Source organism: Melanotaenia boesemani, chromosome 10 (genome assembly GCF_017639745.1).
Source record: "Melanotaenia boesemani isolate fMelBoe1 chromosome 10, fMelBoe1.pri, whole genome shotgun sequence".
NCBI classification, from domain to species: domain Eukaryota; kingdom Metazoa; phylum Chordata; class Actinopteri; order Atheriniformes; family Melanotaeniidae; genus Melanotaenia; species Melanotaenia boesemani.
The window spans coordinates 26,378,280-26,659,375 of record NC_055691.1 but is presented as its reverse complement, the minus strand read 5'-3'; the positions used below and the strand labels follow the sequence as shown (position 1 = coordinate 26,659,375).

General features: G+C 38.1%; 22 protein-coding genes, 1 non-coding gene and 1 pseudogene across 54 annotated transcripts; 10 read left to right on the top strand and 14 right to left on the bottom strand.

Annotated features, from left to right (window-relative positions):
• The first annotated feature begins 1,195 nt into the window (after positions 1–1,195).
• ctsh (cathepsin H) lies at positions 1,196–4,733 on the top strand. Its single transcript, XM_041998161.1, has 12 exons — positions 1,196–1,352; positions 1,500–1,531; positions 1,733–1,838; positions 1,922–1,992; positions 2,085–2,189; positions 2,825–2,911; positions 3,019–3,074; positions 3,149–3,230; positions 3,327–3,395; positions 3,773–3,879; positions 4,191–4,316; positions 4,406–4,733. Exons 1-12 carry the CDS (start codon positions 1,286–1,288, stop codon positions 4,473–4,475), a joined length of 978 nt encoding a protein of 325 aa, XP_041854095.1. The 5' UTR covers positions 1,196–1,285; the 3' UTR covers positions 4,476–4,733.
• Positions 4,734–5,389: 656 nt separating this feature from the next.
• blm (BLM RecQ like helicase) lies at positions 5,390–14,039 on the top strand. 2 transcript variants are annotated; one of them, XM_041997236.1, is made up of 22 exons: positions 5,390–5,753; positions 6,273–6,333; positions 6,424–7,048; positions 7,148–7,283; positions 7,458–7,561; positions 7,652–7,766; positions 7,857–8,476; positions 8,686–8,862; positions 8,944–9,062; positions 9,772–9,885; positions 9,989–10,087; positions 10,183–10,331; positions 10,429–10,535; positions 10,804–10,964; positions 11,098–11,293; positions 11,455–11,645; positions 11,731–11,875; positions 12,016–12,215; positions 12,803–12,998; positions 13,091–13,213; positions 13,322–13,514; positions 13,626–14,039. In XM_041997236.1, the coding sequence occupies exons 1-22, from the start codon at positions 5,659–5,661 to the stop codon at positions 13,789–13,791; spliced, it is 4,092 nt and encodes a 1,363-aa protein (XP_041853170.1). In that variant the 5' UTR covers positions 5,390–5,658; the 3' UTR covers positions 13,792–14,039. The 2 variants fall into 2 exon arrangements, with proteins under 2 accessions (XP_041853170.1, XP_041853169.1); XM_041997235.1 differs by having other exon boundaries at positions 6,273–7,048.
• Positions 14,040–17,943: 3,904 nt separating this feature from the next.
• LOC121647635 (FERM domain-containing protein 5) lies at positions 17,944–67,058 on the bottom strand. 5 transcript variants are annotated; one of them, XM_041997241.1, is made up of 16 exons: positions 66,852–67,058; positions 66,608–66,736; positions 33,516–33,620; positions 31,733–31,775; positions 31,137–31,215; positions 29,368–29,465; positions 28,645–28,768; positions 27,747–27,834; positions 27,508–27,596; positions 26,811–26,874; positions 26,597–26,688; positions 25,613–25,687; positions 23,496–23,564; positions 23,203–23,309; positions 18,460–18,812; positions 17,944–18,280 (listed from the first exon to the last, which is right to left on the bottom strand). In XM_041997241.1, exons 1-16 carry the CDS (start codon positions 66,852–66,854, stop codon positions 18,233–18,235), a joined length of 1,566 nt encoding a protein of 521 aa, XP_041853175.1. In that variant the 5' UTR covers positions 66,855–67,058; the 3' UTR covers positions 17,944–18,232. The 5 variants fall into 5 exon arrangements, with proteins under 5 accessions (XP_041853175.1, XP_041853171.1, XP_041853172.1 ...); XM_041997237.1 differs by having other exon boundaries at positions 17,944–18,812; positions 66,852–67,057; XM_041997238.1 differs by having other exon boundaries at positions 17,944–18,812; positions 26,597–26,679; positions 66,852–67,057.
• Positions 67,059–68,029: 971 nt separating this feature from the next.
• trnah-gug lies at positions 68,030–68,101 on the bottom strand. The gene has a single exon. It is a non-coding gene; the product is annotated as a tRNA-His (tRNA).
• A 1,089-nt stretch (positions 68,102–69,190) lies between these two features.
• Positions 69,191–76,943, bottom strand: malt3 (MALT paracaspase 3). Its single transcript, XM_041997320.1, has 14 exons — positions 76,598–76,943; positions 76,393–76,517; positions 76,104–76,242; positions 75,783–75,958; positions 75,497–75,593; positions 74,966–75,001; positions 74,647–74,850; positions 73,723–73,900; positions 73,522–73,596; positions 73,243–73,370; positions 71,815–71,964; positions 71,016–71,170; positions 70,321–70,437; positions 69,191–70,229 (listed from the first exon to the last, which is right to left on the bottom strand). The coding sequence occupies exons 1-14, from the start codon at positions 76,743–76,745 to the stop codon at positions 69,912–69,914; spliced, it is 2,046 nt and encodes a 681-aa protein (XP_041853254.1). The 5' UTR covers positions 76,746–76,943; the 3' UTR covers positions 69,191–69,911.
• Positions 76,944–76,953: 10 nt separating this feature from the next.
• On the top strand, positions 76,954–90,257 carry alpk3a (alpha-kinase 3a). Its single transcript, XM_041997316.1, has 14 exons — positions 76,954–78,872; positions 79,227–79,250; positions 79,624–79,745; positions 80,208–80,325; positions 80,412–81,771; positions 84,238–86,680; positions 86,952–87,099; positions 87,558–87,685; positions 87,764–87,799; positions 87,896–88,170; positions 88,245–88,333; positions 88,424–88,641; positions 88,753–88,801; positions 88,890–90,257. The coding sequence occupies exons 1-14, from the start codon at positions 78,733–78,735 to the stop codon at positions 89,224–89,226; spliced, it is 5,487 nt and encodes a 1,828-aa protein (XP_041853250.1). The 5' UTR covers positions 76,954–78,732; the 3' UTR covers positions 89,227–90,257.
• Positions 90,258–91,340: 1,083 nt separating this feature from the next.
• slc28a1 (solute carrier family 28 member 1) lies at positions 91,341–97,288 on the bottom strand. Its single transcript, XM_041997321.1, has 18 exons — positions 97,230–97,288; positions 96,937–97,010; positions 96,765–96,841; positions 96,362–96,453; positions 96,054–96,243; positions 95,829–95,970; positions 95,478–95,591; positions 95,007–95,081; positions 94,827–94,907; positions 94,642–94,722; positions 94,384–94,509; positions 92,896–93,026; positions 92,641–92,809; positions 92,284–92,481; positions 92,125–92,206; positions 91,935–92,033; positions 91,754–91,859; positions 91,341–91,617 (listed from the first exon to the last, which is right to left on the bottom strand). The coding sequence occupies exons 1-18, from the start codon at positions 97,231–97,233 to the stop codon at positions 91,497–91,499; spliced, it is 1,962 nt and encodes a 653-aa protein (XP_041853255.1). The 5' UTR covers positions 97,234–97,288; the 3' UTR covers positions 91,341–91,496.
• Positions 97,289–99,410: 2,122 nt separating this feature from the next.
• On the top strand, positions 99,411–107,377 carry znf592 (zinc finger protein 592). 3 transcript variants are annotated; one of them, XM_041997319.1, is made up of 9 exons: positions 99,411–99,480; positions 100,564–102,794; positions 103,166–103,344; positions 103,431–103,604; positions 103,690–103,849; positions 104,093–104,353; positions 104,689–104,801; positions 104,892–105,033; positions 105,149–107,377. In XM_041997319.1, the coding sequence occupies exons 2-9, from the start codon at positions 100,584–100,586 to the stop codon at positions 105,575–105,577; spliced, it is 3,669 nt and encodes a 1,222-aa protein (XP_041853253.1). In that variant the 5' UTR covers positions 99,411–99,480; positions 100,564–100,583; the 3' UTR covers positions 105,578–107,377. The 3 variants fall into 3 exon arrangements, with proteins under 3 accessions (XP_041853253.1, XP_041853251.1, XP_041853252.1); XM_041997317.1 differs by lacking the exon at positions 99,411–99,480 and adding an exon at positions 99,756–100,027; XM_041997318.1 differs by lacking the exon at positions 99,411–99,480 and adding an exon at positions 99,756–100,101.
• Positions 107,378–108,428: 1,051 nt separating this feature from the next.
• kti12 (KTI12 chromatin associated homolog) lies at positions 108,429–111,791 on the top strand. The gene is made up of 9 exons (XM_041997322.1): positions 108,429–108,663; positions 109,331–109,382; positions 109,459–109,511; positions 109,591–109,646; positions 109,733–109,812; positions 109,939–110,098; positions 110,196–110,258; positions 110,920–110,988; positions 111,585–111,791. Exons 1-9 carry the CDS (start codon positions 108,513–108,515, stop codon positions 111,726–111,728), a joined length of 828 nt encoding a protein of 275 aa, XP_041853256.1. The 5' UTR covers positions 108,429–108,512; the 3' UTR covers positions 111,729–111,791.
• A 1,872-nt stretch (positions 111,792–113,663) lies between these two features.
• On the bottom strand, positions 113,664–115,708 carry ch25hl1.1 (cholesterol 25-hydroxylase like 1, tandem duplicate 1). The gene is made up of 2 exons (XM_041997391.1): positions 115,629–115,708; positions 113,664–114,661 (listed from the first exon to the last, which is right to left on the bottom strand). Exon 2 carries the CDS (start codon positions 114,522–114,524, stop codon positions 113,691–113,693), a length of 834 nt encoding a protein of 277 aa, XP_041853325.1. The 5' UTR covers positions 114,525–114,661; positions 115,629–115,708; the 3' UTR covers positions 113,664–113,690.
• Positions 115,709–116,279: 571 nt separating this feature from the next.
• On the bottom strand, positions 116,280–120,504 carry si:dkey-24l11.2 (uncharacterized protein LOC100034462 homolog). Its single transcript, XM_041997390.1, has 12 exons — positions 120,340–120,504; positions 119,085–119,696; positions 118,787–118,846; positions 118,627–118,679; positions 118,393–118,537; positions 117,926–118,281; positions 117,624–117,852; positions 117,409–117,526; positions 117,061–117,172; positions 116,846–116,957; positions 116,591–116,703; positions 116,280–116,463 (listed from the first exon to the last, which is right to left on the bottom strand). The coding sequence occupies exons 2-12, from the start codon at positions 119,685–119,687 to the stop codon at positions 116,394–116,396; spliced, it is 1,971 nt and encodes a 656-aa protein (XP_041853324.1). The 5' UTR covers positions 119,688–119,696; positions 120,340–120,504; the 3' UTR covers positions 116,280–116,393.
• Positions 120,505–123,754: 3,250 nt separating this feature from the next.
• Positions 123,755–124,632, bottom strand: LOC121648124 (annotated as a pseudogene).
• A 514-nt stretch (positions 124,633–125,146) lies between these two features.
• Positions 125,147–129,211, bottom strand: si:dkey-31c13.1 (uncharacterized protein LOC100002197 homolog). Of its 2 annotated transcripts, none has more exons than XM_041995982.1 (5): positions 128,885–129,211; positions 127,385–127,569; positions 127,152–127,262; positions 125,911–126,052; positions 125,147–125,804 (listed from the first exon to the last, which is right to left on the bottom strand). In XM_041995982.1, exons 1-5 carry the CDS (start codon positions 128,994–128,996, stop codon positions 125,458–125,460), a joined length of 897 nt encoding a protein of 298 aa, XP_041851916.1. In that variant the 5' UTR covers positions 128,997–129,211; the 3' UTR covers positions 125,147–125,457. The 2 variants fall into 2 exon arrangements, with proteins under 2 accessions (XP_041851916.1, XP_041851917.1); XM_041995983.1 differs by having other exon boundaries at positions 127,385–127,444.
• Positions 129,212–129,952: 741 nt separating this feature from the next.
• ch25hl1.2 (cholesterol 25-hydroxylase like 1, tandem duplicate 2) lies at positions 129,953–130,807 on the top strand. The gene has a single exon (XM_041998072.1). It carries the CDS (start codon positions 129,953–129,955, stop codon positions 130,805–130,807), a length of 855 nt encoding a protein of 284 aa, XP_041854006.1.
• A 2,892-nt stretch (positions 130,808–133,699) lies between these two features.
• On the top strand, positions 133,700–138,436 carry tspan3a (tetraspanin 3a). Its single transcript, XM_041996334.1, has 7 exons — positions 133,700–133,875; positions 135,800–135,991; positions 136,151–136,225; positions 136,408–136,509; positions 136,630–136,782; positions 136,887–136,970; positions 137,650–138,436. The coding sequence occupies exons 1-7, from the start codon at positions 133,813–133,815 to the stop codon at positions 137,740–137,742; spliced, it is 762 nt and encodes a 253-aa protein (XP_041852268.1). The 5' UTR covers positions 133,700–133,812; the 3' UTR covers positions 137,743–138,436.
• On the bottom strand, positions 138,350–144,589 carry pstpip1a (proline-serine-threonine phosphatase interacting protein 1a). 2 transcript variants are annotated; one of them, XM_041996330.1, is made up of 15 exons: positions 144,365–144,589; positions 143,930–144,030; positions 143,758–143,832; positions 143,611–143,645; positions 143,399–143,505; positions 143,248–143,310; positions 142,655–142,759; positions 141,800–141,845; positions 141,510–141,589; positions 140,988–141,086; positions 140,804–140,900; positions 140,569–140,656; positions 140,392–140,468; positions 139,659–139,759; positions 138,350–139,560 (listed from the first exon to the last, which is right to left on the bottom strand). In XM_041996330.1, exons 1-15 carry the CDS (start codon positions 144,392–144,394, stop codon positions 139,429–139,431), a joined length of 1,236 nt encoding a protein of 411 aa, XP_041852264.1. In that variant the 5' UTR covers positions 144,395–144,589; the 3' UTR covers positions 138,350–139,428. The 2 variants fall into 2 exon arrangements, with proteins under 2 accessions (XP_041852264.1, XP_041852265.1); XM_041996331.1 differs by having other exon boundaries at positions 139,659–139,753.
• A 96-nt stretch (positions 144,590–144,685) lies between these two features.
• On the bottom strand, positions 144,686–148,199 carry rcn2 (reticulocalbin 2). 2 transcript variants are annotated; one of them, XM_041996333.1, is made up of 8 exons: positions 148,052–148,082; positions 147,641–147,781; positions 147,451–147,553; positions 147,166–147,362; positions 146,960–147,073; positions 146,747–146,840; positions 146,482–146,621; positions 144,686–145,288 (listed from the first exon to the last, which is right to left on the bottom strand). In XM_041996333.1, the coding sequence occupies exons 2-8, from the start codon at positions 147,779–147,781 to the stop codon at positions 145,145–145,147; spliced, it is 933 nt and encodes a 310-aa protein (XP_041852267.1). In that variant the 5' UTR covers positions 148,052–148,082; the 3' UTR covers positions 144,686–145,144. The 2 variants fall into 2 exon arrangements, with proteins under 2 accessions (XP_041852267.1, XP_041852266.1); XM_041996332.1 differs by lacking the exon at positions 148,052–148,082 and adding an exon at positions 148,156–148,199 and having other exon boundaries at positions 144,687–145,288.
• Positions 148,200–148,789: 590 nt separating this feature from the next.
• Positions 148,790–205,674, top strand: scaper (S-phase cyclin A-associated protein in the ER). 5 transcript variants are annotated; one of them, XM_041996325.1, is made up of 32 exons: positions 148,790–149,136; positions 153,070–153,187; positions 155,067–155,143; positions 155,563–155,760; positions 157,961–158,061; positions 158,488–158,604; positions 159,599–159,726; positions 159,820–159,899; positions 159,975–160,106; positions 160,621–160,971; positions 162,086–162,253; positions 162,389–162,455; positions 162,543–162,660; positions 162,830–162,941; positions 163,345–163,485; positions 163,624–163,779; positions 163,862–164,004; positions 164,208–164,289; positions 164,384–164,536; positions 166,108–166,215; positions 170,555–170,691; positions 173,588–173,653; positions 173,761–173,887; positions 180,747–180,862; positions 187,992–188,115; positions 190,513–190,742; positions 193,576–193,731; positions 196,664–196,898; positions 198,290–198,439; positions 203,792–203,983; positions 204,694–204,742; positions 204,961–205,674. In XM_041996325.1, the coding sequence occupies exons 1-32, from the start codon at positions 148,969–148,971 to the stop codon at positions 205,059–205,061; spliced, it is 4,401 nt and encodes a 1,466-aa protein (XP_041852259.1). In that variant the 5' UTR covers positions 148,790–148,968; the 3' UTR covers positions 205,062–205,674. The 5 variants fall into 5 exon arrangements, with proteins under 5 accessions (XP_041852259.1, XP_041852258.1, XP_041852261.1 ...); XM_041996324.1 differs by having other exon boundaries at positions 159,820–160,106; XM_041996326.1 differs by lacking the exon at positions 148,790–149,136 and adding an exon at positions 150,435–150,695 and having other exon boundaries at positions 159,820–160,106.
• A 1,619-nt stretch (positions 205,675–207,293) lies between these two features.
• Positions 207,294–211,312, bottom strand: isl2a (ISL LIM homeobox 2a). 2 transcript variants are annotated; one of them, XM_041997389.1, is made up of 6 exons: positions 210,977–211,312; positions 210,357–210,546; positions 209,829–210,088; positions 209,288–209,574; positions 208,364–208,531; positions 207,294–207,921 (listed from the first exon to the last, which is right to left on the bottom strand). In XM_041997389.1, the coding sequence occupies exons 1-6, from the start codon at positions 211,032–211,034 to the stop codon at positions 207,805–207,807; spliced, it is 1,080 nt and encodes a 359-aa protein (XP_041853323.1). In that variant the 5' UTR covers positions 211,035–211,312; the 3' UTR covers positions 207,294–207,804. The 2 variants fall into 2 exon arrangements, with proteins under 2 accessions (XP_041853323.1, XP_041853321.1); XM_041997387.1 differs by having other exon boundaries at positions 210,357–211,013.
• Positions 211,313–213,037: 1,725 nt separating this feature from the next.
• On the top strand, positions 213,038–221,762 carry etfa (electron transfer flavoprotein subunit alpha). The gene is made up of 12 exons (XM_041997246.1): positions 213,038–213,180; positions 215,278–215,427; positions 215,603–215,684; positions 216,508–216,590; positions 216,784–216,883; positions 217,089–217,199; positions 217,328–217,429; positions 217,589–217,657; positions 217,733–217,815; positions 219,721–219,786; positions 220,027–220,107; positions 221,366–221,762. Exons 1-12 carry the CDS (start codon positions 213,142–213,144, stop codon positions 221,399–221,401), a joined length of 1,002 nt encoding a protein of 333 aa, XP_041853180.1. The 5' UTR covers positions 213,038–213,141; the 3' UTR covers positions 221,402–221,762.
• A 694-nt stretch (positions 221,763–222,456) lies between these two features.
• tmem266 (transmembrane protein 266) lies at positions 222,457–255,904 on the bottom strand. The gene is made up of 11 exons (XM_041997245.1): positions 255,426–255,904; positions 253,984–254,092; positions 243,112–243,300; positions 231,452–231,606; positions 229,257–229,330; positions 226,376–226,432; positions 226,108–226,246; positions 225,278–225,393; positions 224,593–224,785; positions 223,409–223,471; positions 222,457–223,318 (listed from the first exon to the last, which is right to left on the bottom strand). The coding sequence occupies exons 2-11, from the start codon at positions 253,995–253,997 to the stop codon at positions 222,681–222,683; spliced, it is 1,638 nt and encodes a 545-aa protein (XP_041853179.1). The 5' UTR covers positions 253,998–254,092; positions 255,426–255,904; the 3' UTR covers positions 222,457–222,680.
• A 4,852-nt stretch (positions 255,905–260,756) lies between these two features.
• Positions 260,757–262,148, top strand: LOC121647754 (pro-neuregulin-4, membrane-bound isoform-like). Of its 2 annotated transcripts, XM_041997424.1 has the most exons (5): positions 260,757–260,798; positions 260,971–261,006; positions 261,108–261,201; positions 261,333–261,485; positions 261,620–262,148. In XM_041997424.1, the coding sequence occupies exons 2-5, from the start codon at positions 260,997–260,999 to the stop codon at positions 261,702–261,704; spliced, it is 342 nt and encodes a 113-aa protein (XP_041853358.1). In that variant the 5' UTR covers positions 260,757–260,798; positions 260,971–260,996; the 3' UTR covers positions 261,705–262,148. The 2 variants fall into 2 exon arrangements, with proteins under 2 accessions (XP_041853358.1, XP_041853357.1); XM_041997423.1 differs by lacking the exon at positions 260,757–260,798 and having other exon boundaries at positions 260,809–261,006.
• Positions 262,149–264,235: 2,087 nt separating this feature from the next.
• lactb (lactamase, beta) lies at positions 264,236–268,377 on the bottom strand. 2 transcript variants are annotated; one of them, XM_041998036.1, is made up of 6 exons: positions 267,335–268,377; positions 267,169–267,235; positions 265,693–265,883; positions 265,281–265,596; positions 265,004–265,169; positions 264,236–264,892 (listed from the first exon to the last, which is right to left on the bottom strand). In XM_041998036.1, exons 1-6 carry the CDS (start codon positions 267,698–267,700, stop codon positions 264,361–264,363), a joined length of 1,638 nt encoding a protein of 545 aa, XP_041853970.1. In that variant the 5' UTR covers positions 267,701–268,377; the 3' UTR covers positions 264,236–264,360. The 2 variants fall into 2 exon arrangements, with proteins under 2 accessions (XP_041853970.1, XP_041853971.1); XM_041998037.1 differs by having other exon boundaries at positions 267,347–268,376.
• A 2,041-nt stretch (positions 268,378–270,418) lies between these two features.
• On the bottom strand, positions 270,419–280,884 carry tpm1 (tropomyosin 1 (alpha)). Of its 15 annotated transcripts, none has more exons than XM_041998189.1 (10): positions 280,553–280,879; positions 280,048–280,173; positions 279,739–279,864; positions 276,503–276,636; positions 276,159–276,276; positions 275,683–275,753; positions 274,849–274,924; positions 274,567–274,629; positions 274,404–274,473; positions 270,419–271,079 (listed from the first exon to the last, which is right to left on the bottom strand). In XM_041998189.1, the coding sequence occupies exons 1-10, from the start codon at positions 280,664–280,666 to the stop codon at positions 270,997–270,999; spliced, it is 981 nt and encodes a 326-aa protein (XP_041854123.1). In that variant the 5' UTR covers positions 280,667–280,879; the 3' UTR covers positions 270,419–270,996. The 15 variants fall into 15 exon arrangements, with proteins under 15 accessions (XP_041854123.1, XP_041854118.1, XP_041854117.1 ...); XM_041998182.1 differs by lacking the exons at positions 270,419–271,079; positions 280,048–280,173 and adding exons at positions 272,607–272,811; positions 273,757–273,835 and having other exon boundaries at positions 280,553–280,877; XM_041998184.1 differs by lacking the exons at positions 274,849–274,924; positions 279,739–279,864 and adding an exon at positions 275,384–275,459 and having other exon boundaries at positions 280,553–280,883.
• Positions 280,885–281,096: the final 212 nt, after the last annotated feature.

The window sequence follows — 281,096 nt, the reverse complement described above, 5'->3', positions numbered from 1 at the left end:
CTGAACCCAACCCATGGGGCGGCATGGTTCAGTGGGTAGAGTGGTCGTCCTGCAGCCCAATTGCTCCTGATGGGTCATGGTTAAGCGTCTTGCATGGTAGCTTCCGCCATCAGTGTGTGATTGTGTGTGTGAATGGGTGAATGTGACGTACATGTAAAAGTGCTTTGGATAAAAGCGCTATATAAGTAAAGGCCATTTACCATTTACCATGCAAAACAACTGTATATAAAACTGTAAAACTGCTCAATTTGTACATAAAAAGAATGGCTCACAAATGAGCAGCTCACAGCTGCTCCATTTAAAAGAGTCGTTCAAAAGAATCAATTTGTTCATGAACGTCACATGTCTAGTCCTCAGTATAACCCTTACCCCTGGGGTTCAGTTACTCTTTGCCACATCTTTGTGTCATTTTCCCCTGGTTAGTTAGTCCATTTGTCTGTTTTGGAGTTCAGTCCCTGTTAGCTGAAAATTAAACATTTGATACAGTCTGCCTTTCAGTTCTGGCTTTGGGTCATGCTTCTGCCACACCCTGTGACATTATTTCAGATGTACAGCTGTCATGTTGGCAGCTTATAGACCTAATAAAAATGGTTTTAGGCAAAAGACCATCCCCTCACCTCTTTGGGTGGCTTGTACAAATCTATTACTACAGACACTGATTAGGTCAGAGCATTATTTATGAGCTCGGGAGTCTAAAGATGTTGCTTTGTCATTTTTCTTCTCATTGTTATCAAAACGGTATTTACAGCTTCGTAAAGACTTTAGGGTTTGTCTATTAGTTGACTATTAATGCATTTTTTAAGCCACCCCAGTGAAAAACTCCCTAAATTCCCAAAACCACCACTGGAAAAGCCGGGTCAAGCCAGGAATCTTTGCTGTTAGGCGACACTGCTAACCACCACGATACTCGCCCATCTTCGCCTTTTGTTAGGAAATCTATTCAGTTTTATTTGCACGATTCCCGAAAGTAATTCAATTAACCAAAAGGGGAAAAAAAATGTAATTATTTGCCTACATGAAAGAATTTCAGTGAAAACGTTTGATACTTTTCCATGTTTTAAATCTTTCTTTTTTTTAACTCTAACTTTATTTTAACTTTGGTCTGTATTTGTGCCTGACTTCCACAACGACATGACGGTGCAAAGTTACGTACATGTTTCGGCGGTAGTGGTACTTTGAAAAGGCAGCAGTTCGCCTCGTGACCGTGTCTGTTTTCACTTCACCTTCAACGTCACACTAGTACTGCTCCGAGCTCACCACCAGCTGCAACCCTCACAAGTGAACCATGACGAGTCTTTGGCTTGTTTTTGCTTTGGCGTCTGTAACTTCAGCTTTTTACTTGACCATACAAGGTAAGTTACTAATCTTTGCACAACAATACATTTGATGCTTTATTGTTTGCGTTAGCGCAACGTTTCACTTTCACATTCTGCTCCGGCTTCGCCTTTCTCTTTTATGTTTCATGCTCTGAATCTGTGTTTTAATATGATAATTTGCAGATGAGTTTCACTTCAAGTCCTGGATGGCACAGGTGTGTTTCCCTATATCTGCCTCATACTATATATCACTAATGTCATTGTACTGTATGTACAACAAGTTGTCTGAAGTGAAACAAAAAATCACTGCAAGATTATTACTTAACGTTATTGTGACGTTAATGATATAAACTATTAATTACAGAAGTAGCCATAAACTTTAAAGAAAAGTTAATAAATGCCTTCTGTATGTTCAGCACAACAAAGTGTACAGCACGGAGGAGTATCACCAGAGATTCAGGACATTCACAGAGAACAAGAAGACAGTCGACAAGCACAATGCAGGAAATCATTCTTTTACAAGTAGGAACTCTCTGTATTTCCTTTGTTCTCATATTACTCTTACTGTATTAAAATATTTTGAGCTGTGTTTCATCTCCATGCAGTGGCACTGAACCAGTTTTCAGACATGACATTTAATGAGTTTCGAAAGTCTTTCCTCTGGTCTGAGCCACAGGTAATGCCATCTGTACAAGCTACTGCTTACCAGTCATTTTTCCACTCTTCTTTTTTTATGACATGAAATTATATACCCTCTAACTTTTGTAGAACTGCTCTGCTACCAAGGGAAACTACCTCAGTAGCAACGGACCATATCCAGACTCCATTGACTGGAGAAAGAAAGGAAATTATGTGACACCTGTAAAGAATCAGGTGAGGTTTTGTACAAACATCCAAGTTATATTCTTTTATGGATCTCAAAGGTCATGGCTCATGGTTTCAGAAGCAAAACAAAAATGTGGTTGCACAAGCAACAACATAAAATATGCATGAAAATAACCCACTTGATTGGAAATGGTGTAAAGAAAGAGCACTTAAGCAAACCAATGAAACATTACATTAATGGAAAAATAAGATGTTAATGCTGAATTTAAGGTAGGTCTTTGATTCTCAGCACAAAGAAAAAAACACTAGAATGTATATTTATCCCCTCTTTTTTTTTTACCTATAACCACAACCACTTATAATCCTTTCCATAAGGAACTGAGACAATTACAAGGTCAGAAGCAGGTGAAACTGTTTGGTTCATTCATCAATTGTGTTGCAATAATTGTTTCTCTGGTGTCATAGTAGCAGTCATAGCTAAACCTATCTTTTTCCAAACTTAACATTCCAACATGTCTGCTATGACAAAGAACCATTATAGAAAAGTTTGGGGCATATCATCATAAGCGGTTCCTTGAATTTGCCAAAAGGTTGTTTAAATATTAAGTTTCCTGTTTTGTGTTACAAAACATTCTTAAAACATTCCACTCTCATACAGTTTTTATTTCTCTTTTACACCAAAGGGAGGCTGCGGTAGTTGCTGGACTTTTTCCACGACTGGCTGCTTGGAGTCTGTTACTGCTATTGCCACTGGGAAGCTTATACCTCTGGTGACATACTTTCACTTCTCTAACAAAACTGTAGTTCTTGCATATAAAAATGGAAAACATAAGGCAAATATGTACAGTAATATTTAACCAATTCCTGTTTTTCTCAGTCAGAACAACAGCTGGTAGACTGTGCTCAGGATTTCAACAACCATGGATGCAATGGGTGAGATTCAAATCTGTTTTTATAATTGGCCTGCAACTGCTGGTCAGACTTTTTTAACCTTAATTTGTCTTCAGCGGTCTTCCTAGTCAGGCTTTTGAGTACATCATGTACAACAAGGGCCTGATGACAGAGCAGGACTACCCATATACAGCTGTGGTAAGCTAAATGGCAGCATTTAATGAACATTCAACCAAGTTAACAATAAAAAGGACATACTTTGTAGTTTTTATTTTTGCTTTTTATTTACATTAGGAAGGTAACTGTGTCTATAAGCCAACACTAGCTGCTGCATTTGTAAAGGAAGTGGTGAATGTAACAGCGGTGAGTGACTTCATTTAGATTTTGTTCATTTTATTTTTAAAAAAGGGATATTGCATATTAATAAACATAACATGTAAAGATGTAAGATTAAAGTAAAGCTAATTTCCATCTGTAGTCCCTTGGCAGGCCAACACAATAAAGTATAATAATAGAAGATTAAAGTGTACAATAAAAACAAAAATAAGAGAAATATATATGTGTTAGGAAAGGAATATTGTTGGCAAGTGCACAGTCCATTTTCATTAAATAATATGGTGCATCAATAAATTGCACAATGTTCACATACTAATGCATTGCACATTGAGTTTGTTTTGATGAATGTCTTCATTTAAAAGTCTTTACTGAATGAGAAGGAAATAAATTCTGTTATCATACAGTATGATGAGATGGGCATGGTTGATGCTGTCGCCAAACACAATCCTGTCAGCTTTGCCTTTGAGGTGACCTCAGACTTCATGCACTACCACCAGGGTGTCTATACCAGGTGAGAGACATCCCTCTGAAGAAAAAATGGTTTCTTTTAGTGTTTTGCTTTTTTGTTATAGTTAAAATTAAGCCAAAAGTTAATATACGAATCCAAATGTTTTAAAGTACTTCATTTTTAAAGAAAAATATCTATTAAGTGTTAAAAGTGTATCTGTTGTATATTCATTTGTACTGTAGTGTAGCCCTGTGTGAAAGAAGTTATTTTTGATCGGTGATGACTTGTTTTTTCAGAGGCTTAGTTCCTCATTCTTTATCAAAAAAGTCATGTGTATAAACAGAAATGTAAGTGACTGCTGTTCCTGGTTTCAGCACTGAATGCCACGACACCACAGACAAGGTGAACCATGCCGTGCTAGCTGTCGGCTATGGACAAGAGAATGGTACACCTTGCTGGATCGTTAAGAACTCATGGGGATCCAGCTGGGGCATTGATGGGTAATTTTTTTCATTCAGTTATGTAAAGAGATGAGTCAACAAATGCATACAACCCAAAGAAAGCTGATAACAATGCTGTCTTCTTCCAGATATTTCCTCATTCAACGTGGAAAGAACATGTGTGGACTAGCTGCCTGCTCATCTTTTCCAGTGGTGTGATTTTGTTACATGATGTCCATCAGTGGAAAAAACGAAGCATTTAACTTTTTATCATACAGGATGCTGTGTTACTTGTTGCATCCATTGCCTGTCTTTTGATTGCAGCAGATTTTTTTTCTGGATTTTAAACCTCTATTAAAACTCTTTGCTATGATAGATCAAGTCATATCCAGATTTGTACTTTTCACAATCAAAATTATTACTTCAATGACAAACTGTTGTGATTAAATTTTGCAAATAAACCATTTTAAATCTTAATGTGTGACTCTGCAATTACAGTATATCACATATGCCTGCAACATTTCTTAATAGGGTAACAGGAGATGACAACAGATGAGTTTATTAAAATTTACCAGAACTATGAAGTTGGTACATTCTTCAAATAATTTCAGGTGCCTTTACCTTTTAAATGTTGTACCATGCATCAGTTACACAATTACACATAAAAAGTTTTCACAATGTTAAATCAATTTACAATATAATTGTTATAACTATGATGTGCTACTTTTCATCAATTTACAGAAGAGAAATTTTTAACACTAAATAAAGGTAGGTTTGTTATGTTGGTATTTGCAGCAGAGGAGATTTTAAATATATTTCTTTATCACTTATTAAAATTAGAATACAGGAGAAGGTAAATATAAATTTCCCTTAATATAAATTAAATTATGAATGATATATGAACAGTGTGTGTCTAAACACTACTGTAATTAAGATTTCTAGTTTGAAATTATGAGCCAATAAATAAATTAATAAATCAATGGGAACAAAACTTTTCCTTAAACTCCTCAAATGTAATTTAAGTTAATTTAAATTCCTTCTCAAAAGGCACATTGTGTCTAAACTGCTCATAGAATCTCGCGTGTATATACCCTGGGACTACATTACCCAGAATCCCCATTCCCGCTCAGTGCTGGCCAATAAGGAGCCTGTTTGTTGTATGAGCGCAAAATCCAGTGTTTGTGTCCAACGGAGATTTACTAATTGCTTTCGTCTCCTAATAAGACTGAATAACTTTAATGAACTCCACCAAGTGGCGACCTACCCTTGACAAGCAAAGCGCGAGCCTCCTCGTCTTGTCCCACCAACAATGCTGAAAAAACCGGCCACCACTTCCTAAACAGAGCTGATGTAGCTAGCCAGCTAACACTTGCTAGCTCAGCTCAGTTTATCAACATCAACAATGTCAAATGTTCCGCAAAATAACCTAAAGGAACAGCTAGCGAAGCACTGCAATGCTGCTCAGAGCAAGCTGTCTCTGGCTAAACCAAAATCAGGGTAAGTAAATAAAATTATACAGGAAAGAAAAAGCAGCCAACAGTTGTGACCAGTGCACTGCGATTTAAATTAGTGGCATAAGTGGAAGTTTAGCAAAGTATAATTTACAAATGAGATATATTTGTATCACTGAACCACATATCCATAAATTTATGATTTTCTAATTAACGATGAAGACATTAGAATACGTAGGTTAAAACTTGTTCAGGTAGCTAATGCCTTGGGTGTTTCTGGCCGCTTTCAATGCACAGTAAAATTCCCCATTCATTAAAGAAAATTTGCTACATGTTTAACATATAAAAACCTAAAGATCTTACCTGAAATCCTGTGATTCCACCTGTTTCATATGCACATAAGGATGCGCGTGTCAGAATAAACTGAGCTCCGGAGACTAATCAGCTTTGACTATTTTGCATAATGTTAATTCTTATTTTGCAGTCATATACAAATTAGACCCCTTGCTCTTACCTGGCATATAAAATTTTCACAAATTCACATGTGTGCTGTATGTATTTTCAGGGCTTTTTCATTCAAAAAGAAGTCCTCTTCAGGTACAGCAAAAGTGGAATACCCGAACAAGGTAATAAGCTCAAATGTTTTGGCAAACAGGAATGTGAATGTCCCTAAGAACAGTGTGGTGACTGAGTCTCGTTTGACATTTTCAAACAAGCTTGAAAGACAAAAATCAACCAAAATCAACAGCTTCTTCTCTGTAAGTTCAAAATGCCAGTCAGACTCCAACAGCCCAGCAAGTACCTCCTCATCTACATGTCAGACACCCACTATAGCATCTCGTATTAAGGTGGCGCAGGCTCCAACTTTATCTGACAAAAAGATTTGTCATGACAATGGAATAAATTCCATAAGTCTGGATGCATCTGGATTCCCAGTGGACGACTGGGATGACTTTGATGACTTTGAAGCACCTACCAAATCAAAGAATGACTCATTTAGTTCAGAAATATCTGGAAAGATCACCAAGTCATTGACATCTCCAAGTGAGAAATTCCCAGAATTCACAGGGAAAAAAAGCCACGATTTTTGTGATGTGACTCCAGAGTTAAGCAACAAGAACGGTGTCCCGTCTTGTTTGGAGGCGGATGAGCAAGAGCACAGTATCAGCAAAACTGCAGTTTCACCAAGACCAAGTTTGATTCAGGAACCAGCCGAGGCCGAACTGGAGGATTATCCTATTAACAAACGCAGACGATGTCCCCCTCCACATGTAATGTCTGTCCTAAGTGATAGTGAAGAAGAAATCAGTGCTGTACCTGAACCTTTTCAAGATAAAACAGGTAACTAGTTTGTTACTGTATTTGATCTGAATGCTGCAAATCGGATACACATTTAAAAAGTATTCAAAAATACACAAGCTGCTGTTATTTGCCTTTCAGACGGCAACAAAAAAATGATTGACCCAAAGGTGATACAGCTTAATGACACTTCAGAGTCTGAAGATGACTTTGATTTCATTCCTCCCTCACCTGCCCCTGATGAAATCTCTTATCCAGCCCCTGCTGTGGAGAAAAGGTCAGCGTCTAAAGCTTATGATGCATTCTTTTGTCTGTGCATGGATTGTTTACAACACTGAAAGAAGAAAAATATTACAACTGCAGTATGTCATTTTTATTACCGATCTGTATTAACAACATGGCAATGAGAATAATTCAGGAGAATATAAAATGTTTTTTTCTTTATAAACAGAACTGAATCAGGTGATGCTCAAGCTAGAGACCGCCCTGGTCAGTCAACATGCTCTTCCACAGCTTTGCCAGGACCTACAGATGACCACTCCAGAGACAAAACAAGTGAGTTTCGTCTTTTTTACCTTTCTCCCTTTAACTCTTCTTATTCCCAAGAATTTTATTAATCACTTTTTGCTTCTGCGCTTTTCCCAGATGAACAGCTCTTTAGTATCATGGAGTCTATTTGTGCTCTGGTTGATTCCATCCCTGAGCATGAGCTAATCTCTCTATCCTGTGGGAGTGAACTTTTACTGAAGAGGGCTCAGAGGTTTGTTCATTTGAGTCAAGCATCCTTACAGTTTTCTTTCCTTTAATATCATTTCAGTATTACTGCAAGTACCTTTTTTTTATTCTACAGGAAGAGGATTCTTGCTACTGGTGGAGACTCTTGGATTAGGATGCAACAGCCAGACAGCACAGTTATTTCTGAGGCCAGTTTAATAGAAACATCTATGAAATCTGTGGACTACAAGAAGTGTCTACAACCAGGGAAATCTTCAGTCATCTCTTTGGACTATGACTCTGATTACTCAGATTCCACTAATTTAAAGCCCTTGGGCAGTAAGGAGGCAAGGGTAATCAGTGGGGGAAAAGACAATATTTGTGACTCCCCATCAGCCCACAGCCAAATGAAACCACCTTTTAATCTCTCTGAAAACACTAGTGAAGACCTTGAGTTCTTCTCTTCGCCTAAGAAGGCGGAGGTTGTTTTGGAAAATGAGTCAAAAACTCCACTTTGTACAACTACAGAAGCTGTTGAGGTAGATGACTTTTACACGGACGACTTTGATATTGATGATTTTAATGACTCAGATATCCCCGATTACTTCGATGAACCACCAGCTTCATCGGTTTTAAATCAAAACTTAAACACTGTGACTGCACCAGTAAAAGAAGGGGGACCAAGTAAGTCCACATGGGAGAAGAAACAGATGACACCTGTTTCTGCACCTAAACCTTCAAAGATTTGTTCCCCAGGTGAGTCTACATACATTCAATATGGTTAAATGTCTATTTATCAAGCACTGGAGAAAAATCAATAACCCTCACTGGTCCAAACTTCTGAAACCAGTACGTCCTGTGAATTTGACCACTAGATGGCATCAAATTTAATTAAAATGAAGTATTTTGATTCCGGTTCAGGTCCCATATTTTTACTGTTGTAAGTTTCATGTTTTACCTTGCAGAGCCCACCTTCAAAAACCCAGCTCACGATCGCTTTAGAGGGTTTAACTTCCCACACTCGCAAGAGATGATGAAGATCTTTCATAAGCGTTTTGGACTTCATCAGTTCAGGTTTAATCAACTGGAGGCAATTAATGCTACCCTTCTGGGAGAAGACTCATTTGTTTTGATGCCCACAGGTTGGTAAAAGTTCCTGTTATCCCTTTAAGGAATGTTGCAGACATATATGAGCTACTTTTAGTATTTTTTTTATTTTTTAGGTGGGGGTAAAAGCTTGTGCTATCAGCTGCCTGCCTGCATCTCACCTGGCGTTACTGTGGTTATATCTCCACTTAAATCACTTATTGTTGACCAAATCCAGAAACTCACCACCCTAGATGTAAGTATGTTAATGGTCACTGGTCTGGGTTGTGTCATAATGCTACATATGTAGGTGTGTCAGTTTGAGGCTGCAGTCATAAACTGAGAAATAGTCTAGTCAGTTGGCAAGAAACAAGATCATTTTAATAGTGAAGTAAGTAAAATATTGAAACAATCCTCATGTAGTGAGTTTATTTTATCATTTTTGACAATGTGATGTTTTTTATTTTCGTGGCTTACGTTGTAATAAATTAAATATATTAGAGATTTGAATGATTGATCAAACAGAAAGAAGTGTTTTGAGCAATGGGAAACTGCTATGGAAATGTTTTTTTTATATTCAGTGATATATAGTTCAATGTAGAAATATTTTACTCATTTATTTATACCACATTTATGGTTTGGTCACCTATGAGAATCAGACAAATGCTTCTCATACGTGACCAGTTCTGCTTTAGACAAAGGTTTAAAACGGCCACCTTATTGCCAGCAGAGAAATAAAAGAATAAATGGGGAAATTAATGAAATTACTGATAAATGAAGAAATGTAGAAATAGATCAACAATGTCGAAATAGAGAAATGTTTAAAGTCATATACAGTTTGTGAATATTTTTTTGTTAGTGATTGTGGCGTTTTGGTGTTCCACAGCTTCATAAACCAAAACATTAAGTGAAAATAATAATGCAAGATTAAATCACAGATTTGTATGATTTGTTCCACTTTTCAGATTCCATCAACAAGTCTGTCTGGTGATAAAAGTGATAGTGAAGCGGGAAGGATTTATATGCAGCTTTCTAGGAAAGATCCCATAATTAAACTGCTGTATGTCACACCTGAGAAGGTGCGTTTGTGTGATTTGTACATGTGTGCTCATATATATTAAATTAGTCTGTAACTATCATATTTGGAAAGCTTTGACGAGTGCATTTTGTTCTTCCTTCAAGGTGAGTGCAAGCAACAGGTTAATCTCTGCCCTGCAGAACCTGTATGAACGTGACCTTCTGGCCCGCTTTGTTATAGATGAGGCACATTGTGTCAGTCAGGTGAGTTTCTCTGCTTTGATTTCTACACATCAGCTGCATGAATTCATTTTTTGCAACCGTCATTGTAAATCATCCCATCCTCTCAAATCTTTCAGTGGGGTCATGATTTCCGTCCAGACTACAAGAGGTTGCATGAACTGCGTCAGAAGTTCCCCAACGTGCCAATGATAGCTCTGACAGCCACAGCTACCCCCCGTGTGCAGAAAGACATCCTCAACCAGCTCAACATGATGCGGCCACAAGTGTATGCCATCACCTTCAGACTGGGATTTTTTTTTTTAATCCTGTCTTCATATAACCAAAAGTAACTCGACATTATTTTCTGTCTGATGTATCTTTAGTTTTACTATGAGCTTCAACAGAATTAACCTCAAGTACTCCGTGCTGCCCAAGAAACCCAAAAAGGTTGATGAAGACTGCATCAGCTGGATCAAGAAGCACTACCCACGTAAATAATTCATTACATCTTCTGATTGTAGTGCACACTATTTTCTGAACAAGGTTGTTACATCATTGTTGAAAAAAATCAACTGTAAACCTTGACTGTCTGTCTGGATGTAGTTAAAGTCAGAAACTGTTACAGTCTAAGGAGGAACTATTTAGAGTCACTGCTTTTGTCAGAAGTTTATACAAACAACCTTATAATTAAAATGCTTATAATTATCTAACAGTCACATTTACTCAGTGATTTATTGTCACCTTTGTCTGTGTGGCAGGTGACTCTGGCATTGTGTACTGCCTGTCTCGTAATGACTGTGACGCCATGGCAGAGAGTCTGCAGAGAGCGGGGATACTTGCTCTGGCATATCATGCTGGGCTACGTGACGGTGACAGAGAATATGTGCAAAGCAAGTGGATCAATCAGGATGGCTGCCAGGTCAGGTCACATCTCATGAGCTTTAGGAGCAAACGTGGTAAATCAGATGCTTAAAATGGTAGCATGTTGCAAAGCAGTCAAAAATGCAAGCTGAGGCACTGCTCATTCTTCCTTTTTTACTTTTGTCTACCAGGTCATTTGTGCCACCATAGCCTTTGGCATGGGTATTGACAAGCCTGATGTGCGCTACGTAATCCACGCTAGTTTACCTAAATCAATGGAGGGTTACTATCAGGAGTCGGGGAGAGCTGGCAGGGATGGAGAAATCTCTCACTGCATTCTCTTCTACTCCTACGCTGATGTTCACCGCATCAAGAGGATCATCGGCAGTATGTGTCAAAAATATAAACCCAGTTACATGCTAAATGTTTGTACTTAAGTTTAATCCAGCCAGCCCATAAACGGCTCTAAACACATTTACTGTCCAAACGTCTTGGTCTTTTCCTGTTAATCAAGTTAGTTCATGTTTTTGGCTCTTGTGTTGTTACAGTGGACAGGGAAGGTGACAAACACACCAAAGCAACTCATTACAACAACCTTCACAGCATGGTGCACTTCTGTGAGAATGTGATGGAGTGCAGAAGAATTCAGTTGCTCGCGTACTTTGGAGAGCTGAAGTTCAACAGAAGCTTTTGTAAAGACCATCCAGACGTCAGCTGTGACAATTGCTCCAAACCAAACGTAGGAATCTTTTCCTCTCCACAACTTGTATGTAATATTTACCTGGCCTGCAATATTATTTGAGTATTCTGTGTTTTTTACACAGCAATATAAGATGAGGAACGTGACTGAAGATGTGAAGAAGATTGTGAGGTTTGTCCAAGAGAACTGTGAAAAAGTTGGAGCAAGGTTTGGCAAGACACCACAGCAGAGCAGACTGACACTGAACATGCTCGTGGACATCTTTATAGGTGCGTGCACGTGTTGTCATCTTTCCCACAATGAAACTAGTGTTATAAATGAAGGTACATATTCCCACTGCACAGATGTTTTTCTACTTTATTTGGTGAGAACTGAAAATGCTCATACTGGAAAATTTATACATGTTCAGGGGCTAAATCTGCCAAGATACAGACAGGAATGTTTGGGATGGGAACTGCTTATTCCCGGCATAATGCAGACCGTCTCTTCAAAAAACTGGTTCTGGATAACATCCTGGTTGAAGATCTCTACATCACCAACAACGGCCAAGCTGTAGCTTACATCTCTGCTGGTACAAAGGCTATGAACGTGCTGTCTGGGCATATCCAGGTAACGGGTCCCACATCATGTTTACACAGTGGGTTTAAATTAAGAAAAGATTTAGACAGTCACAGGAAAGGGTTAATATTCAGAGGAGGGTGTAACATTCATAAGATATAAATTTGATATTTGTCTGAGATTTAAAAGTGAACCCTTGAGTACATAGTGAGATCCAGCAACACATTAAAACCAAAGTAATATCTTTCGTCCCCAAACTAAGGTGGCTAATTAAGTGTAAAAAGCACAACTCTGTTATAGAGTCAGCAGTTTGTCCTTTCTGTGCTGCTGTAGTAAAATAGTGGTTGTGAAAGGAGTTGTATCTTATTGAGTCATACATTTTTTTGTTCTAAAATTATGAAAATAGTCATGAATATTATAAAGCATTTTTTTTAATCCATTAGCTCATGCTTCATTGTCACGTGTTGTGCCTACAGTGCATCTTCTAATCAAATTTTATTGCGGTCAGATTTGGCTTTTTAGGAAATACTCTTTACACTTTGTGATTTTTAGCTCAAAACTACTATATTATCAAACATGGAGTAAACACAGTTTGGAAAAGCTGATGATGCAGCCTTTTTTTTTTTTGTCTCTTCCAGGTAGAGTTTTATGAAACCGAGAGTGCTTCCACTATCAGGAAGCACAAAGCTAGTGTTTCCAAGAATGTGTCTAAGAGAGAAGAGATGGTTCAGCAGTGTCTGAAGGAGCTGGTAGATCTGTGCAAACAACTGGGCAAAGCGTTTGGCCTTCACTATTACAACATTTTCTCCACTGCCACCTTGAAGAAGATATCTGGTATTTCTGAAACTATGCTTAAAATAGTTAGATTGTAATAACTGGCTGTTGTATTAAAATATTTTAATAATATAATAATTTTTTGCATACAGAGAAGCTATCTTCTGACCCTGAAGTCCTCCTTCAAATTGATGGCGTGACAGAAGACAAACTGGAGAAGTATGGGGCTGAAGTCATTCAGGTGTTACAGAAATACTCTGAATGGATGCTACCTGGTAAGAAAAGCAGCTTAGAACCATGTTGTAGCCGACATCAGAAGCTGCTTCTCTTTGTTTTTTATTATTTTATAGTTATAGAATTAAAGATTTATTGTGTGTGTGTAGCAGAGGAACAGACTGCGAGTGCTGGAGACGGGTGGATAGACACAACAAGAGGCAGCACGCACAATGACGAGGATGACTCAGAGTCCTCCACCTATTTTTGTAATCAAGCTTCTCAGGGACAGAAGAGAAAAAAGGCTCAATTTTTTAACTATTCCAAGAAAAGAAGAGGCAACTCAAGCTCCAGTTCTAAAGGGTATGTAGAGTCTCACATCATTGTCTAGTTGGAGAAAATCAACAAATGTTGCCTTATAACTCTTTCTGATTCTTCCCTCCCCCTTGCCATTCTGTGATGTTGTGAATGCAGTCGTGGCTACAGCAGTAATAAGTCATGGTCGTCGTCCAGCTCCAGAGGTGCTGCAGGGGGAGGGTCCAGAACTTCAGCAGGCAGGCAACCTGGCTTCCTGGCTGCCCCGGTGCCTCAAAGCAACCACAGACCCTTCTTAAAGCCCACCTTTTCACACATGAGCTGAAGGCCGGTTTGGTAGAAAGCTACTCCTTCAGTACATTTCCCTTCTAGTAATTGTGAATTTTTGTGTTAACCTTTTAGGCCATAGCTGTTCACTGAAACTACTTAAAAGTGTACATTAAAGTTGTGTACCGCTATTTCACTGTATCTGCGCATATCTTAAGTGTAAAATGTTTAATTTATGTGCTCTGAGTAGAGTTAATGAATGACCTTTTTATTCTATATTAAAGACATTTTGATTTACATTTATAATTAATTCTCCTGCTGGTCTACTTTTGCGACATAAGACAGTCATGCTGAGACAAAACCACAAGGTGGAGCCACATCACTTTATTTCATGTTTATTTCAAGTTTGATTTTTTTTTATATTTGTTTTAGTTTTTTTTTAAATGGCACCAGTTACAAGGGACTATTGGAGGGAAACAGTATTTCATACTGACTTGTACAGAAGGTGGGCTACAGTACAAACATGGGTTCGGAATGGGTCAGACTAAACATGAACTGGATTTGGCACATGGATTTATATAGATAAATATGTATGTATATATAAATATATATACTTGTATATTTAACATAATTAAACAGCAATGTCCATTCCAGGGATTAAATGAGGCAGACTAACACCATTAAACATATGTGAATGCACCATTGTGTGGGGGTCCGTCTGCTGGGAGGAAAGTGGAGACAAAACGTAGATTAAATCAATAGGTTTTCTGTTATGTCAAATTTCAGCTAATCCCCTGGTGCACAGTGCAACAAACATCAACCACTTTAAGGTGAGGGACGAAATAAGGTAGCCAAATGAGAATGAAATGCTTTATTTTGATTGTGATTTGGTTGTGTAACTCCTTAAATTGCATTAACTGAAACCAGAGAAATTTTGCTCCCAATTGTGTTACTGAGGGTATTTAACGATCTGATTATTAAAACATAAAAATACAGGGAGTGTCAAAATATCAAGAACGTCAGTAAAACTGAAGTAAAGCAGAAAAACACCAAAATAAAAAAAAAGAAGTTAACATCTTTTGATGCAGTTTAGGTATTGAGTTCATCCCAGTTTCTGTACTTAAAATGTCTCAAAATAATTTTAATCTTCCAGTGCACCACATATTCAAAAGGCTGCGCCAGTCATGTACAAATGGGGTGATTTAGTGTTTTATAAACCATTAATAAATTTGATTATCGGTGGTGACACATCTGGCCATACCTACAGCTGTCTCCTGTTAAGAAAGAAAAAAAAAAAGTGGAAATAAAATATGTAAACATGACACAGCAAGATGTAAAGGTTTGTCACAGGAAACCTCCCAAAGACAAGGTAGGCAAGAGATTCTGGAAAACGATTCCAGACACCGTTGTCCCTCTTTGCCAAGAGAATTAGAAAAGTCTGTAGCTGAAAGAGATGTCTCCATTTCTTCATCGTTGACACTTTGGTAACTGTAGGTTAGGGTCCAGGCACATGGAGCAATCTGTTATTTTAATGACAAACCACCAAAGGAAACAGCAGAACAAACACCCACACAAGAGGTCTCTAAGGTTAATTGATTTTCTTCTTTATAAAATGTTATTACTGAATGCAGTGATAACTGTGGTCACATTATTGTAAGACTCATCACAGCAGCAATTTGGCAACAACTTTTTTTAGAAACATGAACAATTTTGACTTATCAAACAGTATATCTTCATAGACACGTTTGTAAATCACATCTTTTTGCTCTTATAGCTGGTTATTGCTCCTTGAATAACGCTTTCTTAAAAATAAAAGAAAATGTTGCATGTTCAGAGAGAGACCACTGAAGCTACATAATGCTGAAAGATGTCAAACAGACTTAAAACATGTCCAGCAACTCATCCTGGCTGGGTTGATGAGTCATACTGACCCCAGTGAAGACATAATAAATATCAAACATGAAAAATACCCATTCAACCACCCTGCTCCACCCCTTGTTGGGGAAAAATGTGCTCCATTTTCACATCTGCTGCTCATTGGATGTAAATAATCATGCCCCGATATGGATGACAGGTTTCTTGCCAGTGTAGCTTTAATGATTTGATATTTTTTTCTAACACAGTGCTGCCTCCATGACAGATAACAGTGGTTTGAAAAATGAGCTACAGGAGTGGATCCAGCCACAACACCACAGTGCATGCTACTCTGTGGTCAGGACTAAAACTTAGCCCGGGACTGATCAGCTCGGATTACACAAGAGCGGGCAGAAAAGTAGCACCATCAGGCTTTCAGTGGAGCAGCTGCAGGGGATGTGTTGGTACAAAGAAAAATAAAAAAAAAAACAGAACCCTGTGCAGCCATTAGATGAATGAGTCACAAAGTGCCTCCTTTCCCGAGCTGTCCAGTCTTCGGTGCCTCATGCTGCTCTCTTTACGTTTTTTTAAATTCCCTCTTAACTTTAATCTGCTTCATCTAAACATCCACTGCTATCACCTGAAATCTTGTCATTCCTACACACAATCACACTAAAATGTACACCTGCACTTTGTGCAGAAGGTAGAAACACAATATAAAAAAAACTGACTTTACCCAGAATCCAGCAGTTATTGCTTCCTGGAGCTGTGAGGCAGAAGACTGTAGAGCCTGACTGAAATATGGAGGGACAGAAATCTTTTTTGTGTTGTCTTTTACTTTGCCAACAGTCCAAAACTATGTATATATATATATATACATATATGTATATATATATATATTACATAATGTAGCTATACTACATCGCTGAACCTGGCAGCGGTCAATATTTCATGCAGTACGCAATATGAATTTATCAAAATAGCTGCCAATCCATTTGTTATCACTTAGCTGATCATTTCAGCCCTCATTTTGTCTTAGTATTGTTGATGAATTTCAGAGGGATGTTAGACCATGAGTCAGGTGATTTTTATTTGACAGGTTATTTGTGAGGTCATCAGCTCGCAGTCACCTCTCTGTTCTCTTCACCTAAAATAAGATGTGATCAAGTTAAGATAAAGATGTAATAGTTTTGCTGTAAATATATATCCACATTTATTTTGAAATAAGTAAATTTAGGAGACGATCATTAACAACTATGCATCAACAGAATACTGACTGATTGTTGGCAGAGTGATGGGAGGTGGGAGTGAATCTGGATAAAAGCCGTTTTTCGACCTACTTCCACATTTCCGTAAGTGCCTCTGACCTCACTTAAACACAGCGCTAAAAAAGGTATAATTTAATCTTCGATAACAAAATAACATCTCAGTTCTGTTAAAATATACATGGAAAACCTGTCAATATATATTAGGAAACAAACTAATTTGTACAAAAAAGTACATCATTACTTTTATTCTAGCAGTAATAATATTGTATGATACATAAACCTAAGAGCAAGGTTGATAGGAAACCAAAATAGATCAAACTCTTTATAGAAAGAAATTGAAATTGATCAAATTTCAATTTGATGAAATAAAAATGCAAATCAACTTATTTGGAGAAATAACCAAACAAATGAAGAAATGAGCACATTCAAAGCAATTAGTTATTTAAACCATATCAGCACATCTATCTAGGCTAATTTCTATTGGTGCCAGTGAATCTTTGCTCATTATGAGCATTTCTCTAACTGCATCAGACACTACTGGGACACATAACACTACTGGTTTATTTCACTTTATCCTTATAAAATGTTAGAAAAACTACTTGATCTTCATCAGCTGACCTTGTATATGACTGTATACTGAATTCAAATAATCTTAAACCAAAATGTTTTAAACAGTCTCCAATAATGTTAAAAAAAAGGCATTTGGTAATCACCCTGTCTGCTTCCTGTTTTGTGAACCTTCTCTACTTTTCCCTTCAAGCAGTTCATTGTTTTTTCTAATACGGTTAATCTGCTGTTTGTCTGATTGGGATGTATCAAAAGATTTTAAATCCACTCAGACTCTCTCACAGCAGTTGGCTTTCTGACTCTTACATAACTCACTTCCTTCTTTTAAATACGAATCAACTTCCTTGATTACCATTCATCCACTCGTCTCCTTCTCTAATGCAAATACATGTCTGAAAGCAATAAATAATAAACGAAGGCAATATCTGTTGCAATAAAATCTTCCATGAAACGAACTGCGTTTCAGTTCTTCCATGTACAGTGTGAATTTGAAAACATAAAAATACCTGAAATGACTGGAAAAAAAGGCTTTTTTTTTTTTTTTTTTTTTTTTTTTTTAAGAAAAGCAAAAAGAACGTAAGCGAACCGAGGAGGTGGTTGTTGGAAGGTGGGGTAAATCAAAGGGGAGGAGGGGAAACAGAGATCCTGACCCGGTGTTACCAGGAGTGGTCCAAGCTGTATGTCTGCAGGAGTAGGATGAGAGAAGCAGGGTTCATGGTTGGGACGATGCTGTCCACCACCACTCCGGAGTCCTAACTGTCTTCTCAGGCCCCCAAACGAGCTTACGAACACTACGACCGCACTCATTTGTCAATGAGCAACCCGCCCACCCAGCGGAGTTTGCAGGCAAACCATCGCCTGAGGGGACAAAAGTATTCATAATGGAACTGCTCAAATTCGGGGGTCTGGCGGATATCACTTAAAAATGCAATGTCAAGGTCTGACTCGGTGAGGATGATGAGAAGGAGGAGCAAGACAAAGAGGAGTCCAATGGTCACAAGGAGCAAACGGAGGACACTTAAGACAAACTTATTCACCTGTTCCACCTCGCTGAGGGCTGAGTCCCCCTCTGCACCCTCCTGTGTAGCTCTACTGTCCACACAAATATCACCCCCTTCCCCATGCATAGGCGTGCCTGCCTCCGACTCCTTCTCCTCCTCAATGCTGCAGGGTGCTCCGTTGATTTGGCGAGAGACAGCTAGCTCCATGCCATGCTCAGCCACAGGAGTGGGAAGGACGCTGTCAGATGGACTGTAAGCCTCGTCTGAGATAACCGCCATCCCCTCGCTGGAGTCTGTGGCCTGGCTCCGGGAGCGTGGTATGAAGGACTCCCCATGGGACACTGAACGCACAGGTGTAGAGTGGGCACTGTCACGTAAGGACTCCAAACCTAGTGGAGGAGTTCAGATAGGAGGAAAAAGACAACAATATTACACAGACTGTACAGCTCAATCAAAGAATACTAGTAAGATCTGAGCCGGTATGAAAAATACAGAGTTCCTTACTTAGTCTTTATTCAAGAAAGGATTCCTAACTTAAGAGTCATTTAACCCACTGGTACCAGTCGTCCCATGAGCAGGACATGAAAAATAAACATGTATTTTACTAAGTCTCCTTTGAAGCTTTGAAGCCATACTGTTCTCCAGTGGCAGATGATACTACAACAAAAATGGTCCAGTTATATCAGCAATTGTCCAGTACAAGTAGTACAGTAAAATAGTTGGTCCACAGGTCTTTATCCATAAAAAACAGTTTTAGATAAAAACAGAGGCATTTTAAAGGGTTAAAAAGCTAAAAGAAAAAAAATCAGTAAAGGAGGTAGAAGAAGCTTTGATCTCAACAAGGAGGCGTGACCAACTCCATTTTTATCTTATAATGAGCAGGACAGTGAAATAATTAGGCCTCGTTACACAATGTTCTCTATTAGAGATGGGCGTAATTATGAAACGTTATGTGATATAAACTGAAATCAGAGATGTCATAAATCAGAATGAAGGCTCAGCTCATTAGGGTTAAATGGTGGTATGTTCGTCAGCATGCATAATAGTGTCCACTTGCCATTCTCTTTTACGCCTGTATTTTGGTACATACTTTAATGTTTGATACTTTAATTAATCCTTATTTTAACTTAAATATATAAAACAGAGATATGAGTCAATAAACTCGCTTAAGTAAAATGACTCTAATTACCTTTTTCATGTATGTACTCGTCTTTTTTCCATAACTGGCAAATTAATAGCAGCGAGTAACTGAAACCATTAACAGAGGCTTTGGATCCTAGAGTACTACATATACATACTGCTTCAAATTTTAATATTGCAGGTGCATGATAAATAAAACATCTAGTTTATCGTGAAAGTGTTGAGTTACATCAGCATTAAAGAGCTGAAAGCAGTTGCATTCATTGCATGTATAATAGTTATGAACATAAATAATGAGCTGTACTTTAAAGGCAGTCTTCAGAGCGTTCCCATGTAGACAGGTATTCATGTCCTTATGGTTATTTTATATGCTGATAATTTTAATACAATTATCCTCAGTATTTAATATGAATGGTGGAGAATCTCTCTGCTGTCACCAGGTTATGTGACTGCTGGACAAGGGAATGTAAAAATAATATGAAACCAATTATAGGGGAAAGTCACCGCTACCACACTTTGCATTTTCCATTTGCTGAATACATTAGTGTTTTGGTTGCATTCATTTGTGGCATTATTACAGTGGGTGTGAGATGTGAGTGCATCTTTAACGGCATCTGTAAATAAACATGCTTGCTTAACTAGCCTTCATTTAGCATTCAGAGAAAATTTCTTGTCAGACATTTCCTCCTCTTCTTAATTATAAATGTTATAATTTATATAATAATCCTTATTCTCTGCTATTAGGCTGTTCTGCACAGACAATGTTTTCTTCAAACTTTGCAGCCCCTCACATGGACAGCACAGCGTTCACAGACACTGTAAATTACTGCTGGTACGAGAGGTTCCCACAGCTGTATGTCCAGCAAAGGTCTGTTACAAAGTGCAGACGCACAGTCTCCACTTTGATAGCTGCAACCTGATCATGCTTTCCCCAGAGGCAAATAGTCACCACTCAAAACACACATGAGCTGATATGAAAACTATCATAACAAACAAAAGGACACCTCCACTGAAACTAGAAGCAACATGCAAACTCAGTCTGATCAAGTGTACTTGTTGGGTCAAAAAAAATCTGACATTGCTCAGCAGTGAAATGACCAATATGCTTTATTTTCTTCATTTTAATCTACGAGTACTTTCTGAATGCCCATCTCAAATCAAACCACAGATCATCATTTCATCCTACTCCGAGTATGGCTATGTTAAAGTTTTGTAAAAGGGGCTCTCATTATTTTAAACTTCAAGCTATCTCTTTTAAAATAAACTAATTAATCCTTTCCCGTAATTTATTCTAAAACTTTTATTAAGTTCATTCATTCATTTTTTCTCATTCAATCACTTCTTATACCAGGTTAGTGGTCAACCATACAGTAGATAATATGGTTGTTGTTTTATCATTTTATATTTGCATAAGATTTTATGAGATGTTGGTGCATACACCCAAAATGCTCACATACAGAAGTGAATGCAGGTTTTTAAACATTTATTAAAAGAAGTGGTAAATTCAAGATAAAAATGACTGCTTATAACCAAAATAGCCAAATGAATCAAAGGTCCATCGTGAGACTTATTTTTAACATTTGCCAGCATTAAAGAGGATAGTGTAAGTAAAAGTATATAGAAAGCAAGGTAAGAGTTACAGGAATAACAAAGTGGTCAGGGGGTATCTGCCTTACTATTAGGGTATGTGTACATTCCCACATCAGATGTTCTTTTCTGACTGAACTGCTTTTCATTTATCTAACAAATTTGCCTGAATGGCTGAATTTCAAAAGAGTCCCTGTCTGCTCAAACCTACCAGCAACCATTCAGCAAAGTTTTAAAGACATGCCAGAGATACAGCTGAAAATCAATTTTGCAACAGAAGCAATAGTACAGTGCACGAGAGACGCTCTACAGTGTACATGTCATTGAAGATGAGCAATGGTCGAGTACATTGCTGACGATATCACATTCTCCAGAGAGTAAAACCAGCAACATTACACCTTCACTATAAAGAGAAAGGATTAAAATTTAGCTTTTGATGAGGAAGCAAATCATAAAAAATGACTTTTTACTTTTTTTGCTGGTAAAGTGAGGGAGATTATGTCCAGCACCTAAGCTTCTGCTGACATGACGTTATATCAAGTGCAAAGAAGAAGGTATTAAGGCCGGGTGGGTGTCAACAGCCGTCTCAAATCCGAACTGCCTCTGTTTTTGCTGTGTTTTGCTTTCAAAAACAGTAAAGGAAGCAAATAAATGTATTTGTTTGATAACATTTTTCTATAATCAGAGCTAAAAAAATTTAAAAACACAATTTTAACAAAATGAACTAGAAATAGTATATCTGGAGCAAAATGTAACGTGCAAAAAGAGTCTTCCAATTTAAATCAGCCAATTTAAACAAATCATGAGGGAAAATCAGAAAACACCTGTTCAATAATCAGGGAGCATAGACACCCACAAGCATGGTACTGTTCTTTCTCTGAAAAGTATGCTGATTAATAAGCAAGAGAAATGTTTAAAAATTGAGTGAGGAGAAACCCAGTGTTTTCTCCTCACTGGCTCTGTGTTTACCTGGAGTGCTGCTGGGTTGAACACAGGGAAGTGGAGTGCTAAGAGGAGGGCAGATGCTGGATGGCTCCTGAAGCCCTGTCAGGGCAGGATAGAGGGGCAGAACGCCCAGGGCCTTGCCCAGCATACGTGGCCCCAGGCTCAGCACGCGAACTTTCACATCCCGGTAGCAGTGATTGATCATACGCAGGTGGACGTTCACCCGGGTGGTGATGCGAATGAGACACTTCACCATGGCTGCAACATGTACGTGCCTATCCTGTCCTTATGGTCCCTTTTCAGAGTCCAGGCCACAAGTTTATGGCTTACTTGCCACTTGCAGAGGTGAAACAGGGGGGTTTCTGCAAGCAGTGCTATGACCACCAGCACTGGCCTCCTAGTTTGGCCCCACCCAGGCCAGTGACATACATGGAGCAGAAGACCCTGGTTATTTTCAGCTTGGGTATTAATACCACTTTAAGACACCCAGTCAGCACACTCTGGGGGTGGGAAAGTCTTGGCTCTCTTGAACACACAGCAAAGAACTCTAAATATACACAATCCACCTGCCACTGACCTCCATTTTTCTCTCTGCACAAAGAGTGCAAACTTGTAGAGCAGTGCTACTGGATGTTACTGTTCTACCTGAGGCCAAGCAGGGCTGCACGCCTGCTGTGACCACCTCACTGACAGAAACACTGACACCACCTGTTCTAGGCCAGAAGCCTGCAGATAAGCTGAATAAGTGACTAGCTGCCAGTATCTCAATACAACATAAACACATGCACATCTCTGAAATGCCTTATTGAAGTGAGGCAAACTGACTGACAAACACACCTGCCATAAGCCCCCCTAACATGAACTCGGAAAAATGGTTCTAGTTTCAGCTTGTGTATTTGAGAATGTGCACAAGTTTGTTCTCTCAAAAAGTGAAGGAATTATCAAAAATAGGATTTATAGCCATTTAAAATTTTGTCAACCAGACCAATTTTGCTGTTAAACTTAATACACGGGCACATCTGAGTGTCATTTATAGCAATAAACTGCAAGTAATGCATTTCCAAACTTCGTACTTCCTGTGTGAAGGAGCTTAACCTCATTTCTTACCCTCCATGATAGATATGTGTACAGCTCTCCGACGAGTGCGTGGTACACTGCTCAGCCGAGGTCCGTGGGTGATGGATGGACAGCTTCTGCTGGGAACAAGACCAGCCCTGTAAAGACAAAAACAACCGCAAATATCACTGTACTGGGCTGTGAGCAAAGGTCAAGTCAAACAGTAGCCAGCAGGCACTGCTAATATAAAGATATCAGCAGTAGTTTGGTGCCTAAGAAAATGAAGAAAAATCAAACAAAATTCAGATGAAACATTCTGGCCTGTCCTGAGTTTACAACTCTACCTGTGTATTTCTGGAGGTTCACGTTTGATTTTGGCACTCTGCTCCATCACCTCTTTAGCCACTCGCCCACTGTTGTAAAGCACAGAGATGATGCTCAGGATGAGTTCCACATACACACACAACCACACACCACGGTCTCACCCAGTGCTATGAAAACCATCACTGCAGTGGATGAGGCCAGTACACAAGCATCGTGACTGAATTAACCCGGTGAATTCAGCTCTGTGTAACTGAATTACCACCAGTCAGACAAATACAAACTCAGACTCGCAGACAAATAGGTCAAAACAATGTTCATGGTTTGCCCTTCAAAAATAAACTCAGCCAGTAACTGACTTGGCAGATGAGATGACCCTCAACTTAAAGACACTTTAAGTGTATTCTTTTCATATCCTCTTGTTGAATTACTGCAGTACATTTTAATCTAATGAAGCTTTTATATGTTAGGCATAAAATATCTTTTATTAACCCTCTTCACACCAAAGTCAATGGATCTTTATAATAAACTGCATCATACCTTGTGGGGGAAAAACCTATTCTGTGAAATTTGATTATATTCTATCGTTGCTGAACATTGACAATAAAATTTCACCTACAGAAACTCATTGATGAATATTTCAAAAAGTGTGCAATGAAAACTGCAACTTTTTTAACAACCCCTTTTTCCAAAAAAAGTTGTGAGATTGTGTTTAATGTAAATAAGATACGGATATGTATGTTTGTAAATAACCTAAACCATTTAATTAAAGGGCCTGTGGCATGTTTTTCCATGTTTTCTTGCTTATCTTAAGTGTTAAAATGACACATTGTATAGGGTTACTTTTGTTTTAGTACTGTTATGCAGGAGGAGCTTGTTTTATACTATAGATACTAGTTTTTCAGCAATCTGGCCACTATTATGTCATAGATTCTGAATTTCCTTGTATGGTCGAAGTCTCTACGCAGTGTGCCTCAGTATGGTATGCATGTTGACCACCGCAAACATTTCGAAAGAGAAAGTTTTCATGAACAAGTAAGCCACCACCAGAGCAACACAGTCACAAAAAATATTTGGATTTGTTTGCTATACATCACTGACAAATGTTTATGAATGTGTCCTAGTACAGCACTGGCTTTGCAGGGAGACTAATGCCAAGAATATACTTGCTTCTGAAACCATTAAACATGCCAACAGTAAAGGTGGTTGGTACTGATTAATTTTGAGATTATGGCAGGAAAAAAAAAACAGCTGCTGCTGTCGTTTATGGTTTGTAAGCCCCCTAAACCGAGCGCCATCTAAATTTTTCATAATTTGTACCACTTTGAATCCTCAGATCGTAAACCTGGTGAAACTCATCTCCACACTGTCTCTAGTGGTTACTCACATATTTCAAAATTAAAATGTGTAGCATTCATTTCTGCGAGTCTATATATGCCAGGCAGCCATGATAATCATGCATCCGCATGAAGCAGTATAATGTTAGTGTAAAGGTGAAAGTCAAGGCTGTTCCACAAGAAAAGGACATGAACCTCAAGCTGTTTCAGACATTTGTGTTATGTTGGCATTTATCATAAACATATTTTGCAAAGATCATGGGTTCATTAAATGAAAAGGAAATTAGTCAAAATACACTGGACTGGACTGTTCACTGGACAACTGGATGTAAGCATCATTACCTTTCCAAATATTTCCAGTGGGATATTTTCTGTCTCGTGGCATTTTACCACACTTCCCACATCTGCGCCTATTGACATGGGTGTCTAAAGTAATATATATATATATGGTGAGAAACTGAAAGGTATCTAAGACTAAGATGTAAAATACTGGAAATGGTAATGCCATGTCCACTTTAATTGAAAATAGTGCAAAGATTGGAGCTATGATTTGTCAAACTACAGTTTACAGAAGATACAAAGTGACAATGCCTCATATCATCAGTCCCCTTTATTTTCCCCTCTTTCTCCTCTGTCCTATGAAGTGTCAGTCCTATCCTCCAGGCAGAAGTAGGCTGACATTCCAGCACAGAAGGCCAGGAGGCCACGTCTTCTGGGAACACTTCTCTCCACTTCCAGCTGGGGTTTTTTGCAGTGTCCTCCCCTCCCTGTCATCAGTCATACTGCCTCGCCGTGTACTCTACCTGTAGCGGAAACGGCTGCCCTTGAAGAACAAGTTGCTGCTGGACACCGTGCGAACCTGGCTTGACTTCTCAAGCCTGTTGGAAGGGGAAAACCAGAAAATGATGAAGTCAAACGCAGTGGAATAAAGGTCACAGGAAAGAAAATTTATTGTTTAAGCTTCTTGCAGAATATTGCCCTTATATGACAACACGGTGTAACTGTATTTCACATCTTTACCAATGCAATTAGCCATCTGTGCACATTTCTGAGCACATTTTTTTATTTTCTGGATCACAGAACAAATCAGAAACTTGGATCAAATACCCTGTGGTTAAATAATTAATGTAATCTCCTTGGACTATAGGCACTGCATCCTCAACACGACTCCATACAGTATTCAATATGTTTATACTGTCATCGTCAGTGAGATATTAAAGTTTAATGTTTAATTTTGCAGGCAAAGAATATGTGGGCTTCCCAGAAACACAACTTCCCTATCATGCATATTCTTGCATTTTAGTCTATAAACTTTCTATTCCAGTAAAAACTTAATAAGTAGGAGGCTAATTAAATAAAATAAGTTTAATCACTTATCATAATTAATTTTTTTCCCTTTTATCATTTAACACTCTCACATATTCTTCATTGCCTGAGTCTTCATTGCTGCATCACATTCAGTCACTGAGTTCATGGTCTGTGTTTTTAATCATCTTCCCTGAGCAGAACAGAGCAGAGGAGACCTAAGCTATTATTCATAGCTGAGGCAGGGGAGCCATATCTCAGAAGGAGCGCAGAAGTGCTTGCAGTCTCGTGCCATGTGCAGTCATTCACTAAAGGTCAGCAGCGGCTCACACCTCTTTTCCTGCTGATAAACAACCTGAAGGGAAGGGCTTTTTAAGGGCACCAAGGCACCATGACGACACTGCTCTGTGATGGGGATGTGGTTAAACAGCATGATGTCACGGTAAGAAAAGAATCTGGTGAAAGAAGATTTGGAGACTCACTTGTAAAAAGCTTGATTTTCCACTCCACACTTCCAAAGATGTTTGCATGCCTCCGGAGTGGGTGCAAAGTATGTCAAGATGATCTTTTTGTCCTGCACGTTGGAAATGAGAGGGCGTGCAGGACAATATAATAAACTGAGACAGAAAGCTGCACTCTGTAAACAGGGTCATCAGAGCAAGTCTTTACCCTACATCCACCAATTCAGGCTCTCACCTCCTTCTGATTTGCATATATGTGAAAAGTCTTGCCTTCGAACTTGAGTTTGGTCACCTCATTCCTGTGCAGGAGAAAACGCAGCTATGGTTACAGCGAAGCAGAAACAGAAAGCCACAGCCTCTTTAAATATTCATGAAAACCACTTTGAGATCACATAAACAGTCACAGTGCTTCATGTTTAGCTGACAAAACATATTAGTGATAATATTCCCTGCAGATGGGGAATGCACAATGAGGGGAACCTTTGTGCAGCTGATGGAAAACAAACAAAGCCATTATAAATACAGTAAACACATTGCATAACATGTGTGGTGTTATACTGGCGACAGTGAACGTCTGGATTAAAAACAAACATGTTGAATAGAAATGCATCATGTCATACCAAATTTCATTTAATGAATGTAGCATTTCCTTGATTTTAAATGAGACGATATGCAATACAGGTAATTATATTACTTGTATTAGCCACATTACCAGTGTAATTAGCCATCTGTGCATATACGAGTCCCCAAATCTTGATACAGGTGGAGGCAGATGGACTGTGGCTGTTCAACCAGCAGCATTGCACATGCTGTTTCATGTAGACTGCTATTCATATAGCACAGGTATGGCAAATTACATCAAACTGAGGTGTGTTTGCATAATTGAGTATTGTGCTTGACCCACATGAGAAAAAGGTCACCTACTGGCTTACCATTTGAGGAAATGAACTCTCTTGTTTCCTTGAAGCACCACGAAACCAAATGGCGTGAAGGCAAGAAAAGCAGGGTTCCCAGACACATCCTGAAATGCACATTTCAAGATAAACAACCCTATTTGGATACAAATAACTCATAAATATGTTTCAAAATGTACTGTGTTTCCTGTGGGAGACATGTTGAAATGTTTACTGTCTAAAAATAGTACAGCAGTAATTGAAAAACACCATCTTACCTTGCATGGATGAGGATCAACACCATATGTCTCTAGCATCTGGGCTTTCTGCAGAAAATTTCGCTCTGATGTCTCAGGTGTCTGTCCACTGAGGAAGAGCAAATGCCTGTGTCAGTCCACTATGAGCATTAAAAACCAAAGATATAATGTCTTATAAAGGCAGATCAATTGAATTACATTCAATGAATATAGGAAGGCTGGAGGAAACAGCGATAATACTCAGTTAAATGAAGCAAATAAAATGTGGGTTGATTTATTTATTTATTTATTTATTTTAACCCCCTCTGGTAATTATATTAGTATTAACTGTCCCTACTTGGTGGTGAGAAAAGAAGAAACCACTAGTGGGCAGCAGAGTGTAATGCTGTTTGTCATTCTGCTCCCATAGCATCCAAATTACACCTGGTTGATGTTTTTCCATCTCTATTGTGCCTTAGTCATTTAACAGAAATATATGTAACAGAATATATTGTTTTTCTCTTGACTCCTATACATTCAGACCAACAGTAACTACATCTTTACTAACACAAGAAATCTATTGGCTTTCATATAGAAGAAATGATCAAATATTTCAGTATAAATGAGCACTGATCAGTGCATAAATTAAATGCATTTTCTAGTGTAACTCCTCAGTAAAAGTGGCATGATTCTCTGTGTGTCTACACAATGCTGCTCTTTTGAAGTTATATCCATCATAATAACTGTGCAACCCCAACTGACTGACTGGAGAGTGGAGAAAAGAGGGTCTGTCTTTGTTCTCTGCTGAAATATTTGACCATAGACTAAATGTGCCTTATTACTACAGTCAACAGTGAAACTATAAGGAGTAATCTGGTCTGCAAGTGTGTGAAAGAAACAGGGACTGAGAGTACAGGTGCAGCTCTGTCTCTTCTCTTACATCATCTCTGTCTTGTGTATGTCTGCAATCCGGCGTTCCAGCTTCTCTGATTGTTTTGGGAAGAACTGGAATTTAGAGCTGTAACCTTCAGGATGTTTTCCAGGGTCGTAATCACCGATCTCAGCTACAGGAGAAAACAAAAAAAGGTAAATGTAAAAAAAAATAAATAAAAAAATTCACAGATTGGAGGGGGACAGAATTATCCGTGGTCCTTCATGCCACATTGCACTCCCTCAGATGACCCTGATGCTGATTTGTCTCTGCAAGGAGAAGCTGACTGGGCAGCCCATCTTTAATTTATCATCTCTTCCTTCAAAGTACTCGCCCCCCCTAAAACACTGTGCTCTCTGGGAAGCTTGCTGTGCTAGCTTAAGTCATGAGTCTGTTTGTTTTTCTGGTTGTGTGTGGGGTGAGAGGATGGTAAGACACAACATAAACAACATAACACGTCTTGTTTATTTAACAGTGTACAAGCCATAAAGTTAATTATACAGAACAGAATAATCTTTAATGATGTGTGAGTGCTAAAAATCACACAAACTGAATGTAAAAATCTACTTAAATGTCTCAAAAGTTAAGAGAAAATAAACACAACTGTAAATTGGTCTGCTGAGGTGGCGGTTTTCATCAGCATGGTGAACTACAAGCATAACAACAGAGAAGTTAAAGACAGTGAGCGGCAGAGAGTGGGACAAGTCATTTCCACCTGTCACTTTCAATTACCTTGAAGGATGTAGGCAGCCAGCATGGCCGCATCTGAGGTTTTACACAGGAGACGACCATGGTAGAGGTCTCTTTTGATTTGTAGGAAGACAAGATATCTACAGAGGACAGAAATCATGTCAGACACTAACAGGAATTCGGAAAGTATCTTTTAAAGACTTCTTAAAGGAGCAAATTTCTTGATGAATCCGCCTACGGAATAAAATGACAGCTTAAGACAGAGCAAGAGCAGCAATATGACAATCCTCAAAAGCTGCATGTTGTGTTCACCTTCCCAATGGGTGGTTTAAATATTTCCTTTTGAATTAGTTGAAATGCGGCTTTTGTTTTGGGCAGAGGAGGATTGGAGGGCCCCGAGGGAAAAACTGCTCCTGATGCTTTTCTTAAAGCCTCCAGCCTAATTTCAGACTCACTTGGTCACTTCTAAACCATGAAATCCTAACAAGACATTTTCAACCAAAAATTGTGAGAATTGTAATTACTATTTTCATTACATGCTTTATTATCATTATCATTTTTAGATAACTCTTAATTAATTGAAATTAGAGAACATATGTTTTCAGGAAATAAGCCATTCGGTCAGGCAGGCCTGCCTCCTACAACTTCTACAAAAGCTAGGGATGTTTCCTTTATGGAGAAATTCATTAAAATGCAGCGTTTGCATGTTGTCACACAGCAGGAGGTTCAACAGATCCATTTCTAACTGTGAGAAATAAAATATGTAGTCATTTTGGACTAGTAACTGCCAATGTTATCATGATATGGCACATATACTATACAAGCTTAGATATTTAATGCTCATAGTATAGTATAGTAGTTCCTAATTATAAAAACTCTTTTATTTACAATGATAAGTAAAACTACTGTAAACTACTGTATATCACAGTAAATTGAGAATACATATATATATATATATATATATGTGTGTGAGCAGAAACTGGATGGATCCTGTGTGCGACTGGTTTTTACCCCCACCCTCTGTGCTCTGACCTCTCTACTGTCATAATCATGTATCACTCTGTCCTCCTTCCTCCCACTCCCTCTTTCCCTTCACACTTTCAATCAGCGCCCTTGCCCCCATCTCCTATATCCACTCCATTCATTATGTACTCTCTACATGCGGTGCACATTGCATCTCATTACACCTCAGAGACGGAGTGGACTCCTCTGCCTACAGTCAGTAATGAAAGCATGAGTACTCTGAACACACATCCAGCAGCTGGCTGCACTCAACATCATCAGGAGGAATTGTCTGCTTGTGACTTTTACCAATTTCTGCAACAGAGTTTGTGCAAGTATTGCATTATTGGGGCAGGATCTCATTTTAAAGGAGATATAATGGGGATAGGTGTGTGTGTGTGTGTGTGTTGGGGTGGGGGGGGGCAATTTACACACAAAACCCGAGCGTTATGTTTCTTTTAGTGTTCAAGCCATTTTCTTAGGGAGCTACCCGGAAAAGCTTTTATATTCCTGTTTGCCTCTTTAAACAGTGTTCTGTGTAAGCATTTTAATTATGAAATGACCATAAATAATGTTTCATAAAGAGATGCTTTATTCTCTCTCCAAAAGTTTTGCATTATGATTTGTGTTGAAGTGGAAGGTGATGGAGTACAGCTACTTGATCTGACAAAAGATGGCAGTCTTTCTATGAAAATAATTTTCTTTTTCTTGTTTTAAAAGTGAATCACAAAAGTTGTAGCTGTGGAGAGAAAACAAAAGCCCAGAGCCTCTGTTTGCTCATCTGAGGTGAATGCTAACATAGGCATTACCGAGTGATTTCCTCCTTGAGAGCTGCAGGATCAGGAGGGTAGAACTTGACTCTCAGACACATGGTGAACGGAGGTTGAGCTACAAGAAACAGAAACAAAAGCAGACAGGAATACTGTCATTTTCATGCTTACACATCAAACAATATGCATGGATGTCTTGATCAGCTCTCTGTCTGTTATTTAAGTATAGTGGGTTTATTCAAATAAAGAAGCTACAATTCAAATTCCACTAATTCCTCATTCTTCCCGAAACTACCAATTGCATTCTGTTTTGTTTTAAAGTTTTTTAGTCTTTTTACAGAATTTTTCTAGTATTTTATAGAAGGCAAATTAAATATAGAGACTTTTCAGCCATAAGTATTGCTTTATTTATTTATTAAGTGTAAAATATACAAGTACCTCATAATGGTACTTGGGCAGAGTTATTGATTCTTCAGTGATTGTCTAATGAAATTTTCTTTCCCATAAATCAGCTTTACTGGGCATTGTAGGGACTGAAATATATATCATGGCACTAATCAAAATCACCGGGTGCCTCATGTTGAGGATAAAATATATAATCACACATTTTTACAACATTCAATAAAGGCACTTACATTTCATTTGCTTTGCAATCGATTTTGTAACCTCCAACCAGTGCTGCATTAGAAAGAAAAGCAAATGCAAAACTTCAGTTTTACAAACTTTCACAGTTGTAAATTCACACATATCGTCGAGCTGATATTTTCACTCTCAGCTGCCATGATGTTGAGCTGTTACTACTGACAGTTTTCAGGGGAAACTGGTTGATATTGGTTGTTATGGCAGCACACGGCAGTCTGATGCGTTAAAGCTATGCAGAGCATAAATGCTCTGCAGGGCCTCTTTAATGCAGTCATCAAAAACATCATGCACATAAAGTTAAACAACTAGGATCCACCTGGCAGGGATGTCTCCAGACACTGTTAGAGCAGTTTTTTTTGGCTGAGCTGCAACCCCATGGAGACAGTCACAATTTGTTTGTGTCTACAACCAGAAGGATATTCTTCAGTCTCTCAGAAGGAACCATATTCATTGTACGGCTTTCTCACAGGTTTTGTTTTTGCCAACCCAACCCACCCACAACAACAACCACCAAAATAGTCCTGAGTGACAGCATAAGAAATGCTGCATCAGCAGGAGTTGGCTCTCATCTGCACAACTACAACATGATCTGTGAACGTGTTAATACTTCATGAATCAAGCAGAACAAATACATGGCTCACAGTAGAAGAGCTGGAGGAACACAACTTTTCACTCTGGACCACAATCTCACTCTCAGTCTTTGACTAAATCACATACTTTCAGTTTTTAAAGGACAGCCTGTGATTGCTTCACAGATGCAAATTGACTCAGATGTGTGTGAATGTATTTAGTGATGAATGAATCATTCATAGTTCATGTTAACAGTTTCTACTTTTTTTGGCTGTATTGAAGATGAAAATTTCAACTGAAAGACTGGATCCACTGAAATAAAAGCACCAACTGCGTGAAGTTTAGCATCTACCAGGCTTTTTTTTTTTAGAGCCAATTGCAAAAATGTAGCTACTACTAAGCCAGAAGGTGCATATCATCCATTCTTCTCCTAGGTGACCTTTAGCGATCATATACTAAACATGCAGGACATCTCTACAGAGGATTTCAGTGCTACTTGTTTACATGAGGTAGAACTCATCAAGCTGTTAACCAAGAAACCAGGCAAGAAACATATTGTGGATGGAAAAACATGAGGTGAAGGTCATCCATCTCAATCTATGTCCAAACGATGCTTTTCTAAACCTTAACAAGTACTTTTGTAGAATAAAAGTAACTAAAATATAATATTGGGGGGTAGGGGGAAGAAACAAAGGACACAAACCTGCAGTCTCCAGGTGTAAAATCCAACTTTTGACTTCCAGTATCCATGATACAACCAGTGACAACTTGTTTAATGTAAAAACAAAAGTTCAGAAAGCTGCCTCATTCACAAAATAAAGACTCTTTGTTCTGGCTGGTCAACTCCACAGCTTCTGAGTGTTGCTTTCACCCTTCAACATCAGTTCTGCTAGTTCTCTTATTTGAATTTAGTCATGATACAGTGACTAGAAAGAGTTTCATTGGACACAAAATTAGCGAACATCCCTGTGCACAGAATGAGTCATGAATTTTATTACTGCCAGACTTGATACTGGTGTAAAAACACTTTTATGTAAAAAAAAAAGCCAAGGTTAAAATGCAAAATGCTGTTTGAGTTTCTTTTCTTCAGCATGAGCCTGTTAAAAACCCCATAACAAAAATATGTTATTAAAAAGGGAGTAAATAAAATAAACATGAGCATACACACAAAGCTCCCGTGCCGTGTTAACACACATAAATGCTTACCCGTTGCTTGTCTGGATCCACATATCTGATGCCAAAATAGTCTTTCTCTAGTAAGTTCAGGTGGTGGCAGATGACGTCAAACAGATACTGTCCCTTTGCATCCCGCTGCAGCAAAAAGGAAGAAAATTCAAATTCAGCAAACACGTCAACAGCAGAAAAATAAATAAATAAATTACCATTATATCATTTACATGTGGCTCAAGTTTCAACAAAGAAAAAGGTGGTAAGAAATAAATCAGAAATAAATGCCTTTTTCACAGAATGTACTCCAGTTTTTGTTTTTTGTTTTTTCTAAACCCACCAAAGATATCTCAGATTTATCTAATATTAATACACAGCCAGAGTCATTTGAAGTGTCTGGAATAAACCCTGCCACACAGCTACAAGAGGAGCTTAGAGAGGGTGGATTAAAACTGTCTAGCAGGGGCTGAGCTCTGATTCTCACAGAAAAAGACTGAAACACTCATGCATATAGTGATGTGTCCAGTTCAGTAGATGTCTGATACTTTTCCCTTTTTGTTTTTCTATTTTAAGTCCCTTATACATTTAATAGAAGGGTAATATGTTCATATGCACATCAGGAGTGGCTATAACAGCTGTGCACATCAGCTAAACACTGAAGAGGTGCCACTGTGCAAAATGATGACAATAGAGAAAAAGTTTCAGTGTTAAAACTAATGAAATATGTGAGAAGACAAAAATAGGAACACTCATGCCACTAACAACGTTAAATTAATTAAACAGGTAAAATTGTGCTGTCTTCAACATTTCAGAATCTGTGTGTTTGGCATTAAAGCAGCACGAGTCTTATTAATATGATAAAGCTGTGAGCCAGGTGATTAATCAGTAGAAGAGGACAGCTAACTTTATTCCTCTAGGGCCACTCCAGTGTTGTCACTGCTTAATGGCTCCTGCTATGCTAGGAAATATCAGGCCACATGCCACATCCCATTTACGTCTCACTGGGGTGATTTAATGGCTCAACCAGTTAAATTGACAACCACCTATATGGATTTACATACTTAATGAGCATTTGACTGAAACATCTTTGTAGTTATTCTCTGCACTGGTGCTTAATGGTCTTTTACAGGGAAGCTGAGCTCATCAACATTCATCAAATATATGAGTAGTGTGTTAAATTACTACGTGAACTATGTAATCTCTCTGCTTTATAAAGTTTTTAATGTTTTTCAGCTTGCTGTTTTTGGATCTTTGTCAACTGCAGAAGCCACAGTTTCTAGTAAAATCTCTGAAAGGACAACATGCAACGAGCCAACATGTCCCATCAATTTGTAGTCAAAACAAGCAGGATGGTAAATTATGTTGTTTTGCAGCTTTCACAGAGCCAGTCAGGCATCCTGCACAGACACACATGCTAGATGATTACCTTGTGTTTATTTTTCTTTGCATTGGTATTACATTGATTTTCCCTGTCAAACAACAAACATCCATTGATTTATGATAATTATTTATCTTAATTTGAAGAAGGAAGAAGTTTCCATTAAGGGCCAAACCATTTACTTACACTGATCTGCAGAGCATCAAATAATCACTTATACACATATAAATAAAGGGAATCGTGACATTTGACCCAAGATAAAGGACAAAATGTGAGACTTACTCTGACAAAGGAATTATCTCTTTTGTATTGCAGAAATACATCTTCACATTAAGGTATTCAAATTTAACAAAACACCCAGATAGTTTGCTGTGATGGCAAATAGTGTTCCTGACAGCACTCTCCTCCACGTCATTACTTAGCCTGCAGATAACAGGCACTTCATTAGGACAAAGGCCTGTCAATGCTGGGCTTGTCGTCTAACCATCCTGACTTCATGTGGCCAAATGATGACTGGAGCTCTGCGACTGGAGGTAGCTGATCTTTCTGTAGCAAGGCCAAGGGGCTTCAAGGGTGCACAACACTGTCACTTCAAGATTATTTCTTCACTGTAACATTATAAACCAAGCTGACAGGCCTGCTAACTAACAGAGCTTTGAAAAATGGAGGAGCAAAGGAGACAAACATGCACAGACTCTTTTAAGATTTCTTCACTGTTTTACATACAAACCGGATATTTAGACACACACAACAAAAAAAAAAAAAATCATGAAAATTACAGTAATCCTGACTTCCTAATCTTTAAAAGAAAACCGGAAGCAAGGTTGGGAATACAATATATATAATTTTACTAAAGCTTCTGTAGGAATAAAAGTTTCTTTGGCAGCATGTACCTTTTAATCAATTTACCAATTCTGCCGACTCGAAAAATATTTATATCTATGATAATTAGGTTTTCTACACTAAAATACAATTCATGCACAAAGACAGCAAAACAAAAAAAAAAGAAAAAGGTTCATTCTTTTGGTTTTATCATTGAATTTAAAACAGATGTAAGAACACACAGATAGCAATAAAGCTAAGTGCATTACAAGCAGTTTTGCTGCAGAGGAGTCAGAAAGGACATCTGTTCTTTTGTTGCACAGAAAGAGCGAGTTTGTTAGTATTCAGCAGCACGCGCATCAACCTAACCCCCCATCCTCCTCCTTCTCCTCCTCCCTTTCTTACTCCCTGATGCTCCCCCAACACAGTTGCATTATTCCCTGCTATTCTCTCTAATTACAAGGTTGAAGTAATTGCAGTAGAGAAAGGATGTCCTGAAATTTCTAATTAATTCTAATGAACCACTTCCTTGCCTGAATTGGTTTCTAATAATAACACTACACTAGCCTCAGCAGACATTGGTTTTGACCTACAACAGAAATTGTTTTAACACCATTTAGTGACCTGTGTTTACGTCTCCCAGTCCTACTGTGTTGTATATGTTGAACCCTACATTGTCCAACAGCTACTAACAATTGAAGGCTTGATGTATCAAGAAAAAAAACATAAAATGTTTTTATTTTTATGTTGAGAAAGTGAGGTTTTGTCTCAGTTAGTGGGATTCCTGGTCTCAGACTTTAACAAGAAGTGTACGAGATGTTATTTTTTCTGCGTTTAATTTTAAGATGTCCCCTAAACACATCACATATCAGTTTTAGTCACAGTGTCTAATGAACACAAAAAACATGAAGTTCATCAGATGAGCAGATTTTATGATGCCAAAATAACCCTAATAAAACTGCAGAGTTTTCCACAAGTGTTTTTGTTCATTTCAGAAAGGGCAGAGTGGCTTGTGGCTTTTAATTGACAATAACTTGACAGGAAAGGGGGCAGAGAGAGCAGGGAATGATAGCAAAGAGCCCCAGGCCAGGATTTAAACCTGGGCCTGCAGCGACAAGCAGCTGTAGCCTCTGGCCATGGGGTGACTGCCCAACCAGTTGAGCTAAATGCTGCCCCAAAGCTTTTTTTTTTTTTTTCATGAGGATTATTGAATTGTTGATTGTATAGATTTGTCCATATGAACATTTTGGCCTCTCAAACAAATGAAACCAGTTAAAGCAAATGTATTTATCAATTACTTTATGTCTTGTGATGTGTTTAAAATAAAGAAACTACCTGAAAATAATGAAAAATGTTTTTCTTCACATATGAATGAATTTAGTGTCATGCTGAGCTTCATCTGATGATATTTCTGAAATATTCTAGGGATCTAAAAACATCTTTCTGATGTGGCTCTGAGTGAGAAAGCACAGTGGTTTTCTGACGTTCTGAATGTACAATGGGCACTTTCCATTCAAATTAATCATTAAAGTGGTCTCCATGTCAACGCAGGAGCACAGACCATTAATAAAAGATTGTATCACTTTATAGTGAGAGGAACAGAAACACGATGCCATCGACTGTGTGTGTGTGTGTGTGTGTGGGTGTGTGTGTGCATGTACAGGGTAAAGCTTAGGGTACATTAAGCCCTGAGGTGATTTCTTGTTTTCATAAGCCCATTCCTTTCTTCTGTCCCAGGAGGCTGAGTGATTGCCCTGGTTGATATGTTGGTCAGATTCAGTTTCTGGATAAAGCTGCAGAGGTTTAAGTCTTGAACCCTGCTGCTTCTGTTGAGGCAAGGAGCCCACAAAGGGGAATACACAACAACCTCCAGTCAACATGAAGCTCTCTATAAAATAAAATTAAGTATGTTTCTATCAAGTCACAAATACCGATTCAAATTTATTTTCTCCATTATAGAGAAGAACAATAGAGTCTGTTATTTTGTACTCGTGTATATCACATTTAAGCAATGAAAGCAAAATTAAAAAAGTGAAAAATAAATCCTTTATAGAAAAGCTTGAACAAAATAACTCATCTCTTAGCTGTGGAACAAATTTATCAGCAAATAGTTGGACTATTGCTGTCATTATAACAGCTCATCAGCAGCTCCTAAAGAGGGTTATTAGCTTATAATATTCAGCCCTGGGCAACCCAGGCAGACATCAATCATGTAATGGATAGTGACAAAATATCTCAAGAGTAATTAATGGGTTTTACTCTGATTATCTTAAGTCATCAAATCCTGTAGCTAAAGGAACAGGACAACATTGACACCACCATCAGACTGTCAAGAGAGATGCCTCGAGGAGCAGTAAACCATAAAGCAAGAGATCTGACCTTTAAAGACATACAAGAGTAAACAGACATATAGTTTCCAAAATGAATGGAAGTCTGGAAAAGCAATGGGAAGCAGTTTGTCTTACAGTCTCACAAGTATAAGGAAATGGGGCCATAAAAATACAATGTGGAAAAAAAAAAGATTTGTCCCAGAAATGAGTGGAATGACGAGAATAAGTAAAACAAAAGAGCTCAGGACACAAGGATGTGAATTATTGCTTTTAAAGCAGGGCATCAGTTTGATTTATACTATTAGGCATGAGTCTGTATCTTGACAGTGCACTCTAATTTTGTTGTATATTCTTGTATAATGACAATAAAGTATTGTAACATATCGTATCATAATGTATAATATCGTATCGTTTCATATTGTATCGTACCATATTATATTGTATCGTATCATATCATATCTATTGTATTATATCGTATAGCATCGTATTGTATTGTATCGTATCATATTGTATTGTATGAACTAGTGAAATAAGTTGGCACATGAGATAAAAAGATTATATTCAGGGTAACAAAAGATGTAAATAATCAGAAAAAAAATCATAATTGATGTAACTGATAATTGATCCAGTATGACTGGATACTTCAGCAGTGGCATGCCAGCAGTTTTTAATACACAGATGAAGCTACCAGACCAGACAGCTTAAATGCCAAAGCCCTATATCCCCTACTTTAAACATGATGACAGAAACCATCAACTGTGAAGCTGCTAATGTGCATGTAAACATGATAACATGCAATGCAAACAGGTTTAATTTGAATTTGTATATTTTATTTACGACACATACCAGGAATTTCTTGGATATGTACAGTTCATAAACAGTTGAAAAATACATAAAAACCTGAAAAAGGTAGAAATTATATCTAACATTTCACTGCAAAATGGTTTTGATCAGTCCTGGGACATCCATCTTTATGTCGTAATGTTTATATTGTTGTTATATTGTTGTCTGCATGTAAATTCCTGTTCCATCCTGTGTAGCTTGCAGGGCTTTTTATGGCATTCGGCAAAATTCTGTGATGTTCCAAGTTAGCCTATTACAACCTGATGCAACATTTACAGCACATGTTTTCACCTTTCAAGCTTGATGCAACACACAAGCAGAGAAAAAAACACTGTAAGGAGCACAGGTATAGTGCAAGCTTGAGGCTTGTTTCAGTGATCCATCTGAACCAAACATCTAAAGGTAAATTAATGAATATTAGAAAATGAAATATGCGTGTCTACTATGTACATCACTTTTGGTGTGCTAATATTTAGCTACCTCTAAACAGACAGTGCAAGCAGTTGAGAATGTGATTTAACATCATCTTGGGTCAAATCAATATCAAATTGTCAAAATGAACAGTCCTAAAATTTTAGAATTTAAGTGACCTGAATGTTTCTTTCAAAAATATAGTTCCCGGAAACCAACCCGTCAAAGCAGATGGCAACCCATCCTGAGTGTGGCTCTGCTGGAGGGTTTTTACTGTTAAGGTAGTTTTCTCTTCTTAACTGACTTAAAGTGGCTCTACAAACAGAACTGTTGGATACATATTCATGTAAAGTGCGATGACAGTTGCCTTATGAACTGGGTCATGTAACTAATTTTAAATGGCTAAATCTGGTTTTCAGCATATACTTTAAGACTTGATCCAGTAAAATCCATAATGATTGAAATTACCAGAGAGGAGTGGCAGCTTTTTGTAGAACAAAGTCTTCACTCTACATTACAAAGCATTTGTATCAGTATTCCTGATTACTATGAAACAACCATTAAAAACTATTTGTAAGTGCATGCTGTATGGTTTTCAGTCAGATCTACCATGACCAGAAAAGTGACTGCAGACGCACATTAAATGGTGTGTTTTTTTGTGACATATGTGCCTAAATCATTCTTACTGAAGGCGTGAGGAAATGAACATGTTTCTCAATGAGGATTTCTGAGTCACTCAGCCCACCTGTGATGGATTTTATTGCCAACTTGGCGGTAAAAGCTTTTCTGTCACATTTCACAGCCCATCCAGACCACTGTATAGTGCAAGTTTTAAATAATCAGCAACAAAATATGGATCATATTGGAATGTATTTTTTTTTTTTTTTTGAAAACTATTTAATTATTTTTTTTATTATCTACATCCAAATTATTTGTGATCTTGGAGTTTACTAAAAAGTGTGACAAATACCCCTAAAACAAAAAGAGCAGTACAATCGGTTTCATGCTTGGGATTACAATATAAAAATGCTTATGTTTTTGGCATTTTGCACAGTTCTGGTACTGATATGCAAGTTCACTCTTCCCTTTTGTAGTGAAAGGAAGTCGAGCATAACTTAGTGTAGCTAATTTAAATAATATCAGCGCATCAGACCTGAAATGTATTCTTATGCAGGTTTAGCCTCTAAATGAAATAAGAGCTGGGCAGTCTTAAAGCATGGAGCATTATCATCACAACATCTAGGTTTAGACTAGAGGCATGTCGCATTATAGCAGACACACTCATTTGAGTTGAAGATTTGTTCACACATACACTAATGTCTGCTGTTTATCAGTATAACAGCCAGAGGCACTGTTCCATGGGTTTTGTAGAGACTGAAACTGTTTAGTGCCTACAAGCTAATATTAATGTTTTAAAGCATTAGACTAAAGTTTTCACCGTAAAAGTGTACTCTTTATGGCAGTACAAGATGGTCTACTACACATAACCCCTCTCTGTCTATAACATCTACAGTTTGTATCATTTCTGGGCTTTTACTAAACAGTGAAGCAGTTGGTTCATTGAGCTCCATCATTATTCTGTGGCCAAAACTAACCCCAATCCAATTCAGCAGCAAGAGCCTCCCAGACAGTCTTTACCACTTCTTTCAAGTAAACTGTCTCTAAAAATATGCATGGACACTCACCAGGGTTAATTGTTCCACTAACATGAATTTAATTTTTGTCATTACTATCAGTGATACAGTGTTGATGATGTGAATTTTCTTTTTTAGAGGGTACACACCCTGTTTCCTCTCATTTCTTCTGACCTCTGACCACCTTTATGTATCAGACTCTTTTCATTTTAGACAAGCCTGTCTGTTTTAATCTAGTCTGCCACACTCAAAGGTTTCTTGAAAATCTGTCCTATTGTTGCTACTGTATGAATCTACAAACACCATGAAAACAGATAGTTAAAGCATTGTCTTTTTTTATAAATTGCTACTGACATATATTAAATGAGAAGCAGGACTGCACAAAATAGAGGGCAGGAAAACAAAGGGCCTCTGTGAAAGAAGAAAATTCACAAAGACGAGATATCTTTTTACCGTCAAACTTCAATTTCCCCTCTGAATTCTTGCCCTTTTTCTATTGTCAGTGGGAAGAGATATTTCCCAGCCGCCTCTCCTATTTTTGCAAAGTGGGCTGATTGAATCTGAAGTCACAAGAGGAATAATCAGTCCAGAGTGGCCCCATTGCCTTCAAATGTGTAGATTTAGTCAGATTTTGCAGCTACATAGATCTTATAAATCTTATGCCCAAATAATTTATTTATAAAGTAAATAAAATAAGGAGGAAGAAAGAACGAAATAGGAGACATGAAGAATATATTTGCATTTTAGAGTCAGTTAGTCCACAGGGAGAAACATACCTCAGGGCACCAATAATAGATTGTAGCTCTCCAAATTCACACCTCCATTGTCACATTCCTTTAATCTAATCCAAGGCAACCTTGTCTCAAAGAGTAAACTTGTCTAGGATCTTCAAACCACTGCTAACCAGAGAGATGGTGAGTGAGGAGTCACCCCTTCTGGGATGTTTAATAAATAGCTGGAAAAGAGGTTGTAGTTGAAATAAGGCCATGCTATGTTGTGTTCATTGCAGGTGTGAGAGTACAAATAGGGCGACATTCTGATAGGGAAAATTTCAGGACAGCTCCTCTCTAATGAGGTGATTATTCCTGTAAAAATCAGCTTTGATCACTGCTTTTTAGTTGTCTGTATCTACCGTGTATCGACAAACAAAGACACCAGTCTGGGTGAGTGCATATAAGGAACTCTTTCCCTTCCTATCACTAAGAGCTTTTAACCACTTCTGGTTATTTATCAATAAGGCAATGCATCTTTTTTTTTTAATGGTTAATGCAAAAGTCTCTAATGTAAAAGCTTCTTCAGACAGGTTCTCCAACAAAGCACAAGGATAGTCCATTATTTTATAAAGTATTGCAAGTAAATGACACCATATCAGAGGGAGGTGTGGCTTATGACACACTTTGTTTTGGTCTACATGCAGCAGACAACACCAAACCTTGCGGTGAAATAATTTAGCTTTTTGCCACTTTAATGCCCTTTAATATGAAGTTATCTTACCCAAACAAAGAGAACAGACAGATGCTACCGAATCTTTTATGCCTTCTCCCATTAGGCTTTTAAACAATGTGGATAGTATTTGATGATTTTCAGATTCTGTTCACTGTTAATATTTCTTTATTAGTTATGTGGTAATTATCTATTTATTACTTCATATCTATAAAGGCTACAGTCTTTCTTAATGTTCTTTATATTACTGATGACCTACAATCTGTTCCTGTGACCTGATCTCATGGACTGACTTGTCCCGGATCTCTGAATGCTGTTGTGGTTAAGTTATTGTTTTTACCCTTAGACTGCCAAACTAAATTGCCCATCAGGGATTAATAAAGTTGTTTGAATTGAATTGAACTGAATTGCAATATTTTAAGTTGCAAGACACAACTTTGGAAAAAATATATTGGTATGTTACACTGGAGGAGAAATTTTGAGCTTCAAAATAACCTAAGTCAAAAGCAAAAGTGGATCCCAAATAACAGCTCATAAATAAGTATGGATATACCCAACCGACCCAGGTTGGATCTTTCTCAGACTAACTAAATTACAGATGCTACTTTTCTTAGAAGGATCACCCTTTAGCTGTTTTAAGTGCCTTATGTTGAGAAGAGCATTCCCTCATGGTACCATTTCACCCTTTTCATTGTCTCTAGAGCCCCAGGAAAGATCACTTTCTTGTAGTGAATCCAGCCATAAAAACGGAAAGAGCTGTTTGGCCCTGGAGACTCACTGCTTGTGCACAGGGGTGTGAAGGCCCATCATTGTCCCAGTGTGTTAAAGCTCTAATGGTAACTCAAGAGAGATGCAATCTCTTTTTACAGTTCTAAAAACACATTTTTTGTACAATTCTGCAACATTATGGGTAGATTAAATGTTTGCAATCTTCACTCCATATGTTTGGAGTGATGATTGGCTCAATTTACTGGAAGAGAAAAGCACAGAAAAAAGATTAATCAATATTTAGGACCTTAAATGAGGAGTTAAGCTTCAAACATTTAATTATTGGTGTTTTTGTAAATGTTCCATAAAAGTTTTTGTGGTGGATTTGGAGTATTGGGGAAAGGTTCAAGAGTCAACATAGGATTGACTGTTACTGGCTGGAGAGAGCTCACAGTACAGTTAGGATGCAAGATGCCAAATTAGCCCCTGATGGTCATGCCTCACTAGGAAATCTGCCAAAGTTCAGTAGTGCCTCTTTAACAACCATAAATCTATGAAAAAGCATAATTTAGAAAAATAGTGGTTTAAATCATTTTGCTCAGAAACCAGCATTGATTGCACTCTAACAACTTCTTATTTTTATTGTCTCAGAGATTTAATCTTAAGTAGAATTGTTTCTTTCAGACTCTCATTCTTTCCCTTGATTATTTAGCATGACAGCCATGAAGGGTTTATCCACTGCATGAAGGAAAAGGCTGCTGCTGTCTGCAACCCACTGCTCTGTACTTACCAACCAAACAGAGAGGCAGGACAAGCTCAAAATACTGTTGAGTTGTTGGTTGGGGATTTAGAGTGACAGCTTATTTCAGAGATTTACTGTGGTGTCACTTATGAAGCTTCAGGGAGTATTCTCCTCTGAAATCCTCTGAAATGTTGCTGAAAAAAATTTCCTCCCCTTTGATTAGTGTTTTAATGAGATTCACTGAACAGCATGTGAGAAAATACTCAGTAACTACAGTATGTGGTAAGAAGCACTGGGAGTGCATGTAAGGCTTCGGTGCTAAGCTTCCATCATTACAGTACTTCAAAAGAGATCATGTCAAACTTCAAGTATGAAGACATCCTGTGGATCTGTACAACTGTATGAAGAAAGCCATTCAAGGACTCCAGCTACATCATTTGAAATAAAAATGCCACATTTCCACATATTTTCTGAAATTATTAGGCACCAGGTGCCCATGACAATGTCATCTAGTTGCTTAGTTTGACTGAAAACACAGTTAAAACTAATGATATAAAGAAATAAAACTTAAGTTAACCTTAAATGATTAGGCATTTCTGTTTTACTAATTACTTTAATTGTTTTGTGGATTCTTTGATGATTTAAAATTCAGTTTATCTTGCAGCTTTTTTTTTCAACCAACTACAACAATAAAACAGTGAAGCAACACTTCCTTTTCGTCACTTGATTACACATTTCCTTTTAGAATAAATGTCAGGTTTTTAAAGTATACTTTGTGAAGTGAGCAGAAGACTTATCCCAAATAATTAAAGTAAGTGGTACAACACTAAAAAAGTTTTTAATACACATTCACTTAAGCAATTTGCTTTGAACAAGGCAGCCTTGGTGCTCTGCATGTAGCAGATGCAGGGTGGGTTTTTTTCTGTCATGTTTCACCAAGCCTTTCAGAACAGGCACAAGAGCTAGACAGCTATGACAGATAGTATTAATGTGCAAATGTAGAGAGAGCTTGACAGACATTTAGTGGCACTGCTTCAACTTGTTCTATTTCAAACTACATAGAGAGGTTGATGAGTCCCAGCCTCTCCAGCTGACCTTGTCTCAGGTTAACCACAAGGAAAATTAAGAAGAGTAACGTAATTGGTCGGCAGGCTTAATTAAAAGCTGGTATTTTGAGAGCAATCTGATATTCAGCTAATATAAATTAAGCCTCTTAGGATGAATCTCCATAAGGGGAGCAAAAATAGCTTTTCAAAAGGCAGCCGTGAGAACTCTTTTGGCTGCCTTTCAGTTCCAGTTCCATGCAGCTTAACTTGTTCCCCTCAGGAGAGACAAAGTGATGATTATCTAAGGCCCAAAAAGACTAAAGGTTAAAAATCCTCCAATGCTAATATGGTGTATGTTGTCCAGCAATATTGGTGTGTATTCATAAAGCTGTCACATAAATAATGTGTCATTTAGCTTGTGGTAAACACAGTTATTTAAAAAAATATATATTTTTAAATATGACTTGTACTAATACTGAACAAAAATGACTGTTTCTCTCCATGTTCTTCATGTTTAGTGAAAATGCTGCTGATCAGTTGAAAGTTAAACATTTAACTGAGCAGAGCCTGCGCTTTTAAAGCTCCTTATTCTCATTGCTTTTAATGGAAATAATCACACTGTTCATGGGCTTAGCATAATTTTGGCACATATTAGCAAAAGCATTAGGTGTTAAAAATATTTCAAGTTTTATCAAAACAGTGCGCTGCTTCAAAGACATTTTTATGGTCTCATAGCAACAGTGGTAACCATGAGCAGTGCTTCTTACAAGCCTCTTACTCATGGCTATGCTCCCTTTGAATGAAGGTAGGCAACTTCTTGCAGGACATGCACAATGTAAAGATAGCCCTCAGTCCTCTAAGTAACAGAGTCAAATTCATTCTCAGCAGCCTCCCACACAGCTTACGTAATGTATTGATTTGAGTCCACAGACTTGAAATGGAAAAACGAGTAAGAAGCAACTCTGAATAACATCAGAAAATAAAATAATTCAATCTAATAGAAAAAGATTTCTTTCACACAGAACTGATGATTTTAAAATTCAGTACACAATGACAGCAAGCAAGAATATCAGGGAAAAAAACAAACAAAAAACAATGATTACAACCAAACATAAATCACCATTGAAATAAAGCACTGTTCATCATGATGAAGCAGGTGCAGTCATACAAAAGCAAGTCAAAATTTATTTGAATGTAATGTAGTGTAATTCTCTCCTCAGCGTGAAACTGTTCAGATTCTGATTAAGATTGCAGGATATTCAGACATGAAATGGGAATAAATGCCTCATAATACAAGAACTGTAACATTCAACTGTAAGTAGGCTGTCAGTGTGACTAAAAAGAGCCCTTTCTATTTCTAACCAACTCCATCTAAGATGATGCAGTTACTGCTAAATAAAACTTTAGCAGATATCTTATAGTCAATGAACAGGAGAGATATCCAAATTTATATAATTAAATGAGAATGTTCCATTCTGACATATTGATTTCTCTCAGGAAAAGTTCTCTGAGGTCTGAGAGGAACATAGAGTCTTGCTGTTACTAATTTATTTACTCTGACAAATGGCAAAAATAAATCAGATATTGTTTTTTTTCACGTTATGATTTGGAAATGATCTTAAAATAAAATTGTAATTACATCACCTGTCCATGCAAGAGGACTGAATTCTCTTAAAGGGAAACAGCAACAGTTAAAATGAGGTTAATTCAGTGATGTGAACATCCTCATGATATTCTAATAGCCTTATTCTAATTCCCCTTCCCATTCTTGTTGGACTGATTGAGGCCAGTGGAATGATGCTGCAGGAAGAAAGAAATGGGAGCCTGTTGACTGGCACACTAGAAATGGGAAATCTCACCTCTGGGCTGATGGGAGTGCAGGTGTATGCTGGTCCAGTCTGCCTACTTTGAACCTTGTTAGTCTTGCAAAAAGCACTCTGGCCCTGAAGCATCCTGATAAAGTAAGCTGAGGACAGTCACCCATTACCTGCAAAATACCTTCAGCTACTTTGTTACTTTATTCTAACAGATCATAGGATGTGGATAATTTACTGTATGTGATAAATGTTTTAAATACCACCGTCTTTGCATTTTTAAAGCACAAAAATTACTTCATGTATCTTTTAAAATAAGGAGATAATATTTGTCCTTTTTTTTTCAAGCGTACTTACAAGCTAGCATAATCACAGACTTATAGCTTACTTTAAAGGTCACAGCTCATGAGCTACTTCCTCTCAAATCAAAGCCCACACTGCATATTGATGCATTACCACAGAGAAGTTAAATCAGTGCTTAATATATGACTTGATGCCCTTTACAAGATGGACAGGTCTATGCAGAAAATCAAAAAGCACAACCAGGAAGGCTGGTTGAGTGAGGAAAAGGCTGGGTCACTTCACAGTGAGCAGCCAAGAGGAACAGATTGCTTCTGCTCTGCATGATCACAGTAGGGAATGGTCTGAAAGGGGTCTTTGTTTGCCCAGGGGGAAGCCAGAATGGCATGGCTTGGCTGCACAGGGTGGCATGTGGTCTGGTGCAACTGGGAATGGGGTGGCGTTGGAGGGTGCACATTTAGCTGTAAGCACTTTTTCCCCGTCTTTCCAACTTGCGCTCGGTCATGCAGCTATAGGACAAATGATGTCATCCAGTGTGCAGGCAGTGGGCAGCCTCCCCAGTGGAGCTCACTGAAATGAATATGAACGTCTGAGATTTGAAGAAGTGCTAGAAAAAAAGTTTCCAACACTGTCAGCTGGATAAAAATGCCCTTCTATTAATTAAATGAGAGCAATTTGTTAAGTCATCCACAATGTCAGTTTCTGATGTGTTGGTGTTGTGTTCACATCCCAGTGGATGGTAAAAAAAAAAACAATTAGCATGTGCCATCCACAGAAAACTGCAGTGTGAGCTATGGAAGCCAGAATTTCCATCTGTTTATAATATCACTGCTCAGACATGTTGGTAATATATAAGAAATAAATAAAAAAAACACAAAATGCACAGCACAACTGCAGGAAGCACCTAGTTTTAAATTACACGTATGGTGTTGTGTAGGGTAGAGAACATCAATCACCTTATAATAAAGCAACCAGAGCACGGTGGTCCAGTAAGCAAGAAGTGTGTGTCATCACTATCACCATCTTTTTCACATACTGTGCTGCTCCTGCTCTTTTGCTTGAGATGGATGAGCTATTATGAAAATGAGAATCACAACCCATAAAATGAGCATCATCCTTAGTCAGCAAAGTAAAACTGCAATGGAGAAGTGTGTGGACAGAGTTGTCAGCATACAAGAGTTTATGGCTCTTGGGTGATCCAGGCAAAACTACGAAAATGACAGGAAGGAGGTGAAGAAAATAGTGATTAGCTGTAGTGTGTGAACATATGTATTAATGTATTGTTTGATGTGTATGTCTTTTGTTGTTAGCCGTTTTCTTTCTTTCAGTTTTTGTTTTTTCTTGTGCTCCCTCATTAAGACATCATTATCAATGAGAAGCTGTTCTGAATTGACTTTTATGGACTAAATTAAGGTTTACAATGATAGATGTGCATGAAGGCTGGTAGAACTTGTAATAAGCTCTGCTGACGCATTTGGCTGAGGTTTTATAAATTTGCAACCTGTGAACAAACAAGTGCATGACTCACCGTCTGCATTTGTGCTGTTTCACATTAGACTTTAAAGGATACTGCAGCATTTTTTTCTATAAGATATGAAAGATTAGACAAAATTTCAAAGAAATGAACATTTTTGTTGCATCTTTTACCCAAGAGGGTGTGGTTTATTAATACTAATAATCAAGGAACTAAACATTTAAATATCCAAATTGCATGGATTATATAATTCTGGTAATTTATTTTTCTCACCATTAAAAATAAAAGATTAATTCATTGATAGCAAAATATTTTTTTCAAGTTTTCTTCTGAGATTGTAATTCTATTGTTATCATGAATGAGTTTACCGACAATAATAAAGTATAAAAAGTCCAATATCCTCTTTGGACCAGGTTGTGTTTCATCTAAACAAACAGGACTGACTATTAAAAGTGAAAACAGTATTATTGTTTTAGTCTAACAGACAAAACACAGCCACTAAATCTGTTTTAATCCTGCAATGATCGTCTTTGTTTCCTTTTAACTTTTCTTTATTAATAATTATGTTTCTAAACCCTAATCCCAGTGCTGGGATGAATGAGGGGTCATAATACCATGCATTCTTTGTTATTATTTAATGCAATGCCAATACAGAGACAAAAATAGTGATGTGAACACGTTACTTGATTCATGTAAAAATTCTCTGTGTCATGACCCAAGGTCACAAACACAAAATCCACAGATGAAGCTTTGCTGGAGACAGAAAGGACAGAGGGGGATAGTCTACACACATGCATGGATCTAGCTCATTGGTTTAGAAATGGCACACTCAAATACACACACACACCAGTATCAGCTATCTGTAGCTGCAGCACAGTTGATAGATAGTAATAAATGAATAAAAATAATAAAAGAATGAATAAAAGATAGGATATGAAAATCTTTAGGTTGTGCTTCTTCGTTTTAACTTTTTCATTTTTCTTTACTTTAAATGTGATTCTGTACTAATTTTAACTAAAAGTAATGATGAAAATAAAATAATAATGGAGTCAAAGAATAGATGAATAATAATAAAGTTGAATGATAATTTCTGTGGAGTATAAAGCAAGTGTCTTATAGAAAAGCCAAACATTAATCGTGAGGCTTGCAGCTTGAATTTTTTAACTCACTTTTATGCATTATCATTGAAAAACACACTGACCCCCCAACTGATCACAGCATTGTAAATGCAGCCCAAACAAGTGATGGGTTTAAATTTAGTAACGGCAGGGGTTTAGCCCTGAGATTTAACGAAGTCAGTGTCATCAATGTGTGGAGGTTAAGAAACTCCTCTGAGACATCTACAGCATTAAGTTCCATTCACTTGAAAAAAGGCTTTCAAGGCAAAAGCCCTCCAAACTTTGCAGCCATGAGAGAACTGGATCTTCAGCAAATCACCAGCCTTGAGCTCAAAATGCTGATCTCATTAACACCATGAAATCAGCCTTTTTAAATGATCAGGGCCCCACTCAGCCTCTTTCAAATCACGTCATCCATCTGCCCCACTGGGATTCGGTCCTACTCTCCAAATTGTGAGCCCACTGGAGCATTGGGGCTAGATTAGCTGAATGTGCTTATGCTGCAACCTTCAGGCACTAATTACTGTACCAGAACAAGCAGATTTCCATCTGCAGGCTGTATTGCTCTCTGTAATGAACCACGACTTGCTGTCGTTTTCTAGTCTTTACTGGTAAGCTGAGTTTGAATTAAAAAAAAGAATGCTCATACAACAACAAATAAATGAATAAATACATAAATAAGCATAAACAAAATCATGACACAAGCATAATAGCTTTTTCATGATAAAAAATAATAACTAATTAATAATCTAATTACTAATTATTAATAACCATTAAGAGGTGAGAGAAAGACATGAAGTGATTTAGTAGCAAAGAGCTTGGGCTGTTGCTATGGTGATGTAGCATCACAGCACAAGGACAAGTACATAAAATTTTCATTTGGCTGCCAATCAAAAACACCAACTATAAATGATGATGTCCACAAATGCAGAGGATGCAGGCGCATATAAGTATCTCTGACTTTTGACTGTAATATCTGAAGACACATGTACTCACATATATCGTGACAGAAAGTAGGGCCACATCTTCATGGTATGTTGGACTAAAATCTAAAAGCGGAATGTTTTCCTATAATCCTCTCGGGCTAACGGTTACATAAAACATCTTGATTGAGAGAAATAATCCACTACTGGATATGAGAACAGGGTCACAGAGAGAGAAAAAAACCTGCAGAGTGGGTTGCTATCTAAACACAACAGACTGTGTAGAAGGAAGTGGAGAAGATGGCAGAATAGCAAGGAAACCTGGATTAGACCTGCACAGCTACTACTTACCACCACTTCTCACTGTTCAAATAAGAAAATGTACATGTTATAAGAGAAATAATAACAGAGTATGACTTTGTCTGCTGTGTTTGAAGAGGGTATAAAAGGAAACATAGCAAGACAAAATGAACCAGCTTTAATTATCACCAATGTTTGGCTCTCTGTGAATTAAGTTTCTGATGCCATGCTGTGATGGATTTTGTAGAAGAAATTAGGCATCCATCTGTCTTTCTTTGGCACTTACACGCTGAACAATTTGTGACCGTGCTTAAATAAAATTGCATTGTTTGTCTGGCAAGCTGCTGTGCCCCCTCTCACTTTCTCTCACTGCCTCCCCGCAGTGACTCATCAGGCAATAACCTTGACAAACAACCTTCAACACCCACTCTTAGCATAGCAATACTGACAAGATTTACAAAGCACTTTCAAACTAGCCTCCGTTTTTCTCCATCTGTCATCTTTCTAATTATATAAGACTTTGACCGCAATATAAAAGATTATTCACAAATCAATATAGTATCAGTGGCAGCTTTACAATGTAGTTTGTGAGGCTGCAGTCGTGGTCGTGTCTGTCTTGAGTTTCACATAGTAGTTGGCTCTTCATATTAGTGTTGCAATGAATAAGGATTAGTCCATCAGTAAAAAAACAAAAAAAAAAACACCACTATCTGTCACCCATACACAGGACAGAAAAGTAGAGCAGTGCAATATACCAAGCACTGTCCTGTGGGACAAATGCAGTGTGCAGCATGTGTTGTTTATGACTGCCAACAATCCATGTGATTGTTTGAAGTATGCCAAAGAAGCATGCTTGACTTAAATCCCTTATGTACTTACAACAAATAATAATCAGGACCACAGATAGTAAATGGTCTTAATCTTATTTTCAAAGAACAGAAACTGACAATCAAGTATTGCATCACTTACCTGTTCAGTCATAACAGAATAGTGGCAGATTATTCTAAAACTAGTTTTATGCAGCACAGATGTAACCCAAGATTTTAAAAAGCAGCTTTACGGTTTGCAGCTACTCAGTAGATCACATAACAGCTTTGTGTCTAGAAAGCTTAGCTGCCCCTCCTGCATTATAAGAACTGACATCACACATATTTAAAATGATCTTTTAAAAAAATGACTCAATATTGCTTTTTTAAATGAGTCATGTGACCCAGCTGGGTTGGCAGAGCAAGAGAAAGATGCAAAACATGAATTAGAGACTGGGAAGAAGAAGAATGTCAACAGTCCCAGTGTGGTGGGTAATGAGTTTTAACCAGAATGGCTCTACTACTTGGTTTCCATCTAGATGCACAGTATTAAGCTATGGATTTTCTATAGCAAACAGCCTGAAGAATTAACAAAGTATAACTCCACACTTCTCACCCCAACTGGTAAAAGCAGATGGTCGCCCACTCTGAGTTTGGTTCTGTCAGTTTCTTCCTCTTAAACGGGAGTATTTCCTCCACAGTTTATCCAAGTCTGCTCAAATACAGTAGGAAGTGCTCAGAGGTAATATATGGTAAGAAAATGGCACTATATAAATAAAAACTTAACTGCTTCAGATTTAAATTACATTAAGGGGGAAAGAAGGAATTCGGCAGAGAATCTGAAGACCAAAATAGAATTAATGTTAGTAAAATATGTTTTCTTCAGTTTTTCAAACATGATACAGTGAAAGGAACTAAATTAAATACCTCTTTACATACGTCTTTCATGCCTAGACTGATGCATTAGTTCTGCATCTGTGTCATGTGTGAAAATGCAGTGGGTGCACATAGGAAGTCGAAGTTGGTCTGCTGCTGATACACCTCAGAGTCAGCAAGTGTACAGAGGTGAATCAAATTTTGTGTGTACTTGCACACACCAAGCTGCAGGGCCAAGCAGCTTGGTTTGGAAGGTGTGAATTACAGAGGACGAAAGACAGTGGGTTAATGAGAATGTCCCTTTGTCACCATAACCTATGTGTTAAAAAAGTGCTGAAGACTAATGAGAAGCAGGTGGCTAAATATACTTGCTGAATCCAGCAACTGATGTGGCCAATGACAGGCAAGTGCTGGCATAGGTGTGTTTGGTTCCCAGTGCCAAATTGTGGATGAGCTACTTCCTCAGCTTAGCATTAGCGTGCCTAAACTGGTGACCAACTTACCTGCTCCTTACATAACAATATACTGTATAACATATAACAAATCTCTCTAAATATACACCAAATGCTTCTAATGTGACAACAGTTAGTTAATTCCTTTATTTTGGGCTGTTAGATACTACTGGCTCTGAGCTAGTAGTGCATTTACAGCCTGGTTGCTAGCTATGACATGCGACAGAAGCCCCTGCAGCGGGCTGCTGGGTTAAAAACCCGAGTTGCCACCTTGGTCGAATAAGTAGTTGTCTTCTTTTGTTCAGTTTGGTTTGTCTAGGGCAACCCTGGTCCTCAACGCACACTATCCTGCAGGTCTTAGACGTCTCCGTGCTGCAACACACCTGAATCAAATTAATGGCTCTCTGACAAGCTCCGCACAAGTCTGCTAATGAGCCATTAATTTGAATCAGGTGTGTTGTAGCAGGGAAACATCTAAGACCTACAGGATAGTGGGCCTTGAGGACCAGGGTTGGGAATCACCGGTCTAATAAATTGTGAGCCTTCCTGTGATCCACTGTCCCGTGGAGTTCTACGGGATCCACTTTGGGGCCAATTCTGTTTTCGTTATATTTGCTCCCTCTGGGTTCAGTTCTCAGGAGACATGGCATCTCTTTTTATTGTTATGCAGATGACTGCCAGATCCATCTTTCCCTTAAAAAGAAGGACGGGCTTGCTGTGTACTCTCTGCAAACATGTTTGAAGGATATTAAATCTTTGTACCCAGTTGTTTAGGTGTTATGTAGATCTGAATAATTTAAAATCATTTTTATCAAGCCAGAGATTGAAAAACCTGGGTTTTAAAATGGATTCTGAACTAAAGCTTGAAAGCTAGATTTAGTCAGTTGGATCCAGTTTATTTTACCTGAGGCAGCTGGCCTAAAGACGTCACTTTGTAGTGTGGCAATACTTACAAACAGTAATCCATGCCTTTGTAAGCACCTGGCTGGAATACTGCAATGCACTTTATTTTGGGGTGAGTCACTCTTCTATTTCTCAACTGCAGCTTGTATAAAATGCACGTCTTTGAACTGGCACATTCAAGTATGAGCACATCACCCCAGTTTTAGCTTCTCTTTACTGGCTGCCCATGCACTTTGCAATCCATTTTAAATTGCTTTTATTTGCTTTTAAATGTTTTAATGGTGTTGCCCCATTGTATTTCTCTGAGCTCCTCCATCCCTATACACCGTCTTGGGCTCTCAGGTTGCCTGACCAACTCCTCCTGAGTGTACCCCAAGACTAACCGGAAGCTTAGAGGGGACCTGGGCTTTGCAGTTGAAGCACCTAAACTTTGGATTGAGCTGCCTTTATATATTAGACAGGCCTCCTTTATGTGTTTTTAAATATTTTCTTAAAACACATCTCTTCACCTTGTTCTTTAGCACAGAATAACATGCTGACATTTTGATCGGATTTTAGATTATTTTAATTATTTTATTTAACTGTATTTTAATTTTTTAGCATCCTTCATATACTATTTGTTTTAATAGTTTTTATTGTTTTAACAAAAGACAAAAGCAGCCAGAGGGAGATCGGATGGATGGCACAGGGTAGCTCTATTAAGCATCTTGACAGGATGCAAAATAGCCAGCCTGCAGTGGCCAGTGGGCTGGGTCATAATAGCAATATACAAATAATGAGGGAAAAAATTACCCTAAAGGCAACAATGCTGGCATGCAAAGCAGAAAACAAAAGTCTTTGTGCAAAACAGTCTTAGTAGTAAATGAAATCAATACAACGTTTGTAATGAATGAAGAGGGCAGTGAGGTATTGGCTGCAAAATCCTGCCAACAGTTGCAGAATCTGCAGGCCCTGACAGCTGGGTGGTAATTACTGCACCTTTTGCAGAAGGGCACAACCTTGGCAAAAGCTCAAAAGCTACTCATCTGTCCTCTCTACAGTTATAAAGAGATTTAAGTTAAAACTCAGTGTAGTGCCCCAGATAGGCAATATGCTGATTTCTGCTAAGTTGGCAATAATCCACTCTGGCCAAGTGTGAAGTGGCCCCACCTTAGGTAATATATTTTAATATGCAGTACACTGTAAATCATCTAGTAATATCTATTAGTATCTTGATATCCAGCTTTCCTTTCCAGTATTAAAAGAATAATTTACATATTGCTTCATCTTGTATTAAACCACTTGCAACTTTAAGACAGTCTGATTGATGACAATGTAATATACAGACTGCAAAATAACACCAAAAATATTTCATTATCCCTTATAAGAATGTTCCAGGTGTCAGATATTATGACATCCGGTTTACTTTTCCTTCCTTTTGAAACTATCCTAAGTTTTTATAGTATGATCAAGGGCCAAGCAAGAAAAAACAAGCAATTCAGAGATGAAAAAAACATACATCTGATGCAGTAGAAACAAGCGGATGTATGTTAGCAATTGCACAAGTAACATAAGAAATAATAATCTCCTACAGGCCACATCAATATTCTGCATTTTCCATCACAAAACCACAATGTTTGACACAGCTATGTTTTAATCTGCACTCACATGTGGCAAAAGGTCAGGACATCCTGATGGGCATTATTGCGGACTTTCTGTGAAGATTTGCTGCCACTCCTCAGTTATCTATCTTCATAGAGATCAGTTAATGCTGAAGATCACAAGAGGCCAATCAGAAAAACCCATGGGAGACAAGAGTGACCGGTTACTGAGGATGGTACAGCAGAGAGAAGGTAAGCTTATTACTGAATATGCAAAACAGAAAAGCAAAGTGTCTGGGAGGTGGTTGTGGCAAATTATTATAACAGGTGGAAATAAGACAGTTTTTTCTTTTTTTTTCTTTTTTTTTTTTAACCAGTTGAACCTTACTGTTAAGAAAATATTGTCACTTCTTTGATTTGCAAGAGTTTCATTAATTTTCAGCTTTACTGCTGGTTACATGTTAAAATGTATACTGTTTCAATCTCTGTATTTACTGGACTGATTCACATTTAATTGCCTTTGGATTAGGATAACACCAGTCAAACAGGGATTGTGATCCAAAAGGAAATAGTCTTTGTTGATCATTTAAATTCACAACTTTGACTTATATTAATCATAAAAAAAAACTTTAGCATATCAGGCATATTAGATATTGTTTATTTTCCCTTTCATTTTACAAATAAAACTAAAACTAAATAAAACCAAAAACATTTGGTTTTAATCATTTAGAAAATAATGGGGCATGTAAAAGGTTTTGACCCACCCTTGATGTATTTGATACAATATACTGTACAGTACTAGTACTAGTACTAGTTTGCTCAAAGAAGCCTGGGGCAAACAATTACTCTTTCCCTCCAAAAGAATTGAGATTGGCATGCTGTGTAGCAGTGCAAACAGCCCTTTATTACCCTCTACGGCACCTGGCTTGCACCCTTGGGGTATTGGGGAGTTCCATGAACACCATTTATAGAGAGGAAAGCACAACTGGTGAAACGATCCCCTCCGGACTGTCATTTTGCCACCATATGGCACACCTATGTCTGTTTTCTAAGCCCAAACAAAGGCAGAGCTGCCACTGAAAGCTAACAATTCCCTGTTATTTATTTCTTTGTAGAAATAATGGACACTAATAGCCTAGATTAAAGATTTAATATTTACAGATTTTAAAGAATGTCTATTAGGTCTAATATGAATAGGAATAAAGTAGCTAAATTGTTTGCAACTCACAAAAAGATTGTGTCTAGTGATCAGGACTAGCTGGTTAAACTCTGGACAAGCTAAATGTAAGTATTTGAGAATAAAATTGAAAGTTGCCATTATGATAGGTGGAAGTGTGAGTTTGGCTTGCTGTTTGTGCTAGTATTAGCTCTCAGGCTAACCAAGATTTTTACTAAGTGTAATTTGCATGTAGTTTTTATTTGCATTGTTGGTTATTTGTTGAGGCAATGAGACAGATTAAAAAATACACCCTATGGAAGAGAGAGACAGTGTGAGAATGAAGATTAATTGTTCACCTTCAACTAGTTGTGTGGAAAAGAGCTGTAAAATTATAGCTTTAAAAAAGAGTTTACATTTTTCTTTGCGGTATTTTGACCAAACTGTCACAGACATCTCATTAAGACCTGAAAACAGTGAGTAAACTTTTTTTTTAAAAACTACGGCTATAATACTGTATGTCTCCTGTAAGAACTACTTTAAGAGAATCAATAAAATAACTGAATCCAATACAGAGAAAACATGCAGGCCAGGCCTTGATGAAAGCAACCTGTAACCCAAAGATTTCTGCTCTCGTCCTAGCAAATACAAATTGTCCCACTCTCATCTCTACTGAGCTGCACAGACAGAAATCAGATAAACAGGCATGTCAACTGGAGGTTACAGTTAGTCTGAACTGAATCGATCAAAGGCTTTTGTAGGGTGTATGTGCTACTTGCATTACAACTGTTAAGCTTTATAAATCCTAAGCACCATAATCCCACATGAATTTAAAATATTTCCAGAGGTTAATGTTATGTCAATGTTAAAGCACAGCCACAAAGATTTCTCAGTTTGATTTTTAGTTGCTGCTGTTAAGAAATCTAATTCAGTGAAAATATTTAGTTTTACATGATAGAGAACTCAGAAAATAACAACAATATCCCCAGTGGCATGCACAGTGAGGAGCATATGCACAACTGTTAAATCCTGTACCCATGTCACTACTTGGCCTGAAAACCCATTTTCCTCAAGACGGCAACTTTTCATCACTAACGCTGTTCTTAACACGATTCTGGAGCTATATGTGGAATCAGTTTCTCATAAAAAAAAACCTTATAAGGCATTGGATGGAATTTTGTAAAACCAAAATGAATTAGATGCTTTTTACAGAGATTGCTACACTGAGAAGAGGAGAAAAGAGGAAAAGAAAAGGGCAGAAGAGGAGAGATCCAAATAACACATCTCCTTTCTGGCATGTTGTCTAATAGATCATGACACAAAACCTAATGAAGCAGAAGTAATGATAATGTTTCTTTTTTTTTTTCCTTTTCTTTTTTTAGCTTCAGCTTCTGTGGTAGGTGAGAAATGAGGTCATCGATATGACAAGCAGTGATTGTCCTGGTGACTGAGACCCTGTCCGTCACTTCTAATCGGTAGGTCAGCTAATCCCAAATTGATAAAAATATATCCAGTAGGACTAATTTAAACAATGAATGTGTAAGAGTTGTACATTTCTGCTGATTTCCATTTGTGACGCTGTTATATAAAATCTCATATTAAGCCCCCACATAAAAGTAACATCTAATGGTATTTCGTGAATTTAAAGCAACTCAAATAAGCATTATTTAAGTGGCACTTTTTAACCAAAAGAATTTTAAAAGGAGAAACTTATGAAGACACAAGCATAGAAATAAAACAGAAGATTAAAAAATCAATGACTATTATGAAAATTATTTGCAAATCGTAGTGAATATCAATAGCTACAAAAGCAAAAAGAAAAAAATACAGGTTCAAATTAAACAAAATGAGCACAGAAAAATCACTGAAGTAAGTATGAGCTCTTGAAACTTAGACACATATTTTAAGCTTCATCTTAAAACATCCAGGCTGTTTAGATCCTGATCCTAAACTGGAAACTGCTTTAATATTATTGTCCTGGAAATTCAGGCAAGTAAGCCTGCATTCAAAGAGCAAAGAGTTGTTATGGAGTCATATAAAACAATTACTGTAGATCAATGAGCTCGGCCATTTGCAATTAAAAGGATTTCAAATTCTGTTCCAAATTTTAACAGGAAGCCCATCTAGAGAGGCAAAAACTGGAAAATGTGATCCTGGCAGCAGTGAGGAGTCCAACATTAATGTAATAACTGCATGGACCAAGTTTTATGTGTTTAGGAAAGAATATTCCTGAATTTGTTAAAAAATCTGTGGAAAAAGACTGATCTAGAGACCCATTCATTTACAATCATTTAGCAGACACTTTTATCCAAAGCAACTTAAAGTAGTTAAGCAGTAGCATTGAGGGTCTTGCATAAGGACCCAACTGGAAGGTGTTAATGTTCGTCCCCTGGGGGAATCAAACTCTGGCTTCCTGCCAACTGAGCTAACCAGAATATGATTAAAAGACAAATCCTGGTCAAAAAAAGACAACAGAGTTTCTTACAATAGTTCTAGAAACCAACAACATGGTTGGCTAAAGAAATATTGAGCATTTTAAGTTTTAGCTGAACTCAAAAGTAGAAAATTAGTGCTTATTCAGGCATTTATGTCCCTAAGACAAGCCTATAACTTCCATAACTGATTAGTTTCCTCAGAACTAATTGATAAATATAGTGTAATCAGTATACCAGTGGCACAAATTTCATTGTACACTACTATCTTTTAAAACACAGCACTATTATTACTGCTTTAATGAAAACACATTTGCTGAATTGAGTCAGAACCTGCAGTGGACAGCTTCCTTTGTGTCTGTGGCTTGTATGTCTCTGTATGGCAAGCCTTTTTGTCTCCTGTGTGTGTTCATATATCTCCTCTCCAGAGACATGCATCTCTTGTGATGGCTGTGCTGACACACACACAAAGGAAAAGGAGACTGATTGCATATATGAATAGCTGTTAGTTTAATCTGCCAGCCCAGATGCAGATGGAGCAAAGGATGCTGCCCAGGTCTTTATTTGATGCAAAGATAAAATAAAATATTGACAAATGGATACATGCAGATAGACACAAATAATGCAAGCCTGCAGGGCTAACATACAAATGAATCTCATAAAGCAATTCTATTATCTAACTACCCACTGGAAAATACCAGGAGAAGAATTACCAAGGGTGAATGGCAAATTAGTTTTAGATGAATTGAACATTTCAAGGGTAGTTTTTTATTCTAAATACCAAAAATAACCAGTCTGCCTCATCTTAGCGTCTTGTTGCATCAGTGCACATGGCTGTCACAAAGCACCTTCATATGCTGGCTTTTGCAGTTTCCATAAGCCGATTTCTTCCGCTGAATGCCACGGCACACCTGGGAGATAGTACATATTGTCACTCTCTTGAACCCACAGATAAAGAACTGTAGGGGAAAGAAAGTCTAAGAGTGAGACTCTAAAAGACCATGTACTCTGTCAGCAAAGCTCTCAAGTAGTCTTCTTCACTGGTTTCCATCCACATCTGTGAGTAGATGACAAGGTGATATATTTCTTCAAAAGATGCTACACATTCATTGATGAGAGTGCAGATTTTGATTTGAAGAATTACCGCCATGATAATAAAGAAGGAAAAAAAAAACGCCTACATTAAGTAGACGCGTAGCTATAAGGATCTTGCCCGAGGACCAAAAGGAAGGTGTTAATATTCGCCCCATTGTAATATGTCCCCTGTGGGATTCGAACTTGCATGGGTGATGGATTTTATGCTGCTTCAAATATGAAACCTACCGCTAAACCCAGTTTCAACTTATATATTATTCATTTATAAATAACTAGCTGGAATATTTTCTAAGCAGAGCCTCGTCCAAAGTGGATACTGATGGAATGCATATATGACAGAGACGTAAAGTAAACAGTAGGTAAGTAAACTGGAATACATATAGAGGGTAAGGTGTCACCAAACAGCTGACTGTGTGCATGACACAAAACCTGAAGGGCATGACATCCTTTGTTTAAATGATTTTATATACTCACTGAAAAAAAGTGAAATTGCTCCATAGTAAATAATATTTCAGTCTCTCCAAGGATCTCTATGAATTCAGATGTGTCATGAAATACAGCTGAACTATAAATCCAGTTTATATGAACAAAAGCAAAAGGATATCTTGAAATCAAACACTGGTCTGCCCACTGTAAACAACAACACAAGCTCAACCTGCTAAAAATGAAAAATCCTGGTCAGCACCAATCAAATTGTATTTTATTCACAGTTGCTTTGTTGTTGACTTAATGTAGGATAGCATATCAGGGACATGTAGAACGACTCAGCACGACTGGGATGAAAAAACTAACACTACACCTTTAAAATATGTTGATATTCAGACATATGTAGATAATAACAGTAAATCAACTGTTTATTGAACAGCAACGACTCCTCAGCACATTACAAAGGCGAGATCCCACAGAGCACATTGAGTTTGCTGAGGCGACAAATAAGACACAAGATACTGAGGCAAAGGAAAAGATAGATGCAGGAAGGAGGGGAGGAGTGGCAATCATTAGCTCAAAAAAATCCAGCAGTGAGGCTGCATGCTGGTGAACTACAAGCCGATGACACAGACAGAGGGGAAGAGGTGGCTCATAAAGCAGATGAGGGCAGGATGAAAGATAGACATAGCAGGATGACAAAAACAAGAAAGAAGGCATGTGGCTCATAAATAATGACCAAAAAAGCTCATTTATGGCACATCAAACTTGAGGGCTCTCTTTAGCTGCTCTCTTAGCTGGCTGGCCAACAAAAGACTGTCACGGCTGTCAGACCACATCTGATTTCAGCTCAGCACCTGGCTTATGTGCTGATGACACTCACATTAGTATTAATTTCCATCACAAAGCCACTTTTGTACTGAGGAGGTTGACAAAAGGATAACTCACAAGTAAGAAACAAGTAGTTTTGCTAACTGAATACTCTGCTCTATTAAAATGCATTAACATAAAATATGATGTTGTTTATAGTATTAAATATCTAAAAATGTGTATAATGTGGATGTGTTCAAATTCAGCCTAACACAAAACATAGTTCTGGTACTTTTTTCGAGGGTAGGGTCCCTGTGCTTTCTCATTAGTCTGCAGAAGCACAGGGCCTTGAAGTACAGAGCGAGACAAAGGCTGGATTCTCTCATACAGCAGAGCTCCAAGGCCCAAAGACAAACAGGAGCAGGGTGATGACGGGCAAGCATAGAGGGGAGGACAAAAGGTAAGGTCTGATTAAAGTCTTACAGTAGGCTACCGTAAAATGCCTAAACTTTCAGATGGAATTCTGGTTGGTAAAACAGTTCAAATCATCAAGAAATGCAAGATGATAAATAGATATAAATCCAGACTTTTCTCAACTTCTAATCGCAAAGCTGATTTAAACAGCATATCCTCTCATGTGCAAAACCACTAGCAATCTACCACTCAGTTATTCATCATCTTCGCTTGGCATGCCAAAATTAAATAATGAAAAGAATGTATTTGTGATAAAAACTACTATTCAATTTATATTTTATTAAAAGTTCACCACAAAGCTGCAGCTGAGCATACATTTCTCCCAAAATAACAACATGAGAAAAGTTATGCATTAAAATTTTCTCTGCACAAAATGCATCTTATTATTAAACACAGCCCGATCTGCATTGTTGCACGTTCTCCAACATTAAATGTTTAGCCTCATAACAATTGAAATCCAGATTGATGCTAAATTGCACACAGCCCTTATCTGATTGACTATAAGGCTTTTGGATTACTCCTGTGCATCACAACTGCAGGTTATGAACACCATTATGATCACCATTCATTATTCATATTTGCCTTGGCATTTTTTATTTATTTATTTTTTTTGCTATTAAATATGCTACGAAATCCAAGGCTCTCAATTTCTGAGCAGCCTACACCAAAAGCTGCACTGTACCATCCTAACTCATTTACAAGGCCGCTGGAGTATGGAAATATAACCAACAAGCCATGCAATTTGTTTGTATTACTATGGCTGTAGGCTAAGTCCTTCTAAAGTCAAACCTGTAACTATACTTGTCCGTTTCTCTCTTAGCAGAATGGTCACAACGCAGACATGTACCTCAGATGGGGTGTTTCATTTTCATGAATTCAGGTGAAGCATAACCTGAGGCCCCTTTCTGTTTCTCTTTGTCACACAATACATCCCAGACAGCACAAAGGAGGGCTCAGCAGACTGCTCCCGACACACTGACAGACTGCCTCACTGCTCTCCATCCTGCCCACACACTCGCACACACTCACACACACACATATACACACATATACATAAGACACTGGGGAATAAGAAAGGGCTATTTGGTTACACAGACCCAAACAAAGTCTACACCCCCGTTCATCAGCTTGAGGATTCTGACATGACAGTACAATAAATCTAGATGTTGCCATTAAAATAAATTAAAAAAAGGAAAAACATTGAATTTTATATAGTGTGTAAGCCCATGTTCCAATAAGTGTGAAGCAAAAGCCTATGGCACCTTGTCTCCAGCTAAGCTCCTTCATGAATCTCAGTAAGCCAACGAAAGTCAGGCAGAGTTTAATGTTCAGAGACTACTCTACTGGAGATTTGAGCTGTGTGAGAGACAGCAAGAAACACAAGGATGAAGATTAAAGAACACAACAGGCAACAGCCCTTTGCAGCCCTGACATGTTGCACCAGTTCTTTCAATTTTAGTACTGATAAGAGTTTACCTGGCAAGAAGCTGCCTCAACACATCAAATCCCCATGAAAACAACTAGGTTCAGCAGCCCTGAGCTGCTATATAGACATACAGTGAAGTAATCCTTAATCGCAACCAGCCACGCACCACAGGTTCAGCCAGTCATGATGCTGGTGCCCATTGATGCTGGCAAACACAAGTGACATTCTCCTGAGGTTACTTCTCATGAAACATTCAGACGTAACACACATTTTAATCATTTATATGAAGCATATCAACAGTGTTAGCCACTGCAGGCTCTAAGAATACACACCTGTACAAAGATATATGCACTATTTCAATCCTGTCACTCAGGAGAACAAAATCTATAATGGCTAATGAAAATCTTACCTCACGACTGACTGATTTCTGTCCAGGCTGCGCAGTTGCCTCACAGCAAAAACCTTTTCTTACTCTCCCTCAGATTTTACATTTTCCCACATTTCAAAGACATCCATGGCAAGTAAGTTAATGATGATTCTGCACTGGGTGTAGCTTTAAGTCAATGATCTGTTGAGGGTGGATCTTTTTAGTGTGAGCTGGGGAATTCTTTTTACACTGCATCAAAGATTGACATAGCCAAGATGACATCACCTTTTCCAACCCTTCCTGAAGCCCCTAAATTTCCAAGTTGGTGGGTGATAAAGAAAGCAGTCCAGAACCCAAACACTAAAGCATCTAACTGGAGTTCAGCTATAATAAATTTTATCTAAATCAGTGGGCCAAGTCTACAGATGAGTGTCAAGAGAAACAGTGGGGACAGTTCAAACATTTGTCCTGGTTGATGTAAGCAAACACCAGTGTCCTGCAATGACATTAAGGAGGGTACTAGTGCTTGTCAAAGGAATTCTGACCAATGAATGATCCCACATTTTGTCCGAGTAACTGTGTAGTCACCGTAGCAACAGCTGAAACACTGGCACCATGCTTCAAAGTGAAGTACCCCTCAATACATACACACAGGCAACCATCCCCCCAACAGTCTTCTCACAAGACGTCAGCAGATCTCAGAAGAACTTTGGCACAAGTTGTTGCATTAAAATATATAATAAAAACATTTATCTTTATGTTTATTTTTCACTTTTAGGACCTTAAATGGCAGTTGTTGCAATTGACTCAAACAAAATAGCTATTTAAAAAATCTGAGGAAACAGATATAAGCTATAGTTAACTCCAACTGAAATGAACTGTTGTTATTTTTTTTACATGTGATAAATCTGTCATAAAAAAGGACTAAATGCAAGGCACAGACATGTCTTCTGTTGACTCTCTTCTGCAGCACTGCATTAAAATCACATAGCATTAGAAGCCTGAGGCTAGCAGAGAAAATGAGGCTCTTCCATCAACTTGTAACTAGATGAGAACTTGTCTACAGGACTATGCACCATGAAAAGTGCTCTCTTCTCCTTCCCTCCACTGAGTGGGAATCTCCATAATTCATTGAGGCAAAAATTAAGTTCATGCAGTACAGCTGCAAGTGCATCAGAAAGATGGACACATTTTCTGCCCTTCTAGTGAAAACCCTCAGCTTGGAACAGGCTCATTTTGTCCTTATTTCTACTGAAGGTGGCTTCATCATGCGGAAACCACTAGAGATGTCTGTGTCATTGAATAATTGGTACCTGGTTCAATGTCAGATAATGGAGTGAAGCTGACCTGACTGAGCTTGGGGCGAATCTGACTATGAAGCTATTAAAAAGTTCAGGGAGTTCAGGCAGAGGATGAGAGGTGATGAAAACCAGTCTAGTGGGTATAAAGTTGCTTCTCTAAGGAAACAGGATAGGACATGGAAAAAGTAGAGATAGACACTGAAACATACAAAAAGAACTGAGTGAGAAAGTGACACACTAAGAATATGACCTGCCTCATTGCATTCCCTAGCCTTGGTGTCCTGATATCCAGGCTGATTTCTTTTTTTTTCTTTCTTTTTTGGCAGGCCATACAGCCTGGAGGGAAGCAACTAAATGTAGAACACGCATTAGCGATGTGGTAAGTCAGGTGGATTATCCTAGCCCTTCTCTGCCACAGGTTTTGACAGAAAGATAATCAGGATGCCAGACAGTCACAACAGGAGCGTTCTTCCCTTTCATTTCACTCTCTTCCTTCTTTCTGGTGACGTCAGCCGCCCAACTCTGCTGCAAACAGCACACCTGCTGGCTTCACAGTCCATCTGGCCCAGCTCCACGTCTTGCTCAGCTCTCCAAACAGAAATGCAGGTCTGTTTACAACCTGAGCACACAGTCACAACCCCACAGTAACTGCAGTATCTATTTCACATTTGATCATTTGGGGATCTGTAGGACAACAAATATCACTGTAACAAAAAGCCTTCACGTGTTATTAATGTTTCATTGTGCTAAATCACATGTTCAGTGATTCTTTGTTGTGTATTTAGTGTGTTTTCATATTGCTGAGTAGACAAGGGATTCTCTAAGGAATTCTCCTCTTTCATAAAACAGCACAACATCCACAAATGAAACCTTTTTTTCCTTGTATTTGAAGTGACAGGCCCTCTCACCTACTTTTTATTAAATCAGCATCAACATAAAACTGCACAATCATCAAAGTAGGGCTGGTAAGACAAAAGGCTGGCATAGACATTTAATACTAGGGCCATGACATGTTTTAAGTTTCAAAGCAACACATCGTAGCTGACAATATCAATAGTTTCTTCACCATTGTAGTTATTGTTTGATTATAAAAAAGGGAAAAAAGAAACCTCTTAGATCTGCATCACCCTCACATGGCACATTTTGGACAAGCTTCAGCTGTCATCATGATCATCATCATCAATGTATTTTTAAAGGGCTTTAAAACCATCCATAGATAAAAAAATTTAAATTTTTTTAAAAAAAAAACATGAAACAAAAAAAGTAAACGTAAGTGCTGAGCCAGACTGTTTAACTTGAGAGGTGTGTTTTTATGGGATAGCCTGTGTACATTGCAGATGTCAGAAAAAACACCAACCAAAACCCAGCAAAAAATACATTCATCATAGACAAATTCAAAAGTATTCTAAAAGAAAAATAACCATGTAAATCATTAGCGAAAAAAAACACATTATGCCATTTTATCTGCCATGTTGATACAACATGGCTTTACTATGTCCCAAATCTAACCAAATTCTGTGGTGGCTGAAGCAGTAGTAGAGAGCTACATTTCCCTGACCCAGATTTGTACTCTTTGGAAACATACTCCACATTTCTATTCAGGGTTTCCAGTTTGTCTGGGTTGACACCAGCAGCGGAGCATTCAGGCACGGATCCTCCGCTCAAACACTATCTGTCAGGTCAGACACAATTGCAGCTCTTCTCTGCAGAGTGAATAAACAGTGGACGACAGGTGACTAACCTGAATGGTGCACGTATATTCCGTATCATCCAGCAGTCTGACAGTGCAGTTGTATTCCCTCTCAAGATTCCTGATGCTGCCACTCATGAATCGGCTCAACATCTTCCCCGAGATTCCGTCTCTCTGCGTCTACAGGACCAGAACAATAAACTCAACACCAGCGTGCATGTGAATGTCACATTGACCGTATTCCCCGCTCCGCTAAGCGACCAGCAGCCACGGATTCAGCCGCCGAGGCGCGCACCATTGTTGTCCCGTTGAGTTTTTGTGCTGTGGGTCCCTGTAAAACGCAGAATGTAAGGATGCCCGCATCCAGATCCGGTGGCAGCTCGGCGATGGTGTGTGTCTGTAGTGGAGCCGAGGATTATCCCTCACCATTCACTGCTGCCACTTTAGCAGGCGGGCGGGTCCCAGTGAAAACTGACGTCAAAGTGAGCCAACGGGGGTGTGAGGTGTTTTGTCTGTGTTTTGGGGTTGTTTCCGATACCGTTTTTCCCACGCCGCAGTTTCTCCTGATTCACAGCTATTCATAGAGCGAACATTTTAACATTGGTTTCTGCATGATGATTATCCCAGTACCGAATTTATACTGCTGCAGAACAGCTACTGGGTGGACGATCATTCGTTTTTAACCTAAAGCTGAGTTGATTAAATTCATTATCCTAGATTCTTCTACGGTTTGAGGGGTGGCTTATGAATAAACCATCAAGGGTGTGATCAAGCTTGGATATTTTTGACTGTGTGAAGCAGTGTGAAACTCCCCCCAAAAAATTAATTAATAAACCGTTGGGGGGAAAAAACGAGTCTGCTGTCTGTCGATTAACTGACTTAGGCTGCACTTTGCCATGAAGACAAATTCTTGTCAGGTTGACCTAAAACCACTGGCCTCAGGTGTCTCAGCACTTCATGTTTCTGTCACAGTGGGAAGAAAAAATTGTGTCGCACCGCCTCCTGCAGGTTATATTTCAACAATGTGGAGATAACGGTAGCAAACGGTAGCTAAATGTTTTACTTTAAATAGCAATCTTGAAACCTCCCAAACTGATTACTTACGGGTTTTATTGTTTGTTTTGTTTTTCGTTTGTATGTTTTATTCATTTTATCTTATTTATTTTTTTCTTGTTTGAGCCTGTTTTAGCATGTTTTTTTATATTAGCGTTTTTATTTGATGGACTTTTTATCATTGTAAAATATGGCATGCTGTGAAGAAAAAAAATTAAATGCATAAGGTCACAGTTTATGCGATTAATGACTGCAAACCAAACGGTTTGCGGATCAACGGTCGTTTATTGTAAAAAGCAATATAAACGTAGCATAAAAGTGCTCAGTAATATTCAGAAAATTCATTGCGGACAAATGGAATACAAAAGAAATACCCTCTAATTCTCTAAATGAAAGTACAAAAGAAACATCTTCTATTTCTGCCGTGACCCGGATTCGAACCGGGGTTGCTGCGGCCACAACGCAGAGTACTAACCACTATACGATCACGGCGAGCTAGGGAAGACACGTGTCGTCACCTGAAACCAATATATGTAGATTGAAACCCAGGGACGATGATTTTTGAGTGTATGGATGACTTTTCGATATATACTGTTTCAATGTTGGCTCTTTTGCGATACAAGAACACATTATGTCAAATTATGGCTACACATATCATGTTAGCTTAGTTTTTTCTAGCTACCAGCAATGTTTGCTGCTGAAATTGCGTGGATATTAATACATACATTTTGCCAGAAGGACGACGTGTAATGTGATAGCTGTTTCGCAAATTTAATAAAACCCTTGCTGCCGACAATGATGTAGTAGTTGTAGTTGTAGTTTTCACTTTCGCAGAATGGCAGCGTTGTCAACTTCAAGCTAACGGTTTTCCAAGTCCAAAACAAGATACTCGCATCTCACCAATTAGTAACCAGTGGTAAGTCAAAACCTAAACACATATAGCCAATAACCTCTTAAGTCACGAAATACATGGTTTTACATAGGTGCAATTTATTTTATTTTATTTTGTAACGTGTGTGCCTGGTAAGATGCGGATTGTCCTAAAACCTTTTGCATAAAGGCAGGACAGCATGTAAACATAAAATTTGCCTTTAAAGCTTTGCTACCATTAGGAAAGTTCATGCGAAGTGGTTCCAAATTAACTTACCTATACGCACAAATCCATGACATCGCTCCAAATTCTGTAAACAAACACTTGCCTTATGGTAGTTGAGAGTGACCTAAATTCTTGAATGTGTTAGATGATTCTTTTCGTGCTAGTTTCACATGAGATTCAGGCGATTAGGTTTCAAGTATAAAATGACCGAGCTTCTCAGCTTCTCATATATATATATATATATATATATATACACATATATATATATATATATATATAGACAAACTCATGGTGCTTTATGTTGAATCCATTGTTTATTCTCATACTGGTAATAAGTTGTGTAGCCACAGCTGCACTTAGGCAGACTGAGAGAAATTAAAGTTATTTTTTTGTATGTTTGTTTTAAGGCCATCAAATAAAAAAAAATAACAATAATAAGATAAAAAAAAAAAAGGTTCCAGGACACAAAAATTTGATTTCATTAAAAGACTTAAACTTTTATTGTTATTGAAATATCTTGTTAGGTACCATTTACTGAACAACAATGTTCGAGGTATCAAAAACCATCCCACAACCAAAGCTTAATTAAAAATGTTTTCTGTCATAAATAGACTACACAAAGAAATGAGAGATCTTGACATGAAAAAGGGTGATGAATCAAAATGTATCAAAAGCTGCTTTCATGCATTACCATGGCTTTTATTTATTTATGCTTAATTTGTGATTCAAACTAATCTTTTACAGCACCACTGTCAACTAACAATCAGTGAAATAATAAACTTGCAGTTCCTCATGAAGACATATTAGAGCACTGATTTGAAACCAAGCAAAACAAAATATTGACATTTTAAAAATAATACACTATGATAAAGTAAGTTGTAAGTTGTATTGGATAAATTACTGAGCTATTTACTCATTTGATAAATTAGGCTAGCCAGCTTGCCACTAGAAAAAGTGTCATACACAAGGCACGTCTTATAAGAATGACAATTTTAAGATATATTTACAGTTTACATGTTTTATCAGTACTTAGATAAGAATTAAAAACTTAATGTGTAACAAAAAGAAACCTCTCTCACTGACACACTCATTCATCATTACTCACAGTCAAATAAGATGCATGATCAACAACTGTAAAACGCCAGATTCTTCAGCTAGTATTGACAAAAATTGGACAAGAAAGATCTCAAGTGAAAGGGAGAAATCTTACAGCTCGTTCTCATCATTCTCTTCAGGTTCATTGCTTCGTGTAATCCCAGTTTTAGCAGTACACACTGCTTTTCTAGTGTAGGGGCGATGCGGGCCAGCCAGAGTCTGATGCTGTTGTGATTTGTGGTTTGACATGTTGCCCATACTTTGAGCTGAAGCACTTTCTTGTCTCCTGTCATTTGCTGCATGTTTCCTCCTGTACAGCTGACAGGATGCCACCAGAGGCTTTCCGATGTCAATCTGCTGGCTTTCTGTGTGGCGCAGCTTGGTGTCCATGTGAGTATAGTGTAAATCTACCTTGATGATTATCGACTCCTAACGAAGGCAAACAACAAAAGGAATACATTTACTATAACAAATTAAAGAAATCATAGTGATAGACTTGAGACACATTTAGACTGCATACCTTCAACTTCTGAAGAGAGCAGAGTCTGAGAGTACAGTCTGGGCTATGAGATTTATTAAATAGTAGTGAGTCCATCTCCACTGACCTGCCAGGCTGGGAAAATATGTCTTCCATTGACTGAGGAATAAAACAAACATTTTTTAAGTATCATTTGCACATAAGCAAAATACAGTAAAATGAATAAAATGCTCTTGTACTGTCAATAATAGGGCTGAATCAATAACAGAAACCTATAAAATGTTTAATAAATCAGCCACTAGATGTCACTATGGTCCAACATGCTGTCAAACGGATGGGTTGCACAAGAGAAGTGCAACTCCCCACTTTTATTTCCTGTTTTGTCAACGGTTGCAGCATGCTTGAAGCCATATATGGACAGAACTTCCTCAGACATGTGAGGTGTGGGTGTGAGTGGTCATTATTGAGACATTTCTGCTGGCTAATGGAAACTGTATTCCATTATGAGCAACACTTAACTTATTTTGTAGATACACGTTCCAGATATTAAAACCCAAATGTTGATTCTGAGAAGTCTTGACTAGTAAGTCAGATTTTAGTTTGGTCTTTTGTTCAAGTTAAAAAGGTTTTTAGCACATTGTACACTTTTTTTTATTACATTTTGTGTCCTTTGTGTCACAGTTTAGATCTGTGTATATTGGAATAACTGAAGTTTGACAGAATTAATTAATACTTACAGGTATGCTGCTCAGTGTGACAGTGCAGTCCAGGGTGTGGTTGCCTTTAGGCTTGACAGTAGCAAAAGCTACCAAGACATTAGAGAACAAAGCTGAGAAACTAACTTCCACTTCTACCCCACAATGAAACACCAGATGCTTCTTTCGAGGTAGCTCTAAAAGTCAACATGAGAGAGAGAGAAAAAAATTTAATGAAAGATAAAAAGTCTCAGTTTGTTATTAAATTTATTATTGTATAAAATTAAAGAGAGAGTAGTTAGCTTTGCAGACCTGCTGATAAATCGCATTAGAGGTTTTCTGTCACACATTTACCACTATCAGACTTTATCTTTTGTCTAGTCTGATGGAGCCAAAGACATCTGCGTAGCTAACAATATCAAGATTATATTTTAAAATGGGTGGTCTGAATTCAATATGAGGAAGTTTAATGTGTCATAAATTACTTCCACTAGTCTAAAAGGAAAATACTAGCATACTACTTCCTTATTTTGAGCTAGTTTATAACAAGAGCAAACTTTTCTGGATGAAAGTGAACGTATCAAGTTCAACCACAATGTTTAAACAGATGGTTTGTCACAGGTTTTATTGTAGGAGGTGCAAAGATTACTGAAAAGATTTTAGACTAAAGAAAATTATAGGAAGTTATTGAATTGTGGTTTACTCAATGGAAAATTAACTTGAACGGGGGCGCATTTACAGTGTATATCCTGTTGTCATCCTATCACACATTTAGATATCCTGTGGTTGTAATTTAACTAAAAAAAAGCAAGTGAACATGAGGGAATTCCAATCTTCTCACCATTTGCTTGTTTCCAGTAGACATCTCGTAGCTGTAGTTCCCTTGTGTGACCAGTGGTTCGAACTTTATCTGCGAGGGATCGAGGTTCCTTCACTGTGTGTTTGATCTCCACAGCCTGCTTGCCTGTGATTAGAGGATCCCTACCCAGGTCTGGTTTAGAGAAAGAAAGATAGTGCAGTTCAATATTACGGCAAAACTAATAATGACTCCTCATACCAATCTCCAGGTTTTAATTAAATAGTTCTGCAAGAATCTACACCTCAATAAGTGCTAGAATATTTGCCAAATCTTCTGTTTTGATTTGATCTCTTACTATTTTTATTGTGGGACTGCCTGAGTTTTGTAAAGGCAGAAAATGAAGAATGAGTAAGTAGTTTTAAGGATTAATCACACTGAAATGGCTGAATTTGAGGAAGTTTGGAAAATTTCAGAACTGTCTGAATATTCAGAGTAATTGACAATTAGTTAAATTAGATCTGGAAAATCCTTCAAATTTACAACATGAAAACATGGAGCTTATTCATAAGACTGTGAGTTAGTCTAAATATCAGTGACAAAAATGTGATTTTTTTTGGCTATTGAGGAGATCTAAGATAAGAAATGTTTTACTTAAGTGGATGATTAACCACTTACTATCCATATTGTAGCTTTTAGAATAAAAAAAGTGTGAATATATCTAAATTAGCCTTCATACAATTAGACACACACTGAGTGCTCTCAGCAGGGTGTGTTGTACTGCTGGCGCTGATTTGTGAGTGACCCCATGAGAGCCGAGGCAGGGGGTGTCCAAACGGCAGAGCAGCTGTCTTGCTCTCTGCAGCTCTCGGGTTTCTTGCTGTTCTCTAGCCAGCAGTGTAAATTTCCAAAGAATGAGGTCACATGCTAACGTTGCCTTAAAAAAAATGATTCCATCAGAGCCCACCAAAAAGACAAACAAGCTTTCAAGAGAGACGGCTTGATATCGCCACATCCGTGATCAGTCACTGCTATGCTTACATGTAAACAACAATAAAATGAGATGCCAGCAAAACTAGTGTCAGCTCCATCCAGCACACCAAAGAACAACCTGTTCTTTTCAGTGCTGTTTACCCTAGATCTGCAACTGTCACCATAAAGCAACATTTATTTTAACTGAAAGGGAGGTTTTTTTTGTTTGTTGTTTTTTTTATGCAACCTTTATTTAATCAGGTAAGTCAACTAAGAACCAGTTCTAGTTTATAAGCTGGGCCAGAGGCAATGATCAAAAGCAGACAATGATTTTTACATGATTTTACTCTGAAATAAATCTCCAACAGCCTTGTTCCCCTTTAGTGCACAAGCCTGCTCTCCCCATTGCAAAAAAAAAAACACCTTTTTTACTACTGTAATTTACATCACTTCTAGGCTGATTAATTTGTCATCTTTTAACAAGTCCTTTGAAATACTCACCCTCCGACACTTTCTCCAGGACATGAGTGACTTTCTCAGACTGCAAGATGTGCCTGTTCAAGTACTTTGTGAAGATTCCAGTACTTTTCCCCCCATCCTGAACCTCAAACGCCTCAGCATCCTCACATCTGCAAGAGTTAATGGAAGGAAAGTCTAACAAATGCAGATGACAAAATGTAACATTTACTTTTCATTTTACAACATGTTGACTTCTATGGGACAAATATTCTCATTTTAACCATCACAATTTTACTAAAATATTTAATAAAAAATACGTACGTGCCATAACCATACACTGTGTTTCCACTCGGTGCCAGTGGCGTGATAGCTGATGGCACACAATCCTGGTTGTACCTATTGAATGTTTTCAGAAATAATTCTGATAAGAAATTATCCTAATCTGCATTATGAAGATGACATTTTAATAATAAAAGAACCATGCATCATGTTGTGAAAACATAAACAGATCGCTGGACTTACCATTTTCTACAGGTATCCAGCAGGATTACACTCAGTGCAGTCTGTCTTTCCTGCATTCGGTGCATGACCCTCTGCACGCAGACGCAGTTTTCAGTCTGGTACGGTTGTGGAGCATCAACAGCTACCAGGTAATTCCTCCCAGCGTGCTCATAACCATGACCCGCATAGTAGAAAAGGCCTGTAAAACGTTAGAAAATAACACATTTAGTAAAGTTTAAAATCAGCTAATTTTGCTCTGCAATGGTTCTACAATAGTTAGATAAAAGATATGTAATGCTTACACATAGAAGAGAAAAAAATACCCAGTTTATTTAAAGAACAATATGGTTCAGGACACCTGCAATAGCTTTCTGTTTTTGATTTAGTAACAACAAGACAAAGAGTGAATAGTAAATAGTATCATTCCGATGCAGCACGACTGTTAATTTCTCACATTTTTAATTTGGCCATCACTACAGCTTCATATAGCAGCACTATAATTGTAGTGTGCACCTGAAATCTCTGAACAATAGAATTTGTGGTTGTAGCTAAATTCAGTACATATTAATTCACATGCCACAAAGCTAGTGGTGTATAAAAGTTAGTGTAAAAGAAAAAATAGTTTTGACTTTTTGCTTGACTCTTGCACAACCTCAATATGAACCTACTATTTAAAGTATGACCGTGTTTAGTAAGAGCCATAAATAGTCCTTTTTACCTTTTATCTGCCCACTCAGCCACACATGCATAAATATAAACAATACATGAGTTCAAGACGTGGGCAAAGAAAGGTGCAGAAACCCGAACATGAAAAAGGAAGTGACAACTTTTCAGATGCCACAAAAGTTTTTACCCTCTACCAGCATTTCTTTAGAAAGAGATACTGAATTCACACCTACACTAAGTGTTCATTTCAAGAAGAAAAAAAAGAAAGAAACGGCTTACCATAAACTCCTTTGTCAAGGAGCTGAATGAACTTGTCAGTAGCAGCTAGCATCTCCTCTCTGGTGAGATCCAGTAAAGATACAACTCTAAAACCAAGCTGCTGCAGCAGGTTGGCCAGCTCATGGACATCCATGATGGGTGCCATCAAGCCTGGGTGGCTGGTGTAATTCAGGTTGCCAATAAGAAGGGCAACTTTATCAGTGGCTAAAATAAAGAAAGTAACATTGTCATCACAGAAACCTTGAAATTTGTAATGCACACTTTATTAGTGTCCCTCTCCTGCACACTGGCAATAACATTTTTTTCCACAAAACTTTACCTGTGAGATGTGCAGGAGGAGCCAGAACAGGTTCCACTAAAACATACAAAAAGAGCACAAAATTAATACTTGTTAACAACATCTCTTAACTAAAGTAGAAGAACTTACTCTGTTTGATTGAAACGAACAAGTAAAATAGAAAACAATAACGAATAAATGGAACTCTGCCACTGGTTTTCTGACAGCCAGAGCATTCATTACAACTTAAGTTTTATTCAAGAGAAACACTGGAAGAAGTAGTTTCACTTTACATCACTTTCCTGTTCTGTGTCTAAGGCGCAGACCAAGTGTTATTTGGAGTCTAACAACTTCCTTCTTAGCCAGTAGAAATGGGAAAGTACCTCAAGCACAATGGAAACACAAAAAAGGCTCTGTGCTAAAACAGAGGAATGAAAGGAGTGCGAAGAAAATCAGATTTTCCTTACAGCCATTTCCTTAGAAACAGAGGAAGCAAAGTGGGAGGAAAACACAGTGCGGCAACTGGAAAAAGACACATTTTAACAGATAAAAGTACTTCTTCTTAGGACTTACCAATTTCAACTTGTACCGGTTCTGTCCATCTTTCCTCCAGCACATTAGATACTGAGCACAGGTACCAGCCTGCATGCTCAGCTTTCACGCAGTCAATCTGCAAGCATAAAAGATTATATTCCTTTATCTTCCATAAATCATAGTCTTGGTTAAATACTAACCAACGTTCCTAACTAGATTACATGGTCAGGAAATAGTGTCTGATTCAGTCAGTGAATGGCAAAGTAAATGATGACAGAGTGTAAAGAATCAGTATCAGCAACAGCAGCTTGCCATCCCTTCGTACCTGCAGGGTGTCACTAGTCTTGTCCAGCAGTGGCTGTCCATTTCTGTGCCACTGGTAGTGTGGAGCAGGGATGCCAAAGGCAGCACAGCGGAGAGTGAGTTTTGCACCATGTTTAACTTTCTGTGATTTAGGGTTGATAGCAATATGTGGCTCACCCTGCCAATCTATGGGCAAACCTGAAAAAAAAGAGAGACAAGAGATTAAAACCCACACCAATGAACTCAAGATATCTAAATAAAACTGGTTCATGTCTGCTGCAGCGCCCACAACAGCTTAGGAACACTATAATAAAATCAGCAAAAGGATGAAACAATGCATTACCTGATTTATCAATGTCCAGTACCTTCACCTTGACCCAGTCACTGAACACAAAGTTAAGCAAGTGGTCATTCACTCTGCAAACAAAGCGCTGAGTTTTTTGTGCTCTGATGGTCAGGTCTGCTTGAGTACCACCCGGCACCTTTAAGGGAAAGAAAACAGAGTTTATTTCTGTATTGGTTATTGAGACTGATAACTCATTTTCAAAATAATCTTTATCATGTAGATTGATTCTCGATTGAAAAGGTGTAATATTAGAAAATTTGATCAATGAATGAGTTATTCCACATACTTCTCTTTCATCTTCAGTGAACCACTGGTAGCTGAGGATGCCCGTGCCCTCAGCACGGACACGCAGAGTCACCTTATGGTTCACAGGTACACATACGGAGACAGGATGGCGCACAATGACAATTTCTGAAACAAACGTGAGAATCTCAGCTGTTTGAAACCACACTGTTCATTTTGGAAAATACGCACATCTGTAGAGAGCTTACCTCTTATCATCATTTGGCTGGGCATGGGACGGGATCCAGTCATTTGTTCATTTTTTAAAGGCTGAAAGAATAACAATGTTTCATGACAACATGTTAACAGGGCTTCAAAATGGGTGCGAAACAAACAAACAAACAAAAAAAAACACATAACGAAAACCTTTAAAAAGTAATAAATCACAGTGTAGTCGTAAACCAAAACGGTTGCAGTGAAGCATTTCCACTAAAAAATTACTGTTCAGCGTGGTGTGGTTACAATTCTGTTGGCTCTGTTCAAACTTCATTTTAAAAAGTCATACATACAAATATATTACTTTTTTAATTACTGGTAATATATTAAAACATATCTCAGTCCATACCTGCCGTCAGCCTCGCACCAGTTGAGTAGCTGTCACACCTCGGTCAGAATGTGTTTTCCTGTTCTCTGTCTTTTTAACTTAATTTATTTAGTACAAACCAAAGCGCTTCCCTTTCCCGGAACGAGAACGTGCACGCATACAAATTACCGTAAAGCTCAAAATATGTGAGCACGCGGAAAATACGTAGTATGTAGTTATTACTTACGTTTGTACGTAGTTTGTAGTAATTTAATGAGATTATGTTTTGAATTCTAAAATACAGGAAGAGATCAATTCCGTGGTCGTTGCATTTAAAAAAAATACTGGCGAAATGTAAATGGAGCCGCTGTACGTAACATTACGGTATTGAACAATTTCCCCCCACCTCTCCACCCTTTCCCAGTGTTGTACAGTCATGGAGTCGAAAAGAGAGATAAAGACGTGCCTTCAGAACGAAGAAGACTCACTAAAATTGAACTAATAAAGAGAAGTTAAATGCGAAATCTATTTGAATAAATGAATAAATAAAATCATACAGCCTAGTTAAAACAAACTGATTAGAAAACTTCCTCCCTACATTCGACCATTAAAAAAAAGAAAGAAAAACGACTTTTTTTCTTTGGTTGTGTGGTTATGTTTTATTATGTTATAGCTGGACATATTAAAGCCATTTTAAAGCTTCTTGTCCAATAAAGACCACTCAACTACAGTAAACTTAAAAAAGTGATGAAATTTTGTTGAAATCAAAATTGATGACATTCAGTAGTTAACATATCAATTTCAAATGTAAGAAACTCAGAAGAGTGCATTTATTTCTAAGACTTTTTGTGTAATCAGTAGAAATGTCACCAACAAGAGGGTCACTGTGATGTGACCATGTGTTGAAATACAACGTGCGAAGGGCTGTCCTTCAATAGCTCTGCTGCAAATCTCTGTACTTAGATTATTAGTGGTCATCAGCTATATTATATTCCACAGACATGTTTTGTAAGTCCACATGTCATCTTCTTCAGAAGAGAAAGTGTTTCCCCAACAAGCAGACATGGTTAAAAACAAAACAATGAGATTTTTACATTTCATCCATTAATGAACACATTGAATACATTATAAGAAATGTGACTTGGTATAGATTTTTAATTTTCTAACTTAACTTCTTTGTAAAGTCTAAAGTGTAGTTTCGGAAAATCTGATGTGGTCTTGCGCCTATTTGTGGGCCTGCTATAAATAGGGCACTTCTGGCAACACATGCATGTCTATGATAGGCGGTTACAGATTTTCCTCACAGATTCTGGCTCCAAAGCAACACTGACAACATCTTAATGGTAAGTTGAACAATTTAACAAGATTAATGCTGACTAAGAAACACTTTAACTATGATCTTATTACATACAAATAAAACAATAGATCTTATGCTTATGTCTAACAACTAACAGCTCTTCCACAAACCAATAGCAGATAGCAGACACTATTTATAACTTGCTTCAGTGCAAGAGCTTTGCTTGGTCAGAAAGGACAGCCATTTACCCTGAAGTCTATGTCTGAGTTTTATACGAACAAAATTACCCAGAGAGTATTTTCATGAGTTCCTGCAGGTCTTGTCATTATTCTGAAGTAGTTCTTTTTTATTCCACAGGAGCTTTTACATGGACGGATCCATTAAGTTTGAGCCTTGGATGTGAACTGGGAACCTTTTTTTTCTTTTCTTTTTTTTTTTTTTTTTTTTTTTTTTGTGGTTTTGGGCTGTGGGTGAAAAGGTTATCTTGGATTTAATATATTTTAAGTAAACTGCCTTAGTGGACAATGACTTCCAGGAGGCCAATGACTCGATCTTATTCTGGCAATGGGAGGACAAGCAGCTTCAGTGAGGAGGAGAGCAGCTCTTCCAATGGCCGTTCTGAGAGCCGCAACACTTACCTCTCAAATGTTAGGCCTGAAAACAGGTAAATAACTCCACTTATGATTCCTTTATATGTAGCGTGTAAATATTTATTTATTCTGAAACAAACAGTAGAAATCTTAAGAAAACCCACCTGTGTCCGGCAGGTCAAGTTAAAACAACTGTTAAACATGATACATATAGCTGGAAAAGTACATAAAGAACATAGGCTAAACATAGGTTTTTGCCACATTTTGCCACTTCCTCTGTCCAGAGTGTGTTATTATCTTCAGACAATAAGCGTGACTAAGAGGAGGGAAATTATAACACAGTTTTAATCAAATGGGATCAGTTGATGCAGATCTTAAATAATGGCTGACGTTCCTTCATTTGCCTCCTCTCCAAATAGCTATTCAAGGTATTCACACTACAGACCAACGAGGTAATCCCAATTTTAAAACCCTATTCCCAACTAACATCTTAACCATTTAAACTGGTTTATCCCACGAATGAAACAAACACAAGCTTTAACTGTAATGTCAGTGTCTAGTCAAGTGGTTTTTAGTGATCTAAATCTGTTTCAGTACTTGATTATCAGATTTGTTTTGCTTGATGTCTCACAATTTTCTGTGTCACTTTTCCACAATGTCGTCACTACCAGACGTTTCATTAACATCTTGTTTAAAAATGTAATTTGAATGTCCTGCACAGAGGTGTAAAGGTAACTGAAATTAATGAAATTATGTGTAAGACTGTTAACTGTTTGCAGCATGCGACTGACTCTCTAATCTGAGGCATCATTTTTTTCTTTCCAGGAGCACATTGTGCAGCGTCATGGCTCAGCTGACTGAGGACATCCAGCCATCTTTTGAGACCACTCTGAAATCAAAGGCAGTGTCAGAAAACTGTAATGTGAAATTCACCTGTGTTGTATCAGGTAGGCACAGTTTGTTTGTTGGAGAAACTGTAACCTTTCAGATTGAATAAGCACTGATGTAAAACCACAGGATGTGACTAGAAAGGAAACAAAAGATTTAACTTTGTTGACACCAATACAACCGGTTCAATATCCCTAAAATGTTTCTTAAAACACCAACATCATTATCTCCTCAATGAGGAGGTCGAGGAGATAATGTTCAAGTTGTTGTTAAAAATGTTTTTAACTGCAGTCAATGGGACAGATAGAATCATCCAGCAGCAGCAGACATTCTGCATGACACAACAGCCACAAAAACCATAACAGCAAAGCCTCCTTACAATGTATTGTGTTTCATGTTTAATAATCTAATATGCTGTTTTACGTGTTATAAATTTACATAGATAGCACATTCAGGTACAGGAAGTGTAATATTTACTGCTCAGAGGAAATGAGGTGACTGTAGCATATTTATGTCTATAGGTTACCCAGCGCCAGAACTGAAATGGTATAAAGATGATATGGAAATGGACCGCTACTGTGGACTCCCAAAATATGAAATTCGTCGCAATGGAAAAACCCATACTCTTCATATTTACAAGTATGTAAGAAAGCTTTGCTATAATCATCTATCGCATCCATTAAGAGTAATAGAAAGGAAGCTTTTTTTTTTTTATCTAATTACAGTTGCACATTGGATGATGCAGCCATCTATCAAGTTTCTGCCAGCAATAGCAAAGGCATTGTCTCCTGCTCTGGTGTTCTGGAAGTTGGTACCATGAGTGAGTACCAGATCCACCAGCGGTTCTTTGCTAAACTCAAGCAGAAGGCAGAGAAGAAGAAGAAAGACATGGAGGAACACTCCAAGAAGGAGGGTAAAGAAAATATTCAGAAAGAAGAACTGCGGAGTGGCCTAGAACATCCTCAGAGGAAACGCTCTGTCGCACCACCCGGGGAGAGGCAAGTGGTCAAAAAGCCCATGATTGTGGAACAGCCGGGAGAAGCTGCGGAATCCAATGGAATTAGCTCAGCAGTCAAGGAGGCAGATCCTTTGACATCTACGAGGGGCTTGTCAGAGAATGAGATTTCTTCATCGCAGGACACTCTGGCAAAAAAGAGAATTAAAATGTCAAATGGTGTAGGTACAGGGGTTGCTAGCAGCAGTAACAGCAACAGTAGCAGCAAAAGTCACGTCATGGGGAATGGAGGGGAAAACTGTTACGACGGAGGAATCAGTTTAGCGCAGTTTTTGGCAGAAACTCTCCAGTCTCAAGCTGCTGAGGAAAAACAGGGCTCTCCTCGAGAAGAGCACCCTAAAGAGATGGATGCAGCTGTTTTAGGAGATAGTAAACTAAAAGATCAAGAGGATGTACATAAAAAGTTAGAAGAACAGGAAAAAGCATTACATGAAACATGTGAGAAAGAGCAAAGAAAAGAAGTGGAAGTGGCCACAGAAAGAGAGAAAGAAAGGGAAAAGCAACTGGAATTAGTGCATACAACAAACACTCACGGCAAACAGAGCTCAGAAGTCAAACATCACAGCAAGGGTCATAAGGATCATGACCACCTCAACATCCAGGCCTCCATCTCCTCTATGCTCCACACCGTTAAAGACTTCTTGTTTGGTAAAAATAAGAAGGACTGTCATGATCACTCTGAAAATGAAGACAAAGATTTTGACCCATTATATACTAAAACACAATCCCCTCAAATGGACATGCCACCATCATTTCAGCCATTATACACAGAACATAATCCAGAGATATGTGAGCAGCTCACAGAGGAAGTTGTGCCCATGGAAACAGATAAAACCGAGGAGCCCACAGAAACTGTTAATAAAGAGCAGCTGTCAATGTCTCTGGAGCCACTTAAAGACACTGTTCTACATGCAACAGATTATAAATTTCCACCTAAGAATGCAGAGGAATCCACAAGGCGGAATGTGGTGGAAACTGATGATGCTGCAGAGGCCATGGAGACAAAAGAGCCAGACAGCAGCAGGGCAGGTGTAGGCGAGTCATTATCTGGGCCTCAAGTTCACACTGAGGTAAGTAGGGTAGTCTATCACTGTCTGCTGGCTGCCACTTAAAATTACTGTACTTATCAACTGCCTTTGTGTGACAACAACTAAATGAGCTACTGCAGATCCAGTGTCTGAGCTATGACACCAATTACATCTTGGAGCTTTTGCTGGTGAAAAAGAAGCACATGATGACTCAAGGTTAGCTGTTATATTCGTGGAAAACAGTGTGAGATAGTCAAACAACACAACTAATTAAAAACATACAGTGTAATATCAGTGATTGTGAGCAGTGAAGTGAGTCAGCCTGCAGCAAGTGACAAGCCAAGAAAGTTTGTGTGGGAGGAACAAAGAAGCTGAAGGCAAGCTGCTGTGAATGTGTGTGGGGGTGGGGGAGATTGCCCATCTAAACTGCACATTGTAGGATAGTATGCTGAATATCATCTCCTGGCTGTTATGAGTGGAACAACAGTGCGTCAGAGAGCATGATGAAACCTGAATGTCAGAAGTGGCTCTCATATTACAAACATGACTGACGGCTGGGCCAGTTGGATAAGCGGTTGTAGAGAATCCTGGGGCAGGTTTCAGCATGAAAGGAGGGCCTTGTCACAGTGGGCAGATTCTTCACTACACCCCCTCTCCAATATCTTAAAATAAACGTGTTCCTCATCCACAGAAGGGGGTAGACGGCAGTACTTCTCTCATCTCACTGTCCACCTTTAAGAATTGTGTCGTGTCTGTCAGAGCGTTGCTGTATTTTAAGAAGTGCTGATTTAGCTCATCTCTTGGACATAATTCCTATGTGATATGTCTGGAACTCTGGTTTGTTATCTTAACTGTGTATGTCCTTTAAACATTGAGGCAAATGCACATAAAGAATTCAGACAGAAAACATTTTTTTAAATCTTACATGAAGCTTTGTGGTTGATTAAATATATTTTTGTAGCAGTTCAGCAGCTAAATAAATGATTGTGTTTAATTCACATGAATAATAAGAAATGCTGCTAAGGATACACCAATTCAACACTGTTTTAAAAGTTAAAGTGCTGAGTGATTTAAACTAAATATCAGCACATCAGGCATGTTAGTTCAAGACATGTGTTTGTCAGTCTTTACTACAAACAATGTCATGTAGAAAAGGGAACCAAAGTAACTATATTTAATCACCTTGTTACAGCACATGAGTAACTGGAGGAAGTTGAACCATTTATCTGAACAATGTTTCCTCAAATGAGGTTTTTACATCAGTTTACCCACAAAGGTGTTGAAGAGGCCAGAAGCTCATTTTTAAAATAAATGTGACACCAGTTTCTTTTCACCCAAAGCAACAACTTCTTGTTTTCATAGAAGTCATTGGTAGACCAAACATGTCGTCACGAGGCGGCATGAGGCCATATTACTTCTCAGCATAAAACTGTGTGACATGAACAACAGAAACTGGAGCCTCAAGAGTGAAAAAGCAAAGCAAAGAAAGCAACAACAACAACTAAATTAAATGTAGCACAAAGCTTGACCAGACGTTTATAAAAAAAAAAATAAAATGTTTTTGCAGGAGTGTTATAATTAAGATTTTTGTGCAGTTTTGGGTGGTAAAGTTAGGTTACATGAATCATTCTCTTAGAGGTTATGCTCCCCAATATATTGAGGAGATGAGCAGAACAGAATGTTGTGTACAACACACAGAAAAACTTTCATTCATTGAGCGCTTAGTGAGTACAAAGAGTGAACAGACCTTTGTCAGTCGTGGGGAATTCCCTCGTCTGTGTTTTTAATCTGAGCAAACGAAACCTTTTTAAGTCTGTAGCGTGTTTTGATTTACAATTTTGGTTCGTTTTTTTTCTTTTTGTTTCTTTGTTTTACCCTAGAGAAACTGTGTAAAAACTAAAATCAGAAAACTCATTGAAAAAGAAAATATGTCTCAAACTTCAAAGCATTTTATTGGACTTCTGCTAATGTGTAAACAACTCGGTTTCAGCTCTGTGACACGTGACAGGAGGTTAAAAAGATTCCAGAAATAAGCTGGCACATCATAAAGCTGAAGAATATATTGAGTTACTGAACTCGTTCCAAAAAATGTTTGACTATTTGCTGTTTATCTAATAACTGATTAACTTTATTAACTGACTGCAGTCCTAATCCTGTTTGAGGAGGAAATAAGGTTGCAATATGAAGTGTGCCAAGACCTGTCAGTGCTTCTGCTGATTTACAGAAACAGCTCAAGCTAAATGTGTCATGCTATCAAAGGTCACTGCTGAAACTTCTCTTTTAAAAGCTCCTTTAAAATACTGGAATCTCCTAAACATAACACTGAATAGTTTTTATATGGTTTACGTGTATTGCTACTAATAAATGAGTCTGATAAGATTATTTCCTTTCATTATTTTAAAAACAGTGACATAAAAGAAGGTTGGAAGTAACTGAGAAAGGCAACCACTGCTGCAGATGCAATATGGAATTAAATGCTTTTTTTTTTGTTTGTTTACTTTTTAACAGGTTGAAGAGAAAAACTCTGATGTAGTTCCTGCCATCCAAGAGGTTCCTACAAAACAGCAGGAGTCAGATTGCCTGGTGGCCCTACAACAATCTAATAACCAGAAAGAAAAAGATGGGGTTTCACCAGGGGAAGATGAGTGTGTCTTGCCACAAGCTCATGCTCCAGCTCATGAAGAATACCCTTTCACATCTACCTTTAATAAGTCAGAAGCATGCTTGACTCCCCCCCACAGTGTTATCTCAGCCCCAGATAACCATAACCTTGGAGAAACATTCAGCAAGGAGATAATTGCAGAAAAGGCAAGCAAAGAAGGAGGACCTGACACAGGAAAGGGCCATTTCTCTAACAAGTTATGTGAGGAAGAGAAAGCTGAAGTGAAATTCCATAAACACCCATGCTCAGATATAAACAGATCTGAGCTTACCAAATTATCAGCATCTTCATTGGAAGACAGAACGGAGCTATATAAATCTAAAACACCAGATCAGGTGTTTTCTCCCTTTTCTGCGGTGGTTGCATGCAGCACACAGACAGATCATGTAAAAGAAGAAACCAAATGTACCTCACCGAGTCGGAAAATGAATGTAGGATTTCCACCCACTTTGGTCACAGAAGGGTTAGAGAACAGTGACCTAAAAATGCAGCATAAATGCAGTCTTTCTGAAGTTGGGGAAATCACAGAAGCCCACAGTGGTAAAGTAACTTTTAGCCACAGTGAAGGGGACAGGTTAAAAGAGGGGCTGAATTCAGCCATAGGGAAAAATTTAGAAAGAAATTTATGTAATATTTTAAAGACACAAGAGCAAGCAACAGTAGAAGTTGAAAGCAGTGAGAGAAATGAGGCTTCACAATACACACCAGGGAATATAGAAGAATTAGACAAATCAAAGACACTCGCAGAATCTGAAAGCAATGGAAGTGGTGCAAATGTTCTGGAAAAAGGCAGTAAAGTTTCCTATCAAGACAGTAACTGTCCCTTAGAGAATATTCCCTCAATCCAAATATCTACTACTGAAGACATTGCAGATGTTAAACCAGATTTTAACACAAATGAAACTTTTATAACCCCTAAAGTTGAAATAATGGAACCTGAGCTTAAAGAGTGCACATTGCCACTAACTATTTTGGCACTAAACAAACCAGAGTCAAAAACCTTGCAAAAACATGATGTAACTCATGAGTCAAAGATAAGAATCAACGGTGACAGCATGGCTGATTCTCCAGGCTTGTTCCCCACACAGAAAGAAATGCTGAATAATGTTGACATTTCACCTACAAAGAAAGAAACGGAAGTTGCTCAAGAAAAGCTTGAGCAGCCGTCGCCACACCTGCAAAGCAGTGAACAGCTTCCTCAGTTGGACAATATATCGATTCCTATTATAAATGTTTCTTGTGAAGAAATGTTTCATGACAAGGAGGACAACGCATTCATGAACAGCAATGTGTCATGTCCACAGCAGGCTTCTGAAACTCCAATGGTGCCTATTTTTGTGGTCCCTCCAATTTCAGTCATATGTCATAAAAATGATTCTGAACCTAAACTGCCTACTAACATCGAGTGGACAGAAACAGAAACTCCAGCTGGCACGCAAAGGGGAACAAAGAAGGGTGTTGACAAAAGCATGACCACTAACCCTGAGATTACTAAAAGAAGTGATGACTTTGAGGAAATGTCTGAAAAAAGTATAAAAGAAAACACCCCAACTGTGCTATATGATGCTCTCAAACCAAAAGTTGACGACAGTGTGCCATCACTCAGTAAATCAACCGAAGACTCGACTATCCCTGAAACCTCCAAGCCAAAATCCATAAAAGATGCCAAAATTGAGAGTTCTATGTCTATTGAAGATTTCCTCAAAAGTAGACCTTCTGCTGAGAGACTCTGCTCCAAACCTCCAACATATCCATCACTGAGTCCAGCCAGTCTCCGCAAATTTATGTCCAAAGCCGCCCCAGATTCGGACAATGAGACAGTAACAACTGCCCCAGTAATTTCTATGGGCCAGAGTGACAAAGCAGAAGAAGATCTCAGTGGTGGCTCAACACCAACATCTTCTCTCTCCTGTGAAAGCAGTCCCCGGCTGAAGCGCAGAGACAGTTTGACACTCATACGGTCTGCCACGCCTGAGGAGTTGGCATCTGGAGCTCGGCGCAAAATTTTCATCCCTAAGTCTAAAGAAGACATAGAGGGAACAATGGTTGGTGTGTTGGAAGCCAAGAAGGAGACCCCCTACATGTCACCCAGCCAGGCACGCAGAGCGGCATTACTACAGGCTTCCACGGGACAAAACACCCCTCCAATGGAGAGGCGCTCGCCACTGCTGAGTCGCAGAAAGGCTACATTGGAGGTGCCAAAGGTCATGGAGGAGACTCCTTCAGGAGAACCAGCCAGCACCAAAAAAGAAGAGAAACCAACTGAAAAGAAAGCAGATCCTCTTAAAGGTAAAAGATCAACAATTATGTATTTTATTATCTTATCTGAAGATATAAGGGCAAGATACATTTTTCCAGAAAGGGCTGAAAGTCAATTTGCTTGTTGAATATGAACCTTTTTTTATAGCTTTTTCCAAACTATGTGGCAGCACAAAAAGTTCTGTGCAATATTCAGGCATTTTAGGAAGTGGAAACTTCAGAAGGTCTCCACTCTCTATTACAGTATATATTTACCTTGGGTACCCCCCACCTCTCTCCCCTCGCTACAATTTACTACCAGCTCCTCAGGTTATCCGTAAGATCAGGGGAGAACCATTCCCAGATGCTTCTGGACACCTGAAGCTGTGGTGCCAGTTCTTCAATGTTCTCGGTGACTCCACCATTAAGTGGTACAAAGATGAGGAGGAAATACTAGAGGTGAAAAGAAGGTAAATCCCTTTATTAACTTGCTTAATTGCTATTGTAAGTATGTTGTAGGCATTAATTTTCACATTTTCTATTGTTATTAATCTGAAGTCACCAAGCTAAAACAGTTTAGCAACAAAGATTTATTTGGGCTTTAGAGTGCATCCCATAAAGCTCTATTTTCACTCCAGAGATGTCCAGCTCATGTGACTGTGAAGCCCATAGCTGTGACACAGAGAGGTGAATCTCTGACTAGACACAGAGCTGTAACCTGACACAATATTTTCCCATCTCAAGGGTGCATTAAAAGTCTATATATGTGCTAATGGTTGCTGCGTCAGCAGTCTGCCACCAGCAGTCTGACCACCTGTCTCACAGTGACATCTTGTGGGTTGTTGGTGAAATTTGGTTTAAAGTCAGAAAAGCCTCTGTCCTTAATATCCTGATGATTGTGTTTTCTTCCCTTTTTTTGATCCTTAAGTGGAGGGGATGAAAGCCAAGTAGCACTGGCTATTGTTCTTGCATCCAGCCAGGACTGTGGTGTGTATGGCTGTACAATCAATAATGAATATGGGACTGACACGACTGACTACCTGCTCAGCACAGACAGTAAGCATGCAGAGAAAAATTGCATCAGAAAGTTAGATTTTGTATAAAAAACATTAATTATTTGTGTTTTTTCCCCAGTTCTGTCTGAAATTTTGCTTAAAGACGACTTGGAAGGTATTTATTTAGTTTCTTTTTGTTTGTTTTTGTTGTTTAGTTTTAGAATTTCTGTAACGTGTTGCTTGCAGTAACTCTGTTTCTGCGGTCAAACAGTTGGAGAGGAGATAGAGATGACCCCACTGTTGTTCGCCAAAGGCCTGGCAGACTGCGGCAGCTGGGGTGAAAAGTACTTTGGCCGCATTTTTACTGAGACGCTGCACATGGGGGATGGCTGCACTCACAAAGCCAGCAGGGTGAAGGTGATCTATGGCCTGGATCCTGTCTTTGAGTCTGGTAGCACTTGTATCATCAAAGTTCAAAACCCCATCGCCTACGGGACCAAACAGGAGAGCAACCTTGCAGAGAGAAATCTGGATATTACCAAGCAAGTGAGTGTGAATTTAAAGTACAAGTCATAGTAATAGTACACTCTTCTGTTTTACTAAAACATTTGTTTTGGCAGGAATGCAAAGTCCAAAATATGATCAGAGAATACTGTAAAATATTTGCGGCCGAAGCAAGAGTTATTGAAAATTTTGGCTTTTCATTGGAGTAAGTACTCCTTCTGTCATTCTGTAATTATACATTTTTGAACATATAAAATACTGTCATCATCTTACTTTTAATCCATGCTTCTCACAGAGTGATTCCTCGTTATCTGATGTATCGGCCGGCAAAATCTGTGCCGTATGCCACAGTTGAAGCTGATCTTACTGGCATCTTTGTTAAGTATTGCACAATGGATCCCAAAGGCAAGCTGAGTACACAAAGCGTTTCCGAGGTGGAGCAGAAATGCTGCACCTTCCAGCACTGGATCCATCAGTGGACACATGGCAATTTACTGGTCACTCAGCTTGAGGGTGAGCCACACATGCAAGGTTATCTTTAAAGTGGTAACCTAATCTTTACCTTATCTATGAGTAAAAATACAAACTTTAGAGTTTTGATTTTAATATATATGTGTTCTTTAGGTGTTGAAACCAGGATTACAAACATTAAAGTTGTGACCAAGTCAAAAGGGTTTGTATCTTTGAGTCTTTATGTTTTAGTGCAAGTGTTTGCATGCTGTCACAATAAATGAAATAAGAAGCTGTCTGCCACGTTTCAGATACCAAGGACTAACCGAATGTGGCTCTCCTGAAGTATTTGATCAGTTCCTGACACTCCATCAATGCAACTACTACTGTGGGCTTCTTGGTCTTCGCCCACTGAAAACTACAGAGAGTCTGCAGCAGCCCAAGATAAAGGGCTCCAGAAGTCCCCTGCTCAACCGCAAGCTGGGCTCTAACAGCCCACAGCTCCAACGAAAAGGACAAAGCCCTCAGATGTCTAGAAAGGCAAATTCTAGCCCAAAGATGGTAAGAAAAGTTCAGGAGACAGAAGACAGTAAGTCAGATGACAAATCCAACCCTGCAGAAAGTCTTTCTGTTGTTGAGATAAGGTAGGAAATAAAGTTTCTTTGAATTTTGGCATTGATGGATTAGTTATTCCTGTGTTATTTCCAGACGTTAAAGGCAACACGGCCGTTAAGAGTTATGAGAACAGTCATTTGTTGACATGATTTGTCATTTGAAAATACTGTGATTTTCTGTTGCCTAAGACCTCCAAGTCCAAATAACACTTGGCCTCATTTGAACCGCCATGAAACTATAACTTGCCCAAGAATCTTATCAACTCCATGAGTGTACAAACAACCCTCAATATCAATATTTGCCAAATAAATCAAAGGAAGACGTCAGCATTTGTATGTTTTAAATTAAGCATGTAGAATGTACATGACCACAGTGACATAATATAGACATGTATTTTTAGTAAGAAGGATTTTTAGTAAACACTGCATGTTCATCTGTGATGTACAGAATGTGTGGAGAGTAAAATGGTTTATTTCAGAGAAAATATTTTTTGTTCGGCATGTCAATGCCTTTGCATTTCTTTACACAGTACAGTTGAGCTCAGTGCTGTGGAATAACAGCACAATTCAGTTAAAAATGTTTGTGTGCACTTTCATTTTGACTTTTTGCTGTAGATCTTTAGTAGTTGGTGTCTATTTATTACAGAGGTTATCTGTATATTTAATCACAGACATGTGATTATGGTGTTTCAGGTTATATTCTGATGAGTAGAGCTGGCAAAGCAATGAGCAACTAGGAAATTACCAATAAAAGCTTGATTTATTGTGGGTTCCTGCTTCCAAATACTCACAAAGTGTCTTCAAAGAAAACAAGCTGTTGGATATTTAACAAAATTACAGTCTAATCTATTTAACAAATGACTAAATTTAGCTGAGAGATAAAAGGATTTTTGATAGTTTTTACAGTTGTTCAGCAGAAATCAGATTTTATGTGTGCTATGAGGCCAGCATGGACATACTATATGTGTACATGGAGGTTGGAGTAAGACTGAAATTTGCTTAGTTATCTGGTGTCTTTGTACATGGTTAAATTCCAACTGAGGACATGTCCCTTTTACAAATAACCAAAAACAACAAAAAATCTTCTGGAATTTCTGTCATCGATTCTTGGTTAACGATTAACGAGTCTTCAAATGAGTAGTCCCCTGGTAAACTTAAGCTGTTTATTGATTTCTCATAGTGCATGTAGCCGTTTCAATTACAAAAACACATTTAAGGGAGAAGTATTTTGATCTGTGTTCAAATATTTAAATATATATGGTGATAACTGTGGAAACAGTTAAATTGTTTTTATGTGTACATAAAGTCAAAGGGTAAATATCTGTGTGAAGAAAAATAATAGATGTTTATGGGGAGTGTTTGAATGACCGAATGAGTGACTAAATCTGTGTTTTGTGTGCTCTCTTTGGTATGTTACACCATTTCAGTGGGTGTTGTTTTGTTTTTTTAAAAAATGAAAAATGAAATCCAAAGATAATTTTTATTACAAATATTTTTAATTGGATTTTTTTATATCAATCAAAACATCTACAGTTTTGACATTTTGAAATATTTACATTAATTAAAATGTCAGCATCTGAAATTTCCCCATCATATTTCTGAAGAGTGAGTCTTAGCTTAAAATAAAAGCTAATATTTAAATTCATTTACAGTAAAATACAGTGGAAAAACAATCATCTTTCAACAGTATGCAAATAAGTTTTACATTTTTACATGAACTGTGGCACAAATATACAAATGTATATATAAATAGACAGTGAGCCTCAAGCAAGAGCTACAAATGAGCCAAATAAGAGATTTTATGATTTTCACCAGCTGTCTTGTACTTTGAATTATGAAATATCTCCAAAAAGAAGAAGATATTTATTTTACCTGAAATCTTCGTTAATATTTGATACAATATAGACACGAATGAAATAATAACATCCACAAACTGTGTTCATTACATGTCATGTGAATTTAGTGAAAAGTATAGATTTTGTTTGCATATTACTTGAATTTGTTGCCATACTTTTTAGTTGCAAAGCACATTTGCACCACATTTTAAATATTATTTTTTCTTGTACCTGTATTGTTACATCCTTCTTGCCAACTTCCTATTGTGAGATCTTTTGCTTCTAATAAATAAATTAATACCTGTCATTTGTAATATTTTCTTCCTCATTAACAGAACACATCAAGCTCAAATAAATTCAGTAGTCTTGCAACATGAACACCTTTATGTGCAAAACTTTACCCCAAAAAATTAAAATAAAGTTGTTAAAATGTTCTTTCTTGTCATCTAATGTTTTGCATTGTTTGTCTCTACATACAAACCCCTGCATCAGGAAGACCACAACACTGGCAGCATTTAGAGAAAAACACTGTGACGTTTGCAACCGAGTTCCATATTCCTTCAAATGAGATGGTCCCGTTGTTAATGGTACTGAAAATGAAATCATTTAAGATGTAAGTAGAAGTTTTATAGCCCCAAAACACAGAGTGTGAAACAATTAATAATCTGACAACATGTGATGCTGATTTTGCTTTGTTAAAGCAGCCATTAAGAAGAATGAACTTACTTGTCAAATAGATCTTGACAGCATTCTTGAATATTTGCATTGGTGGCATTGAAGACGGGTACCTTAAACACTTCCACACAGTCAAGTGGAGGAACAAAGAGAAGCCCTGAGAAAACAATTGAGAGCTACTATTACTCTGTAATGAAAAATGAGATGACTGAAAATAATTTCTTACATATACCTGCAATGCATGCATTGACAAGAGATACACAAGTCCCAGTGATCATGGCTCTCAGCACCAGAGATGAAATGACCCCTTTTTTTGGTGGACATATAGAAGCTATGAGAAAATAAACAACTCTTGTAAGTAAAAAGGGACTCTGGATTAATTTAAAAAATAATAAATAAGGATGATATGAAGAAATACTTACACAGGCCTCCAATCACAATGCCCAGAGAGCTGAGATTGGCAAACCCACAAAGAGCATAAGTTGTGATTATTTCTGACCGAACCTAAAACAAGAAGATCATGTTCATCATATGTGTACGTGGTATGAATTTCAACTGCTTAGCTTGGAATCTTTACTTACAGATATCCATTGTCTTTCACCTCCGATGACTTCGTCTAATCCACTGAGTCTGTTGTTCTTCAGTGTGGACAAATGTTCATAAGCCACAAATTCATTGAGGAAGAGTTTTGTGCCAATTAATTCAGCTACAGTGAAACTCTCCTCGTAAGGTATTCCCATCATGAAAGCCACAGGCATAAACACATAGGAGCATATTAACTATGAACACAAAAATAGATATGGTTATGCTTTCTCAGATATATTCATTTTAATTGTAAAAGAAGGAAAACTGTAAATACATAGTCATTTTTTTTACTTTATTCCACCTAAATAGTTGACTAAAATAAAAAAAAGTATTAACTTTTTGTTGCACCATACCTGAAATGTGAGTGCAGGATATCCCACCATACTCCCAAGCCAACTCAAAGCGCTATTTATGAATCCCAGGATGGCAAGAAACGCTATTAGATTAGCTGCGATGTTGGCAACAAGCCCTATTGATGCAGATGCTCCACCGCTAGCAGCCTCCAAAATGTTCTGTTCATCACTATAGTTGAAAAAAAAATCATTAAAATACAGCAATGGGACAAAATCAGGAATACAATGACAAGTAATTAAAAGGTATACACACACCCACAAGCAATTTTGATATTCTTCTCTGAAGTGAAGTGACTTTGCTCAGTCTCTGGGTATGACAGCTTAGAGATCGCCAAAGCACAAGGAGCAGCCATCACAGAGGCTGATATCAAGGATGATGCATCAATCTATAGAATACAAGTACAATATCATATCACAGATCGAAGAGTTTGTGTACACTGACACAGTCAGTAAATGATCTGCATGCTGGAAAAAGACAAATCAAACAATTATCTGTTTTTATGTTTGAAATAAATCATTAACTGTGGTGAGCTTCTCACAAAGTTAAGCCCAACCATTAAGATCCGCCCTCATTATCTAGTGAATGTAAAATATACAAAGTAGTGTTCACTTAGCTTTTTACTTGTGCCTGTAACCATGTGCCCAGCAGAACTGAACATTATGAAACTACTGTATGAGCAGACCTTCAGAAGTGTTTTTGTGTGGATTTTGCTGAGTAAAAGAACTTTGGATCCTAGTAACATGATTTCCTTCTTAATTTGAACATCCAGACTTATTTGATTCGGTCTGGAATATGAACACAAGCTGGAATAATTTACAAGTTTAGGTCTTATCTTATCTAAGCGCCTTTTATTTCTACTTTAGAGGAAAAATTTAATATTTCTTGCGCTGTATCTGAAGGTCTTGAACTCCTCAGTCTGTACATGCTGCTACTAACTTCCTCACTGTCTCTCTGCCAGCCAAGAAACTGAATGTTCATTTAGGAAATACTCTGCTTCAAAGGCCAGATACCTGCCAACACCATATAACTGGATAGTATGTGTAGATCAAATTGGTCACAAGATACATGAGTTTAATTAATTTACAATTAACTGATTTTGACAGTTTTATGTTTTGTTTTTTTGTCTCAGTTTGAAGTCCTTAGTTTTATAAAGTACTTTTCTTTATATTGTTTCTAAGTATAGTTATGAATATTAAACTGGGTGACAAAGAAGGACCTGAATTCTTTATAGCTACAGTAAAAGGGTATGTTAGCTCAGTACAGTGTGAAGCACTGGTTTGGATACACTTTTCTAAAAATATTTTTTAGCACTATTTTACACTATTTTACCTTTTCTTGGAAGTTGCAGATGAGGACGGAGGACATAAAGAAAAGTGGATGGCATATATCAAAAGGCCACAAGCTGGAACTTAATTCCAGCTCTTCGAAACTTCTGCCCCTGTACATGTCCAACCAGCTGAGCTACCTAACAAACCAGCCTCGTGCTCTTTGAGGTTGTTGTTAGATTACAGCCCAAATGAACTACTAGGGTAGATTTTTGACTGACAAGTTAGATATTGCTCTTTACCAAATGAGAGAATAAATATATACCAACAAGACTGCAATAAAGTTCCAGAGTCAGAGAATCAATCCATTGTGAACAAAATAGACTCTAGTGACTGCTTTCTGTGTGTTCAATTGTTTTTTAATTTGTCATTTGTCTGTGTAAATAATGTGCTTGTTTAAAAACAGGTTTTTCTCACCCCAAATGAAATGAAAGCTCCCATGACACTGCCTGCTATAGTGGCGAATCCTCCAGTCATAACAGCATGGATTTCAGATTTGGTCATGTCCTTCAAATAGGGACGAATCAACAGCGGAGCTTCTGTCTAACGAACAAACGAAAATACGCTCATAAACATCAAGTAAACAGATTTTTGTGATTGCTTTGTCTAGTCACATAGACACAAACAAAACAAGCCTCAAATGGTTGCAAAGACACGAGGCCTTATCCAGTTTACCTGCCCAACAAATATGTTTCCTGCCACACTCAAGGTCTCGGTGGGAGAGGTTCCCATCGTTATCTGCATAACCCATGAGATCTGCAAGAACAAGAAACAAATGGCCTTTGGTTGCAGTATATCACTGCACACGTTGGCAATAAACACCCAGATCTATATTAGATGCTTTAAGGGACATGTTTTACCTTCAAAATGAGCCACTGCATTAAACCCAAAAAGTAAAGGACTGACATCACACTGCTGAAGAACACAACAATAGGCAAAGCCTGAGGAGAAATCATGAAGTTAAGGTTAAAGCTATACATTCAAAATCGATAGCTTAGAATTTCAGTTGCGCTATTGTTTTATTATTTACACTTCCTTACCTGAAAAGCAAAAATGTTAGCATGTAGATCCCCAAAAACAAACGACGACCCTTCTTTGGTGTAGTCAAGGAACACCTGTGAATGTTTGCAAAAGAGAAAACAGGATGAAATTATTTCATTTTCATTTTGTCAGTCTATAAATTTGTGATACAAGTAGTCATAACATTTTACACCAGGAAGTAGTGTTAACAGTTTAGTAGAGACGGTAGATTGACCTTTGTTTCAGAAAGGATAATGAGGTGCATGTCTGTAAGCACATTCTGCTGACTTAACCCTTGTATAAACAGTAAAACATTTTTATAGATAAATGTGTATCATTCTTTTGGTTAGAAAATATTTTGCACTGGTAGATAAATACATAAGAGAATTACATGAGTTTAATGGATTGTATTAAAAAGGTGTGGAAAATGTTTTGGAATATTACTTAGACTATATAAAAGGGTAATATGTGCAATCTGGAGTCACAAATACCTGAACTTGTTTTCCAAGCCAATTGAAAGCTACAAGTCCAGGTTGTGTTCTTATAACAAAAAGACCAATACAGAATTGCATCCCGAGACCCCAAAACACTGGCCTCCATGATACCTAGAAAAGAAAGTAATTGCCCATTAGGTTATTATTGAGCCTCCATAAAGTCCAGTGTTATCACAGGAAAGTATCACAGTTAAATCTTGAGATGATAGGGGCACAAGGCCAAATGACATCCAAAGTCTCAGCTAAACAGACAACCGATAACTTGGTAGATAAATGTTTCATAACAGCTGTTACTGAAGAAAACATACATGCTTGATAAGTCAGGGCTTGACTCAGTGCAAAACTCACCATCGCCCTATGTGCCGAAAAGAGGAATATAAGCACAATGAACATGCACACACCCCCGAATGAGATAAGCTGCTCAGGACGCTTGCTTGTGTCTAAAGCAAGCCACACCACAAGCAGGACTACAACTGCTACAATGAAAACCCTGCAAAACATAGGAAAGTTCCATTATAAATGGCTTGTAATTGCACAGAATACAATAGAACTAAAAACATTAAATCCATTTACCATTTTATCCATTTCAAGTTGTTTTTTAAGCATCTGACAACGGGTCTGAAACACCGGCCGATGCTTTCTCCCTTGTATTTCCTCAGAAGTTCATATGACAGTATAACAACTACCAAACTAGTGAGGACTACCAGGGCGATGGCCCTGTTGAAATCCAATACACAGGCTGCAATGAAGTAAGCAACATAACCTGCAGAAAAAAAGTGTATATGTTGAGATTATTTTTCCAGTTTTGTCTGAATCCTCAAACGATTTTGGATAACCTCGATGCAGGACATCCAGTCAAATAAACAGACTTTGATTTTTACCTGCTCCAAGGATGCCCAGGATGACATATTTGAACGTTCTTGAGTGAGCCCTGATGTAATTCTCTGTGCTATTAATCGGCCTGGAGACATGACTGAAGCACAAAAGAAAGGAAAAAATTATACATATGTTTCAAATAATACTCTCTTAAATAGTCAGAAGTTGTCTTGATTGTTAAATTAAAGCAGTTTTTTTTAAGTTAATGCAATCAAATCTTCAGTCAGAAAGAATACAGGAGCATCAGGAGCAGCTGTATGGATTTTCATACAACATAAAGTGCATGTTAATGCAAATATAATGCAACAACAAAAATGTAATGTTGTACACTTGCACCCAGGAGTACTACATCCACTACAAAACAGTTGATACTTTGGTTTTATAAAGTAATTGCTTGAACTAACAGACCTCAAGTATGATGACAATCCCTTTTTAGGCTTTAAAGTCTCACTTTTGATGCTGTCAGTGTCACCAGCAAAGTCATTCTAAGAAAATAAAGACATTTCATTAAAACTAAACAACTATGCTGTATCATTTTCTTTTGACAAAAATAAATAAATAAATATATTAAAAGTCATACCTCTATTTCAAAAGCCGGGTTGTCAGTTCCATTGGTGTTGATTACTTTTTTTAGCTGGACACTGTCTTGTTCCACTGAAAAACAGAATCATTGTTTACTTCTATGCAGCAGCCTGCAGCAAAAACTGCTTCAAACTAAGCAAGCAGGAATACCAAATAAGTAATTTGCACCTCAGTGTACTTTGAGATAAAAAAAAAAAACCTCATCTTTCAAAGCTGACACACAAAAACACCACTCCACAACTACAAAACAAACATGTTAATTCAAGGAAAAAGAAAGAGCTAATGGCTTACTCATTGTATGTCCTCTCAAACCCAGCTGTCAAATGTTGAGCTGTGAAATAGACGGCAGGAACATATACTCTGCCCTCTATGAAACATCTTATTATTAATTAACAGAGGTTCTTTACAGCTCTGATCTCCCAGGAAGTACATCACAGAGGGAGGACTCAGTGTCATTCAACAGGGATGATTTAATGTGTCTTAAGAAGCAAAGCATGATTTATCATCACGTTAACCAATGTTGGCAATTTGTCAGATGATAAGATGTTAACTGCCTTGCAGATCTTGCACGGCTGATATTTGAAAGCTGAATAATCATAGTTCATGTGCAGGAGTATATGTTCCACCCTTGCTTTATGTAATCTGAGTCATAACCAGTCCACTGATTGTAAGGAGGACTTTTTAAAACTAAATTACTCACAAGCTGCAAAATGAGTAACGAGATAGGTAAGACATACAAGTACATTTCATTACAAACTGTAAATTATTGTTTGCTGACTGGCTGTTGTCAGTCAATAAAACCCTTTAAATATTTTCTTTTAGAATAAAATAATACAGATTTGAGTCCTCTCATAGAATGTAACCACTTTGAACTTCAGTATTTATGCTATGAAAGGCTGCAACAAGTGGCTGTTTGTCAGTCAAACTAGGTTAAATTAACTTTTATTTTATGACAAACTCCTTTTTCTGTAATTATGAAGATTTAGAATATTGAGCACAAGATGCATGAAAAATGTAATGTCGACTATAAGTGTTATTTGGTCAATTAAATATATTGCAGCAAAGTATGTACTTTACTTTCAAGAGGGTAAATCTTGACAGGGTGTAATGTTGTTTGTGTCTATCACTCGCTGCTGCTACAATTTAGCTGTTTTATGCCACATAAAAATCTATGATTCTTGAAAAAATACAGTTATTTTGTCCATGTGGGCTCAATCTGTCCGTATAAATATGAAAATGAACTCTTGCTTGCAAGTAAAGATTCTATTAGCTCTATTAACAGAGATTAATGACCTGAAAACAGATTACACAACATTAACCTCCTACAACCTGGTGTCCACATAAAAGGCCATCACATTTTTGGTTGTCTGCACCATAATACTAAATTATGTGTGACTGGAACAGAAATGAGGACACTTACACCGTCATTTAAACATTTACCATCTTGAAATTATATTTATATTTTCAGCACAACAACATATGTATGATATATATGAAAATATAAAAGTATATAAAAATCTTTTCCGTTCTTCCTAACCCAGAATAGCTAGAAGAAATCTAAAACGCAAGCCAACTAAGACTTATAGGAGGTTTTAGTGCAGCTTCAGTAACTGAAGTCATTCTTTTAGTGGTCACTGTGCAATCATGTGCCACCAGATATAAAATATTAATTTTTGCTGTCAAGTTATCAGCTGTTGGACACAAAAAGGTTATTGTCTTCTATTCAAAGCAGGTTTAATTTATCTAAAACTGAACTGAATCAATAACATACTATCCAACAAATTAGTTAAGTATTTATGATTCTTAATTCATAGTCTAACTAAATTAATTTGTTTAGTCTGAAGTAAAATTACAACTGACTTTGCAGTTCACCTCATATATTTGTCATACCATTTTATTTCATTGCTAATATTGGGTACATTCTTCATAAAGTCTTTCTATTTTCCCTGTCTGGTACCAAAAGGCTGCACGATTGTCAATGTCGCAGGCATTGTTGTTACTACAGCACCACTGTAAGAAGTGTGAATGGCCTGTTGAAAACCTAAGTATATTCCCTGAGTAATGTCTTGCAGGGTTTTTTTCTTTTTTTCTTTTTTGTTTTGTTATATATATATATATATATATATATATCAGAGAATTTTGTAATGATACAAAAGTTTGGTAACATGGGGATCAACAAATATCTGAGTAGTCTTTAGTGCAATATTAACAACAGTTTAAATCATATTGTCACATAGTTGCCTTAAGAAAGTGTCATTGGGACAAACACATAGGTCATGTCCAAAGTACAGAAGGAAATGTGGCATTTAACATCATCATCCTGGAATTTATGGCTACTGTTTATTACTGTTTGTGTACATTTACTTCACCTTTATTTTACTTGCCAGGAAAACCAATACACCAAAACAAGGTTATGAACCCTTTATTATTTTATTTTTGTCTGTAATTCCCCTGATTGACACTGTATTCAGGCCGGGTCACAATGGATGGAAGTACATGGGACATAAGCCTTCGCACGTGAGACATTTTGATCAGACACAGGGCAAATTTATAACAATATAACATAACTCATTTGAAGTGTCTTAATTTTATTTCAGTTTAGCATTGTGATCATTTAGTTATTCTAAATTATTGTTAATTTTTCATAACACACCACGTGCTAGTTTAGTTTTGACCTTTTTTTTTTGTATGATTTACCAGCCATACAGACAGTGGAAGACCTTTAAGGAATTCCGTATGGAAGTTTACATTCATACACTGAGTATGAACAAAAGAAGGGTGCTGTAAGCAAGCATACAGTTGTGCTGCTTATATCGTTGGACTTTCAAGCGAGATGTGCATTGTAGTTAAGTGATTTGATTAACTTGAAGCGTTGGTTTTCTCTTTAACATTTATTAATTTAATCGGCCGACTCGTTTACATATGAAACTGAAGCTACATTATCATTCACTTTTGGCCTGTACGTCAGCGCTGAGGGCTCGAACAAAGTATTCGTACAGGAAAAGGAAAACCAAGTTGACGTTAGTAGCTTTTAGCATAGCCTTTAGCCTAGGTTAGCTGTGAAACCCTAAAGCAACCCAGCCTAGCCGGTAAGCACTAACCGACCGAAGTTAATAGCTGTTTAACCAATTTATTAGTGCGTTGAAAATAATCGGAGCAAATGGTAAGTGTCTTGTGTCTTGCACTAGTAAGACCAAAGTTTAACAGCTTGGCAAAATTGTTTGCGCGGTAGCATCTTGCTCACGTAGCTTGCTAACTTGTCGTCTTGGCTCCGATATATGTAGCTGTACACTTACTTGGCTTGTACAAATGCTATGAACCTAACAGTTTGCATTAAACGTCATGTTGGTTGTGCTTTATGGGGTTTTTCTGTCTCACTTGTTTTGCCACAAAGTAGAAACATTAGCTGCAGTGAGCCACCACATCTTGACGTAAAGCTAAGCTGATTAGCCTAGGCTAACATGAGCTTTGAGGACGTTACCCAAGTAGTAAACAGAAGTTATTTAATAGCTGTGAATTGTATCAGCTGTTTTATAAGCTCCAACTATAAGGAGTACTCTTTTAATTGAAACTGGAATTTATGTGAAAACGTACTATTACAACTTATATTCTATGTGTTTTGTAGGTTTATGAGAATGTGCAGCCATGGGTGACATGAAAACCCCAGATTTTGATGATCTGCTGGCAGCCTTTGATATCCCAGATGCCACAGGACTGGATGCCAAAGAGCCTATCCAGGGAAGTCATGAGGAGGCAGAAAGTCAGCTGAAACACACAGGGATGTGTCTGGATGACAGCTTACTGAGTAACCAAGATACCGCAACAACAGACATCCCCGTTATAAGTGTAATAGTTAAAAACACAAGTCGGCAAGGGTCATTGGAAGGTTTCAATGACAGGCTTCACTCAGGACCAGCACTGCACAATGGATTCCAGGGACCGGGGACCTGCACTGACCCTGCAAAATCAAGCAGCACTGGCTTTTCCAAATCACTTGTGTTTGCTTTAAATGGGGAGAGTTCAAGAGAACTCTCTGTAGAGGCTCCTGTTCAGCAAAAACCTGATGGAACGCCAATATTGTCCCAGTCAAATTCACAAATTAGTCCCATTTCCAGTCCAGATTCTGAGGACACTCTGTGTAGTAGGGATGAAATGCTCTCAAAACAAGAAACACCCAGTTTTCAAGCAGCTCCTGTTTTGGTGGAAACGTCAGTCCCAGACAATCACAAAGAAATGGACCTTTGTATATTTGATAGCTGTCCCGATTACACTCACGGAGGTAGAGTAGAGAATGGCCAAAGTGAGAACCCCTCTGACATGTGTGTCAGTAATCAAATAGAGAAAACACCTAGTGAAACCAGTGCATTGCCCCATCAAAGCAATAACCGGAGCTTTATTGAGACCAACAACAATTTAGGAAACACAGTAGATGTGACTGCCTCTTATTCACCTGTCACATCTCAGACACCAAAGTTGTCTTTTTGTCTTGAGGCTCTGGTTGCTCTAAACGCTAGAAAAGATCCCAGTGAGCAGAATAGTTCCAGAGTGTCCTCTGCGATTCAGAAGGATTGCGTTAAAGCTAGCCCCAAGGTTCCCATATCCCCACGAAGCCCCAGAAGTCCACTTGAAGTAGTGAAACGATTAATAAAACCCTCTGACAGCCCTGTGAGCATTGGCAGTGATAGCAGTGGCAAAGGATCACCTGCAGTTTTGTCTGGGTCACCCCCAGCCATACCCAGGGTCAGAATCAAGACGATTAAAACCACATCTGGGCAGATCAAACGCACAGTCACCAGTGTGCTACCTGACTCGGAGACAGATGAAATTCACTCTGCTTATGAATCCTCTCCATCTCAGAGTATGATTAGTGAAGATTCTTACTGCAATGTGTCTCCTCATCAGTCTCATACCGGTGATTACGTTGTTGGGATACAGACTAATAACAACCCAGCTAACACATCTTCACCAAAGGTTTTACACAGAAAGTCTGAAGTAAAATCTGAGGAAAAAAGGAAGTCTGCATCATTGTTTCATAATCCCACTGGTCATGTCAAAAGATCTTCTGCACATCAGGTGCAGAAACCAAAGAGAGCATCAGCTACAAGAGGCCATACAACTAATACAAATTTCCTTCCAAAAGCAATGCACTTAGCCAGTCTAAATCTGGTCCCTCATAGTGTTGCTGCTTCAGTAGCTGCACGGTCCATCTCCCATCAACAGAGTCAATACACACTTTCTTCTTCAGTGTGCAGTACTGTCCCCTTGGTGCATCAGATCAAAACTGCCAGTTCATTTCCCCGTACAGCTCCTTCAAACACAGCTGCAGAAACCTTAAGCAGACTTTTAAAGAACATTAACCCTATTCCTGTACATGTGCCCAACTTGAACCCACCTCCAGAGAGCGACATCAGCCTACCACCCCATGGATATTGCTGTCTTGAGTGTGGGGACTCCTTTGGGGTTGAAAGAAGTCTTGCGTATCATTACAGCAGGAGGAGCGTTCACATTGAAGTAGGATGTACACACTGTGGAAAGACTTTGGTTTTCTTTAACAAGTGTGCCTTGTTGGCACATGCACGTGAGCACAAACACAACGGCATGGTGATGCAGTGCACGCAACTCCATGTAAAACCCATATCGGAGGAGAATATGTTTGTACCACTGAGTACTGTGTCGATGAATGCAGGCTCTCACACCCCGGCATTGTTCTCACCCAAAAGTGAACCCGTCTTGCCATTATACGTGGAAAATGTCATTCAGCACAGATTCCATTGTGTGGAGTGTAACAAGCAGTTACCTGACAGTAAAGCACTAGCAGGCCACTACCAGAAGTCCTCAGAAGATTTGGAAGGACTGGTGAGTAGATTTTTTGTTGAAATATGAAAGTAATAATTTTTTATTTTATATTGTCAGCGTGTCAAATTGGAAGACTAAAAATTCTTAGGTCCATTTTACAATGCAAAACTCGATTTTTGCATTTGTGGCAGCAGGATGAAGTTTAAAGTATTTACGGCAAACAACTTGACTACTGTTAAAATGTCCTAAACAGCAGGCTGTGGCACCGATGAATGAACGTTATTATTTTTTAGCTCGATCAAAAATACTTGTGTTTTAATTTTTGACAGAAGAGTTGAAAATATCAAGAGTTATCCTGTAAAGGCCCTTTTTTTTTTTAACTTTCTGCTCTCATATATCCTTTTTGTACTTCTTTTCTGTCATCACAACAGATTTGTAAAGTGTGCTCAATGTTGTTACCCAACAAATGCAGCTTCAGAGCTCACCAACGCCTTCATGCACATAAGTCCCCTTTCTGCTGTCCTGAATGTGGTGCCTTGAGTCGTTCTGCAGACATACAGAAGCATGTCAGAGAAAACTGTCTGCATTATGCCCGCAAGGCTTGGTACAAGTAAGTAATCTAGCAAAATACAGGCTTTATTAATTATACAGTTAAGTGTTAAAATAAAATTGCATTATTTCTTTTTTTAATTTTAGATGTCTTCACTGTGAAATTGTATTCAAAACCCTGGAAGGTCAAAAGACTCACATTGAAGAGAAACACTGTGAAGTCTTTTACAAGTGCTCCGTCTGTCCAGTTGCCTTCAAGACCTCTGACAGCTGTGAAGTACATTTAAAAAATAAACACAGTGCTTCCAAACAATCACCTCAGTAAGTTAGCATCTAATGGCTTGACTGTTTTGAAGTTGTTCAGATCCTCTTGTATGTCGTTAAAACTGTTCTTTCTCTTTTGCAGGTTAGTCTTTAAGTGCTCGTGTGAGGTGGTTTTCAAGAAAAAGAAGCTACTTTTTCAGCACTTCTATCAGGATGCCAACAAGCGAGTTACATGCATATTTAAGTGTCCAGAATGCAACTGTGTTTTTCCACAAAAGCGGCTTTTTATGCAGCATTTCAATGTTAGTCCTAAATTTATTTCTGAAGAACAGATCCTTTGTATGATTTTTAGTTTAAAATAATCTTCAAGTGATTTCTATACTCTTGGTTGAATAAAGTAAAAAAAAAATATTAAATGTATATAGCGCACACCTCATGTCTAATATTTGGTATAAAAAGTATCTGCAGTGAACTGTGATTAAGAAGGAGACTTCAAGGTTGTTGTATAACTCTTGTAACATTGTTTTTTTTTCTATGTTTTGCAGGGTGTGCATGCTGGAAACATTGCAGCAGAGACAGAAAAGGACACTAGAGATAAAGACCAAACTAACTGGCGTCTGGATTCACATTCTGTCCAACAACAGAAGAGTCACAACCCTCGTAAAATCACTGATAGTCCCAGAAAAAAATCAGAGCAGAACGGCAAACCACGCATAAAACCCAGTGGCTGGACCTGTGGAGAGTGTCTGCAGTGGTTCACTGAGCGAGAATCCTACATTTCTCATGTGAAGACCAACCATGGAAAGGTAAAAAGGGTAAATTAATCCATTTGCTGATGTGTGTTAGAATTGGATTGTAGCCGATGGGTTCCCTGATCGTGTCTGGACACACGAATCTGATCTGATCATTTCTGATTTGGCTGCAGTTGTTTTAATTGGCTGTAGCAGTGTTAACCCTGTATATCAAACCAAGCTATTAGGTTATTATTAGTTAATTATAAATGTTTTTTAAAAAGCAATAATTTGAGAATTGACCCTTTCAATGAAGGTTACCACAACTGTGGTTATTAACTGCAGTCTGTTATCGTTGTCTATTCAGAATCTTTAATTTTGCTTATTATTTTTAACTTTTCTGTCAACAGCCAGTGAGGAAGTATCCATGCCGACACTGTGAGCAGTCATTCAACTCTGCAACCAGTCTAAGAAGACATGTTCGCAGTGACCATGATGGAAAAAGGAGAATTTACACTTGTTGGTAAGTGTTGATAACCATTTAAATGAAGGAATAATTCTTGTCAAAGTAATTTGTTTTGATAAAATGTTATTTTTTCCCCACATACAATAGGTATTGCACAGATACCAAGACAACATTCACAACAAGTGTGATGTTGAAGAACCACATAAGCCTTATGCATGGAATTAAAAACCCGGATCTTAGTCAAATGCCTAAAACATCCAACCAGGAATGCAAAAAAGCTCTGGGCAAGGTAGTTATTGTTTTTGTTGTTTTTTTTTATTGACATAAAAACTAACTACAGACTAAAATGCTAATATAATATAATTTAGTGGCCAGCATTAAAGACTCTTGTTTGTGATTCCCAGGGGCTCGTTTCAGCGACACCTGCTGTGGACACGCAGACTGACCACCAGGATCACACTGATATCGAGGTTCCTTCAGCAAAACGTCTCAAAACTCAGTTTCGTTGTTCAAAATGCGGTTTTATCACAGATGACCGCACAGAGTTCCAGCAGCATATACCTCAGCATAAAACAGATAAAAACACTCCTCAGTGCCTTTACTGCGGCCTGTGTTTCACGTCTGTTCTGTCTCTCAATAGACATCTTTTTATTGTCCACAAAGTCAAAGATCTGGAGGAAGAGGAGAAGGGGGAGGCAAATGTTGGGGAAAAGGATCAGGGTGATCAGCCACTTATATCAGCTGAGGCTGGTAAGGTAAATGAATCTACACCTTTGCTGGGAGAAAAGCCAGAAAGTCTTAGCTGTACTAAGACATCAGACTGTCACGTATAACTATCTACGTTGAGCTTCCCTGCAGCCTGATATACCTTCCTAGAAGGTACATCACTGCAGCACAGACTTAGTCCACTGCTCACTGCTTTGCTTTGCTAGTGGATCAAGCATTTTAGATGCAGGGGGCATCAGTAAAATCAGCTTTGCTCATAATGCTAACTCAAAAACAATATTCAACAATATTAAAAAACAATATATGCAAACCCCAGGTTCAGTGCTTATACTAATTATCTCCTCCTTACATTGCCTCAGATAGCTGCAGAGTTAATCCACATTTTTTTAAAGCAACTTCAGGAATCCCACCTCCAACTAAGACTTTGGGGCAGGCTACACTGCAGACATAGACACACTAAGTCAGGCCTTAGGCTCTGCTTTCATCTGGTATTGAAGCATGTATTCTGCTTCAACAAGGACTGTTGTGAAGATTTTGAGCTTTTAAGTTCAAACTTTTTATTTTTTGTAAGCAGTACAGTATATTTAAGGAGATCCATATTATTTGATAACGAGCAGCATTTTTATACTATTTTCATTCATTTCATTTAACCTTGCATGTTTGCAATCTATTAACCAAGCCTCTCAGATACAACTGCACTCATATTATTTTTTCCTTTAATTTTTTATGCTCAGGAATGTATGTCATTAAGTATGGTATGGATCAGTACAACAGTAAAATGTTACATTTTCATCATTGCAATCAATGATAATTGTCTTGGTATTGCCTGAATGGGTTTCAGGATGGAATTGTTGTGAAATGACTATGTTGCAAGTACTTTGCAGTTCAAATACGGTATTTCTGTCACAGTTAATTACAAAACAAAATGTAGGTCAGTATTCAGTTAATAGCACTCCTTCATTTATGGTAAAAATGTCATTGAAGTAGTGTCCTGTGAGACCACATACAGGTAGAGCTGTTGAAGTTGGATAAATGCTAGTTAAGCATTTCAAAAGAAACTTTATGTTTGAAGGTGCACATTATGTTCCAGATTTGGCCTTTTTTGTGGGAGTTTGGAAGAAATTATTACATTTGTGCTGCAGCAGTATTGAAAATACCTCAGATTGCCAGAAGTGTATTTTCTTTGGCGAGCGAACGTCAGTGTTGTGTCAAATCAGGGTACATTGTCTTGGGTAATCTAGAGCAGGGGTGAGAGTGAACTTTGGTGGCACATTAGTGAGATTCTGTTTTATAAATCACAACCTGGTAATGTGACTTCATAGATAATTTCAGAGGAAACGTCATAGGTTAGTTATAAAAACACCTCTTGTTTGCAGGTTCTGATTTGTGAAGCAGCACTTTTTGTTCTGTGTTGTCCACATGACAGTTCCTACCTCCATAGAAAATGGCAGTGATTGTTAAATGTCTCAAAAGCTTTGAGAAGTTAATCTCAGTGCAATGTAAAATAAAAATCTATATCTAGTTTATAAAGTAAGTATTATCCCACATTTTAAGATTTTATAAATTATTTTGGGAACGATATTAAGGCTTTATGGTCATATTGACTTAATTGACAAGTGAACTTTTCTATGAAAGTGCTGTATGTGTCCTTAACCACACTGCAGCTATTTGCCTGCAGTGGCAGAAAACAATTCACGTTTTGCTCTTTGTAATACTTCATGATATTTGTACTTTTGATACTGCGTACAGGGAGGAGTTGTATATGAAAGAAACATGTACATAAGGTAACCAATGACACTTGGATTCACTGCATTTCCTAAGCCATTACATCTGTTCAGCATGCAGTGGCCCCTGTGCCTTGCTGTTATGTTTACGTAAAGTACTTTCAAATAAACAGGTGCATTTAATTATCTGCTCAGCCTTCTGTCTTGTGTCACAGAAAATGTATTAAACTGCTGAATGCGAAGGAGGAAAACATTGAATGGTACTTGAATGTGACAAGCCTTGGTTTTGCAGTGACGTCACGTACCTTAGAACCATCATAAGGCACTTAAATGTGCATCGTGCATCCAATAAGCAACAGTGACAGATGGTTGACCTCATCACATCAGAATATTAAGCCCAACCCTATTTCACTATAAGTACCTGTCCCTGAAGCAAGAGAACAGATATTTTAATTAGCCAGCTGCAAATTCAGCGAAGACACTATGACAAACAGCAGAGGAAGATTCCTGTCTTCTTTCATCCTTATCTCATATATGGCTATGACAGCGTCAATGACTCTTGATTTAACTGAACAAAGAAATAAAGTTTCAAAGCTGAAGGTGAATCCAAGAGGGAATCTTTGGGCAACAGGTAAGAACATTTGCACTTAGCAATTTGTGTGTTTTAACATTTTATATGGAGTTTGCATTATTTGTTCAAATAGGGCATTTCATGGGCAAGAAAAGTGTTGTGGATAGTTCCTTTGTGGAGTCTGCCTTTGAAAACACGAATGGTCCCTCTGAAGTTAGAGATGTAAGTCCTGTGCATGGGCTGGAGGATCTGCAAGCACTGCTCATCTGGATGTTGAAAAGTGCACAACAAACACGGCAACAGACACCAGACATGTTAGTTGTTGTTTTTATTATTATTATTATCATTGCTGGGGATGTTTAGCCAGCAACTGTATATATCACAGTGTTTTTTTCTATTCATACAGAGAAGGAGGAGATCATGCTCGAGGAGTATTTAAACCATCACTTCTTACAGTATAACTGCAACATCCAAACATCCTACTGATGAAGAAGAGTTTGTCTTTGTAAAAAATAAGCCTTATTCTAATAAAAAAAAAAAGTAGCAAAGAAGATGGGTGAAGTGCCTGTTTTATTTATGTGAAAGTATTTTCACTTTGTATTTGGAAGCAAAATCATGTAGTTGAATTATTTTAATGACGCCACCTGTAGGTCGATAGACTTACCACATCCGGGTAACAGCGGTAACAACGTGCAACGTGCTCCTCACTTCTTTATACTGTAGTTTTTGTGATAACGAACCTTGGTTATGCCCTTAATAGTGATGTGCGGTTACCCTTGTAGTGGTAAAACACAAAGGGCAGAAGAACTGAAGAAGTATTTTGAAGACGGCACCGACCGAAAAGTCCATATTGTTGGAGACGGAGTCCTGGGCGTTGAAAGAAACGGTGTTTACGCAGGCAAGTTAAGCTAGCTGCGTCTTCGTTCAGTTGCATACCTGTTAGTAGCTACCTATTTACTTTTCAGAACTCTTGTGTCCTGGTAGGGAATTTTCTTAAATTCTATAAGCTACGTTTTTTTATTTTTTTTTTTTTTTTATTGCTATTAGCTACATACTTTCGCTTTTTCTCACACTACTGATGCTCTTACTAGTCTGCGCGAGTTGGAGCCAGGTTAGCTTCCCTGGAGTAAAATGATGGTCAACAGAAATGTCACATTCAGTCTGTTTGTGACCAATTTAAATACTATATGCCAAATATATATGATAACGATTTAGCTGCTTTTAGCCTTTTATGGGCCATTTTGATCTGCGTTTGGCGTTTTAGTCTGCAGTATATTCCCATTATGTCCCTGGAGTACTTTAGTATATAAACACCTGATCCAGGTTTCTGAACATTTCTGGTAAAGACCTTGGATGTGAAGCTGGTAAGAAATTTATGATCGCAAACAGGATAAGACTCATAATTGGGAAGCAAATATGCATATGTATTCTCTTTATATCCAATTAATAATTTTCGTATATAATAATCAGAAATTCCCTGAAGAGACTACCTGGAAGTTGCTTTCTATTAAGGTCAAATTGTATTTGCACCCCTGCATGACCTAACCTTGTTGCATACATTGCAGATTCTCAAAAGGAAAAAAATGTCAGAGCATCTCTGAAAGCTGAGGTAGAGAGGTGGGGTTTTCACTTCTTTGTTAAATCTGACTCATGTTGTCAAGCATCGTTTTATTGACTAGCTGTCTGTTGTTAGGAAGGTCAACAAGGATGACATCGTAATTTTGGACTCATTAAATTACATAAAAGGTAAATATCAACAGTAAAAGTGTACCACACTGATTCTGTTAAACAATTAGATTTAGTGTTTAATCAAAATATCTCACAGGTTACCGCTATGAGCTTTTCTGTCTCATCAAACATGCACAGACACCACATTGCCTGGTAAGTATCCTAGCGATTGTCACTTGAATTGTAATGGAAGAATGTTGCTGCCATTGCTCAAATTCATGTTGTGTTATTTGATGAAGGTATACTGTTTAACATCAAATGAACAGAGCTCATTATGGAACATGAGCAGAGATGCGGCTGAGCAGTACAGCCAGGACATGTGAGTGAGAAGCATCTACCATGACTAGGTGCAGATTAAATATTATAATTATGGTCATTATCAAATATAATCACAGTTTGATGGATTTATTTTTGTAATTTTCCTTGTTCGTTTTGTGTTTTAAAGCTTTGATGCATTAGTCCAGAGATTTGAAGCTCCTGACTCCAGAAACAGATGGGACAGTCCTCTCTTCACTATCCTGAAAGATGACACTCTTCCATTTGAAGCTTTATCTGATGCAATTTTTAAAAGAAAAGCTCCCCCACCGAACCAGTCTACTCAGAGTGTAAGGACATTAATATCAGCTGTTTATTACAAGGAAACTGTTTTAAAGCTCTGTTTATTTTTACTGATAGTTATAGAAATGATCTCTTTCTCTGCAGCAACCTTTGTCTTCTGCAAACTTCTTGTATGAATTGGACAAGATCACACAAGATGTGTTAATGGTATGTCTTCACATGCATTTTTATTTGTCAATCACTCAGATTATCCCCTACATTTGTGCGAGGGTATTTTGTATGTGTTATATCACATTTTAATAAATAAGACTTTGACATTGTAAATGGAATGATTGAAGGAAAAAATAGGAAAAAAAATGTTGAACTTAGACCTCAATTTAAAAACAGCATCTGTTTGAGAAGAAGCCTGGTACTAAAGTGAAAATGCCAGAAAATGTAAGTCTTAACAAATCTGTTGTTTATGGTAATTAGGCCAAAGGTCTTCAGGTGTTTTGACATATCTGATGACGTGGACCCTTACACTTTGGAGACGTGGGAATATCTGACGTCTTCTGTCCCATATGACATAACTGTTGTAAAAGTAGCAAGCAAACAGAGTAACAGCTGGTTCGTTAATATAAATAAGCCCATAAAATGCATCAAACAGTTCTATGTGTTTGTGGCATGCTGTGTCTCTTAATTGCGGCTTTCCATTAGGAGGTTTTCTGCTTGCGCTTTTACTGGCTGACTACATGTTTACTCACAACTGCAGATGCATTTTTTAATTATGATTCATGAACTGATTTAACGCCCAGGTTACGATTTATTTCTGTTGGTGCATCATATTCCTACAACCAGTCGTTACCGTCTCATTGTCATCGTTTTTCAGGCCATTTTTAATGCTCAGAAGACAAGCGTTCCCGGGGATCAGATCTCAGTTCCAGGAGCTACAGAAAAGATATCCTTTTTTATATTTGATCTTTTTTTTGACAGCAAATTTAGTTGATAGCCAAGTAATTCTAATTCGGCCTCACTGACTTAATGACTTTTCTCTTTATTCATTTTCCTCATCCAAAAGGAAGAAACATTCTCTCTGAGATGAGAGTCACAGGTCTTAATATCAAAGACTTAGAGGAGAAATTTGCATACATCAAAAGAATTAAAGGTTAAGCAGCCAAACAATGTTAAAGGTCTCCTCAGTAATAAAAATGCGGTGGGATATGTTAGGTGGGGAGAAACCAAACTCCTTGGCAGCTGTGCTGTGTTGTGACTTCTCAGAAGCAAACACTTTGATTTACATCCTTTGAACACGTTGATCCAAGCAGAAGCGAACTTAAAAGCACATTAGAGCCTGTGCTGGCGTGTCTTCAATTACTTGTGCATGATTTGAATTTGAAGTGACGTCAGTAATGTTTTGGTGTCCGCCTTAAAGGTTTTAATGAGGTGCTATAACCTTGAAATCCTTTTGGTCAGTTACCGCCTCTGAAATACTTTGAGGAGAAATTTCGTGGCTAACCACAGATACAAGCGGCTACCCTTAACTTGACGTTAAACGTGGAGCTCACCAGGAACATCAACATGGCAGAGCTGCGGAAACTACGACGCCAGTTCATCAGCTACAGCAAGATGCATCCAACAGAGAACACCGGGCAGATATCCAACATGTTTGTTCAGTATTTAAATAAGAGTTTTCATTGAATTTGTAAAGCATTGATACTTGCTATTATATTTCTGTGGCAAATAAAGATATTTAAATATTTATTTATTAGTGTTGTGTGTTTAGAAGGTTTCATTTAAGTTAAAAGGAATAAACCAAAACAGCAGAAGCACTGTATTTAATAAGGAAAAAACATAAATTCATACATTTTGTACAAATTCATTTCAAAATAAAATGGCCAACAGCTGTGTAAAGCTGTGTAGTCTATAGTCATTGTTGCTGTGAAAACTATATTCAGTTAACAGCAGGTTCCAAATTATAATTTAATTTGTTTTAGTAATAAACTTTGGTGTGTGACTACTTGTTTTTTTAAAATGCAAAAACTGATGTTTTTTTTATTATGTGGAGGACTTAGTGCTGCAATCCTGCATGAAAAGTATATAAATAAAGTTTGATAATGATTAGTACATGTAAGTAAGTACTATAACAGGTGATGATACATCTCACAATATGTAAAGGAATATTGAATAAATGAAGGGCTTAGGAAATTAAAAATAATTGGAAAGGATAATATATAACACTGGAAAATACTTAAGGGAAGTAAAAAGCAAACTCATCCAACACAAAATTATATACCTTTATTATTGGACACCATTGAGACTCAGAATGAGTTTAGTGAGTTTGTAAATGTAACACAGACATTGGAACTCTGATAACCGGTACATGTGCAATCTTTCAGCCCTTTTGGAAGAAATTGTGGAGCTTTTGAGTAATTGGTTAAAAGGAAAATTACGTTTATCTCCAAAAGTTTGTTTTTTAGGAGACATCACCCAAAAACACAGTCGAGCTAAAAATGATGGGGTCAGTCTTGTGATCAACACAAGAAGGAGGTGCCTAACGGTTGTAGTTGGGTATGGATCTTCTACGTGGTACTTAAGTCCCAGATTGTGTAAAATGAATAAAGTGTAACAATGTCCAATATATGTTCATTACTATTATTATTGTTGTTGTTGTTAATGCGTGCAATCTTCCAATTCACCGAGCAACTTAAAACTAGTTACTGGAAGGAGAACATTGCAGGGGATTTTGGCACGTGTTTTTGGTGCACTGCCTACGTGCTTAGCTGTGTTCCTCATTCCCTAGAAACACAATCCTCACAAGTTATAGCCATTTGTAAAGATGTTTTACACTGATTTTAAATACAACACCAATTGGTATCATTAAAGGGGAGAAATAATCAACCACATATTTACTTACTTTTTGTGCAAAGTTTATGTTTGATGTAACTTGGACCAGGAGGTGAAGATAACAATTATAAAGAGTTAAATGGCTGCAAGTACAATACTGAATAACAAACAATTCAGTTATACACTAATGGAATGTATTATTTTGTATTCTAATGTGTTATTTTCAGGGTGATCCATTACTTATAAGTACAACATACCATAAGATAATTTATATACTTTAGGCATTCTTAGTCTTCATGAGTAATTTTAACATTCCCTGATGTGTTTTACTATTAATGTACTTGAAGTGAATTTCCGTACAATCACCATAACTTGGGACTCTTGAGGATTAGCCTTAATTCTACTTCTTGGACAAAGTGTAACAAATCTGAAAAACACAGTCCTTGTTCAGAAGCTCTTTATTCTTTTGAGGAATCCATTATAAGCAAAATGTTGCTGAGTAAAGCGCTTTCACAGATTTCGTATTATATAAGAAGATTGTCAGAAACAGGAAACAGGACTTTTTATTTGCTTTGCTTGCAGGTTCAATCACTGATTTTTCCACTGGGGGTTAAATGAACCATGATTGTGTGCACATACGCAGTTTTTTTTTTTTTAACTTTCTACATCAGCTTTGTCAACATGCATTTACTGAATAAGAAGTGATTGTTTTACAAGGTTAAACCAACATACAACAGTTACTTGGATTTCATAAAGCGAAATTATGTGTCAATATCAGAAAATTTGTGATTAACTTTTAAAAACTGTATTTACTAATTATCTCCTTATGGGTTTTTTTCTCAAAGTGACTGCAGTGCCAAAAATTCTGTCCCAGTGGCTGAAGAAAGGAGCATAGTTACTGTTCGGCTTCTGGTGGTGCATGTCGTGAGCAGGTGCACCACCCAGCAGACCAAAAGGCACCAGATGGTTCAGGGTCCACGGCAGGTCGTAGCCTATGTGGTCCTCAACAGACATCCAGATACTGAAAACTGTCACGCACCATGTGGTCAGTGGATGGCACTTTAGAAGAATTGGGTCTTGATTGCTCCAGAGCCCCACTGTCATCAGTTCTGGGATGCTGAGCTGCTCAGTAGACCATGAGAATGGTGAAATGTATTCATGGTGGACTGCATGAACCCAGCGGTAAAGCTGTTTATGTTTATGGTGTATGAAATGCCAAATGTAGTACTGAGTGTCAAAAAGGAGAAGTGCAGCCAAGCCATCGATAAATACCTCACACATTGTTGGAGCTTCCTGTGGCAGTGATGGTGTCGGCAATATGAACATACTAATAATCACAGCTGGTATAACAAAGAAGATATGATTATATAGAGCTCCCATAAAGCTTTTAGCCATCATTCCCAGTGTTGGCTGCCGGTCTGGTTGGATCTTGTACTGGTGGAATAAAGGAACCCTTTCTCCTAAGAGGTCAAGAACAGCAAAAGGTAAACTGAAGAAGAAGTAGCTGGAAAAGGCGAGAATGACGGGGAAAAAAGGAGACGAGATGAGAGGCAGGTGATGCAAAAGCAAATAATCCCAGAGTGGCTGCAGAAGACGGTCCGAGGCCCTAAAAGGCAGGAGCTGCAGAGGAAACTCACTGATGTTCACCATCTCTGTATGGGGCCACTGTAGGTTGCTGCTGCTGAAAGGCTTAAGATCCAGCTTTATATAGAGGAGTTCAGCTGAAGGGACTTTGCTCTAAATCAAACAAAACTCCAGCTTTTATCCCCTCCCCATCAGCTCAATGTCTACAAGAACACACAAGATCCAAGATTCACACCATTTAGCACACATCAAAACAATGAGCTTGAGACTAAAAAGCAAAGTAAATGCAGGCTATTTGCAGATTATGTCTACCAGCTGCACCACAAAGCTACCTTAATGTAAATTAAATTGTTCAAATTGAATGTATTGCAAATAAGGAAACAAGTCTAATTAAAAAATATATATTTTTTTATTATAAGAAAATTATTCTAACCATTTAAGTTTTGACACATTGTGTTCATTGTTTATAAAATAGCCAGACACAGCTATACATTTTAAAAATAGATAACCTTCAGTCTTGTTCCTAAGTGTGATTTGTTAGAAAAACATAGAGAAAATATTAAGTCTTGTACTATATGTTGGTAACTATTGATTAGTCCAACACAACAGCTTGAAGAAACTAAGCTGGGATGGCTTAAACTCTGGGTTTATGTTGGTGAGTTTCCCCAAATGCACAACATGCTTCAAGTCCTCCCACAATATTTCTGCTGGATTATGGGATTGGCCATTTTAAAAACATTAACTCTTTCCCTCTTGGTTCATGCCTTTAAAGAATCATTTTTGTGCTTAGACTGCTTTGCTGAACAAGCATTTTCTCCTGATATTCAGTTTACAGGCAAATATTCTGACATTTTTCATTTTTTAAATCAAATTTCTTTCTCTAAACATAATGCTTTTCCTTAATGTTCTTTAGTTTGATTTGTCCACAAAACAAAATTCCAAAAACCTGCTGACCTCTTCAATTCATCAGCAAACTGCAGATTGGCTGCATTTTCTTCTTCTCATCTTCTAGTTTTAGGCCTTGTGTGACAAACTAAAGATGTTGCTTGCCACATTATTACAAATAAATCTAATTGTAAAATTAAAATGGTCCTAATAATCCCAAAAGAATACCATATTGTTAACTAAACTAAAAGGTTGAAATTAAAAGTCAGGTAGGTCATGCATTACTTCATATAGGGATCACCTTTCCTGTCTCAGAGCCACTCTGTCGCTGTAGAGAGGAATGACCTTTGCTGGTCTTTACTGCAAGAGTTTTTGCTGGTTTAGTAGCGTGCACATCATTTTTCTTCATACAATCAGCTCCAGGGTTATCAGTTATGTCTGCCCCAACACGTTTCAAATTAAATTAAACCCTCTTTCTTAAAATATATGAAACATCAGTAGCTTCTGCTCTGATCTTCCTTGTAGATTTCCTTCCTTGTATTTTTAAGTCCAGTCTGCTGTCATTGTCACATGTTCAAAACTGTGCAACCATATCTACTTTGACTTCATTGAGATATATCTTTTTTATGATTAAATCAGCTGCTTGCATTACTTCTTGAGTCATTTAGTCACACTGTTGTTTAATCATTAAGCCAGAACTTGACATACAAGCTAATCATTAAACAAGCTTATCAATGTAAAATTGCTTTATATCCCATACTGGAACAAAGTCCTCTGAGAAACGATATATTCAATTTGAAGGTTTTAACCTTCTTTCTCACCTTACTGATGTGGAAATGACTGTCTTGTAGGATGTTTTTCCAGGTGAAAGAAATAATAATTTAAGGTAAAAGTAGTTGAAAATCAAATCACAGTATTAACGCCTCTCACACCAAATGATTTTAACAATTTGATTTATTTTTATAGTGGCCCAATTTCACAGAAATCATCGTGGTTCATATATGATTATGTATTTTCACAGACAAATGCAACTAAATCATTTTTCACCAGCTACTTTTTCTCACTGGCTGCCTTCCTCGAAACCGTTTTGTTGGTGTTGGCATATTTTTGACGATCATTTCTAAAGAGAGGAAAACAAGTGTTAAATGTGGTGAAGGAAACATCTTAGTTAATGAATAAACACTACCAGAAACAATGCTTACAATAAACTTAGCTAAATGCAGACCTTTGTCATTATTTAGGTGTACCTGCTCATTTTGACTTTGTTTCTGCATCCCAGTCCTCCTTCCCAGTGGCTGGTCCAAATCCCTCTCGTCATCATGCTTCCACAACTGATGCAAGACTTTCCATTACCATATGGCTGCAAGTGCAAACACAGTGAGGATCATAATTAAAACTTATTCCATTCTGAGACAAAGTCAGTTCCAATGAAAGCTTTTCTTCCCTTATTTTTTCTACTTTTAAGGCCTAAAATGTGAACCGAAGTCAAATCTATTCTCAACCTGTTCTTTGGCACAAAAGCCACAAATCATCCTGGTGGCGAGCTCCATGGGGTGGTCCTGGTTCTCATCGTGGCACACGTCACAGGGGTAAGCTCGGCCACAGCAGGGGAATCTGAGAATACGGATATAAAGCATTTTACCATCTTGAGTGTGTCTTTCTCAAAGTTCCATCATGCAACAAATGAAATGAGAAAGGTCACATAAACGGACAATACCTCAGCCAGCGATGGCTCTGTTTGAAATGTTTGCATGTTCCTTTTTCTGGCAGTGGCTTTCCCTTTTGCACAGCTGGATCTCTTATTGTCTTGTAATTAACACCACTTGAACCTGCACATATAAGGAGGAGGAAATGATATATAAGCTTTCCTGTTCTCTTCAGATACAGCAAACATTTCCAAATCTGAGTGAAAAATACTAATACTTGATATTTTTTTCTTCTGTGCACTGAGCAGCTTTTAAAGTAATACTAAGATTGAATGGAAAGCCAATTGGGGCACTTTAATTCTTGTAAGGCTTTAATTATTTGCTGATTCATTAGGAATCAAACACAAGTGAGTTCTGACCTGCTTTGTTTGAGGTGCGAGGCTGAATATACTGAAATCTTGCGCTCTCAGCCAGGATGCTGAGTTTGCTGTGGCAGTGCTCACAAATGATCTCTTTTAACTGTCCATAGAAAACATTCTGATGGAAAAGTAAAGACAATTACATTTTTTCAAACTGGCCAGTGCTACTTGAGATACATTTCAGTTATCATCAATGGGATTTCAATGTTCGTCACCTGCAGAGGAATCTCCTGAGAGCAGGTGAGGCATCCCACAGTGAGTTCACAGTCCTGAAGTACAAGATCAGCAGGTGCAGCATTGTGGAGGTCCAAGTATCCCAGGACATCACTGTAGTGGTGGAGCATGCAGGGCCTGAATGCAGCATTTATGTTTGCATTACACTTTTCACACTGAGCAGAGCAGGGTGTCTTTCCAGTGAGTGTCAAGTCTGCAGTCACCTTGCACCTGTAGACAGCGAGTGAGTCAGGTTTACAGAAAACCTATATATTACTTACCACCTGTAAATTTATTTCCTTACCTGTTACACTGCAGACAAACGGTAATCTGTTCAGCAACCACAGTGGCTGTGTTCTCTCCCAGCATCAGTCCCAGCAGCTTCACTTCTGTGCCTCTGCGGGGATCACTGATCTTAATGTTCTCCACCAGATGACTTGCATCCTCTTGCACATGACTTTCATCAGAACCCAGAATCTCCTGCTGCTCCAACTTCCCTCCCTCCACTGGCTCCACACCTTCCACCATTTCATTTTCATTGTACGGTTCTTCAACTGCATCTGCACCAGTAACACCTGCATTCTCACTAGCTGCCGCCTGGAGCTCCTGATATGATATAAACTGCAGTCCAGCTTTTTGTAAATCAACGTCTTTTTTTAACTGCAAACAAAACAAAATAATAATTTCAAGGTCATTTCTGTATATTACAACAAAGAATATAAAATCATAATTTACAATCATCTGCTGGATACAAAAGGGTTGCAGTCTCACCTCTCTGGCTCCCTCAATGAACAGTCGCTCCAAGCTACGATCCAACCAGCGAAGAAGAGGCCGAAAAAGCAGTTCCACCTTCCCCAGCAGCTGATTGGTTGCATGTTTGGCTTGAAGCCACTCCAAAGATGCTTGCTGTACGTGCCTGTGTAGCCAGAGATTTATAAAATTGGCTGTGATTGCTATAAGTGATGCAAATAAGTTCATTTTTTTTAAAAAGTCATTTGTTTTTACTTTGCCATTACTGGGGGAAGATCCTGGTCCAGTGGTATATCCAATGTGAAAATCTGAGGGGCATGCATCGGGGTAATGAGGAACTGTTTTTTCCATGTCAAGCCTTTAATGTATGGTAAATTAGAGAAACTGCATTGAAAGTGGAAAAAGTGGTCTTTACCTCTTGAGGGTAGTTGTCTGGAAAGCTCACCATGATGTCAATTTCTTTCAAATCGAAAGGCTGCAAGTTAAAAATGAAAATTCAACAGATTGCTAGGTAGGACAACAGAGCAACTCTTACATCAACAAAAAAAGAAGATTACTGTAGGTTTAACTGCTTATTTAAAACATAGTCTGTGCACATTGGGAAAAAAAAAAAAAAAACTAAGGGGTACTGTTGTGCAGAAAACTATATGTGAGTAATTTTTACCTCTAAACTACCAGGGGACACAGGAGAAAGAAGGGTAGTGTGTGTTTACCCAGTCTGGATCGGTGGCCTCCACAGTCAACCTGTAGTACGTCACTTTGCCATCACTTCTTTCCTGAATAATCAGATGATCTTTGGGAAAGCGCTTCTTCAACTGCATGATCTCAGTGTCTCGCAGTTGCTTGGCCTTATCCTCTGTCATGTCACACAGTTTCACCTCCTGGGGGCCAGAAACTGGAGGGACATTTGGTGTGGCCCTTCTGTAATTGCGAGGGACAGGTGGGTCATCCTGTGAAGGTAACTGTTGTGGATGCCAAAAGCGACATCTGTCCTCCATGATGCAATGGCCTGAGAGAAAGTAGCGACAGGGGCGACGGGCAACTTCTGAGACACCCATGAAGTTATAACTGGGCAGGGGCCTGTGACTCTTATGCTCACTGGCACCCTGAGAGTTTGAAGGTGTGGCATCCAATTGGCTTGGTGTGTCACCTGTCTTTTCCTCATGAGCTTTGATGTCATCTCTTATATGAAGAAATTTACATTTCTTTCCAAAATTGCAATGTCGACCTTGAGAGAAGAAGCGGCATAATTGCTGTGTATGAAGAACGGGCTCAGACTTGTCATCCTCTGTCTTAGATCCCTCGCCATGCTCCATTGCTGTTACCTGAATAAATCAACAGAATGACTCGTTAAGCAGATAGAAGTCGAGATTCTGCTTCTTTTTTATTAGAGGAACAACAGGAAACAATATTATAATGGAAGATTACTACCGTCCACAACAGTAGGTACAAACACAATTTTGTAGTGAAAATTTAAGATAAATTTAGTGTCACCTTATCTCAAAGGATGATGCCACATATGTTCAGGTCTAAATGACCAATCAATTTAGACTAAATACTCCTATGCTTAAAAATTAATAAAACCGACATGAATCTCGTCTTAGATCACGACTAATACATAAAAATATGTAAGAGAGGATGTATATGTATATGTATATATATATGTATGTGTGTATATATATATATATATATATATATATATATACATAATATATATATATATATATATATATACATATTAATATATATATATAATTAGTACTACATAACCTAACGTGGTCTAATCAAAATATAAACCATTCATAATTGTATACAAGATACAACTCAAGTTGTATGATGTAGTAAGTTTTTCTTTTTTTTAGTAATGACTGTTAACTAGCTAAGCTAGCTAGAGTTTACACAAACTATGGGAACTTCAATGCTAACTTCATTAAGAAAAAAGTCGTTTCTATTGAACAATATCATTACCTTAAATGCCAACGGACGGCACTGTCAAGCTCTTTGACCCTGTGATAAGAGTGGCAAACAGATCAAGCTTAAAAGAAGAAAAGAAAGAAAAAAATCTATACAAGTGGACTTTACTCCGTTAGCTGTCAGGACAGCTAACGCTACATGCTACAAACAGCAGCGTTACAGATCCACGCATGCGCAGAATGCCTTTCTTCTGACGTCTGATGTTGGGTCTGTGTTGACGCCCTTAAACCAGAAACTTGTTTTATGTCACGTTCGTAACGTGCCAAACTGATTGTGATAAAAGTAATGAATTGTAATTCTTTATTACTCTTGCTGGCTTGCTCTCTAAATATGGAGTCGTAAAAGTTAGGGTCCTGAAATTAAGTCTGTGTAAAGATACTTTACACTTTTGTACTCCCAAGTCATCACACCTAACATCATCATTACATTTGCAGGGCACTTAACTTTCACGCATTGGGTGTAAGACACTGGTATTTCAGTTTATTTTTAAATCTTCTGGTGCACCTGAACACATCATCAGTGATGTAACCTGGTGTTCTTGGGTGGTTGGGTTTCTCAGAATCCCACTACAGGCCACCATGGTTGATCAGAACATGTGTGTAGGTTCAGGAGCCATTCGTTTGTCCCTATGGAGTTCTATTCCGAATCCAGGGCCATCTCAAAGCCTTTTCTGCTGCTTCAGTGACCTTCCAAATGGCTCTGCTCCTTGCTCCTCCTGTAATGCCCAGTAAGCTGAGGGCTCTGTGAAGCAAGTCACCCACAAATCTTCTACAGCTTACTTCAATGGACATACACTTCGCCTTCCACCGCTGCTTTCGACCACCTGTTCACATTTGATCCTCCTCCTTTCATGCTCTTCCCCCAAGCGGTTCTCCCACAGCACTGTCAGCTCAAAGAAGATGACACTATAGTGGCCTCTGAGACCAGGAGCCTCAGGGTGGTGCTAACAATGTGCTGTAGGACCCTCGTTCTCAGTTTTTACTGCTTCAATGACAATTATTATTCTAAATTCATGTGTATAATTTAATCTTTTGAATAAAAAATACTGTAAAATGTGTATCCACTGAAGCACAGGGCCATTCCAGGGTGGTCCTGTTCCACCCTGACAGCAGTCTTGGAACATTTTTCAGACAGATGAAACAGCATCACTAGCCTTTACTGAATCCACCGCATTGATTCTGAAGTCAACAAGCACACAACATTGCTCAGATTTAAATCCAAAAAAGTTGATAGGACTGCATTTTAAAGTCAAGATGGACATAGACCCCCAAAAAATAGAAAAAAAAACAAACAAACAAACAAACAAAAAAACAGACAAAAATGTTTCTGATGGTAAAGAACTAGAATATGCTGCAGTCACTGGGTCAATCACTTCATCTCAATCCAGGTGAATTTGCTGAAACTCAAAACTAAATAAAAGACTCACACTCAACAACTGAAGACAAATAAGTCAGGAAGTGTTCTCAGATGATTCTATGGTCTTTTCTGAATCAATGACAAACCTAAAGTCAGGAATAGTACCACCTGTCTAAGCAATATTGGTCGACAACACAATCTAAAAGAGGCACAAAGCAAAAACAAAAACAGTTGAGGACTTACTTCTGAATTTCATTTAATTTAACAGTACCTCCCCAAGAACAGCAGGAGGGACAATGAAGGCAGAAGCCTTATCATTTGATTAAAGGAGGGCAACATTCCTAAACCTTAAAAGGACGGCATGAAAAATAACCATTTATCTAACTCTGGTACATTTACAGTAAGCAGAGCAGGTCATACAGCTGCTGGATGTGAGTCAAACCTGGGAGGAACACAAGAATGGCTCCATCCAAATGACTAATTCATTCATTTTTACGAACTTCCCTTCCTGGTTTTTGTAGCATATTTTCAGATTTGTATGTTTTGCTCTTCTTGTAAGAAACTTGCCCCTACACAGCTGTCTGTGTTTATGATTGTTCATTGATGCTAACACCATCCTTTTACATCTGAGTGCTCATAGACAGTTTGTGACATGACTTGGCAGGATTTTCATTTCTGGAGTTAGTGGAGCCAGATAACAAATTACAGGTCTGCACCATCATCAGATATAAAACTACTAAAGAGAGCCAAGATAACCTGGTGCTGCTAAGTCTTCTGTCCTTTCTGTCACAGATATGGAAACTTCTTCAAGAATTTGCAGGCTGTACTCTGAGTCCTTTGTTTCAGTTGTTTCATTTCTGGAAAGAGAAAATATGCCTGTGTATTAGAGGAAACATTAATGATGCAAAATCATAGGAGATGACATGACCTGCTGCTTCTTTCTTGTGTTTAATAATTAAATAAAAAGTAAAAGGAAACCATGTAAAAGCTCTGGGAAAATGATTCTATCTGATTTGGTATAATTTTCATTTGGCATTTGATAAATTAGTTATTTCTGCTTTTTTCAATTTGTATAAAAAGTCTGATCAATTGACTGATTTAGTTCAGAACTGTGTCTCCCTCCTCATCAGTGCTTTGCTCTGTATGTCAAAATTCAATCCTTCATGCTACCAGCGTCAGCCTTCCCTGGAAACCTGGCAAACACCACACACAAACTTACAAGTTATTTCGCAGAACACATCATGTTTAGCCGACCCACATGTACGCCTAATACACAAACCTTGTTGGTTTCTTTGGGGGTGTTGTTGATACCCTGAGGCTCTGAGCTGCAGGTTTTTGCTGGGGAGGAGGTTGAAATTTTGGCATGCACTTTTGGCTTTCCTCCTGCAACTGCTGACTAAAATCATCTGGCAGCGCTTCTGATAAAGTCATAAATATTTGAATACAAAAAAACAGAAAAAAAATGTAAGTCTCGGCTTCAGGAATTTCTTTAGTATTTACACTCAGTGGTGTTTTTTGCTATGGGCAAAATGTGTCTAGGGTGTAACCTGTGTAAGGGTGTACAAGCGAAAAGAGGAAGACAGAAAAAACAAAGCTGAATTCTATAATTTGCCACAACCTGTTCTCCAAAGTACTGCTCGTTCCATGTAATATTAGTAGAGTGGGGACCCTCCACGTCAGTGTGCTTCTGAGAAATGTCTCATATACTGTGCTGGCAGAAAGGAGAGGAAGGGACTCTGGATCTCACTGATAAAATTAAAGTCAATCACACCATAAACTGTTTCCAAATATTTAAATGGGAGCATCTGACAAGCTCATCACATTTTTGTTAACTTTGCAAACTAAACATGCATTGGGAAGCTGAGACACAGTAGTGCAGACTAAGAACACTTTATTTAATTAACTAACAAGGCACACATTACTGCTTATTTATTGAGGAACAGGTTGTGAACATGAAATAACTGCCTTGTTAATAACAATTATAAGATTGTTTACATAAAATAACTTTCAACTGAACAGCCAACATAAGGCACGTTTATATGAAACTACCAGTTTAATACTCCTCTACATCTTCATCCCCCATGCTATCAGTGCCAACCTCTTCGTAATCCTTCTCCAGAGCTGCCATGTCAGAGAACTCTCCCTCCTCCATACCCTCACCTACGTAACACTGCACAACGGTACGTTTGGCATACATCAGATCAAACGCGTGGTTGAGCCTAGCCTAGGCCTCTGAAGTTGCTGTGGTGTTGCTTAGCACGCACACAGCCCTCTGGACCTTGGCCAGGTCCCTACCAGGTACTATAGTGGGTGCCTGGTAGTTTATGCCAACCTTGAAACCAATGGGAGGCCAGTCCATAAACTTGATGGTGTGTTTGGCTTTCATGGTGGCAATGGCAGCATTGCAATGAGCAACATGAGAGTCAAACTCCAGTCTTTTGTCTGAAGATCCTATATCACACCTTCAAACACCTCAGTCAATCAATATGTTTTAATTTTAAATGGATATTTATTTAATAAGAAGTCCACAGTATAGCAAAGAGTATTATAAAATTGGTCAAACTAATGTGTAAAATGTGAGAACTTGCTACCAGGTTCTAAAATCATTTGTCGCCACCTTGTGGTATCATCTTATGATGAATGTTTTTCTTGATGCAATTTTTAATAAATCAAAGTACATGAGTGGCCCTGGGAAAGGCTATAATACATAAATGATTGAAATGAAGTCTTTTCCCACTTATAACAAAGAATTAAGATACTTAATTTATTCTAGTAATAAAATAGTTTTGATCCCAATCAGAAGTTTTATCAGTGTTCATTCAGCATGCCAGGCCAATTAACTTGGCACAGTCATCACATCTGGTGGCATAATAACCTTTACATTCTCTTTTAAAATGTAAATAGTCTGGAAAGACAAATATTATTACCCATATGAGCAAGTGGGAAGATAATGCTCTGTAATCAAATGCTACCTTGTGATCAAGAATGTGGTTGTAAAGCAGTATAACAAAGATAAAAGTATTTATAATAGTATGTGATCACTGGCAGCCAGATTGCAGCTAATTGCAGCCGGGTCTTCTCAACTTGCTTGTATGGGTTGCAATTACCCCAAGCATATTTCACGTTAGCTTCCTGATAATATTGTATGGGGCTATTCATCACATATTATTTCATATCATCTAACATCATGCACTGAAATTAAATCACTTTACTTTCATTCTTGTGCTGAAAAGACACACTCTGCCTCTGCTATGCTTTATGCACCTGACAACAGAATGGGAACATGCTCTATGGATTATGTGCTGCAATCACCTGTACTTGGGCCTTGAAGGGAACTAGTTAATAAAGCTATGACATATTTTGAGGTGGAAAGAGTGAAGTATTTTCATAATTAAATCATTTGGATGGAAGTAAATATTTTTTTAAAAAGTATGAATAGTGTGGCTTTGCACAGAATAATTTAATTTGATGTGAACAATGACATTTACAGAGGCTTCAACAAGGAGGACTTGTGTTTAAAATTTATATCACATTTTCTTCCTTCTGTAACAAAAAAATAAATAAATTTGGGAGTCTTAAATACAGATGTTTAGTTATGTTGTAATTTTGTTTGTAGAAGCAACCATGTGCATTTCTATCCAACAGACAGACAAGCAAATGCAGCAAAGAAAGAAAGAAAGAAAGAAAGAAAGAAAGAAAGAAAGAAAGAAAGAAAGAAAGAAAGAAAGAAAGAAAGAAGCTGTAAAATGTAGACATTCAACTAAGAAGAGCCTCCATGTTCTCTGCAGGAGCTTCAACATTCCTCAAGTTTGTGGATTTTAGTTTTCCAATGCACCGCTGTGACGATCCCGTTGGATGGCCCGATGAAACTCTGACCCTCTTTGTTTGCAGATGAAGTGGCTTCCTCTCCACATTGCTTGTAAGTGGTGCAAGGTCTTTCATGAGGGTGCTTAAAATTTGTGAAAGCTCTTCTAGTGTGTGTTGATCCTCGATGACATGTAAGCTGTCCATCAGTTGTTTGGTGAGTTTGATACATTTCTTCCTCAGATCTGGTTTTCGCGCTCGTTTAAGTGGAGGCAAACCACATGAAGTCACATCAGTCTCTATCAGGAAAGAAAAAAAAATTGTCTTTAGATTTTTTACTTTGCGAACCATTTTTGTCGTATTTAAAAATATGAGCAGATCATTGTATGATGATTGCTTTAATACCATTCCTTCCATTTGCATGTCCAGCATGTTCGTTTGAATGAGTGACAGCATAGCGTGTTTCCCACACAACTGGATCTCTCTCCAAGGCCATTCTCAGAATTTTGGAGGCTGCCTTCTTATTTCTTTCGGTATTTTCATGTACCTAGCAAGTAAGTGGAAGGATATCACACTGATAGCAAGGCAAGTCAACAACAGAAAATATCCAGCACTACATGTGTACGTCTGGGTACACTCTTGCAAAGGTTCTTCCAGGACTGTTTTAATGTTATTCGCAAACTCAAATCCATTTATTTTAACACCACATTGAATGAATGGTTTTAGGTATGTAACCAGCACAGATGTGATTGTGTGCAGTCCTCCAAAGAGCTAACAACCTTCCTAAACAAATAATTAGCTTTAAGTAGGAAGAGGACCGATGGCAACAGATTCCTCTAGAAGAACAAGCATGTAAAACAGTAAATAACAATGAAGAAAACGTGACTAGCAAATTATACAAATGTACTGGATAATCTTAATTATTTTTAACACCAGGCGATGATTTAGATTTTGCTCAAATGCAGCATTTTAAAATTCATAAAAGCTCTTTCTGTACTATTTTAACATTACAAGCAGCCTGTTTAAATGAGTCTTTTTTTAACATGGATATGCTTGCTAAAAGAAAGCTGATTAAAGCCTTTCCTTTTTCATGTAGCAGCTGTTTTATCATCAGTGCTGTGTGGGCTGAAACTTACTGGTCCAGTGTACATTTACTTCCCAGAGAAGAGCTGCGTCACTATGACAACATAAAGGGATGGCATACACTTAACCCTACAGGCTGTGCATCTGATAATCACAAGTCAGAGATAACTAAGTTAGTTTACTACTTTTTAATGGAACATGAGCATCAATTCCACACATCACTGTCTGGATGACAGGAAAAATCAACAGATGAAGCATCTCATAGCTGCTTTGGTTAGCTGGCAACAGGTCCGTAAAGAGGACAGAGCATAAAAGATGTATCCCATGGAAGCCATGTTATGCAGAAGTAAAGACAGAGTGGTTGACACCATGAGTGGAAGACAAAGTGAAAACTGGAAGCTTGTATTATTTACAAAGTATACATGATACACCCCAAGTTTGCAATAAAAATAAGGTATATGTGATTTGTAAATAAGTGCATCTAACAGAGGTTTATATGATAAGTCCAAATTACGACGTAGCCCCTATGACATCACTGCAGCAGTACGATTTATTGCACCAACCTTGAATTTAGGAAATGTTGCAATCTTGCTGATGGATATGGCAGCTGGACATCCCACCTTTTTTGTGGATGGCCGACGAGATTTCTGGTTGGCAAAACTCTGGTCCTCCAACTGCAAAATGTGAAGGAGATTATGAGGATTATTATTTATATTATTATTTATATTTACTTTCGTGGACTACAGTCTAATGCCATGTGTTTGTGTCACTGCTTTTTGTGCAGGGAGTGACTCACCATCTTTCTTGCCTTTTCTTCAAAGTACTTTCTCTTTTGGGACACAGCGAGGTCTTTGCCCTGATGGCACACAAGCCTTTTAGATCCCATAAACATGAATGGGGTCCCAGTGAATTCAATGGCAGGCATCCCAGCACCACCAGCCCATTGCCAGTGCACTCGGTTTACAGGTAAAGGCTGCCACTCTGTGTGATAAAATTTAGCATTTTGTTAAACAACCAACTCACAACATTCACTATATTCAGCAAACAATGACATGTTGACTGTTGTTTTAACTCTGATAAAGACCAGTTAAAGTTAAAAAAATATTCATATTTATAGATGTTCCTCCTATATTTAATATGTCATAACAAATGCACATTGTTACTTTGCTATAATGGGGAAATTGTTGTGTAAAAGAAAAAAATAAATAAATAAAAAAATAACAACAGTAAATACTGTACCTCTTTTACAAGTTTACAATTAAAGAACTTTGCCTTTACTGAAATAATGATGACCAGTTTACATGCAGAAGTGTCATGTTTATGTCTGTATCTATGTATGGAAAAATGTGAAAAGGTCTATTTTTTGCATTTTTACAAATAGAATGGAGGTGTCTGATTTGGCATCTGAAAAATGGAGTCAAGGGGAGGTATGAGGATGAGGCCCAAATCATCTCCTTATCCAATTTCAACTTTGTCTCTGGATGCAAGGACAGAAACAAAGAGAGAGGGGTTTGGTAATTACGTGCATTTCAAATTGAGACATCCTTGCTTGCTTCAGAGCCGTAATTTAAACAGATTTCAAGTGATTGTGCCATGAAACACAAGTGCATCATCTAACCATTGTTCTTTTGCAGCATACAGCTGTGTTTCATTATTTCTATTGGATAGGCCTACATATTAAAGGTGTTTGTGTCTGTGTGTATTCATTTCTAATGTAGCTGCACTGCAGGTCCTTAAAAGACTTTTGCAAAGGAAACACTGATATATCCTTGCTCACTCTCATATTTAAAGGTCAGTTTAAAATGACTTCTTTCAAATATTGATTCATCTCCTCCCCTATCATCCCAAGGAGGAGGGCCTAACATCGCAGAAGAGGAATCCAGGATGTGAAAAATGGCAAACCGGATAAGGTGAAACAATCTGGCCCACAACACACAGAATGCAGTAAGCAGTGATGCCCATTTAATCACCATTCATTCATTCATTCATTCACTGAAGTTTTATTTTCTTTCTTTTTTTAAGTTATAATATCTAATATTCTAGGTTCCAGATGTTTGGTAAATAACAAAATGTAACTACACCGGAATATTATCATAACTCCTGTGATTCAAGTATATAAAAAGAATCATACAACATTTATCATAAAAGTAGCTTGGACAAATATATAATGGTAATATTATATTAAGGATAACAGAATGTATTTAAACTGCGCTCTTGGGGCAGCTCACCAATGTTTGCTGGGTGTTACTCAGAGCTGAAAGGCGGAAAAATTACTTTTTGCATTAAACCTTTATACCTTTGTCATTGTAATGGCGGTCCACAGAAAAAGTGACAAACTTAGTCTGCGACTCCTTCTCCAGTCTTTTGATAAAAGCATCTACGTCGTCGCAGCTGTCCAGTTGTGCCATGTTCTACATTTGATTCGCTGCCTAAGTGTTTTTCCAGAATAGTTTAGTAAAAATGAACACAAGGGACACGACAGTCACAACACAGCCTCCTTTAAGATGTTCAACGATGCAATGACGCCGCGTCCGTCCCGCTGATCCAATCTACAGCCGACTTCTAGAATAATAAATCGGATCTGTTATGGAGTCAAACGAGGCTACTGTGTAAGGGTCGAGGATATTTTTGTCACAGGATGTGCAAGGTTTTCTTCTGTAATCTGGATTGAAATTTTAAGTTGCCGCCCTCTACAGTCTGGGAGACAAAGAAGTTGACATCGCTTCCTAGTGTCTGCACAGGCACCCTTGACGCCTGGCGTCACAAATTTGTGACAAACCACCTTTGGCCTTTGTTTATTTTATTTCTCTTTATCTAATTAATTCATTTTATATATTCATTTGCTTTTATTTTGTCTTAATTATGTATTTTTTTGTACTTTTTGACAATCAATTTATTTTTTTTATTTAATTTTATTATTATTTTATTTCCAGTGTTTTTATTTTTGTTATTTTTTAACTGTATTTTGTTTTTTAAAATAATTTTAAAATAAATTCAGGCATTAACTGGTTAAGGTGCAGGAAGTGTTTTCTGCTGTCCTTCATTTTGGCATCTTTATTGTTGGTCTCTTCTATTTTGTTTGCTATTGTTAGAAATGGTAAATAAATTTCCTTGACCTATGATAAAGCACTAACAGGAAGGTATTGTTTGAGATTTACTTACCTTACTAAACAATTTATCATATGGGGACAGTGCTATACTTAAACAGGGTATATGAATTATTTGTTGCAGTGGTTGTCACTTGATACCACACCAAGAGCAAAGTACAAGCAGACTCTCAGGGGATGAAGTGTTGTACCAAAGCTGCTGTGTTAGGCTGAAGCATCAACAGACCTCAAACATTTCCTGAGACTTTTGCTTCGGAATGGATTTTGCTGATATGAGTGTCGGAGGCTGGATAAAATACTTTGAAAACAACTCTTTGCTACAACCACTTTGGGACAATATAAGGCTAAACTACAGTGACTATTTGAGATCTCCACTCTTCCCTGTTGCACTGTCTGTTTCTTCTTATTTTGTCCTCTGCCTCCCTTTCCTTGTTTGTGACATCATGGGGGATAGATGGGCCTGGATCCAACAATTTAAGATTCAACCGAGTCGGCGGCCGACAACCTCTACATTGCTGCACTGTGCAGGTGTTACCTTGTACAACCATGTGTTTCTTGTGCTCCCAGCGTCAGTGGCCCAGTGGGCATGGAGGCCACCTGTGGACCTACCAGAAAGGGGCCCATCACTGCTGGAGCTGATTGCCGGGGTGATAGGCAACCTTTTGCTCTTCGACTTCCAGTACTTCATTTGGCACCTGCTCCATCACCGTATCCGATGGCTGTATGTCACCTTTCATGCCATTCACCACAAATACTCCTCTCCCTTTGCTCTTGCCACCCAGTGCCTGGGTGGTTGGGAGCTGGTCACAGTGGGCTTTTGGACCACTCTGAATCCTGCAATCCTGAGATGCCATCTACTCACCACATGGGCCTTCATGGTATTTCATGTGTATGTTTCAATAGAGGATCACTGTGGATATGATTTCCCCTGGTCCACATCACGTCTGATACCATTTGGGATCTATGGAGGCCCCAGCAAACATGATGTACACCATCAGAAACCCAACACCAACTTTGCACCACACTTTAGTCACTGGGACAAAATATTTGGCACACACGCTGACTTCAGCTTCTCCACTGCTATGAATAAAGCTAAATTAGAAAGTGGTTAGTCAAGAGGCTTTAAGCTTATATATTACTGTGCTTGATAAAACCTTTTACATATAAATGGATGCATTTAACTGTAAACATTTTGCAGTCTCCTGTTACTTTTTTGACTACATTTAACATTAATTATGTTCAATAATTTGATTTCATTTGAAGTGTACTAACTAAATAATTCATAGAAATGTATGTCTCCCAGTAGCCTATCTTTTGCTTTGATTTCCTAAAATCAAAGCAAAATCTCATCTCATCCTAAGATAAAACATCATTTGATATCCACTCCAACTCTTCACATCTAGAATCTGACTAGTAACATTTAATAAAGGTGTGTGTGTATACAGTGGTGTGAAAAAGCATTTGCCTCCGTCCTGATTTCTTTTTTTTTTGCATGTTTGTCACACTTTCAGATTCAGATCATCGAACAAATTTAATTAGTCAAACACAAGTAAGCAAAAAATGCAGTTTTTAAATGAAGGTTTTTATTAGTGAGGGAGAAAAAATCCAAACCTACATGGTCCTGTATGAAAAAGTGATTGACCCTTGTTAAAACATAACTTAACAGTGGTTTATTACACCTAAGTTCAATTCCTCGAGCCACACTGCGGTTTGATTACTGCCACACTAGTTCTGAATCAAGAAATCACGTAAACATGACCTGCCTGACAAAGTGAAGTAGACCAAAAGCTCTTCAAAAGCTAGACATCATGCCGAGATCCAAAGATATTCAGGAGCAAATGAGATAAAAAAATGTCATTGAGATATATCAGTCTGGAAAAGGATTTAAGGCGAATCACAGTGAGAGCCATTATCCACAAATGATGAAAATATGAAACAGTTTTCCAGGTGTGACTGGCCGACCAAAATTACTCCAAGAGCACGGTGACAACTCATCCAAGAGGTCACAAAAGACCCCACAACAACATCCAAAGAAGTGCAGACCTCACGTGTCTCAGTTAAGGTCAGTGTTCATGACTCCACCATAAGAAAAAGACTGGGCAAAATGGCCTGCGATTCCCAAGAATTTTGGGAAAATATTCTATGGACTGATGAGATAAAAGTTAAACTTTTTGGACGATGTGTGTCCATTGTATTTGGTATAAAAGTAACGCCGTATTTCAGAAAAAAACCCATCATACTAACAGTAACATATGGTGGTGGTAGTGTAGTTTCAGGACCTGGAAGACTTGCTGTGATGAATGGAACCATGAATTCTACTGTCTACCGAGCAATCCTGAAGGAGAATGTCTGGCCCTCTGTTCGTGACCTCACGGTGAAACGAACCTGCGTTCGTGAAGCAGGACAATGATCCAAAACACACCAGTAGGTCCACCTCTGAATGGCTGAAGAAAAACAAAATAAAGACTTTGGAGTGGCTTAGTCAAAGTCCTGACCTGAATTCTATTGAGATGCTATGGTATGATCTTAAAAGGGTGGTTTTATGCTCAAACCCTCATTTGTGGCTGAATTACTACAATTCTGCAAAGATGAGGGGGCCAAAATTCCTCCACAGTGCTGTTTAAAGACTCATTGCAAGTTATCACAAATGCTTAATTGCAGTTGTTGCTTCTAAGGGTGGCCCAACCAGTTATTAGGTTTAGGGGGCAATCACTTTTTTACACAGGATGTTTTTTTTCTCCCTTAATAATAAAAACCTTAATTTAAAAACTGCATTTTGTGTTTACTTGTGTTGTCTTTGACTAATATTTACCTTGTTTGATCTGAAACTTTCAAGTGACAAATGTAAAAAAAAAAGAAGAAAGAAATCAGAAAAGGGGTGAACACTTTTTCACACCACTGTATATCACAAACAAACTTGTTTATTATATGAAGTTATCCTACTTCATTTTCATACATGAAACGTGTTTAACACTAAACTGGTCAAACCCAAGTATTCATTTCTGTCTTAATACCAGTGATCTTCACATTTTATGATGTCATGTTACCTGACCAGTAACCCCTGAATGGTACTAATACATCTTTTATGTAAGGGACAAGCACAAGAAAAGCACACACTCTGCATGGAAAGTGGTTTTAACATGAGACTGAACATGCACTTCAGAATTCATATCCAGAATTAAATTCTTCCTAGTCAGAATAAGCATTTCAAATGTCTAAAATTACATTTCTCCTACCTAAATGAACATTGCAGATATCTCCAGTGTCATTCTTACTTGGTCAAATGACCCCAATTTCCCCCATTAATGTGTATGACGAGATACCAACTTCCATGCTTTCTAAAATTAAATTCAGGATGGCCAGAATAGACTAAATACATGGAGAAAATTACTAGGAGAGATTCTAATTTAAGATATCCACAATCCACTTTTTACTTGTCATTTCAGAAAATTAAGGGTAATCTAATAACGTCAAAAACAAATTTTGACTTATTAAAATGCTATTGTAGATCTGCACTATTAATATGAATAGCGATTGATTGAAATGCATATCCAATATAGTTTATATGTTAAAGTGGACACAGACATTTTAAAAGCTTTTTAGATATTTGAAACTTTATTTTTACTACAATATAAATTTTTAGAAATCTCAAAATCAAGTTTCTGTTAACACAAATGTTATTGAGGATATCTTTAATTACATTTCTGGATTTTGAAAATACAATTTTGGCTAGGAAGAAAATACTGGCAGTATGCTTCGAGTAATTGTTACAGCATTCTGCCACTAGGTGTCGCTAAAGCTCTTGGACTTTTAGATAAAATTTTATGTTTTTTCTTAACATATTTTATGTAAATTGACTTATTTGTTGCAGGAAATAAACCCAACTTAATATAAAACAGTGTAAAATAACACATTTAGGGGCGGTAAACTTTTTTTCTTTTATAAAACAAGGTTCACGTTGTTATTGCGGATGTTTTGGTGGAGCTGTGCTGCCAGCTTGTCTGCAGCGCCCACAGTTGAGATTTGGAGTCCGACTGGTGCAGCAGGCAGAGACATGTCTGAATAGAGCATTTCATTATTTTTCCAACAGGAGAGGCATTCAGTCTCCACGTTGAAGATGGGACAGTGTGGCATCACGTCCTCAAAGACGGTCCTGGTCTTTCTGAACCTGATATTTTGGGTAAGTTTGGAGATTCGTGCCTATTTTAAATGTGCGTCATTCACAGTGTCAGCTAGCTGAATGTAGACGGCTAAACTAGCTTCAACATGCCGACGTTTGTTTTTAACAAGTACAGTAGTTTGAAGAGCTAGTGGCAAAGCTTTCTCTTAACAATGCTGTGAGTAGTAGGGTTTTGTAATTTCTTACCAATAACTTATTGTTATATGAACTACAGTCTGTTACGTTTAAGTGTAAAACGACCTTGTGCATTATCTTTGAAGTTGAGCTTTTACTTTTTGACCAGTCTCCTCCTCAGAGGGTCTTGTAGGTTAAAGCAGACCAGTAAAGTGATTCAGCAAAATATGGTGTAGCGGCCCGGAGCTTCAAGTCGTTGTAAAGAGTTTTTACATGTTTTTAGTAGTCTGCAGGTTGGAGGCGGGTTGGATGCAGTGTCTGTTGCGGGCTCAAATATACAGATTAAATTACATGGGAAATAGTGACTGTATAACTGCGTAATCAGCAGTGTGCTTAGTTAAATGCATATTTATGCAGGCTATCAGATATTTTATGCATTTTGTTATGGCTGGTGTGCATCTTAAAAAGCGTACGAGGATTTTAATCGAAATAACATTATTTTACCACTTAATTTAACTATATATTCATATACTATATAGTAATAGTGATGTTTTTGAGTAAAATCTGTAACGTAATTAAATGTAGTAGTAGACCACTTATTACACGATAAAGCCATTCTGTCAACAATATTCAGTCATATAAATAGATAAACACCCTAAGGAAATCAGCGACTTTCTTTTTTTACAAGATGGCATGTGATCCTGCTTCATGCAGTGCCATTTAGTGAAGTGATAAAATAAAATGAACCACGAAATTTGCTATTCCTGATGTTTAAATAAATAAATTATGACAACTACTGCATGGTGATAAATAGTTAATTTATCACCATGCATATTGATAAAAACATAATTGGTTTCTTTATACAATAGCAGTGGTTGGAGACATCCTTTGGGAGTGAGCTGTTTTCTGCAAACAATATCATATGTAGGACCAGTTTTTCAGGATTGCTTTATTATTATGTTAAGAGGTAAAGAGCTCCTTAAGGCCACCAGTAAAAGGCATGGTTGCAGATGTCTTAACAAAGTATTCTAAAATAAACAATAATGAAAGAAAGCATTCATCTGTTAGAAAAACAATTAATTTTAAACAACTGGTAATTTAGTTGTACTATAAAAGGAGACAAAAATGTAGTTTTTGTTTTTGTCTATTTGCATAATTTCTTTGAGCACTGGATTATCTGTCTGTCTAAATTAACTATTAATCATCTTGAATCTTTTCTCCTTATAAATAGTGTTTTCTACTGGTAAATGATGGATTCCAAATGGTTTGAAAATGGCTTTACTTTTTACTCTTTCCACATTGACAGGCAGCAGCCTTTGCCTATCTACTATTGTTGCTGATGTCTTTCCTCCTCAGCATTATATTAATGTACACCTTGGAGTAGCACTACACAACTCCAAAACTCTGTGTTTCTGACTTGTTTTGGTGGCAAACCCACATTTATTATGTACATTCCTCCACCTGTCGTCATCCAGTAACATCCCAAGGTTGAATAAAACCGCAAATCACAACTTTTCTTTTTTAATGAATAAAGGTAGAGAGTCATATGGGTTATTTTTTTAAATGTGGTTGTAATTATCACATGTTAAAACCTGTTTATTTATTATGTCCTGTTGCTAAAAAACCTTATAATTCAAAAAGAGTTTACCTTACCCCGGTGACTGTTGCTGCAAATTACAGTAGCAGAGGTTTATTTTCTGAAGCAGAAATATGATGCAAAAAAACCAACAACTTTTTAGCCCTTTTGTAATGTTTTTGTTTTCCTTTGTGGGCAGTAATGTTTAATTCTTTTTTCTGGTTTTCTTGACAGGCCGCTGCTGGCATCCTGTGCTATGTTGGAGCCTATGTCTTCATTACTTACGATGACTACGATCACTTCTTTGAAGATGTGTACACTCTCATCCCAGCCGTGATCATCATAGCAGTTGGAGCTTTGCTGTTCATCATTGGGCTCATCGGATGCTGCGCTACAGTTAGAGAGAGCTACTGTGGACTTACAACGGTCAGTACAGCAGTTTACATTTTTGGCTTTAAAGAGACATGTAATACAACTTTTATTAGAATAATTTTCTCATTTATCACATTTAATTGAACACAAAACTGCAAAGAATTAGGAAGGCGGCTTGTTCAAGTTTGTTAAATCTTGTTATTGAATCCACAGTTTGTCATCATTCTCCTGCTGGTTTTCATGACGGAAGTAGCAGTGGTGGTTCTGGGATACATTTATAGAGCAAAGGTAAGAGCCAAATGTCAGGTCTGTCTGTTTTCATGGCTTCATTTGACACCTGTGACACAGCTAATCTTTCTAGTATCTTCCAGCGATACACTTGTTTAATGTCTGTTTGCTGTCATGAGGATATCTAGTCTGAGGAGATGTTATAGCAAATGTCCGGTCTTTCCCTTCTTAACTGTTAACAGGTTGAAAACGACGTTAATGACTCTATAGTAAAGGTTTACAATGAGTACAGCGGCACTAACAGCAATGCCCAGAGCCGTGCCATTGACTATATTCAGAGACAGGTGAGGACAAAAATCTGCCTTCTATTATCACTTGCAATCTATTGATGTTGATGTTTCATCTGTCTGTCTGTTTTCAGGTAGTAGATTTCAGTCTTTACTTTTTACTGTCTTTCTTTTCAGCTTCAGTGTTGTGGGATCCACAATTACTCAGACTGGCAACACACACGCTGGTATGACGAATCAAAAAACAACAGTGTACCTGTCAGTTGCTGCAAATCCAGTGTTGCAAGCTGCACAGGGTCCCTGACTCATCCCGAGGATCTCTACCAAGAAGTATAAATATTTGTTCTTTGAAAAAAAAACAAACAAACAAAAAAAAACACAATAGAATGACTTCTCATAGTTTTCTTGTGCTTGATTGTATTTTGTGTTTACAGGGTTGTGAAGCTCTGGTTGTGAAGAAGTTGAAGGAAATCATGATGTATGTCATCTGGACTGCACTGACCTTTGCTGTCATCCAGGTATTTCACATCCACCATGGTGCCATTTCGTTTTAAGTCAATGGAGAGCATAAAAATTTTGATGTAATCGTGGTATAAAACTTGGCATTGTCACACACTAAAGTTCTGAAATGTTCTAGAGATGTGATGAAGTGGTGAAATGTAAGATAGCAAATGTCTGCAACATTTCCTCTGGACTTGTTGCAGAGATTTCCCACCCAGGCCCCTGAGTAAAATTTAAAATAAGGGTAAAATAATGGTTCTAATTGTAGAAAGTTACCCAACAGCAGTTTGAGCAGTGGTCTCAGATTACCTTATGAACTGTGAAAGCAAAAATAAAATTGCAGGACAACTCTCAATGGGTATAATTCTACCTGCCTTAATATGTGATTGTTAAGGAGATGGTTGAATATACAAGCAGAAATGTACTACTTACAGATTTAAAGATTTGTTGTCTTTTAATACTGAATTGCAAGGAAATAAGAATAATTAGTTTTTACAATGAAATTTCACCACTAGATGTTACAACACTCACACATTGGACTTTAAAAGTTAAGCTTAAACTAATATGGGCCATTTTTTTAAAATAGAATTAAAGTAAAAAACAAATCCTATCACCAAACGTTAAATGTCTGAGAAGCTGTAAATATTGTGTGAGGTAACATTTCAGATTTAAAACATGTTTCTTTTTTCTCTCCAGATGCTGGGGATGCTGTGTGCATGTGTCGTGCTATGCCGCAGAAGCAGAGATCCTGCCTACGAGCTTCTTATTACAGGCGGCACGCAGGCATAAAAAGTAGAACACACTTCTCAACGTGAACCTCTTGCAGAAGTGATGTTATTGGTGAGAGCAAGAAGAGAATCTGTTATCACACAAACACACTAACTACATTTAAAACATTTACATTATTTTACCAAAAAAGCTTTAGGCCAAATTCAGTAGAGGTCACTGAGACGTCCTTCTTCTGTAATGAGACTGACATGAGGACGGTAAAGTTCATTCTGACAAACTCACTGTCAGTAGGTTTTGGAGATTCTGTGGAGAGGGTAATTTTCTCATTATACTTTGCACTATACATTATACTTCATTTAAAAATCTGTCATTTACTTGAATGAAAGAGATTTTTATTGTTCTTTCACAGCTTGTAGCTCTACTACCTGTTGAAACCATACTCTTTACCAGCATAAGAAACCGATAACACCATAGCCCAACTCGATCACATAGCATGTTTTTGTGTGTGTGAACTATGTAACTTAAGTTTCTCTCCTTTGAACTTTATTTTGTGAATGAAACTTTAAGTACATTGATAGTTTAAAGCAACTCGAGGTAGATTTTACTATACAGGTCTTTATTTTGGTTTAAACAGCGTGCGTTTCGATTTAAAATATAGGTTTTTTTGATGTGTAGCAGAAGTTAGACTCATGAATGTAAATACAGTCTATGTAAGTTAAAAGTTGGCAATTAAATTACAATTTTTTCTGGTTTATTCAGAATTCTGTGTCCCTTTTTTTTCTTGTTTAAACAAATCCTATATTAACTAAGTTTTATTACCTGTAAGGCCCAAAAATAAGAGGTCAGAGTTCAGGATTTTTCAACATTAAAGAGATGTAACATGTCCCCAAACTGTCATCAAACTAGATTTAAACATCGTGTGATCTCTAAATAGTTGTTTTGAACATGTATACAGGCCTAAAAGGACTCCACTGTGGTTATTTGGTAACGACCTGCTGCAGAATAGTCTTGACATGTTAGTAAATCGACCTCTCAGCCACATGATCTATGAATAGTGCATGATCTTTTTTTTTTTTTATCCACCTTAGACATAGCCTTCACTTCATTAAATTGTTCTTTAAAAAAATAAGAAAGCTGAATATTTCTATGCTACACTGAATAAAGACAACTTAATGCTCAAAAATCATTTTATCTTTAAATTCTTTCAGAAAACAAACAATAACTATTCATATAAATAATATGCAAGCCTACAGCATAAATTAAACATTCTGCCCAAAAAAACTACAGTGCACAAATTAACTTTATTGTCACAATCTTGTGAAATAAATCAGTAAATCTCCCTGTCGTCAAAAGTATGAGAGGCACCAGCAGTGAGGAGACTGTAACGTGGCGAATGAATATAAATGAATCACCACGGCCTCATGCTGCTCTATCATAAAGCCACTATGAACATAATTTATAGGTGATAACTGCATTCTTTTTAATATATTAAAATTCAGAGGTTATTTGGAAGAGGTGCAATATTTTGCTGTCAGCATTTTGTTCAGCTTGCAAGAGCCACGTGTTTCTGCCTCGGTTTCATTTACAATGCTACCACCAGGGGGTGTCAGAGTTTGGAACATTTAACTATTTGTAATTTAGTGCTGAATGCAAAACAGATTAAATGTTATTTAAGGCAGTTAAAACATTTACATGAAGAAGTGTAGTATTTTCCCAGTCGCTGTTGCAGGTGGACATGAGGAAAATTCATTCTTTAGCAAGATAAGTGCCTGGAACCAATCCAGAAGCGCCATTTCTTTGCACCATCCACCAGCCATCCTCACCTTGATCTATGACTACCACAACATCCCCAACAGATAATGAGAGTTCATCTTCCCCCTAAACATGAAAAGAAATAACAAATCAACAGGATATTCTTTTAGTTAATAGAATTAAGAACATGTTAAATTGTCTCATATCTTTAAAAAAAACCAGACCTGTGCCGTATACGCATACACAGCCGTGTACGTATTACTGCTGAACTGGAACCCCTGAGATCCCGGAATGGAAGCATATACTCCATCTAATGCTTCTGTTGCTGAAAGATGAATAAATCAATAAATAAAGAATAAAGAGAATGAACTTATGTTTTGCAACAAATATCAGCCGACGTGACTTTGGGCTGATGTTTGACTTACAAAAATCTATTTACGGGATGCAGTATTAGTATATATGACAGATGCAAGATTAGTGATGAATATTTTTTAGCATTTTCCAGGAAATGGCCTGTAAGCTACTCTTTAAAAAAACACAAGTGAAATAATTTTTGGCAGATATGCATTCATAGTTGACCTTTTTTTAGAGGTAGTAGGTAAAAATAACTTGTGTTAAATTTAGCAATTCATTTGAACGTCTCAGCTTGGTTGCTAACTAACACTGACAAATTTAACTTTCAGTAACAAATGCTGGCGTTAGCAATTGTAACTGTATTTCTTTGCATTAAAAATTGCTTTAGTAAACATAAATATGCAAAGAAATACATGTATATAAAACCATGTAAATGTAGGTGACCTGCAACATCGTTCGTTGGCAATAACTAATAAGAATAAGAGCTACAATTGGTAAGTTTGTAGTTTCTGTAGAGATTATTTAGACAGAATCAGGTGGATTTTACTATCACAATTGTCATGTAGATTTTACAGTGTTACTGAAATAACTTTGGTACATTACCAGCAGGTTGTGCAACTGACTCATTGATGTTCTGTCTGGAGACACTGGTACAATTCCCCTGCAGAAAGTTTGAAAACCTAGAAGTTGAAGAAAATTCTCAGTAACTGGCAAACAAGAAATGTTTAGCAGATACTTAAAAAAAGGGTAGAATTTAGCCATTATTTGTTCTTATTTAACCTTTTTATGACTCCTCCTCCAAATCCAACATTGCCGTTTTTCTCAGATGAAGCATTGTTCTCGTAATAATTTTGGTATTCAATTGGAGCTTTGGAAAGAGCATGGAAATTCAGTAAAAAAAAAACAAAACCTGCCAGTTCAGAGGTGACATCTCTCCAGCTGAGAGATAATATTAAAATCACCTCCCAACGTGGAACATATTCAAATTAAAATTAGGTTAAGGAAAAGTGCCTACCGGGGCGAGTTGAGCCGGTCTTTTTCATCTCCACAAAGCAGTTGTTGTCTGTGACGATGTCACAGTTTTCAAGTGTTTTTCTCACGTTCTCATAACACTGAAAGCAGTTTGTAAAGATGGAGTTCTAAATATAAGTACTGACTCTCTAACTGTGTGGTACACATGCAAAAAATTAATACCCCACCTCATCATCTTTGACAGATTGCATTGATAAATGGTTACAGTGGATCCACAAGGAATTCCGTAGTACAGTGATCCGGTCTTCTTCTTGCTGCTGAAACATCTGCAAAGCAACAGTTTGAGTGAAAGCTGATAGATAATCAAGAAAACTGGCAGCTTTTTGCACAGCATCAATATCTGTTAACCAAGTTTTTTTTTAATGCTTCATGGCATTTAGATGTGTGATTAAATTCTTCCCTTTTTTCTATGTCTGTGAGAAACTCCTGTGTTTTGGAGATGACAACTGACCTGACAGGGATGTTCTATGTCATTCAATGCCTGCTTCAGCTTTGCTGATGCTATCACATAAAGGAAGTCTGTTGCCTGGAAACATCTTTGTAGATTTAGTGACTCGCTATGAACTTTGTTTATGGATAGCGTTACATATTCTGACTGACAAACCAGACCTGCGGTGCTACTGTTCTAGGTCTAAGTTTGTCCTCTGTTTAAGAAAAGAAAAGAAAAAAAAGATCACCTAGAGTCATACCTCACATGTGTCAATGTGTGTTGTTTCCCACTCTTGACGGATCTTGTCAAGCTGTTCGATGTTTGACTTGTACTGGTTCTCTAAAGACAAAGAGCATGTAACAAAGTTACATGCCAATTTAAAGTTCAAATTAACATGTACATATGACACCCACGAGTTAATATTCTGTACATTAACTATTCTTGGAACCCCTTGAAAAAGAGAAGTTAACCACCCTGAAACTGTTTTTCAGCAGCTTCCTTCATGCATTTCAAATAGTGCATCTCACCTTTTAGTCTGTTTATACTTACCAGCTTCTTCTGCAGCTTCTCTGCACTGTCTAGACTTATTGTTCATCTAAAAAATGAAAGGAAAAAAAGAAGGGAGCATTTGTAGAATATATATAAATGTGCTTTATTTCTGTTGCAACAATTGTAGCAGACCAACTACTGAAAGATTTCAGAGCAGGTTCTGTAACATCACTATTATTTTCCCCTATTGTTATAAAGCTTTCATTTGCTCTTCAATTCAGTTTTGATTACTTGGAAGTAAAACTGTCTTTTTACTAAAGTGTCTCATATCTCACTGTGACATTGTGATAAGGATAATATTACTCTATTTCCCCTTTAACCCCGCTTTATTTCCCTTTTATCTATAGAAACATGTATTGTTACTTGAAACCCCAATACACTGCTTTATTTCAGGGGGACAAAAAATAAACATACAGATAAGTTAATGATGGCTGAATACATAAGAACTGCTTAAAATGATGCTTAAAATGATGTATTTGATTTTGAGTTATTTAGGAAGTCCTTTAAAATTAATTAATTTGAAGTTGCAGGTTAATTTCTGACTCATTCGCCTGTAATTACTCACTTTTTTGTGTACTGCAAGTGTAAAGTGTTCTCAATCTATTTGACTACAATATAGGAATATCTTTTAAAGAGGCTGCAGCATTTAAACAAGCAGAAAGGGGATGAGTGGGACTTCAGATATTTGAAATACTCCTCTCAAAATAAAGAAAGCTCAGATTTTGACACAAAAAAAATTATTTATGGATAATTAAATATTGACATTCTCGGCTTATTTCTTTTAAAAGAATTAAAAGATTATTTCTATTACAATGACAATGTTATTAAAAGAAACACACCACAAAACATATTTACCTTCTCAATCTGTTTGGGAGTGGCTGTGGGAGCGTTGCCTATCCTGTCAGCCATTTGCTCTGTATCATCTGCCTCCTTGCAGCGTTGCTCATAACATCTTTTAGACTAAGTGTAGGAAACAAAACAGAAACCCCTTTACACAATGACACCCATGCTTTTGTTCATTCACACTTCAAACAGGAAAAAGAGATGTAGGGCTTTTATTAAGAAAGAGATGACATACATGTGCACCAGGACAAACAGAAAAGATCACTCACTTCCTTCCTGTTAGCAGAGAAGCTCATGAATTTCAACAGTAGAAGCGATAATCTTTCTGTTTTTATTGCATCAAGCCTACTGTGTTAATGCTGCAATTTACTTGCTTTTTGCCTTTTATGATAATATAAAATTTGGCAACATCTTTTCATATCAAGGCCCAGCTGCACTTCAGGTTATTTTCTAGCAAATATAAGCAGAAGCTAGATGAGCTAAAAGTCCTGATTCATGCTGTTTAGAGATCCTCAACCCAAACTGAGAAGTACATTTTCTTAGTAAGAGCATGATTATTTGAATTAACAGAAGTCTATCCTCATGAAAGCAAGAATTGACCTTACTTCTATTGTTTTCTTGTAGAGGGAGACTTTTGTCTTCTGGACCTTCTCTATGATGGTTTCATACTGTGGAAAGGATAGTTGTGTTAGAGTCAACTCTTTATTTATTTCCTCTTTAAGCAATGATAAAAAAAAAAAAAAAAAAAGACCTCACTTTTTTTCTCTGTTCTTTTTGTCTTTCTCTGAACTCTTCCATTCTTTTCACCTCCTCTTTTAGCAGCCCAGACAACTGAATGTGCAAATTTCCTATGGTTTCAATTTCTGAAAACCAAAATATACGTTAAAACCACTGAACCAAATCAATCATGCTGGAATGCCCAAAAAATAGCTAAGTAACATAAAATGGACAGCAAAGCATGTCCTTACGTCTTTTCATTTCGTCAAAGGAGGCCTTCAGAGTGCTGTAAAAGCAAAACAAATCCATAAAACATGCATAAATTTCATTATAATACAGAATCACTGAACAAAGAGTGATAAGCATTCCTGGGCAAATGTACCCACGCACATTCTTACCAAATCTCAGACAAACCCCCGGCCTTTCGGGCAATGGACACCAGTTCTTTTCCATATTTCTCCTCTGCTGATGCCCTATGATAATAATTAAAATTTAGAAAGAGAGCCACCTTTTTATAAGGTCGATTACTAAGAAATTCAGGTAAAATTAAACAGAAATTAGTGTGTCAACCTCATTTTCAAGAGCTCCTCTATGTCTTTGCATGTTCGTCGACCTTCATTGAGTCTTTGAATAATATTCTCACAACCAGCATTGCTGGTGAAGTCAGCTCCCTAGGAACATTAAATTTCAGAAACTTTATTCACAGTCTTAAAAAAGTAAATGTGTCAACTCTTGTATGCTAATCTGACGCAAACTTTCCTGATGCTCAGTAAGGTGATTGGCAATTAAAAAACAAGCAGATGTCAATAAAAGATTATAAAAAAATGTAAAAATGGAAATTGTTACATGCCGGGCCTAGTATTCAAATAACTAAGTGGTAGAAAAAAATGTTGTGTATTTTACATGTGACAACCGAGGTCAAGTTAAAATAAAGGAGAGTAAAACACTGAGTTTCATACTGCCAGCAAAATTGATTGACAAATAAGTAAAATAACACTAACTCACCCAGAATTCATCTTTGAATTGTAAAGCCATCTCGGCAGAGATTAAAACAATCACTCGTGAGCTCGTTGTTACTTCTGTGATCCCTCACAGCGTAACAGGTTGTGGCTTGATGCAAGTGAAACGGATCAGAGCACATTCAGGAAACAAGCCTTCATGCAGCAACTCACGCTCACTTCAATTCATTTGATTTAAATGAGGAAGAACAGCAACATGTCAACACTTCTCTTAAGTGAATTCATAAGTGAAGTGACAGCTCATACATTTTAATTAAGTCTTTCAGAGTAATAATAAAATAGTAAAGATATTTACATATATATATATTTATTGACTGTTTAACTGAAAAAAGACTGAAAAACAATAAAGTGTATTTCTTGTGTTGTTGTTAAAATGTCCTTGAAAACATTCTGTAATTAAACTCGCAGCACTGTCCTTTAGGAGTTTATACACATAGCGCTGACACAATAACAGAAATTTCTTACAATGTAATACTAGCCAGCAACCAGTGCTGCAACTTGTACCATTTTGTAATTCCCCTGGCGTTGATCTGGATTTTGAGTCATTTCACAGCTCATCGTTTGTAACTGTAACATGACAAAATGTGCTTGCTGCAACTTACATTACATAAGATTACAAATGGTTGCTGTCAGGGATAATCATTCATTTTTATAGAGTGATGTAAAAAAATGTTACTAATCTCAAAGTACAACAAAGGTAATTATCTACTTTACATAATCATTGAAGACAAATATGAAAACTCAACAATAAAAAAAAAAAACATGGTTATAACTCATCATGTGACACATGCAGCTGTCTGCCATAATCGGTCACTTCACTGTTCATGAATGTTTCTTGATTTTTCAAAACTTCTGCCTTTGAAATCTGCCCATCTCCATCCTGGTCCATTTCCTTGATGAGGTGAAGAGCCTGTTAATGAAAGGTAAACAAATTAAGAAAAATAAATCGGTGACAATGCTAAAGGAAAAGACGGAGCATAATGCTTCCTATCAGTGGTTACAAAAGCATATAATGGGTTAGAAAAATATTTTTGTATTACGGGTAAAGAACAACCCACAATTATTGACTAACACAATGACTTACTTTACCACACTGCATGACAACTCACATATGTACTAACACCTTTTATAACAGCTATTTGGAGTCAGATCTTCCAAGTTAAGATGAAATCAAACGTGTGGACTGTAGGGGTAACATGCCTGATAAGTACAGACACACAAAGTCACTAAGTCTACCCATTCATTAGTAAAGACTGGAAAAACTTTAACTAAATCTAATAAGACCAATAATAAAGATAAAAGAACACTGAAAAAAAATGCAAGAGCATTTCTTAAGAACTGATGGTTTTTCTTTGAAGAATACGAGAAATTATTAATACATGGAGTTAATTTAGGATTGTCTCCATAGCAGTGAGTGGCTGTAAAGGTCAGAGCAAGACCACAACAGGCAAGCCTTCAAAAATGAAAAGGAAGTATGACACCTGCAGAAATGTCTACAGTCTGCTAAAAGGTGACTAAAGCAATTGATTATATTGGCATTTGTAGGAAACACTCCAAATCAAAATCACATTTCAATTGTAAAACATGGCAAGGGGAGCATCATGGTTTGGGCTGCTTTGCAAAAAAAAACAAAAAAAACAAAAAAAAAAACAGAGCCTGGATGGTTTGCAATCATTACAAAATTAGTTATTTATAACAAAAGAGTTTATAAGAGATTGTTGAGGCATCAGTCAGTGACTTGAGACTTACAATAATGATTTAATTAGATGATTCAAAGCACACAAGTCTAGTAAAAAAAACAGAATGGCTGAAACAAAAACAAAATAAATGTTTTCAGATTGTCAAATTTGTGTCCTGACTTTAAAAATTGGCATGGGATAACTTGAAAGGGCCGGTGTAATGAGGACCTCATGGAAAATTTGATGACCTGAAACACTTTTGCGGGAATGGACTAGAGATGAAAAGATATATTAGCTCAAAATGAATATCGTCCAGTATTCAGCTTGTTGGAAAAAAAAGACAACTTTCTTTAGTGGATATTGAACAAATTATTATCTATAAAACATTTTCTGTATTGGCCAAGATGAAACTGCAGAATCTTACTTCCTCTCTTGCTGAACCATAACTATTAGGTGCAACCCAACGCAGCTGATCATCTCGATTCAGCTTGCCGTCCTTATCTTGGTCATACAGTTCTTTAAATCGCACCGTTTCTTCAATCTCCCACTGTGAAGGAGAATCATCTGTAAACAAGCAGAACCCCCCCCCCAAAACATTATCACTGCACTGGTGAAAATGACTGAACACATCTGAATAACAAACAGCAAACGTCATTTTTTATTGTTTTAAACAACTTCTGAATTCTTACCCTCACCACGTACATCTCCAATAAATTCGCTCAGAGTTATAAATCCATCTTTATCTGTATCATATTCACTCAATACATCTTCAATGGCAAAATCCTGGTAAAAACAAAAAAGAATGACAAATCATTTGGCACAAACCACACTATTGTAATGGATGGATCAGTGTATTATCATAGCAGGTTTTTTCAGAGGTAAGAAGTAAGAACTTAACTCACAGCCATATGATCCACTTCAGATGGGTGGGTAAAGGCCAGAAACTCGGTTACATTCAGTCCAGCTGTACCATCCACATCTGCAAAATCAAAGCGCCTCCTTTCCTTCAGGTGGAGCTGACAGGAACATAACCTGTGTTAAGGTCTGACCGTTTTTATAAGGCTGTGGCATGTGTGTAAGATTAAACAAACAATTAAAGTTTGCCTACAAGTCTAAGAGACTCTTGCTCTGGGTCCTCCAGAACAGTGTCGTCATCAAAACTAACAAGCTGGTCATGAGCAACGCTGTTGTATTCCTCCCATGTCACAACACCGTCTTTGTTGATGTCGAACTCTGGGAATCGCTCTGCTGCATCATCCAGAGCATACTTTCTGTAGACATGCTGAATCCATTGAGTGATCTCCTCTGTGGGTAACAACAGACACAACACATTTAGAATAAAATTTAATCTCCTAAGGTGAGCTTTGCTTTCTTGCCCTAAACATGAATATACCTGCACTTAGAAGTTCATTGCTATTTGTATCAATCTTATTAAAAATTTCCATCATCTTCTTCCTTTGCTCTGTTGTGGTAAGTTTCTTTATCTCATCGGTGCTCTACATTAAAACAAAGTAAGCAATGCAAAGAAAATTAGCAGAGGATGAATGATGAATGTAAGTAAATGAGAAACCAAATAAAGCGACCTGCTCTCCCAGCAGTACAGCCATGTCGTGGTCAGGGTTGTGCTGCTGGCCTATGTAATGATCCTCATGGAGATGTTTATGGGCGCTTTGTCCAAACCCACATTGAAGTAACAACAATATCGACCACATGGTGTGCGCCATCTGTAAAGTAATATACAGTTGATCAGGAATAAATTAAAATGTATGGCTACTCAAAATACCACAATGTGCACGATTAATATTCGCAAACCAACTGTGCTATCTGGTGGCCAGCTTGTGGAAGTTAAAAAATTTAAATCTACTATAAATGGCAGCGTTTGAGATAATAAGAAACAGGGACATACAGGTAATGCGTCTTATAGAAACATATAAAATGGTAGAATTGCTAGTATTTGTAGTAAGCTTTTTATGCACAGAGTCATGTTGACATACAGGAGTAGAAGAAAACGCAAATAGTAATAGCAACACGGACACGACAAAAACGCCATAATGCAAGTTTTTGGAAAAACTTATAACGAAAGGAATAGCGCTATTACCGTAGAAAGTTCTGTTTACAAGTGTTCAAGGTGTCAGTAAACTTTATGCGACAAATGCGTTTCCGGGTAAAACTTAAAATTAAAAGTTACACCATAAAACTACAACGCTAGTAATATCACTACATCAATGCAGAAAACAGATAAATATATGCCCATACATGTAAAAGTGTCTGGACATAGAAAAAAGTTGCAGAAACAAGTCATGAATACAGTTTACAAACAGATCGTCAGCAACGGTTGCAAAGTATGCAAGCATGTGACACAGAAGCTGATAACGTAATGAGCCGTTGGATAGCTAATACAGCTTTCTTCTTCTTTTTTTATATTGTGACAATAATTTTATACTTGGTGTTTTATTTTATTAATTTAAAAAGGTATAACTTCTTTTTGCTTCTTAAACTGTGTTTTACGTTGAAGGCAGATTTCTTTTACTTGTGTTTTTCCTGTTATTTGATGGTTACTTGACAAATGCTGCTTCTCAACCAACCATTGATGAACGTCCCGCCTGATCTTCATGGTTGCCATGGTAGACTATTTAAAGTCCCGCCCAAGAAAAATCTGTACTTACGTTGACCTAAATTATACAGTTTCTTACTGGCTGGCACGCGTGTCAATGCGGCGTCACTGTGACTTTATTGGACGAGCTCGACGCCAGTCACAAAAGTAAACTCAACGGACTTCCTGCTTCTTTAGGTTGTCTTCACTGTCATGTATATTTATCTGACATGTTAGTCCATCACCGCTGACAAGAAGAAAACTTTTTAGGTAGACTTTTCTTTCTTAGAAACTGAGCATTGAATACAGGGCGGGTCGATGTCCAAAGACAACCGCCATGATGGGCGGCGGCGTGGCGCCGGGCAGCACCGTCTCGGCCCGAGAGTTAGCCACGGTGGGGACGGGAGGGAAAGGTCTGGTAGCAACAGCTCTGGCTCCTCGCATGGAGGAGGCAAAAGCAAGACCACATCTATGTCGGGTTTGAAGGTATGCAAGAGGTTATATTTCTGTAATTACCACTTAAAGACAGCATTTAATGTTAACAATTGCATGGAAATTCCGATATAGTTCAAGCTAGCTGGATACAAGTCGGGGGGGGTCTTTATTATAGGTGAGCTTACCTTTTGCATTGTAGGTGTGCGTTTGTCAGCTCTGGTTTACCACCTGCTATGTTCTTTAGCTGTTCGTTCATTCACTATATATTTTTATTGAACACAGCTACCTGTATTGTAACACATGGCTTTTAAATTTGTGAGATGATGCAAATTTATGACTGCTATGTGTAGAATTGGTCAGTCATGATTGTGACATACAGTGAGAATGTGACGATATGTGATATCGTAACAAACAAAAGAGTAACGAGAATAATCCTGTGTGAAATATTTGTTTTATGTTAATATTTGTCTCGACTTCTTGCAGAATTCCCAAGTATTTGAATTCAGCCATACATATGAGCTTGTTTATGAATTATTAGATTACAGGTAAAATTATGGTGGTCCTGTAGAGCAAGAGCAAAAACAATTTACAAAACATTTCAGAAACCATTATAATTACACAGAAAATTTCATTTTGTAAAACAGAGGAGTCTAAATTTCCCTGTATAGAAAACATATGTCACAGGCAAATTTATTTAAAAAAAAAAAACTAACCTACCAATATATGAAACAATGACATTTAACAAAATGCTGACAACCCCTGTACAAATTCTTAAATTTCCCAAAACATTTTAGAAAATAAACACAAAAAACACAATGTCACACAATGAAGACGCACATTTCAGAAGACACTTTAAAAAATTTAGAAAACAAACAAGCCAGCAACACAGAAATTTTCTAAAATGAGCTTTTCTTGATCTCCCCCCCACTTTTTTTTTTTTTTTTTTTTTTTTGGAGCATGTTTTGCACCCTCAGTCCAAGCATACTCATCAGATTCAGAACAATCATATTTACATTGTGTCAGTGCACTGTGTCTCTGTGTTACCCTGCAGCTATACTCTCATCACTGGCAGCCCAGGATGGGGGCAGAGGGGCAGGACTACTGTGTACACATGACTGTGCAGTGTTGTGGCAGAAGGAGAGTGAGAGATGAGAAGCAGAGAGAGTGGGGGCTCTGATGCAGAGCAAGGAGAGAGGAGAAGAGGAGCTGTAAATATAGGAAGCTGCATACAGTAGCAAGCAGAAGAGAGTGGCAGGCAGCGAGTCAGGCCTAAGAGGTGGCTGCTAACTCAGCAGAGTGCCGAAGGCTCAGGCTAGATTACAGAGACGACTCTGGACAGAATGGTCTAAGTGCAAGGGACGGCTGACGAGCTATTGAGTGCTTGTCTCTTTCGTTCACCTCCTTTGAGAGGAGTTGACACAGCTGGGCAAGTTGCTGTAGCACTGTGGACTACACAGTAGGGGTCTATTTTGGTCTCCTGTTAGACGACGATGTCACCTTGGACAAATGGCAGTGCTGGGTAGGGGGAACAGGTTGCATGAAGTGGGCTGCTAAGTATGTCAAGAGTGGATAAAGACGAGGAACCTGCTTACAGACTGTACTTCTATTCTGTATGTATTCATTAATATTTTGATGCTCATATCATTCCCTCTAAGCTACAGCTTCCCTACTGTTCTTTTCTTATGTCTGTTTGTAGACCATGGCATGTTGGAAACGTGACTCTTGCCCCTTACTCAGCAAAGTTTGGAAAATGTGCATGCTCTGTAGTGCATGGCAAGGGACGGCTTGACCAAATAAGATGACAGAAGTTTTCCCTCTTTGTAGCCCAGGAGACAGCTTGTTTGCAGCTGATTAAGTAGATCAGGACAATGTTTTAAGCCTTTTTTGCCTTAGGCTGCTGCATAGATAGCCATCCATTAAGTGGGTAAGAAATTCTGAAACAATCACCCATTTGTGGCCCAACTTAGGCAAAACGGTGTTAGTATTTACTATCTTCAGATGACAGTTTTTGTCCATTTTACTTGCATTTGATGATATTTTATCTCTTTGTAATCTTTTTTCCTCCCACTTGCCATAATGAAGCCCAGGCCATGCAACTTGACATGTAAAGAATTTTGCTCACCAAAAGTAGGTCAGCTGATTGTCTCCCTTTGGGACATTAAATAGTATCAGACAAATACATGCAAGCTATTTCTGCAGGTTATTCTACAGAAATCCCTGCCTATTTATCACATATTTGCTGAAGGCTTTGTATAAGGTGGAAAATATTTTCTTTTATCTTTTCATTGTGATGCGTAGTAGAATTATTTTGCTGAAACTTTCATGTCTAAATATTGGTTCTACTAAGGCACAGCCAGGAAAGGAGATGAACTATTTTTTCCATGACTCAATGCTATTAAGCTGAAAACTGCCTCTCCATTTCTCTTTTTTTAATGTTTGTTTTAGGTAGCAATATATTTGAAGTTTGAAAAGAAACTACATCTTATAGTTGTATAAACTGGTTACCTCTGGTCTGGATTTTTGCCAACATTTATATTAAATTATTTACTAAGGGAGTACAGAAGTGGTGCATGTTGTTCTGCAGAGAGAAAACACACCAAGAGGAAGATTTAAATGGAAAAGCCTCCATTTGCTTCTGTTCTGTCTTTTATGTACTGATTGCCACAGATCAGTATATTTCACATGGCAACCTGTACCATGTAGATTACTGGGTACATTGCATTTTACCCGTTACATTATGAAACTGTCATTTTTTTGTGATTTTATATGCATCAGTTCATCTTGTTGTGCCGTAAATTAAAGGGATGCAATCCCACAGTTTTTATTTTGGTTCACAGTGTCTGTTTCACCCGAGGTTACAGTCAAATTCACTGATGCATATGCAATGTGTAGGTCAACCATGATGCATGCTGGGCACAGAGTAGGTTAGAGCTTCTGCCTCTAGCTGTTTCTTGTCACAGTCTGTGTCAGTAGACCTCTTCCATACGCTCACAATGTTTCAGCATTGTTGCTTCAGTCCTGGTTCACAATATCACTGCAGGGATGGTACAATGACTGACGCATCATGTTGCAATATGTGCTTTGAATAGAAAGTCTGTGGATTCAGTCAAGTCAGTGTAACAGGAATCTACTGCTCTTAATTATTCATAGTTTTTGTTTAAACTTTTTTTGCCCATATCTTGCCATTTTCCTTTTAACACAGACATTATACAGTCTTGCATGTGCTCCCTTTTACATATGAATGTCATGGTATAAATGCACTTAATTTAGTCTTCTGTTCTATGTAAATTAGAGTTTGTGATTCATCATGTGTATAAAGTGAAATTAATTCAGTTGTTTAAGGTTTCTTTGTGTAAGTATGTGTCATTTTTTAAGATGGTGTAAACACATTGGATGGCTGTACATTGTATTTTTTTTTTACCACTGTGCAATGTCCATGTGCAAGGTCTATTAAAATAAGGGTAACCATAGCAACAGTACTTGTGTTGCAGGCTGTGTTACTGGTTAGCAGTCTTATAAAACTATTTAGAATTAAAGGGAAGGCTGATATTTGGTTCATGGATTAAAGTCACACACATTATTTAATTCAAAAAAACATTTAGAGTAATTTAACTCTTGTGGACATTGTGTTTAGCAAACATCAGTGACTATTTTCAGCTATGAATATAATGAATTTGTGGCGTGAAAAGTGTTAATAATGGAATGGATGAAATTAAAGTACAGTTTTTTGGTTTTACAGTACAAAGAGAAATCTTTACAACTTTTTGGGTCTTGGTCATTAATGTTACGTCAGTAACTTGTTAAACTGGAACATCACCAGTCTTGGTGTTGACAGGGTTTTTATAATTATACATAAAGAAGCCTTTAGATTTATTCATTCATTCACCATGTTTTGAACTTCAAAATGTAATACAGGGTTTTGCAACATTCAGAATAATAGGCGGTGAAAAAACAAAACTATTTAATCTGCTGTATGTCTTCCAGGCTTCGTTTCAGCGTTCCAACAGCCATGACAAAGTGCGAAAGATTGTAGCTGAAGAGGGCCGTGCTGCTCGAAATCTCATTGCCTGGAGTGTTCCTCTTGAGAACAAAGAGGAGGAAGGTCAGTAATTGCATGCAAAAAAAAACAAAAACTTTCTATTTATGTCATTAACTCTGCAGGTGTTACTGTGTATGTTCTTAGACTTTAGACCCATATTTTCATGCAGATGGCATATGTTTTGTCATTTGTTTGGAGTTTCACAGTAATTGCCTTTGGTAATCCTATTCAGAGTCTATGATGTCACTCATAAGATATGCTGTTAATTAGAATACAATAGAGGTTGAAACTATTGTTCACCAAAGTTTTCTAAGAGTTTTATTCCCTTCATCAACCAGATGCATCATGCAAAGTTGTCTGAGTTGTCCTTTATAGTTGAAATTTAGTACAGCAGGCGATGTTCAGTATTGGTAATAAAGGGACAAGCTTTCCTGTTTGCAGCAGGGTGAGATACCAGATCTATTCATGCTTAATTAGAACGAAACATTTTGCCTCCAAAGCTTGTTTCTCTGATAAGATGTAGCATAACTAGCTTTCTTGTAAAGAGTCAACATTGTATATGAAGTTTTTTGTCAAATTCCCTCTGTACTCCTTTAGTACAGGGAATACAGTGCCCTTATTATAATTAAGTCTAACTATTTAAAAATTTTGGGACTATATAGGAGTAACATTTAAACCATCCCCTGCTTTAATGTTCAAAAATAGAATTTTATTTTTTCAGTTTTCAGTTTTATGTGCATATTTTAAAGCTCTATATACAAAATGTGGTACCATCTATTTTTGCTAAAAGAACCCTGTTAGACATTGAAATGTCTGGTTGAGCTCAGGAATAGGATTATATTTGGATATTTAACTTTTTGTGTTTTGATATTGAAGAGAGTGATTGCGTAAAATTGGCATGTAATTTCATCGTATGTTGATCATTGAGCTGTTAATTAATGAATCCATATAAAAGCGTGTCCTGATCAAGCTTGTGATTTACACCCCTACTCTCTACCCTTGTGTGAACACAAATAAATGCAAATTAAAGGTCTAATTTAGAGCACTGTGATTTACATCACTTTATCCACATGGCTAGTGCAAAGGATTAAACAGCAGGGCTAAAACTGAGGGATTTAGGTCCTGCCCTTTTTATGGAGGTTTTATAGTTTTCATAAGATGGATTGGAGGCAGTCTGTTGATTTCTCATAGCTTGGCAATTAATTTTTTATGAATTGGCTTGAACTCAGTTATTCTGAGTTGGAATTGTATAAACTTTTTATAAATGGATCTCAATTAATTAGCTTGAGCTGAATGACTTTGTTGTTAACTGGCAATATACAAAAAAAAGCTGAATTGGATTGATATGTTTTCATCAGGCTTTGAACAATGCAACTACAGTATGTTGTAACACTTGTAATTATGTGGTCAAATATTACTCAACATCACTTTTGAAAATGTCCTCAAAGGCGTTCCTTGTCCACTGCGTTTGTGATGCTAAACCTGTAGCAGATGTCCTCCTCAAACAGCAGGATTGTGGCTTTCTTGATACATCAGTATAAACAGTGCAGCTTTAGTTCTTGGAGTTTACAAGGCCAAACATTTTATGAAGCTAGTTAAGGTTATTTTACCAAGAATAGGCTGTCCACTTTGTCTTTGAACTCTATTTTAGCCCTTTTCATCTTGGATTTCAGTTAAGCTTTGCCAGTAGGGCCTTTGGGATTACTTTAACGTCATCTTTTTGTCATTAGGCCATAATTATACTCATGTCTTATAACAGAACTTTACATGTAATCTGACAAAATGCAGTAAGTCAATTAATTTTGATCCTTGAATGTATATATCTGTAAAGGACCGAAAAAGATTAGTTACCATTATAAATACATTGATAAGCAGTTTAGCTGAACTTTAACTTTACTCATTTAATTAAATTAAAACACTTCTTTTTTTTACCCCCCAACAGCAAAGTCAAAAGGCAACTCCAGTGGCAGTTCCAAGTCTCAGAGGATCAATTCTGGACAGCAAAAGAATAAAAAACAGGTTGGAGAAATCCTTCATCAGTCTTTTTCCACTAGAGGGCTCTGTCCACCAACCTATTTCATTCTTCTCTTCTTCCCTACACTTTCCTCTTACACTTGCATTGAGTTTGTGCTGTGCCTGTGATGGCTATTTTACTTTCTCTTATTGCATACTGAGAGTGAGTCTTTGAAAAGGTAATAAAATAGTTGGGGAAAGAAGAGCAGTGATGAGTGTACAAAATATTCAGGTATCTGTCTCCTCTTACTGCAGAATGTTTCAGTCTTGATAAACCACTGTCCCTGTCATCGTCACAAGGCATTCAATATAGTCTTCATATATTAAGATTTTATGAACTGATAGTAATTATTTCATTATTTGATGTATTTTACACATTATTTTTCTTCTGTTCCATTAATGTTTGTTCTGTACTGTGTTCACAGAATGCTTGTTCAGAGAGTAAAGGCACAGCTGGTGTCCTATTGGACAAGGGCCCGGAGAAGAGCCCCACCAAAGTTCGACAACCCCGCAAAGTAGACTTGCGAGCTCGCTACTGGGCCTTTCTCTTTGAAAACCTACGTCGGGCTGTGGACGAGATATACGTTACATGTGAATCTGATCAGAGTGTTCTGGAATGCAAGGTTAGTCTGTTTATTTTTAATAGAGAAATGGTGACAGAAATATAAAATTCCTTTGGTAGAAATGCAAATTCTTGCTTTAGGATTTTTCTCTATATGTTCTGACCAGTGGAAATGTTTGTGTGCAGACTATTAAGTCATATAACTTTTAAACACTAGAGGGGGGCCTTGAGATTATTATGAAATCTCAGAAACAAATTGCACTTCTTTAATTACTACGTAAGTCAGAGTGGCTTCCTCAAGGCTCACTTGAGCCTTGACAAAGCCACAGAGCTTCCTCCAAGAGCTCTTTGGGCTTGCTGACTGGATTATGAATTGTATGTACATTGTTTTTGTTTGAGAGGAATTTTCCGAAACAGCATTTAACTTTTTTTGTGATCTACAACTTTAACACAAAAATCACATCATAAGTGTTAGAAAAGTATGGACTTTTTATTTTTATTTTTATTTTGATTAAGTTTTTTTTGTTCTGAGATGATTCTATTTGTCCTACCTTGTATTGACTCATCTGCTATGCTATATTATGCTGAGCATGGTTTTAGTGACAGCCTGTGGTCAACACCAAGGCCAAGTTCCCTGTGGTGTGGTCGACTTGGTGTCAGTACCACAGCACAGCTCCCTGTGGTGTGACAGGCATGCTGCTCGTTGTCATGTGTCAGACAACAGGCTGCTTTTTCTTCCCTCATACCACTGCAACTCTCTACTCTCTAATGCTGTCTAATGGGCATGGGGCCGGGTGCTGTTCATAATCCCCTATCCCACCCAGCTTGGGCTTAATGGACACTGATAAATGATGGAGTCATCTGGAGGGGAAGCAGAGTGCTTTGATTGCCCTCAGCCACAATCCCCCAGTGTAGTAGTGGGAAGTCTACATTGTATGCTCTCACACAAACAGCCCACCATTTTCCACCTAAAAAACGTATGAACATAATCATCGCCAGGAAGTGATGCCTTATTATCTGCTGAGGCAGTGTTACAGTAATATATTATGTAATTTAAAGTAAGAACCCCAATGCTGATCTACTATAATATGTTTTCCCTCTTAGAGAGAAACTGCTCACCCAGCAGAATGGATCATATATTATTATTAATGCATGCACTTTTTTTACTGGAGTAGACAGAAAAGGTTCTAGGAATTCCTGTTTGCCTAAAGGCTTTATAAAATTTAAAAATGCATTGAAACAGGTTATTCTAGTCAAAAATGGCTTAAATGAAAATAAAGAAGGATAAATTAATTATTTGAGGTCAATAACACTCACCTTGCCTAAATATGGCTTTACTTATAATTTTTGTTTCATTCTACAGACCACAGGCTTTTACAGCCCACCCTACTTTATGGCAATGCCGTTTGAAGGTTAAACATTCATCAGTCGTTACTTATGAAGTGTTATATGTGCATTTTTTATTTGGGTATATGTGGCTGTTAATATGCACAAATTCACTTAATGTTGCTTTTGTGCACTGTTGGTTTATCTATCCAAGGGTCAGCAAACCTCTCTCTATCTTACCCTTCATCACCAAATGAACACTGGACCATAGCTGTGGAGTTTGATGGTTAACTAGCCCTAATCAGCAGACCTGCTGCTGGACACATCTTTCACTGGCTTGACTTGTCTATTAACTAAAAGCACTGTGTAGCTTTACTCTCAATTACCACTCCCTTCACGCTCCCCATCAATCAGTTGTGTCTGTTTCATTAGAGCTCTGGGAAAAAGCTCCTCACGGGCCACCACTTCTGCATCACCAACTCTGTAGCTCAGTCCAAGTGCAGATAATAGCCATTTGTTGGAAGGAATTTGCCTTCTCTGTTCTTCCTCAGTGCTGTGAAGTGTTTTATTCTTTATACTCCCAGTTCTTGCTTTCAAGCAAAACTCTTAAACTGTATAAGGTCCCCTTTTGCCAGTGCAAATCGACCAGTGAAATGTTGTCTCTCTATAAGCTTTTGAAATGTGTAACTATTGTGTAGGGCATTTGTTTTTATGTATCTCATCACAGATGTTTTTATTACAGTAAGGTTAAAAACAACAGGGCTGAAATTATTTTTTTTCCTGTTTTTCCAATCACTTCTTTGTCATTAATTTATTATTTTATTTTTCAAGTGAAAATTTTTTATCACAATTTATTCATTCTGTACTTAACTTTCTATTGGCTGTAGATTGTGTCGTGTAATAATCGTCTATCTTATTTTAACTGTTGTCTGTAGGAGGTCTTGATGATGTTGGACAACTATGTTCGGGATTTTAAAGCCCTGATAGACTGGATACAGCTTCAGGAGAAACTGGAGAAAACAGATGCCCAGAACAGGTGATCTTAAGTTACTCTTTTTTTCAGCGTCCTTCTTTGTCCCTCACTCTCATTAATTCCCTGTTTTGCATTGCTCCCTGTGGTGAAACTGGAAGCGTTTGTGTCTGGTCCCTGGCTTTAAGTCACAAACAGAATGGATCAATAGTCTTGGCTTTAATTCAAAGAGATCCATGAGTTTATTGGCTTCTCTTTAACACAGTGACCACTGCAGCCGTAAATTGACTAAGAAATTAAATTCCCAGTGCCACCTCCCAGTTTGTTCATTCAGAGTGTACTGTTAATCAATAAGACAACCTGAAACTTACTTTTCATTAATTGCAAATATCAGCCATCCAGCTGATGTACCAAATGTGTGAATCAAGTCGGTGTGCTTTTTAACAACAGAAATCATAATGGGTCTAAGTGTTGCGGTCTCACTTTGTTCAGGCCGACATCTTTAGCCTGGGAGGTGCGTAAAATGTCTCCGGGACGTCACGTGATGCCAAGTCCAACTACAGACAGGATGGTTCCCTCTTCAGGTGCACGTCGCACCCTCAACTTCAGGTAAGCTCTGCCTTACCTCTTCATGATTAAAGCTGCTCCTGTGCTGAAGAAGAATATATACAGAGACACATTTGTCAGCAAACTATGTTAATTTCACCTGTCTAGTTTATAAATGCTGTTTTTGACAGCAGTTGGTGTTTGTGAACGCTCCATTTTCAATTTGCTCTGTTAACACCGGCTGATGATATTAAAACACACAACAATGGCATTAAAACATGCCATAAACATTCAGTGTGTATTTGGCAGTATTTACAGTTGTGGCCAGGATTATTAAAGTAGCTCAAGTTTTTTGCCTCTGCTTTAGTTAAACATCCATATAGCAGTTCAGTTTGTAGTAGCAGGCTCTCTTGAATTTAACTGTTTAAATAGTACAGTAGCACTTGATTTTTAAATATGGCGAACGCAACATTTTACTTTGTTTTAACTCCATCCGCAGCCTTCGATGCCAACAGTGCTCCGACCCAACCAAGAGTTTTTACTATTGTAGTACTATTTTTGTAAAAATCAACACATTTGTGACCAGTCAATATTTCCAGTGATGCTCTGTTATTGCAGAGGTTAGAAAGTATAAATTAAATCTAAGAAGACAGCCAGTGACTGCTGATGGAAAAGCATTTGTTTAATGCAATTTGTCGAGTCTCTCGTTCTTGGGCCACAGAATCAGTGGAAGGTGTGGACGAAAGTGTTGGTTAAAGACTGCTGAAGCATCGGTTCAATATGTGCACTGCTCCGTAATCTGATACTGCAGGAAATGGATATTGATCATCACGATGGCCTGTTGTACAATACAGTTCCATGCTATCTCAGAGTGGACCCTACTGGGAGAGGTTAGATAGACTGTCTTCAGCAGGCTGAAGCATTTTTTGATGATCAGCACAGTAGGAGCTGCTCAGAAGTGGTTTTGCTAAGATTTAACCTGTTAAGGTGCCACCTCGCAGGTTCACATTTATTTGTTCTCATGTGTGATGTGTGTGTCTGTCTGTGTCTTGACCAGTGGTCCTGCATCAACATTGGCTGCAGCTCGGCTCTCACACACAGGTCCCAGCTGGGCAGACAGAGTAAAGTGCTCTCAGTCTGTCCATAACGCCAGTCAACCCAATGCATTCCCGAAAGAAAAACCTAGTAAGAAATCCTCATAAAAGCCCCCCGTAGAACTGAAAAGATTGTGGTTTCAGTCACTTTTCCTCTCTTGCTGAATATCTTCTGTGTTTCTAGGTAAAAAAGACGCAGAGGGCTGGGAGACTGTACAGCGAGGACGTACTGCCAAACCTCGCTCTGCTGCCATAGTTGCCAAGGTCAGTCCTGTCTTGGCTCATGTCGCCCAAAAACAGGACAGCGCCAAGAGTAACCAGTCACATCTGCCGACACAGGAAGGGCGACAGCTTCATCCTGAGCGTCCTCCGGACAAAGATGTGACCCAGACTGACACAGGACAACAAGTCCCTGTGGAGCTTAAACCACCGGAGAAGATTGAACGTCCAGAGAATGGAAACATAATGGAGGTACTGATGTTGAGTACCTTGTGACGTCTTTCAACCAGAGCAGTCCCTGGATATAAATTATTCACGAGGAGCAGTGCAACATTAGATCATTTTATCAGCCACTTTTGTTTTTGTTTTTGGCTCTATGGTATTAGTAGGCAGAATGTCCAGACAGTCATATCAATTTGAAGTGATTGATTCACTGACATCTCAGTGGCAAAAAGACCCATTGTCCCCATTGTCATGAAATAAATATTGATGGCGCATCAAGACACACTTGGTAAGGGTGTGTTACAGTTGGTTGATGCAGCAATATAAATGTGTAAATGTGTATTTCCAATTTGTCTGCTTATTTTGATCATCACTAGATGTTTAGAGCATGTCAGTACCAGTGCCTTTGCATGACTTGTTTTATTGGTGTGTTGATTACTGACTTTTTTTTTTTCCATTTAATTTTTATTACTATCATGAACAGCTTGAATTATGCATGTATTTACTTAAGTTTGCGTGTGTTTGTGTGTGACTGTTGGTGCAGCCCCCAGCAGCAAGTGTACAAGACCCGGGGCAGTGTGTCGACGCACCATTTGGAGACGTGCCACCCCCCATAGCATCTCTTACCCCATCCCAAGCCCCAGAGCTTACTCCACCCACAGCCACTGCCCCACCAACAGACATAACCATATCAGTCCCAGTCCCCACTCTGGCTATTACAACATCCATAGACCTGCCCCAGACGGATGGGCTCAGTACTTTGTTGGTCCCTGGGGACAATGGGGCAGAATGGGGCTCGTCACAGGGCATGGCCACATCTGCTACAGGACAGGCCGAGACTCCCATGGCAGCGGTGAAACTGGAGAGTGTGCTGGACCCCACAGAGCTTTCTACTGTGAGTGCTGAGAGATGGAGGAGCAGAGGGAGGGGAGGGCTGACAGGGCAGGGATCCCAGAGGGTCCTTCACCGTCTAAACAAACTTGATCTTTAGAAATCTCCACATCAAATGTACAGGCAGGACTGCTTACCTCTGTAGTGTTTTATTAGTAAGATTCACTGTTAAGAATAGCTGTGAGTAGATGGACTTTGTTCTCAGACATACTGTAGTCCCAGGCTGTTGCCTAAAGTAGTTTCTCATCTTGTATTAGTTTTATACCATAACAGTTTTCGGAATCTGTGTGAGCCAACTTTATGAAGGTTCTTCCCTTCACATGAAAGCATTGCTGAACCATAAGTAACCATGAAAATAAATGGTCCTGATTTTTACTAATTGTAATCTTGTCCAGGTCAAACTTATGTGGCTAGGATGTAGACTCATCATTAATGCTTATTCATACCTCTTTTTAAAGACAAATAATTTTGTGTACTCACTGCGCTGAAGTTTTCTGAGTGTCTCCCCTTATTAGTGCAATGCTATAAGAAAAAGTAAACTACCCAAATACTTAAAATATTTGAGTAAAGTACCAGTTTAATAGAGAAGAAGCATCAGTTGCCTCCTTCCACCATCTCCTCATCCTCACTGTTGCACCTTGCATGACTGAATGCTTCCTCATTTGTGATTTGTAGTGTTTATGTGGTACAAACTGGGACTGGGTTTATGTGTCAAGTTCATACACTCATATGCAAATCTGTACAGTATATAATCTTTTTTAAAATCATTTATTAATCTTATATTATTCACTAAATAATCATAGAAGTAAAGCACCTGCAAAATCTCCAGTGATTTTGGAAAGCATTACACTCTTATTGTATTACTCATTGTCATCTTAGCACAAACCTAAGGAGGTAAAGAAATGTGACACTACCTATTACACATTTATCAATTATGTAAATGATAGTTTTTTTTCTTCAGTAGTATTATTTATGTTTTTTTTAAGAGTATTTCATTATATAGTATCACATTAACAGTTTTCAGAGTATGAAAATATCTATGCATAGATTGTGTTAGTTTGAACATTATACATTTCTGAAATGTTTAAATGTGTAATGAGATCGGTTCATGTATTCAGCCTCAGTCAATGGCAGAGGTCTTGGCCAAGAAAGAGGAGCTTGCAGATCGGCTGGAGAAGGCCAATGAAGAGGCCATCGCAAGCGCCATCGCTGAGGAGGAACAGCTGAATAGAGAGATTCAAGCAGAGAACAATGACCTGGAGACTGACGCTGAAAGCGACTTTTCTGTAATAATCTTTTTGGTTTCACTTTGATTTGCCCACTGTTAAAAAAGAACAAGAAATATATATATTTATTTTTTTTTATTTTTTTTTATTCAAAAATTTATTGTGAATTGATGAAAAAACAAATTTTTACCACAGGCTAGCATCAGCAGCGGAGGTTGTGGAGTCACTATAGATTGGAGTGACATGCTGGCAGATTTTGATGGTATGGAATAAACATCTAAATGAACTAAATCAGTCTTTTGTTAAAAGGAAAAATTACACCATAGTGTTGTGGTTGTTGGTTTTGTAGCTCGGGAAACGTGGCGTCAGAGTACCTCTTGGGGGGACATGGTAGAAGAAGAACCTGCTCGGCCACCTGGGCATGGAATCCACATGCATGAGAAACTATCCTCACCGTCACGCAAAAGGTACAGCGCCTTGCCTTCTGCTGTTAGTCTTTTTTCACTACTTTATCTGATTGTCCTATTATTTTTCAGTCAACATCCAAAATAGCCTAACAGACCCTGGTGTCTGCTGTGCATGTTGTTAATGAGGAGAAAAAAAAGCTGTATGATTTGTCTTCATTTTTTTTGACAGAACCATTGCAGAGTCAAAGAAGAAACATGAGGAGAAACAGCTGAAGGCACAGCAGCTCAGGGACAAACTTCGGGAGGAAAAGACACTCAAACTGCAGAAGCTCATGGAGAGGGTAAGTAAGCTGTACCGACCTGAAGGACATCACCCTAAAGAAACTTCATCACATCAAGAGCTTCTTTCAGCACACTGCTTGATAGAATCACTAAATATTATAACCCCTTCCAGTCACATCCAGACCAGCTGGCTACAGCCATAAGACACACTACTAGCCAAAATCAACAAGCTTTCATGAAGTTTGTTTTTATACTTTAGACCATAGCATGATGAGTGAGCCCTAGAATAATTTGGGTTACCCACATAAATTCATGAAGTGTTGTGTATTCTCAATGATCCCCTCATGGACACACTAGAAAGGGTGGAAACTCTAAAATCCACTGTCTTTTTAGTCTTGAAGAATCTGTTGTGCATTCCTCTTTTTTTCACCACTCGTGCTGCTCTTTCTTTGATTTCTGCAGGAGAAAGATGTGCGGAAATGGAAAGAAGAATTGTTGGAGCAGCGTCGGAGGATGATGGAGGAAAAGCTATTGCATGCCGAGTTTAAACGAGAGCTGCAGTTACAGGCAATTGTGAAGAAGGCCCAGGAAGAAGAAGCCAAGGTAGAGATGGGAATTCATTATAAGATTCAACTTAATTCCTGTAGGAGGTTTAAAATCTCACAAATTTAGTGGGTTTACCATCCCACTGTTTATTCATATTTTGTCTGTTCAAATCATTCTGTATATTTTCCCTAACAGGTGAATGAAATTGCTTTCATAAACACTCTGGAAGCCCAAAACAAGAGGCATGATGCCCTGGCTAAGTTAAGTGAATATGAGCAACGGCTTAATGAACTGCAGGAAGAGAGGCAGAGGAGACAGGAGGAGAAGCAGGCCAGGGATGAAGCTGTTCAGGTATGAACTTTGCTTTAGGCATGAACTTTGTGATTTTCACAATTTACTGCATCTTCATTATCTCCTTACTTTTGTTTTGCAGGAACGCAAACGGGTCCTGGAAGCAGAGCGGCAGGCCAGAGTGGAGGAGCTGCTGATTCGTAGGAAAGAGCAGGAGGCTCGTATTGAACAGCAGAGGCAGGAAAAGGAGAAAGCTAGAGAGGATGCAGCACGGGAAAGGGCCAGGTTTGTTTTTCCAGGCTCCTTGGACATCAGTGTATGATATGGATTCAGGCAGCATGTAGGCTCTTATCAGTTTTTGTACACACTATTGTGTCAGAGAATGAGTTTAGAAAGAATAAATTGACATTGTTTACACATCAGGCTGCATTCAGTAACCAGTAATCTAAGCATAATCTGGTTTTACACTGCTTTTTGTTAATCTAAAGAGACAGAGAAGAGCGTCTGGCTGCGCTTAGTGCTGCCCAGCAAGAGGCCATGGAGGAGCTACAGAAGAAAATTCAGATGAAGGTAAACTTATACCACAGCACCTTGCTTCTTGAGCAGACATCATGCAGGAATCCCTTTCTCCCACATGACCCGTGGTTTCTGGTTTCTTCCATAGCATGACGAGAGCAGCCGCAGGCATATGGAGCAAATCGAGCAGAGAAAGGAGAAGGCGGCTGAGCTCAGCAGTGGTCGACATGCGAACATGGACTATGCCCCCAAACTGACACCATATGAGCGCAAGAAGCAGTGCTCACTGTGTGGCGTTGTAGTACGTAAAGTTTATTCTCATCACTTTCAGATCATGTTGATGTTTTCAGTTTGCAGATTTTTTTGACAGTGTTGTTTGGTGTTGATGTTACTTGAGTCTAGGATGTTAAACAAGGTAACTCCTCTCTACAGTTTTTCAGGCTGTAGTTTTCCCATTTTATCGCTAACTGATAAAATGTATAGTGTAAAATAAAGTACATTTCAGTTGTATGGTTTTATGTATAAGACAATTAAAAATAATCAGATTTTTATCATATCTTAAAAATGTAATGTTTAATAACCTCAGTCTATTGCAGGTGTGGACAGGTTGTACCCTGCCTCTCACCTAGTAACTGCCAGGATAGTGTTCAGCTTCCCCGCAACCCTGAGTTGGAATATACAATATAGAAAATGGAAGTGTAAAAACTAAGTCCAAATGGAGTAGGATTGTGTGAAAAACTAAGCACATTCTTACTGGTTTCACAGGGAATTAAGCTGGAAGTTTCTTCAGTTTTCTCTGGATCTTTCATGTTGTTCATGGTTAATCTTTTCATTAGTTAATGCCCACAGGCCTTAATGATCTAAAACATTGTAACAAAGAATATATAACCTAAAACCCAAAATAATATATTTACCTAATTAAGACCTGTTATGGGCCAGATTATGATTTAATTTTTCTAGTTGTTAAATCTTAAAATCAGAAGAAACCTCATGGACCTCATATATACAAAAATATTCTTTTATATGAAGGTGATTCAGAAGATTTTAGAAGAGCCCTCATTTAAATTAAATTTAACCTAATTGATTAAACAGATTTCTGTCTCTTTTTTTTTTTTTTTTAAATAAAACATCTGGTAACAAATTCCTCGAGCAGGCATATTTATCTCTGATTAAGTGGCTACCATGACAACAAGGGTGGGACATCTCGAGTCTTCAGACCAGCATCAGATAAAAAGAAGGATTGAGGGCAAAAGAGGGAATCTTGTTAAAACGTTAGATGACCTTGGCCGACATCCGACACCAGAGATCATGGACGGGTCAGCAGCAAGCACTTTATTTAATGACATTAAACACAAACCATCTCAAATGGGCTTGTTTCCAGAAATGGAACAAAAACAATTCCTGCTATACACCTGCCTCTTTGTCATGGCCATTTGTCAGAGCTGTACTGCATTTATTTAGGCATCTATAATAAGTTGCTGTTGTGGGATACTTACATTTGGCAAATGAGGTATATTTAAGCCTTTTCTGTAAGTTGTTTTCATTTATAAGTTGAACTTTGCTTTGAAGGTTAAAATCACAGATCCATGTGCACTTCAGTGTGTTAAACAAAATAAATTTAAACATAATAGTTAATGTAACTAAGTTAACACCATTACGACTTGTTTTGGGGCCTAAGTAAAAATACCTTTTCTTTTTTTTTATTCTTTGCTTTAAATTGAGATTCAGGAGAGGCAGGTCATGTCCTATTGTACATGTCCATGTGGTGTATAGTTTCACTAGAGTAACACAGGACTGTGCTGACCCTTTCCTGCCTCCTGTTTCCATTGTGTCTACTGCTGTGACCTCTGACCATTGTGTTTGTATTTGTAGATCACCTCAGAGGTGCACCTGTTCAGTCACACCAAGGGCAAGAGGCACCAACAGGCCGTTCGAGACAGTAGCAGCATCCAGGGACGAGAGCTCTCTGATGAAGAAGTGGTGCGTATTACCCACACCCTGCTGAGAACAAACATCCACTCATTCTTATCAAAGAATACTGCCCTGCTGCTGCTTTTGTCATGTCAATGGACAAAGAGAAACAGCAGTTATCTTTTATGATGGGTCATTGTTATTGTTTATGCATCCCTTTATATACTGCTAGAGCTCCGTCTCTGGCTTTGTGAGGTTGCAAATGGGCCTTGAAATGTACACAGTTAAGGTTCAGCGCTTCAGTGGAGCATTAACATCACCCTCTTGTCCTAAGGCTTTTTTTTTGTCATGGAGCGGCTTTCCATGAGAAGGCAGCTTGTTAATGCAAGGTAGCCTCTCTGGCTGCAATATGAGATTGGCTTTTCAGCAGTGCTCATTGTGAGGCTGACAACTGTTAGTGCTATATGCAGCACCTTTGGCCCCATCAGCTCCTTCATTCAGAGCCTTTTTTCCCCCTTTTCCCAACCAGGAATAATTAGTTCCTTCTACCTTCATTTCTTCAAAATCATTGCTTCTCAAAGCACTTGTAACATTTTTTTCTTTGACAATATGATGAACATTTTGTATTTTCCTTTTCAAAACAATATTTAAGCCCTGTCTGAGCTTGGAGTTGAAGAAGTTTCTGTATGCAAATGCATCATTCACGCATAGCCAGTATTTCTCTATATTTCAAGTGAAAGTTGGAGCACTATACAAAAACAGGAATAGAGGCTGCATCCATTCATAGAACAAAGTAAATTAAACTGGATTTTTCGATTGTTGACAGCGCTTACTTTCTGAAACCCAAATTAATGTATCCACACTTCCACAACACAGAATGCTACTGCATCAACATATTTTATATAAAAGTTGCTGTCCAGGTTTAAGAGCCTGGTTATGTGTCTGTCACAGATGTCAACATAGAGAATGGAGAGGAGATGACTATCGATATGGGTCACTGTTGTTCTGCCCCACTTGGATGTACTGGTATTTTCTGGTGCCTATTCATGATCTGCCCAAAGCTTTCAACGCAAAAGTATCACAGAAATGGCAGTCTGTGCAGTGTTTTCTAAGACTTGATTAAGATGCATTTCTTTTGTACGAGTGTATCCTCTTCTCTTTTTATTTGTATCAAATCGCAACTTGGTCTTTGCCATTTGATTTATGTTATTGCCAACTATTTTGGAGACTGGCTCCATAACTTATCTACAGTGAAAGCTTTTTAATTAAAATTAAGCCCAACAGTTCAACCACGCACATTACTCCACAATTTTTAGCAGAGTTTGGAAGCAGATGCTCTGTGCTTACAAATGACTTTTGCTCCTTCTTAAAGACTGAAAATGTATTTATCATCAAGGTGCTAGATTGATGTATGGACAAAGGGCATAGAGATTGCTTTCAGTGCTTTAACTCAGTTTTTCTCATGATTTAAATGACAAATTAACTCTGATATATTTATTTATTCAAACAGAAAGAGGACCAGCATACATCCTGATATAATTTCAGTAGCTCACAAAATTAAAATGCAGCATATTAGAAAAAGGGAATTTAAAAAAATTGTGCCACCAACACAGATTGGGAGATTCTCCTGTTCCCCATCACACTGAACACATAGGCTTTCCCTGTATAATGTCCTGCTTACATATTAATTAACATATCTGAATCTTTATTTACCTATTTAACTATTTATTTATTTATTTATTGAAGTGCCCTACATGTTTTCCTGTACAACATGCAACAATAGGCAGCTTATCCTTAGCCCAGATAATCAAAATACATTTTTTGACAAATTATTGAAAGTTGTCACATTGTTTGAATATTAATGAACTACTTCTTCATCTAATCTCTTCAGATGCAGATACAGGACTTTTCCTTTGTAGCTTATCCATAGTGCTTGGTAAGCACAACCAGTTGAAGGTGAAGGTGGGCTAAAGGGCTTGTTATTGAAGTTGTACCAAAATTTAAAAAAAACTTGATGAAATATCAAGACTATCAGCTGAATTAGGCCTCTCCCACTCCACATTGGTCTGTGATCTGATCTGATTGTTGTCAATAGTTCTGTTTGCATAATATTAATAGTGATGGGTATAAGGTAGCAGATGCTGTTCTTTACAAAAATGTCATGTAAACCACTGTCATTGGCAACTTAATCTGATGGAGTATCATGTCTTCTCCCTAGAAGCTATTATGAAATGCAGCTTTGGAAGCCTACCACTCAGGCTTTTGTGTATGACAAAAGAAGCAATGGATGAACATATCCCATAGAACTTAGTTTTGTATAGGCTGGCTTTTAGATCTGTGGCAAGCTGGTGGGTGTTAGGGAAAGGGGGGTGTTTACAATGCTATCACATTTCTCCCACCAGGGGCAATATGTGGTATTGTGTGGTTGTGGTGTCCCTAGGCCAGTTTCAGAGCTGCTTTGTTACTATGGTTCAGTCTTGGACAGCTGTCTTTCACCTACTGTATTCTTTTCAATTGCCCAAAGTCTACACAACTTCCTCACAGACTGACTTGCCTCGAAACGGAAAATGTTACCATAAAAATTCAAGTGGGAAAGAATTGTAATCTGTGTGTTAATATTGTAATATTTTAGGCATCTTTTATGTAACTCCAACTTTGCAACAGATGATGTTTTGGATGTGTTACTGAAGCAATTCCATTAAGTGAGTGGCTTGTGCGCTGGATAGCCTCTCAGAAAGATGACAGATCTGCTGCCGTGCAAGCATGGGAAAGCAACGGTCATGAGTCATGACTGACCTGTAATATCAGTGACAAGAGGGTAAAGGTGCACACATATAATAAATGCAGACACACGCACACTTTCTAGAAAACATTGTACCTTTGCATGCAATAACCTTTGCATTTTTAAAATTATCAGTTATCATCCCGCCCTTGGTGTTTTTTTTTTTTTTTTTTTTCTTTTTTTACTATTTTTAGCTATAAAAATTATTAACTAAATGACCAAGTTATTCCGTTTTTTACGTATTTTAACAACATTAAAACTCTTCCAAATTTGTCTCTAATATTACATAAAAATCCCTTCTGTTTTATTTTTATTATGATTGATATTAATGGCAAACCTTCCCACAGTTGTAATTTCATTTTCTTTTTTTTTATTTTGATTTTTAATGTCATTATTTTATTTGTTCACATGAATATGTAACCTCAGCCCACAACACCAACATTAAACATATACATAGTGGGAAAAGTACAGAAAATCTGATATGTGAAATAACCTAGCCTTTTTTTAACTCACACAGGAAATTGTATTTATATTGGAATCAATTGCTCATAGTATAAAGTTAATTTATAAAATAGGTTTTGGGGACTTCTATTTCAAGATGTTAAAGAACATTTTAGGAGCAGTCTGTAGTTTGTGGCACTAATTCACTTTTGCATACGTAAGGTTTTTACAACCTGTCTCAGTTAAAATCCCCTATTCAAGCAGCAGGTGCAGGAACATCACTGACCAAAGGGTATGGTATCCCACACAAAAGTTAGCTTGACTGCTGAATGGAAACCTTTTATCTGAGAACCAGCCTATTCTCTGGGGTGCTGCATGACAGCATAATTGGGTAATTGGTTTCTTGCACATGCATCATGCTGTTCAAATTGGGTTACATTCCCTCAGCTCCTGGTGGAAATATCAGAATCATCTGACAGGACTAGACAGAAGGCAACACCTCCAGGCTGCTAGCATGTCTATGGGTGGGCCAGAGGATACAAAAGAGGATACAGAATTGGAGGTAATTAGGATCCTGTGCAGCTATTGAGAGGTGTCATACAATATATTCAGTGTCACATTTTAAGTGTATAACTTCTTGTTGGGTTTGACAAGATGATCTGGTATTCGCACATTCATTTTCCACTGTTTCATTGTTTTGAAATCTATCCTCGATTTCTTGCTGAAAATTACATCACTTCTTACTGATTGATGTGCAGTAGACACTACCCTCTCAGTATATGGAATTCACTAAGAAATAAACATTTATGCAATATTTAAAGTCACAGCTGACAATATGGAGCAGATTTGACCTATTTTATGTCCTGGGTAGTTTTATCTGTAGCAATGTATAATAAGTTTAAGTTGACCAAATATGTTTTAAGTGAAATCTTACTCAGGTTATCTGGTCCTTGGCTTTCAATAAACCTGCAAAATTTGCATCTGAAATTTAATGGACTGGTGCAAGCTTCTAGAAAACAGAACATTTTGGTTAATTTAAAGTTATTTTAAAGTTATGCTTAAGTGCAGTACGTAGGGAAATATTTGTGTAACTTCCAAAATTTATTAATATGGATGTCACAGGGTAACAGTGATTTTCCAACATCTGATACATTAATTTTGTTTTATTTCTATTTTTTATTTTAGGAGCATCTTTCCTTGAAGAAATACATTATTGATGTTTTGACGGACAGCTCAGTATCCTCTGAAAGCATGAAGGATGGAGAGGAGCGGCAGAAAGCAAGGAAGAAGGCAAAGAAGCTCCGAGCCAGGATGAACTCCAGGTAATAACACTGTCTTTTTCTTCATTTCTGTCAGTTGGTCTTTATCCCTCTCCTTTTCCCCTCATCATCCCCTCACAATCACTGTGGACGAAACTGTGCCAGAAGTTTTTTATTTATTCATTTTTTTATGAGTGACAAGAAGATGGAAAGCAGATGTTATTTGCATCCTGGCTGTCTACAAGGTAACACTGATGAGCTTAATTTATGACCACTTTCTGTGATTGGGGAGCAAAGCTGCAAATCGATCCGTTTGTCCCCTGCTATCCCCTGTAAAGAGCTTTTCTCCAAATTGCTGCCATGGCATTGCCAAATCTAAAGTCTCCTTTGGTGTACAAGATGTATGTTAAAGTATGTATGAGCCATGGCCATTTTTCTTCTTCTCAGTTATTGATTTTTAAATGACGTATCAAAGAAAATCAATAGTAATCAACAAATAGGAGGTGGCATTGCTGTATGTCATAACCTGGACTTGAGCTCATTCTAACATACTGTCACAACAGGGAGGGAGGGGAGTGGAAGGAGATCCAGTGTTGACAGTACTTACTGGAAGATGCTATTGATGCAAATTATTGGGAAGACTCCTTCACAGGCAGGATAACATAAACACGCAAGATGCACTTCAGTTCTTTTTAGTATGCAATGTTGCAGTCTGTTGTGACAGATCATTCAATAGCCTGACTGCATCACGCTTGAACTTTGAATTGGGCCAAAACAGTTTGACCTGGCAAATATGGCTACATCCTGTTTGGCTGAAACTGTGTTACAGTATAATTGTGGCTGATATATATTACTATTTCTCTCACTTCTTGTAAGCTTAAGTGATATTTTTAAGGATGATTAATTGTTGTTATACTATTCAGAAGAGTATTAATTCTTCCGCTGACTAAGGAGACTAATATAGACTTAAACACCCATATGTCTTGAGCGCTTTATTCTTTGTACTGCTGTTTTTGCCTTTGTGAGGCTCAGCGGTGCTGCTAAAGTGACAACGTGATCTGCCTCTGTTCACCATCACTCGTGCAGCAGTCCCTCTGAGACCAGCACTCAAAGGCAACAGGCCTTTAGCGGTCATAAATAACGCAGAGCCCCCTGTAAACATAAAGGTGAGCCACTTCACCGCTGGGTGGAAATGAACCGTTTTATAGGAACAGAGTATGGTGTCCGTAAAAACGTGAGTGGTTCTCACAACAAGCCATCATGCAGCCCAGTTGTATCATAAAGTAGTGTGCACATATTTTAGATGTGCATTGTTCTTTTGCAGTTTAACCAACCTTGTCCACTAATAATTGGTTTTTGAAAGCAAGAAAAGCTTTTAAAATTTCATGTCAGTTGGACCTGTATGGAGATGAGTTTTGAGTTTAGAAAGCAAAGTCTCCCCTTGATGCTGTGTCAGAAGTTGCCTAGCTGTTGATGGTTGCTTGTTGCTCACTTAGCAGGAAACAGAGTAGCGTGTGTTTTGGTGAGTGTATGTGTGGGTGTTTGTGTGAATGTCGAACTCAGATGACAGTGTTATAAAGACACTCCTGTTAAGCATGGCCTTAACTTTCTTTTTTTTTTTTACACGGCCTTATGCCCTGGATTAATGCAGAGGCAAGCTAAGGGATCACACTGATTTGTTGATGTGTTATATAAATTTCCTGTAGGGTCTACCAGCTTTTTGGCACTAAACCTTCTTAGATTTGTTTTTCATATATTGTAGCTGTGGTTTATTTTGCAACAATTTGTACAAGTGTGTCTTTAAATGAAATAGGGATATAATGTATAGAAAATCTCCAGTGTTATAAAGTGCTTAAAGTCTTATGCTATGCAATTGTGCTTTCTCCCTTTTTGACATTCACCGGGATTTATTACACATTTAACATGACTGTAATGAATAGCTCAGCAGTGGCTCCCCATTTAACCTGGTTAGGTATAAACCTGTCAGAGATTAATATTGTAATATTATGAATGACAAACAGGGAGGGGATAGTTTGTGGCCTTCTCAAAGCAACTCTGCCACCTTCATTTATCTTCCTCATATAAAGTGATGGTATACAGAATGAATACAGAATAGCAACACTCACCATATCTTTGTTCACAACTTGCTCCATTGACGGTGGCTTTACCATCATATTTGAACCATTAAAGTGATTTCTTTTTTTTTTTAGAATTATTTTTGCATTTTTTTTTCTACAATTTATGTAATAAAGAGATATCCACCTTTTCTGACTCTTGTAACATACTTCCTGGGTTACCCTTTGTAAGTTTTTTTTCCCCCATTTTGTCCTTGTCTTTCAGTGAGGTCAGTTATTAGCTTCTACTTAATGATTGCCCTTAAAACAAGAGATTGTGAATAGTAGATCAAGCTTTGTGTTGACCAGATATGGTGTCCCTGGGACAAATCTACCAGGTGATTTCCAGAAAATATCTGATTCCATCAGAGATGTGATTGATAACTGGGAAACTCCGAACAGTAGTTATTGATTATGTTCGGGAATGCTTAATTAGCAGATAAATCAAAGATGCATCATAAAGATCATAAAGTTAGCTTTTGTCAGAGTTTGGCTGTTTCGATAATACGAGGGAGATATCAGACCCTGATGACTGTGACTTTACAGTACGTGACAGCGGTTGTGCTGCTGCTTGCTTTTCCCTAAAATGTTCCTTGTGAGTGAAATCAATAACTTTTCAAAATATTAGGACAATTTAAAATGTAAAGATGGTGGCTGAAATGCCATTTCTACAGAGCCATGTTTAATTATTTTAACCTGCTACATGACATTTGATTGACAGGTCAAACAGACATATTCAGTCTTTTTACTTTCTTCACACTTTGATCCATTGCTTCCTTTACTGACAGGCCAAACACTTTTTTTGCAGGGTTTACAATACTTTTCTCGTACTTCTCTGTCTGCAGGGCTAAGGAATATGAGACGTCAATGGAGGCAAAGACTCAGGTCCCTGATTCCCCGTACAAGGCCAAGTGAGTGTTTTTCTCTTTCTTTTTAAAATTGGAATATTCTCCATTTTTTGCTTTCTCTTAAATGTTTTAAGCAAATTCATGAAAACTTTTTGCTCTTTTATGTCCAGGTTGCAACGTTTGGTAAAAGATCTGCTAAAACAGCTGCAGGGCCAAGACAGTGGGCAGTGGGCCAACAATAAAGCACATGGTCTGGACAGAACTCTGGGAGAGATCTCTCGTATCTTAGAGAAACAGGTACACCAGCAAATTAATTACACATATGCTGTCTAACAAATGGAATCTAATTAAATATATGAGCATTTTTCTTGGCAGTATTTTCTTTAATGTGAATGTATTTTACAGTGGTCTGAACCTTTTTGTGTGTCTGAGATTTCAGTTTTGTGCCGCAGCATTCAGGCCATGCCAGCTCTTTTGACATGTCTTTTTAATGACAAGTTGTGTGTTTGCTGAGTCTCACAATCCAAATGTAGGGTATCACTTACTCCAAGCAAACTTGCCTTTGGTTATTGGTTAATGAAGACCAGATTAACAGTGTTTTCACTGTCCACATGTTACCAATAGAGGAGCTTCCCAGTACGAGAGCATGCATTGTCTTGTGTCTATGTGGTATACACCGCTCAGATGTCACTAGTTTAGACAATAGTAAATTGGATTTCCAGATGAAATGCCATTGATGAAAAAGACTTTATTCTATAAAAGCAACTAACTTGTTCTTTTCTTAAACAAAAAAAAAATTCATCCACTACTTCACAGAAATAAATTTTACATTACATATATAACTCCAGAAGCTGAAACATTGCCCCAGAAGCTTTGTTGCATGATGAATTTTTTATTTTCTAATTTGTGATATTTTAGTTTAGTTTTAAATAGTAAAACACACATCAGTTTGAAACTGAAAGCAATTAAAACACCTGCCACCATCTTTATGATGAGGAGAATATACAGCCCACTTCCTGTAACAAGGCATAAATTTCATACCAAGTTGTGGTTTGAGCAGTCATAACTGCCCACTGTGCATGCCTGTGGGCGTGAGGATAGAGAGATTATGGTGTCCCAACAGTAATGATGAGGACGGCTGGAGAGGCCATTACCAAATTTCCCCAGAGAGGCAAAGAAAGAGGTTGCGGAGGTGGGTGGCACAGTTTGTTGCAAAGAAAGAGGAGGAGACCAGTGTGATGTGAGTAGCTCACAAGCTGTTACTACATGAGGGCTCCTCCCCTCAGCTCCACGTGCTCCCAGTGGGAGGTCAGAGGTCAGTGGGCCACTGGAGATTCAGCAGTGGCAGATCAAGGCTATGTGTGGGTGCTTTTCCTTTGTCTTTTATATCAGTTTAAAGCTGATTTTATTTTTTTCTTGTTCTTTTTTTCTGAAGTTTCACTTCACCACCTTCTTACAGAGCTGTTCACTTAAAACGCAAAGTTGGGTAGAGTATGAAAGGCCAGTTAGGTAGCCTTGGGACCACTTCCCTCTCTAATCCTTTGACAAAGTCAAATAAATAGAGTCTCCATCAGCATGGCTGTCTGGCCCCAGAGTCACTTCAAGTTGGGGCCATTTAGATTATTTGACCTAACAAGCATCTCTCATGTCGTTGACTCACCTAGAGATTTGTTTTTCTCCCCCATATCTGATTCAGTCTCCACTTTCTCTACTAATTCCTTAGACAACACCCTCCTCTCCTGCATTGCTGTTTGTGTCCCACCCCTCCCTCCTCCTTTGCTTTTGAGGCAACGTCTAGTCTCTGACCCGAGTGTGTTTCTCCCTCTGTGGCCTCTAATGGTTTGTTTTCTGTCAAACCTGATTTTTCTTTCTTTTTTTCTTCATATTTTCTGTATTTTGCGTGATTGAGAGGAGCCATTTTTCCAGTGTGCTGCTCTTTTCTTTTCACTGCACAACTACCTTATTATAAAGCACATGTACATATGTATACGTATGTATATACAAGTCCTTAGCACTGCTTCCAGCTAGAACTGATCTAGAAAAGAGCAACATGCATGACGGGTAGAGAATTATCAAGAACATGTTGCTTTGAGAGCCAAACACTGCAGACTGTATTTACATTTTCATTTGGTAGCCATCAGAGCCTGGTTTGGCTGAATAAAGGTGCTCTTAAGAGGTGTCAGGGGACATGGAGGAAGGCGAAGGGCAGAGTGGCAGGTTACCAACATTTCTAGCTTGGGTCTTTAGCAGACTGACAGATCAGCGGTGTCAGGGCAGCTCACAATTTTAGGAATTTTCCACTTTTATAGGAAGCATATTCTTCTGCCACACATGAGTTAGGGTGGGACTGTATTTCTTGGTTTAAGAAAACTGTTTATTTTTCAGAGAAGCACAAACAGGTTTCCATCTTTTTTTTTTCTTACATGTTGGACATCTATTTAGACAAATCTCTTCAGACACAACGGTCTTTAAATCTGTATCATGTTAGTTTATGGATGAACAGTTTGTTTTTGTCATTTTTGAAATGGTGAACATGATTAACTGATATTAATTTTCTTTAATGAAATTAATTCATCAAGCCAAATCATAATTGTTAGTGTTTAGTTCCTAGTTTTGCAGTTAAATTTTTACATCCCTTTTTACATTTAACATAATAATAATAATAATAATAATAATAATAATAATACTGTATATAACTGTCCTAAAGGGATTTTAAGGTATTTTGTTTTAGCTTGTTTAAGGACAAAATGATTTAATGATTTTTAATTTGACATAAAAATCCAAAACATATTTGAAAATCACTTTTTTTCTTAGTTGATTTTTATTGCAGGAAAAAATAGATGATGTGTTACTCATAACATTAGTAAGAATCCCTTTTTATTCATTTTTTCTTCATTAAAGTTGCAAAACTTATATTTTGTGACATGCAACATGTATGTTTATCAACTATTTTGTAGCTGCTGTGAAGAAGCCCCGTGTTGCAGTAGTTTTAGTCCTACGCTGTAATTTCTTCCCAACAGGCCCGTTTTTGTTTCTTCACCACAAGACAAATAGAGGGTGAAATGGTTTGGCGTTTGTTGGTGTGTTCGCTATGTCTGAAGGCTGTCTGTGGTTTCAGTTGCAGGTTTGATCTTGTGCCACTCTGGTCTTTCATTAATCTTGGTGAATTTTATAGAATAAACACAATTTGCAAGTAAAGAGTAAATATTGGAATGGATAATTCTGCAGTGTACTAAAACATATGCTGTTATGTTTTGTAAACATGCATGTTTATACTTAGAAGCTTAGAACTGAAAATGTTTACTCAAGCAGCCTCATTGCGGTTCGCTGTTAGATGGCCCACTTTATAACGATGAAACTCATGTTTAGAGGGTCATCTGCCATACTGGTCTGTACCATTTGCATTTTTGTTTTAGAGAAGTGAAGCATTGACTTGAAGTCATAGATTAAAGTTGAAGTCTGGTCTTAATGAAGTTTGCCATTTGTTGTCCATCTGTTTGTGGGACTGGACAACTGAGACTGTGCCGTCCTCTTTGCTTTAATTAAAGTGTCTGGTGGGAGGAGACTGCAGTGAGCAATTTGCCTGGTCTGCTGTTTTGTGGACTTGGTTGCAGGAATTACCAGCTGCCTGGGCCTTTCCATCAGCTGGAGTAACAATAGACACCCTGGACAATAATTGGATAAGACTGCCCCTTGTTGTATAATTCAGGAGCTAATTGTTACTCATGTCTTGATGCTCTCCTTAATGTGGGTTCCTCTCCCCCCTCCTTTCATTTAGGAAAAATCTGTTTCCCCTCCTGTCATATTGTTTTGTTATGTTATCCACTGGGTTTGTGTCAGAACATAAAGCAACATTTCTGTAATTTTGGGAAACATTATATCTGAAACACATCCAGCGTGAAAAAGGGATAAAAATTAGAATGATCTTGTTACTTTCAGTCAGATGTCACTGAATCTGTTTTCACACATGAATACTGTAGATTATCTGGAGAAAGTGTAAATAATTTGGTCTTGACTTTTTCCACAGTAGTTGTTCACTTGTGTGTTTTACAGCAGAGGAAAGGGAAGCTAATTTTCATACCTAGTCACTTTGTGGCAGCCACAGCACATCACAGTACAAAGCAGCAGTGCAGAAGAACATATCTTACAGAAGCAAGTGGAAAGCAACACACAAATGAGCAGAAAGGATAATGTAGCAGCGGTTCTCATCATCATCACTTGCACACAGACTGTAAATGCTCTGGAAAGTTTGCTGCATACTCAGGTTCAATTGATAATTCAATTGATGGGTCCTGTTGCACTATGAACAAACATTTTTTGTATTTTTGTACCAAAAAAAAAACATATTACTTTCAACTGTAAGGCTAGGCATCAAGGGTTGACTTGGTTTGGATTGGAACTGCCTTCGAGGATCTCTTATTTTTGGCACTTCCAGCAAATTTTTACTTTTGAATAAGTTTGTCATTTACTTTACCTGATAAGTTTTATGAAACTTAAAATATATAAATATAAGATATAAAAAAAAATCTCCAAATATGTGTTACTTGCACATCATAGTTCATCAGATAGCAGCAGAAGAAATACATATGCTTTCATGAACCTCCTGAGATTTATTATTAACTACAAGACTGCACAAATGTTGCAGAATTACTTTATGGCTAAAGTTTAGTGTGCTTCAAGTGGGAACAGCTATTTATTTTCTCTTGGTTCACTTTATAAGCTGAGGTATCTTAAATGCATGGGGAGGAAACTGGTAATCTTATCTTACACAGCATGAGACTGCAAATCAGTGTATTTCCCAAAGTGTTGAAGTATGTTTTTACTTTCTACACAGGGTATAGGATATTTATTGTAGCTGTGTTTCAGGAATGTAATTTAAAAATCCTCCTTGATCTTAAAGAAACAAAAGCATTTGTTATGTACAAAGTCAGGATGCTAGGCATATAAACCGTAACTGTAATTACATATAAAAGCTATTTCTGTTAACCTACATTGGTTCAGCAGAAAGGATTCATGATCACCTGATACTCATTCTGTTAGCTTAGAAGCTCCCTTACACTGCACAGCAGAAAATCAACATCACACATTGTGATTATTATTAAAATAGCAACAACAAACACACACACACAAAAGAAAAAATCAACTATAATACTTCAGCCCATGTGTTTTTTGTGGACCTGTACACACACAGATCACTGAAAGTTAGTATGTCTGGTAATTTGAGGCTAATCTCTTCACCCTCATTGTTCCATCATCACAACAGATAAATCTGTCAGCAGGGCAGAAAGGGGACCAACAAGCAAGAAAGTCTCTTGTTGCAGGAGACAACGAAATATTTTTTCCAGGAGACAACTAGGACTGGGCAAGTTCCAGTTACTTCCTTTAATACCATTTGATAAGCCGCTATGAAAGAGCTGCTTTTTTTTCCATTTAGCTTGGAAGCTTTTAGGTAGGTGTGTTGATGGGAGGGTTAGGAGAAGGTTTAAGCCAAGCTCAGTGATTGAGACCTAATTGATTAGACATGGAAACTTCTGGCAATTTACAAAGAGGAAGTTTCAATAAAGTCTTTAACAAACAGTGCTTTGACTCTCAGGACTGTCTTGGAGACATTTTTCATTATGTTGAAGGCAAAAGGTCTTTAGTGTGCTTAATGTTTTTTTTGTGTCAGACACACAAGAAGTGGACCGAGCAATCATTGAGAGTCTAACACCGGAATTGAGGAGCTGTTGCCTCAGCAGTGGGCATGAATGACAGACGAAGAGCTTATCTGTAATTTGGGAAAGCGCTTCTCTCTGAATGTGTTCAGGCTTGTTAGCAACTTCCCATCTGTGGAACAAAAGCACTGTGAAGTGGATGGATTTTTGTGCTGTCACAGCGCTGAGAAGATTGTAGCCTCATTAGGTAGAGGAGTGACCTGCAGCGTAACACAGCCCTCTGCAGTTGCTTGAGGGTGGCCCTCAATCAGCAGCTCTCTGCCAGTTCCTGTCCTCCTTTTAAACCCAGGCAGAAACATGCCTAGTACCCAGCGCTTGCTCCTGGCTTTTTTTGTACATGTTGATGTATGGCGCACTGTAGCAACAGCACCAACTGACTGCCAGTTAATCTATCACACAAGGGCAGGATCAATCTGTTCTCAGATCTAATGTTAGTGTATTTGTAGTCTATTTGGCATATTTGTATTTTTTGTACTGCAAGGAAGTGAGGGTATAAAATGACTTAAATGAAATGACAGAAAGCAAAGTGTTCTGGACTGACATCCCCATCCTAAATATAATTAAACAAAGAAATGCACATAATGGAGTAATAGCATAAAATTAACAAGTAAGAGAAGAGAAGTTCACATTACGCTGTTTGATTATTTTCACTTGGTTTTCTCAAGTATAGCACAAATTTAAAGAAAATCTCCCATATATGACAACAGATGCCTTTACAGAAAAACTTTAGGATATATTTGCAAACTACAACATGTGACTTAGAAGTAGGACTAATAGCTGGATAGAAACTGCACACAAACAAAAGCTAAATGTCTCTTTTGAGCCACTAAAATCAGTTTGCTTCAGTTTCAAGGTGAGCGTAAAATGTGACTCCACTGTTAGTGTGTAACGCTGGACAACTACAGAATCAAATTTACATGTTGCTTTAGTCTATATGGATGAAGACAGAGTATGTGAAGTATTTTTATTACAGATTTCCAGAACCTGGTACACAATCAATCTGCAATAAGAATAAGGTTTGTTTTATTATCAAAATGGATTCCACTGTCCTATGCTACTGCCATGAATGCCTTTTTTTTTTTTTTCTTTTTTTTAAGTTCTCAATTTGCCCTGTTCTTACACTGCTCGAGTGGCATTTTCTCAGTTTCATTTGGTCTGTTGTCATCCATTGAGACCACCCTGGTGCTAAAGTAACTGGAGCCTGCAGACCATTTGCCTTAAACTGAAACTTGACTGTGGTGGGGTGGAGTCAGGCTGTGCACTTTTGAGATTAAACAGGAATACTTTAGGGATCACTTTGTTTCAGATTTCAATCCCTCGCCTCTGTAGAAAAGAGAAAGGTTCCCTCCATGGTGAGACCCAAATAATCCCCTGTCCACCCCCTGCTCGGTGTCCCCTGACTGTGGCTCTGATTCTCTCTCTGTGTGTCCTTGCTTCAACAGAACAATGCAGACCAAGTGGCCTTCCAAGTGGGCGGTGGCCTGTCTGCTTTGGAACAAATTTTGCAGGTCATCACTGCTGCTTCCACACCCACTGCAGTCCCCCGTATTCCTCTCAAGTGAGTATCGTCACCACACTGTAATTTTTATTATGTTTTAATAATTATTATTAATCAATTTTACATTATTAACATGATTACATTAACCCTTTCAAAGAGGGTTTTCTGTTTTTGTCATTTTTTGTTTTGCTGCTTTTCAACATGGTTTTGATAGCAAGTTTATTTGGTATGACACAATCAAATTTCTGTTTCAAGCCAGCAGGGTGAGCTGTCTCTTCAGCTGATGTTTGTTTGATTTTGGAAATACTGACCACTCAGCTTTCAGACCTGTGGAGTCATTATCATTGTCTAAATGTGATCTTGTTGAGAAGAAAGTCTAGATTTAGGGTCATTGTCCATGTCGGGACAGCTATGCAGTCATTTTTCTGCTTATAAATGCTTTCAAACAGAAAATTATGCATTTTTAGGCCCATTCCATTTTTGTTAACCTACTCCAACGTGGCAAAAGACCCAGTTATTTATGAGTGACAGTAAAAGCCTTAATCTCTCAGCTGAAGCTAAATGCAAATTTGGGTGTCTAAAGGCCACAAAGAAATCCACTGGTTACATTTGAAATGATCCACACAGTTTGTTTGCCTTTTCTCTGGTTCGTCCCACTGTCACTTCTTTCACTGACCTCACTGACAGCGCTGCTTTGTTTCCTCGTGATTGTTTTTGCAATCGCATAAAGACAGTGAGTTAATCCCCACAGAACTACTTTATTACTGTTTATAGTTGCTTCACCTCAATAAATACTCTAAAAATGTATTAATGTATAACTGCGCCGTGCTTAAAGGGATGGGAAGCATTCCTATTTCCATAATCAATTTGTGTTTGTTCTTTTCTCTCCACTCAGACAAAACATATGTGTCACATCTATCATTTCGAGTTCAGAGTATTTTTGACTTGTAGGTCTATCGTTTGCCTGGCCTGCCAGTAGATAACCTCAGAGGGGCTGCTGTGCTCACAAGTGGGACTCTGTAATGGACTTGAATGGCCTTGTGCTCCCATTCATTAGCATTTACTGGTCTCTGAGTCTCTGCTAATGGACAAATGCTTCTTATATTTATAAGGCTTTTAAAGGGCATTGCATGTGTATTGATTTTTTTTTTCCCCCTCCTTTTTTACTTTTTTTTTTTTTTTTTTTTTTCGTAGTCTCTTTCTCAGCCATTTCAGTCTGAGGGAATTTCAAGCAGACTTCAATGTTGGAAGAAATATAATCTCAAACAGAGAGTCTTTCTTCCAGCACAAAGTGTGGATTTGCAGAGTGTGCATGCAGATCTGTGTGTGATGTGTTCACTTTAGTACACTTGATATCTCTTTGGCATAGGGTTCCTCTTTGCCATGCTGCAGAGAAGACTAGGCCCATGTGTTTCTGTCCTATTCTTACTGTTTATGCAAACTCTCGAGTGAAGTATAGATTATCATTAATTTCATAATGCATTTTTTACTCTTCTTACTACAATTCACTTTTGAGGAGTTTTAATTGAGTATGAGATTAACAGTAGTTACATAGATAAGCATTATGTGAGCTGAATTTCAGTTCACCTGTTTTGTCTGTTCAGCTTGTGTCGTTGATGCTGTTTGGTTCTCGTAATTGAGTTCAGTCCGTATAAAATTAGTTTGGACTACTTAACCTCTGCACAAGCTTGCTGTGCCCTGTAATAAATTATATCAGAACTCTGTAACATGCAACTGTGTATGTACACTACTGGCATTTTATATTTTTTATTGGTCCACGCATCACTTTCAGTAGTCTTAAGTTTCTTTACTGTAAAAAGCAGGAGTGGTCACCGTGTGCTCCTGTGTCAGTCAGGTCAATCCAGCTCATGACAAGATGCAACCAAGGACGCAGCCCGGCTGTCTGCTTATCAAGATCTGTCATCTGGATTGCTGTGTGGCCTAATGGGCAGCTTTACAGACGCTAGCCCCAGAGTGCGCTACATTATCTGTTTACAGTGATGCTGCCGTATTGATCACCTCCTCCCACCAGATAAGCAGAGTGATTTACAAAAAAAGGCAGCTGCCGAGATGCTCCTGCCATATCTCTCCCCAGGGAGTCTGATTCCATCTTGTTACCATTACATTAATGAGCTAATTCCTCTGCGAGGCTCCGCTAATGTTCTGGTGTAACCCTGTGGTCGCTGGAGTGTGTAGATCAGGGTTTATGCAGCTGCCATCATTAACTTCAGCTGGATAGTTGACATCCTACAAAAGGCACAAGAACATCCCAAATGTTGGCATGAACAAATGTATTAATTAGCAGTTCTGCAGTCTTACTTAGTTTGCATTATGGTGATTATTTTGCTTAGTTAATCATATTCATGGTATTTAAGATCAATTAACATGGTCAATTTTATTTAGTGTGGATATAAATGAATATCTTTCTTTTTTTATTTGTTTTTCTCTACAAGCTCTTACCAGTCCAAAGAGATGTTTTCTTAATAATAAAGAACTAATTTGTGTTGTTTTTATATTTTTGATTTAAAAAAAATGGTGCTAATAATTAAGTTTGAAATTGCGAAAAAAAAGTCATTAAATATCTATTGACTAATCAGTTACTAATTGTTACAACTCTATTGTTAATTGTGCTGTAATTAAACAAAAACATTATCAGTATGCATTTCATCCTATCCTCCTCTCTAACAGCAGCATATTGATTTTTTTTTTCAGTATTTTCTGTGGAAATATTTTTTTTTTTTTTTTTACCCTTTAAGCAGTTTCATCTGTACTGAGCAAATCAATTGATGAATTTATTTATTTACTTCTTTTGTGACCATTTCATTTTCTTTACCGTCAAAAAAAAAAATGAACAAAAAACAATGTGAAAGATGATGTTTGTTTTCACATATTTGGACTACAAATGTTTTGTCTTCCATCTTCAGTGGGGGTCACCGATAACAGCCAAAAGCTTGTCTAATGTACAGTGCTCCTTTTGTCTCAGTATAAGGTTTTATATGTTCTAATATATTTTTTTAATAATTTCAAATAATATAATTAATCTTCCTATATTTTGTTTATCATAATTCACATTTTTAGTTTCCTTTATATTCTTACAAAGACAAAACTAAGATGGTAACAGGTGAGCTCCAGTAAACCCAATTTATATTTCCACCACTGTCTCACATGACCTGGTGCATCCTGTGAAATTTAACCTGCTACCTGTGGTTTTATTTCAGGATGTTTTCCACCATTTGTGAAAGTGTGCGTGTGTATGCGTGTGCTGGTGTGCACACTCATGTGACTGGAACTGTGTGACGGCTCATCAGATTTCTTCTCTTTCATACCTGGCCAGTGTGGCACAACAGCCAGAGTAGATGTCTTGGAAGCACTCAGGGTATCAGGGAAATCAACAGCAGAATCAAATTAAATGTCATTTAGATAGCAGTGAATGAAGGGATTGTTTGACAGCACAAGGAAATGGATTTGCTCCTCACCTTTTATTTTGGCTTAGGATTCTTTTTCTTCCCCTGTTTAAGAGGCTGGGGCTCAACCTGATCTGGAAGTTGGTCAGATTTCTTCAGCGCTGCTCCCGTCAGGCTTGACTGCACACATAGGAAACGCACAGAAAGGGCGAGGAATGTGAGACTCAGGTTGAGGAGCACAGATCTCAGGGTTGATAACTTCAGGCAGTGACAAAAAGCATAAAGAGCCTTTTACATGCTTGTTGTCCTGTTGTCAACTGAACGAAGAGTTAGCCATTTATAAATGGACTGGAGTGAAAGACTGACACAATCCACAACCACACATCTCAGTGCTGGGAAATGGTGTTTATTGCTGTTAGTTCTGATTTATTCCAGAGAATCACCCAGACACTTAAGTCTGTGTGACTTTTTTTTTTTTAATTGCCCCCCCTTCCCCCACCAAGTTTCATCTTCTTTTTAAACATTAGGAATTTTAATGCAGAGTTGTGAATGAGTTGTGCTTGTGCCTCCCCCCAACAAACTTCCCTCTTATCGTGTATAGGCCTGTGAGCTACCAGGGAAGAGCCTCAGTTGGACAGGTACCCCTTTTTTTTTTTTTTTTTTTTTTTTTAAACGTCTTAGCCTCCTTTCTTTATGGAACTGAAGATATTTGCAGTCAAAGGTATGCCCTGTTGATGTAAGAGAGCACATTACATTGCCTAATTATTTGTGTCTGGCTGTCACTCTTGATCTGGCTATCAGCATTTAATCCCTCTGTCAAGTCCCCCTTTTAAAACTTGTAATGGTAGTTTTTTGCTTCTGTTTTCAAATCACTGTTACCCTAAAAAAGATAATGGTTGAGGTCAGTAGACAGTGGCAGTCTCTCTGTAAGGAGAAATCCATAGAGGTGTGTGGGTGTAGGCTTAGCATTTTACATTGACTGGCACATGTCAATCCCCATGAAGTTTTTATGCAACATGAGAAAGGGTGGCGTGGCACTTTAACAAATTGTTCCTCAAAATCTTTGACTAGAGCTGTCATTGAAGGGCCTTTTATATAGAAGGATTCCCAGAGAGGTCGCACTATCAGGTGTCATGCTCATCAAGCTCAATTAGGTGGGAGGAAACCAAAGACAGATTACTGTGATGGTTCATTGTACAAGCTGGTGTAAGGGCATAACTCAAACATCCTTTTTGACAGCCTCCTCATTTGTTCAGAGATGACCAAAGACAAGCCTGATTAGCCGTGTTACGAAGCAATTGCATGCTCATTACATGTGAGCTTAGGGCTCGATCTGTCATGCCAGACGGCAAGTGATTTAATTAGGACAAGGTAGTTGGGTCAGGGAGACAAATGGAGCCATGCTTTGAATTCATTCACAAAACCACAAAAAAACTGTTATAAGTGTAAAATAGTATTTTTATAATGATTTTTCAATCTGTTCTCTTCAAAAACTGAATTCACTCCATTCAGTCATTTTTTATGGCATTATTATTTGGTAGTTTCATGTATATAAGGACAGAAGTACAAAAACTCTGCCTACTCTGTTTGAGTCTAGGTGGGATGTGGAGTACTTCCTGGAGAGGATGTAAGTCTGTCATAGGGTTTGAACTCCCAAAGTTGATACACCAAACAATTATGTCAGAAGGAGCACTGTCAAAACTCAGTTCACCATTTGCTAACATGAACAGAGCATTTTGTTGTTATGCTGTGTTTTGAAAGTTGTAAAAGTTGAGCAAACCAACAGGTACAATTTCTCTTATCATACTAATCAAAGTGAATTCTATGGCAAAGCTGTCAAATGGGAACTTCTGAGCACAAAAAGCAAGGAGATATTACGGTAAATCACAGTGACTCCTTTTTACATTTAATTTTTAATGCATTTTAATCTTTTGTTGGCAGCAGTCGGCATACTTGAGGGTAAAAGGCTGAAGGATATAATGTATTATTTGTTTATTTAATTTATTTAAGCACTAGAATTGCAGGATCGTCTTTTGTGTATGTGGTCACTAAGCAGCACATTTCATATTACAATATTGAGCAAAGTTAAGTATGAAAAATAAAGTATGTTTACAAATAGCTGAGAAGTAGATAAGGATGTCATTATTTTTCCCCCCTTTTCTTGGAAGAACAATTAAATACTCCCTGACATATACTAAAAAAAAAAAAAAAAAAACTTTGGCGAGTCTCAGTGTAACCTGAATGCCGTTGACCAGCATGAACTTTATCTAGCCATTCTAAAACACTTTAACAGTAATCAATCCTGTCCTGCTTTGCCATTTAATCGCTGATAGATCACAGGATAACCGTACCATTGTACTCAACAAGTGTAAAATCTCAAATAACACAATGGTGACTTAAGGCACCTAAAATAACTCTTGCCCTTTAGAGGAATGTGCATGGCTGCTATGACTGTTTTTCATAAGCTGTGTGAAGCATAATTATATATTATTTTCAGGCGGATTTAAATAGTCATTTCTGTATTTGTGTAGAAGCTTATCTGTATCTTACGTCACTCAAGAATCAGGGCGTGTGAGAATCTGATACTATAAGGTTGCACACATAACATTGGCTGGTTGGGTTCATGTTGTCAAGCCTCTGGTTTCAAACATTCTTTCTTAATAGTGCACTTTATCATTAATTTTGTTTTTTTTCCTGTTTTCATTATTTAGTAAAGTAACTGTCAATATATGTTTCATACAGAAGTGTAATGATTTGCAGACTTTTAGGTGATATTTTTCTTCTAAGTGCATGATTATCGTTTTCAGGTGGGCAGAATTGAGCTTTCATGTTTGATTTAAAGGTTAGCCGATCAGTCAAAATGTCTCGCTTCTCACATTAACACCACATTCCTTGTCTTGACAGCTTTACTCTGCTAGGTCAATAATGATACGCCAAAATGACTGCTCTCCTCAGTGCAAATGCAAAGCAAAGAGGGGACTACAGAGAAGACTTTGGTGAACCTTCACCTAATGTATTTAACTCTACTATGCCAACGTGCTTCGAGTAAAAACGCACAGCAGATGTGAAGGTTCGGTAGATATCAAAATGTTTACCAGTTGAAGTAAACATGGCCTACTTTAGCCGCTGGAGAGGGGGATTCCATTCTTCCAGTGAGCAGATAGGACACGCTATTCCTCCAATGGCTAGAATATACAGTTGTCAGAAAATATTAACTGATGAAACGGGGTGAGGGGGAGTAGCAGTCACAGCAGAATGATTGGTCAGTTATCTGAAGCATTAATCTTCTCTGGGGCTTGTTTTAGAGCAGACGAAATACAGAGGCATGCCGAGTGGCGCAGCACTGACTGCTGCCTGGGGCTGCTTGGCTGCTGGAAAGAGTTTCTAGAAGAAATTGTTTTATCTCTCCAGTGGAAATGTTGCACCATCTCTGCCAAGATGGGACGGAGATTGCACTCAGCACCTCTGAAGGTGGCTTCGGAGGGGAGTCTCCACATTAAGTAGCTGATATGAGTGTTTTATTCCTCGAATCGGCTTCCTACCTCTCCCTGTCAGTGAGATACTTTTGACTAGTGAAGACAAACTGCACCCTTAAGGAAGCACAAATAGAGAAAAGTGTGTTTGGTTTCCTGATGCCTGCAGATAGTCTTGTCAGTGCCCAGGTCACATTTACATCCTAGTGGTAGTGTTTCTTTAAAGAGTTGCAAGGGGAGAAGGAACATGCCCTGAGGTTTGTTTTATTTTAAACCTGTTATTAATAATGTTCTGTCATCTTTCTGTGTTAGATCTCTCTGTGCTGCTGTAGATGTCTACTATCTGGCTTGTTCCTGCTGCATCTTCAACTGCTCCTATGTGCTGTTTAGCAACAAGATAGTTCTCCTTGTGGACCTGCTGCTGCACCAGCTGACAGTAAGTCATTGGATCCCAGAGCATTTATGTAACATGATAGTTGATATGCTAGTGGATATTTTTATAACAACAAAATGCTCTGATAAACAAAAAATTTACTTGATCAACACCTTTGGAAAAAATAAAAACAAAAAGCTTTGGTCTGTGGCATGTCAACAACAGTGCTCTTTTCTGCTGACATCATCTTTTTGGACTTTATTTTTTGACCACATAAGCCAGGCTGTTAGTTGTACAAATAATAGATTAACATTGTCTGCTGAAAAGGACAAAGCTCTGCTTGAAACAGATGTGGTCTGGATGGCAGTACGTCTTGCTCTGAAACATGAAAAAGGTGGTTTAGCACCAATGGTTTTCACTAGTGTGCAAGTTGCCAGTGTCATTTACACTAATGTAATATTACATTTAGCTGGCTTTGGAACTGTGGGGTGACAGCAAACTGGATGGCCCAGCTGTTCTTTGTGATAGTGATAGTTAAATTAAGATTTACCTCTGAGGTTATTAAAGTATTTTTCATTTCTCTGAATTTTAAATCGTTTGATTAAATGAGTTTTCCTCTTTTTTATTTTGGTGTTTCTTAAATGAGCTCAAGTTTCTTTGTTTTTTCCATATGTCCAACTTGCATTTATTTATTTATTTAATTTTTATTGGCGTGTTTTAGACCGTGTGGTGTTTTCCTCTATAGAATCATGTCTGTTTTTAATGCAGTGTTGCCTGAGGACCCAAAGATAACTATTCCATATTGGTTTTCAGCCTCATCCCCTTGTTTACAGAGATTTATCTGAACCTGTAATGTTATTATGTACCAGAGATGACAAAATCCCCCAAAAATTCTTTGCTCACACATTTTTTTTCCAAAGATAGGATAACCCCTTTTTTCTTTACCCCATAATCACATTAATGTTGTATTAATAATTGTGAAATGTTTCTGGTAATAAATGCTAAATAAGTTAATATTATTAAAAATCAATAACTTTTGCTAACAGTTTCTAGTGTTCTTCACGTTTCAGTTGATTAACACTGCTTTTACCGCAGAAAAAACATGGCATTTTTGCTGGTTTCTGTTACCACCATAGTGTTAATGAAAGACAGAGCAAGACACAAACTAACGAGTCACAAACAGTTGCCCAACTTCTCCATAGATGCCTCCTGACAGAGGGAATGTGAGAGCACAGTCAGCCAGGCAGGCTGCGTTGCGGTGACATGTCAGCTCATATCCTTCAGCACTCTGTTAGAAGGACTGTAAACATCAGCTCACTCCAAACATCCAACAGTGGCGGCTCGCCGGGGCCGCCTACACTCACAACGCAGACAGGACAAGGCACAGGCCCAGGGTTGTGGTGCATGCACAAACTCTACTGGGGCTTCCTTCTTCAGACGAGTTCCAATCCAAAGCAGTCATATTTCCTAAGGGCACAGAGGGAGAGGTTATTCTGTATGCTCCAGTTTATATAAAACATAACCCAGCAGCTGCTCTGCTGACGGACATATCCAGCAGCACTGCAGGAGATGAACTAACTCTTTACCCTGAGTTAAGTGCAAATTAAAAACTGAGCTCAACAATTGTTATTGCTCCTTTTCTGTCCTTGATGGTGAGTTCTGATGTAGTTTACAACTTATGATTTTAACACAGCTTTACTTTGTTATTCTATTTATAGGCGTGCACGTATTTGGTATGCGTGTGTGTGAGCAATAGAGTGCAGCAGTGGGGGTTAGACTGCCATATGAGAATGTCCCCATTTAATTAGATTTGTGGAGAATGTCTGTGGATTTACCTATGCTGTCAGCATTCACCTCAACTATTAGACCAAATGGGAATGTTTTACCTTTTCAAGCTTTTGCACAAAACAGAGGCAGTATATTTCAAATGTTGACCTCTACTTGTGTTTGTCATGAAGTTCAGAATGAAAAGAAATACTGTATTTAATTTCTCTTATTTTTCTTTTAATCAGGCTTTCAACCTATCAGGATGCAGCTGGTTTAGATAACATCTTTATTTATTTACACCAGCTTTGAGTGGTTGAGGAAATCTTTAAAATAGCCACTGTGTGCCTTTATTGTAGCTATTATAGTGGTGTTACGTACTCATTTGTTTCCTAAAGCTTGTGAAAAATAAACCGGTTAGGTTGTTTTAGTTTAATGGCTAAGCTGTAAAGCCATTTTCTTTAAGCACAAAGACATTTAAGCATAGATTTTGTATTATATAAATTACTTAAAGAGTTCATTACAAAAGGAAAGTTGATCTGTTTTTATTTTCTACCTTTGAACATTTTATGTTAATATTTCTAATATTTACTTGTCAGATTTTTGTTGCAGTGACTGTATTAAGGTTATTACTGTCTAGATTATATTCTTTATGTATTTATTGTTAACCTATTTTTTTTTCTTCCATTATAACAGCTGTACGTCCCAGATGAAGACAAGTCCATTTTTGGGCGCAGTGTAAACAAACAAATTTTTGAGGGTTTGACAACAGGCCTACTTCAGGCCATTGCTACGATCTTAGAGTCCTTGTGGCCGCACATCTCTGATTTGGGGCAAGGCGAAAACACACGGATTTCCTCCCCAGATGCCAAGGTCAAGAGCTCTGCCACAGACTCCTTCAACACCCGTGCACAAGATCTAATCAGGTATTTTTCCTCCAGTGCTGTATGCAGCTCTCAAACTGCTGCTCACACTCCTACATGGCACCTCTTTTTCTCATCTCACAACCTTTTTACCTCTTTTAGTACATCCCTCTTCCACTCCTCTTCACTGGGTAGAGAGTTGGTCAACCTCACATTTCCTCAAGAGCATGCCATGTGTAAAGAATAGGCTGACAAAATGTCAGATTACCTGGAAATGGTCCAGGTGGTGTCTTGTTAGAATGGGAGTAGTTGTAAGAATGAGGTGTACTCTGGCATCTTTCCAGCATGTACTTTTTCTGCACGTTCAGAACCACATTTTAAGTAAAATCGGTTTCTGAGCGGGGGTTCACAAAGTAGTATAAACAAAGAGCACTTCCAAAGCTTTGAATAGTCCCATTGGACCTGGCGTTTATGCTAGCAATGTGGGTCTGGGCTGTAGGAGTGGGGTTGTGATGGAGAAATGTGGATCATGAGGAAAGGCAGGCCCAGCATCATGAAGCCTTGTGGACTAGTGTAACTTTTCACCATCCCTCCCACAAGCCATGATTCATCTGGACAGAGCAGCTGCACAGGCCCACCAATCTCATCGAGTGACCCAGTCGTAACCCCAGAGACAAGGGGTGCCTGAGAAAAATTGTGTCGTCAGACTGATAATCCCAAGTACAAACCAAAGATTTACATCAACTACCCTTTAATTTGTATGGGAAGAAGGACAAAAGATCAAAACTTTATCAGCTTTTGCACCTCTCTCCCATTGCACCAGGCTATACATCACGTAGAGAGATGATGACCATTTCCTTCTTTCCGTTTCCAGTTTCTCCCTTTGCTTTTCAGTGCCTCATTGTTGTGTTTTTAATTTGTGCCCATGTGATGAAACACAATTGGTAGAGGTGTGAAGCTTTTCTAGCTTTTCAGATGAGTCTATTGTGGTTCACCTGTTAATGATTCTAAAGCGTCTCAATTTCTTGCCTCTTTAAATAACTCTACTATAACATGTATAAGGAGCCAGTTCAATCTGAATTTTATTTATTGCTCTTCAAAATCTGAAATCAGGTTTTAATCTAAAAGAGCTGCATATTTTCTATACCAGTGTATGAGTGGTACCACCTCAGTACTGTAAGTGTATTACATATGACTAAAGCCACAGAAGTCCACAAATCACATTTTAATGGTTAATCGACTAGCTTTCAGCACAAGAGATTTTCCACCAAAGCATTTCCAGGGATGGTTCAGTGACTAACTTGGAACCAGTTCTTTCTGGTTTGTCTACCTAACCACTGAGTTCAGCCATGTAATACTGATGCTACTGCTGCACCAACTCTTTGCTGAGCCAGGAACTTCTCACATCGGAGTCTGGGGTGAATTTATGGAGACCAGCCATATCAACTGAATTATTATGACCATAATGTTTAAAAACAGGAGCCAATGTAGGATCTACTTTATGAGATAAGAAATAAAAAACTGAGCTTAAACATGATGCGAAGTTGAAGCATCAGCAGAAGAACACGAGTCCAGTTTTACTCTCATTTTTCTGGTGTTTTAGCGTTTTGATATTGGCCACTTGTATTTGTGAATACCACCACATAGAACTACATTCCTAATCACTGTTTTCAACTTAATTTATTAATCATGTTTGCCATTTCATTTATTAACATTTTAGTTAGTAGTAGTAGTTAGTTTAGTTTTAATATTGTCAGCTGGTATTTATGAAACCAGCTCAAACTACATTATATAAACTCTAATTGTATCAGTGTTCATCAGTACAGACCAACATTTGGAAATGCCAGTGTATTCACTAACACTGATTGTTTTTTTTTATATTTTATAAGGTATACTGATGATTTTAAGCTATTGTTTTGCAGAAGAAACAAGACAGGGTGTGCAGATGAATTGTCTCCATGTGTTATAGTCCTCTACAGATATTCAGAATGCACTAAGGGAGGTTCAGACATATTGCAAGTGATGTTTAAAATTATTTCATTACAGTATTTGTTATCTCTCTGACTATGAACTGGCTATGTTGTTTTATATATAACCAACCTAAACCTGACTCTAGCACAGACCCTAAACCAGCACAGGAAAGGCTTTGGTTGAAAAAGAGTAACAGAGTTCTTTACCTGGGCTTAAGTATGGCTGTAAAGTGCAGGTTTAATCATAATTGTAAAATGTATCATGCCCAACTAAAGTTGTGGAAAAGGATAAAAGTCAAAACAATGGGATGAAAATGTCAGATGACCTGCAGTGCAGGTTGTAAATGGTCATAATAATCGGTTTTAAGAAGACAGTGATTGATGGGTCTAACAAAGAAAATGTAAAAGAAGTGAATAGTGAAACATTGATGAGACAAATGACTTCAAAACAACTAAAACTTGAAAGGTTTGATTGGCAGCTGAAGTGCTCTCTAGATTTTCCTAAGCTGCCGATGCTCAAAGGTCCATGCATACCAGAAGCTTCTAGAAGACTAGCCCCAGGTCAGCAGACTGTCAGGGGTCCAGAGCTGGGCTGGCACAGGGGCCACAACAGCTCTCTAATGACACTATTAGAAGTGATTTGTGGTTGAAAGAGTACAGGGAACATGATCATGAGTCCTGTCATTGGCAAAGACAAATTGAAGATATCACAGTAATAGCGGGGGGTGGAGGGCTTAGGTGAGGTATTGGCTTTCAGCTGCAGTGCTGTGGGAGTATGCACAGTAAAGGCCTTTGTTTGCTAGTGTGAGATGAGCCTTTTACAAAGAAAAAGAAAAAGCCTGTTTTTGGAGCAAATGCAATACACTATGTAATTCCCTTTTTTTCTCTTTCTTTTTTTTTATAATCTTCCTGTCTGTTTATTCCAGCTATGTGGTAAACATGGGTTTGATTGACAAGCTGTACGGGTGCTTCTTGTCGGTCCAAGCTCCTGTAGACGAGCACCCCAAGATGTCGGCTTTCCTCCAACAAGCCTCAGCTCTGCTGCACAGCATGTGTAAGCTGTGCTTTGTCATAACCGGACGGTGAGCCTATCACACATCTTACAAAACTTTGGGATCTCTTATACTCTCATCTGACAAAGGTACATGTCACTCTTGGGGCTAGTAATGACAGAGACTGAGTCACTAGTACTTTAGGACCCATAAAGACAAGCTCATGGTTGTTCAAACAAAGAATGTGGTTCCTCCGTAATCAGTCAGCAGGACATTTACTCCAGCCAGCGAGCTGGGTAAGCTGTCGTTTCTACAGATAGAGATAGGCATCTACTTGACCCAGTGTTCTGTCACTCACCGTAAACCTTAGCCTGCAGCGTAGGGGGAGCCCACCCACATGTTCTACGGTGACCTCCTTTCAAAGAGGTTCATTGGCGCCGCTGACAGAGGCTAAGCACACAGTCACACCAAGGGACATCAGCACCACAATTTCTGTCTTCAAAGGAAAAGAATTACTGAGCACAGTAAAAGAGCCAGGTATTTCTTTCATGCCATGCAGAGCAGGAAAATGAAATAATGTTCATGTATTTAAGTTCATATACAGAATGTAGTAGTCCATCCTGCAGAAACTATAATCCATTGCCTCGTGCTGCAGTGGAACTATGGCACAGCTAAATCTGTTTGTTACAAGTTCTCATAAGAAAATGCAGTCTTCAGTGACTCTGTGATCACTGCGCCATCAAGTGAGCTATGTTCAGCTAAGACTATTTGTATATCATATACAAGAATGCTCAATGGGCCAGAAGAAAATTTGGACCATGCCAGTTGCTGTGTCAGGGGATTATGATGGTATTAAGGGGCTGTGTTCTTGCCTAGCAGCGTATTTCATGCAAAGCCTGTTGGCTAACATCAAGTATCAGCATGCACTGTAGGTTCCATCTCGAGGTCACCCACCCTCCACTCTACATGTCTGCAAATCATATTTTCCTGCTGCGGTAGTCTTAAATTGTCTGTTTGCATTAGCTGAAAGTTTTCACCAGAGTCTGCATTGCCTCCAGAAAGTAGAGTAATTGTTTCATTCATTTTTCTCACTCTTATTATTGCAGTACTTGTTACTGTGGTTGGATTACCTTATGAAGTTTCAGATACCACTAATTCACATTAAAAAAGTAAATAAATAGGTTTTGGTTTTGTTTGTTAAACTGTTCTATAAGTAAAGGATAATGCCCTTCGAGGTGTCCATTATCATAAATTAATGGATGATGTGGAGGCGGGAACCGTCCGACGCAAAACGCATTATCCTGCTTACATGGTCACTTTTGAAAGAAATAAATATTAAATAAATTATTAATGTTTTTTACTGTTAAAATCATAAGTTTTTCACAAGAAACGGCTGAGTGAACTATTTAATATCTCTCGTTGTGACGCGTTGCCAAAGTAACCGGTGTTCTGTCAGTTTAGCATATGCAACAGAGTAGCATACATTGCGTTAATGCTTATGCGGGGAAGGGTTAGGTGCAGTCGTCGGTTTGCACTATACGTATGCTGATCTGACAATGTATGCTAAACTGACAGAACACCGACTCTGACACAGAACCTGCAGCTCGGTCGGCCGCAGCTGTTGTATTAGACCTGATCAGTGGAGGGAAGGGAGAAGATTGCTTAACATTATGTTACATGACACAAAGAATCATTTCAGAGGGCGGGTGCAGCTCTTACAGCTTGTGTTTGTCCAGAGGAAGATGCAACATTTTGTTTCAGTCAAAGTCCACAGATAGTTTTCCTACATCGTTTTTATTGCAAGAAATATTATTCACCATTCACTCTGATCATTAAATGTATATCAAGCAAGTAAGTCGATTCTAAATCATTTTTATAATGTTATCCACCATTCAGTAAGTAAGGTAATCAAGAGAGAAAGACAGGCGACAACCTATTTAAAATTAAATGCAACATTGCTGTTGATCTTGACATTTCATAAAGATACTGGCATGTCCATAGTGGCGTTTGAAGGACGAAGTTTAACGCGTGTGAACCCTGACTACTACTGCTGGTTGCGAAATGTTGCTCCATTCTCATCCCTCCTGGACTGAAGGAGCCCAATAAGCCTGCAAGCTGCTTTCACAGCAATGCGACGTCAAAAACATAATCTAGTGTGTCTCCAGCAAGACGTCTGAGTTTCTGTTGCCACGGTTACTAACTAGCATTTGGCCAGCACAATAATTTACAGTAATAAGGCTATTCTTCCTTTTCTTCTTTTATAGGTTTCCATTATCACTTTTTAATGGACACCCTACAGCCAATCAGAATCGAGTATTCACCCAGACCATGGTATAATAAAAAAATTATTTTTACAATCCCTTCACCTAACAGGTTGGCTTCATGTCAGAACCAAACAAATATATCACCTCAAATCCTCTTAGAAAGAGCTCTCAACACCTTGTCAGGCAGCTTGACAAGCTACTAGTTCAAAATTACAGTCATGTGCTTCATTCCTTGGCATTACTCCGTTTACTGTTGGTTGAGTAGGTGAGGAAGGCCCAATCTTAAAAGTTAGCAAAGTCTTTAATACATCTGGCTGGCAGGTAATTGTACTTGTTAAGTTAAAATATAGAGATACATGAAAAATACTAAAAGATTAACTGTTATTCCTTTAATGGATAAGGAGAATGTAAAGAGCAGAAGATGAACTCAAGGGCGGATGTGTTACAATTTACCATGCAACATTGTACACAAACCTGGTGCTCCACCAATGGTCAGTTAAGCTAGATAACACAGTAGTGCTAACAGGTTGTTACTTCCTACCTAAAGAAAATTTCTCTCTAGGCTGTTATCTAAAAGCTGCCATGATAAAGACTTTCTTTTCACCAGCAGCAAAAAAAAACCTACAAATACTTTCTAAATACTTTAAATGACTTACTAAAGTTATATACTGCTAAATAGTGTATTCCAGTATTCTTTGTCTTTAATAAACACTTATTTTTTTCTGCTGACCTTGCATTTCCCATCTCTTCCTCTCTAGTGCTCCCAGTATATTTGACAATAAGCGCCAAGACCCAACAGGCCTGACTGCCCTTCTGCAGTCCACTGACCTGGTGGGAGTGGTGCACACCCTATATTGTATCCTGCTGCACAGTTTCTCTCCAGAGTCGTCTTCTCACAGTCAGGAGCCTTACAGCCCTGGGGTCATCCAGGTGGCTTTGCAGGGCATCCGCTTCCTCAACAGTTTTGCCCTTCTTGACCTATCTGCCTTCCAGGTATTACTAATAATATCCAAAAATGTACAAATTACATTTTGTTTTCACTTTTCACATGAGTGATGCTTGTTTGAGTATCAGAGAATAACTGTAGTAAACATATTTTATTGAATGACATTTTCAGTAAGAAGTGTATACATTAGTATTTACAAAGTTACAAAGCAGGCTATCATAAAATCATCCACAAAACTTTAATTATCTTCTCTGAGTTTAACAAACTTGTTTTTATGAGTAGATTAATGTATTTTTAATTTATGTTCCTTTGTTAAGAGCCATTACAAGAGGAGTTGTTCTCCTCGTGACTAAGCTGACCTGTGAACATAAACACAGGTGCCCTTTGACATTGGGTCATTTTTGGGGGGGTTGAATAGAGCCCAGTGGGTCAGCAGTCAGGATGGAACACAAGTGATTATCACTGTATGCAGGGCAATACATTAGCCAACCCGAGGTGAGGGTGACAGCTTCACTGTGCTAAGTCACCGCATAGACTGCAAGCCACAGAAGCAAGCCAGAATGCTGTTTTAATGCCTTGGGATAATTACTTTGAAGCAGCTTCCTGTCACTGACCCGCCACATTCAGGCAACTCAAAACAGCTGGAAATGAAAGCGTTTCACCGCCAGAGTTTTATGAACATTTTAAATTATATTTCTTTTTTGGCTTAGAGTTGTAATCACCTCGTCTTTCACATTACTCCACCTCAACAGCTAATTCACATTTGCAGCAGTTGGTTGATCAAAATTCAGACCATGAACCTCGGCTCTTCTTCTGCATCAGCTCCACAAAATGTGTTTAGACCAGAATTTCAAGAGTCTTGTGCAGCATAAATGACTGTATTTTATCGCTGCAACAAATCAGTGATCTTTCAAAGTCACTTATAGACAAATAAGTGAAAAGTTTTTGAATTTTTAAACTGAGATTTATTTTTATTTAAATTTATTTATTTATTACAATGTTTTTATTTTAATTGAAGCAAGTTATGTAGATGGATAAAACGCAAAAATGGAAAAATAAAGCACATTGTTTAGCTTTGAACCCTGAAATCATCATTTGGCTCTTCAGGTATTGTGTTTATGGATGTTAAAACACTAACACACCCAAACATCCAGTTCAAATTGCTATGATCTTATGGTGCTATGTCACACTGACATGTTTAATAAATACTGTCTTTGAGCTCCTCCTAGCATCTCACTTTTAAGTAGAATTAGCTTGTTTTATGGTTGGACTGTATTTGATTTGTTTATGCACTTACACCATGTATGTTCCCACCAGCTAAACATATAACCTTTTATTGCTTTGCATCATTTTGTTGAGATCTGTAATCACAATTTTGCAAGATTTATGTTCAATGACTGTGACTACACACTGACGTGGTTTGTCTGTGTCTGTCCAGTCTGTTCTAGGAGCTGAGGGCCTGTCTTTAGCTTTCCGACACATTGTCAGCTCCCTGCTCTGGTACTGTACCCAGCATTCCTCTGAAGAGCTGCTGCATGAAGTCATCATCTGTGTGGGATACTTCACTGTTAACCATCCTGACAACCAGGTAAACTAACTACACTGACACCAAAAGGATCAGTTCAGTAAATAAAACTGGTCTAAACATGATTTTAGGTTTTATTAGTGGTAATAATTGTTTTTAAACAACAAGGGTGTAAAAGTACATAAGATGTGAAAAGCACTTAAAAGTTAAAATAGAACCAATAGTTGCCTTTACCCCTTAAGTAAATGTCTAGGGCTTCAGTTATTGTAGTTTTATTGCAAGTCTAACTAGAAGTGATTATTTTTATTATGTTTTTGTTGTCTTAAAACATCAAAATATATATCAGTCGAGGCATTTTGTTGCAAATTACCTTTAAATTTTCTTTCATTTTTTCATTCAATTGTTTTAGCCCAAGTTTCATGAAAGAAATGCTTTGACTTGTGTAAAGTTGTCTATTAAGTGAGAAGAGCCCAGTGATATCATCTTACTATTGTTCTTCTCATGTATTATTTGTCAGAAAAAGGGTGTAGTTTTGTAATTGTAACAAAAAGCACCTGTTTAAAGATTCATGCCTTGGCACCTTTCTGCTTTCGGTCAGTGTGTTGTCCATTGTCCCCCAAAGTGAGTCATTGTTCCCTCCTGGTAAAGCAGGGCAGTGTGCTTGCCCCGGTGTTACATCTACTTAGGGGGCTCTGTGGAAGTGAGCAGGATGTGATGGAGCAGACCTGGCTGCTGTGTAGCTGGCTGTCATGCATGGCCCGTCTACCGGGCCCCTGATTAGCCATGCTACAGTTGGCTGGGCTTTGAGTAAGCTAAGCCTGACCCACACGAGCAGCAGCCACAGCTTCAAGTCAGTGATATCCCATTTTATGCCCACACAGTCAAACTCAACACAAAAATTTATGGGCTTCATGCTGATTCTAATTTGCCAATTTTCTTTATTTCTAATTAAAAGTGTCTCCTCCTGTCTCTGACACTGTAGCTCTCCTCTCTGCTACTATCCAATTTAATTATTTTGTTCTGCACAATTAGCATTTGTTGGTCATTGCAGATCCAATTAGCTTATTATAGTGAATAATTGAGTAAGAGCTGATTAAATTAAGCCTGTGACAAACTATTCATTGTGCTACACCCACTGCTACGATCACAGAGCAGCTATGCAAATATAATATTTGAATGTTGCTGAATTGATGAAAAATCTGTTTTTCCTTCTCAAACAAGAACCAACAAGAAAATCCTTATGTTTGGATTTTTTTTTTTTTTTTAAATGTATATTTGAGTATAGATTGTCAGGAAACAAGATCCCACACAACTTTACGCAGTTGATCTTTGCCAGTGGTCCAGTTCCTGGAACGTGTCCATTCAGTCCTGCACCAAGATGAATAGCGTCAAGGAGAATATTTAGAGCAGCTTGAGCTTTTCTCAAGCTAATGTAAGCATTGGCAAGACACAAAAGCGGCCCAACCCGAGGCCTGTGCAGTCGCAAAGACTGCTGATTCACTGTCGCCACACCAGCTTTTGTTTATATATATGCTTTAGAAATAAAGCTGCTCATAAAAAGCAGAACTTTGAAGCAGCTCTACACATTGTGATGTATTCCCTCTGCGCTGGTTGCATGAATAATTCACCTTGTCACACAAAAAAACTATTGGGAGAGTGACACATGTACACTTGTGTGTTTTTATAAGTACATCTGTGCTTATGGGGGCCACTGAGCCATGTAGCCATATGTTTCTTTGTCTGATAAGTATACCAGTAGAGACCTTCTGACCAACAAACAAAACAAATCTATTCCATCTCTGACATGTAACTGCACTTCCTTTTTCCCTCTGAAGAGAGATGTGGTGGTAATCTCCTTGTCTTTAACTACAGAGTTCATTGATGATTCATCCACAGTGATGATTTGTTGGATGATATTGCCGCCGGGACTATAATTGTAAACTGGTGACATGTTAACCCACTTGATTCCTGCTTGCTTTTTAAGAAGACACCACCAATGTCAGAGTGTGGAAATGTTAAGAAAACATGAGCATTTTTTGGTACATGGAAAAATGGCCACACGCAAGCAGAATGTGCTTTACAAAGGCTTTTATGTCAGTAAAGAAAATAGATGTAGGTTTAATTTCATGCTGTGTACGGATGTTTTTATGTAGCGGCATTGGTTTCCCTGCAACGAGAATCCTTAAATCACTGGACTCCTTTGTACTTATAATACATAAACTGTTTTCTTTATATCAGTAACCATCCTATGAGCTATGGATTGTCTATATACAAAACATCCCAAACATACATCTTAAGGGTTCAGCCTTATCTGCGGGGTCAGTCCTCTTCTTCCCATTCTCTGTAAGGGCGTTTCCTCCACCCTGCAGGCCCAAGCCAAGCTTTAGACCTGTAATTCCTGTTAACCTGATGTTGAAACTCTTCCTTCAGCAGTCCATTACAGCCAAGACAGCCAAGCCCTCACTGCCTGCAGGGTAAGTGCAGCTCGTGCAGACCACTGGGAGCCAGCAGTGGGGAATACACACACTGCATCACCCAGCAGAGTAAACAGAAGCAGAGAAACACTGACATACACACTCCACTAACTGGCAAGAGAGCGCCTGATTGTTAGCTCTGTAGATGATTTACACTCTCCTTCAAGGGTGAACACAGGTCCAACTGGCCTTAAGTGAAGCAGAGGACATTTTTATCCTTGCAGACCCTTCAGTGAGGAGTTTCCATTTGTCTCTATCACTGTCACCAGGTTGGTTTCAGAGCAGAGTTATCAGCAGTTGAATCTGGAATGGACTGATGGCATCAGTTCATAGAGATGAGTGCAGAGTTATTAAGTTTTACTGTGTCAACAGCAGGTTTCATGGCATTTTAAAACAACCGACAGTCACCTTAAACATGAAGTTGGTGTGACTTTGTCAGTGTCTGCATTCAACTGCTGAAGGCAGTTTACACAGCATCCTGTGTTCATCTGAAGAAGCCATCATAGAAGTTGTAAAAAGGCACTAAATGCTCATTTAACCAACTTTGTTTTGTGTCATCCGCTGTGCTGCTTGTCTTATCAGTAAAGGCTTTCCGCTGGATCTGGTTTATATTGGGGATTCAAGTGTCAGATATATGGCCCTACTCCAGCCCTGGTTCCTCCCATGGTGTTTGGGCTGTCTAGACAAAATAATGAATAAAAATACCTTCACACATTAAGGAAAGCAGCTTTGATTCATTTCTGTTTTGCAGCTAGGGACTGGTAATGCCACTTAAATTTATTTAAATGGCATTACATGGGGACTCTTTTTCCCGTGCCTGCTTTGCATTTTGGTTTGTGCTTCTACTCCAGGTTTTCCTGGGAATTTATTTGTTTCAGAACGTTAATTTTACACACTCTTTGTCTTCATTGTGGACAATGAGGAAGTTATGTATTGGAACCACCATAAAGCTGTTAAAAAAGCCAGGTCTCTGAAGTTAAGAAAGAACAGAGCAACCAAGACACTTGAGTTTGAACAGGGTCTGTTAAACGCGGACCAGATGAACAGATTCAGATGCTAGATGTGAGTTTTATGACATGGAGCTCTAAGCTCCAGATTCCTCAGCTGTGCTGATAGAAGTTACGCTGCGGCTCGGTCACTGTTTGGAAGCAGTTTCAGACTTTTGCATTGCTCTTCAAACGGCAGAGGCCAGGAAGTTTGCAGACGACGCTCCATCTACCTCCAGACTCTCGCTGCCACCAGCCTTTGTTTTATGTCTTTCTGCATCAGGCACTTGAAGGTGGACAATTTATTTAAGCAGCTGAAGATGGAATGAAGATGCATGGTAGAGGATTATGAGATCACTGGGGTGATTTGTGGGTTGAATCACCTCAGAGCTCCACCTTAAACACCAGCTACTTTCTGTGGTGTTAAATTTTGTTGCTTAAATGCTCTGAATTAAAACACAAGAAAGGGGAATGTGTTAAGCTTTTTCAGAATTGTAGTTTTGACTTTTTAATGTATTTAGCTGTATAAATTAATGCATTCCCATTGCCAATTTATCTTGGAGCAGCATTTCAACAAGCAAGGTAAAATTATGAGGATGTAGGATTTAGTGGTGAAAAAGTAGCAGGGAAGCTCTAAAACTACATGCTCTGAAAATAAGCAGCTCCTCATTTGAAAACAACCAGAGCCTGCCTTTTTTTCCTCCCTCAGTGGATAGATTTGTCAGTCCAAAATTCTTTTATTTAAGAAAAAAATTTTACCGAGTGGAACTGACAGGATTTAGTTCTTTCTCTTAGACATATTTCATGTTTGTTTTACAGACTAGTCTTCTGTTCAGTAGTGTACTGAATAAAACACACCAGACTGAAATAATTCCCATGTTCTCTTGTCTTCAGTAATTAACACATCTCAGGTTTGATAAATCTGGTGCTCTTCATATCTTCAAGTATTTGTAAAGCATTTCAGTTCAGGCTGTTTGACCTTGTGGATTTTTTTTTTTTTCTTCTTAAACAAATGAAGATCGGAAATGAAACTGTTTAATGTCCTTTTGAACTTCGCTGTTGAGGGCAGCTCTGAGAGGCTTCACCTTGAACCGATAAAAGCAGTGACTTATCACTTTGTTTATCCTGCTGCTCAAACTTGGAGTGCATTATCAAAGAGAGAGCCAATGGAAGCGTATTAGAGTGTGTATTGTTAAAATCTTGTAAATCTTGAGAATTTATGTCACTGTGACTTTGGGACCTCACCTCAACCTTCTGGTTTCCATTGAGGTTGAGCCAGCAGTCCTGCAGTCTGTCCCTGTAAAGCAGGGCAGCCAGGATTTAACATTCTGACCCTCTGGCCCTGACATTTGCTGATGTTCCTCTCAAGCATCAGGCTGGGACCTCCTCTCTTGCAGCCTTTTGTCTAATCAAATGAGGCTGGGAGTGATTTGGTTTTAATGCCGGTGGCCCGGATATGAAGGTGCATGAGTGAGGAGGTGAGAATAACGCTAATGGTATTGCTCATTTCTCAAACAGGGGGTGGCAATGCTTTTGGTCAATTTCCCTCTATTTCACCCTTCCCAACTCCACCCCTTCATATCCCGGTTGCACCTCAGAAGCCCTCTAAACCTGGGCTTCACTCCTGAACCTACTCTGCTGGAGCCTTGTTCAAAGAGATTAACTCAAAACCTGAAAGTGAAGTTAAAATGGTTAATGAGGACATCAGCTCACATTTCTCATTTTCCCTCTGTTAGAGCTCCACTGTTGTCATTTTGCAACAAAACATCCAATCACTGTGTTTTACAGCCTGTAATTGTGTAGTGGGAGGCTGTGCCCCCCAGGTCTCCTCCTAATGGCTGTTTGTGTGTTGTTGTAGTGGCAGATTTACATGTGGGAGGGGCACAGAGTAGTGATTTACAACCAGCAGTGCCACTGCTTAGTGACTGACTGGCCCTGCTCGCTGTGTGTTCCAGGTGATAGTGCAGTCTGGCCGCCAGCCCAGCGTTCTGCAGAAACTGTGTCAGCTGCCCTTCCAGTACTTCAGCCACCCACGCCTCATCAGAGTCCTGTTTCCATCCCTCATCTCAGCCTGCTACAACAACTCTCAGAACAAGGTCATCCTACAGCAGGAGATGAGCTGCGTGCTGCTGGCCACATTCATTCAGGTAAACGGGGAAACATGGTCATGCATTATTATTGCAGAAAGTCAAGATCAGAAATTGTCTGTGCTGTTTTTTTTCTTCTTCTTCTTAAATGTGGAAAACGTTTAATGCTCTCTGACCTCAAGAGTTTAATGCCTCTAAATAAAATAACCAAACTGAGTCAATTTTACACATATTGCACAAGTTAATAACATTACTTCTGCATTAGCTAATTGATAACTGCGAATCTGGGCTGCTGGTGAATCTGTAACAGGCAGGGCTTTACAAAGATAAATGGATTCCTTCACGGTGGATTTACCTGCCACTGGTTCAACTCCCAGTAAACAGCTCGTCTCCTTCATCTTCCTCTGACAACAAGCCCTCCTTGCCACCCTGCAACCACCACTGTTTAGACACCGATTAACTTCCATTAATAGGGAGACGAGCTATTGTCATTTCTTTCAAACAAAGCAGTAATGCATGGCGTCCTGCCCTGCTGGCCTCATCTGAGTTAAGCTCAGGAACATTCCTTCGAGTGGAGCAAGTTAATCCTGGATAGTTCTGTTTTCTGAGTAAATCATGGTGAGAAGCTTTAGATTTTTTGCTGTGTTGTACAACTTTCTGCTCTAGGCCCTGTGTAGCATAATTAAGCTGACACAATGAAACATGCAGATATTATTGATGCATATACCTGTATTAAGCTCTGTATTAAATCTGGTTATCGTTCCTCCTAGGACTGTGCTGGCAGCGAGAAGGATCCAGACAATAAAACAAGTAGAATGGGTAAGCTAAACTCTTCTGTAAAACTAAAATAAGTTTATATATTTGATAAAATGTGGTTTTCATGACTAGTTCCTACTTTTTTTTTTTTTTTTTTTTTTTTTTTTTTTGGTGTTTGGGATGTGATAGTTTGTTTTTGTTGTTGTTGTTTATGTTTTTATGGATTGAGGATTTTTATCAGATAATCAGTAAAATTTTGTTATCCTTTTCCATCGCTTCAGTTTTCCAGTGGCTCCTGGATTACGGTGAACTGTCCAACCGCTTCCCAAGAGATCAGTGGGATTCAGCCCTGCAGTTTTTTCTTCAGAAGCAGGAAGAGTGATAGAGTTGCACACTGTCCACAGAATAAAAAAAGCACATTATAGCCAGTACAAGACACTAGTTCGTTTTTGTTTTTCAAATTATTATTGTTATGATTGTTACTTTTATCTTGGCGACTTAGTTTTTCATGTTGTGTTTTTCAGACTGTTTTTTTTTTCCAGATGTTAATAGGAAGCCTTATTATATGGTCTTGCATTTCTTTTGATTTCATGGAAATCATATTGATGCTTAAGAAAAATTTGCACAAAATGTCTTATTCGTGTTTACTGCCTGAATAAACTATTTGCATCCATTTGTTCCTGTTGTGCTGTAGACAGAAATGGTTACATTTTAAAAGTGACAATAATCCTGTAACATTTACCGTATGTTATCATTTGCCAAACATGTTCATCCATACTGTTAGTGTTCATTGATTGTGTTTATAGTTATTTTGAATGTAAATGACTAGAATATCTCTAGCCTTCATCCTGCCAAGTACAAGCTCAGTTGCAGATATAATTTGCAAGTTCACATCTTTTCTTTGTCTTTCTATTCTCTTGTTAGGAGCAACTTAAAAATTAATATAATTTATTGAGTTATTTACCTTTATGTTCAATAAAATACTTATGAGTATATGATATTGTTCCTCCGTTTTATTCTGTGCAGACATGAACATGTTTAAATTGCTGTTTACTTCACCACACATGGAGAGTTCAACGTTAAATTTAATACTGGTAATTTGTTCATGTTGTCACCAGTTTGACTGATAGTTAATTTACATTTCAAAGAAATAGAAAAATACATGAGTGAACTGGAGATTTATGTTTAAGTCTGGTACTTTTTGGATAAAATTATTGTGCCTATTTGTTATCATTTTTTCAAATAAATTTTTATTTGAACAACTTCAGTGTGTATCTGTTGAAAGGAGACCACAAAGTAAAAGAAAATAAAACAAGCACCCTCAAACTGTCCTTTTCATTTTCAACAAAGTGAAACTACTTGAGTTATCTCCCATCCTCAGGTTCTGCTTTAAATCATTAATTTTGAAATCTGGGCCCTGTTGCATGTTTTTAGTCAGATATTTCCAAATGATTACTTTTATAGACTTTGCGGTGAGCAAATTAAATATATATATTTTTATGCATATAATTCCCTGCCTAATATCCCCCTTGTTTCCATTTTCTTTGTGTGTTGCTGCTTCTGCAATCTTTGGCAGAGTTGGAATATTTAGCCAGTGGATCGGCGTGTTTGCAGGTCTTAACGAGATTTTTTATTTTTTCCCCCCCTCAATAAGGCTCCACTTCCTTCACTGATAAAAGTCTATCCTTCCCAACAAATTGTTGAGGTGTAGTGTGTCAGTGCCGGCTTGACCTGCATGCTCTCTTGTCCAGCGGCGATTTGTCGCTCAAGATTCCTGCTGGAATGAAAATAAACTCAGGACACGCCAGGATGCGTCCGCAGGCTGGGAGTCTCCTCAGCCCTGCACCGCTGCTGCTGCTGCTGCTGCAGGTTTTGTTGTGGGTCCACTCAGTGTATCCCTTGCAGGTGATGCCAGATGTAGATAAGCAGCCGCCGCTGCCTGTCCTCTGTCTAGACTTGTAGCCATGAGCTTCGGGTTCGCGTATTGCATTATGGCATTTTGTCTAAATAAGACCACTTTTATCGTTTTATCACTTAAGCAACATCACGCCAAGTTTGCTTTGAATCAATGTGAGGGTTGTAATAATAGAAATAAGAGCTAAGGTCAACATTCAAAACCCCAAAACACACAAGCAGGCGAATCAAACTGCAGCAGCCTATTGTGTCTGATTCAGTCACCCCTAACTCATGGGCCAAATGCTTAATAATATCTTGTCAGCAATCAGATAGCGATCCACTTGGCTCAGAAACTGAGAAAGAATAAATATAAGAGTAGATTACACTGACTTGTGCAGTGTGTCGAAAATGAACTACTTGCCAGAGTTCAGAAACTCATTTGTCACACTAAAAAAACAAAACATAGAATTAAAACCTTGAATTTCTGATGGCCTAATGTGAATTTTGGGGTATTTATTTTCATAGTTATTTGTCTTCTCATTAGTTGTCATTACAGAAGGAAGTTTCTAAAGTCTTGGCGCTTATCTATAGCCTATTTTAAACGGCATTTCAAGTAGAAAAGTATTTATTTCGCCAACTATAGGCTAGTTTTAAAAAGTCTTCCGAATATTTATGGAACAAAATGATTATGCATGCAATAATCAACGGTTTTTATTGATTGGATCAGCTATGTCTGTCTTCGTAATAAATAATAATAATAACTTATTTTTTTGGGAGAATACGCGACCATTGCGCATCTCTCATGTGTTCCAATAATTTACAAGAGTCGATAATGAGACTTACAGGTCATGCACATCTACACAGGTTGTATTTTCCTGACAAACATACTGCAACCATTGACGTTCAGAGTTCCAGCACAGGCTCACGTGTTTCAGTCTCATCACGCATTCCCATGATGTCCAGATCAGGTATTGGCAAAGTGTCCTCTACAGCTAGAGGCCCGTTGTGTCCATCTGCAGCTGTGTATCCATCGCAGCGAGATACAATGCCTTAGATGTGCAGGGAGCAGTCAGACCCCTCGTCCTCCATGCGGGACCCGAATGTATCCAGCAGTAAAATCCATCAAGGTCGCTTATTATTTTGTTTCGACTGAATGTCAGCGGGGTCTTTGCGCAGCCCTGTAGATGATGCGAGCGAGAGCTCGGGGCCTCCAGCTGACTCCGCTGTCCTCACGTGTCGACGGGACTCGGCACCATACTGTTCGGAGTGTCCGGCAACTGCGACGACAAGGAGGTAACGTCGCTGCCCGATGAGTTCCCCATAGAGCCAGACTCAGAGAAGGACACCTGCAGGAGCGAAACATGGAGGGTCGGTGTGCTTATCTCATTTTAAACAATCTGATCTTATAGTCACAAACAGTTTCTAACAAACTTTAGTTGAAGACATTCAGGATGTGGGAATACCTGAGAGTCAAATTCCAGCAGACTAGTTCTTTTTCTTTCTTACTTTCTTTCTTTCTTTTTCAAAGTATAAGGAAAATCAAAACCTCATCATTATTGTTATCAGTAGTTTATCAAGTGGAGGTCTACACGTTCTGAGCAGTCAAGTTGACACAAAACGCATCTTTTTCATCTTTACACTATCAGATAAATAGCCACAATATTATCACCATGCAATAATTCACCGGCTTGACTTGATCTTTATTTCTATTATAGATAAATTCCTTATTTTAATAGCCCATCATTTATTTGAACAAAACCTAACTGTAGTAAAGTTTTAGTAACCTACCAGCTGTTGGAAGGCAGGCTGGTCCAGATCGGTCTGTAGGGCAAAGTCGCTGAGAGTTTTCCACGGAGGTTGGTAGGTTTGCACCTCCACAGGATTCCCCTGCACGGTGTTGTCGTGTCGGATGGGACTCCCTGCCACCAGGGGTGTGCCTGTCAGGCCCTGCAGATTCTACAGGAGAAATAAAAACACTGTTGAAGATCCTGTGCCACTCTGTCTTATTTCCACACAAACCCATATTATATATTTTTGACCAAAACAAAAAAGAAAATTAGAAGATGATGGATAAAATTTTAAATGAACATGAAACATAGGTTTGGTTCATGCGGTGGTGGCTGCAGTAGAGAAAATAGTTGGACTTATCACTCAGTTTGCATTTTTTTTATTTTATTTTGGAAACAAATAATAGGCTTTATGAAATACTTTAATTGGTCTATTCTCGTATTACTAAAGGTTTATGATCCTAGGTTTCGCAACATGTGTAATACCGTTTTATGACTTGAATACATTTTCCTTAATTCCTTTATGTTTTATTTATATTCACTTCTTTTTATTGCACTTTTATTCGTATTATCGTATTTATCGTAACTGTCTGCAGTATCTGGTCTGTACAGAATTTCGTATCATTTCACGTGACATGTGTGGCATGACATTCAAGTTTTTTGTCTTGGGTTATCCTCCAATAGGATTTATATTCATTTTTTTCCCAGTTCTTCTCGCAAACGTATGGAAAAACATTGCATAGCCAACTGTTCACAAAGTTTTTCCTTCTTAAAAAATGAAAACTACAGAAAAACACAGAAAACAGAAAATAAGCTGATGTCATTTGATTCGTGCCATTGGGAACGGCAGCTATCTACAAATATTTGCCATAAATATAATAAAACTTTATTGAAACCCTTTATTTACTGAAACCTGACCACTCACGGTTTTGTCGCAGTGTTGCTGCTGCTGAAGTTGCTTCATCAGTATGGACTTCTTCTTGTCTTTGCAGCGCTTGTTCTGGAACCAGACGCGGATCACCCTGGGACTGAGCCCGGTCATCTCCACCAGCTGCTCCTTCATCAGAGCGTCCGGTCTCGGGTTGGCGTTGTAGCAGGTCCGCAGGGTGTGAAGCTGCTTCTCGTTCAGCACCGTCCGGACTCGGGTGGTCTTCTCAGACTGCTTGTGAACGTGGTTCCGGTGATGAGGAGGGTGTCGGACCGAAATCGGGTCTAAAGAGAAAGACATTTTAAAACCTAGGCTATTAATATTTTTAAGCAGTAAGTTTTCCTTTACAATTAGACAAAAGACGAATTAATGTTAAATACTGAGAGATTAAATAATTTCTCAATCAAATTATTAGACTAATATAATAATAATAATAATAATAATAATAATAATAATAATAATAAGATTAATAATAATAATAATTTTGGAGACCTTTTTATTTTAATTCATTTTTAAATCAAGTAAATAATAATTTCACCTGAGATGTGCAGCGGTCTGGTGTGGATGTTCCCCGGGCTGAGTGGGCTCCCTGAAGAGGCCCGTTCCACCAGCAAGCCGTGATCAGCCCGACACAGCAGTTCATCGTCCCGCAGGGAGAATTCGTCCCCCGGCAGGAGGTGTCGACTGCAGACCGAGCACCGAAAACACTCCATGTGATACACACTGTCCCGGGCTCTCATCACCAGGTCGCTGCTGCAGAAGCCCATGTTACACTTTGCACATTTGATGCCAAATAACCTGAGAAGGAGATTACTTGGTATCATGTACTTATTGTAATGTAATGGCATCATATACAAGATGATAGCTGATATCAGTCACAGAAAAGGAGTTTTTTAAAAAGAAAAAAAGTAACCCATTTTATTTTGGACAACGAACGGTTTTGTTCGCCTTCGTATATGTTTTCCATCATGGATGATTTTATCTCAATTTACTCATCACATTTCTATTTATTAACACATGGAATTGGGACATGTTAAAAATCCACAAAACTCTACGGTCCTCCCACCTCGCATAATCTCTTTTACAGTAAGTCTTTCCGTCTCGCACGAAGCAAGTGCAGGTCTCGTCCAGATACTGGTTGCACTCTGCACACTTGAGGCAGGCTGCATGCCACTCCAGGTTCGGGGAAACTCTCAGGATGTACTGGTCGTGTATCTGACTTCCACAGCCCACACACATTGCAATTCCCGACTTCTCTGTGAGGAAGAAATGTGTGAATGTTACGTCGAATATGTGCGTCTTTAATCCACACGGCATCCCTGTTAAACCCACTTTCACCTTGTGGAGAGATGTGCAAAGCACATGTGTTTCCATGAATATTAGAAAATTATAGTAATAATAGGAACAAAAAATATCACCGACTCCATAAATTAGTTTAAAGGCAAAATGGTTCACCAGTTGAGTCGATATATTCTTAAAAAAATTCGTAGTAGTTTCGTAGTTTTTCGTTAGTGATGATCTGGTTTTAAAAGCTCGTAGTTTGCGGCATTTTCCTGCAAACATCCACATCCGTTGAGAAAATATAAAATTTAGCAGACCGAACATCAGTAATAAGCATAAAAGTAAAAATATTAAGATGATAAATCTCAAGGATAGTGATTAGAAAGAGAAGAATAGCTGTCTTACTTTTTGAATGATCCCCCATATCATCCAAGAAAGAAGTGTTGAGCAGGATGTCCACCATACAGGACACAAAGTGGAGTGCAAGCCGACGGATGGAGGAGAGCAGCGTCAGAGGAGACCGTTCCGTCCCCAGCCGGATGATAAACTTGTATTCCTCCTCCGAGAGGTGGAGAGAAAGCAAAGATCATCGACCAGTGACGTCTGCAAAACCTGGACCTCTGTGGGTCCGGGGAGAGGGTGCCATGCAAATCTTCTCCTGGACCGCTGCTCTTTATGTTCTTTATGGGCTGGCTTTGAGAGCATGTGTGTGTTGATCTGACTGTCCGACAGACAGCACTGCACGCCAATCTGTGATACATGCAGCAGCAACTTTGCCTATTAAGTTACTAAACAATGAAACTAGTGGTACTGATAATGCAGTTAACCTATGCTTGTTTGATATTACGTGTCCTTCGTAAACACCTCCCTTTTATGATATTATTCCTTTTTTATTCTGAGATTTTACGGTTAAAGATATTATCTTTTTTAAAAAGTGGTATTAAAAAGAAGAATTAATGTAATTTCATGTTTTTTTCATTAATTTATTACTATCATTATTTTAATATTTATAGTTTCTTTTATATCAGTTCTTCGAGAACATTGTTGTGTTTTTTTTTTGTTTGTTTTTGTTTTTGTTTTTGTTGTGTGTGTGTGTGTGTGTGTGTGTGTGTGTGTGTGTGTGTGTGTGTGTGTGTGTGTGTGTGTGTGTGTGTGTGTGTGTGTGAACCTAACACTTCATTAGTATTCATTCACAGCGCTGCAGGGAGCCCTCTACTGGGAGAAATGTCACAAACAGAATTTAGTTTAGACAGATTACATGCGAGCTAAACACTAACATTACATATTCTTCTTATTTTTATTTATTTATTAACAACACAACAACAAAAATGCTGTTAAATTATCAAATTTATGATTTAGTGAGTCCAGAAAAACTATTTTCTGGGGTTTATTTTATTTTCTAATTAAAAAAAAAACTTGTTTCTTCTTTATGTATAGATAAACCACTGAAATTACATGAACAAAAAAATCTTTAATGTTGATCAAAACTTAACGTGAAACTGCCGAGAATTTTTGTCAACAAAGAGACGAATATGCACGTGCATGTTTATTTATTTTATAGCCTAATTTTTGTGTTTTTAGTCCGAAATAGACGTCTCTAAAGTGGTGGGATGAAGCATACTTTGCACAAATTTGCTTTACATTTTATCTAATTTTTCCTGTCAGAAGCAAAGCGACTTTTTTTTAATTCATGATGTGAAAGAGGATATTTCACTAATTCAATTTTATACTCAACAACAATAGATCTAGTGAAAATGAGGTTCATTAATACGTTAATCCTAATTTGGCAAAAAGGGTATTTATCTCTATTTTCAAACCAAAATTAATTAAAAAAAAATCAAACTACCACGTTAGTGCAGAACATAGTCAGCAAATTGATCAAATTAATTCAGTATCCGATACTAAGGTGCAACAGCTCCATATCAGTTATGTCTAGATTATATATATATATATATATATATATATATATATATATATATATATATATATATATATATAGGCCTATATCCAAAATGAGACACAAACTGCCCCAAATGCAACAAAATAATAACAGAAAGAAGTAGGTCAATGACGAAGTTTTGCAGGACATCTACAAAATTAATGGCACGAGACAAAATACACGCACAAACTGTTTCTGCATTTGTTGTTATTGTGCCAGTTATTATTGTCTCAGCCTGGGTGTCCTCGCTAGGACAGGTAACTCCCCTTGCCCCTTACTTTATAATCTGCCCATGGGTGCGGGAGAAGAAATTCTCCAAGAGGAGAGAGAGTTAAATGTGTTTTTTTAGTCACCTGAATATTAAAGAGGAAACTACATAAAATTTCCGTAATAAGAAAATGTTAATAATGTAAAACATCAAGTTTGTGACATTTGAGAGAGAGAGAGAGAGAGAGAGAGAGAGAGAGAGAGAGAGAGAGAGAGAGAGAGAGAGAGAGAGAGAGAGAGAGACAGGAAGTTACCTCACTTGTTCAGTATATATCGCGAGAACTCGGTCGTTCCAAACGTCAGAAGAAGACCTTCAACATAAATCTGTCCCTGCTTCTGCTAAAAGCAACATTAGGAGTTCAACATGAACAGAGCCTTAAATAAAACGACTCTGAAGAATCTGGTAAGAGTGCAGCTGTACTAATATACATAAAGACATTGCATTATTTTGTTATAGAAGTTAAAAACACATCAAGTATGTATCAGTTATTGTACCTTACTACTTTGTGCAGCAGCTGTTAGCTGCCAGCTTTCCTAGCTAACTATTTAACAGCGCTGTGTTATGGCTGTGGTGTTTTTTTGAACAGCGCCGAGAACAGTGTTAGGTGACTAAATATAATATACTGTGTAAATATGTTGCATGTTGAAAGTCCTTGTGTTAGCCGGATGCTAATTGTCGTTAGCATAATGTAATGACACCTCGCAATGTAGGTTATGAAACTAACATTGTCAGTGACAGGAGTGACATAGAAACACAAGACATACGCTAATAAAATAAGTTTACTATTAATAGCTCACTTTAAAAAAAGTGATTTAATGTGTATATATTATATATTGCTAAACTAAAACGATAATTACATTTAGCTTTTGTAAACTGTAATTACATTGTATCTAAAGCTTTGAGGTGTGTAGCAGTATTAAAGGGATTAGACACTAGCATGTGATATTTTATGTTTTCTTTTTACTTGGTTTTATCGAAATGACTTTTACCTGGTAGTGTCATTAATTTGACTTAGCTGGATCCAGATCCAGCTGCTCCAGAGGTATCATAATATTATGTATATACTTGCCCATACTAATTAGTAGGTAGGTAGGTAGGGAAGTGCACACATAACATTATGACTAAACAAAACCAAACAAACAAAAACATCAACGAAGTAAGAAATTCTATATTATTGATATATGACTAAAGTATTTTCTAGGGAACTGCAGTATAACATTTTACATTTGACACATCCCGGAGTACATGACTGAATTTATAAAACACTTTCTGTTAAGCATGTTTATGAAATAAAAAAAAATATTGTAGAGTGAAAACAGTTTTTTAATCAATTAATTAACTTGTTAATTAATTGATTTTTTCAATGTACATGCCAGTATGTAAGCACTAGTTTCAAATTCAAGAATTATTTAATTATTTTCCCCTGGGGGCAATTAGTTTTACAGCCAGTACATATATAATCAAAACAACAGACACATCATATCACAACAAATCATTTAAAAACTTAATTGCTGCAGGAATAAAATACTTTTTTAGTCTGTCAGTCCTACACCTCGGCAGCAGGTATCTATGTCCGGAAGGAAGCAATCTGAACTGGTCATGTAGTGGGTGGTGAGGATCGGACTGGATCCGTCTGGCTTTTCTCACTGACCTCATCTCATGCAGATCAGTGAGGTTATTCAAGGCTCTGCCAGCTATTTTTGCTGCAGTTTGTTTCAATTTTTACATGTTAAAAGACCAAACCAGCAGATAAAATGAAAGTAAAATCCACATTAAAAACACAAAGCTTCTGATAAAAATACATTAACTGATCAGCCTTCTTACAAAGTGAATCCACATGGGCTTCAAAAGTCAGCCAAGTACAGTTTCCAGGTACTTGTATTGGTTCAACACTTCAACAGTTTCACCTGAAATGACGACTGGTGAGATGACCGGACTTTCTTTTCAAAAATCAATAATCATCTCCTTAGAAACATTTATCTGTAAGAAGGAAGACTGACACCCGTCAGTAAAATCCCTGACCACTAACCCGGGATCAGGGTCAACACTGCTGAGGAGAGACAAGATAACCGAGTCATCAGCAAACTTTAAATTATGACGCTGTGGATACTGGCTGTGACAATCATTAGTATATAAAATATTTTAAAATTGTAAATATATATAAAAATTGCTCCTCAGCAAAATCATAAATGTTAAAATAATAAAAATAAAAAAAGTTAAGATCTTTAGCCAACTCCAAATCAGATTTTTATTTTCATCTAAACAAAAAACTACAAATAATTTGAGTTGTAGGCCTTTCTCACACAGAGATCCTGCCGCTCCACTCTAGTGTGCCAAGCTCCGTAGTTGTCCACATTTCTCAGGGCATGTGAAGAGGATTGCAGTTTATTCATAATAAAAAACAAAGGCCTTTTTTTTATCCCCAGTTGGCATCAATACCAAGTAGCTTAGTTTAAATTGGCATACCACTCATATTGACTGAGATGTTTGCTCCAACAGACTGGGCTCATCCAGAGGTTTCAGAGCACCTTGGTTGTGGCTGAACACAACAATGAGAAATTGACCCCTATTACGCTCAACGCCATCACGGCTGCCAGTAAACTGGGTGGAGATGTCTCTTGTTTGGTTGTTGGAACAAACTGTGCAAAGGTAAGTTAAAACTTAAAATTGTCATGTATTGTATGGATACACTTTTCCATTAAATCTAATTTTGACTGGTAGTGTATATATACCATGGTGTACTTTGGGCATGTACAGGCAAATAAGTAGACATTAGAGGGTTACCAGAAAACCTGGATACATCAAATTATTTCTGTCTTTTTAGGTTGTGGAGGAAATTACCAAAGTACAGGGTGTGAAGAAGGTTCTTGTGGCTCAACATGAAGCATACAAAGGGGCTTTGCCAGGTGTGTAGCACTTATTCATTACATACTTACTGAAAGTGCAAAAACTCTTTGAATGTGCCTGCTAGAAGATATTTTTTTTCAAATTCACTCTGCCTCACACTAATTTACATTTAACTTCTATTCACTTTATCTGTATCACTTCAATTCACATCAAAAGTTCTCTAAATGCACTTAAAGAGAAAGGAAACCATTTTCATTTAAGTTTAATTAGACACAGTCCTGTTCATTATATTTCTATTCATATCATACCAATTCTTAAAAAGCTGCCTCGCTAAGGGAACCAAGAAATCAAATGGAATTGTTTCTTTGAACCAGTCCCCTCATTGTGAACATGCATGTGATGGCAGGTGATGGTAGGGAGGAAGAATTCCCTTTTAACAGAATGAGACCTCCAGCAGAAGGTCTCATTCTGAAGAAGACTTAGGGAGGGTGACTATTTCCCTTTGCTTGTTGGGGTTGAAAAGACAAGTCGGAGGCATCAGTAAGCATCAGAACACTAGGCCTGGGCTACCTGTTGAGACTGTCATCTTTTCCAGGTGTCTTGACTCTTAGATAGGCAGGAGCTAAGGTCAGCAGAAATAGAAGATGCAAAGCAGAAAAACACGACGGACATTTATTTAGAAGAGAGACTTTGCAGTTTTACTCTCCTCTACACTCTGCTGTAGAGCCATTTGCATAGTTGTACAAGGAAAACGTTGGTACGGCTGACCCAAAAGGTACCATGCCGTGGAAACTCAGGTTTAGTTGACTTGAACTGCCAGTACTTCATCCAGAAGTTAGCTGTTCTACTCCTGATTTTAGTTTTGCTTTCTGATTTTATTAGAGGAGCTGACTCCACTTATCCTGGAAACACAGAAGCAGTTCAACTTTAGTCACATCTGTGCCGGTGCATCAGCTTTTGGGAAGGTAAATCATGCACAAAAACATTTTCAGATCACCTGAAAGTGAAAATTACAAAGCTTTTGTATCAAATTTATATGTAGTCACTACATTTATATAAAAATTCTTTACAGGCATCATATGATCATCTGTCAGACATCTTTGTCCATAAGATTATAAACTATTGTAATAGTTGTTTTTTTTTTCTCCTTTTTATTAGAACCTGCTTCCCAGAGTTGCTGCCAAGTTGGATGTTGCTCCAGTTTCAGATATCATTGAGATCAAATCTCCAGATACATTTGTCAGGACCATCTATGCAGGTAAAGCGAGTTTGGTACACAATCATATAGATTTGGGAATTTTTCTGGTATATTTGTGATGAGTATAATTTTTTTGCTGTTTTTTTTTTTTATTGCTTTAGATTAAGTCTTACAGGTTCATTATAATTTTTTCTGCTTTGTTTATTTAATTTAGCTCTGATTTTTTTAATTAAGTTGTGAAGTAGATTGTGTTTGAATTTTGTAGGAAATGCCCTCAGCACTGTAAAATGTAATGAGCCAATTAAGATCTTCACTGTCAGAGGAACAGCTTTTGAGGCAGCTCCGTCAGAGGGAGGAAGTGCTGCATCAGAAGAAGGTAGTACAGACTCATCCTGCTCTGCTTAAGTACAAAGGCAGTGGTATAAACTGGTTAAAAATATTAATTCTTTTTTTGTAAATACAAGCCAATATTCTCATTTTTTTTGGTTTTGCTCTGTCCTGCAGTGGCTCCGGCTCCTCCCACTGGAATTTCTGAGTGGATTGAACAGAATCTGACAAAGAGTGACCGCCCAGAGCTGACGAGTGCAAAGGTCGTAGTATCAGGAGGTATGCAGTCAATGTCCATATTTGGGTGAAACTTTAACCCAAACTGTGATGCACTGTAACATATTTTAGGTTTAGGCTAATTCACTGTCAGCTGAGTTACAGAACAATGTTTGCTGTCTGAACAGATGATTTTTATTCATTTATTTATATTTTTTTTAGGAAGAGGCTTGAAGAGTGGAGATAACTTCAAACTCCTTTATGACCTTGCTGACAAATTGAATGCTGCAGGTATTACAGCAACATCAGTATCGTTTTCTTCCATTTCTTTATCTTGTGTTGAATTGCACAATATTCATTTTGCAGTTGGTGCATCTAGAGCTGCAGTGGATGCTGGGTTTGTTCCTAATGACATGCAGGTTGGACAGACTGGCAAGATTGTAGCACCGGTATGTTCTTTTATTTTATGAAGTAGCCATATGGAAAAACCTCATTGTGTGTAAAATCAGTGAATGAATGAATAAAACAAAACAAAAAAAAGGTAAATTGCAGAAACTGCAACTAGAAAAATAACTGGTTATATATGAAGTTTTTAAAGGTGCCACTTAAGCTTAATTCATTGTCAGTATGTCTGTTTGCGTTTGACAAATTTCCTAGTGGCCTTCATGCAGCTACTCAGTATAATCCTGATGGCTTCACCTTTTTAAAAAGGTTAACTCACCATTATGTGATTCAGCTAAAACACCAGCTGTGATTATCCACACATTTGGGCCTGCAAAATGTACATTATGGCACTTTAGGTCCCTAAATGACTTAGATGATCCATTAAACCATAATGCATTGGACGTCCGACTGGATCATCAGATCAGGCCAGACTGGACTTTGCAAGTGTTATGACAAGCTTATGGGATTTTACTCAGTAAATTCAATATAATTTAAATCTTAAAAAAAAAAAAAAGAAAATGTTTGTGTTCAGTTAAAAATCTACTTTCCTACATACATTCAATATAATCTCTTCCATGCTATTTCAAGTAAATGTATCATTAGAATATAGAGCAACTCATAAGAGTTTATGGAACGGAAAAGCGAGCCAGACGGCTGGCTCTATGGATGGACTTCAGAATAAACACAGCCTTAGTGGAGCGACCCATGGAGGTCTCCTCCGTGGAGAATGGGGGTGTTTTAACACACACTCTTTTCCTGGTGAGAGGGTTCCACATCTGCACTTTTCCCGCATTCTTTTTAAAACTTGCGACAGTCCAGCTGCGTTTTGCACCGTGTCTGCTCTACTGGATCTCTGGTCGTCTCTGTTTGTGCAACAGCTGCTTCTTCCCTCTTCAGTCATGTTACGTGAATCATGACAGCTGTAGGTGATCAGCTGATCGGCTTTTCACTTCTAGCGTTTGTTTATGGTTCAGCTGAGAAGGAGGAAACTAGAGGTTCATCGTTCACACCGACACACATTTACTTTACAAAAGTATTGTTTTTGGCAGGACCTAGCAGTAGCTGACGACAAAAAGTAGCTGTAGAAAGGATTTATATTTCAGCTATGCAGGGGCGGGTCTAGAAAAGTTCTGATGGGGGCCCAGGCAGAAGCATTGACCAGGAAAAGGGGGGCATAAATGAGACCTTTTTTAAGGTCTAGATTTTATGAAATGTTGAACTGATTATTACAACTAAAGTGATAATCTTATGTAAAAAAAAGTGAAGAAAAACAAACAGCCAATGATCTATTTTATCAACAGGTGTTTACTTTGGGTGATGCTGCTGTAGGACTTTTATCACTGCTGCACAAACACTCACACTTCAGTGATAAAAGGAAAAACCTGTTTTATCCCAGTTTCTTCATCAATGTTGGCTGTTTAACTTCAGTCGTCACATCTGCTGGTTTTATGACAGAAATTATCACCATTGAGACGGTTGGTGAGATGATCATATATGAATTCTGAGTTAGGATCTAGAACATGGTAGAAATGATTTAGAACAGCATGTAGAAGTACATTACATGCTGTATTTACTGACCATTGGACATCTGACGTTTACTCAAGGGAAGGTCAGTTAACAGTAAATATTTGTAGCATTGGCTCGTTCTGTTGATACAATACAGTAAAAACGAGCAAATTTCAGGCATATAAAAACTCACCAGTGGTGATTAATCATGATTAATTTGTTAGCTGTGATTAATCATGATTAATTAATTTGAAAGCTATGATTGGTCTGATTAAAAATTTTAACTCTCCAAATCTAGCCTTGTAGATTTGCATATGCCATTGCATTAAACTGGAACAAGTAGTTTTTGTTTAGAGGTTTGAGGTTTAGAAACGGCTGACCATTTGGTTTTTTTATGCATGCAGGAGTTGTACATTGCAGTTGGTATCTCTGGAGCCATCCAACACCTCGCTGGAATGAAGGATAGCAAGGTAAAATCTCTGGAGTCCACGAGTTAAGTTTGGATCACAAATAATATAGTTTCTTTTTTTGCATTGGTACAAATAAAAAATGGCAACATTGTGCCAGTGAACAAAACCCACATAAAAAAACTCAAACGTTCTTCTTATCCTTCAGAACTTAAAATAAAACTCCACATTTGTGACATTCAAATGCCATGTTTTTGTGTCAATATAAAGACACATTTCATATAAATTTTCATTTTTATTTAGACTATTGTTGCTATTAACAAGGACCCAGAGGCTCCCATTTTCCAGGTGGCTGACTACGGCTTGGTAGCTGATCTTTTTAAGGTAAGTGTATGGGATTGGTATTGCATTACCAACTATAGTCTTAAATTAGGCAACCAAGTAGTTCCTGGACTTACTCTGTATGTTTTGTTAGCATTGTCCTGAGTGCCAGTAAGAATATTACAATTTTATTCACACTGATAAATGTTGCATGATGCCTTATCCCACCTAATGGAAATGTGCAACTGCTGAATTATTAAGCTTGTGAATTAATCTAAGGGGAGTTCTGGCTGGAGCTTAATGGTAGGAGAGCTATACGCGACCATCTCAGAAGATAAAAAAAAAAGATCAGTAGTTTGATAATAGCTACCCTCAGTTATATATTCGGCCTCTAGTTGCCAGACCACTTATACGCTCAGTTGCATTCTTACATCTAGCTGGTACTTGGGGATCATGAGCCAGGTGTGTTGGCATGACTAACACTGGAGTCCAGTGCCGACTGTGAAAAACTAGTAGGTTATATTTTCACGTATGTCCTGTTGGTCATGTTTTATTTAGCCTCTCACTAGTGCCTGAGCGGCCCAGGTGTCCTGGCAAACTCTGTAGAAGTGATTAGTAATAAGCTGGTGGCAGCAGAGTTGTGACCTGCTGGGTGGGATCATCTTACATGTGATCACTCCTCAGATAACTGATTAAAATGGATGGGCTTTCTACTTTCCCCCAGACAGAGAACTGATACTTTGTACCAATTCAGGCAGTGGTTGATGATGTTAAGAAGTTCCTTGACTCAGAAGCAGAACCATTTGAATAATTTTGCACTCATATTGCCCCCTCCCCAAAAAAGCTTTAGAATCTGTCTTCTCTAAAATGACACAGCTCTCATTATTCATGTGTTTATTAATGGACCAGATGCCTCCATTGTTGAATCTTCCTCTGCATTTATCAACCTTAGAAACACTGATGTTTGTATACATGCAGCCTGCTGTGGTCTTGACAAATATATGAGCTAATTTGTTCAGCAAGCACCGGCATGCATGATTGTTTGCTTAATAGACTCATTAATGTTGTGATATGGAATATGCTGGGAATAAAAAATGACAGGTGCTGGCAAATATTTATCCTTATTTAACCCCAGGAAATAAATCAGATGGTCTGCGTCGTTACTAATTCAGAATGAAATGGTTCAGGCATCTGCAAGTTATTAAAGTTAACATGACAAGGGATTCATTTAAAAGTAGACTGCAGTGGAAACATTTATAGGAATAGATAATAACCAATGCATGATAGTGGAAAAACAATTTTCTGTGTTGTTTCTCTGAAGGCTGTTCCTGAGATGACAGAAGCGCTGAGCAAGTGAGAAGAAACACACTTCCACCATCCTGTCTTCATACAGCTGGGATGTGCACCTAAAAATAAGAGAGTGACCACACAAAACACAGCGACCGCCTTAACTAATTTTTAAAGCTGCGTGTTTGCGTGCAGATATTGTTGTCAACAACCCTCTCTGCAATTGGAACCAAGAAATAAATGCCAGTTTTAAATGTACTCTGCAGTATGAAATTTCTAAAGACTAAGCTGTGCTTGCCTCTGGAAGGAAGTTTTTTCCATCTTCCAATAGTAAATATAATTTGTGTTCTTTTGGGATGCTTAACTAATGTAGCTGATTGTAAGGTAAAACTGTTCATGTTAACTCAAAATAAATTTACTTTGAGATACAACATGCTTTTGGAAAGCCATGAATTAAACTATTGACTTAAACTTTTTAAAATTTGCCATGTTTTAAACTTTTATTGGGTTAATTTTGCAGCATTGCTTTTCCATGATCAGAGACTGTGCCAGCAGACACCACACTGAACAGGGTTAATTTGCAATACGGTCACAAATCTTCAAGGTTCATGCTTAAATCTTATTGTTAACATTTTATTTTCCTTTTATTGTTTTTGGGTTGTGGCATGACAACCAAACCCATTCTTAAATATTTACACAACTTTAAAATATTTAAATGTAAAACACATTATTTCAGACTTGATCCATATGCTAAAATCGCTAACTGACACAGCATAACTTGCTTATTTTCCAGTCATGGCACCTGGATAAAAACTCATCAACAGTCAAGAGGATTTCACATTCTTCCCACTCACAGAATTTAGATAAAAATGCTAATAATGTAGAAAGTCAAAGAATAGAAATAAGCTGAGACATATCCAGTGTACCCTGCAGCAGTCCATCAAAGGACTGTTCTTCATGGATTTTGGGAAACTGTCTAAACAGTTAGACACTGTGGCCTGTTTCCTGCTTGTGATGATGCTTGATCTTTTAGAGAACTTACAACCTATTCCAGATTTTCTGCACAGGCCTGATTGGAAATGTCTGGCTTGGGCCTCACTGCTGGTTTGTTTTAAGAAAAATAAATTTTTTTTTTCTTTGTGTCAATTCCTGAAAAGTGTTGCGTGATAACAAGTCTCCCTTTATCTGTCCTCCAAGAGCTTTGCTGCTCCAGTACGTTCATCGTCTGAATTTCTGGACTATGAAGAGCTTGACACACAGTTGATGTGCCAGTGACTCCCCACAACACAGGTTTGCATTAAGTTTTGCGCCTGATCTTAAGAGCAATTCCTTTGAAGTTCTGCAGAATCTTATGTCTCGGATAGGCGGTTGATTGGAGTATCTACTGGGCCCATCATCCTGTACTTCTCCTCTAGAAGAGGCTCATTACCCTGCAGATGGATTACGGTTTTGGCGTGCAGCCCTATCCTGCTCTCCTGGTTCCTCTTGTTGTAAATGTTAACCCTGTGTTCCAGCTCAGGACTGGTTTTTGTGGAACCTGTTGGGCTGGGTGGTTTGAGGTTGACAGGGTCCAGCCCCTTCTGGGTGAGGCAAGAGTCTTCAGAAAGAGAGGAGAGTAACTCCTGCACCACAGCGCTGGGACACCCTCGTGGCTGTGTGCCCATGGCTAAAGGACTGCTGTACGGTGGGGGGTAGCAACGCTGGTCGCTGTAGTCTGTGGAGGTGGAAGCCTCACGTACAGTGGAGCTGCAGTCCATACTGGAGCCCAGCGTGTGGCTGCTGATGCTGTGCTGACCGACACTGAAGCTGGTGTGGGATACTGTGGTTGTGGAAGCTTCACTGACTGAGCTCCCAGTGCGCTGCAGACGGCTGGATGGTGCTGCATCTGCACTTACTAAAGATGATGGAAGCTGGCTGGGGTTGTTAGGCAGATGCACGTCAATGGCGGCTGTGGTGATGACACGGGCAGGGTCTGGGATCCCCATATCTACAAAAACAACACATAATATAGAAGATCTTGAAATATAGTGATGCTGAATGAGCTGTAGCGAATGAAGAAGGAATTCCTGATGCTCACCGCTGCTTGGCTCACTGTAGTACTGACTGATGTAGTTGTTCATGTCATCCTGACCATGGTGATCTAAAAAGATGAAAGTAGAAAAACACAAAATAATAAATGTTTATTATTATTTAATTCTAAATCTCATCCAGTCTCACTCTCATTAATAACTTTAATAAAAATAATTTGAATATTTTCTATTTAATTATCTATTATTTAATTAATCTATAGCAATTTATTAGTGTAATCTAAATAAACATTGTGTTGCAGTGTTTTACAGATACTGAACCAGTGTTTCTGAACAGGACTGCTGTCTATGCTACTGCATGCTGATTTATGTTTGGGTTCCACATTAATTTTTATGAATGTCTCCTCATTGTTCTGTCTGAACTGTGACAGGGACCGTCTCTACATGATCAATACCACACGAGTGTATGAGCTTCAGGCCCAGTTAAAAGGTTGTCTGACCACAAACACTGGCTCAGATGTGCAGTGATTTATAGCTTGATAAAGAAAAAGCTTCTGTGTTTTGAGCTCTGACATCAACCGTTCTGACTGTGCTTTGTTGTTTTAAGTCCTTTAAGTTATGAGCTGTCACTGTGTGAGAGGTTTATGGTCCATCTAGGCGTGGCTCCAGAATTCTGATGAGGACTCTGTATGTGAGGTCCACCATTAATCAGTGGTCCTACTGTGAGTGGTGAATGGGGGATTATTATTATTATAATTATAATTATTATTATTAACCCATTAAAAATATTTAAAATCCCAGCTCCTCATACAACTACATACGACTGATTGCAATTTTTAAACTACAGCAAAGCAGCAAAGATAAATTGTGTATCTAGGTTTACAGATGGAGGATTAGCAAAAATAAGAAAAATATCCAATATCCATTTTTAAACCATCTGAATGATTTGAGGCAAATACACACAACACTTAAAAACACTTTCTTTAAAAACAAAACAAAAAAAGCATGTATTTGTCCGTGTATACAAAGTGGTTTCTAAGAAAGCCTAAACTTGTTCACCATTTTAATTAAAAAATTGTAAATCAGACCCACCCTCCAGTAAATCCAGTACAGGTTTGGTAGAGTCATCTTTCAAAAGAAAAAAAACCCCCAAATTGAAGCGGGAACCTTCCTGTTCCTTCTCTTGTGCACAGAGGTCTTTAGCAGCCAGTGACACATTGTTCCACACAGTTACCTGCAGGCCCTCCAGGCTCTCTAGCTTTTGCTGGACTGTGATGTGCAGATGCCCTTGGGGCCAGTCCGTCCACCTCCTGGAAACTGCTGCTCTGTTTACCCCACATATGGTGGATCTGCATTGCTGCTTCACGCTCTGCTACAAGATCCAGATCCTGCTGGGCCAGGTGGGCCCTCAGCTGCCGGATTTCAAACTAAAAGTAAAGAACAAAAAGTGAGATAGCAAGCCAGGGTATTTCTTTACTTGAAACAAACTTTTAGGATACTACCAATTTACTCTATTATCCAAACTAATATAATATCCACTTCTGTCCAGACACTTCTTTTTAAACAATATCTCTACCAGATGCATTTGAACTTTTTCTCCCCTGCTGGATGGACATATGAGAAATAAAAAGCACTCAGCAGGTGCGCTCAGTTACTTGTTGCAGTTCTGTAATGTGACTGTAAAACAATAAAATAACTATAATAACTGTATTATGAGTTAATGCACAGTGCTGGAAATGAGATATCTGGACTGCAATATAAAGTACAATCTATTGTTATGCGATCAATTTTCATAAGATGTCTCATGCCTTTTGTACTGCAGGTGTAATACTTTTCTTTTATGATACTTTGCTGCCCTCTGCTGGTTACATGCAGCTATAAAATTACATGAGAGGGATGAAACAGAGGAGAGAACATACAGCTTGTTCTTGGCAGATCTGGGTAAGACGATCAAGCTGTTCCTCCCTCACTGCCTTGGCCTTCTCATACTGCTGGATCTCCAGCTCCATTTCCACTTTAACTTGCAGAACATAGGCTGGAAAAAATACATATACTCAAATATTTTCCTGACACTGGTTTTGTTTAAGTTTCTCTAATATAATGCTTAGGAAGGTTTATTGATGTTAAAAATGGAGAAACAAAAGAAAAGAAAAAAAGATGGAACTTAGTTGTACAGCGTCTTTTTTTTTTTTTTTTCTTAAATTAAAGCCTGGAAATTTTGCATATTTATCAGGACTCTTTAAGGGGCTGACACCAACAAAGTTGTGACATAATCTATGTTCTTTTCATGGTAAGCCCTCAGGTATAGGTTGTGGTGGTGTTATATTAGATAACAAGGTGTCACATTTCTCGACAGAAAGTTAGTATTGGAGCTGACAGCAGACCTCAGTCCATGCTCACACTCACTACTCATTCATCTTCTGTACCATATTCAAAAAACGCATTGGAGAGCAACATGGTTAAAGGGGGAAAAATATCCTTATGTAAAAATCTTCAAGCTCCTCTATAATAAAATCTTTTGTACGTAGCTCATGAGTAACAGAGGTTCTTCATGATAGGTGATACCCTGCTATTTCAGTTGGTATATGTATATATATAAAACAAAAGATAAGGAAGGAAAAAAACAAATTGGGGAATAACCTCAAGACTAAATGTCACAGTTGGTGCAGAGAGCACATTGCAGCATTTGTCTCTGTGCCCTGACAGTAAAGGACAGGACGCGGGGGACATCAGCCCCTCCCAGCCTTACCGTCAATGATCCTTTTGACCCTCCAGATGCGCAGTGTGATGATAAGACCGATTGCATCCCAGGGACTGCTGGGACCGTTGGCCACTGTGGAGGCCACCATAGGGGCCAGAGAGAGGACGATGATAGCTCCATCGAATACCTGAAAAAATTCCAAATAAATGGATGTCTCAAGCTTCTATAGTTGCCACACTGAGCTGTTAAATTCAGGGAATGACATTGCAGTGAAAGGAGCCCTGAGCTGGAACTAATGGGACTCATGAGATCTTACCTCTACTTTGTTCTCTATGTAATCCCATATCCCCAACACCACAATCCTGAACACCGTCTGAGGCAGAGGGGGAAACAGAGCACAGGTTACACAGGGTAAGACTGAAGAAAATAGGGACGGTTAGACTAAGAGAGGCTGGATTACTTGGACTTATCTGTCCCATTTACACTTATGACTTAATTTTTTCTTTTATCTCCCAGGAAGTCACCAATGGCATCATATTCACACACTTTCCTGACACAGTATTTCCTTCCAACAACTAGAGACAGGGCATTTCCCTCCTACTGTCTCAGTGGGGCTGCAGGTAACAAAAGAAAAAACCAAACATCTGATGTTCATTTCATTTCAGATATTCAAGGTTAAGATGCTGCACCATCGGGCTCCATTTCTGTCAAAATTCATGACAAGGCATTTTTCTTTGTTTATGTAACTTTGAGGTGTATTTCAGTTGTGACAAAACTATTTTGACCATCATTTTATCACCTGTGGAAATATTTGTTTCTGCCAGTTCTGCTTGAAACTATATTTCACTTATCTTGCTGCACTCACTGTTATTGAGTGTGAGATGTTTATTAGTTTTTTTTTGTATAAAAACTTTCAAAGTTATGCATACTATTTCAGAAAGAATATTGTTGTATAAAAGCAGAATAACCATGGTACATTTTTTTCCACAATGCATTAATGATGAACATAAAAAGCATGGATTAAGAAGTGGGAGCTGCCATTTAGTCCATTTATCAAGCCTCCCCATCTTTATCTTCACTTGCAACATCACCACATCCTGCATGAGTTGTACCTCAGGAGTGGGAAATCACAACTCTTCAGATTCTTTTGCTCTTGCATTTTTGTTTTGCTTATAATACCAAATTATTATCTAGTTCACTAAAGAAAAATTAGCTAATAATACCTTACCAGTATTTTACTGATGAAATATTTTCCATTTGCATAGTAAACAGTTTTTTTGGACAAAGACTTCAAATTCTCACCTGAGTTGCATGCAAGGCAAGTTAAATATATATATATTTAAATATATATATGTTTTCAATAAAACATTAAAAGCATTATAGCAGGATGCAGAAGAAGCATTATAAAATACATAAATGACTATTAATAGAAACTAAATCATATTGACACATAATTAAAAGTGTGTGCAAAAACATAGAAAATCATGTAAATTTTTTTTATTAAAATAATTAAAAGTCATCAACAGTCCTGATAAGTTAAAAGTTACCCTACAGATTTCATGCATATGACAAGAATGATTTTTAACCTGAATTTTAAAGTGTACATTTGGTGAAAGTTTAATCTCTGGCAGTTTGTTCCACGTATTTGCAGCATAACAGCTAAACGCTGCTTCTCCTTGTTTAATCTGGACTCTGGTCTGGACTATCTGATCTCAGTCTTTGGATATAAGACCCCTGCTAGGTTTATATTCTCTGAACATATCACAGATGTATTTAGGCCTAAACCATTTTGGGATTTGTAAACTATCAGCAGGGTTTTAAAATCTGTTTTGTGACTGACTGGAAGCCAGTTTGAAGATTTAAAAATGGGTGTGATGTGTTCAGACTAGGGGAATAATGTTGTTTTCTGTGATTTCCTAAGTGTTTGCCTATGTTGTGAAATAGAACAGAAATCAGCACATATAAGCTAACAAAAAGCTACTAAATCTAACTTGTATACACCAGTGAAAATAGTCTATGATGGCTAAAGCCAGCTGGCCATAATGATGTTACTTCAGCATTTTTATCTGTGGTGCTTTATTTTATTTATTTATTTTTTTTTTTTTTTTAACCAACCTCGGGCCAGCTCAACATATGACTCATAAAAAGACTGTGCCTAAAAGAGGGATTGGTACCATCTGACAGTGGCCAAACAGCAGATGGGGGAAGTTTAAGCTTTAAAGAAAAAACTGCCAGTCATATCTATCAGTTTGTGTGTGGAAATGTGAGCTTGGTTTTCTGTGTGTACTCATTTTAATTCTTAGTCTAAGTACTGAATATTCTCTCATACAGTGTCCATATTTACATTTGCAAGAGTGAAAAGTTGATGTTAGGAAGGGCTGGGACGAGAGATACTCAGCTGTTGTACTGCGGTACTTTGACTGAAGCATGTCACAGACATTTCATTATGCCATGAGGAAATTGTATCAGTTTGCATAAAAAAAACCTACATGATATGTCTCCTTTAGGTGTCAAAAGGGAATTGCTGTAATGTGGTGAAATATTTAATTTAATCCGTATGCTTATTTGGTGATGGATTAACATGGTAACTGGCAACCAGGCTGTTAAGGATGACATGTATTACACATGAAGTGGACACAGTCGGACAATACGTCCAAAAAACATGAGTGTAACAAGACTACAGAAGTTTAAAGCTGATTTGACACATCTTGTCTCATGCTCAGAGGAAACAAAATGATGCTTGTGAACATGATTTTGACACAGATAAAACTTAATTTTAGCACAAACGGAGCCCAAAGTTAGCAATGTGAGCTTAGACAAAGAAAGAAAACAGCAACCAACACAGCAAATCTGAGGCCTTGGGACTATTTAAAACTAGCAGCAGTGAAAAGCTCCATCTGCAGTTTAAACAATTTGTGCCATGGATCAATTATATTCAATAATAAAGTGGAACTGAATGTGTCAGCTTTAACAGCAGCAGTTGCACAAATAGTTTCAAAATATTATTGCAGGTCTTTTTTCGTTTTTGACAGAGTTCAGTCATGTGGCGACAGAGACATAGAGCATCTTATGACACAGCTAGCATTGCAGTGCAAATCTAGCTGTGGACTTTGATGGTCACACACTGCACAAGGTAGCATTAATTATCAAGCTGCTGTATCAGCTGTAAGTGAGACTGCTTTTGTGTTGAGACTCACCTCAGTAAAGAACACAGATAGAATAGCCAGACTGATCCAGTGGATGATGCTGGCAAACTGGGATGCATTGTTAACTGGGGAGAATAAAACAGAATAAGTGATTATTTTATGCATAACTCATGTGACTGTGGTGAAAGAAAGATGCTACATATTTCTATATCAAAAAGTTGTTGCATGCCACCTAAGTTGGGCAACGTTAATAGAATGATACATGCACATGCAGAAATTTGAAGTCAGAAGCATGAAGCAACATCCCAAATATTAATTCACCACACACTGCACATGCATGTGTCTGTATCTTTCCATCTATTTACCAGACTAATTGTGGACAGCATTAAACAACACCAAGCAGTCAGCTAAGACATTTGTCTTCATGCATCACATCTCCCTCCATCTGTCTTTGTTTGCTGTGTTCAGTGATCTATCTGTCTATTCATCTTCCTCCAGTCCAAACAAAAACCATCCAGCAGCCAACTCTGTCTGATTTCTTTTTTGCAATCTCCCTTCACACATTTTTCTTACTTTTATCTGGTCAATCAACCAGACAGTATCAAGGGAACAGTAAATATTTGAATATATTTTTGTACTGCTGGAGTTAGACAGTGTCTCAGCTCTTTAACACCAAACAGGCCCTCACCTCTGGCTTTGCCTCATCTAATATGAGATGCTGATATACAGAAACAGACAACCATGTGCATCCACACTCACATGTGTGATTAATTTAAAGATTACAGACTGTAAACTTTGATGTTAAAGGTTGATGTTAAAAATATCAAAAGTTGAAACTGAGAAAAGTTGCTGTTTTCTGAAAACATAAATGTCCATTTTTTATTTGGTGCCATAAAGGTTGGAACTGGGACAGATTTACTACTCTGTAAGAGACTGCCTCAGCACATCTTCTCAGTTTGGATATTTCATCATCAGTACAATACATAATATCATAAAAATATCAAAAGTATCCAGAAATACAGAAACATAAGCAAACAAGATCCACAAATAATGCTGCCTTCTTTGGACCAGAGATCATTTAAGACATTTAGAACAGGCAAAGTGGAGAACTTTCCTGTGGTCTAATCAAGTGCTTAGCTGAGCATGAAAAAAAAAAGTCTGCATGCATTGCAACAAATTAATGTGCCGTAAAGAGTCTACTCCTAAACTGAACTGCCTGCAGTCCAGACCTGTAACCAACTGAAAAAAAAACAAGCAAGACTAATGAGTAAGGCTGCTAAAATCACATCAAACCAGAATGGGAGAACATTTTGCTTTCAAAACTACAACAACTGCTATTAAATGAGGGAGTGGTTCAACGCAGTGCCAAACATCTCCTCGCCCCATGTTTTAAAACATGTTGGCGGCATCAAATTCAGAATGAGTACACATAAACAAACAACAATAATTTAAAAAAAGGTCTCAGTTTAAACAACTGATATGTTGCCTTTAATCCATAAGAGCCCGACGTGATATATATGTTACATACATACAGTTTCTGAGACATTTTGCTTCAATTTATGGTATAAACTTTGCTCAAAATCCTGTTGAACACAATCTGATACTTGTCTTCTGTCCCCTAATAGATACCCAGAAGCAGAAAACTAATTATAATATTTTTAATGTATCACATGGTAATAAATGGTAGATATCCCTCCCAAAGAAATGTAAATTTTTTTGTTACATTTTGTTAAAGGGCCAAATAAAGACCTCATATAAAAAAATTGACTTTTCTTACCATTTAACCATGGGTTAAACAGGATATTTTATATTTCATTTTTATTTTCAAAGTCATAAAAAGGGTTTTCCTCTCCTTAATTACCCTTAAATCTACAGTATAGTAATATTATATAGTACAGTATACTATTATCAAACATTATTGTTGACTCTGTGTTGTTTTATTATGTGCAAACTAATGACATAAATGTTATAATTAGCTATACTGAAGCAAATCAGCTTGCTGCTTTCCTTCAGGGCTTTATCTCTTTCAGAACAAGGTCTTCCTACAGTTTAGTTTTTATGCTAATTAAGGTGTGGTGAACTTGCACCATTTGTCTCAGGCATCAGATCTATGCATTGACCCAATGCCTTTGCATAACAACTAGCAAGCAGTGGTGCAGAGAAGTCCACTTTCCTCTGTATCATGTATTCAAACCCCAAAACATATATTTAATCTCAGTCACATTGTCTTGGTTTCTGTCACTCACATTGCAATAGCTTGGTGTCTATGAGCAGTTCCAGCATCAGCAGCAGGACCACGAGGATAACACAGGCCACCAGGAAACAGTTGAAGCCTGCTGACAGCAGACACACCTGCCACAGCGCTGCTCTGCGTCCACAGCACGGCTTCAGCCAGTTCGACCTGAGTTTGGGGGGAGGGACACAGGGAGGAAGAGAAGGTAGTTTGAAGATCTGTGGGCCTAAAAGATAAATGGTGGGGCCTGTTATGCTGTTAAAGTAAAACAGAACACTGGAACAAAATGCAGATCAGAAAAAGCAACATCTACAATCAGTTTGAATGTATAAAACTCAACAAACTATGAAATTTAAGAATAAAGATCTACCAACTTTCTTAATTCAGTTCAGCTTTTCTGCATACAGATCAGAAAAACTGATAAATTTTTTCATCCGTCAAAAAAATAAATAATTAATAATTAAAAAAATATCTGAATTAAGTTTTCTTTTACTTCATCACCAAGCAGGGTTGCACTTCAAACAGCCGTTATCTGTGTGTGTCTATTTCTGGAAACAGATTACATGACATCTGCTAAAATCCACATTCAAGCTTTACGTTATTTTTTTTTATCACTGGAACATGAAAATACTGTGCACAGCAATAATTCTTTTATTGCCTGAAAAATCAGAACATTTGTTCAGGGTGATTGCTGACTAAGTAGTCCTTAAAAAAAAAAAAAGAAAATCCTGGAAAAGTTACCCTCCTCTCAGCTATTTTCAACACAAACAATGATTTCAAGTTCACCTTACTTAAAGTAACTGATGGACTCAAACTTCCTCTTGCTTTGCAGAAGGAACTTGGTGTGTGGGGGGTTTCTACTAAAACTAATGTCAGACCATAAACGTCTTTGTGATGTTGCAGCAGCTGCCTGGATAACACAGCGATGCCCAGTAACTGGACAGCAGAACATGTTGTCTTTAATCTGAAACTATGGTGAAGGATCAATTATTACTGATATGTGATATGAAGACCAGAACATGTTTTCCTGTCTGTTTAGCTGAGAACTGGTTTCCTCACACCAGGACCTCTGGAGCTGGAGATTATCAAGGCTGGCATAGAATGATGTTTTTTTTCTCTTTTTTAACATGTTATTATTCTGAAATAATACAAAACAAAAAGAAAACTAAAGAAAATAAAAAACTGAGATATTTTAGCTTGGATGATTAGAAAATGGACATGACAGTGTATTTTAGAAGTTTTCTAAAATTAATTGAAACCTTTTTGTGTCATTTGAATTATTGATCAACCAATTACATAAAATAAAAACTATTATTAATATTCCTAACTATTACTAATCTATTACGAAGTATAAGTGCTGGGTTTTATACAGTGAATTAAGTCTAATTTGTTGTTAATAAAAGTGAACTGCATTGTGGGAAATCCTGTGCCCCCATCATCAACATTCCTCATTTACTCATCTTATTTACACTGATTCAGCTTAAGAACAAAGTTTTTTTTTTTTTTTTTTTTTTAACATTTTGCCCTCCAAAGTTTATATAACTTATTTCATATTAGTATTACTAACAACTAGATTACATAAGGGAAAATGATTCACTCCTCCGTGTCGTCCATTAATTTATGATAATGGCCACCTCAGAGGGCATTATCCCGCTTATACCATGGTCCATTAAGAAAGAAAAAAAAATTTAAATAAATTATTAATGTGCTAATGTTGTTTTTTACTGGTAAAATCCTAAGTTTTTCACAAGAAGCGGCTGAGTGGATTATTTCGTTGTGATGCGTTGCCAAGGTAACAGGCTCTGACACAGAACCTGCAGCTCAGTGGGCAGTTATGTTACACAAACATTTCAGAGGGCGGGTGCAGCTCTTACAGCTTGTGTGTGTCCAGAGGATGATGCGACATGTTATTTCAAAAAGTCAAAGTCCACAGATAGTTTCCTACATCGTTAAATAAGTCTGCAGGCTGCTTTAACAGCGATGCCCCGTCACAGACGTGATGTGGCGTGTCTCCAGCTGTGACTCTTAACCGGCTCTGACACAGAACCTGCAGATCGGTCGGCCGCAGCTGTTATATTAGACCAGATCAGTGGCGAGAACGTAGATGATTGCTTAACGTTATGTTACGTGACACAAAGTGTCATTTCAGAGGGCGGGTGCAGCTCTTGTGTGTGTCCAGAGGATGATACGACATTTTGTTTCAAACAGTCAAAGTCCACAGATAGTTTCCTACATCGTTCAATAAGCCTGCAGGATGCTTTGATCTGGTGTCTGCTGCCCGGCATCTGAGTTTCTGTTGACATGGTTACCAACTACCGTTTAGTCAGCGCAATAATTTACAACAATAAGTCTATTTGACCGGAACTTCTTTCATAGGTGTCCATTATCACTTTTTAATGGACACCTTCCAGCCAATCAGAATCGAGTATTCACCCAGACAATGGTATAAAATCAAGTTATATCCACTAGATATAGTCTATTAAAACCAATGTTACATTTTCCAGTGTGACCAGTCCAGCCTCTGGGTGAACCTGACTGGTTTAGTGCCCATCTGGATGTCTGTTTATCAGACATGCTAGTGGGTAGTTACCTTATTAGTTTCTTTTTTGCTAGAGCTGGCTAGTTATCAAACTGACCAAATAATGTGGCTGTGCTGACAAGTCAGAGGGGCTGAACGAGCTCTCTTTTGACAGAGTACTTGCACACTGCCAAAAAGATCTTTAAATGAATAGGCCTTCATCTGATTTTGCATGATAACATTTGTACTCAAACAGGTGTTATAGAGAGAGTAAATAAATAAAAGGAAAATCTGAGTCAGTTATGTGCTGTAATTTCCCATGGTGTCCCTGGTGTGCCTGTTCCTTGTCCAGGTAAACAGTATCTGAGGGTGTAAATGTCTTGAATGTTTTAAATATGTCCTTTCACTCCAAGTCATGTATATTTAGATGCTAGCAGACTAATTAAAATCCCAAGCTTTTCCATTGTTTTTGCTCTTTCCAAAAAGGATATTAGGCAGATGTGCTCTATAAAGAAGGTTGTGTGTCTCCGCATTTATGGTCAATGTCATCCTTCAAAGTTAGTCCTGAGAAAGGCAGAAAGATTCTTTGAAAATAGCCACTGTCTGTTGTCACGTTCCCCCCACAAAGGAAAGCTACAAGAATATCTGTCAGAAGACGAGAGAGAAGATGCAGTTTAGTCAACTCTGTGCTAAACTTGCTTCAGCTCAGAATGAAAGAAGCAGACACACCGGAGGGGAAGCAAAAAACGAGCAGTTCAAAGGCTTTGGGATTCATCCATAAGAGAACTGGAAGAAGAGCCAGAACGGAAGGATTGAGAGCTGGAGAAGGAAGAATGAGAAAGAACGAACAAAGATGCACACTGGGTAAAAGGATGATACTGATTTATAATGATTTATCGTTTTTGGCTGTTTTTTTTTTTTTATCATTGTTCCAATTTATTTTCTTAGGGGGAAAACCTAAATAAATGTATGCAAATGATGAATCCAAAATTTACTTTGCTTACACATATGCGAAAAAGACAAAAGCAATTTCATGAATAATGGATTGTTTGCTGGTGAATGCTTTAAGTGACAAATCACTGAAATGTTTTGTCAATATTTGAGAAAGAAAATTAAACAAATCTAATTGTTTCCCAAACTGCCCCAAATTTACCTCTTTAATAAGGCGTCAATAATTTCTCTAAGATTTTCAGTTGTTTACGTTCCATGTGACTGACTGCTTTTATGTCTCTCTGTTTTCACTGTCTGCTTGTTCCCACATTTCACATTGCTTTGGTATGCAAAGTGATCAAAATGAATAGAAAAAACAATGAAGTTAATTTCATTGATATAATCTGTAAAAAAAAAAAAAAAAAAAAAAAAAGGCATCCCAAAGAAGTTTCATCTCCCTATGAAAGATTTTGTGATAAATTAAGGGTAGAATTTTCAAGAAGTTTATGATTTAATCAGATTTTATTTTTAACGTGTAAAGATTAAAGGAACCCAGAGAGATTTCTGCCAACATGAGCAAGGTGAAAAACAAATAATAAATATTATTTATGGACCTCAAGAATAGTAGCACTACATTAATAACAGGCATGATTATGTAATTATGTGAGGTTCATGAACACTTGTGAAAACCACTGTCCATGCAAAAAAAAAAAAAAAAAAAAAAAAAAAAAAAAAAACAAAAATTGTTAGACTGTGTTGGACTGCAACCTGTCCAGGGTACCCTGCCTTTCGCCTACTAATTGCTGAGATAGGCTCCAGCTTCTCTGCAACCCTGAATTGGGCTAAACAGTGTAGAAAAAGGGGGGATAAATAAGAAAAAAATATAGCTTTTTAACAGCAGGTGGGCTCCTCAGTTCCCAAATGCTTAAAGTGGGTTGTTCAAAGAAAAAGTAAAAAAATAATCACTGCCATCAAAATCATCACATTTTACACTGGAACAAAATAAATTATTCTTTTAGTTTCATTGATTGAGTTAAAAAAACCCACTTATGTTATTCAGACAGCATTTGAACCCTTTTGCACATGGGGTTGTGTAGCAACAAGAAGATCCTTGAGAGGGTTTTGGGGCAACAGAACTAAATAACCCATCCATCCTTTCCCAAGGTCAGCAAAGGGGTTGCAGTTTGGCCACACTAAGCCAGTTTTTTTCCTTGATGCGCTCAACCCTAGAGCCCATACCTAGGGTGACAAAGAGGGGGGAAGGGTAATGGTATCATTAGCAAATAAGGAGATGTTCCCAAGCATCAGTCTATTTCAGCAGAATGTCAAACCCCTTCTCCCAAAGGGGAAGAGCCAGAGAAAAGAAACGTTTACTCAGTAAGATGTTTAACACCCAGTCACAGAACATTTGTGGACCTTTAGTTAAAAGATGGAGTGAGCAGCACACCCAGTAGAGAAAGAGAGCGACATCTCACTTACTTCCCTTTTAAGTTTGAAAAGCACAATTTAACTCAAACCGTGTGAAATCATAATTCATTCAGACCTTTCCCATAAGCCTGGCAGAAAAGGTATTAATTTAATAAACCTGTAAAGAAAAACCCTGTCTGGAAGCGAAATAAATGGCAGTGATGGATTACTCCAAGCTCAGAAACTTAATTTTAGGCAAATCACTTTAAACCTTAAACACTGAGGACCTGAAGTATTTATGAGGAAGTGAGATTGCTTCATTGGTGGAGCAAGCCAAAGAGGAAAATCACCTCTTCAGGGTCAAAGCAAGTTCGCATCAAATGGGCAATGCTTCAGAGGCTGCTCACACACACACACATACACACACACACATATGCACACAGACATAGTCACACACACACACACACACACACACACATTTGTGAAGGACAGTTTGTGGAGGAAATGAAAGATGCAGGGTAGCATGTGCTGTAGACAGGTTCATAAAGACATCAGCAGGGCAGTGATGCAATGGTAACACACGGAGGGAGGATCGAAGTGAGTCTGGCAGCAGCACATAGCTGGAGGATCAGATCATGAGACTGATCAATAATGACCTGCGATGGAAGTGATGGCATGCTGTAAATGATGCTGGCTGCAGAATGACCACTTCATTCGGACAAAGACATTAAGCAGGATGACTGGCATAGACAAAAGTGTCTGGTTGCCCTGTTGGGGCCCATTTACACAGATGTGACAGAGTTTTGGCTCCATCCCCAGCTGAGCAACTTTCACTGTGGATCCTATCACAAGGAGCGTCTCTTTCATTAGACTGTCTCCTGTAATTGAGACAGGATAAAATACAAGGTAAATTCATTAGGTTGTGTCGTGTTAAATGGAAATTAAATAAGAGAGATGGTGCTCCGTATGGGTTAACAGATGGAGTAGCTGCAACTGAAAGCTGCAACTGGAGGAAATTCATTCAGAAGTAATGAATGAAAGACTATCAGCTCCTCTGGGGTATTGATTTTAAAACACACATACACACGCACCTAAGCTCATGCAAACACACACACACACACACACACACACACACACACACACACACACACACACACACACACACACACACACACACACACACACACACACACAAAAGCAAGACCAACTGCAAACACTAACATCTCCCTTAATATGTTTGCAAAGGAAAGCTAAAATAGTGTCACTATTGACCCAGTCCTGATCTAGTGTTTGTAAATCTTTGCTGATGTCTTTATTATTTTGCTTTTACAACAGAGTAAGTTGGCAGGGACATCTAACTGAACATCTGACACACTGTCACCACCAGACTGTACTGAGTTTAAAACTGGATTTTTAAAAAGAATACTCAGATACTAATCGATACTACAATATTAATACCAACAGTGCTGTTTGTGCTTCCTCTCAAAGAGTCACAGTTTCAAAGAGGACTGCTGCTTACAAGCAGGCACAGACTTTTGCTTTAGTAGTGATCATATACTTGAACACTAGCACAGGAATCTGCAGGGCAAAGATTGCCCTGGGAAGGTGTAGAATTAATGTCAGTGTTTTAAAGTTTTAAGATTGAAACACATGCAGTATTTTTAATACTGTTTTAATGGGGGAGTAACTGCAAATTATAGTAGATTATTTTTAATATACCACTTTCATATATCCCTCCCTAAACAGTGACTACATTACAGTATTTCTAAACTATGAAATTAATGTGATTGTCTTTCTTAAAGCACAGTTTCATCTAAAGTTCCACTTAGTTCTTAAATTGACCTTTACTCTTACACTTTTAAGTGTAAAAGTAAATGTTAAAAAATCTGTAGAAACAGAGACAAATGTTTCTTTTGTTTAATTTTAGATTGATCTTATGTGCCTCCTGTTTATCTTCAGGACCTGTCAGAAGGGTGCGAACATATCTAAAAAAAGGTTGTGAAACTACAATGTAAGTATACCTTCATACTCACTTAAATGTGGTTATGTTGACAAGCTATGTAGCTGAGCGCTGGACACTTGTGAAACATGTGAACAATGTGGAACGGGGTTTGAACTGAAGTTCTCTTTCTCCCTCCTCAATTTCTATCCCTCTGTTCTGATAACTGTATATCCCTGTGGTTCCTTCAGCATTAACTTCAACTGATTCACACCAATCTGCTGAACTCAGCAGGCTTGGGCAGAGGAAAATGGACCACAACTGTGCGCCTGCAGGCTACTGAACAGCAGAGGCCAGAACACTTCATCTCATTCAGGCTGTTCAAGCACTCTCTGTTACATCTGTTCCTTAACTTATTTTATAAAATCGGACATTTAATCTCTGATGTATGCTTTTTCTTCTTTTTCTAACAAAAGAGCCTCCATTTCTTGAGTTGGGGCCCAGACTGCTTAAAAGTCAAGGAAAAATACCAGCTTAACAACTGACTGTATTATTTCTTGGGTAAACACTGCTGAGTCATCTGTGTTATCACAGACAAGAGAAGCTAAAACACCCTGCAAGGAATCCTGCAAAGCAATAAAAATGCATAATAAACTCAAGTTATCACTGGTGATCAGTTGTGGATAGTGAAAATTTAATTTCTTGTTGCTATAAATCTCTTGCAGTTTCATGCTCGGGGGATAACCAAATACTCAGTAAATTAACAAATCAAATGAAAAGGAGTAATTGAATGCAGGAACCAATAAATAAAGTTTAGGATCTAGTATGGCTCTTGGGTCCATCTAATGTTCTTTGAAAAAATATCAACTAATACTAAACCACTCCACTGCTTTCGAAGAACAATCAGCCCTACCTCTCAAATCCTCTCCTTGCAGCTTACACTGGGACACAATTTTAGCCCAGGGGACTCGAAGCTAGCTAGCCTTTTGCCAGAGAAATGGGCCAGAGATACTAAATAAATAGAGACGGATGAGGCTCTGTGTGCAGAGCAGCAGACAAGCTGTCCCTGATAAATAGGTTTTCTCCAGGACACTTGATCGCCCGTGTTCTCTGCCTAAAAAGCAGTCTCACACTTTGCATCTCTGTGAATATTAACAAACCCTCAAACCATACACGCAAATGTCATCTATTGTGTAGCACACGGTGCCAGGCAGGAGAGCCAATTTGATGGAGAGGACTGTTTCTGTGTGTGTTTGAAAAAGAGTCAAAGGGGAGGAAAAAAAGAGGAAACCTTTTCTCTTTTCAGACATCCATCATCACAGAACTGGTACAGTGTGGCTCTGGCTCTAAAACTCCATGAAATACTGCTGCTGCCAAGATTCATACCAGACTCTAGCAATGTTCTTCCTAGCTTTATTCTACAGTTTTCTAATCATTACATCTTACTTCAGCCTTGAGCATTCTTAACCTACAGAGCTGAATTTGTAATTGTTGCCACGTGGCATAAGAAAAGTGGCTGAAAAACTTCTTGACCTGATGGGATCAAATACTAATATTATCTTAAGCAAATGAAAAATAAAACACTCTTTCATGGGCAAGATTTTACCAAGAATCATCATTTGCTGCAGACCTACACAGTTTAAATAATACATTTCTATGCAAGATGAACACTCAAACACTGATCAGGTGAACTTATTTTTCTTTTCTTTTTTAATCTACAGCTGGCAGCTCTGTGAATATGAACACACACACACACACACACACACACACACACACACACACACACACACACACACACACACACACACACACACACACACACACATATATATATATATGTCATCATAACACAAATGATGGCTAATGAACCAATGTGGAGACAAAATGTCACTAAAATGGGTTGACAAATTACATGAGACAAAATGATAAAGAATGACCAAATAAATAAATAAATCCAAGAATAAATAAATAAATTACAAGTTATAAGGGGTCAGGTTGCTTTTCACTGTACTACAAAAAGTTTGTCAAGTACAACAAAAAAAGTGCAGGTATTTTGACAAAAATGAGCTCTAACGGCGAGACTCAGTGAGAATCCTGCAATGTGCTGGGTACATCTAAAAAAGTCTGGGGTGACTTATTGATGTGAGGGGGATATAATAAGAAAACATCTTCTAACTCATTTACTGCAAAACCAAGAACAAGATATCCGCCTTCTTTCATCCCAGTTACCTATTTCTTCATCTCTGTCTCTCTCACTCTCTCTTTTTTTTTCTGTATTCAGTCTTCACCATGCAGTGCGACTGGTTGTTTGTAGCCTGTAAAGAATCCAAGCAGTGCCTTAAGCCCGCTTCCACCAGTGCAGTTGATAAGTGTTCATGCCATCAAATGTTGGTTGACAGGACTGTTACATCAGGGATGAGTGATGAGGAAAAAGAGGAAAGGTTCAGTGTGAAGGCTGAGTCAGTCAACAGCCTGTTAAAGTCTTGGGCAAAGGCAATTAGGTCACAATTTTAACAAAACTCTGAAATTGTATTTGAAGGTATTAGTAAAAGAACAATTATTTACAATTTCCCATTGAGATTAATAAAGTATTTTTTAATTCCACCCAGTTTAACAATAGTTCACTGTTTAAGAGCTTTTTGTTCAGACTGTGGCCTCAGATGCCCAAGCTTCATGTTCACAATAATGCTTTATACTCTGCTTCAGCCACTATCCACCATTTCTGAAATCACATCACCTTGGACTTTCCAGCAGGTTCAGGGCAGCCAAAATCTATTAATAACGCCATCCAGTTCATCATTGCACAGAATCTGGAAGAACTGTGTGTGCTCCTTTTAAGGCTGCAAGAACATCCACCGCCTACATAGTCACCCACGTATCCTAATAAAGGACCACGTGAAGCTGCTAAATGGGTATCTCTAGTGTGTTTTCCCATTTTTCACAGGCACATAAAATGAAACAAAGCCAAACCTTCGACAAATATTTTCATGGTACAGCAATCTCTCAAATTGCTGTTTGAAACTATTCTATTGGGTTTAATGCCAGAAGTCTGTAAATTTGCAACTGAATGGAAAAAATTGGATCTAATTGAAATAAAAAACATGCCCACTTGTGTCTCCATTACAGCAGTCACATCTAGAAAAGAATTTGATTAGGATGTTTATAGTTTATAGTATGCATTGCACAGTAAACAAATATCTATGGTTATGAATTTGTAGTCTTGAACAATTTAAATACAACACTTTCGCTTTGTGTCATTCCTTAAATGTTAGCTAGATGAGTCACAAAGGCAACTGTAACCGGCGGCTCATCTAAATGATGAATGAGTGTATAAAACTGCAATGACAAGTGCATCTCGGAATGCTTGTGACTTAAAAATCCGGAATTTGAATCAGAGAAGCTCATTGAACATACTATAACATCCACATATGTGAGAGACAGCAGTTTCAAGTTTTTCACTTGTCCGCTATACTTCAACCCATCTTGGTCTCTGAGGTATATTTAACTGATCACAATTATTATCTCTGTCGATATTTCAAACAAAGGTACGATCAGAGCCTCAGAGATACTGTATAACTGCAATACATGAAGTTTCCAGTGGAAAATGCCAAATCTCCAGAGACCAAAGTGTCATATGGTGCCATTTCACGGTGACCACTGTGATGATATTTTTGTTGGGATGCCAGATCCTGCCCTTTGCTGTGGCATTGCTGTGAATGTGCATTTTCTGTTCACTGTGAGCAAGACAGTGAGACTGAAAGATTTAAGGAAGGCTGACAGGGTGGGTGTTTGGGACAGGACCCATCTGTCCCTGCCCCTCCATCCCACAGAGCCGCTGGCCTGAACCAGGCCAAACCAGGCAAAGTCCAGCCGGACACGGTCAGCTGACGCACCGGGGCTTGGATAGCGAGATGCCGGATGCTCTAATTAAGCTTATGCTGTTTTTCTGTTTTTTTCTGCATGGATGCCAGCATCACAGCACGCCAAGAGCATTGTGAGTCACGCTACTTGAGTCGAGAGCCATGGACGCTTGCTACAGGGGTGCTCAGGGAGGGGTGTGTCATGTCCTGAAAACACTAGGACTACAGAGCATGGCGCTAGTGATAAGAAAAAAACAAGCCCAGAACAAACAGGCCTCATGGGTAGAGATAGTACCGCCACAAGGCTCTGACATTTCAGGAAAGCCTTGGCGCTAACAGCATCTTTGTTTTCTGCCACTAATAGACATTGTGAACAGAACCCAGCATGGTGGAGAGAAATTGCTGTGTCATTGAGTTGAATCGAGTGCAGACAATGTCCATTTAACAGGGTGACATTAATACATTTTTTGCCAAATATTCTCATTTTATGGACTCCAGTATAAAATGAGGTGTGATTCAATACACCAGGTGTAATTACTATGTGCAATAACAACCAACTGAAAGAGTGACTGCAGAGCTTTCGCTGGCAGGATAGATTACAGATTGCAGTAATTGCAATTCTGCCTTAATTGGGAATGTAGCTCTTTGACACAAAAAGCAGACACAATCACTGTTGTATCTTTTAAACTGTGGAGGCAAATTTCCTGAACATCAATCAAAATGTAATTAGATTTTGGGCATTATTGTATGCAAATTAATTATGGAAAAAATTAATTGATAATCAAGATATTAATTTGCTTCCAGATTCCCCAAATTGTACACTCTTTGATATTAATCAAATGATAAGTGATAAGCATAGCCATCACAACTTAGGCTGAAAGAGTAAAAAACTCTTATTGATTACATTATCACTTCAAAGGATTGTTTTAGTCATTTCAAAAAGAAAAAAAAAGAAAAAAAAAGAAAGAAAAATTAGGGGGAAGGGAGGTGTTGCAACAGGTGAAATTCATGCAACCTACCCCTCTCTGTTGTCCTCCTCATCTGGGTTAGAAATGAGCTGTGATCCAGCAAGGGATATGTCAAGGGCCGCCAAAGGCAAGTCTCTATAGGCAAAGCTGACCAGCTGGACTGGAGCCACACACTGGTTGTCCTCCTCCACCTGCTGGGAGATGACCTCCAGCTCTGAGGCACCAGCCTGGGGCGGAGCCCTGTGTCACAAAATACACACTATAAGCAAAACAACAATGCAGTCAGAAAATTCATGCGTTGCACAGGTAGTTTTTGCATGTTTTACTCGATTATGATGAAAGAAAAGAATTGCATTTGAATGCTGTCGCCCTGTATAGGAGATATGAAGCACAGGGCAGTTGTATTACAGTATGCTGTTAATTCAAATTAGCCGGTCCTTTTAAGTGGTATATTTTCCAAGTTGTTGTTTTTAATTCAGTGCAGTCTGAGAACCCAAAAATCACAACCGAGTGTGTTTTAAGCCTTAAGTAAGAAGATAATCAGCCACCCCTCAAAATATTTTGTTGTTACATTATTGTGTTCCTTTGTAATATATTTTATTTTTCAAAAACTGTGTTCCCATCCCCATGACACATAGCACTGACAAGCATGTCTGAGTTCCTTGCTTCACCACTAGAGGGAGTATCCCCTAGAGTGACAAGGGCATGTCTGTACTCTGTCTGGGTCAGTTACTGTGTGAAACAGTGGTAAATATGCACTTGTGTCTACTTACAGGTAAGCTGCATATTGTATGCAACACAAAAGTGTAATATGGCCGTTGACCCATATTGAGTTTGTGTATGTTATTTTCTGATTTTTATCCATGTAAATTAGCCGCAATGCTAGCAGTTAGCAGCTAGAGTTAAGAAGCGGTGCTGCTGATGATGTACGATCATAGTGAAACAGACAAGATGGAGTTAGAGAAACTGCAGGATAAGCTGAGTGAGCTAAAGTTCGACCAACTACAGGAGGTGTGTTTTTAAGCTAAGATCTCTACAGAAAAACAAAGAAGCACACACTGATTAGAACTTAATGTGAAACAGTAGAGACAGTTATTGAAAAGGAATACAAGGAGGTTGTATATGCATTTCTGGAAAGATTAATTAAAAATGCAAAAGAAGTTAAAGAAAGAGATGGCCATCCAGAGGATAGTGAAGATAATGTCAGTCAAGATGTTGTTGCATTGGCCGGCCTTCAGGAGCAGTATGTAGCTATACGGCTGAGTTTTCAGACTGCAACCAAGAAGTTGGAGGAAGAAATGGCACACCTGACTCAAAAATGTCCTCATGGGCCAGGCCATCGTCCAAGCTTCAACATCACTGCTTCATCAGCAGTGCAGCCACCAGAATTGACAATTTTGAGATATTGGATTAATGGTCAAATTGGAGAACAAGGCCAAAAAGTGAAACTTTCATACTCAAACTTAATTCACCAAATTGAAATGGGACAGAAAAGAAACCACAATGAGACTCAAATTATTGAAGCAGTAATCAGAACCTGCTTTAAACCTCTGTGACATGTTAGGTGGTAAATGGATTTATATAGCGCTTTACTGTACCTGGAATGATACCCAAAGCCCTTTACATTATACATCACATTCACCCATTCACACACACATTTACACACTGATAGCGGAAGTTGCCATGCAAGGCGCTAACCACGACCCATATACAGACGTTCTTGCGAGCTGTAGGTACAGGTTTAATCAGTGACAATGTGAACTATCAGATTAAAAGCTATCTAGATGATCCTACCACCACTGATAATGTTCTGATAGTTAAGGCAAATGAAGCAGCAAGATTTGAATGTGACAGACAACAGAAATTCACAAAGAACAGCAGAGAACCAAGGGTGAGAGAGGAAAAGGTTGAGGCACAACCAGTCCACGAAACAATAGTTGGTGCAGTAAGTGGACAGGAACAATCATTTTTCACATCAACAAAGCAGTTAGCATCCAAGACCAGAGGAATGAAGCAGGGACTGTTAGCCTCCTCTCCCCAAAATGGAGAGCTCAGCTTCTGAATCTGTTTGGGAAAAGCACATTATTTCCTGTCTGCTAGATGGCAGAGAAACCACAGCATTGTGGGGCACTGGGTCGCAGGTTTGCTTCATAAATGAAAAACAGCCGAACATTCCACACCAGCGTGAGGCATTTGACTGAGATAATCAAACCCAGTGTACTTGATGGAAGAGCAGTAAACCAGACTGTGATACCCTTTTTCATAGTGGGTTTATGTTAAATTTAGTCTTCCAACATCAAAGCATGCACCATTAAATTTATTAGACCCAGTCCTTGTCTCCCAGGTAGATGGAGTGGCAGAGGAGCCAATCACTGGCTTCAGTGTGATTGAACATCTGCTGAACAGGGGAATAAAACCACCACATGTGGCTACAGAAGCCATCAGTGCAGCATTCTCCATAGACTGTAAGAAAGCTGAAGTCTTTCTCACAGTGGCGAAGGGTGGAGACAATGGGCTTGATGAGGATGCAGTGAAGACAGGGAGAATATTCATGAGCATCCCAGCTGGCCAGACAAGGGTTGTCAAGTACTCCGTAAAGGCAGGTCCCCTACCAGAACGTAAGGATGCCCTGTTTAAGCCTAACCCACCATTACAACTGCTGGGGGGCTTGAAAGTACCGGAAGGTGTCATACAGTTACAGCAAGGTACAGGGTCCTGCATCGCCCTCCCAATTACTAATAACACAGCAAATGAGATTTTACTGCCTCCAAGAACTGTACTTGGACACACTTAGAGGGTTAGGACAAGTTACCCTGCAAATGCAAAAATGGTAGAAACAAGACAGACTAAGATAAATATACCAACCATTGAACAAGCATCCACACAACAAAGTAATCTGACAGAACCTAATAACATAACAAACCAAAGCAATGATAATCTTTGGGACCCTTCTGTTCACCTTGACCACCTCCCTCCAGCACAGCAACAAGATGTTAAGAAGCTGTTCAGGGAAAATGCAGAGCCTTATTGCCTTAGTGGCCCCACACCGGTTAGACAAACCTATATGTCAGTCCAAAACCCCTACATAGAGAGGTAAAAATGTACCTGAAAGATTTGTTAAACAGAGGGTGGATAAAAAAAACCAAGACAAATCCCCCTACTCCAGCCTTATTATATGTGTGCGGACGGGAGCCTCTGCTTGTGTTGTGACTACAGGAAGCTAAATATGAAATCAATTCCCATCTGGCACCCCATCCTATGCATACAAGATATGCTCAACACTCTAAAAGGAATTTCTTGGTGAAACATTAGGTTTTTCTGGAGGAATCAAGCCGTCCTCACACAGCATGTATTAAGCCGTGGAGGCTGTACAAGTGGGTAAGAATCCCTTTTGGTTTAACATCTACCCCTGATGTATGCTTACCCTATTTGGATGACAATCTTGTTCACTCTGAGTTTTGAGGACCACTTAACTTATCTGAGAAAGGTCCTGCAGTGCTATGAAAGCCACGGGGTTAAGCTGGCACCCAGAAAATGTGAGTTTTTCAAAAACCACGTGATGTTATTTGGGAGACTGGTGACTCCAGATGATCACACCATGGACCCTACTGATATTGCCCCGGTTCAAACTTTAAAACAAAGGAACCCCACTACCATTGGAGAAGTGAGAAAGTTGCTGGGCTTCATCTCATATTACCACAATATTCCAAATTTGTCACAGATAGCCAAACCCTTTATGACCTCTTTTCTAGGGAAAGTACTGCAAAGTGGAAAGACACAAAGAGAAAACATGACAAAAGGACACAAACCAAAGGGAGTCAATTACTATCATCCTATCCAATTGTGTGGTCAGCTGAACACCAACAGGTGCTTGGTCAGTAGGTCGACTCCTTCATTCAGCCTCCAGTTCTAAGATATCCTGATTTTGAGCAGCCCTTTATCTTACATTGTGACGCTTTACAGGAAGGACTTCAGAGACAGAGTGGAATACTGGTGGTGATTGCTTATGGGTCTAGAACTCCTACTGCTCCAGTACAGAATTACCACCTCCATTCAGGGAAGTTGGAGTTTCATGCCCTGAAGTGGGCCATATGTGAATGGCTGAGAGATTACCTTTATTACTCACCTCCATTTATTGTCTTCACTGACAATAATCCTCTTATGTACTCACAACAGCAAAGCTCAATGCTACAACCCACCGATTGGTAGCTTAACTTGCAGACCTCCAGTTCACTATTAAGTATTGACCAGGCAGAGCTAACAGAGATGCACAGAAAAGGACGACTCTGTGTCATCCATAGGAAACTTCTACTGCTGTGTAACTTCTTACCAGTTGATAAAGAAAACTTGCAGAACCAAGAAAGAAGAGACAAATACAACAAGAAAAGGACATGAACAACTTAAGCAAGAGCGCAGTTCAGAGAAGGAGGATGATGGGAGAGAAGTTCCAGTGTTGCCATCAGATTACCAGGAACAAGGTGTACATCATCAGTGGACAAGGGAACCTGAGATTAAACCAGAAAAAGCTACAGCAGTATCCCTGGACCTTGAGGATGAAGATGATCCAAGGAACGAGAGGGATCAACACTACGATCGGTTAGGACAGCCTACTGTAATATCTGACTAAAACATCAATCAAGGTCCTTGAGACCCAGGTCCATGTCTAATCCCTGCATGTCTTAGACATGTTCCTACTCCAACACACCTGATTCAAATTAAAGAACTTCCTCATCAAGTTCTTTGCAGCCTGTTAACGAGCTATTAATTTAATTCAGGTGTTTAAGTAGGGTTACATCTAAAACATGCAGGAGAGAGGGTCCCGAGGACCTGGATTGAGAAACACTGCGTTAGATAGTTATAGAGTAAATCAAACAGTAAAATTAGTATAAGGAATTCAGTTCAGAATGTTAATTATTGTTAGTTAAGACGGCAAAACCACAAATGTGATATTTTGATGTAGTTTTGAAATATAGAATGGAATTTTGGCATCTGACTAGGACTATTGTACTATATGTTAAACAGGAGGACTAAGTTAATATACCTTACTCAGAGAGGATGCAGATACCCATGCTAGTGATGGTAGTAGCTGTGGACTGTCATTGTGATCAATGACACCAACTGCAAGCATATGGCATCAGTGGCAGACACCAGTAATATGAGTTATTGTGGCAACAGCCATGCATCCTTATGGACATTGTTAAACTCTGACTCCTACTTAGATGTAACCTGCCTGAATGCAATAGATAATTGCTGCATAAGGTCAGATAGAGTCATGTCGGGAGGGACGCCATTTAATTTTTAAGAGGAGAGTGTAAGACGATAATTAGCCACCCCCCATAATATTTTGTTGTTACATAATTGTGTTCCTTTTCAATACATTTTATTTTTCAAAAACTGTATTTATATCCCCATAAGACATAGCACTGACATGCATGCATGATATCCCCTAGAGTGAGCAGGGCAAGGCTCTGTAACCTGTCTGGGCCTTTTACTGTATGAAACAGTGGTAAATGTGTCTACTTACAGGTAAGCTGCATATTGTATGCAACACAAAAGTGTAATTTGATAGTCACAAGATTGGAAGGAGTATGGGAGTTGGCCATATTGAGTTTGTGCATGTTTAATGATTTTTTTTTCATGTAAATTAGCCACAATGCTATCAGTTAGCAGCTAGAGCTAATGTGTGTGGAAATGTGTGGAAATTGTGACGCGATTGTGAGTGTGTTGTGCTTGTGCTTAAATGTAATAAAGGGGAAATAATGGGATTTAGTCATATTGTATTTTGTTCATGAATTTTGGTATTAATACTAGCAAGACTCTGTAATCTGTCTGGGCCAGATACTGTATGAAACGCACCCAGACAGAAGTAGTAAATGTGTGCTATGTCTGCTTACAGAGTTTCACTAAAGGCTATATAAAAATCAGCGAGAGTCGGGTCATCCTTCTCAAGTGGGCAACACTTATCTCTGCATAGACAGATTTTTTTCAAATTCTTCTAATGATGTTTTCATGATGTTATGTATATAATGATATACATTTATTTTAACACAGAAATATTATTCTCAATGTATTTGTTAAATTGTTGATCTGGACATCCCTGTAGTCTTTCAAAGAGGTGTAAACTGCTCCTAATCCTTATTTCTGAATCACTTGGCCTTACTGGGATATTCTCTCATGCACAGTCATGGATATAATGTGTCATCAATTATGTTAATTAGTTGTGAGTTGCTCCACTGGCTGTATCTATTTTATCTCTTTTAAAATTTCACAGTGCATCGTGATAGTCTTCCTTTAAAGTAGCATTTAATTTAAATAAGCATATGTTATAAAATTTGATATGTTGCTTAAGTTGTTTTCAGTCAGTATTTTCATATAGAATTTCAATGATTTGCAAATCATTCTATCCTGCTTTTATTTACATTTGTATTGGTACTAACTTTCTCTCTCTTTTTTAAATTAATATACACTGGTTTATATTAATCTCTAAACTAATATCAACTATCATCTTTTTGATGTCTCCTTTTATTTCTCAAGGCATTGTGCCTCAACTTGGGTGGGAGGGTTCGACAAGGGGTCTTTCTGTGCAGAGTTTGCACGTTCTCCCCATGTATACTTGCATCCTCCCACAATCCAAAGAAATGTATGATAACTGGTCACTATCAATTCTCCCTAGGAGTGTGAGGGTGAGTGGCTGTTTGTCTCTCTGTGTTGGCCCGGTGATGGACTACCAACCTGTCTCTCATCTGCTAATTGCTGGGATAGGCTCCAGCTTTCCTGCAACCCTGAATTGGAAGAAGTGGTATAGAAAATGATGGACAGATAAATAATCTTACATGTGTAGGTAAAGAAAAAAAATATATAAATGAATAAACAAAAACCCTAAAGCAGAGCTGGTCCTGGCTTGTGTTATGTCATGAGTGAATGCCCTGAATTGATGCAAGGAGTAATCATATTGAATATTTCAATATTGACCAAACATAATAATTTTTCCATAACCGAGTAGCCCTACATACATACATGATACATACATATCATAATGGCCAACCAATGATTAAATTATGTTGAACAAAATAAAGTCAGTGAGGTAAATCTTCAATGAACTTCAAATGTTTATATGTGTAAAATATTAAATTCAAGGACAAACTTTTTTTTTAACAAGTTTTTCTCTACTTTATGTTCTCTATGAAGTTTGCTATATTTGGCAGAACCAGTTGGGGTATCGTTTTATCTGCCAGTGAACTTGAATGTGTAGGAAGGGCTGCAATCCTACAAGCTCAGCCAATAGCCGACAAGGAGAAGTCACCCTGGAACAGGAGGCTCACATTGCTTGGCTGCAGTCCCAGTGCAGCCAGCATGGAGACATCAATAACTGGAGTACTTATCAGTGGGGGAAGGCATTGATTACAAGACAGGGAGAACAAAAGCCATGGGGTTGGTGAATTCAGCAACCCCTGTGCTGTAGGTGAAACAGAGTGGGATGAATGCGTTAGTAGAAGATCACTGAGCAGGCCTACCTTTAAGTTAAATGTTAATGTAGGCAGACCTAGAAAGGAGAATAGGTCTGTTTGTTTCACTGATTTACTTTTCTGGCTCTGTGCTGGTTTATGGTCTCTTCTAAAAGTTTTTTGTTTTCTTATTCACAGAGAAAGCCAAGAATTACTTATGTACTTATCATGGCATATGAGGACTGAATTCAACTCAAACTTTCCTTATTATGTCCTGACAACATTAATGTGTTGTCCTTTTCTTTGTTGTCATCTTTTGTCCACACAGCTATGGATATGTAACTGCAACAAGAATGCTAATTCAGTGTATCAAAATTACATTTCCAGACCATCACAGATCAGGCTAAGAGCCATTATGTGCATAGTCCAGTGGAGTGGATGGATGCCATCCTGGAGAGGTAGTGGTAGTTGTACATCTGAACACTCCCCTTTACAACATGGGCAGTAGCTGCTGCCTAAAGGCAAGAGGTATGTTGTAACAGCACACGCCATGTGGAAGCAGAAAGGTTAACAGTGCATGTGTATGACTGCAGGGAAAATGTAAAAAAAAAAAAAAACCTATATACATTAGCTGATGAGTCTAAACATGATAAATAAAAAAGTTTAACCTCAAAGAGAAACGACTTTAATTGTTGTAGATTAAACTAAATGTATAGGATCAAGATGTAAGTTTCTTTGTGTTTTAAGGAGCTCTTTTTCCTCCCTGTGTGTAGTCAGCGCAAAGAACTCTTCTAGAAAATCAGCTATACCTGTTCATTCTCCCAACATTTTACATCACGGTTCACCTCAATGATGTGGTAATTTACAGTTGTTTTCTCAATTATACTGGATGGATAACTATTGAGCTAGAGTTTAAAATAGGTTTTGATAGCCCAATTTTCATACAGAATACCCACTGCTAATATTTCTGGATACTCTTTATAAACCAGCTTCTCAGCCTTGCCCAACAATTTTGTTTGAGACACTTGGCCTGTCCCTGCAATTCAATATAATACTTCTAACATGGAAAAAAAAAAAAAGTTCAGTGGGATATTGACATGTCTACTGCATCGCTTTGGAATCTCTTAAGGACAGTACTATAATATTAAGATTTACTGAGCACAATTGGAAACAGCTATTTTGTTGTTCTTTTTTTTAAATCAAAAATGTAAACTAATACCTACTTAAATTAGTCACACTCACTCTAAGCACCATCCCACTGGCTGACTAATCTTAACAACAGGCCCAAAGTATAATATTTAAAAAACCTTATTTTTCTAATTGCTGAGCACTGCAAGTTGATCAAGAACCAGTATGCATTTGTTTAGGAAATATTCAGGTGGCTTAATACTTATGCATCAGTAAATATTTATTGCACCTGCAGAGGAAAAGGCACTGACTACAGTGTCTAGGTTTTTATAGCATTACATCATGCAGTGGTGTGGCTTAATGAAGTGTGTTTAAAAATTATGTTACACAGAGGAATATGTTACAGTGCATCAGGCTTCGGTTACAAAGACAATTCAGTAGGACCATTTAATTGTTGTTCTTAGTTTTAAAAATTAGGATACTAGCCAGACACTTTTAAAATGACTTTAAAATGTCATTAAGTTATTAAATTACAGAAACTGACTTTGTGCAAAGGGCTGCTACATATCCAGTTGCTAGCATGTGACGTGGTGCCACAAAGCAAAATGTTGGGGTAAAATGATGTGCAAAGACGGAAAGAAAAAAAAGTTATGAAGTGCGGTGTCTCAGCCTTGAAATGCTGCTGGACAAAAACAGTTCCAGGAATGTGTATAATAGATGTCACTGTGCCATCAAATCAAGTCAGAAGCAAGGAGTTTTAAAGTTGGAAAGTTATGTAGGGCTATTTTAAAGAGGACACGTGAATCCTGAAGTAAAAAAATGTTTAAATTACTGCTACATTTTTTTTTTTCATTGGATGCTTTAAATTGGCATCAGACACCTGAACTTGTAAAGTACCCTAAATGTGCAAAACTTTACCCTGACAATTATTTTCATAACTGAGGTGTTAAAACATGCTGCTTCAATGAGGAATATGGAGATTAACTTGCTGTGTGAGGTGATCTTTCTTGCTTTACTGCAGGATCATGAACCTGCAATACAGCAATTTAAACACAAAAGCATAAAATTTTAAGATAATTTTTAAAATAAAACAGACACTATTTTTAATAGTGGGTTAGTAATTATCAGACTTTTTATAGTGTCTTTCTGATTTTTAAAATTAAAAATTAGAAAGACACTATGCACCTCTTACTGCATCTATGCACCTCTTAATTATGTGGCATAGTGGTCAGTTACAGAAGATGGTAGCAGAACTGTTATAAAAGCACCAACTCTTACAGATGTGTTATATTTAGTCTTTAAGTTATGAATGAGAAATCAAAATAAACATTAAAAAACCTTCATGGTAGTTGCACAGAATGAACACAGGTTCATCTGGGTTTGGTTCTGTTGAAAATTATGCATGAAAGCTGTATAGACTTTCCTTAGCCAGCACTTTTTAGAAAGTAATTAACTATTTTAAAAAAAATGAATATATGACTTTGATTATGTAAGACAAATCCCTTTAAGTCTGTTGTATTAGAGCATCTCATATTTTCCCATCTTGCCTCCCACTGTTTCCAGAACAGAAATGCTACAGCGCTACAGGCAGAAAAAGGGGATGGGAGGGTTTACAGGAGCATCAATTCTAAAGGAGCAGGGGTGAAAAATAACTCCAAAGACCTTTCTCTGCATGAGAGTTTCCCATCTGTCACTTCACAGAGTCACCAGCACTCACCAGCATTAAATTGTGCTTTTGTCCTACAAAGAAGTCAACACATTCTGCCATTGGGTGCAGATGTTTTGCATCAGTTTTCCTCTAAAAAACTACTAGTAATCAACCATCAGCTGTACTAATCTGCTGGTCTGAGGCCCAGTAAGAAGTCCCTTTTGGTTGCATGCAGCATCCTCGGCTTTGCAGAAGATGCAGCTGATTGAACACACTTTGCATTCACCTCTCACTCGACTCCACACTACTCCACTTCACTTCCTCCCACTCAGCTCCCTCCCCTTTCCCTTCTCTTAGCCCCAACCCTTCTCCTACTGTAATCAGAATGCGGGGCCTGTCTGGAGGACCACACACAGAGTAATTATTAATAAGAGAAGATGACATGTGAACATCCCTCCTGAATGCTAAGTGAAGCCAGCAGAGACAGGAGGTGGCCGCCTGTACTCACTCTTAGAAATGCTTTCCCACTGATTTCTGCTCAGAATCACTCACAGTAGGGGTACACAAATATGCCTGTTCAATTCTGCTAATCCTGTCCTGCCTTCTGAAATTCCCTTTGCATAAGTCTGCATGGTCATAAGGAGTGATTTAAAATGTCAAATTCTTGCAAACAGTTTCAAGACCGTCAGAAGCAATACTTACTGAGTGTTGCTCATGTCAAGAGCTTGTTGCTGCAAATAGACGTCCACACTTTATGACTCCAAGCATAAAATATAATTTCACCACTGCTGGGACCTGGCTCCTACCACACCTGTAAATACAGAAAGTACAAAAGTACCAGGTAAACCAAACTCCATCTGCTGAGAGATACTGTGGGATGAAATCAAAAGCTCCAGAAAAGCAACTAGTAACATATCTTGTGAATTGAGTGCATTGCCAGTTTAAATTTCCATGGTAAAAAAAATGACAATTATTCTAAAAAAAACCTCAACGTAATTATGCATTATAGAAGCACAAATTTATTCAGAATAAGCACAAAATATCGGTCTTTATGCTTTTTTTTTAAAAAAAACACCCTGTCCCAAAAGCGGCTTTAGCTGTGTGCTGTTCAACTATTTTCCTGGGGACACTTAAACTGTAATGGATTTTAAATCTCCTCCAATATATGCTCTGCTCTGGGAATCAGGGGCTGAGGAACATCACACCTCTTGCATAGCAAGTACAGCAGGATGCTAGCTCTTTGTGCCATCGCATAGAGAGCCATTGATGTCTGGGTCCTTTTAGTGAAAGACCATTACAGCTGTCATTGAAAGTCACATGCATAGCTACTCCTCTGACATGAACTGGAGACAAATTATCAGTGTGAAACCAACTGATAAAAACAAAAGAACATGACTGCAACTGTTACTAAAACACTTTTTATATGCCTTTGTGATTAAACATGATGAATTTGAGACACAGCACTAAGCTCTAGACATTCAGAGGTGAGGAGTCAGCATTCACAGCCACAGCAGAGTAATGTGGTGTAGCACAGCAGATTAAATGCTACTCGGGACAAATCAACACAGGTCATTCAAGGGCTGAAAGTGATATTATTACACTGCAATGCCCCAAAATAAAGGCTTTGGGATTACATTTAGGAGCAGAAAAAGCTCATCTGGGTATAAGATGTGTATAAAAAAGCAAATAGGTTAACACACTGCTATACACTTGGTGATAAGGGATCACTGGGATTAAAGGAAGTATGATCAAAAATAATATACCACACAACAAAGTACTTTTGGATTTCAGTGAATCACATTATAATAGATTGAATTTCACAACAAGCATCTTGGATTGCCCCTCATTACTATAACTACAGCCTATAGTAAATGTTTCATTAGTGGGGATGATGGGGCAGCAAATTTTACTGAGCTGTTTCATTTCCTGTAACAATCACTGTGGGCTATTTCTGCCCAAGCATTTAATGCAATAAGGAGGCAATTGCAACCACCAGCTGTATAAACAGTTACGAGGCTGTTAACATTTTCGCACTGTGTCTAGAGGCCATGGAGCCTCATTCTTGTTTATGTTTACACCAATACAAATACATAATTTACCAATGGGCTTTGAATTACCTTGTAATTATACAAATATTTACGAACCTCTTGTGTTTTCTTGCTCTACATTGTGCAAAGTATGATCGTGACTCCTTTGCCCTCGCAGTGGTGATGATGGCAAATTTCTCCCTCCTCGCCGACGATGATCGGGGCAAGGGAAGCTCAAATCCTGTTGTGTGTAGGTTGCGATTAGCTTTAGATTTGCCTTTGCCACGCACCCGTATCGCCTCTCAAAGAATAGCGCACGATGAAAACACCTTCTCCGGACTATAAGCACCATCCTTCAGCAGAGGCGACTGTCACTGAATCAGGAAGATAACGACATCTTCGAGGGGAGGCATAATGTGATTGTGGGGCATCCCCCACAATCACATCAGGAACTCCATGTGCCCGATAATAAGAAGAGGCTCGCGACCGGGAGCTGTTCAGGTGCTGAAAACGGGATTCCAGCAGTTACAGATGCGTGATGAGGGACGTCGTCAACGTGAAGAAAGCAATGTAGAATTTACAAAAAAAAAACCCACAAAAAACAAACAAACAAAAAACAAACAAAAAAGAAAAACTCTACCCGAAACGTACACAATATTAACGATTAATGCATCAGTAGTCCATCATAATCCATTAAAGGATGTGTTAGCCCGTTTCTGTGCCACACTCACAGCAGCGACGTAGAAAAACACTCGCTTCACTTCACCTCTTGAGCTTCAGAGCTCCTCGCGATAACAACCCACCCGCAAGAAAAAAAAGAAAAGAATATCACTGATAGTCAATTTAATCATTTGCAGTTCATTTTTTCGCAGCATCACTATGGTATCCCTAAACTGCTGATATTTTGATTTGTAACCTAAAATGTAACCTGTAATAGGGCACTGGAAACACACACGGACATGCACAAAAGGCAATCTTCATAAGGAATTTCCAAGATGCTTTTAAATGATAAATCAGTGTACTGTTAAGATCACTTTAAAGATTATTGACCCACCAGTGCGATTCCCACAGATGACAACTGATCCACTGCAATTAGAAATGCTGAAAGGATACTTTTACACTTTGTCAAAGTCCGTCTTAATGACGTTATTCGTGCTGTTATTCGTTCTGTTTCTGTCCATATTCTATATATTCTTGGGCAATAAAAAGATTATTTTCTAATTAGGTTGAAAAGTGATGGAGAGTAAATTCGTCCAAATCTGTAGCAGCAGTTGAAATGATTTAGTGATATTAAAAACATTAATCCCTGAATTGCAATGATAATGTATTTGTACTTATTATAAAATCATAAAAAAATATGTATTCATTCATTTAAGTTCTTTTAGTGAATGACGATGGCTGTTGGCAGGAATTATGTCTAGTACCTTTCTGCACAGCAATGGACCTGAAACAGCCTCTTACTAAACACACTGTTGCTTTCTCTTTGTGTTGTGTAGAGGGTGTGAAGAATAGTTCACCTGATTCAGCAGTTTGTGCAGCATCCCTCTCTGTACAGTCAGCTTCAGGGACTTCAGAATTATCCACCTGGCATGAAACCAGCCTTCTTGATGAGTTTGTTCAGTTTCTTTAAGACTGGTTCTGATGCTGCTCCCTCAACAGATGGCTGCACAGCAGATTGCACTTTCTACAACAGACTCATAGAGATGCAATGTCTTGGTGCAGATACTGAAAATGTCTGTCTCTAAGATGTCTGCTCTTTTAGCTTCCTCAAACAGTAGAGCCTGTTCTGTCTCACCTTGTGGATGACCTCAGTGTTGCACATGTTGGTCACATTCTGGATTTTGTTTTGTTCCACCAAACTTCATCAACTGTCAATCTTTAATCATTTGGCTAGCATCATGGATACTGACATCTCCCCTATCTTCTCATCTGTCTGGAACCCTTATTTATTATTACCAGCTTTGCTCTTTCCTATTTCATATCCTATACCTCCAATGCAGAACAATGGAGAGATAGTGTGTTGAGTCAACATGGTTTGTAGGACTCAACACCTAAAACTTCTGAACTCAGTGATTGATGGTAGTGTTGATTTAAGGGAGTTCACATAAATTACTGGGGCTGAGATGGAAAATTAAGATTTAGTTTAACTTTTTAAAGGGGTATAGATGTTCTGTAACCACAGTAAAACCACCAATATCTAGCCTTAACAACTCCTCCCCTCTGGCTCCTCTGTCCCAAGGCCTTCCCCAAGGCTATATGCTTGGTCCTTTCCTCTTCATCTTCTATATTCTCCCTATCACTGATATGCTGACAACATCAAGATCCACCAAATTCATAACCCCCACAACCCACTCCACTCTCACCAACTGTCTCACAGAAATAAAATCATGGATACAAGCCAACTATCTCCAACTCGATTACAATTAACCTGAAATATTTATAACTGGCCCAGAATCTCTCACTACTGTATATCTGCTCATGACTTCTGCCTCACCCTTGATCAGTCCACACTAACCCCCATAATTATATATCTGCAACCTTGGGGCATCTTTAACAGGTATCTTTCATTCAAAAACCACATAGGTAATATTTTCAGAACTCCCTTCTTTTGCCCCCAAAAGAATGGCTCACCTCTGATCACTGATCACACTGGATTACTGCAACAGCTTTGTCTATGGTTCACTCTATAAACTAACATTCAGAACTCAGCTGCATGCCTTCTCATCTGATCCTAAAGCCACATCACCCCTGCGCCTAACCATCCAATGCATGAATTATTAAAATAAATAGTGCCACATTTTTTCCACATACAATATTTTACTTCTACAGACATGTACAATGATGTTTTTCTTTATTTTTTATTTTATTTGACTTTTTAATTAAGTTTATTTATTTTAATGTATTCTATAAAATATTAATAAAATATGACATCTTATTTATATCATATATATATATATATTATTAAATATAGCATCATTTTCTTGGCCTGTTTATCACTGCAACAAACTATGTTATTTCAATGTTTGTTTATATATAAAATTTTATACTATACTGATTTGTTCTTTAGTGAATGATAGTGTATTGGATGACTCACTAAAGTTCAATGAAGCGGCTAATTTGGTGAATATACCATTCTCTCCCATGAATATAGAAACAGCTTTTTAAATAGATGTCAATTGGCATGGAAACTTTGAATCAAAGAGTTAAGAACCTCCACTGGCTTCCAATCACCCACGTCCAGTTTAAAGTTTCCTCCTTACTTGCAAAGCCCACCATAACCAGGCTGCTTCGTACTTTACAAAAATGATTTATTCCTACACTCCATCACTCAGTCTCCAGTTCTCAGACCCCAACTTCCTTCACTTAGACCATCCACAGAACCTGGGGAGACAGCGCTTTCATGGAGCAGCTCCCTATCTCTGTTCTGATTGAACATGACACAGAACTATAAACATTCAAATCACTTTTTAAAACACATTTTAAACACAAAAGTGCTTTTAATGTTTATTTGATTTGCATGCTGTCATTTCTCATTTTAAAGATTTTATTTCTGTTTGTATGTGAAGTGTCTGAGTTCTAAAGCACCCTATAAAGAAAACATATTAATTATTATTATTCTCAGACACAAAACTTTCTAATCTCATACTGTGGACTGTTTGTTAGATAGTCATAAAACAGGCAGTTGTGGAGGTATCCACCTGGATTTTGTGGGGCTTCTCACATAACAGCATAACAGTGCAGGCTGAATTGTGTTGAAAGCACTTGAGAAATGGAAGAACGTGATCCTCACAGTGCTGCCCAACTATATCCGGATGAGAGTGGGCTTGCCGAAGCAGGTAGATGAAGGTGTCTTCAACCCCAAACTCATTACTATTAGCAATCTGTAATGCATTCTGAAAGGCATTCACTTGCTTATTGAGGTGAGCCAATAAAAGTCACTCAAGGACTTTCATGATGTACAATGTTGGGACAACTGGTCTGTAGTCATTTGAGGCAAATGGATGAGATATTTTTTAGGAATGGAACAATACACAGTAGGAACTTTTTTCGTGTGACTAAGATGGGTGTTTAAGAGGTGCTGTGATTCAATGTAATTGTCCTGCAGGTCTTCAGGACTCTGGGGCTGGCACAATCTGGACCTGCAGCCTTTTCCCAATTCGGTCTCTCCAGTTGTTTTTCACCTGACAGCAGGAGACAGACAGGCTGGAGGGGGAGGTAGAGTAGGCTTCAGTCGGTCCTGGTGTGAGGGGAGATGAGGGTGAATTAAGATCCATGACTGAGCAGCAAGGTGACAGAGTGGAGGTGTGACAGGAAAGCTATGGGCTTGTGGAGAGTGTGGCATCTGTTTGACTGGAGGCGCGGGAGGAGAGATGGAAAAGGAGGGTTATGCTGAATGTTGTTCTGAAGCAAACCTGTTGAACAACATGTTTTTTTCTCTGTCAAGTCTGATCCCCATTTATGTTGAAGACTGATCTTTTTTTTTTATCACTGACCACACGTCCCTCGTGTTGTTCTGCTTTTCCTTTCCGTTGCAATCTTTAGTTGTATGTTGTCCTCAATAGCATTGTTTTAAATTCAAAGCTTTAGCCTTTTTCCTGATTTGTGAATTTTTTTCCCCTCAAATCCCAAATTGTATGTAGTTCAAGTGTAGAAGCCAAAAGCTGTGGAGAACCTGTCAGATATAGACAATAACAAACATATAACAATAATTTATGATGAGTTTCACACACTTTAAAATGATTTCCTGCTACATATTTTCCAGTGAAATGAAATGAAACATTATAGGGAGAGGCTTCCTCCTAAAAGCATCTTAAATATAGTTCATTGAGCTAAAAATAATTCCACAGTTAATGACTCTGACCTTTATATAACTAAACTGTACATTCAATTTAAAAGTTAGCAGTGAACACAAAAATAGCTACATGATGAGTCAACTAACGGTTCCAAGTAAAAACCTTTAATTATTACTATGAAAGAAGTGGTGTGATGTTTTTTTATCTTTCTTTTTTGGACAACAGGAAGTTCTCACGATTCCATTCATGCTTTCATTGCATACCAGTCATTCATCAGTTTATACCAAACCCACAAAGGCTGCGTTCACACGCGTAACAGATACTCTCCTCACCCATCCTGCTCCTGGTCCCATGATGCAACTACAGCTTCAAGAACAAAACCAAAACGTCATCTGGCTTCTTTTAAAAGCACACACAGAGGTCAACATTTTTAAAGTGTTATGTGCTTTAAAAACAAATAAACAAACAAAAAAAAAAAAAAAAAAATCAATGTTATTTACAGCACACTAACATATTAACAGCAATTAGTTAGTAAAATCCTGACATTTAACTTGTTGCTGGCAAAGTGGACAAACTGCAATCACTACATTCTTTAAGCCAAAACACACCCACATGAATGACTCTTCAGAGATCCTGTAGTCATTGTTACTTGGCTGTGGGAACATTGCTAACCAAAAGCTGTGATTTTAATGAGCTGGTAAGAGCAGATTTTTAAATAATCTATTTGGAGTGGGGTTATTGACAGATTCTTTCCTTAAACTCAACATTGTTTCCTGACGCTCATCTGAAAGAAGCTTTTGAAGAGCTGCGTTTTTGAGTTTGCAGTAAAGAAAACATGTTTCTATTTATTTTTGTGTTTCTGATCTTAGGAGACACGAAGACACACACATTCCAGATGATGGCAGGTATTTATAAAAAGCCAATTTCTTTAAAGTTGTAAGGTTGAAATAATTTAACGTTGGTGACAATTCAGGTCTGTTACAGCTAAAATATTTTGTTTCTTTAGCTCACGGAAAACCTTGTGATGAGACAGAGGCAACATTTTGCATGAATGGAGGAACATGCTATAAAATCCCTTCAATGGATACACTGTCCTGTGTGTAAGTTAGTACAAAAAAACTCCAAACATGTTTAGTCTTCTTTAATATGAGATGTTTAAACATGAGAATAAGACCTAACAACATACAAATATTTCCTTATTTTCCTTATTTTTCACTCTTTGTCCCTTTAGGTGCAATGACAACTTCAAAGGCAGCAGATGCGAGCACTTCACGCTCCAGAGCTCCTCTCCTGATCCAAATGAGGCAGGGTTAATTGCAGCTGTGGTCATCGTAGTCATCCTCATAATAGCAGTTCTGGTGGCAGTTATCTACCAAGTGTACAGGTATGTTGATTATAAATTTATAGCTGGCATTGTTCTCAAGGTCTTGTAAGTATAGCAGATTTTTTAGTGTCAGGTGTTACACATTCTTAGTGTTGATCTTAAAGCTCATAACTTTTCCTTGTTTTCACATACAGGATGAAAACCAGGAACCAGAACCAACAGAACAATCCACCAGAGTACTGGAAAGTAAAATCTAATTATGATCCCTCCTCCAGGTGAACACTGGCTCACCATATTTGATACTATATTATTGCATGTGTTGGATGTCATGAAGGAATGATAACTCTTAAAGTCTTGTTGGACCTGGTGGCATTTTGGATATAATTTTAAATAAGCAACAGTGAAAACCTGATGAACCGATCTTTGATAAGCCAAGATAAAGAAATTCTAAAGATTTCTGGAATTCATGTGTTTAGGTACAACGAGGCATAAAATGCAAACAGGATGTAAAACTAGTTTGTTGGAGTGGGAACTTAAATTCCCTATGAAATTGGATCTTGTTTAAAATTACATTTCAGTGTATTTGTCTCAGATGTATTTAGAAAGTATAGATGAACAATGTAAAGAAAAACATGTGAAATGTCTGGTGTTAGTGGAATCTTGAACACTGTAACAATTAATGGATATTCTGAATATTGTAGTAAATGAATCTTGTTATTTTGATATGCTATGATTCTATGACTGACTGATTCTCAGACAACACATACACATTCTAACATTTGTTTACTCGTGAAACCCTGGGCAGTACATTCACAACCTATGCTGAGTCTATCAACATGGCATTACTAACCTTGACCTCTTGCCCATTAACCTAAACCTTGATCTAATCCTACCTTTATAATATAATGACCCCTTAAAGAAGATGACTTGTCTGGTGACTACACTTTTCAAACATGTCCTGTGCCATTTAAAAATGACCCTTGCAAAGCTGGAAATGCAAGAATACAAAAAGCAGACTAAGCTTCTGTGTCTAGGTATAATTAGCTTACACAAAGTCATTCCTCAGTTTGTTTAAATCTAAAGATAGGCACAAGGACTTTAATAATGGAAATAATGTCATTAAATAATCCTCAATTCAATGAGAGTGAAAGTGAAAAAAAAATCTTGTGAAAAGTCTGTCAGTCTGAGTTTCCACCATAGTAAACTACTAATTACTCATATAACTAGTGGCAGCAGTAAAAATAGTATTGGGAAGGGCATTTTAGTCACCTTTAAATAGTTTAAGATTTCATACGGTTATTGAAGCATAAAAAAGTCTGGATTGAAACTGTGGATCGAGTTTAAAAGGAAGTAGGAAATGAGTACAATGGGACAGTGTCATCCTGGGTTTTGGTTATTGATAGACTAACAGTATTAGGTCAACCCACACATTTAAAGTTTTTTCTAAAGTCATGTTGCTATGAGGAAATATATTGGCAGAATAACACTAAAAGGTCACAACATATTAACTATGAAGCTATACCTGTTTTAAATAACATACAGTTTTAGCATGCATTGCATGATTTTATTTATTTTAAATGCAAAGAAAAAATAAAATAAAAAAAGGTATTTGAGTATTGATCAACCTGTATGAAACCTGTCAGCTTAACTGAGAGATAAAGGAGGGTTTGTAGGGTTTTTGAAAAAAATATGTTTAACTGCTTCCACCTAGTGGCAAAAGGGTTTCCTACCAAGGTTGCAACATGAATAAAACTGAATATTTAATAGTATAATCGTGTTTAAACATAAATATAGAAATGTGCATATATACCAGATTTGTAAATCTTGGCATATAAATGCTTATTTTTAAAATTTCACACATTGTGAAGTCATTTGCATGAGTTTGATCTCCACTCCATCTTACAGTCATGAGTAAATACAAATGCTCTTTCAGTTATTTGTATATAACAATGCTACTTTTGTTAATAAAGGTGTGTAAAAAAAACAAACAAAAAAAACCACCTCACTAAATGATATTGAATGACAGATACAAGCTCTGTGAAACAAGCCATGTTAACTATTAAAATTGGGTTAAGAATTGTCCAACGCATTATTAAAAACTGTTCCCCACTAATCATTAAGTGCCCCACTTAATAGTTATTCTATTAATAGATTTCTTCTTCCCTGATGGCACGACCATATTCCAAGATGGCAATACCAAGATTCATGGGGCTCTGATTGTGAAAGAGTGGTTCAGGGAGTATGAGACATTATTTTCACATATGGATTGGCCACCACAGAGTCCAGACCTGAACCCCACTCAGAATCTTTGTGATGTGCTGGGGAAGGCTTTGGTCAGGGGTCAAACTCCCCATCATCAATATAAGATCTTGGTAAAAATTAATGCAACACTGGATGGAAATAAATGTGTGACATTGCAGAAGCTTATTGAAACAATGCCACAGTCAATGTTGCTTTAATCAAAGCTAAAGGCGGTCCAAGAATATATTGGTGTGACCTTTTATTGTGGTGGTTAACTTTTTGGCCAGGCAGTGTATATGGCCCCACTTTTGTTTTTTTTTCAAGGTGAAGTGAAAATGAAAGGCGTGCATATCTCCTGCATATGAGGTATGCACATTATGAATGAATGTGCATTCCTCAGAAGCATTAGGTATGCACCTTCTTCCTGCAGGCGTTTCCTCTGAGTACCAGGTTGTGTATGGGAGAAGTCTTATGTATGATTTTTTTTTTTTTTTTTTGGGTATACACAATGTTTTTCTAAATTTGGATCCTGGTGTTGCAATTGAAATTAAATAGTCACTTTTCATATATGTAATCCAAAATACATTTATTTCATTCGGTGAAGCACAAACAAGACATTTAAAATGTGTATCAAAATAAGACATTTATCTGAAATCTTTCAGTGACCTGTAAACTTGTATGTTTTGTAAACAACTTATTCTAACACACTTCGGGCTTTGTCAAACTCTTGTGCAATTTTCAATGCAGTGCTGTTCAGTCCCACAGACTGCAAGTTAGTGATGATAGTGACAACTACCCCTTGTGGGAGGACATGGGTCTGTCCTTGACTCTGGTTTATCTCTTCACTGGGTAACACCAAAAGGACACTGCTGGCCCCCACAGCTCCTCCTGTGTGTGAAACATAGTGTCTGCGCTTCCTGCACTGGCCATAATTCTGCAACTTCTCCACTACCAGCCAGCCTTGGGCATACAGTCCATCTTTATCCCAGCTGGCCTCCGTCTTGTCAACAGGTGCCCACAGCTCTATGGCTGTTTCAGGTTTGAGAAAACCAGGGAGCAAGCCCTTAGTGCCCTTGAGGTGGGCCACCTGGTAGCTATAGAGCAGAGCGTTGCCGAACAGCAGCAGATCCCCCACTGTGGAAAGGAAGCCCCCTCCAGCCCATTTGTACGAGTTGTCTACATACGGGCAGTTCACAACACGTCCTCTTTTGTTGAAATGATAAAATCTGTGGAGTGAAAAAAACAAGAGCAACTTGATAGAAAAACAGATTTCTATTACTATCTGATGACAGTATAACATGTGCACTCAGCTGTTATGTTTCACAGTGATGCTTTACCTGGAGCGGTGGTAAATAATAGGGTCATTCTCATCGGGAACTGTGTTGAGCATTCCCAGCTCACGGAACATGTTCATCATGACATCCAGAAAGCGCTGGCTAGCAGCACGCTCTACAGCAGCACTGAGCAAGGTGAAGGCATGAGTGGAGTACAGGAAAGTTGTGCCTGCAAGTAGCAAAACATCCTTCTGTCTCATCGAGAAAAAAAAACATCTAAGTATGGAAAATTTGAATATTGCAAGAAAATACATTATTCTATTTATTTATTTGTTTTTACCAGGTTTGAATATGAGTGGGTCATCCTTAAAAAGATCCAAAGCCTGAATGACACTTTCAAAGTTTTCCTTTAAGTAGTACTCCTCATGTTCAAACTCTTTTTTCCTCTGAGCCTGATTGGAGTCTTTGCCTTTAGTGTTCTGATCTGTTGGTTTATCTTTGTTTTCAGTTGAGCTCTTCTCATTCTCTTTTTCTTCAACAGGTGGCTTTAAAAGTCGCTTAGCTTTCTCTTTGTCCTCTTTCACTTTCTTTGCATCCTTCTCATAGTGCCGTATACCACTTAGATGTGACAAAATCATACGAGGGGTTATTGTGACCTGAAACAACCAATTCATAACTTATGTGTTAGAAAAACACAAAAATAAAACTACTGAGAAAAGAGAGACAGTTTAAATCATTCAAAAGTGACTTACATCTTGTCTGTCAAACTGTTTCTGGGGGAACTCTGGGACATATTTCTGGACAGGGACATCAAGATCAAGTTTCCCATCCTCACACAGTCTTGCAACAGCTGCAGATGTGAGGGGTTTACTGATGCTGGCAATGCGCATCACCGTTTCTGGAGTGCAAGGTACACGATTCTCCAAATCAGCATAACCAATCCCTGAATTACATGAACAATAATAGAAGAATTAAATCTAAATAACCATACTTTTACAGGCATTTTAAAGATTCTATGTAAAGCATTTCAATTGTCATATAATTTGTGGGACATGTAGAAGGAAAGGAAATTATCTTCTAACTATGTTTTCCAAAAGTTAGGGGATTTTGTCAAATGCAAATAAAAATGGGAAAATTATTTTGGAAAAAGGTGCAATGAAATAAAGGATTGATACTCATTAACTTCATTGTATTCTGAAATGCTTGACTGTGCAAAACTTTTCAATCATGCTTGATTTTCTCCTCATTTGCAAGAGAACAATCACGTGGCAAACCATCTGGTGTGTCAGGTTAGTTCAAGGCCACCTTACCCATATGTTAAGCTGTTGTATTCAAGCAGAAAAAAGTATTTGTAATGGCATGTTTACGAATCAAGAACCTTTTTTGTACTGCCTGTGGTTTTTTCCCCTTCTTTTAATTAGAAACCATCTTTGAAATGTGCTGCATGCTAACAATGCTAAACTTACTGCCCCAACTCTATGCAAAACCTAGTAAAACTATTTTAGTTCCTTTTAGAGCAGTGGTAGATCAACCCAACTGGTTTTTATAAAACAAACAAACAAACGTGTAAATCTGAGATTTTGGGAATGTTTACAGCTTTTTACTAAAACCTTTTAATTCTCAGCCTCTGAAGAAACAAGGAACACAAGATTTAAAAACAAAAAACAAAAACAAACAACAAAAAAACAAAACAACAACAACAAAAAAAAAAAAAAACTGGGGAAGTCAAACTTTCTGTTTTTACTGTAAATGACTGACTTTGAACTTATATCGATTTTTATTTATCATTTTTAGTATTTTTGGTCACTACTGGCATATTTTGTAAAAGTAATAAACTTTTAAATAGAGCCCATCCTGTCTGGCAGTATTGTGGTGATTCAGCTTTTATATATGGGATTTCTGCTTAACTAGCTGAGCTACCCAGCACCCGAAATTGCTTTAAAATGTATATTTGTCTGTGTGTGTGTTTTTTTAATTAATGATATATGTGCCTCACTCCTTGGTGACGTTACTGCAGCGGCTGTTTTCACAGACTTGAACCCTGGATTCAGTGTTCGGTTGAAATGTGGCTTTATTAAGCCAGCCTTTTTGATATACCGAACAATAGATGGATTTACAAAGAATATAGAGACAAATAAACACTGAGTGGGCCTTGCATGCAGCATAGATGATTGCATTGTGTAGTCTGAAATGCACGACACTTTTAGTCCACATGGACAGTCACCAACCTTCACACCAGACCGGAGTACCATCCACAGAAACCCCAACAACCAGACCAGGAGCTCCGACCTCAGCCTGACAACATACAAACAATAAAACAGATGGCAGTGGAGTTATGCAGATGACAAAAGAGACAATCTGGTAAATTATCAGCCAGGCAACTGACAGGCCTACCTCCGTGCCTACCTTTATCCGCTCCACAAGGTCTCTGCTGACTTTTATGGCATCGCTGTATCGATCGGTCTTTACTGCTTTTCCAACTTTATCGTCACAGGAACTGTTAGCAGGGTCAGAGCTGTACTTCAGTCCGACGGCTAAAGCGATTCCAACACCAATCCCACACATCCACATCCTAGACTTTGACTGACATTTACAATGAACTGAACTTCCAACATAACGTCTTTGTGTCTGAAAAAAAAGACTATCTGTCTTTTGCGGCCTTGCTCGCGCTCCTGATCGCGTTATCCTAAAGAAAGACTCGCGTGCTGCTAGCTGGACGCAGCTGTTACAAAAAAAGTTTGATAAAAAAAAGCGTGACATTGCTCTGCTTTCCTGTGCTTTTGGTGCTCCGACTGTTTACTTCCTGTTTGCGTCCTCGAGGCTCTACAAGACCAAATTAATCAAATCAAGATTCAGACACCGTCGAGCTCAGCGCGCGGCACTCTTGACACCAGTTTATTATCAGAATGACAGCACAATGGTAGTTACGTCAGAGTATGCCTTAATTGTTTTTTAAGCTTGTCCCTGGCGTAAAATTGTTCTGCATTAACTTTGAACCATCTTTGTGTGAGCACCCAAACATGAAATCACGCTTTTAAATAAGCTATTAACAACTAACGCAGTCCATGGCAGTGTCCGTGAGCCACACTGTTCAGTAAGCCTGATTTTTCTGTTAAATTTAGCTAAATGTTGTGGATTTTAATCAAGTTTAAAAAATACACAAACATTAAGTAAGAAGGATAGAAAGAAATAAAAATAACTCAAGGTCCCTCTAGCCTTTTACAGAACAAAGAGACAGGGTAATAATGCATAAGCATAATATTTGTACCTAATATTGTGTCCTTTTGTTAATGTTTTTTTTTTTTTTTTTTTTTTTTAGAAATTTGTTATAAATCAAAGAAAATGCAACTAAAAAGCTGTACTCGAGTACTCAAGCTGGACTCAAAGATCAGAGGTCCCCAACCCTGGTCCTCAAGGCCCACTACCCTGCATGTCTTAGACGTCTCCCAGCTGCAACACACCTGATTCAAATTAAACAGCTCTCTGACAAGATCTGCACAAGCCTGCTAATGATCCATTAATTTGAATCAGGTGTGTTGCAGCAAGAAGACGTGTAAGACCTGCAGAGTAGTGGGCCTTGAGGACCAGGGTTGGGGACCTCTGTTTTAGATGTTTCCAAATTGAACCACCTTGACTCAAAATAATTTGTCATTGAGCAAGCGGTTGGATCCATTTAATTTTAATCAGGTCTGTTGGTTCAAGGTTCAAGGAGTCTTTATGGGATAATTTGCTGTGCAGCAAGCGGTAAAACAATCAGTTGTTGCAACAATCAAACAGAAACAATAATAAATAAACGGTATGGTATGGTATGAACAGCAAAAGGACAATGATAAATAAATAAAAAACAAAACAATAAGCTACTTGTTCAGCAGAGCAGAGATGTTGGAGCATGGAAACATCTAAAACCTGCAAGACACTGGTTCTCAAGGACGGGAGTTTGAGAGCCCTGCTTTGGACACTTGACATTAAACATTGTGTTGTTAGTACATGATCATAACCTGGTCAGATAACCTGGTCCTACTCAGTCTATTTAGTGCTGGTTTAGAGCAAATGTTGAAGGTGTGTTCTCAGTATGGCATAGATAATGATATAAAATATAATGCTCAGAAAAGCCAAATAATGATAGTTAGAAGCGCTGGGGATAAGAAATCAACCTTTCCTATCTTTAATCTGTTTGTGTATGAGGAAATTAAGAACTTAGGTCATGTCATTTCTGACAACTGGACGGATGACAAAGAAATCCTTGACAGCTCTGTAAAATTTTTGCTCAAGCCAACACGCTGATAAGGAAATTTTCTATGCGCTCTGATTCTGTGAAGTGCTCTCTGTTCAGAACCTATGTCACACTGTTTTATACTGGTCATGGTCAAACTACAGGAAAATGAGAATGCAGAGGATCAAGGTAGCCTACAATGATGCACTGAGGTTACAACTTGGTGTCCCTAGGTGGCAGATGTTTGTGGTCACAAGGGTGCCAACTATTGAGGCCCTCTTAAGGCAGCTTATGTTTAGTTTTATGTGTCAATTGGATGAGTCAGAAAACCACATTATAGAAGCCCTAGTTAGCCCTCTGAAAAACTGCTGATTCACTTCTAAACTGAGACAGCATTGGTCTAACAGTTTGCATGCTTTCCAGTGTGCACTAATCTTGTCTGGTATTTCTCTCTTTCTTTTTTAAATTTTTTTTTTCCTATTTATTCGGTATGTTGTTTGTATGATGTAGGTTTGTGTTTTATAGACCTGTCTCTGCAAATGAAGTTTATTATTATTATTAATGAAAGCATAACCATAGTGATTAACCTAAGTCATCTCTACCCTTTCATCTAAAACAGAGTTTGTACCCATTGGTACCTCAATTTAATCCCCACAGAGACAGCAGGTCCCCAAGGGTTTGTGTGCAGTCAGCTCTAAGACTCAAACCACAACACACACCCTTAGCTTACCGCTGTTTCTCCACAAGACTTATAGATAAGAGGACATGCCCACAACTGTTTCACTATATGATTATTTTTCAGACAAATTCAATTTGCACATTAAAAACATGAAAAATGCACATCCTTTAGAATAGTACTTCACCCACCACACACACGTTTTACAGTTGGATTACATACAGTATAAGTCAGAAAAGGGTGTTTAGCTCCAATGATAGCTACTAAATAAGTTTAGTAAGATCATTTATAAAAATGTGTTACAGAACAAAATGTTCTCTTGTAGCCCAAGTGAGTTGCAATGAACCTGAGAAACAGGGTAATGTTTTTCCCTCAGCTCAGTCAATCTGAGGGTCAGAAAAACTGAGCCAGAAGTAATCCAATTAACCTAAAAAACTGAACAAATATCTCCACTTGTTCAGAGAATTGATCACATTTAGCCATTCTCCGTTAAACACATCTTTTAAATAAGTTTTTTTTTTTTATTTTCTACAAATTCCCAAAAGGCATTTGTGGCAAGACTATATATGGACCATAAACAAAGTTAGAAAACTTTCAAAATGTGCTTTTATTTATATTCATAATTTGTACATTTCAGATATGTTGAACACTTGAAACATCTATATTAAAACAAAGCTAAAAACAATGCACACCCACCTTACCTTGTGCTAACAGACACGATGAAAAGAAATTTGGACTATATGCTTTTAAAAAGAATGAAAATGGAATATATTATATTGGACACAATGAGCAATGCAGTAGCACCAGTATACATACTGACAGGCATAGCCTGTATACTTACAATTGAGAGGGGGTCTTTTCAAACAAAGTTTGTACTATGCATACATGAGGTTTATCAAGTGCAAAATTTTTCTACTTTGTCCTTTGGTATGTGCATAAACAAGTTGGAATTTAATGATGCAATATAAAGGGGAATGCTTAAGCTTTACTTCTCCTAAGTTTGGCTCCTTGTCTGAGTTCCACTGAAGGCAGGTGTCTGCAATAAGAAAAGCATCTGGCTGTTCATTCTCCACCATTAACAAGATAGGAGAAGAGGGGTTTTATGGTAAGCAAGGTGCAAGCACAAATAGCCAAACCACAGTGAGTGTGTGGGGTCAGACTGTGCTTTCACAAGTTATTCAGTTCCATTAGAGTCTGGTCCAGCATCTGGTGCATATCGAGGTTTTCTTCTTTAGCTTGGGACAGTTTCTCTGTTAGAACATCAAAATGAAGACATTTTAATCTCACACAAGCGAGCACAAGTGAGTCAGCTGGTTAGCTTTCATTAATAATCAAACTGACTACATCATTCAGGTCAGCTGTTGAATATTTAACTCAGCCAATACATCTATGACAAAAATGAGAAACAAGTATGATATGCAAGCAACCATGCAAGTCTACAACAAAGCTATAGCAAGTATGGAAACATGAAAACAATGTAGAGAAAAAATGTTTATGGTAGCAATGTTCATGTTATAGTTAATGCTAGAAAATATATTAGGATGAGTCTTAATTTGAACAATACACTGATTAAACAGCAACACGAAATTCAAGCAGTGCAGGCATCATATGTGGACAATGTAGATGGAAGAACTGGGGATCTTATGCTGGTTGAGACTACCACACAAACATTAATAACAAAATCATAACAACACACAAAGCATTTAATAAGTTAGTCCTCATTTAAGACCACATGTAGTTCATTAGCAAGAAGGTGGTTTTTCTCAAGTTGCCGGAGGCGATGATCTTTGCAGTCAGGAAGCAAATTGAAACAGAAAAAGGACAAGAAATCAGAGGAAAGGGGAAAAGAGTTGGACTATCTACTGAGACCTCTCTTCCTTAGAACAGATCTTTTACTTTTTTCCCCCTAAAAGAATAAAAATATCTATTCAGCCTGTATATAATGATCCCATGTTCTTAGTTTAAGGGGATTTTGGCACTTGCTTGAGACTTTAGTCTGCAGTAAGCCATCGCCGTGTGTAGAAAAAACACATGGGACTGAGGATGAGTTAATTTCACCCAGAAGAAACCACAGCAGAAACCCTTAATTTTAAAATAAATCAATAAATAAAATTTAAGTGAGGAAAAAATAAATAAATAAATATATATAAATATATAAGATCGTTAGTTTATTTTCTTTGTATGACTTTAAGGTTATGATTTTAAAGAAAAAAGACTCAGTATGTGTCATTGAGTATTTATTCAAATAATAGGGGGGGTGGGGGGGACTACTATGTTTCATACAAAGCCCATTTGTCATGATCACAGATATCAGCTTCATCTAATTTTTCCATATGAGGCTCCAGTACATGCTGCTCTGCATTTCACCCATCACACTACCACAATCTTCCTGATAAGTCTAGCACTAACGCTCACCAACTCTCACATCCTTCCAGTCTGATACCTCTCTCACAATCCTAAACGCTAGAAAGTGCTCACATGCTTCAGTCTCAAATACTCAGTTGCTTAGCTTTCTGTCACTTATAATCGTTATGGGTTTTGGCACTCATTAAAATACTGAGATTTCCTAACAGCTCAGCTTCACAGAACAATATTTGAAGGAAATGAAAAAGAACATCAAAGTCCACAACTGCACCTTGGAAAAGGGAGATAAGAGCTAATGGTTTGATGAGATGAAGAAAATAAATAAAGGCCTCTTGGCTTCACTGGAGCCACTTCACGTTCAGAAGACATTAAAAAGAAAATAATCAGGACAGAGTAAAGAGATACAGCATCCATAGAACGAAGGATGTTTATTCTTTATACAATGCAGAAAGATTCTAGGATTCTGTACAAAGGATGGGATGCAAGTGACTTGAAAACATAAGGAAGACAGAAAAGCAAAGACAGAGAAGGAAGGGAAAATGGAGAGAAGGTTGGAGAGAGCAGACAGATGCTGCTCAGCCGGCAGGAGGCGTCTTTGATGAGGTGTAAACAATTTATCTGTGTGGAAGAAGAAGAAGTACAGTGAACCGGGGGGGTCAGTCGGGGGCCTATGGAAATACGAGATGAGTACCACAACACACCAGAACGACAGGAGTCACGCCAACACACCATAGATGCACAATGCACAATGAACTGTGCATTCTGAACACACTTGGAAACAAAAACTAGAAGTTGGGGCAACTCCTCCAGTTCAAATGTAGACTAACAAACAGATGTGGTGCTCCTCCTTAATCTCCCACAGGATGACCAAATGTGGAAGGGAAATAATTAAGAAGTGATGCTAAACTACAGCATGAAAACTAACCTTCAGCTGGTATAAAGACACAAAGGAGGATCTCATGAACATACATAGGGCCTCTCTTCTGGACAGAAGTAGACCATATTAGTAGAGGAGCAAAGGTGAAAGAACATTAAACCTGGATTTACAGTGAGTGAATCAGACTCATTGAAATGCCTCCTCAATACAATACCTGACATTTCAATAAACAACTTGCATGCTTTCATTAGGATGTCAGATATCAGGTGAAAATATTTTTTTTCCAAGATTTCAAAAATTAAACATCCATGAAAATGCATGAAGTCCCAAATGGAACAATGATTACTTCTTAAAAGTGAAACCCATGCATATTCCTGTTCATGCACATTACTTGAGTTTTCTTAAACACTAATGATACAGATTCAACTGGCACTCCGTATTTGCATAACCACACAAATGACGATATGAAATTACTGCAAGGAGACTTCAGTTACACAGACATAAAATACAGAAATGTCTGTTTTAAGACATCAAACATAGTAAAAATAAAATGATAAAAATGGGTCTACTGGGCACAAGAATATATAATGAACCCAAGGGAGGTATGGGGATAATAATGGGGAAGAATGGTGCAGGGGAGAGGAAGATGCCGGCGAAACAAGCGGGTGCAGGAAGATGAAAATTACATGGAAGTCATGTCGTTGAGGGCGTGGTCCAGCTCCTCGCTGATGGCCTTGTACTTCAGTTTCTGGGCATACAACTCATCTATTGGTGGGCCAAGGGTGAAGGGTGGGAGTTAGGAAGGTGCAGCAGAAGAGAGCAAAGATGGTGGTGCACATGACAAGGAGGTGAAAGGTGAAGCATCCAAACCATTGGCATGGTAAGAAAAAAAACACATTAAAAGTTGAAAACAAGCAAGAATGAGGGATACAAAGTTACAGCAGGAATAAAAATGATAAAAATTAAAGTGCAACAAATTTCTGAGGAAATTCCTCAACATGAGCAAAAACTAGACTGCTTTTCACCATCATACGGGTCGCAACCCTCGTCTCTCACTAGCTCAGCTTAAACTATGGGTCAATCCATGAGCCTGCTTTCTATAAACATCAAAAGCATACATTCAAGAATAAAAAAAAGTTTTGAACAGAAAAAATTGTTTCTGCAAAAGTGTGGTGCAGTCTGAAAGAGACAGCTAGTGGAGTTAAGAGGGAAGTGTAATATAGCTCAAGAGGAAAGCAGACAACGTGCTAAAGAGCTAACAATAGAACTTACCTAAATACATTCACTGGTACCACATTTGAGAACAAATAGAGGGAAAAAAAATTTAACTTACCCTCCAAGTCATCAATGGTCTTCTCAAGCTTGGCTACTGATCTCTCAGCGAACTCAGCACGAGTCTCAGCCTGCATTACGAAGACACATCCAAGTCCAACACTCAAACTCTGATGCTTGGATCAATCATCCTACAACTGAAAATGTGCCTTAAGAAACTGTACCTCCTTCAGCTTGTCAGTGAGGACCTTGATCTCCTCCTCATACTTGTCCTCCTTCAGTGAGTACTGTTCAACAAAAACAAGAAAGAGTCAGAAATATCGAGTGAACATGAATGCAATGTGCATTCAAAATGGTGGCAGATTGATTTTACTGCATTTTTAGAGACAGATTTAACAGGAGTGGAGAGATTTGACTCCTTAGACTCTTTTGTTTCTTGTCCATCAAGTCTACTTGGAAGCTTGGGGGGTTTAACAGCATGCACTGGCCCGGATAGTCGCACTTACCTTCTCAGCCTGGGCCTCCAGTGACTTCAGGTTGTTGGTCACAGTTTTCAACTCTTCCTCAAGCTCAGAGCATTTGCTGTTGTTTTGGAAATAGGGATAATGTTGCCAAGGATGCAAGGACGGAAGTGGAGGGGGAGGGGGAGGCAAAGATGGAAAGAAGCAGAAGTAGACAAAAAGGGGACGACGAAAAGCGAGAAAGACAGAGAAAGGAAACAATATAAATAAGTACTACAGGGATTAAACAAGAGGGAAACCCAAACACTAAAAAAGAAGTGGCGTAACAAAGCAGGAATGTAAGAATAAAATGTGAGCTGTTAATCAATAATTTGGGTACTGCTATTTCACTGTTCAAATATCATGCTTTTCTTAAGATAAGATGTTATTCTTGCACAGCTCCCTGCTATGTTAGGCATGAAAAAGAAATCTAATATGCTCAGAATAAAAGTAAAGGGACAAGCACAGCAGGCAAAGCAAACGCTGCACGGCCAACAGAGCGGCTCAGAAATACGTGTGTGTTAATTATGAGTTGTAGTACCTGTGTGACTAAGGAGTTTAGTGATTTCAGGCTTTGCTCCAAAATGCTTAGTTCCTCCTCCACTCTTCGAGCACGCCTGTTAGTGAGTAAGGTGCACATGTGCAAGCCAAAACCATTCAAACCAGGGTGGGCATGCAAATAATCACCACAGACAGTAAGAACACAGTGCACACTGTCCAAATGAAAACAAGACTCAAACGTTGAGTTATTAGTGCTCAAAGCTTTTAAAAATGTGTCCACGTCAGCATTCATGCTGGTGTAAGTGCAGCTTTAGCTTGCACAAAGGTGAAACATCTTACCCTTCTGATAGCTCAGCACGCTCCTCTGTACGCTCCAGGTCACCCTCAATGATGACCAGTTTACGAGCCACCTTAGGGTGAAACACAACAAAGAGTTACGCCACAACTACTTAGTACAGATAACGTGTTCATCAATGTACAGTATTAGTCAACCATTACAAGTTCTTTCCAAGAGTATGAAGAAATATTTATAACTACACTTAGATTGATATTCAGTAAAGGTTAGCACACCAGCCTCCATTCAGAGTTGACAAATACATTAATAAATGCCCATGTCTGCTTACAACCACCTGTGAATACAGAATTTGGAGTAAAAAATTGATAAGAGACATTTTTAAAAACATTTACAAGTGCAGATATATGTCTATATGCTAAGGAATAATGGCATCTGTGAGTAAGACAATCTGTAACAGAGGCAGTGATTGCTTTTAATTCGCACTGATGTTTTATATTCTGCCCATGTCTGAAAAACTTGCCTCCTCATATTTGCGATCAGCCTCCTCAGCGATGTTTTTGGCCTCTTTTAGCTGGATCTCCTGCAGCTCCATCTTCTCCTCATCCTTCATGGCCCTGTTCTCAATGACCTTCATGCCTCTGTGTAAGGAAACAGACGGGGTGTGTTAGGGATCTGAAAGTGAGACCCAGCTGACTTCCTATAGTCTCTCTGAGGGGACAGTTAGTCTCATGAACAGTAGCGCCAACTTGTAAATCTTCACTTTACTTAAAGATTGACATTTAATTCTTTTATTTACAATTTCCCAGCTGCTTTCAGAAGTAGGAGAGATACTGAACTGGTAGTGACTAAGAGCCAAAAACCCACCTCTCACTCTCATCAGCAGCCTTCTCAGCCTCCTCCAGCTTGGTCAAGGCGGTGGCCAGACGCTCCTGAGCACGATCCAACTCCTCCTCAACCAGCTGGATACGTCTGTTAAGAGAAGCGACTTCTCCCTCAGCCTAAGGACAGACGAGCAGCACATCAGGAAACTGAAGATATTTTCATCTTCAATATAGGACCCAGGAATCACACAACTTCAAAAATAAATCAGCCCAAAGAAAGAAGGTGGTAAATTTATTTGTCTACTGGATTTATGGCTTTTGTATTGCTCTTAAAAGCTGTTCCAAAGACCTGGTGGGAGAGTGTAATCATGGTTGTTCTTAAGTGTTTCTGTGTGCCACCTGTTGGGAAAGGGTTTCCCAGCAGGTTTTCCTGTGCTCCTCACAGACTATGCATAATGATTATTGCAACTAACAATACTGCACCTCATTACTGGCCCCCTGAGAGAGCATTAACAAGGCTCAAGTCAAAGGGCCTGACACAGTTACATATCTCCCTGTGCAGTTAACAAGTGTTTGCAGCTTTTAACACCATGGCTCGTGTTTAATGAATATATCTGGAGGAAAACTAATATAAACTGAAAAAAGCTGTCCAATTCTGTTAACTCAGACGTGGTGCAACTTCTGCTTTCTGATGTGCTCAGGTATGAGACTGTCTTAAAAGGTCTTTTCTCCTGTAGCTCAAGTAAAAAAACAGACTGCATGACCAAAGTGCACCCCGAGTTAAGAAGACAAATTGGAAAAAAAAAGAATCTTTCGGAGCTAAACTCTGATTGCAAAGCCTGCACAAAAACACGCATTTCCCGTCTTGGTAAGCCACTATGTTAAATCTTAGTAGCTGTGAAAAGCTACTGTCCTTATATGGACAAGTCAAAGAGCATGAAGTGACAGCGCAGGCTGGCAGTTAAAATGTTGCCACATTTTAGCTGTGACTTCCTGTTACCTAGAAAAAAATTCAAAACTTTGGCCTAGTGTAGCATTGCTTGCATTTTAAAATGAAAAGAGCAGCTTAACGAAGTGTTTGAAAGGAAATGCAAGAGGACCAAAGTACGGATATGAGTCAACACAAAGATCTAATACACCACGTTGTTCAATAGCAGAGCTATGAGCAGCCTTACGTTGATAATTAAACACGTTTAGCCAGGAGCAGCTGGCTATCAAAACCCCCCATCTGAGACTTAGGGCGGCACAGGTTGGAGCCAAGAGAAGCTCAGCCTCCAGCACTACGGCCCATCCCGCTATCTTTCTAGCAATTCAAACTGTCGCCCAACATGATGAACAACGTAACAAAGTAAAGGGGTTTAACATTTGTTTTGATGCGCAGGTATCATTTGACTGTTGACATGCTTACATGTTCCCTGGCTTTCCTTTGCCCGAACAACTCCTTCTGTATTCTCTCGGCTTTTTCTTCAGCACCATCAACCTGCTCTTGCAAGGATTTGATCTTCCGTTTTACTGCATCCAGCGGTGCAACTCCGGCCATTGTTTACAGCACTACTATTTTTTAAAAAAAGAGGCTCCACTGCTGCAGCTAATTTCCGAGAAATTGACAAGCAAGAGGATGACGTCCTTGCTGGTGCTGAAAGCTGCGTGAAGTTAGATTTAACGGTGCGCAAGCTTACCGAAGACGCACTGTGCATTGCCTGATTTTATCCAGGAAGTGGGCTACCGCTGATTTCAACATTTGTCTTGAAAAATAAGCTATTCTGCAGGGAATAACAAAGGGAATATAGCCTGCAGATGTTAATCTATCATACTTGCACATCAAATAATAAAATGATTCGAGATTGAATTCACACAGAATGATGCTTTAATGAGAAAAGGCACCCTCTGTTTGCCAGGCACTGTAGTGAGCATGCTTCTGGGAAACTAACGAAGCTCCAACGCCCTCTGTTGGTCAACTGGGTGCAGTACATACGTGGCAGCAAAATATTTTAAGTCTGAACTGAATCCCCTAATTACAGGCTGCTTTTGAAACTTTGCAAATACACAGAGCAGCCATTCAAAAATGGGAAAAAAATTGCCACGGAACGTGGATGAACGTGTCCTTCAGCGCCCCTGCAAGCAAATGTTCAAAAAAAAAAAAAAAAAAAAGGGCTCAGCATGCATCTATGGAAATAGAATCCCACCTCAAGCGTAAGACGCTAAAACTCACCAGACTCTGGCAGATTTTGCCCTAACGCGCTCTTTGGAATCCAATTAAAGGATTACTACAACGGGTTTTCCCCCCTCAGAGCCTTGGTGCAACCGGGTTTACTTTTAAGAGTAAACAGTAAATATCTGTCTGCTGCGCTTGAACTTGGCAGTCCCCCCAGTTCTGTCATTAACTGGGCTTTCGTCGTGAGAACATATGTTTCTGGGGAATTAAAGCTATTTTGTCTCCACCAGGTCGCGCCCTTTAAAGGCCAAAATGAAAATTCCTGACATAGTTTTTACTGACAGATATTTATTCAAAGGAGATGAGGCTATGAAACCAGGAAAAATAAATAAAGCAATAAAAAATAGGGCGACAAAAGTTTTCAGAAGGGAATGATTTATCTAATTAGTGGCAAACAAGAAAAAATCTAGGTCATTTTTATGTAGTTTGTTGCCTGGGACATTTTGATGGGAAAGTGTGTTTTTCTCTGTGGTAAGCAAAGAGCGCAGCCCGCTGTGAGCTCTATCTTGACCATATAAAGCTGTGGGCTATATTTATCCAGGCGCTGGCTCTATGAGCATTTGGGAAGTCTGCACATTACACTAAAGACTATACTCATCACTGAACAAGAGCTTTAAAACTGGACTGGTCTAGTCTAGATCTAAAGCAAGATAAGATCTTATGGGGTTTTTGAAAAATAAAAACATTCTTTATGTTTTTCTTCTAAGTGTTCAGTTAAAAGAAATTAATAAAGAACTTGTTAATTAGCAAATTTGACCTTCTTTGGACTGACTTGTAAGTGACAACGTGATTCTTGATAGAACATGAAACGACAATTCAAAATCACAAAACAGATCATTTTGGAGTTAAAGTCAGTATTAAAGAATGGGCAACGTTGCCAAACGTACCCATCTGCAAAAGCAAATATTTTTAAAGAGAGATCAGACGAAGGCAGCTTGAATTACAGTGAAGACAGTCTGCTTCTCTGTGGTGTTGAACTGTCGTTTCCCTCATAGATGAGAAAGTGAAGATGTGAGGTAGCGTGGTGGAAGAATGGTGCCACTGTGAATCCCTTCTGTACTTACATCGGTGGCTTTCTTCTCGGCCAGCTCAAGTTTCTCCTGAGCATCTTTAAGAGCCTCGGAGTACTTGTCCAGCTCATCCTCAGTTCCTTTCAGCTTCTTCTGCAGAGCCACCAAATCGTCTTCAAGCTGATTTATTTATTTGTTTTTTTAGTGCAGGACAGTATCAGCGGTGATGGGGCGCAGAAACGGAGTGGCGTGAGCGCGCAGAGGCGCAACAGCGTGTACAGGAAGAGACAGGGGACAGAGGACAGGACAGGGGGAAAACAGAAAGAGAAGTTAGGGAAGCTCATGCACTTTAGGTTGAGATACCTTGGTGGCAGTTTCCTCAGCAGTCAGCAGTTTTTCCTCAGCAGTTTGGAACTCCTCAAACACTTTATCTCTTTCGTCTTCTGTAACACGCAATTTCTTTTCCATCTCTCTTATTTCTTCCTCTAACTACACATGCATGCAAAGAAAGTTTAAAGTTAAGCAAAATTTGAAATATACAGATATCTTTGCTTTTTTAAAATATAAATGAAACAATGTTTCTTTTACATTTAAATGAACATAATTTTCTATTCTACATTTTACTACATCACCTGCTAAAATAACTGAGAGGATCATTTATAGCATTTTCCAAAAATAAACACTTGAAATACAATAATGAAAAAGAATTTTTTAAATAAATCCTTTACTGGGATTATCCGTGAACATATTTAATCCATATTTGAGAGGGGATCCTTTTTTTAAAAAAATATTCCTGCTTTTATATGGATCTTTGGAGGTTTCCATCAAAGGGGAGAAGAAAAAAAAAAAAAAAAAAAAATCAGCCGACCTGTTTGCTTCTGTCCTCTGCTGCTTTCTTGTCTGACTCAGCTTGCTCTGCTCTGTCCAAGGCATTCTCCTTGTCGAGCTTGAGCATCTGCATCTTCTTCTTGATGGCATCCATGGCTGCTTATTGCTGTTCGGCAGCACCAAGTAAACTTCCAAAAGGAGAGAGTGGGAATGGGGCTGGGGCGTCTGTGCCTTACTGAGGGCTAAGCTGGAGTGCGGGCTCTGCCTGACTCTGCCCTGTCAAATATGTACTTTCAAGGGGGCTGACTGGATTCCTTTGGACATCCAATACTGTTTGGAGGAGGCGTGTGGGTGCTCCAGCGTTTTTTTAAGGAACTGCTCGGCGATTCGTACTTCCTAAGCATTTGACTTTTGATACGCCTTTATATGGGGAGTAACAAATAGGCCAACTCCCACGGAAAGGATTCATAATGATAATGTAACAGCTGAAATTGAACGTATCTTCTCGAGAAGATACAAATGAAGACAAATTCTTTTTTCTTTTTTTTTCTTTTTAATTAAGGCATTTTAGAACACTTTTACTA

What these genes read in the sequence shown, in the direction of transcription:
- ctsh (XM_041998161.1), top strand. Translation starts at nt 1,286, where the DNA reads ATGACGAGTCTTTGGCTTGTTTTTGCTTTGGCGTCTGTAACTTCAGCT. An exon ending in AACAACCATGGATGCAATGG is followed by an intron (nt 3,075 to 3,148) that starts GTGAGATTCAAA and finishes ATTTGTCTTCAG; the next exon opens with CGGTCTTCCTAGTCAGGCTT. An exon ending in ACTACCCATATACAGCTGTG is followed by an intron (nt 3,231 to 3,326) that starts GTAAGCTAAATG and finishes TATTTACATTAG; the next exon opens with GAAGGTAACTGTGTCTATAA.
- blm (XM_041997235.1), top strand. Translation starts at nt 5,659, where the DNA reads ATGTCAAATGTTCCGCAAAATAACCTAAAGGAACAGCTAGCGAAGCAC. An exon ending in ACCTTTTCAAGATAAAACAG is followed by an intron (nt 7,049 to 7,147) that starts GTAACTAGTTTG and finishes TTTGCCTTTCAG; the next exon opens with ACGGCAACAAAAAAATGATT. An exon ending in CTCTGAATGGATGCTACCTG is followed by an intron (nt 13,214 to 13,321) that starts GTAAGAAAAGCA and finishes GTGTGTGTGTAG; the next exon opens with CAGAGGAACAGACTGCGAGT.
- LOC121647635 (XM_041997237.1), bottom strand. An exon ending in AATATACGTGCACCATTCAG is followed by an intron (nt 33,621 to 66,607) that starts GTTAGTCACCTG and finishes TTTTTGCTGCAG; the next exon opens with CGGGATGCAAAGGGACAGTA. An exon ending in CTCAAGGAGGAAATCACTCG is followed by an intron (nt 29,466 to 31,136) that starts GTAATGCCTATG and finishes TGTCCTCTGTAG; the next exon opens with ATATCTTGTCTTCCTACAAA.
- malt3 (XM_041997320.1), bottom strand. Translation starts at nt 76,745, where the DNA reads ATGTGTTTTTTTTTGTTTGTTTGTTTGTTTCGCACCCATTTTGAAGCC. An exon ending in CAGCCAAATGATGATAAGAG is followed by an intron (nt 76,518 to 76,597) that starts GTAAGCTCTCTA and finishes CGTTTGTTTCAG; the next exon opens with AAATTGTCATTGTGCGCCAT. An exon ending in CTACTGGAAACAAGCAAATG is followed by an intron (nt 71,171 to 71,814) that starts GTGAGAAGATTG and finishes GTTGACTTTTAG; the next exon opens with AGCTACCTCGAAAGAAGCAT.
- alpk3a (XM_041997316.1), top strand. Translation starts at nt 78,733, where the DNA reads ATGACTTCCAGGAGGCCAATGACTCGATCTTATTCTGGCAATGGGAGG. An exon ending in CTACCTGCTCAGCACAGACA is followed by an intron (nt 87,686 to 87,763) that starts GTAAGCATGCAG and finishes TTTTTTCCCCAG; the next exon opens with TTCTGTCTGAAATTTTGCTT. An exon ending in ATCTGGATATTACCAAGCAA is followed by an intron (nt 88,171 to 88,244) that starts GTGAGTGTGAAT and finishes TTGTTTTGGCAG; the next exon opens with GAATGCAAAGTCCAAAATAT.
- slc28a1 (XM_041997321.1), bottom strand. An exon ending in CTAACATTTTTGCTTTTCAG is followed by an intron (nt 94,908 to 95,006) that starts GTAAGGAAGTGT and finishes ATTTCTCCTCAG; the next exon opens with GCTTTGCCTATTGTTGTGTT. An exon ending in TGCAGTGGCTCATTTTGAAG is followed by an intron (nt 94,723 to 94,826) that starts GTAAAACATGTC and finishes TTGTTCTTGCAG; the next exon opens with ATCTCATGGGTTATGCAGAT.
- znf592 (XM_041997319.1), top strand. Translation starts at nt 100,584, where the DNA reads ATGGGTGACATGAAAACCCCAGATTTTGATGATCTGCTGGCAGCCTTT. An exon ending in TTTTTATGCAGCATTTCAAT is followed by an intron (nt 103,850 to 104,092) that starts GTTAGTCCTAAA and finishes TATGTTTTGCAG; the next exon opens with GGTGTGCATGCTGGAAACAT. An exon ending in AGGAGAATTTACACTTGTTG is followed by an intron (nt 104,802 to 104,891) that starts GTAAGTGTTGAT and finishes CACATACAATAG; the next exon opens with GTATTGCACAGATACCAAGA.
- kti12 (XM_041997322.1), top strand. Translation starts at nt 108,513, where the DNA reads ATGCCCTTAATAGTGATGTGCGGTTACCCTTGTAGTGGTAAAACACAA. An exon ending in CGAACCAGTCTACTCAGAGT is followed by an intron (nt 110,099 to 110,195) that starts GTAAGGACATTA and finishes CTTTCTCTGCAG; the next exon opens with CAACCTTTGTCTTCTGCAAA. An exon ending in TTCCAGGAGCTACAGAAAAG is followed by an intron (nt 110,989 to 111,584) that starts ATATCCTTTTTT and finishes TTGACGTTAAAC; the next exon opens with GTGGAGCTCACCAGGAACAT.
- ch25hl1.1 (XM_041997391.1), bottom strand. Translation starts at nt 114,524, where the DNA reads ATGGTGAACATCAGTGAGTTTCCTCTGCAGCTCCTGCCTTTTAGGGCC.
- si:dkey-24l11.2 (XM_041997390.1), bottom strand. Translation starts at nt 119,687, where the DNA reads ATGGAGCATGGCGAGGGATCTAAGACAGAGGATGACAAGTCTGAGCCC. An exon ending in CAGACAACTACCCTCAAGAG is followed by an intron (nt 118,680 to 118,786) that starts GTAAAGACCACT and finishes CATGCCCCTCAG; the next exon opens with ATTTTCACATTGGATATACC. An exon ending in GCTTTTGTGCCAAAGAACAG is followed by an intron (nt 116,704 to 116,845) that starts GTTGAGAATAGA and finishes TTGCACTTGCAG; the next exon opens with CCATATGGTAATGGAAAGTC.
- si:dkey-31c13.1 (XM_041995982.1), bottom strand. Translation starts at nt 128,996, where the DNA reads ATGGCACAACTGGACAGCTGCGACGACGTAGATGCTTTTATCAAAAGA. An exon ending in CCGCCATTACAATGACAAAG is followed by an intron (nt 127,570 to 128,884) that starts GTATAAAGGTTT and finishes TTTATCACACAG; the next exon opens with AGTGGCAGCCTTTACCTGTA. An exon ending in CAACATTTCCTAAATTCAAG is followed by an intron (nt 126,053 to 127,151) that starts GTTGGTGCAATA and finishes CTTACTTGCTAG; the next exon opens with GTACATGAAAATACCGAAAG.
- ch25hl1.2 (XM_041998072.1), top strand. Translation starts at nt 129,953, where the DNA reads ATGGATTTTGCTGATATGAGTGTCGGAGGCTGGATAAAATACTTTGAA.
- tspan3a (XM_041996334.1), top strand. Translation starts at nt 133,813, where the DNA reads ATGGGACAGTGTGGCATCACGTCCTCAAAGACGGTCCTGGTCTTTCTG. An exon ending in GCTACTGTGGACTTACAACG is followed by an intron (nt 135,992 to 136,150) that starts GTCAGTACAGCA and finishes TTGAATCCACAG; the next exon opens with TTTGTCATCATTCTCCTGCT. An exon ending in CCGAGGATCTCTACCAAGAA is followed by an intron (nt 136,783 to 136,886) that starts GTATAAATATTT and finishes TTGTGTTTACAG; the next exon opens with GGTTGTGAAGCTCTGGTTGT.
- pstpip1a (XM_041996330.1), bottom strand. Translation starts at nt 144,394, where the DNA reads ATGGCTTTACAATTCAAAGATGAATTCTGG. An exon ending in TCTACAAGAAAACAATAGAA is followed by an intron (nt 142,760 to 143,247) that starts GTAAGGTCAATT and finishes TCCTACACTTAG; the next exon opens with TCTAAAAGATGTTATGAGCA. An exon ending in AGAAGCTGCAGAAGAAGCTG is followed by an intron (nt 141,590 to 141,799) that starts GTAAGTATAAAC and finishes CTTTGTCTTTAG; the next exon opens with AGAACCAGTACAAGTCAAAC.
- rcn2 (XM_041996332.1), bottom strand. Translation starts at nt 147,781, where the DNA reads ATGGCGCACACCATGTGGTCGATATTGTTGTTACTTCAATGTGGGTTT. An exon ending in CAATGAACTTCTAAGTGCAG is followed by an intron (nt 147,363 to 147,450) that starts GTATATTCATGT and finishes TGTTACCCACAG; the next exon opens with AGGAGATCACTCAATGGATT. An exon ending in TGGAGATGTACGTGGTGAGG is followed by an intron (nt 146,622 to 146,746) that starts GTAAGAATTCAG and finishes GCTTGTTTACAG; the next exon opens with ATGATTCTCCTTCACAGTGG.
- scaper (XM_041996324.1), top strand. Translation starts at nt 148,969, where the DNA reads ATGTCCAAAGACAACCGCCATGATGGGCGGCGGCGTGGCGCCGGGCAG. An exon ending in AGCAAAAGAATAAAAAACAG is followed by an intron (nt 155,144 to 155,562) that starts GTTGGAGAAATC and finishes CTGTGTTCACAG; the next exon opens with AATGCTTGTTCAGAGAGTAA. An exon ending in CCAGGGATGAAGCTGTTCAG is followed by an intron (nt 163,780 to 163,861) that starts GTATGAACTTTG and finishes TTTGTTTTGCAG; the next exon opens with GAACGCAAACGGGTCCTGGA.
- isl2a (XM_041997387.1), bottom strand. Translation starts at nt 210,895, where the DNA reads ATGTTCGGTCTGCTAAATTTTATATTTTCTCAACGGATGTGGATGTTT. An exon ending in TGTAAAAGAGATTATGCGAG is followed by an intron (nt 210,089 to 210,356) that starts GTGGGAGGACCG and finishes TCTCCTTCTCAG; the next exon opens with GTTATTTGGCATCAAATGTG. An exon ending in CAGACCGCTGCACATCTCAG is followed by an intron (nt 209,575 to 209,828) that starts GTGAAATTATTA and finishes CTTTCTCTTTAG; the next exon opens with ACCCGATTTCGGTCCGACAC.
- etfa (XM_041997246.1), top strand. Translation starts at nt 213,142, where the DNA reads ATGAACAGAGCCTTAAATAAAACGACTCTGAAGAATCTG. An exon ending in TTGGAACAAACTGTGCAAAG is followed by an intron (nt 215,428 to 215,602) that starts GTAAGTTAAAAC and finishes CTGTCTTTTTAG; the next exon opens with GTTGTGGAGGAAATTACCAA. An exon ending in CTGGAATGAAGGATAGCAAG is followed by an intron (nt 219,787 to 220,026) that starts GTAAAATCTCTG and finishes ATTTTTATTTAG; the next exon opens with ACTATTGTTGCTATTAACAA.
- tmem266 (XM_041997245.1), bottom strand. An exon ending in TATCTGTGTTCTTTACTGAG is followed by an intron (nt 226,433 to 229,256) that starts GTGAGTCTCAAC and finishes CCTCTGCCTCAG; the next exon opens with ACGGTGTTCAGGATTGTGGT. An exon ending in ACATAGAGAACAAAGTAGAG is followed by an intron (nt 226,247 to 226,375) that starts GTAAGATCTCAT and finishes GAATTTTTTCAG; the next exon opens with GTATTCGATGGAGCTATCAT.
- LOC121647754 (XM_041997423.1), top strand. Translation starts at nt 260,937, where the DNA reads ATGTTTCTATTTATTTTTGTGTTTCTGATCTTAGGAGACACGAAGACA. An exon ending in CACATTCCAGATGATGGCAG is followed by an intron (nt 261,007 to 261,107) that starts GTATTTATAAAA and finishes TTGTTTCTTTAG; the next exon opens with CTCACGGAAAACCTTGTGAT. An exon ending in ATGGATACACTGTCCTGTGT is followed by an intron (nt 261,202 to 261,332) that starts GTAAGTTAGTAC and finishes TTGTCCCTTTAG; the next exon opens with GTGCAATGACAACTTCAAAG.
- lactb (XM_041998036.1), bottom strand. Translation starts at nt 267,700, where the DNA reads ATGTCACGCTTTTTTTTATCAAACTTTTTTTGTAACAGCTGCGTCCAG. An exon ending in TACTCCGGTCTGGTGTGAAG is followed by an intron (nt 265,884 to 267,168) that starts GTTGGTGACTGT and finishes CATGTAATTCAG; the next exon opens with GGATTGGTTATGCTGATTTG. An exon ending in AACAGTTTGACAGACAAGAT is followed by an intron (nt 265,597 to 265,692) that starts GTAAGTCACTTT and finishes TGGTTGTTTCAG; the next exon opens with GTCACAATAACCCCTCGTAT.
- tpm1 (XM_041998189.1), bottom strand. Translation starts at nt 280,666, where the DNA reads ATGGATGCCATCAAGAAGAAGATGCAGATGCTCAAGCTCGACAAGGAG. An exon ending in CGTGCTGAGCTATCAGAAGG is followed by an intron (nt 274,925 to 275,682) that starts GTAAGATGTTTC and finishes CCAAAACAACAG; the next exon opens with CAAATGCTCTGAGCTTGAGG. An exon ending in GACCATTGATGACTTGGAGG is followed by an intron (nt 271,080 to 274,403) that starts GTAAGTTAAATT and finishes ATGTTCTAACAG; the next exon opens with AGAAACTGTCCCAAGCTAAA.